Source organism: Drosophila innubila (genome assembly GCF_004354385.1).
Source record: "Drosophila innubila isolate TH190305 chromosome 3R unlocalized genomic scaffold, UK_Dinn_1.0 2_E_3R, whole genome shotgun sequence".
Lineage (NCBI taxonomy): Eukaryota > Metazoa > Arthropoda > Insecta > Diptera > Drosophilidae > Drosophila > Drosophila innubila.
In genome coordinates, this window is record NW_022995380.1 from 5,047,762 (window position 1) to 5,327,107 (window position 279,346).

The window sequence follows — 279,346 nt, forward strand, 5'->3', positions numbered from 1 at the left end:
TCCCTTTACCGTTAGTCATGAAAGTCTACGAATTTGGTCATCATTTACATATACCAGGCATTTATTATATCTAAGGGTATATATGTAGGTTAAGTGAAAAAAAGACCAATTTCTAAAATCAAGAAAATTCATTTTTAATATTTTGTTTTTAAAATAGGATCACTTTAAAACAAAATTATCGAAGCCAAAAAGAAATGTATTTTAAACTAAAACAACAATAAAACAATCATAGTTATAAAAATCTTACTTATTTTTATTATTGGCTGACTTAAATATTCAAAACATTTATTATAAGAAATTGGTCTTATTTCAAACGTTTTTAAAACGAAGATGTGTTTTCTAACTTTAATTTTATTTTCTTGACCTATTTTCGAAGCCAAAAGTCTTAGTTTTGAGACCAAAATCTTGGTTTTAGAAAAAAAAATTTATCATTGTATGCTTGTAAATTATAACTTTTCTTACTAATGTTAATGATACCAAATCTAGCATTCAATTTGCAATGGAAAACCCTAGATGACAGAAAAACCAGACCACTGTAATTGTAGAATTTATAAGACAAGTGGCAAACCAGTTCAATTCTTGGCTAAAACCTGACATTTTGTTGGGATCTATGAGCCAAATGGGTAAAAGACAATCGAACATTAGATTTTACAGTTCGACAATTTGAGCATCATTCCATAGGCTACAGAATTTAATGACATTCAAATATTATACGCTTTTTACTTAGTCAACATTCGATTTCGTTTCGTTTCAATGCAACAACAATAAGAATAATAAACAAATTGACGCTAGAGACGAGACTCCTTGATGGGCATGTTGTCCAAGTGAAAACCAGTTCCACTGAGCATAAGCCACACAATAAATAAGCAAATAAGTTGGCTTAAATTAGTGAGGAACTTGTCTATTTAAATACCCTACTATCGTCGAAAAATACCAAACAAATCAACAAAACTAAGGTTTCCATAATCTAATTAAAGATCTAAATGGTTTAGATGAAAATAAAAACATAAAGAACTATACAAATATATTTGCCAAATAAAAATAATAAATAGTACACTGATAAAAAAAATGTTCTAAAATCAAGATTTTGGTCTCAGAACTAAGATTTTTGGTCTAAAAAATGCGTCGAGAACATCAAATTCTTGAATTAAGAGAACACATCTTGATTTTAAGAACATTTTAAATAAGACCAAGTTCTTATTTTAAGAATAAATGTTCTTAAAATTAAAATCAAAAAATAAAATAAATGAAAATTATTTTTTTTTCTATTTATATTTTTTTTATTTTTAAATTTGATTTATTTATATTTTATTCTGTTTTAGTAATTTTATAAATGTTATTTTAATTTGTTACGAGGAGGATTCGAACCGCCGCCTACTGCTTCACAACTGAAGCGGCCTCTCTAACCAGAGCGCCACGGTGCCACCATTTGTTTGATACGAAATAGTATCTATTTATACTTTCCTAACAATTTAAGATTTTTATTCTTATATTAAGATTTTAAGATTTTTTAGATTAATAATCTTAGTTTTAGTAATTTGGTCTTAAAATAATCTAATTTTAAGAACAAAATATTTAAGATGAATGTTCTTGATTTTAGAACTTGGTCTTTTTTTTCAGTGTAGATTGATAAGATCTAGTCAGAAGGTGTAGGGTATAGGACTGATCGAAATAGCCATTAGGAATGACGACGCATTTGAGAATCCCACGCAGAAAGCTTATTGGATTTTTAGTCGGGCAGCAAACGGATTCGGTAAACGTTAACGAAGTGCACGACTTTGGTCTAATAAATACAACGAACGGACGAAGGGAGGGACGAACAGAAAGAGGGACGGAGCGAATCGTTGAAAGGCGAATTGTTGAGAGGAAAACGAAAAACCCCTACGCACCAGGCAAACGAAGGTTGATCAGCTCGCGAGAGTGAGATAGTGGGAGTGAGAGTGGCAGAGAGGTTGGGGTAAAGAGAGCAAGAGATAGAGACGCCTTCGTTGTTAGCTCGTCGTTTGGAGAGTTTTTTTAATTAAAAACAAATTTCGTATCAAATGATGCCGCTAAAACTGCGCTATAACAACAACAACAACAGCAACAATAGCAACAAGAGCAACAACAATTAAGCAATTAATTTATATCAGTGGCGGGGAAAAACAAGCTCGCCTGCTCACAAACCTGTTGATCAGGGGGCCCCAACACGATAACCCAGATGTGGACCCAGTCCCAGTATCTGGGCAGTACCCAGATCCCAATTGAGTATACCTTATACCGTATATACCTGCTGCCCAGTTGAAAATTGTAACTATTTAATGCAAATTGAGTCGGTCGATTACAACTTACAGGTTGTCCGACTGCTGAATAGAATCACCCTTGCATTCTGAGTAATCTGTCGTATGATTCATCATTTAATTCTCATTATTATTACAGACTATAGCGAAATAGGTTTAACAATCGCATTCTGATTGTTTCAACTATTTTTGTATTGTGCTAAATCTTTTTCAGCTTATTGTATAGCATGTCAATTCCCCAAAGAAACTACAAGTATTTCTTCTGATGATGCTCTTTTGACGAAAGTGGAAAGGTTTTAGGCTATATCAGTTCCCGAGGGTATTTTGTGCATTTGTTTTGATAAACGATCGGTTAATGATCCTTGAGATATCTGGGGTTGGTTACTTGGCTTTTGTAACGCCCATAAATGCATTAAAATATTGGAATTCCATTAGTTGGATAGGGTTCCCCCGTATTTACATTGATATGCACATACATTAAACTTAAGTGTGCAGCGGGAAAAGTCAAATGATTTCAGTTTCAGTTAGACGCGCGCTTCGTTGCGGGCACACGCTTCGGATCAAACCCGTTTTTTAATGGGATGGCATTCATAAGATAGATAGACAGATAGATGTGTGTAGTAATGCGCCACGTTAGAAATTTCCCTGTTACTATTTATAGCACCGTTTGTCGGGCAAAAACTTCATCGAGATGCAATCAATTTGCAAGTGATGCGAGCAGAAATAAACAAACAGAGCAACAATTCAATAGCCACCCACTTGAAAGAGAGCGAAATAGAGAGAGCGAGAGTCACTGCGAGAGAGTAAGTTTTATGCTGAGCGTGCAGCAAATGTTTAGCAAAAAGAAGAACAAGCAGAAGCAGAAGCAGCAGCAGCGTCGACGTCGACATCGGCAGCGACCGCGACAGCGACAGAGCGAAACGAGGACGAGCAGACCCGCTGCCACAAAACTGCATTGTTGTCATATTTCGTAATACGTACGCTGAAGCAGCAACAGCAAGAAAATGCATAAAAGGGGTCGTGGTGGGGTCGGTGAAGGGAAAGGGAAGGGGGAGGAGAACGGTGCAGGTCATAGCGAGCAAGCAAAGGAAGCCAAATGAGGAGCGAACTCTGTTCAGTTGATTTCAACATGCGCTTATCAGACCACACTGTTGGAGAGTGGAGAGTCAAAACACAAGAGCGTAAAAGCATGGAGAGAGGCAGAAAAGAGCGCCAACGCAGCAGCGACTGAATGCTGCTGATTTGTATTGGTTTACTAGTGTGTTGGTGAGTGTTTGTGAGCGCCAAGTTAAAATGTCAAGTTGCTGGCTACGTTCTCTCCCTCTCTTTTGCGTTCTCTCTCTGTCTTTCTCTCTTGCTTTCTGTGTGTGTGTGTTGTCTTCTCTGGGCCGACTGCGGCGTTTCAGCACTTTGGCTGGTTTCACTGGCCGCCAAGCCATTCAAACGCTCATTCCATTCCATTTCATCCGCTCGTCCGCGTCCGTCAACATCCCACTTAACGTTTTTTTTCTGTCGGTTTTTGTCATCTACGAACACACGAAGGCTTCGTCTCAGCTCGGTTCGGCGCGGCTCGACTTTACACACAAACAAACAGTTGGCCATTTATCACATTTGAAATCCGCCATTACAAAACACAAAACGGGAGCAGAGCAAAGCAGAGACGATATTATTATCCACCCAGCGGCGACGACATCGATACCAACACCAACACCAACAACGTCGTAAAACAGGCGCGCGTGTTCGTCGTCGTGGCAGCCCCTCGAACATACACTCACACAAGCGCACACACATATACGTACACACACACACACACACAGATGGATTGACACTCACGCATACTAAGAACGACTCACATCGGCTCCATCCAACTCTTCCGCCCAACACCCCCCTCCCAACCCCAATCAGCCGCCCTGACAGCTCAGTTCGGTTTTCGTGATCGTGCTCTCGTTCTCGTCCGCTGTTCGTGTCCAACGACGCGACGTTGACGGCAGCAGCAACAGCGGCAGCAGCAACAGCAACAAACATTAACATTCAGGGACAACGACAACACGGCGACGGCGTCTGCGTCGACATCCCTACGTTTCAGTTCTGATTGGAGGTTCGTGCGCCGCCGTTGCTTGCACGCGGCGATTTCTCAGCTCTGCTCAGCTGTGGATTTTATTAGTTATTTTCAATTCCGTTTTGTTCGCCTTCAAACTTATTAACCACCCGCTTCTGTGTACAATTAGTTGCAACTGTTGTCTATGTTTGAAAATCATAACAATAATAACAACATCGAACAACAGAATAAAATTCAAGAAAACGAACCCAAAAAGTGCCTCAAGTGCTTGTGTTCTCAGTTTTGCAAAACTTTCCAACAATAACAAAAAAAAAAAGCTCAGTGCTACAACTTCAAGCGGATTACAAAAACTTCCAAGAATCGGTAAGTACAGAGAAGATGCAACAAGCAATGGACATGCAATATGAATTAGAATATCACTGAATATGTTACACCATAAGTCAGTGGGTCTCTCAGCTGTTTCCTAGAATTTCTGTAAACAGTTGCATACGTAAATTAAAATTGAGAATTTTTATTAAATCGACTTACTCATTTCCAATGTAACAATAATAATAGATATAATTTGGATAGTTGGCATATATATAAAATTAGTAGTATTCCGAAAAGTAAAGACGGATTTTGGAAATCAATTTCAGGAATTTGAATATTTGATATATTTTATATTGATAGTATTTTAAAAATCAAATTCAGGAAAATTAATACGTTTTGACTATAGCCAGATTTGGTGTGATTAACAACTACAGTTAGCCAGCAAATACCTGGTACGACTCGATTTACAACCACTTACACAGCGAAGGCAGTCGGGCATTTTGTATCTAATAGTAGAAATTACATCCATATGTATGTAGTTTTGTATACATAAGAATGTATGTTCATAGATACATAGATACAAATTGGTTTGTTGTTGCTTTTCGGTTTTGCTTCAGTGATCTTTGTCATTTTCAGTCTCCCATTTCCTTTTTTTTTATTATTGTATTGTACACAATTCGCTACTGCACAGCCAACGAGACGAGGCAAGTCATTCAGCCCAATCCCAACAACGATCGGAATCGGATCGGATTGGATCGGATTGTACTCGTCAGTTGTCGTCAGTGCCCCGCCAGCCGCACCCCTTTAAGAGAGAGAGAGAGAGAGAGGGGAGGATGTTGATGGGGAGGAAGTCGAGTGGGGGTCCAAATAGATCCCCAATTCGCGTGCAGTAGCTGACACATTCCATTCCATTCCATTGCCACTGCCTGTGCCTGTGAGTCCATGAGTCTGCACGCTAGCAACAACAAATCATTTCTGAATGGAATGGAATGGAATGAGTGAGTGAATGAGTGAGTGAGCCTATGTAAGTTATTCTCTCTCTATTTCTGTATTTATGCAAATGTGTTTGCAGCATTGCAAGTTACGCTCCTATTGCGTTGCAAGTTCCCAACAACATCGTCACTTCCGCTGCGGTGTCATGGCAACCCTGGCGCATGGCAGCTCTAACACCTGTGCTTAGACCACACACACACATACATTCGACTTATGCAAATCACATTAAAAGCGTATAAAAAATCCAATCTCCAATCTCCATTTGCCTTTTTGTCAGTTTAACCCACTTCACACACACACATACACAGCGCACCACAAATACATACAGCAATAATGAATTATTTTATTGCAATGAGTGAAAAAAACGCAAAGGAAACATACTCAAACAACAACAAAAATACCAGCAAACTAATCACACATAAATTTTGCTGTTGTTTTGTTAATGAAACAGCGACAAGAGCCAAGAGCAACAACAACAACAATAATAATATCAATGAGAGAGCGCCGCGCTCTCAAAGAGCTTTTTTGCGCACAATTGGCGCTCAGCTAGAGCAAAAATTATGCTCAAATTATAACTGTTGTTCAGCCGGCGATCGAAGCAATTAAAAGAGAAAGAGCACAACACAAATGAGGAGCATGACTAACACATTTTAACTGTTGCTACTGTTTTCTGTGCTGTTGCAAAAACAATAACAACAATTATGACAGCTGTAAGCTAAACAACAAAAAATATATCAAGTAAAAGTAACCCAACGGACACCCAAAAAAAATTTACACTCACACAAGCGCAAACTCGCTCTCCTTCTTCTCCTGCTTCTCCATTTTTCTAGCTGCGCAGATTTCGAGTGTTTTCGTTTTCAAACTCAAGGCGGTTGTTTTTTATTTTAATGCTATTTTGTAGACAATTTGTATATTTGTTGTATTTAATTTGTATATTTAATATATTTCGCCGAATTTGCACCTTTTTTTTGTTCCTTTTGTAAAAATGCATTGTATTTATTTTTATTCCACAAGAGCAGCCGAAAGAAATGGGACTGAAATGACTAAAACTGCCAAAAATAAAGTAACAACAAATTGTTGACAATGCGCTTAAAGCCGAATCATATCGCTACATCATTTTGGCTTCTTCTCTGCCTTTCAACTGAATTCTTTACTTACTCTCTCGCATTGTTGTTGAGTGCGTTTCTGATTTTTATCACCTGACGTGCTGCGCTTTTATCTGAAACGGCTCATCAACTTGAAAGAATGTGATCCACACACACTCTTACACGCACATACAAATGTTTTTAAGGCTTCGAGGCTCTTCTTTCAATTGTTTGAGTTTGCTCGAAAACTCTTACAAAGTATTAATCTCGAGCAGCTTTTTTTCGAAATTAACCCTCGAATCAACAGTTGCTACATCAACTCACCAAAGGAAAAACTTCGACTACTGCAAGCGGAATTTCAAAAGTGGAACACAAACAAAAAGTCCAAAAGCAGGCGAAAATACAAAAAAAAAAAGAAAAGAAAAGGTCAGTGACCAAAATATGTTTTGCAATTGAGCAAAAGCAAAAACAACAACAAAAGCCCGAAAAAATATACAGAAAAGAATGTAGCAAAAGCAAAAGAAGTGATAGCAACAAAACACTGAACAACATTTTCGGATTTCATCAATTTTTCATTGCCGATTCTTTTTCTTTTTGGTTTATTTTTTTTTTATAATACCAAAGGAAGTGGGCCAAAAGTTAAAAGATATCTGCAACGTCTTTAAAAAGGATTTCAACATTATGTCTGGGCCACGTGGCCTGCTTTTTTTTTCTGTTGTCTTAAGCCTTTGCTAAGCCCTCGCACAGAAAGAGAGAGAGCGAAAGAGAGAGAGAGAGAGAGGGAGAGAGTGAGTGAGTTTTGCACATCCGTCTGTCGCCTATTTATTTTGTAAGCACTTTAATTCAATTAACGCCGCCGGCGTCGCTGCCAGCGCAGCTCAATGTCCAATGTCCACGTCAAGTATTCGCCCAGTTGTGCACAGGCTAAAAATCGTTTCCTATTTTGCATGCGACAGCGAATGGCCAAAGCAAAAGCTGAAGCAAAAAGGAAATGGCAAGAGCAAAGCAGCGCAGTGAGGACTTAAGATTGTGGTGTGTGTGTGTGTGTCTACTCTCTCATACAGTCACATGTACATACATATGTATGTATGTATGGCCTGCAGAAAAGGCAACATCAGCAAATAAAAATAAACAGCTACGAAATGCAAATGAAATGTAATTGAAAACGTCGCTGTCGCCGTTGCTACCGCTGCCGCTGCCGCTGCCGCTGCCGCTGCTACCCTTAAGCTCTGGGCAGGGGACATTGTCCGTTTATGGAACAGCGACCGCACAGTGGTGCGACAACACAACAAATGCCAAAATATACAACAAGGGAATATCAATTAGGATGCTGAACTATTTGTTTTTTTTTTCCCTCTAAGCAAAGCGTGTTTGCCACACTGTGCAGCACGCACGGCAAAGAGCACATGACAATAAGCAAAAGCTGTGTGTATATTTAATCCTCTCAAAGAGGATTTTTAACGAAAGCGGTCTCTGTTGCGTTTCTGCCATTTGCACACGACACCAACACACACACAAACAGACACACTCACACATACAAACAAGCGGACTGGCAGGCAGACAAACTCAATAACAAGCAGATATTTTTCCTCGTCGTCATCGCTCTGTTCGCCTACAAGGAGCGCGCATAAGAGGAAAGTCACCTCTAAAGCGCATAGCGCAAATATCCCCAACACAGGCGCACGCACATACACACTTACGCACACGTGCACTCACACATACACTCAAGCGCACGGACAGTGCGCGATAAGCTTAATTGAGTGCGCCGCAGCAGCTAAGGTGGAGCAGAACAGAGCAGAGCAGCGAGTGTCTGGCACACACAATTTTATCAAGGGGCCAAACGTCGACAGCACACAAACACACGCACACACACAGGCAACAGAACTCTTACATGCACATGGTCGCGCCAGGAGAGCAGCAAGGAGAATAACAAAAACAAAAATATGCACGCAGCAGCGACACGACGACAGCACTGGCAGCGAAATTCGCCTTGAGCACAGCCCCCCACCAACCCCAAGCATATGAAGAGAAAGCAGCGAACATTGAGTGCTTTTTTTCGCTGTCTCTGTCGCTGCCTGTGCTGTTTCTTTTGTTTGTTGTTGCTGCCGCTGTAGCTGTCGCCGCTACTGCCCAGCAGAGCCGAGCGATCCTCATGTGCGCCTCGTTTACTCGTTCGTTTGCTGCTGTTCTTCGATATGGGCGGTGCGGGTGGACATGGATATGACACATATGTACATACATACATACAGACGGACAGCGCACGCAGCTGTTTTACAATTTAAGTACATACGAGTATGTGTGTATATGTATTTGTATTTACGTATATGTATGCTTTCCTGAGGATTTCTTGCTGGACGCGGTATTTGGGTCACCTTTTAAAAATATACATTTCTAATTTCCATGCCCAATGCAAGGAAGCGACACAAAATTTAACGACCCTGTCTTTGCATGAGTGTGTGTGTGTGTGTGGGTTGGTTTGCGTCATTGGCAATCCCAAATAAAAAGTATTGTCGTCGTGTGCTCTTTTTCGTTCGCTTCTACTCTCGCACGCCATGTTATCAAAACTAATCGAAGTGAACGAAACTTTTGCCGTCGATCACTTTGCTTGCTCCTAGCAAAAGGCGCACTGCTCTCTCTCTCTCTCCCTGTCCCTGTTCCCCTCTCCATCTCTCACTTTAACTCTAGCGAAAAGAATTCTTTTCACATGAGTTGCACCGCAAACGGACTGCGGTTTCAAGTTGCTTTTATCTTGTATGTCCATATCAATTGTACATTTGTACATTCCTCCGTGTGTACATTTGAATGTATGTACATATGTATATATATACTTCCTTTAAACACCCGTTATCAGTTTCAGTTCTGTGAGTTACGAAAATTTCACTGACAGTCACAAAATTTCGAATTTGCACCAACCACATCAAAGGCGAATCGTTAATGAAGTAAAATCAGCAGGCTTAACAGCGACAATAACATAAGAATTTGTGAAGATGTTATTAACATCTGGCAATAATTAGAATGTGTTTCTAATTTGAAGTAAGACTTTTTTTATAGGCCATAAATATAGAGATTAATTTCGATTGTTGAAGCTTAGCAACATTAGCAGCAATTATCGATAGGAGAAACTGCATCTTCACAGGCTCTATCATAAAGATGACATTCTATCGCCAGAATTGCTTATGAATTAAAACTACGAGTATGTTCAAAAATAATGTTTCAAGAAGAACAATTTACAAAGTTAATGGAACTAGAAAAATTTATCAAGGACCCCCAAATCGAGTTGACAGGATGTGAAAAAACTTTTAGTAATCTGACAAGTGGCAAACTTTTCGTCTAGTTAAGAACATAATGCAGAAAGTTTTAAAAGCTTTGCAAACATTTTCAAATATTCCATATTTTTTTAACCTTGCAAATGTTCAGAGGCGAACAATATTAATAGATCCGATCAGAAAATCGTGTTTCTTCTATGTAAGTATTTAATGTTATCATAAGAATAAAATTCATTCACAATTGATGAAAGAAAAGTGTTAATTGTGTAATATAGTTAATGGAGATCAGAACCAAACTCTAAGATGCATCTGAAATATGCCAAAACGAAATTACATATTTATTTGTTTTACAACTGCAAAAAATCTACAGTGATCTTTCTAAAGTAGGTAACGCTTTTGTGGAATGTTTGCTGAACTGTGTTAATGGAATGTTTCCCTCCTCCAGTTGATTGCTTGACTTTTTCGTTTGTAAACGAAAAGCAAATGCATGACCCGCATTTACATGTCTAAATTAAGGACACCACCATAAAAAAAAGCTCGCCAGAGAGGGGGCAAAGTGTCTCTAGTTGTTGGATGTGTGGGCCGAGGCGTGAAGTAGGCACAAAAACATGCATAGATCAATAATGGTGACAGGCCACCACATGGCGGTGGTCGCTTCGAGCGGGCAAGCAAAGAAAGAGAGGAGAAGAGAGATGTCGGGGAACTGCGGCCAATTGTGGATGAAAGAAGCGCCCTTCTTTAGTGCCCCCAACAACAAAAACAAGCAGAGTTCCATGTGTGGCTGTGTCTAAAACATTTTTATGGTTGACAAAATGTCAGCGAAACTGACATATACATATATGTATATGTATATATGTATTTGTACATACTTATAGATATTTTGTAATCGACTGGCAAGCAAGTAAGCCCCGCTTGCGATCCCCAAAGTTGGCTGACAGCCATCGATGGTTGTTGGCCAACAAAATAACAAATCAGTCAGCAGCTCAGCCTCAGCCAGCGATCCAGTTGGCGATTGTCGAGTGAGCTCACTGAAGCGACAGTCGTCGACGGTCGACAGTCGACGGTAACGAGTTTTGCTATTTACAACATTCGACGTCCGCAACCCGCCCATTGTAGGCTCCCTAACCCTAGACCCTCCCGCCTAGACCTGCCCTATAGAGCAACAGTTTCACTCCCTTCAGCGAAGAGTTTGAGTTTCGCTTTTGCCTTTGTTGAAACTCCTCCGCAAAAGTTTCTTTATGCCTAACTATAATAAAACCAGTATACAAATATATACATTTACAACGATATTTGTATATAGAATAGCAAAAGAAATTGGAAATACATAAGAATAGCAATACGTGTTAATCTAACCACAATGGGCAATAAAATTCCTTATTTCATATGTATTTTTGACAAATGTATTAAAATTTAAAAAGCAAAGATTATAACAAAACTGGTATTCTACATTGATTAATATTATGCTGCGATAATTCAATGCAATAAAAATTATAATGAATGGAATTATGATTTTTTAATATAATCCTGGATAATTATTAATAAAAATATTAAGAATTATGATAGGCGCAGATCACAGTCACTTAAAAAGATAATGTATATCCGTTTAGAACATAGTCGCCGCTTGATAATTCTGATCTTCAAAGTTGATCATAGAAACCGCTAAATTTCCTTGGAGTTGTTGCTTTTGGCCCACTGTGCGTCATGGGCAGTGGTCTGTGGTGCGTGTTTGTGTCTATTATTAAATTTCTCTATGCACTAATACGAATACCCAAATCACGCATACATCCTCACATACTTACATCCCACATCTCTCTGTGTGTGTGTGTGTGTGCCCACGCACACTACTACGACTCGGTTACATTTCATTGACAGTTTCAAGCCATCGGACATTAGCCAAGAGCTTTCGATTTGAGCTTAGGACTTTGTTTTCATATAAGTAAATGCATACATATGTATCTATTTATGGTCTGCCCACATTTCTTACTGCCTTTACTACTTCTTCTTCTACTCATTGCTGGGCGACCTTTTCTGTTAGCATTTCAAGCCGAGCTTTTTCTCTCCTCTCATTTCGGCTTCAAAGCTCGCTGTGTGCCTACGAGCAAAGGAATTTTTACACTTGCACACAAAAGCCAACGTGAAAGAGCTAGAAACAATAATAATAACAACAGCAACAACAACAACAACGGGACTTTATGACGAACGTCGTTGTTGGAAAACGAAACGAAGACGTAAAAAAATAATATACTTAACTAAGTATTCGTATGTATGTGTGTACAAGAGGCAAACGGCTCACACAATCAGTCAACAAATTGTCGCTGGAGGAGCGCTGGACGGAGGAAGCATTAGAAAATCATAGAGCAATAGAGGAACCAGCGAGAAACAGTTGGCGGTTAGCGGGCCACAACGAGGCCGAGACAAGACGAGGCAAAGACGAGACGAGACGAGAGACGATCGTTAGCTCTGCTAGGGGAGTTGCTTGTAGGGTGGGGAGTGGTGAGTAAGGAGAGAGGAAGAGAGGCAGAGGGAGGGCTGCTGGCAGCGGTACATGTGTTTGGTGCCAACCTGCGATACCTGTTCCGCGTGACGGCAGCAGCGACTGAGGCAGCGACAGCGACAGAACCCTGCCAGTTAGTCAGTTGCCGCAGTCATCAACAGTTGGCAGTTGGCTGCCACACACAAACACACACACACACGCACGCATACATGGACATGGACATGTTCGTCTAACACTATTGTCGCTCTCAGCCAACTCATTCACTCGTTTTTGTTGTTTACACAGCAAATAACGCTGTAGGAAATCAAACAGAGACCCTCCCTGTCTCGCTCTCTCTCTCTCTCTTGCTCGACCTCCATCTCACTCTTGCTCGCTCACAATCTCACTTATTGTACATAGACTCGACTCAGAGAGACGCAAGCTCCACAGGCTGGGAGCACGACAACTCTGAACGGCTTTTGATTGTGGGGGCGAGATGTGTGAATGTGGATGTGGATATCGATGTGTGGGCCATGTGTGACCAAAGTGTCACGCACACAGAGCAGCCCCCACAACACAACATCCACAAACGACAACAACATCCACGAGCTAGAGCATCAACCTACTTTTGGGCTTAACATATTGAGTAACAATTGGCAACCGCTCAGAGCGAAGAGACAACATTGCCTCAAATGCTCCAGTCCCACAACAATCGCCAGGCAACATTAAACAAATATGAATCCATTCATTTGATTGATCTCGACGTCAGTCTCCAATTACCGTATATAGTTTAAAAAATATATAAATTACCCAGTTTTCCATAAATGCTTGTTAGAAATGCTCAGCACGCCAGTTTCACCGGAAGATTGCAAATTAGATTAAGAAACTATAGGAAAGGTTATCTTTGACACGCCAAAGATTTGATACCCTTGCATACTTTGTTGGAAACACCAAATATTTTTGTACTAAAACTTCATTATCGAATGATCGTTTAATAAAGTGGACCAATTTTAATCAATTCAAGTCAGGATGTAGAAAATAACGCCAAATGCATATTCTGTAAGATTGGTTTCGATATCATAAAAAACAAAGTATTTCGAACTAAATGTTTACTTTCTAACGATCGTTCCTATGAAGATCCGATCTGGCCGGCTTCCACATAGTATTGCAAAAAGACGGTCCTGTATCAATCTTCATTGAGATGCCGTCAGAATTGAGCTGGCATTCGCATCGAAACAGATCCACTTATCTTATCAGGAATATAGTTTAGTATATATTTTTTTCATGAGTTACACATTTCGTGACAAATTCGAACATCCTCTACAAGGGTATAAAATACAAAATAATTTGCGTTAATTTTCTGGGAAATCCCCTTTTTGTAAGATTTGGAATTGTCAGAATTTAATTGTACGGATGCTACTCGATCTATGTATATATAAAGACAGGCTCTTCCATTACATCGTTCCCCATTTAGGAGGAAGTCGTCGAGCATAAGTAGAGTGGGTAAATTTCAGATAGATACATAAATATTAGAACTGAGACTATGTAGAACAATAATAATGGAAAAAAAAAGATAGTAACAATGGGCAACAACACTGTGATCATTCGTGGCAAAGCTCCACCATAAAAACAACAACATCCAACTCAAAAGTAGAAAAAATTAAACAGACTGCAAAAAAAGCAACCGACAACACGCAATAGGGCAAGGCAAACAACAACAGCGCCAACGGCGGCGGCGGCAGCAGCAGCAGCGGCAGCGGCAACGACAACAACAACGACGACGACGGCAGCGATCTGAGCTGAGCCAGCAACAGGAATTTACGATTCAGTGGCTACACTGTGGTTGTTGTTGTTGTCGTACCTATGTATGTACATAGAAGTGTATATGTGTGTGTATGTGTTTACTGCTGGATACGTATTGTATGTGTATTTGTTGCTATTTCACCTGGGTTGGGGCGCTGGGTGTGTATGTATGTATGTGTGCGTAGCTTTGTGCATGGATCTTCGCCAAGGTGTGCCTGTATGTGTGTGTGTGAGAGCCTATTAGACGAAACATTCGCTTCCGTTGTACGGTTAATTGTAAGGTGAGGTTAGGGGTGGGTAACTGGGTACCGTTATGCGTAATGTGATTAAAACACAAAACTGTAATTAGAAATTGACAAAAACAAATAATGCGTAGGATAAGCAAAGACAAAATACACATGCAAACGTACATACATATACATATAATTTTGGAGAGCTTTCAAAGTTTGCCAACTGCGCAGCGCTTATAGGATTCCAATTAGAAAATTCGTCACTCGCCTGTACGCTTCACTTGTAGAATTTACAGTTGCTTACGTAATCCCTCCAACACTTGCGCACAAGCAGCGAAGCAAGCGCCTACACACAAACGCTCCTGCGCACACACATACAAACATACACACATAAGTACACGTAAACACTTACATACATGCATAGATACACATAAAGCTAACCGCGACAGCGACAGACAAATTAAGTTTTCGTATGAGGCCTGCGTCTGCGTCGCTGGCTCAAGTTTCCACATGTTTTTCCAATTGCCGCAAAAGCCAAGCCAACCACATACACACACACACTCTCAGACAGAGACACTTACTGAGAGTCAGATGGGAAAACCAAAAGGCAGCGGCCCAACCCCAGAGCAGCCTGACAGCCGCCCAACCCAAGTGACGCCTATTGCCCTTACAATTACAACCACAGAGAGAGAGAGACTACAGACAATCAGCGGCTGCTGCGGCTGCGACAGCGGCGCGCACCCAAAGTTGTGTTTCTAGCTTTTTCTTTTTCCATCATGTTTTTCTTTTTAACCCCGTTTCGTCAACGTTGTTGGCACGTCCGTTCGTCCGTCCGTTTCCCCCTCGCATGCCCCATCGCGTGCAAGGGAAATTAAAAATTCAAAAAGTCAAAGGCGCAAGCGGCGAACCGTCGTCCGACTGAGCGAGAGATAGAGAGAACGAGAGAGAGAAATAAAGAGTGTAGCAAACATAATACAAGTGTAGAGAGGGAGAGCGCAATCCATTGGAGACTTGGGGACCCAGCGAACAAAAACTGTTCGTTCCTTTTGTGAGAGCGTAACGTCAACTGCGACGCTGGCAGCGCTGCCGCAGCAAAACGACGACTGCGGCCGACGGATGTAGGATTGTTGGCTGTGTGCTGTGTGTGTGTTTGTGTGTGCATGTGTAGCAAGAAGCTAATAAGCGGGCAAGAAGAAGAAGAAGAAACAGCAGCAGAGGCCTCGGCCGTCGCTTGGCTGTCGTTTAGGAGCCGAGGATCGCTCAGTCAGTGTATTGGTGTCAAACGAGACGGACGAATTTGGCGGCAAAGAGATTTTCATTGCGTTTCGCTCGCTCGTTCGTTCGGTCGCCCCCTCTCTATCTTTCTCTCTCATACTGAATTGTGAAAATTTCCATTTGGAAATTGGGCAACGACAACAAAAACACGTAAAAGCAAAATTAATATTAAATAAAACGTGCAATCAAGTAAAACTTTACCAAAAGGAAATTCACAGGCATCAGCACCTGATCAGTAAACGGAAACGGAAAGAAAAAATGGTGCAAAATAATTCTTATTTAACAAACATATGTATCTGTCAAATTGTGGAATATGACCGCTTTAAAATTGTTAAATGTATTTTGCCGATTGATTCTGTTTCAAAAGTCGACTTTCCTTGTGAAACGCTCCTAAGAATTTGATTATGTGCTTGTATGTATGTCTGTATGTGAGTATGATTATGCGTGTGTGTGTGTTGGCGTACAAAAGGGGGTGTATAAATAAGCGCATGTAAAGTGATCTCCGCAGGGCCTCCTCCCACCCCTAAGCGTTGACTGCTTATCATGCGCCCTATTCGTGTGAATTTCGGCCTGTGTGTGTGCGAGCGCCTGTGTGAGTGAGTATATGTGTGTGCGTGCGTGCGTGTCGGGGCTGCGCAGTCGGCTTCCTGTGCGAGGACTTTGACTTGCTCATTTCATTCGTTTTTACTTGTTCATTCGTTCGTGAGGCCTGCTTAAGTGAGGACGTGTCAGCGGCTTCTCTTCGTAAACAAAAACTTGAAACTCGGCAAAAATAATAAATAAATAAATACCATTGTGAATAAAGTAAGCAATTTTGGTAATTTTAAGTGCTTAAAATTATAAACGTGCGTGCTCAAGACACAACAAATTCAACACAATATCGAGATGAAATATGCACATACTTAAGTATGTACAAACGTTCGTATGTTAGAGCACAAACAAAAACTGTTCATTAATGCCACTGCGCTAGATCAGCGAACCAATTTTTTTCTATTGCTGCAAAAGCTGCAGTGGAACTTTGAAAAAGCTCTCTGTTCGATTACTAATGTGTTTGCATGTGTGTGCGTGTATGAAAGAGCGGCAATGTTTTTCTGAACAAATATGCGGCAAGTGTTTTGCGCTCTTTTACTCTCTGACTCTCTCACTCTCTGTGTGTGCTTCTCGTTCTCAGTGAGTTGTCTGACTGATGGGCGGACCATTCAATTAATTTGAACAAGTGCACTACAAAACAATAACAATTACTACGAAAACTACAATAACAAAAGCAAAAAAAAAGTAAAAGCATAAACAAAAATGGAAAAACAAAAAGCATGTGTAATAATTTGACAGCAAGTGAAATTGTAAAATGAATGATTTTCAATTAAGTGTACAAAGCAGACGCTTTGCGATAAGATAAGAAGAGCGCGCTAGCGATGGCAAATATTAGCAAGTGTACAGGGGAAGGAAGGCGACTTGAATATGTATGTCTCTTTGTTAATGTGCGTGTGTGTGTGTGTGTTCATGCTAAGGAGCTTGGACCAAACGCAAAGAAGACGAAAGAAAAAAATGTGATAAGTGCTATGAACAATATTTATTATAGTCTCTTTCTCTCTCTCTCTCAGTGTGTGTGCTTGTGTGTGTTACCTAAAATTCCATGAACATATGAACATGGATATTATGAAGCTGGAGCGTTCTACCAAGTTTCTCGTTTTTCGCTCATTGCCACTTCTGCTACTTCAATTTAATGACTTTTGCTGCTGTGTAAACTTTTGTTCGTTCTCCTTTACACAATTTACGTGCCTGCCTGTTGCTTTGTCGTTTGTGTATTGTACATACATACGTACATTGTGAGTGTGCCTGTGTGTATGTGTTTGCGATTTAATTTGTTTCTCTAAGCTTCCACACCCTTTGGCAAGTTTTCAAGTCAACGTCGTGCTCGCACAAATACAAATACAAATACCCATACATACATATGTACATGTACAACAACAACAGTTTCTACTTCGTCCCACATAACCTAACGATCAATCCCGACATCCCAGTCGTACTTTTTGACAATTGTAACGAGTACAAAATATGAACATCCTTTGCGATTATGAATATTTTTTCATTTCGTATACCCAGCAAGCGATTGAAAGATCATTTTAACAAAAAATCACAGCGATAAATGATTAAACTGAGTTTAATCTTATGCGATATTTTAAAAATATTCGAAAGTTACTTATGCGTATGCTCAAATTATAAAAAATAAATCTAGAAATCCATTTTTATTTTATAACTTGTAGTATATTTTCATAAATGTAGATAAATGCATTTTAGTCAATAAAAGCTCAATAATTGATGCATCTAGTTGTTTTGCTTACATCACTATTAAATATTATTAAATAAAGGACCGAGTGTAATCAAAAATGTCATAAAATGCTTGCTAGGTAGCTTTAATTATTTAATATACTGAACTCTAACAATCATAAACTTTATTATAAAATGTAAACTTCGTTCCGAAAGAACAGTTCTTCTAGTATGAAGAACATGTGAACTAGCTGCATGTTTTTCATATTGGAATGTTCTGCTGGGTCACACAATAAGGCTAGCAGAGTCGGACACACACACACGCACTAACACACAGTTACGACGCTCGCTCCGCATTTCGATCAGTGCGTGTTTTGTATGTGTGTATGTGTGTGTGGGCGTATTTGGTTGTCTTTGTTGTTATTACTGTCGCTGTTGTATTGTTGTAATTTGCCCATTTGAAACACATTTGAAATTTCCATTTAGATTTCCTCATTTAGCTGTTGTTTTTGTTTTCCTGTCTGAGCTGAGTTGCCTGCATAATATTCGGACCTTTGCCGTCTGTTTGACCTGGCGACCCTGTTAAATTAAATTTTGTTTGCATTTAATTTATGAGCGAGTGACGACGCGTAGAGCAAACGGTTCATTAAAGGGGGATCCCCTACTCTTAAACCTTACTCTTTGCCAGTTTCTAGTCCTTTTCTGTCATCTAAATAAATATAGTATAGAATTGTTAAGGATAAATTCCTTAGAATGTTATTAAATATATCTGATTTTATTTTCCTTTGCAGCATTATTTGATATTATCGTCAAAATGTTGAAGTGTTGAGCACAATAATCAAACAAAAGGACGTCAAGGATATTAAGTTGAATATTTGTTAGTTGCATGCAACTCGCTTACATAAATACGGAACATATTTTCCGCAATTCTCGCTAATTAACGTGACGACAATCAACAACCAAAACGGCTTCCAAATGAAGATGGCATCTCAACGGTTTTGTCTGCGCTGGAACAATCATCAGAGCAATCTGTTATCTGTCTTCGATCAGCTCCTGCACGCCGAGACCTTTACAGATGTGACGCTGGCCGTCGAGGGACAATACTTAAAGGCACACAAGGTGAGAACGATAACCTCGAAAAGAAATTTCAACTTGAAAATAAAACTGAAAACTAAATCTGAGTATGTTATTTTTGTTTTTTGTTCCATTGACAGATGGTGTTATCCGCCTGCAGCCCATACTTCAATGCACTGTTTGTAAATCATCCGGAGAAGCATCCGATAGTCATACTTAAAGATGTGCCCTATTCGGACATGAAATCCCTGCTAGACTTTATGTATCGCGGTGAGGTATCCGTGGATCAGGAGCGTCTCACAGCCTTTCTACGTGTGGCCGAAAGTCTGCGCATCAAGGGCCTCACCGAGGTCAATGATGACAAGCCCACGTCCGCGGAAAGCGCCCCGGCGCCACCACAACTGCAACGCATACAGCCGTACCTGGTGCCGCAGCAACGGAAGCAGCCAAATGTGCTTGCCGCAAATGCAGCAGCTGCCGCTCTACACGCTGCAGCGCAGCCATCTCTCCTCAGTTCCGCCCTAATGCCCAAACGGAAGCGGGGAAGACCCCGCAAGCTTTCAGGCAGCTCCAATGGCACTGGGAACGATTACGATGAATTCGAACGCGAGGGAGTTTTGAATGTAAGTGGACATTTCAAAGAGTTAATTCAATTAAAAACTAATGAATGCATTTAAATTCATTAATTGCAACAGGACTCGGATATGGGCAATGGCAAACTGGGCAATGAATCATATTCCGGCAACGATGATGCCTCCGATGACAACCAACAAGAGTCTGGCAACAATGATGATCTGAATGTAAGCGATTACTTTATTATCATTATCTTATTTATCATTTTCTGACTTAACAAATTTGCCAACTTGCAGGAAAGTCGCGACTCGCTGCCCTCAAAGAGATCAAAGAGCGGGAAAGATCAGCGCATGGTACAACAAGATGACAACAGCACTTCCGGTGAGTTGATCCGATCTGATTACACTTATAGTTTCACTCTCTTTTTGCATTGTTCATTCCAATCGTTAAGCTATCCTTACTTAAGTATTATCCATTTACCACTTACTTTATGTACATATTTATAGCATTAAGAAAACACCATCAATCAATCTACATTTTATAGACAATTATCAGAATCAATTTACAAAACAGAGACCATCACAAATACTTTAAACGTTATTAAGGAAAACAGCACAATAAAACAATAAACATAAACAATTATACAAGAAATACAAAAAATACGTAACATTCGAAACAATCTCATCTGCAAACATTTCGAATTGTGTTATCGGAAAAGCTAAAAGGGATTTACGCATTTCAAATAGGAAAGGAAAATCGAAAAACGTTTTCAATTCAAAATCGCGTCGGTTCCTTATTTTGAGTGAAACAAAAAAAAAAAAAAAACAAAGTTGTGGGAAATGACAAGTTAAAAAGCAAGAAAAGTTGAGAAATTCTAAAATGTGAATAAAAATCGAGTGGATTCGTTTGAAACGCGGCATTTGGCATTTGCTTTTTTTTTGTTTGTTTGAATAACGCATCCTGCGAGCTCCAGGTGAGTGTCCCCAACAACAACAACAGACGCTAGTATGATGCCAAAGAAATGCAAATCCACAAATGCTAAAAACAAAAAAGAAAATATAAACAGATTGAGAGAATTATGTGAAGTTTATAATCGGGTTTGATGAGCTCACAGGGATTTATGGCCGACGCTTAAACTGAAAACTTATCAAAAGAAAATTGATCCAAATTCATTTGCCAGTTTAACGAATTTTCCAAATTATAAAATTACAACTGAAAATGAAAGAAAATCCGCGTAAATCGAATATGAAAGAAAATCGTTAGCTGAATGAAAGAATACTACTATTATAAATAAATGCGTGCAACAACAAACGCTGCTGAATATATATATATATTTCTCCACAAAATATCAACAACAAAATGTATGAAATAAACTTTTCGAACTCGAAACGCGTTGCAAAAATATGTGTGCAATAAGAATATGAATATACATATACATATATGAAAATGGCTTGAAAATCCCTATAGCTTTTCCGATCCGATTTGAAACTAGAGTTGTCTCTTCTCTGATCATTTGTGTTTTTGCCTTTCTCTTGCATTGTACACACACACACACACACACACAAACACACACACACATTTGATAGATCATCTATGAGTTAACATTTTGCATTTCTTTGTAGATGGAAACGATAGCGATGGCGATGGCATGGACACTTCATACATGGAGCCACAACTAATGCTGGATGAATACGATGAGCCCGTGGAATTCAAGTATAATCCATTGACGGACAACTCGCCCTCGCAGGAACAGACAACGACAACGGAGAGCACTGGCAGCCATCATCACCTCAACGAGCAGGCAAGACAGCAGGCCTTCCTCATTGCCGCCCAGCGGAAACATCAGGCTGACACAGCCGCCCTGGCAGCAAGTGCATCAGGTGCAACAGCAGCAGCAGGAGGAGGAGGCGGTGGAGGTGGATTGAAACTGAATATTATTGGAATTGCGAGCGGTGGGGGAGCCAAGTCGATGGTCAGCATTCCGAAGTTAACGCCCATTGGCAAGGTGAATGCCGCCTCAACGCCACTGGTGTCACCCGCATCGTCGTCAGCGCCCAAGCCTCGGGCACAGAAGCGGCCCAAGCAGCTCAAGCAGAATGGCGACTTGAAGAACGAGTATGGACAGGAATACCTCCAATTGTACAATAGCAACGATGGCTTCAAGCTCAAGTCCGAGATGCTTGGCGGCAGCACGCCCAATCTGAGCAGCAGTGGAGTTGGTGGAGTCTCTGCAGCCGCCGTGAAGACCAAACTCAATCTCAGCAGCAACATTGGCGAGGGGGAGACAGAGGGTTCGGTGCGCGACTATTGTACCAAAGAGGGGGAGCACACGTACCGCTGCAAGGTCTGTTCGCGCGTCTACACGCACATCAGCAACTTCTGCCGGCACTATGTGACCTCGCATAAGCGCAACGTTAAGGTCTATCCATGTCCGTTCTGCTTTAAGGAGTTCACGCGCAAGGATAACATGACGGCGCACGTGAAGATCATACACAAAATTGAGAATCCATCGACGGCCTTGGCCAGCGTTGCGGCTGCCACATTGGCCAATCAATCGCTGGGCGCCTCAGCGGCAACCACGCCCACGCCCCCAGACCTAAATGCGCAGAATTCAAATCAATCTCTGCCAGCGACAAGCAATGCCCTCTCCACCTCATCATCCTCGTCCACGTCTTCGTCAAGCGGTTCCTTAGGGCCGCTCACAACGGCAGCAGCGGCAGCTGCCGCGGCGCAATAAATTGCATGCAACAATTCCCACACACACACACACACACAAGCCGCATATTCCAAAATCAAAAAAAAAAAATATGAAAAGAATAATGAAAATATTTTGAAAATTATGAAAATTATGAAAATTAGTTGAAAGGAGAAAAGGCAGCGCCAGGCGCAACGTGTGCCTTTTAGGTGGTTTTATAGGGCGGGTTATAGGCTATGGGATGGGGCTGGGGGATTGCAGAGGCAGAGACATTTCAGAAAGGAAAAAGATTTGTTAATTTTTTGTTTTTTAGTTATTTACTTGGCTTTGATTTTAAACAAAAGCGTTAATCTCAGCATTGAGTTTAAATTTAAATTCTTTTCTCCCTCTGTTGAATATTTTATTTCTCTAACTTCTCACCCTATGATAATATTATTTTTTACAATTTTAATTTTTTATTATATATTTTTTTTATCTTATTCATACACACGTTGTGCAATTATTTTCGATTTCGAATCCGGTTTCGAACTAGTTTTATCACAATACAATAAAAATGCTACCGTCTGCGTCTCGCAATGACAAATACCAATCTATAAATACCAATAGCGTAACCACATTTAGGTTTACTAAACTACACTAAACTAAACTCAAAAATATCAAAATTAATACCACATATATGTACGCATATATATGTTATTCAATAATTATTATTTATAATTGAATTAAAAGTGTACTTTTGACATTTTTATTTGCACACCGCAGCGGCCTTATAAAGAATGCAACAGTAACAATAAAAGTTACAATAAACATAAACAAATAACTATAAAAAAAGAGCACGTTTAGTTAATGACAACTAACTAAACGATATACATATATATAGATATATGTATACATAAATATGAATATCTAATTATGACTTTGGTATGCGTAGATATAGTCTATTATTTTATATATATAATTCTATCGATATATATATATATATATATATTTATATGTATACTGAATAACATTATGATTATCATATTGTTTTACGTTTAAATGTTAATCATGTAATATGTGTGAATCGTGCGAAAGGAGGGAGGAGCGCAGATCTACCTTGTTGCCTTCAAATGAAGCTAGTTAAAAGATGAAAATGGGGACAATTGTGAAACTGGGAATGCGGTCGGTTTTCTTCAATCATGTCCGCCGACCCGTCCCAACCAATAATCAAAGTAAACCCAATCAATCAATCAACCAATTTAAACATACAGCTCGTTCGAGGGATTGCAAATGTTTCGTTCGAGTTGTGTGAGCAACGTTAAATGTTAATAAACTAATTGTAAAAGCAACAATAATATACAATATTAATAATTAATAATGATTATGATAATGATTAGGATTACGATTATGATAACGGTTATAATAACAACTAACGTAGTCTTAAACCAACTATGCAAATAATTTATCAATCTATTACACTTATAATAATTATAAAATTACAATTAAAAGTAAAATTTATGTTGTATATCGGAGGCTTAAATTACCGCCAAAGAAACGAAGCAAAACAAAACACAAAAACCACAAACAAAAGCAAAAGCAAAGGAAAATGCGAAAAACAAAAAGATATGTATGTAAATTCGACAGCAGCAAAAACAAGAGATAAACAATCAAAACAAACAAAAGTTAATTATGTAAAGCAAAAAGAATAAACACGATCTCCAAAAACAAAAATAATAATTTTCATAATTGAACAAAGAAAGAAAAAAAAACATAAATAAATGGAAATTGAATTTGTTGCAATCAGAAAGAAAACACAGCTCTAATTTTTGTTAGCATCGATCGAAGATAAAAGAGAAGAAGAAGAAGAGGGAAGTTAAACAGCAATTAAATAATCTGTGTAATAAATAATAAACAAACTGCGTGTCTACGCTAATTTATTAAATGTAATTTGTTTTTAATTCTTTATTTAGTGTTAGCTAGTGCAATTTATGTAGTTAAGTAAACGCTCTATCCACCAACTGACCCAACTATCAGCCTATTCAACAAAAATAAAAACACTACAATCGCAACAAATTCGATATAAATATGTTTAAAAACTATAGCTTACCCAAACCACAACAACAATCATTATAATTTGGCGTTAACACACACACCCACACTCACATACACACACAAATACAAATACATATTTATATTGTATGTACTATATTTTAACTTTAATTATATTAGTTTACATTTATAATAAATATGTTTTATTATTGCATTCAAGAAACAGCGTTAAATGTAACTAAAACACACTACACACATACACCCCAACACCAACACTCACACACTCAAGAAAATCCTAGCAATTTTCTCTCGCCTTCCAACTCGAAAAAATACAACTATAGAGATATATTTCTACTATATAAACTTCCATTATAAATAAATAATATTATAATTAAACAGTCATGCTTTTGATGCCCAAAGAAAACAGAAAAAAAAAAACAATTTTTAACCAGAACTTGTTGCACAGGTAAAATATGGTTGAATGGCAACAACAATCTTCCACACACTTAAACAGAATCAAAATGTTTTTTCAGGAGGATTAGCAAAAATGCAAGTTACAAATAAATCAAATCAAAAAAAACAATACACATACAAATTTTGTAAAATTTATAAATAATAGTAAATCACGCAATATTATTCAATAAAATAACAATTTTGTTATACATACATAAACATATGTATTTTTAATTTTTTATTACAAAATGCGTTTAACGATTAAAGATTATTTTTGTATCGATGAACTTAAAATCGAAATTAAAAATGAAAATGAAACTAAAACTGAGAAGAAAAATAAAATACACTCACAATACACACGCAAAAAGAAATACAGTTCTGAAAAAGAAACTAGTTGTTTGGACTTTATTTATTATTATTAAAGCTTTCGGCTTGCCGAGACAATATTCTATAATATAGTTATCTGAGCCGGATTTATGTGCACTTCTTGTAAAAGTTTTGGAAAAACTCATCATAATGATTTTATCTTGAAGTCAAACTGCGGAATTGATTTGATTTAAATGATGGACAGTTTTTACTTATAGGCGTGGAAATATAAATGAAGAATGGTAACAAAATATTACTTTAAGAACTATAGTTGTGTATACATGAATTTTATTTAATTTAATTTATTAATTAGACCCATAATTAATGAATAATTTTATTCTATGCCTTTTGCAGCTGCTCAAGCAACTCCAGAACTCTCACAGCGTCTTTTCGGACCGCCAACATTAATTCCCATAACAACAACGACAGCAACTGAGGCAATATCCATACGTGAAGCAACAACTGAGAATGCCACGCCCACTTCGCTACATCTGCCCACTATTCTGGGCCTTAAGATACGAGCCATTAATCCAAGCAATTCAGCAGCAGCAACTAAAACAGCAACTGTGCCACAAAAGCAACAGAATAACAATTCGTTGCTAAAACAACAACTGCGTGGTGCCGCCAAGGATCCGGATACTTGCTCCTTACCAGTGACGGTGCCTCTGCCCCTTCCGGTGCCCGTTGAGGAATGCGTCAAGGAGACACCGCAGCAGCAACAGCAGCAGCAGCAGAAGGAAAACAGTTGCAGCGCTCTGCAATCGTTGGCCAATGCGGCGGAGCGACAGTCGCAGCAAGCGCACAACAACAACAACAACAGCAGCAACAATAATGCCAGCTTGCACCAACAGTTGCTGCTGCACATTGCCGCCAATGCAAAGCACAACGCCAGCGACTATTTCCAACAACAGCAGCAACAACAACAACAGCAGGAGCAACAACAACAGCAACCAGATGCATCGCCAATGGCAGAGGGACAATATGTGGATGAGGACATGGATTTTATGTCACTGAGCGAACCGCAGGATAAATGTGATGAGCCCGACCATGAGCTCTTGACACTGGCAGACGAGAATGCCGGACTGCCCGGCTATCAGGCATCCGATGGCTTAGACGAGGCAATTGCACCGACTGAAGAAGTTGGCCGTGAAATCACCAGATCAACGGCACCGACAAGTTCCACGCCCAAGCGTCCCGTACAACGGCGTCGTGTGCGTCGCAAGGCACAATCCACGCTGGACGATCAGGCGGAGCACCTGACGGAGATGTCGGTGCGTGGCTTGGATCTGTTTCGTTATGCCAGCGTCGTTGAGGGCGTCTATCGCTGCACCGAGTGCGCCAAGGAGAACATGCAGAAGACCTTCAAGAACAAGTACAGTTTCCAGCGTCATGCGTTTCTCTATCATGAGGGCAAGCATCGCAAGGTGTTTCCCTGTCCGGTGTGCTCCAAGGAATTCTCGCGTCCCGATAAGATGAAAAATCATCTGAAAATGACACACGAGAATTGTACGCCACCCAAGGACATTGGCACCTACAGTTCGCTCAAATATTTAATCTCAGCAGCAGCAGCTGGAGATATTCACTCCACGCTCTACCAACAACAACAACAACAACAGCAGCAGCAACAGGAGCAATTCCAGCGTCATCTAGAGGAGCAACAGTTGCAGCAGCAGCAACAGCAACAACAACATGAGCAGCAACAACAGCTGACTGCATTTGAATGTCAGGACAGCACACTTCTGTTGCCGGATGTGAAACAGGAACAGGAACAGGACACTGAGCACGAGCTGAGTAGTTATGCGGCAACCACGCCCACAGCTGCTGCAGCGGCCATGCTGAGCTTACAGAACGATGTCATCATCAAGAACGAGCTACAAATCTCGCCATCTCCATCACCATCGCCCCCGCCTCCGGCGATGTGTGCGGTGCCCGAGGGCAAGAATCTGCCGAATCTGGCGAGTGCCGCACAAACTGCAACGTAAAGACTTTCCTTTTGACTCAAAGAAGTGACCAAGAGACCAAGGAACCAACGCACAAGGACGATATCGAGAACGAGTGCCTTAACTATAAATGTAAAATACTTAACAATAAGCAATCTTCAAAACTGAAACACTCAAATCAATAAGCAATAAGCAATAATGAATATGAATTAGATAATTTAGTGAATTTCGATAATTAAGCAATCATATTTGTATCACAGATTACTTTAACAAGGTTCCGTCCATAAAGCCTTAAGTACTACATTTAATTCGATTTTAAGCAACTTTTTATGAACTATTTTAATTGCAACTGATACAATTAGTAATTAGGAAAATACTAAGATCCCACTGCCTGAAACAGTAAACTGAACTAATTAAATATAATTAATTTTTAATCATAAGTAAATTTAAACATTTAAGTACTCGCTAAATTCGTTTGGACCATTAACGAGTAGACACCGTCCAAGTAATTCAACTCGCTCTTTTACTCGATATTGTGAAAGCGAATTCATAAGCATTTTTTGTTTATTCAATTATTATTTTTATTTCCTTTGTGATTTTGTTAATCATCCGATTTACATATGTTTTTTTTTTCCATTGTTTATATACTGTATATAGTATTACGTTCAATACTCAAAGTCCGTAGAATAATTGGTATGTTTTATTGGTTGAAACAAGAAATCCAATCAATTGGCTATTTGTGCAATTATCAAAAATAACTTCGAGGCGCGTCATGAACCCAACCCACAATTTGGGTTCTTTGCCCACGAGGATGTTGTAAACTTAATTATCGACTACTTAATTATGCTCTAGCAGACTCTTAGCATTATATTCATATTATTTATAATTATAGTTTTTAAGGCATTATCGTGCACCAATTCGATGCACATCAAAATGCGCAAGGGACTTCCAGTGAAAAATTAACTGATATTTTATACATACATAATTACATCATACAATCCTAGTGTCCTCTATATATTAAAATAACCAAATAAAATGAAAGGCGCACAAATCGTAAGCACAAAAGTACTCAGCATTTGTATTATGTATTCTGATTTCAATATTTACTTAAAGCAAGCATTACGACTTAACTTAACAATGCGCTCAATAAATAGATTTTATACGACATAAACTCGTGAACATTAATAGTGTAATCATAATCTTATTCTAGAACTAAACAACTGTTTAAAAATGTAATTATTTATTTAAATTGCGCGCCAATTCAGGACATTCATTCAAATGGGAAATTGTTTGTGGCGCCATCTACCGACAAATGGTAAAACTGCCAAAGTAAGTACTTATAGCTATTTTTTATTCATTGCATTTTAGCTATCTTTGTTGGCGCCATGTGGCAACATTTGGGTAACTTTGCTAAAAATTAATAATTTTTAGAAAATTTAAATTTCAAAATTACATCAAATTAAGTTAAACATATTAATGAAGGTTTCATGCCAAGGGGAGAGAAGTTACTTATTTAATTCTGAAAAGATATTAATAAATGCTGAAATTCTAGCTTTAAAATCAAGAAATTGTTAAATAAAAAAATTAAAAATTGTTAGTTAAAAAAAGCGATAAAACTAGCGCTAAAAATATTAAATAAAGCGATTCATTCTTGTAAAAGTTTAATTTTATTAGATTTCTTAGCTTAAAAGACGCTTATTGATTATTGGCACGACGATACCAAAAGCGGGCTCGGAAATCATCGGAGCAAGTAAGAAAAGCGGGCGCATTGGGTGAATGAGTTATATAGCGCACGGGTCCGTTGTGGCCGAGGGAGTTGAGGGTCAGACGACATCCATTACGAGAGTTCCATGAGCACAGAGAGGTGGTTGCTTCGTCTGGGAAGAGTACATAGTCTTCGGTATGGTTGAAGACAGCCTCAGCCTGATGCTCCTGCTTGCCGGTGGTGCCAGCGCCCGTATAAGTTTGTATTGGTCGACTGGTGCATAGCTCCCACAGATAAACAATAGAGTCCATGCCAGATGACAGCAAATACTAAAAGAAAACCAGATAATAAATCAGAGAGTAAGCATGACATACAAAGTGAAAGTACTCACCTTTCCGTTTCGGGTGAACTGCAGGGAACAGATGGCGGCACCACTGTGTGCCTCGGCAATTGTGTTGATACAACGACCACTGATGCCGTCCCAGATTTTGATATCACCATCAAAGCTGCCCGTCGCATATAGCTTGGCTGTAGGCGAGTACTTGACACACGTAACTCCCGACTTATGCTGCTGCGATGGAATAGCGCTGACAAAGCACTGCGTGGTGTGTACATCATAGATCCGCAGCACATTGTGCTCAGTACCAATGGCAATGTAGTCGCCGGTAGGATGGAACGACACACACAGCACCGGCTCGCAGTCGGTGAGCACCTTGTGGGCCTTCTTTACAGATGGCTTGGCAATGTCGAAGAGCTTGACGGTGCCGTCACGAGAAGCCGACGCTAAAATGTGCTCCTTAGGATGAAACTCAAGGTATGACACCTCATCGGTGTGATCATACAATGTGCGTATGACTGGATGACCCTGTTGTTCACGACCCGGCTCAATGTCCTCTGGCGCCGACTTGGCCAACATGCGCTCCACATCCAGAATTTTAATACTCGCATCGACACTGCCGGTTGCTACCAAGGAACCATCAAAGCTAAACGCTCCGGCACGGCATGCCTGCTTGTGAGATGTCACATATGCTGTTTCATAGGAATGCGGCTCCGGTGCCAAGGCAGATGCCTCTGGCTCAAATTCCAGGTCAATGCCGGGCAACACGTCGTCCGTATTGCTCTTATCCTTCTCGGACATGGTTTGCATTCCCGATATCATGACGTGCAGCAGACGCTCACTTGGCGCACATTGATCCGCCTTGACCAGCATCGAGAGTTCCATTGCGAATTTCTCCAAGCCATCGTACATTAACTGGCTACACAACCAGAATATAGTTAATTAACATGCCATGTGAATGTGCGAACAGATATCGCTTACCTTATCATTAACCGGTACAATATCTCCCGGTTCTTAACCAAATTGTGGGGATCTAAAATTTCGTCGCGCATCTTTTTGTTTTGTCTTTATAATAATATTGGCGATAACATAAATGTTGACAAGCTATATCGATAATGGGTATCAGTAACTCGTTCATTTTTCAGTCGTGAACTAAATCACTCATTTAGTTCATTATTCAGTTGGTCAGAGTTGGCGCCATGTCGCTAAATTTAAATCAAAACGCCATAACTTTTTAATAAACTAATAATTTTTGGAAAATTTAAGATGAAAAATTACATAAAATTAATGTAAACATTTTAATGAAGTTTTGAGCCTTTTCACCCCAAGAGGAGAGAAGTTACAAAATTAATTCTGAAAAAATTATTTAAAAATTGAGAAAATTGCAACGAAAATTCTGCAAACTTTAAAAAATTTCTGGCATCAAAATTGAGAAATTGTCAAAAAATCTAGAACAATTTTAAGTTACCAATTTAGACAGATGACCCAAAATGGTACATATTGCCTGATCTGTGAATTGAACAGGGTGGCAACTTTTGGTACAGGTGGCAGCGCTTTGTCTCTAAGTCAACAGCTGCAACACGTGCAACTTGTTTTGTTTTATTGAGTTAACTTGAGTTTCTGTTAGTTTAATCGGAATATAATATGAAAATCCGTAAGAATCATGTTCGTAAGCGTTATCGCTACAATGTTAATCGCAAAACACTGAATAAAACCCGTAAAAACAGTGGCAAAATTAAGGAGTAAGTTTTAAATGCGTCTTCATTTACTTTGTTTATACTCAAAATTTTGTTGCTTTTTAGTCCTGAAATGAAGAAGTTGTGGATGGAAGGTCAGCGCGTGGGTACCAATTTCAGTGAAATGGGATTGGCCAAAGATCCCAACAAGTCTTTGGGCATACCAAACTATAAACGCGAAAGACTCGAGGCAGCAAAAATTGTAAATGGTTTTATAGAAGAGGAGCTCGATGATGAGGAATTGGCGGCATTGGGCCCTAAGAAGGAATCTGCAGAAGAAGCACAGAGTAGGAAACCCAAGCGTGGTCACGTCGTGCAGGAACTGGAACAGATGGCAATTGATAGGCGAGCAGACCCTGAGTTCAGGTAATCTTATCATATACATATGTGATATATTTATATATTTCAAGGATACTACCTTTGAGAACAATTAATTTTTTCTATTAAATTTCTTAGCAGTTCTATTACATATTTCCAGAGTAATTGTTTTGACAAAATAAAATTTCTAAGCAATTGTATTGTATTTTTAAAAAAATTTATTTTTTAACTTGATTTAAATCCCATAAAGTGCATTTTTAATTTTGTCAAAACAGTTGACAGTTGTATATGGATATTAATTTATTAATGTACTATTTTAAATGACTATCATTCCAGATTACCCAAAGGCGTCGTCAAAGAGCTGTCATATTTCCTTAACAAACACAAATTTAATTATAAGGCAATGGTAACAGATCGTCGCAATCATGGCCAATGGACGTGGAGGCAATTTCGTTTGAAGATTCGTAGATTTATGTCGATTCCAGAACAGTTCAATGAATACCTCGAACAAAAGAAGCTGCCAACTGGTGAAAAACCAGATTGGCCAGAATACGAATCAGACAGTGAATGGAAATAATTGTGGCTGACATCTAAAGTAGTACATAAGTATACTTATATATGGACATGAATACATAAGAATGTTTAATTAACTTCTGAAATGCTTTTGCTGTTTCATGTAAAAAGTTTTTAAGCTCTGAATATATAAAAATATACTTCAGAAATTATAAAGTTATATTCTTGCTAATGTAGGCCAACGGTTCTTTCTATGTTCATCATAAATGTATTGTTTTTGCAATCAGGGGTATACCCTTAAAGGGGTATTATAATATTGTCAGGATATGTAACAATTGCATAATAAATCTTATTTAATGAGCCTTCGCAGACCCATATATATTCCTGATCAGTCAGTTCGAATCCCTATATAACTGCCTTGGGAATGATCGGTCGAAATTTCTCAAATAATTTTTTTTTTATATTGTCCTTTGTGGTTGAAAATAGAACAAGAAGTTTTACAGTGTGAAGAACTTCGCTCGACTCCCACCCTGTCTAGCTAAAGGTGACCAGTCTTGATTGAAATAATAAAAATATACACCGTCAAGTTATCAGAAATATGTTTTAAAGATCATAAAGAATACAAAGCAAAAAATGAGCTTAGGCGACAAATTAAAAAAAACAGATATTGTCCTATATTGACCTCTGACTAGTTTATCATATAGCTGTATAGCAACGATCGATTGAAAATCTACCTTTAGTATGAAGAAACTTTGTTGTTGTTTCTGTAGATATCTTATCAAATTTCACAGATTATGCATTTGGTGTTTGCCTTAGATATCCTGACCATATTTTGTTTAGATCGGAGTTCAATGTTATGTATCCGCCATAGGAGCGATCGGACCAAATTGCATGTTCTGCAAGCGTATTAAGTCTTCGGCGTGCCAAAGATAGCACCAATCTCTTGTTGAATTTTAAAATTGCCCGCAATTTTCAACGTGTCCGCCTATCACACCCATTCCTTACCCCAGTTGGTTGGTGGCTACTCTGTCATTTCATCGGCGTTGCATCATCGTGCAACGTTCGGCTCGACCCCCATCGTCAACCGACTGAATGTCGCTGTCGCTGTCGATTTCTGTCTTTCCGTTTTCTGGTTTCGAGGTAAGTGCACGTACTTACTTTAGGTTCGTTCGTGCAGCGTTCATAAAATCCTTAAATAACGTTACCATTCATAATAATCGATTAATTAGTTGGGTGTAAAATAACAGTTAAAATCTCACGCTAATTCCGCTTTTGAATATTTCCATAAATTTCGCATTCCACAACTGTGTAAATCGCTTTGAATTTCGTGCGTTTACCGGCCGGTGTCTCATAGCCAAGTTTTGCATAATACGAGTAAATGCATGGTGCAATACATGTGTAACGGTATCTATGTATACATACATATGTACATACATATATTATTGATAAAATCGTAAGAAACACAAATAATTCAGTTATTGCAGTGTCTGAGTTTTAAGTACATTGGAAAACTTATATCTACATATGTATGTATGTATTTGAATAATCCTGTGTGCACATTATGTACAAGTATGCTTTTCTCTTTTCCAAAATTTCAAAATGGCGGCTCAGCTCGGTCTGCCTGAAGAAGCTTTACAACTCTGAGTGTGTGTGTGTGTGTGTGTGTCAGGTGCACCGTTGCATTCAAAGTATGTGTGTTGTAATTTGCCAAGTTTATAATGAAATTCAAATTGATTTACATTCTTATAATAGATACGTAAAGTATTAACGAACTTCACATGTTGTATGTTCTTTTTTAGTTTATAATATGAATTATAGACTAAAAATCAATTTGCCGTCACAGAGAATTTACCGCTAAGTAAATGGCCGCTAACCGGGACATATGTACATACATTTGTACTGACATGTACTTGTAGTTACAGTTAGTCAAACAAATGCTTTGACCAGATTAAAAACTTACAAATTTTCTCTTTCAAAATATATATACTTTAAATTCTTCTTTTATAATTCTTGTCTATCGTTCTTAAAACAATTAAAAAAAAGCAAAGAAAATAAATTTTATTATATTAAAGTATTTTTTAAAATGAAAATAAAAAAACCTATGTTAAAAATTTTTTTTAGTAAAGATTTTCTAGAGTAACTGTTTGTTAATATGTATGTATGTAGTTCGGATGACGTGCTAATCTGTGTGTGAGTCTCCTCACTCCACTGCGGTGAGGCTGCATGTCGAAAGTATTTTTACATTTCCCTTTTGCATTCTTCTTCTTTACAATTTGCACTTAAATGCAAATACGAAATACGTATACACGTGTACATACATACATATGTACTAAGTATATGTTGTTAAAAATAACTAGAGAAAAATCTGCAAGTTAAATTTGTTTCTAGGGTAGAAAATAAATCTCAACGCTTTGGCCTCATCACAACACACACACTTAAGTACATACACATAGTAATGCAAGCAAGTGTTGTGACCAATTTTAAAATTTGCAAAAGATATATAATTTTTTAGTTTTTTTTTGTTTACAATAATTTTTATTCATGACTATGACTCTGAGAACAAGATACAAAAATAAAAGTGATTGTCATTGAATTAAAATATTAAAAAAAAAAAAAATTCAGACTTTTTACATAGTCAAAGCACTTTTTTGACTAACTGTCTGCACATAGGTATGTGTGTGACTGTGAATGTTTGTCTCCTTGTTGTTTTTGCTAGTTTATCCAAGACGACGACCAACGGAAACGCTGAGCAAGTGCAACCCGAAGCACGAAGCAACGGCATTTTTGTTCTCTCCATGAGTATGCATTTGCTTGAGTGTGAGTCTGTCTGTGTGTGTGTGTGTCTGTGCAGTTTTTCACCCTTTCAAATCGCCAATATACTGAATCAGAAAGAGCACACGAATGCCTCAAATGCCGGTCGGCGAGTACACGCACGCACACACACTCACACGCACACACACACACACCTCGTACCGTTGCAATCAGTTTTCCCACCAAAGCGTCGCCATCATTGATTTTCGCGTCCTGCTTTGCGTATGATAAAATAGCATTGAAATTGTTGACAAACGTCAAGTCAGCTACCAAAATTCATTTAAATCATAGTCCTCAAACGAAGCTCAGTTAGTTCCTTGTTTTGGTTTTGCGAGTGAAACCGATTTGATGAGCACTGCAGGTGCTGGAGGGTGGTGTAGGGTGGGGTGTGGGTCTGGGAGTGCATTCGGCGACATCATCGTCGTCATTCGGCTGCTTCTCGCATTTTACATAGACCTCCAGAGTCTCTCATCGTTTGTCTGGGTTCGCTATTGATTTTTCGTGCCGAGAATTGAGACTTGGTTGCATACTTATTGCCCAGATTTTCCGGGCATTGACTAACGGGCAGACGTGTCGTGCGGTCTGGGTTTTTCTATTTTTCAGTTTCGGTATGTCAATTATTTTCTTAATTGCATCTATTTCTTCACTCTGTGCTTATTGAATATAATAAATTAAATTTAAAGTTTATTCGCATCAGCAATAAATAGAATATTTCCATTTTCCAGAATTGCAATTGTCAATTGGAGCACTTGCAAGCGGCAAGTCATAATCAAGCTTTTTTCCAGGTGAGCTCAATTTTTTTAAAACATAGGTGTGACATGTTCAAAAAGTTATTCAAGTAACTGTTTATTTTGTAAGTGAAAGCTTTTTCTTTATATGTTACTATTTTTTTTAATTAAAATAAATTAAACAAAAAAAAAACAAGATTCATTGGAATTTTTAAAAAATAAGAAAACGTTTTTTTTCTGCTAAAACAGTTACTTGACATACTGTAAATAGGTGTGCATGTGCACATATATATGTATATGTGTATATGAATACTTGGCTGCAGCATTTCGGTCTCTACACCGCGAACAGAGTCGCGCCCACACCCACATCGACCCCTATATAGACACATATGTAGTCCTCATGTCTATGCTCACTCGTGTCCTCATAGCACACGCCTTGTTCTCTCTCTCTCTCTCTATCTCTCTGTCTATCCTTATACCTACATTATATATATATATATATATCTATGTGTACACCCACATTCCCTTTTTTGATATGTGTGGCTATATTGCATTCAGGTTCTATAATACAACTATAAAGGGACATTGTTGAATTAATAACAACATGGGCAAGGAGAAGATTCATATTAACATTGTGGTTATTGGCCATGTCGATTCGGGCAAGTCGACCACCACCGGCCACTTGATTTACAAATGCGGCGGCATCGATAAGCGTACGATTGAGAAGTTCGAAAAGGAGGCCCAGGAGATGGGCAAGGGATCGTTCAAGTACGCCTGGGTGCTGGACAAACTGAAGGCGGAGCGTGAGCGTGGTATTACCATCGATATTGCATTGTGGAAGTTCGAGACGGCCAAGTACTATGTGACCATTATTGATGCACCCGGACATCGAGATTTCATCAAGAACATGATTACTGGCACCTCGCAAGCCGATTGTGCTGTCCTGATCGTTGCCGCCGGAACCGGTGAGTTTGAGGCCGGCATCTCGAAGAATGGCCAGACGCGAGAGCATGCTCTATTGGCCTTCACTCTGGGCGTTAAACAGCTCATTGTTGGCGTTAACAAGATGGACTCAACGGAGCCGCCGTACAGCGAAACGCGCTACGAGGAAATCAAGAAGGAGGTCTCATCCTACATCAAGAAGATCGGCTATAATCCGGCCTCGGTCGCTTTTGTGCCCATCTCCGGCTGGCATGGCGACAACATGCTTGAAGCATCCGAGAAGATGCCCTGGTTTAAGGGCTGGACCGTCGAACGCAAGGAGGGCAAGACAGAGGGCAAGTGCTTGATTGACGCGCTGGACGCGATTATGCCGCCCCAGCGTCCCACCGACAAACCGTTGCGATTGCCCCTGCAGGATGTCTATAAGATTGGTGGCATCGGCACAGTACCAGTCGGTCGTGTGGAGACGGGCATTCTCAAACCAGGTTGGTTATTTTACCACACATGCTCCTTCCCACAAGTGTTTTACATTTTGATTACATTTTGCTTGCAGGCATGGTGGTGAACTTTGCTCCAGTTAATTTAGTCACTGAGGTCAAGTCCGTGGAGATGCATCACGAGGCTCTTACAGAAGCCATGCCGGGCGACAACGTCGGCTTCAACGTGAAGAACGTTTCGGTTAAGGAGTTGCGTCGCGGATATGTGGCTGGAGATTCCAAGAACAATCCACCTCGAGGAGCTGCTGACTTTACTGCTCAGGTGGGTAGACATGCATATTAGCAGAGTTTGGAATAGCTATTAAAAATAGCTTTTATTCAATTATAAAAAATAAGAAAAAGGGTATATTGTGTTCGTTGGAATGTATGTAACAGGCAGAAGGAGGCATTTCCGACCCCATAAAGTATATATATTCTTGATCAGCATCAACAGCCGCGATATAGCCATGTCCGTCTGTCTGTCCGTTCGTCTGTATAAACAATATGATGTCAGAGACTATAGTATAAGAAATATTTTGGCACACAGACTTATAAAAACCCCGCCTCCGAAGTACTAGCACACTTCCGGTTTTTAAGATAAACGGCTGTTTTTGGTAGTTAATGTTATCTGTTATTATTATCTATCATCAAACTTGATCGCATCAATATCGATTAAACAGAACGGTTTTAAGTTTTAGTTTTTAAAGAAATACAACCTCCTAAAAGTATGTAACGGGTATTCCTATAATCGGGGTCTCGACTATAGACTTTCCATTTAGTTTTACATAGTTTCTTTCACAAGTTAGTTCAATATTTCAGTCAACAGTCAATTACTTTTAAATTGGATTCGATTTTATCAAAACTCAACTATCAATCCAAAACTTCAAATAAACTTTGAATAGTAAGAAAAATCTCAATTAAATTTAGTAGGGAAATAAATAAATAAATATTTACTGTTGTTGACAAATTACTTAGAGCTTGCTTTTTCAAGCATTTCCAAACTCTACTGGTAGAATTCAACTAAAATAACAATTCATTGAAAAAGTAGTTGAAATAAAGTAATTTACTGCTGACTGGAGTATAGAACTAGCTTTGTCAAATATAATTATTTTAAGCTGAAATAACTTCAGTAAGCAAAAATAAATGTATTTATTAGTTAATCAAATAACATAGACTTAATGATTAACTTGATTCTACAGGTTATCGTTTTGAATCATCCTGGGCAAATTGCCAATGGGTATACTCCCGTTCTCGATTGCCATACGGCACATATTGCATGCAAGTTTGCCGAAATCAAGGAGAAGTGCGATCGCCGTACGGGCAAGACCACGGAGACCGAACCGAAGGCCATCAAGTCGGGCGATGCGGCCATCATAATGCTTGTGCCGACCAAGCCGCTGTGCGTTGAAAGCTTCCAAGAATTTCCGCCTCTGGGCCGATTTGCAGTACGTGATATGCGTCAAACGGTTGCCGTCGGTGTCATCAAGTCGGTGAACTTTAAAGAAACGACCTCGGGCAAAGTAACAAAAGCCGCTGAGAAGGCACAGAAGAAGAAATAACTAGGGTGTCAGCAAATCTGTAAAGAAACAAATAACACTCAATCACAACAACAAGAAGAGCAACAGCAACAACAACAGCAAACGGCAACAGCAATACACTTCAAATTAATAATATCTATTAATCATCGACGATCAGAACCGAATCAGGGGCTAAAATCAAAGTCCGTGGCAAAGCAATCAACACCAACACCAAAAACAACAACAACTACTATTTACTGCTGCATTCAAATATTATATAAACTTGAGGAAATACTGCAATTTATTATAATCACACATACAATTAGCGAGGATATATGTGCGTCAATGGACACATGCATCCTTTTACCAGCTGCACGACGAGGCGATGTGGAGAAGGAGGAGGAGGCGGCGTCTGGACACTTTGGTCACCTGGAATCATTCCCGTATGCGTACTCAAAATCGGTCGCCATCATATTCATAATTATCATCTACTATAACTATCTAAACTTGTATCGTCACCGCAAATCCTTACGCAGGAAACACTCTGGCACAAAGCCAGATCAAAATCAATATGCCACTGGAGTTTGCTGCTAGCCCAGCCCCAAAAGCCCCCCATCCCGCCCTCTTGCTTCTCATTTATCGCCGACATTGTTTTAAAACCATCCACATCATTTCAATCAATGGATTTTAAACACTTTTTATACTTTTGATAAGTCAGTCGGAGGCATTCGATTTAAAATCTATTATTACCTATAATAACTTCAGAGTTTAGTTTTAAACCCACTATACCATCTAAAAAATTAAAAACAAAAAAAATAAAAAAAAGACTACATTCGCAATGAATTCAAAATTTCTCCAAAATGAAAAAGACAAATGCTTAAGAAGTATTACAAAAATATTCATAAAGAACATAATCATGCGGTTTTGAAAACATTCTAAATGTTCGAACGAGCCTCATTGGCATTTGCATACTTTAATCAAATGTTTCTCATTATCGATAAACCACATACTACATAAATACATACATACCTACATACATAATAACGTAAAGAAATATATGCATGCGAACCATAACTAAAGCATTCATTATCGTTACTCACTCACTCTGAAATTATAAAATTGTAACCCATAACAGAAAACCATTCATGGATACAGAAAACGTTGCTTAATAAACATAAATGATCTTTTACTGTATTAATTGAGAATAATAAAATAAAGAATGCTTAACCGTAAATTACCATAAACATTGTTTATTTTTCATTTATCTGCTTAAAATCAACTTGTACGTCATCGCGTATACGTTATATAACATATTTGAAATTAACAACTACGCGCAACGGCTTTTCTGCAGCTGAAACTATTGTGAATGGGCGGCAAATAGGTAATTCACAATAGGGGGAAATGGAAATGGTCGACCCAAGTCTGCCAACCCGTTTTTTTACGACATGACTATTAAAACTAGTTGGCAACACTACTAATATATGTGTCGTCTCGTCCAGCTGACTCACAGGCGGAATTTATAAACAACGAAGCAACTCAGCCGGCTGTGTGGAATCTGGCGATAAATCATTAAACGATAGAAGTACTTGAATTTTTTTTGTGAAACATTATTATTTTAGATCTTTAGACATACAACTAACACAATTAAAGCTCTCAAATGGCAGATCCACGCATCAGACAGTTGGTTATTAAAACGGGTGTTGTCAAGAGGTTGGCCAAAGAAAAGACCGTTTATGAGAAGGAAGTGAATACAGAATTGGCTCGCCTGGATAAGTTCAAGGGCAATGGAGCTGATGACCATGTGCTGCGGAAACAGGAAGAGGTGATACAGGAGTGCCAAATGATGATACCGGACTCAAAGCGCAGGTGAGTCATCAAGCGGCTTTAAATTTTGACAAAAATTACACTGTTTGCTTTTGAACAGGTTGCAAAAAGAGTATGATGTTTTGGCAAAATATCTTCAGGATGAACAGGATCTAAAGGAAACTGAGGCCTACACTAAAGCGGCCGAGGTTCTAAGTGATGCGAAATCCGTTCTCCAAGTTTAATTACTCATTCTTAATATATGTATATTTACTTTAACCATATGTCAATAAAAGTATTTTTAGCGTTAACCAACACTAACCAGTAAAATGCCGCATAATCTGAAATTAAGCGAAATAAAGACAAATTTAACAAATATTATTGAAAACTTACAACATTTGGAGAGTTTAAGCAATGCACTATTAAATAGCAGTGATGTGGAGCAATCCCTTCAATTACAACAACACACGACAACGTTGCTATCGCAGCTGGAGGATCTGTCGTGTAAACAAATTAAAAGCGTTCAAGTGCAGCGCAAACGAAGACGCCAAAGAGTGAAACAAAAGCGCAAGTTGCAAAAGAGAGTGAATAAAGCAGATGCAAACTATTTCAAGGACACAAAGGTCATTTGCGAGCCAGCGCTGCAGCAGACTGAGAAACATGCTGAACACATTACACTCAAGAAACTGCATGATGCCACTAAAATACTCCAGACATTCGATTTGTTGGAGCGTTTGTACCAGGCGAGGGGTGGCAACAATGATGACTTGGGCCAGAAACTTGCCCAAATGCGCACAGTTTGGAGGCGCGTCAAGCAGGAGAGTGAGAATGAGACAGGTGCGCAAGTCGCTGGTAATTTGGAAAAGCAGTGGGATCAGGTAATATTTGGAAGTTCATCCGCTCCGCTAAAGGAACAACGACGTGGACAGAAAAAGCAAAACATACAAGAATTTTTGCAAAGACGGTAAAATATTACTATTCCATTATTACTCCACTGCCAGGATACGATAATGAAGATAGGACAACTGTCACTCCATTTTTATACTCTTTGCAGACTCGTCTGGGACTCCTACATATGTGACAATGAGAAGAGTGCGTCGTGCATACCCGTTGGCTGGGTGCTACCACCTGTAGTGCCGCTGCCAGAGTGGGCAGAGTTTCAAAATGAATAAAATATATACAAAGATACATACAATACATAATGTGGAATTTTTATTCTTTTGAAGAATCGGTGTTAGTCTTAAACGAGTAGCAGACACATTGAAATGCAAATTCTACACATGCTCGCATCATTTATTCGTAGATCCAATCCTTGGCAGCTGGGGCCCAGGTGACGAGCTCCTTCTCGTTGAACCACAGAGCAATCTCTTTCTCGGCGGATTCAACGGCATCGGAACCGTGGATGATGTTGCGGCCAACCTGGATGCAGAAGTCACCACGGATGGTGCCGGGCAAGGAGTCGGCGGGGTTGGTGGCGCCCAACATTTGACGGCCGGTCTTAACCACATTGAGACCCTCCCACACCATGGGAACCACTGGACCGGAGTTCATGTAGTTGACCAAACCGGCGAAGAAGGGACGGCTAGACAGATCAGCATAGTGCTTCTCCAACAAGTCCTTGGAAGCCTGTACAAAACAAAAACAAAATAGTTGTAAATATGCATGTAAAATAAGATTTCGCTGAACTCTAAAAATGTTTAACCTCAACCGGTCATTTTTGAGGTTAAGTACGAAAACTGAACACGCGAATTTATTGATCTTTTAATTCAATTAGATGCCGATTTACTTACCCAAGTGAACTTCATGGCTACCAATTTGAAGCCCTTCTGCTCGAAACGCTCAATAATCTTGCCGACGAGTCCTCTTTGGACTCCATCAGGCTTAACCATGATAAAAGTGCGTTCCTTGTTGGCGGCCATTGCGAATGAGAATAGGGAATAAAATGCTAGCAGCGAAGCAATCATCACTTTTGTTCGCATTGTTGCCACCTAATGCAAAGGCTGCCACCCTGCAGAATTTACCGATATGGCAACTTTTTCTAGTTAAATCAAAATAAAAATTCAGTTGCAACTTCGAAAATTTGACTAAATTTAAATTCTTCTTATTTTTGAAGCTAGAATTTTTTTAATTTTTGCAGAGTTATTGTTGGAATTTTCTCGATTTTTTGATATATAATTTTTTTTTTTTAGAATTAAATTTTGTAATTCCTCTCCCCGAGGAGTGACGAACTTAAAACCTTTATTAAAATGTTTTCCTTAATTTTATCTAGTTTCGAATTTTTATTTTCATTAAAATATTTATTTTTTATTGAGTTTTTTGCATTTTGAAATTTGCATTCAATTAAATTTAAATTTAACAGTGTGACCGCACGCGTTCTAATTAGAACTTACTCAGTATTTATTAATTACCAGATGTTCTGGTATATTGTTATCGCCTTCAAGAGGATATAATCATATCGATAAATGTTGGTATTTTAATTGAGTTTTGACTGGTCATATATCTGTCCCTCTCAAACCAACTAAAACATTCAGTCAGCTGGTTTTTTCCAACAAAAGTGGATTAAATCAAGAAAAAATTGTTTGCGAAAATTAAATTAATGCCATAGAAAATGTCAAGCGTTAATGATTCGCGACCATATTGGTCGGACGAGGTGATTAATTTTGTTATTACAACAATTCGAAATACACCATACATGTGGGACAAAACCCACAAAGATTATAGTATTCGATATTTAAAACATAACTTTTGGAAGAATTTAAAATGGACGCTGGAAAAACGGTTCAAGTTTCGAGCTTATACAAATGAATTGGCAAGAAAATGGCTTAATCTTGCGTCCTATTACCGTCTGCAACAAAAGGCAATTTTCGATGCAAATGCCCGTGGAGCACAGCCCGAGGAAATAAAACGATTGGAAGGCTGGAAATTCTTGAAACAGCTTAAATTTCTTCCATTTGCTCACGACAATAAGAATGTGTCGGAAGTAAGTAAATATAATAAGTAATATTATGCAAAAATAGCTAATACGAGAACTTTAAATCGACAGACGGAAAATCTATACGACAGTGCTCACTCCAACGACTCGGACGTTAATAGCACAACGCCTGTTGATGATGGTGATGAACAGAAACCAACATCCCGCGATAATGATTCTAGCAATCCTTTGCAGCAGTGCTCGGATCGAGCTAAGATTAGGACAAGAAAATTAGAGATTGAGGAGTTTAATGTGCCCATGGAGGATAATGATGCCGAAATTGAAGACATAACTCCAATGAGTGTGGAACCCATGATAGATGAGATACAAAGTACGCCTAGTTTCCACTATGGAATGGCAATTGCCCAAGATGTTTTTGAACTTGACGGCAATTTAAAAATTGATGCAAAAATGGAAATAATGCAAGTGATTGTTAAATACCAAAAACAACAACTTCATCGAACTGTCATGAGTCTGGCTAGCAGTTAAGGATTAATTTATTAGCGAATATTTATTTAATTTCAATTGTATGTATACTGTGTGTGTGTGCGTATATGTGTATTATGCACATACAAATGCAATCAGCGCTGCCAACGTTTTGAATGTAAAAAAGATTGCGCGCAATTTTAAATCTAGCAATAAATTGATTAAGAACGCAAGAAAAGCAATTGTGACAAATCCGATGGACATTTGGAATTTAATAAAAATAAAGGTTAATAATGTTCTATGTTGGTTTAAAGTTCGCGCCATTCGCGAAAAGAAGTTATAAAATTATCTCAAAAAAATTGACAAAATTATAACAAAAACTAAGCAAAAACCTTAAAAATTGCTAGCATTACAATAAAGAAAGTTTTTATTTAGAGTTCTACAATTTTTGATTATTTGACTAAAATGATACGACCTGCCAGATCCGAAATTTTTTCTGGGACGGTTGGCAGCCCCGAATTATAAGAGCACATCTGTGTCCAACCTTTTGGGCCGGCTGGCAACTCCGAAGTATAAGAGACACAGATTATTATTTCAGAAAAAATCTTGGAAAAGGTAAGTCGACTTTATTTCGCAAAAAACTGCAACAATAAATAAATAAAACCAGAGAAACGTATGTAGTGAATTTTATATTATTTATTACTCTAGAAATGTTATAGTAATTGAGCAGATATGAATAAATTAAACATGACGTCTGCACATTTTCATATATTAGAATGCATTTCTGTATACATATGTATATATGTATGCATGCTTACAAAAAATGGCGTTTCTTTTGCCTAACCAGTTTTTGCGTATTAATTTTGTATCTAATCTTTTCTAGCTTCAAACTTAATATCTAAAGATGACTGGACGCGGAAAGGGAGGAAAAGGATTGGGAAAAGGTGGCGCCAAGCGTCATCGTAAGGTGTTGCGCGATAACATCCAGGGTATTACCAAGCCGGCCATTCGCCGTCTGGCCCGTCGTGGTGGCGTCAAACGTATCTCTGGTTTGATCTATGAGGAAACCCGTGGCGTGCTTAAGGCAAGTAAATTACAAATGTAAATGATGGACAACTATTAACTTGAGTAACATTTTCTAACAGGTATTCTTGGAAAACGTCATTCGTGATGCTGTCACTTACACTGAGCACGCCAAGCGTAAGACCGTCACTGCTATGGACGTGGTATACGCCTTGAAGCGTCAAGGACGCACTCTATACGGTTTTGGCGGTTAAATCGTTAATATTGAAAGTATGACTGTCGCACGATTGGACTTAATCGGTATACTTATAACGCAACATATTTAATCTTCGATCTATTTAATCTTGAATACTTGAGCAAATCTATGCAGTAGCAATTACAATATGTATTGACAACAAAATATTCCAATATACTATTATAAACATATAAATGCATTACGTATGACACTTGCAACTTTCTTGTATGTAGAATGTATTTGCACTTTGCATTAAAAGATCTACAGACACTACAAATCAAAATGCCAATAAATCATATGTAAAAGGCGCAAAAACTGTGTTATCAATTGTTTACAATGTGCATCTCCAAGTTTTGTTGTTGCTGTTTTGTTGTGGCGCTTTACTATTTTTTTTATTTTTAAATTAACTGTTTAATCTGAACAAAGATCAGATAAATATGCGATGTAATTCTGAAAGCATAACCAGTTCATGCCAAATCCCTTCTTCAATTGCAATAAGAGATCTCCACTTATTACGGAAAATTTTGTCCTTAGCCCTGTTCCTAACAAACGTAAGTTTGTACCCCTTTATCTTTAAGCTACTGGGACCTTCTGAAGTTCTAGTTTCAAAACAATCTTTCTGTTTAGTGATTGGATTCACTCTTCTTCTTCTGCATTTCTAGATAAACCGAGCGTGGTGATATTATGGTATCTTCCGACTCTTCCCCGTCCAGCTGCTGGCACTCCATGGACTCGGATACGTTTTGTGTGCGTCTGACGAACACCTTCATGGGTGCAGTCGTATATCCTTGTCCACGTGCCAAGTTCTCTGCATTTTCTCCCTCGGATTCCGAACTATTGGCAACCGAGTCCGGTTCCATATCCTCCATTGTCGGCATATAAGAATCAACATTCATGTTCATGGCTTGCATTGCGACTTCCTTGTCTTTAATCTCACGCACATGATTGGATTCTTCTGCCTGCTTTTTAGATTTGTGACGTTTCTTGCCAGATTTGCTGTTAATCTTTCGCTCCAGCTCGTCCATGAACTGAGTCATATGACTGTTACCCATGGCGCCCAAACGTTTCTTGAGCTTATCCTTGTGCTTGCGATTGTTCTCGACACCATCTCCAATGCACTCGTTCTCGTACTGCGCGTTCATGTGGCATGCCTGCATCATTTCCTGCTCCATATCCTCACGAACCTCACAGCGTATGCGGTCCAGTTGTTGTTGGTTTATCATCATACCATCTCCAATGTCCATCTCAAACTGCACCTTGGGGTTCAGCTTGAACTGTAGAAAATAATGTTCGTTATAGAGGAAGCTTTACTGTATAAGGGGTCAGTTTGTCAAAAATAACCCACCCTTGAAACAACACTCACGTCGCGTTCGTTGGCAAACTCGTGGTCAGATTTGGACTCTCGCTTCTTGGAGTTATCCTTGGAATAGGTTTCCACATACTTCATCTCGCTGCGCACCTTGCGCACATGCAACACCTGACGTGGTTGATGATCATCGGCACTCATCGAGGGTGTCTCCTCTCCTTCATCTATATCCGGCTGCATCTGCTCCTGATAAGCTTGCCGATTAAGTTGATTGCGTAAGGTTGTATTATCACTGCGTGGAGTTGTATCCGGACTGGTGACAGTGCTATTAACCAACGGATTGAACTGTGCTGTAGCTTGCGGATAACCCTGGGAGCTGAGGGGAGAACAGTGTTAAATAAAAATATGTTCTATTTTCGACGATTCCATGTTACTTTTTGATAAAGGATTGAAGCGTATCTCCCTTCACTAGCATATATCCCTTTGGCACTTTTCCGCCTTCGTTGACCTTCTCCTGAGGCGGATGGGCGCCAGGACCCAGAGAAAGAAGCTGCTGATTGAGTTTCTCATTCAATTTCTCAGCCTTTTTGCGCAGTGTGCGCTCAAAGGACAACTGCTCCTCCAGTGTCTTGGTGTGATTCAGCAGTTGCGAGACAGTGTATTTCTGATTCTTTGGCAGGCTCTGCAGTCCCATGACGCAGCTGAGATCGTACTGAGGCTCATTCGCCTTCTCCTCGTCCTCCTTGCCGAGATGATCGCGAATCTGCCGCATGAGGAACTTACTTATGCCATCGTTGTGGCGAATATTAAACTCGGTAATGGCATTATTGAGTTCTAGACACTCTAAAATAAGATTGGCACCACGGTCAGTCAGGCCACAGCTCTCCATTTCAATAGCTACCAAGGGTTTAGCAATCTGAGATCAGAAGTGGTTTCGAAAAAGGTTCTGGTTACTTACACTTCACCCAAGCATCCTCCTTGAGCACCTCGGCAATCATGCGAAGTCCCTCATCCCCCAAGTTCGGATTGGTGGACAGGGCAATGTTGCGGAGACCCGCAATCGAATCAACATCCACACTGCGATAACGAAGAGACTTCTCCCAACCTTCAGAGAAGCGCGAAATCTTTTGCATCTGTAGCAAACCAATTTGGTAAATATTCAAACATTTGATTTAAGAAAACTCTAACTTACCTTGATCATGTCAGCAACATGCTCAGCGCCCTTGGGGCCCAAATTGCATTCAGAAAGGTTAAAAGTTTCAATGTGATTCAAGTACTTGACCGTTCCGCACACCGACCCACAGCCCTTGTCCCCAATATAGGACTTCTGGAAGCTCAACTCCTTAAGACAATCATTGGAGGCAAGGGACTAAAAAGTGAAATGGAAATTAATGAATGTACATAGAGTGGTTGGATATAAATTAATATTACCTGTGCGATGCACTCAATATAACTATCCTGTAGTGGAAGTCCCTCCAGCTTCAATACTGTCAGATTTTTATTCAACTTTACACAGTTAACGATCGCCTCTACGAGACTATTAAATATGTAGCGAGTGTAGATCACGGGCTTTTGGCGGAAAAGTCGAGCTCTGTTCTCAGTGTCAATTGGTAAAACGATATCTGTTTAAAAGAGAGCGCTGTTAATACGCCCCTCTCTCTCCGTCTCACTCGCTGGATCTGTACTTACTGTTTCCATTGGTTCGACGCATGCGTATTATCATTGTTTGGAGCACAAGATCATGATGTAGGGCATCGATGATCAACAACCATTCACTGACTCCGAGTTTATCTCCACATAGTTCCAGAATTGTGGTAGTGTTGGCATTCGAGCGTATGTTGGGTACTGGTGTTATATTCTTGGCGCGACATAGCTCCAGATATCGAAAATGAAATGAACGACTCTTGCTGGACTTCTTCACGACCGGAGGCAGCGCTACCACCACACTGGCCCTTTTCGTTGCCGCTTCTCGACCACGAATCTGAGGCATTTTCTGCGGAATATACAAAGTACACACATTAAAACCAAATTCATTAACGAATTTTGTCATGATCAAAAGACATTTTGTCCTCTCGGTATCATTACGGTATCAGTACCTGTACGAATCGGTACAAAACATATATTTTAATTGTAGTGTTGTTTTATAGCTTTTTTTTGTTAAGCTAGAGATTTAAAATGATAAATTTTCGAAAAATTTGAATGCAGAATGAATTTAGTTACCAAACCATGAACAAAGTTATAAAAGTTTGAAGTAGGTCCTACTCTAGACCTACAACTTTGCAAGTCAAAATTCCTGTCCAACTTGGCATGATTATTTTTATAATAAAAGAAATGTCTCAGAATTAAATATAAATAAATAATTAAACGATGCAACCAATATTTTCGATTGGATTTGGATTGATAAAGAGTAATATTTGATCACAGTACAAAAAATGGCAAATTCTCTTTCGCTTTAAATGCACATTTCAGGATGCACATTTTCAAGTGTCAACATTTCCAGTTTTCCAATGAGCTCTCCAGTATGTTAGTTCCAGGGTTTGCAAAATGTAAACAAACAACGCAGTAACTACCCTTTCCACTCCTCCCACCTCACCCACTCTTTGCCTAACAACGACAATGCCTATGCTCACGACGCTGGAATTCACGCTTCGTTAATTACTCGCGTGCCAGCATTGCATTCGCTTATCCACTCTCGTTTCCCGAGGGGTTGGCATGTACCTCGTGCGTTGACAACGACGACTCCGACGACTCCGACGATGCCGATGGCTCAATTGCCATAGCGCACGCCGGCTGCAGAGACGAACACTGTAGTTTGATCCGTTGTCAGTCGTGGAGCGACAGTTGAGGCACACACTTCGTCATCGTGCTCCGAATCCGATTGATTTAAAGTGCTTTACAACGTTTCGCAACTGCAGTCCATTGTTGATCGGGTTTTCGTGGACAACACTTAGAATTTTTCTGTCTTTGCACGTTCCAAATTTTAGTGCCATCAAAGTGATCTTTTAATTCTAACCTGAATAACGGTGACAACTCCGAGTTCCGCTTCGTGCATTGCCCAATTTGAGCGACACGTTTTCAAAGTGTGAGTGTGTGTGTCGGTGTGTTTGTGTTTGGGGTTTTTGACTTCTGCCTAATTACCAGTAACGTGTGTCGTGTAGTGTACTTAAACTACCGAGCCCTTCTAAAATGTGTCAGTGCTAATAATTAATTGTAAAAGAGAAACAAGATCGAGCTGAGGAGGGAGTGAAGTCATTTCGCACCAGAGGATACTTGATATCCTGCCTAAAGAAGAACAAGAGGGTGAGTGCTGAATATAACCCGAGGACGGATAAATTTACACCCTACTGAATTGCAACCCCAAAGGAATTTTAGTAAAGGAATGAGGCATATTTAGAGAAGGTCAAGAGTCCTTGACTTGCTTGCTCATCCAAGACCAAGACTTGAATTTACAAATATTTAAGTAGGGGCTGAAGGCAAAAAAGGGGTTGAAGGTACTAAGCGTTGAATAGTTCGCAAAATGTTATGAAGGTATTTCTTAGTCATATTATAATACTGTTGTATAGTGTAGCTCTTCAACTGATAGCTATTTTAGTTTTCCGAAGTACGGTCACACTGTTTAATTTTGGAGTTTTTATGGAAAAGTAAATTTAGTTGAAGACCTAAAATGTTATTTTTTAAGATCAAGATGGGATAGGCTAAAAACTAAGATGTTGGAAATCGATGACACCTTAAGTCTAGATATAGGCTAGAATGTCCAACTTTACAGCCAAGGACGTGCCATGTCCAAAATTCAAGATGCAAATACCTAAGACTATATAGAGGAGGCGAACTGTAACGTGCAGATTAGTTTCGACACTAACATACATTCAGTTAGCTGCGCTGTCGGCATATACCCGTAGATACAGATACAGCTACAGATACGGATACATGTGTATCTACAACGATTACGCACATTACCATGAAAGCGATGCGGATGCGATGCGGGCCCTCCAGCTCACCTGAACTCTTGGCTGACTCTGGCTATGAGTCAAAAATCAAGCTACCGCAACGAAGCTGCACGTAGCCCGAGGCTCCTCTCTGTGCCTGCTGCTGAGTCCACTGTTCCCCCCCCCCATCTCTCCTGCCTGGGCAAACACTCTTTTGTTTGTCAGCAGCAGCAGCAGCAGCAACAACAGCAACAACAACAATCAACATTGTAACAATTGTTAGCTGGCGTTGAACTTGACTGTCAGCCACGTTTTGGAATCGATGTGCATGACAGAAAGGGCCCTAATATGGGGGAGGAAGTGTTCAAATTGGAGTAGTCGAGCCATAAGCTCATTTGTTTGCTCAACCGCTCGCTCGGTCGGTCGTGGACCCAACCGGAAACTGAAGGCAGCATTGGTCACAAACCTAAAGTCAAAGACAACTTCAATTTCAGCTCTAACGCCTCAGACAGTTAAGTTTAGCATATTTTTAATTAAGTGAATTTCCATGTGTGGACCCATGTGAACTCCCTGGGTAATCCTAAGCCTGTCTTGCCACAAAAAGCCGTCTAGTGGCGGCTTAGTGGCAAACGAAGGCAGGAAACTTGCCACATTGGCACTCACAAAATTATTGTTTATTTTGATTTGCTTGGCATTTTTATCATGTTGTTGTGGTTACATGGAAAACCGCACAATTGAATTGTGTCTATCAGCAACACACGGTTACAAATTGTTGCTGCCAGTCTGCTGCAACATTTTATGCAAAATTTCACTTTTGGTAACACTTTGATCGATGCTCCAGACGGAACTCAAGTTGGGGTCAGAACATGCCAAGCGTAAATAGTTGGCCAACATTTAAGGTCCGTTGTCTTTGGCAAAAAGTCAACTTAAGACCAAAAACTTCAACCATGTCACGCGTTTCCTACGCAGATTATTATTTTTTTTCTTTTTTACTGAGGAAAAATGACATCGTCATGGTATCTGGGTCGGAGTCGAAACCATTTCCTTTGCTGTCGACTTACATAAATTATGGGAAATGTGTAATATAACAGTTTGACTTTGGGTATAACTTATTAATTTGCTTTAATTCAGTAAATTTTCAGTTTTCGGCTTGTGGAAAATTGGCTTCATGTAATATTAGCTATAGTCCTCAGAGAGAGGGTGAGTTACAGCTCTAAATTGAGGCAATAAGTGACTATTATAATTAAAGTAAGCTAATATGGTCTAATGCGATTATATAGTTTATGTTTATTTATATTAATAACAATCAACATGACATGTAATTTGTACAAGTATCTCTTGCTTTTTTGGGATTTAAGAAATTTCGTCTTGTATTAGATATTTAAACAATTGTTTTGATATACAATGTAGATGATGAATTCAAGCAAATCCATTTCAGATTTATTAATTTTTATTAAAGTATTAAATATCAAAAGTTTAGAATGACTATATATGGATCTGGTAATATACCTCCCACCATCCCCCTCTCCTTGTCCCGCTAGAATGTATCAATAGCATCAAAATTGATAACCCAAATTTCCAACATATTTAGCCGTTATTAAGTCCATAAATCGCAATTAAAATCATTGCAGCATGAAATTATAAATACACACACATACCCCACTGCTGCCCCCCCACCACTCCTCCTCCCTTCTACCAACCTAACCAGCTAATGAAAAGAGCAACTGACCAAACAACCCAATTGCTAAGCGTTACACAAAAGCGCTGGCCATAAATACATAATTATCTGAGGAATATCTGAATATTCCGCTAGGAAAATGTTTTAAAATTAATACTAAAAAAAAAAGAAAATGTTGCATGTGGCCTGTGGCATGAGCTATGGTTATGCCTGTTGCTGTTGAAAGCGAAATCAGCTGCTCTAGACGCCATTGAAATTATTATCTGAAGCTTAAGTAAAAAATATGCGAGGCCGCTTTAAATACTGGTGGCATTTGGAAATTCATGAACGACCTTGTCTATGATTTTTCAACACAAGATAAATATGAGCATCCAAGAGGTTGAAGCAACACGCAAATGGTAATGAACTGCGAGTCAACTAAATGAATCTGTATCTCCAAGTGTATCTGCATCTGTTGCTCTGTCTGTAAATACATCTACAAGTCTTACAAATCAATTGCCGGCTTAAAACGTTAACGAGCTGTACACAAATTGCTGAAAAATAGAAAATATAATATTTTGCAATTGTGAAATCAATGAACTATCAACCGCTTGGCGACTGGGCGGTTGGGTGTGGCAATTGTTACGCTTTTAATGAGCAAAGCCGAGTTCAACTAAACTCAACTTAAACAATGGCAGCCTCTTGCGTTAATAAGCCCACAGATAGTTGGTAGACAGGTAACGATACTAGTATATACGACTGTGTATCTGATGGATACATTTTCACACGCATTTCAATTACAAGATGCAGCTTCAACTTCGAAATCCCCACACTCAGAGATAAGACTTTAGTGTCATGAGCATTCGACTTGACGAAATATTTGAATTGCGAATTAACTAAAAAACAAACGAATTTGACTTGAATATGACTTGTATTTTATATTTTGTGATCTACAAATTTCACTTCATAGAACAACCTGAAATTGAGACTGCTCGACCAGCAGATACTAGTTAATTCTTAATCAGAAATTAATCTAACTCAATCATATGAATAATAAAGTCAAAGCAATTAACTAAATGTAACGGTCATTAAACTTTGAAAAAATGAAATTTCTTTAGTGGAATTCCGGACAAATGAAAGATATAATTTGTAAAGGTTTAATTAATTTGCACATAAAACTTTCCAAAGACCTCTGCTCACTTCTCACACAGACTTGGCCAGAACGTGCAATCAGCCACATCGGATAGTGCCAAACAAGACCTTAAGACCGGGAATGTGTGTGTACAGTACCATTGAGAAACGTTTGTCCGACTTTATTCTGGACTTTATGATGTTGCAACATCACAAGCAGAAGCGGAATTAGAAACAAAACTAGAACCATATCCAACAAAGCTGTTAGAGCTACAACTCCAGTTACTCACATTATTAGAGGGTATTATGACTATCAAAGGGTATTCTAATTTTGCCATTAAATGTGTAACCCATCGAGGAAGATTTTTTTTTATAACGTGTGTTCCCCGATGGTTTTCTTTTAGTAGAATCCACTGTATAAACAATTTAACAACAAATTTTAAAATCAGTCTACAACTAATTCTTTTAAAGTTCAGCATGTATGACTAGTGAATTTATTTATATACTATATTAAATAGTAAAATAGGTTATTGGATATAAAAAAACATTTTCAACACTTCAGAAATAGAAAGCTGATTATGTATCTCTTAAACTTTTCTGGGAAAGTGTATTAAATAGTCACTACCTCCCGATTTAACTAGTTCTTAGTTGTTTTTACTCGCACTCATTTGTAAATTTTATTAGGTCTCCGTACTTGGGATTTCTCAAGCGAAACTGTTTTAAGGTCATAAGGCACAGATCGTACACATGACTCGCTAAATATTTGGACACATTTTAATAACATTCGGTTGGACAAAGGGGGTAGAGAGATACAAAACCAAAAAATGGGTTAACTCAGAGTGTCTTTTGTAACAGTCTGCCTATTTTCTAGGTGCCTGGCCCTGGTCGAGTGCGGCCTGCCATGTAGTTGTCGTAGTTGTCGACAGCAGTTGTCTACAGGTCTTCCGATCTCCAAGTCTTCACAACATAATAATGTACAACGAATTCGAGAAACAGTCCAAGTCAGAAAACAAGGTGATCGCCAGCATGGGATACAAGAAGGTGCGCTTAAAAGGAGGCTTACGAGTGGGTCAAGGAATTATCATAATACTCACAACATTGATCTGTGGGGTCTTCTCGAATCGACCACCCCGTTTTGCGATCGATGGACAATCCGAAATTGTGCTAAGACTGAAGGAGAGCCCCGAGACGAAGGTGGGCAGTCACATATACACATTGAGGGGCTACGATCCCGACAACGATCCTCTGATTTTTGGCAAGCGTAACTCTCACGACAGCGACGTCATTCGCATTGAGAGCACGGGCGGCAATGAGGCAAAGGTTTATTTGGCCAAGGAGTTGGATCGTGAGGCGCAGGACGAGTATGCCATAGTGCTCACCCTGACGGACAGTCACTTTAGCGATCACAACTATGTGACGCAGAGTTTCCTGCTGCTCGTCGAGGACATTAATGACAATGCTCCCATCTTTCTGCCCTATCAAAATGCCATTGAAATACCAGAGGGCAGTGCTCCGGGTGTGATCAGCACCCTGGAAGCCACCGATGCAGATGAGGGAGCATATGGTCAGGTGGTTTACTATCTGCAGGAACTGGACGGGGATAACGATATCTTCAGCATTTCCACGCATCAAGGCAAGGGCATATTGAGACTTCAGAGGGAACTGGACTATGAAACCAAGAGCTTGTATCAACTGCGTGTACTGGCTATCGATCGGGCCAATCAAGGACCGGTCAATACGGGCACTGCAGCTATATTAGTCAAGGTCAAGGACATCGAGGATCAGCCGCCTGAGTTTGTGGAAGTTCAGGCTGTTGCACGCATTGCCGAAGATTCTCCTGTAGGCACAAAAGTACTACGAGTGCGTGCCATCGATGGAGATCGTGGAATCAACAATCCGATTGCCTATGCCCTGGACGGTAATGATCTGTTCGACATCGATAGTCACACGGGCGTGGTCCACACTCTGACCGTGCTGGATCGCGAGGAGGAAAGCGATCAGGTAAATGGTGCTCACATACTGAGGATCACGGCAACGGAGCTATCAAAGTCGGCGGAAGGAACACAACAAGCTCCCTCAACGGTTCGCACCGAGGTGACGATCATTGTGACAGACGTGAATGATGAGATTCCCACCTTTGGGGAAACGATCTATCGCTGTGAGGTCAATGAGAATGCTCAGACCAATACCCCGTTGAATTTCCTAGATGGGGAAGTGCAGAATATCGTTTACGATCATGACGAGGGAAAAAATGGCACATTTCGTTTGTTTCTCGATCCGCCCAACGATCTATTCGAAATTGTGCCCGAGCTGGCGGTAAATGAAGCTAACTTTATGTTACGCGTAAGGAATTCCAAATCCTTGGATTTTGAGGAGTTTGTGGAGATTAACTTTACGATATTCGCTCGTGAGATCGATGAACCAAGCCGCTGGAGGTTAGCACGATCAAACGAATATCGCTTCTCGAGATTAACATATTCATAATTGTATTTCAGCTCGGCGCACGTGCAAATCTTTATACGCGATCAGAACGACAACTTTCCCGAGTTCACTCAATCGGTCTACAATGCAGGCGTGCCAGAGAATAGCGAACTGGGCACGATTATCGCTAAGGTAGAGGCAATTGATGTCGATTCCGGAGACTTCGGAACCATGGGCATACGATATACGAACCTGAGAGGAGGAATCGCACACTTGTAAGTCTATTTTATGATTCTAAATTAACTTTCCTAATGAAATGATTGTTTAGGCTACATTTGAACCCTATAACGGGTATTATCACGATCAAAACAGCGGGAAGTGCTGCTTTCGATCGGGAAATAATCTCCCGTCATTATTTGACGGTGGAAGCCATTGACAACGTGGGACAGGGAAATCGAAATACTGCTCAGATCATAGTCGATATTCAGGATGTTAATGATAATGCGCCCACCTTTCTGCAACGTCAGTATGAGGCAAAGCTCCTGGAGAACAAGGGGGAGTTTGAGACTCCTCTCCAGGTGGAAGCCCGCGATCTGGATCTGAATGGCACCGAGAACAGCCAAGTAACCTATGAGATAGTCGAAGGTCTCTATCGCATGAACTTTACTATCGATCCTGAAAGTGGTTTGCTGCGTCCCCTACATCACTTTGACTATGAGGAGTTGGTGGACAACAATCGACGACATGTGCGCCAGGCCAATGCAGATATGCGAGAGATTGAACTGCTTATACGTGCCCGGGACTCGGGAATTCCCATGCTATCCACCGTAGTCCCTGTTCTGATCTATGTGCAGGATGTCAACGACAATCCGCCCATCTTTCAGAAGAATTTCTATTCCAAAACTGTGCCCGAGGATCTTCCCGGCGGTAGCTCCGTACTCCAAGTGCTGGCCGTCGACCGCGATGGATCCTCGCCCAACAATGCGATCGTTTATCGCATACAAAAGGGCGCTAGTGATAAGTTTATTATCAATTCAGAAACCGGCGTTATCTATGTGGCCCAGGGTGCCAATCTTGACCCCGATTTGACCGAAAGCAAACGCCTGCTCTACACTCTGAATGTGGTATGTAATTGGGAGAGTACTTAGGGAGATTGACTGATTTAAATCGATCTTCGCTCTTAGATCGCGCTGGATGGTGGCCTGGGAAGCTCTCAACTAATGAACACAGCGACTGTGAATATCAGCATCAAGGATGTCAACAATAAGCCGCCAATGCTAAGTGATCTGCCTGCTCTAAAAATCTTGGAAAACACTCCAGTGGGCACTATGGTATATCAGATACAGGCTACCGATCCCGATCAGAAACCCATACTGCGCTATAAACTAAATGCTGAGCTTTCCGAGACACGCAATGAGGAAGGTGGATTGGTAAAGATCAGTGAATATGATTACATAGGCGCCTTCGATTTGGATCCCATACAGGGTCATCTCAAGGTGATCAAGCTGTTGGATCGCGAAAAAGTCGAGCATATCAAACTGGCAATTACCGTGGAGGATCTGGCTGCGGCCAAGGGCAAGCAAATAGTTGAAGGTAAGCTTTCATAATGTTATCAGTATATCATTTAACCTTCTCCAATTCTTAAAGCCTTTCTGAGCATTCAAATTCTGGACGAGAACGATAACAATCCGAAGTTTAGGCAACCTTTCTATAAGCAAACTATAACGGAAAACAGCATCAATGGTGTGATGATCGCCAATATCCTGGCCTATGATGTGGACAAGAATCGCACCATTACCTATGCTCTGGAGGGGAATCCTGCACACAGGAATCTAGTTCACTTGGATGCCCAAACAGGCGCCATTGTGGTGGCCAACAAGATCGATCACGAGCAGCATCAGTGGCTCAACTTCAGCGTTCGTGCCACAGATTCGGGTGTGCCACAACGATCTGCTCTCGTCGATGTCTTTGTGACTGTGCTGGATGAGAACGATAACAATCCTTACTTCATTGGTGGCAGTAAGAACTACACGATCAGCGAGAATGCCGAGCCCGGCACTAGAGTTGCTACCATTCAGGCAGCTGATGCTGATGCCGGAGACTTTGGCAAGATCACTTTTCTCATGGATCGCATCAGTTCCCAGGGCAAGTTTTCCATAGATGCCGATACGGGGGTTTTAACTGTGGCCGATAAACTGGATAGGGAAACAAAAAACTCGTATAATCTGGTGATCGAGGCTTGGGACAATTATCAGTTTGGCTTTCTGGCTGGAGAAAGTCGCAATGCCTTCAAGCAAGTGTTGTAAGTAGAAAGGAAGAATAGATAAAAAGAGAAGTATTTTAACTTATATATCTCCAGCATTACCATATTGGATGAGAATGATAATGCTCCAGAGATTAGCTTGCCCACGAGCTGTGTTCTCATCACAGAGTATCACGAGCTGCACGAGAGCATTGCCAGTATTGTGGGCAAGGATGCGGATGACGCTGCCACGCCCAACGGACGCCTCGAAATGGCCATTACCCAGGGAAACCGAGAAGGTAAAGTCTGCTCTAACAACCAGCTTTCTTCTACAGCTAAAGCTATCTCCTTCTAATCTGTAGGCCTCTTTGAGTTAAAACAACTTGACCCCTGGAATGCTCACATCTACGCCAGCAGAACACTACGCAACAAATTTGGCAACTATAGTCTGACCATTACCACCAGGGATCTGGGTGTACCGGCTAACATAGTCCAAAGCAACCTGGACATTTGCGTCTCGGACTTCAACGATCATGCTCCGGTTTTTGTGAGACCTTTGCACAATACCACAGTGCGTGTTCCGGAGAATGCCACAGTGGGCACAATGATACTTCAAGCGTATGCGAGTGATGCGGACATGGGTCAGAATGCCTTGGTGCGATATCGCCTTAAGCCTGATCCTCTAGGGAGTTACAAGCTCTTTGATATGAATGCCAATACGGGAGAGTTGTTCCTGAAGGAAGCTCTCAATCGGGATAAACAAAAGATACACGAGGTGAGTGGTACCCCTAGTAATTCTTAAGGATCGGTTACTGATGTTTCTCACTATCCTAGATAAGAATCGAGGCCTACGATCAGGGGTTGCCCACCTCGCTGAGCACAGATCTCGATCTGATCATCTACATACGCAATGTCAACGATTACGAGCCACAGTTTATTGTCAATGAGCTGTCTGTTAACTTTACGGAACACTCTGATCCGGGCTCGGAGCGGATTAAACTACCCGATACCATAGACAAGGATGAAATGGATCTAGACGATCCGAACGAGGCGCCCAGTCAGGTGTGTTACTTCATACTGCATGGAAATGAGGAGGGATACTTTCGCCTGGATCCCGAAACACATGTGTTGACCGTAGAGCGTCAACTCGATCGTGAACTGATCGCCAATTTTACATTGTATGTGAAGGCCACAGAGAACTGTGCCAATGAAACACTCCTTCAGATAGACCCGATGATGCAGGGTCAACAGATTGGTCATCCACATTCCGACAAGATCAACTACGATCGCTTCAAGCATTCGCGTCAATTGCGTGTGGTCAACGTTGAGTTTGAGATGTCCACACCTGGAGAACCGGATGTCTTATCCTACGAGAACTACAGCGGCGAGGAGAGACAGCTTCAGGTGGAGAGCCCTCCCAAATTGGACAGCACTATTGTGTGTGTGAAGGTGCGTGTTCTAGACATCAACGACAATCCGCCACGATTTCGATCGAAGATCTTCACTGGAGGCATCACAACCAATGCGGATTTTGGTCTGAGATTCATGAGTGTGGAGGCAACAGATCCGGATGAAGGAGCCAATGCAAAGATCACCTACTATCAGGTGGGAGATATAAGACAAACCCTATCCGAGGGCCTGGAGAATGTGCGTAAGGCACCTTTCTTAATCGATCAGGATACGGGTGAAGTGCAGCTGAACTTTGATCCCCAGAAGGGCATGAAGGGTTATTTTGACTTTATGGTGCTGGCCAACGATTCGTTGGGTATGCGTGATGTGGCCCATGTGTTCATCTATCTACTCCGAGAGGATCAAAAGGTGCGCTTCGTCTTCCGACTGCAGCCGGATGAACTACGTGCCAGGATAGATACGTTCAGAGAGTGAGTAGCTGAAGAAATTTCCTAAAAGCCACGTTATCACCTTTCCTATTACAGCACTTTGGGCAACATCACCGAGTCCATTGTAAATATTGACGAGATCAAGGTGCACGTAAACAAGGATGGATCAGTGGATAAAACAAAAACAGATCTTTATATGCATCTAGTCGAGCGAGAGGACAATTCCATCTACGAGGTGTCCGAGGTGCTCAAGTTGATTGACACGCACATCGAGAGCCTGGACGAGCTGTTCAAGGATCTCAACGTGCTGGACACGCAGCCTGCCGAGGCTCAGCTTCTCACAGCTGGCCCAGCCAAGGGTGCCATGTTCGTGTGGTTGATCTTTACGAATCTCTTCATGGCGTCCCTATTGGTCGTCACCTTGGCGCTGTGCGCCTCCCAACGCAAGGGCTACAAAAGGCAGCTCCGAGCTGCCAAAGTCAACATCTTTCGTAAGTCGATAAGTCGCGATAAATTTACTCCGATTCCTACATATTATCATTTTATTTTAGGAGGACACTCATCGATGTCAATGCAGCATCCTCATGAACCTGCAACTAGAGTTCCCAATACCAACAAACACAGTGTCCAGGGCTCCAATCCCATTTGGCTCAAAGGCTACGAGAACGAATGGTTCAAAACCGAAGAGAATCTCAGGTTAGTCGCCAATTAATCTAAAATCATTTAAATCTTTATAGAATATATGTTTATAACCCATAACAGTGTTGGTGGTCAGGACTCATTGGACGACAATTTCCTAGCTATTGGGACTCAGGATATGCACGAAACGCTTAAGGGAACTGCGAAACTCTTTAACAATACTAACGATCTAAATCGGCATTTCAATCTGTACAACCAAATCGATAAGCTAACGAATAATGCTCAAATCCTGGCGCGCAAATTGGAGACAACTGAATTATAGCGTCCAGAATTCCCAGTCTATTTATTGTATTTATATATAGTTAATATAATTAAGCGTATCTTAAAAGTGAACCATGTAAATAAATCGATAAAGGCCCAACATTTTAAATAGAAAAGACAATGAAGGTTTGTCTACTTACTGCGTTCAACGTTTTGGTTAATATTAAAAGAATTTCTTAGAAATCCGTTTGATATGGCACAATCCTAGTCTTCCACAAAATCTTAAGATATAAAATATAAGCATGCATGTACAGCTAACCAGGAAGGAAACAAGGAATGACTTGGTTAATAATAGATAAAGAAGAAAGCTGAGGGGAGATTAGAGTGCTATAATACTTACCAATTGCGTGTAGATACTCGAATTGTCCGAGAGTTTAAAAAGATATATAAATTTGTTGATTTGCCGTTACGAGTATTTCAAAAGACAGACATCTAAGGCAACAGTCCTTGCCTACTTGGCCCAAAATAAAATTTCCGTCTCTAGTATTGAACTGATATTGACAACGGTAAGGCTTGAACGCTCTGCACCGTTTTTATGGTGATACTTATGTTGGGTTTAGTTTTAGGCCAAGGCCCTGCCCAAATAGCAAGATTTGCTGCCGTGCTGTTTAGTGTTTCCAGATGTTTGGCGTATTTTAAACAAACAATAATTTGAAATGCAAATCCAAAATTTTAATTGATCGTCCGCAAAACGAAGAAACCCAACGTAACTTGCAAAGATTTTTATAGTTAATTGATCGCTATAATGCGGGTTTTATTATTTTTTGAACTCGAGTATGTGTCTAGAGTTGGGAACTGTTAGGCTCTCGTAAAATTGTGTTTCTTAATTTATATTGTTTTTTCTTCTCTTTCTGACAGCAAGCTGAAAGCAAAGCCTGCCCAGATCCCAGTTACAAGTATTATTCTCAAAGTCAACTTTCATATCGAAATGGTAACGTCAAAATCCATTTTGGTTTTTACTGAAAAATATTTGTATTATCTTTTTCTGAGTAAAACATTCGGTTGCAGTTGCCATTTAATCAATTGTTATTGTAAATTTTTTTTGTATTTTTATTCTCTTATGTTCATAATATACTTTTGTTTTGCTTTAATTCTTTTCGTTTATAATAATTACACAAATTAGATCACAAAAATGCATGTAAATTACAAAAATGAAATGTTCCTCAAACCGAAAAAATTCAACAACTTTTGAACCATTATTTATTTGGCAAAGTTTAAATGTGAAGGTGGAGTTTTTTTTGGGTATGTTATTTCTCTGGGTCTCTTATCAAATATATATATATGTTATATGTACGTACAAAAAACGCTAATTTGAATACAAATCGTAGACAACAAATTATATTTTTGTGTTGTTTTGTTTTTAAAAAGAATACATTGTTATAAGCTTCACAAGAGTTTTGTTCAAGTTACTTGCAGAGAAATGAAATATGTTTTCTAATTGTTTCAACAAATGAAAACTAAGTTAAATTAATGCCAGAAGTTGAAAGGACAACGAAATATACAAAGTTATACAGAGATTTATAAGAGTTAGCCATAGAGAGATAGAGATAATATACATGTGTTTAATTATTTATATATATGTATATTTAAATATATTACAATTTATTCCACTATGTTTAAAGTACGAGTAGTTCTTCACCCATCTTTTCTAGATAGACGTCCCAAAACGAAGATCCTTAATGTGCGATGCCTAAACATAATGCAAACTTGATGCATGGGTTATATTTAAATTGTTGATTTTGTTTTTATTAAACGGTTTCTCTCATTTAATACTTGCAAAGATGACAAATGAAAAAATACAATGGATGTGGCGTGTGTGTGTGATGGGTGTGTGAACTCTGTCTGTATTTGGGATGGGTGTGTGAGTTTTGGGGCGCTAAGTGAGTTTATATTTTAAAGCGTAACAGTTTTCTTGCATGTATTTGTATTGGCTTGTGTTTGTGTATCTGTGTTCGCTTAGACTAAAGAATTTTACATTTCGGTATATAAAGTGTGTTTAATTCTATTTAATATGTAATTATTAATTTACATAAGTAGTACAAAGACCAAATCGGAAAGTAAAACCTGCTAATTGATTGGGGTTGATCGGACCCCAATCAATTTATAACTAAAATATTTATTTATGCCAACTTAAAAAAACAAGTTGCTTTTTAATTTTATTCTTTTTTTTGTTTTTCGTTTTTCGTATTTTGTAGGTTTTATAAAATTAAAGCTTACACAACTAATCTGTGTGTTTATTATGTATATATTTATATAGTTTTTTATATATGTATATTTAGTAATACGATTCGCGGTTTTAAACTATGTAGTCCCTTGTACGTTTTATGTGTATATGTATGTGTGTGTGTATATGAAAATGTGTTTTGAACCATAAACTAAATAAAACATAAAACCTTTTTTTTTCTCTTCCCTTACTCTTGTTGTTTTTGCTATTGTTATTGTTACATTTCTCATTATAATGTGGTTGGTTGGATGTATGTAAATGCGCTTATAAAATGTTTAAACAAATTCTATGCTTACTTCGAACTTAACTCTTCAATGCGTTACTTATCATTCACCTTTCCCTTTCACGCTCTTAAATTCAAATTTGTTACTAAGTTTTCCTACATATTTTTTTTCTTTCTTTTTTTCCGTGTGTGTTTCTTTGTGTTTATATAAAGCTGCATTCTAAATATCTTTCATAATTTCTTGATTTGATTTTTTTTTCATTTGTTGCACTAACTTTTAAATTTAAGTTAAGACTTTAACGCTAAAGATCCACGCGAATTTACATAATATTTTTTTTTGTGTTTTATTAATAATATATATTTTTAAAATTGTTTAAGTAATATTAATATTTTTGGGAATTTTTCTCAGAATTTTTGCATTAACACGTAGTTATTATGTGATTCATCAGATATATAAGATTGTGTGTATATACACAATAGTAAGTAGTATATTGAAGTGTATTCAAGAACTTGGGGTCAGCGAATCTGTAGAAATTTCATCGATAGCCAAAAGAAAAAAAAAGGAAAACTTGGCAAAAATGGAAAACAATTGAAAAACTTGTTCAACTTATGTTGAGAAGTGAAGTTTGATGTTTTTTCTTTTGTTTTTTCAATTTCTAATAGTATTTGTTGTTTTCGAAAGATCTTTTGAAAGTGACGAGCTGCGCGGACTCGCCCAAAGCGTGCGTACATGTATGTGTTATGGATGCGGCTAAGGCGTAGGCTCACACGAAGCTTAGATATGCACCAGGCCGCGTAAATCTGCTACGGAGGCTGCCGGCGTACAGCCACTGGAGCTGGAGCCGACAAGGCCGTTGCTGCTGCTGTTGCCACTTCCACTGCTGTCGACAAACAGCGTGGAGGTATCGATGCCGGATGTGTTGGGCGAGTTCATTACGGACGAGACAGCGTTCACTAGCAGATCATCGCCCACGTCGAGGAAATCGTTAAGAAAGGCACTGTCATGTGCCGTGCTGCCAATTGTCTGCTGCAGACACTTGAGGTTCTTATCGGCAATTTCGAGAGCACGATCCATCGCCTCGCATTCAGCTTGTTGCACTGCAGCACAGCGACGCGAAGGGCAACGACGGCAACGACAACGGCGCATGACGGAGGGGTGCACACACATTAATTAGTACAATGAAAGCCACAATTAATTCTGTTATTATGAAATACACACCGGATTGAAATAACTCGTTGAACGCATCGTCCGGCAGCGTATCAAACACATTTACCAAATCGTGTTCCTCCAGCAAATGGGCGCCATTCAATGCTATATCATCTGAAATGGAAACAAGTTAGCAATGATGTAACAGATCCTCTATGTAGGTGGACACTCACCAGCATCATTAGCGCCTATCAGCTCCGACTCCGACAGGCCGCCAAGGCCCGTATCCTCGGAGCTGGCATAGGCCGAGCTGTTCTCGCAAATGCCAAACATATGCTGACTCAGCAAACTCTCCGTGCTGGCCAAGGATGTGTTGGCATGCAGCGATGTTGCCTGCTGAATCTGGGCTCCTCCCATGGCACTTCCAAAGGCGGCGTTGAATGAGGGAAAACCACAGCTGATGCTGCTGCTGCCGCTGTTGCTGTTGTTGTTGCTGCAGTAGTTCGTGTTGTTGCTGTTGTGGTTATGGTTGTTGTTGTAGTGCAAATTGTTGTTATTGTTGTTGCTGTGCAACTCGGTACTAGCTGCCGCCAGCTGAGCCACAATTTGGCTAATCTCATCAGCCTTGAAATTGGCATTGGCCAGCGAATTGACATTGGCATCCAATTGCTGATGTTGTTGTTGCTGTTGCTGCGGTTGCGGATGTGGTTGCTGCTGCTCTGGCTCGATCTTCACCAGCTGCTGCTGCAGTTGATAATCGCTAAGCGGCGCCAACGCTGGAGGAATAATGGACAACTGTGGCATGGTCAGCACGGGTGCAGTCGGTGTGTAGGGTGTGTGCGACTTGGCTGACGACTGCGAGTTGCTGGCAATCGACTCCAGTGAGGTGGTGCTGCTCTTGCGCTGAAGCACCGCCGACATTGGCGGCAGTGTTGTCATGCTCATGACGGGCAATGAGGCGGGAGTGGATGTATCAGGCTGCTTCTTGGTACGCTTAAGCGGACGACCCACTGGATTGGCATTTGGATTCGTTTTCCGCTTGCGTTTACCACCTGCTGCCAGAGCCGATGCCGTTGCGGCGCCGGGCACTGGGCCAGGCACAGCAGGTGTGGGTGGAGGCTTGGACAGCTGCGGAACTACCTTCTCCTTTAGCTGCTGCTGCTGTAGCTGCTGTTGTTGTCTGGACTGTAGCTCCAGACCAGGTCTTAGCTGACTGTGAGCCGGACACAGCGCCAACGTGTGCAGCATATCAAAGACGGGCGTCTGACAAGCGGATCCATTCACCCGCCAAGCCACACAAGGCTGGAACAGCTGCTGTGTGCTGTTGTTGACAATGTGACGCTCACAATGCGCTGCCATGCTAAGCGTGGGTTGCTTGCAACCCGCAACCAGACAGCGATTGCCAATCCCACTGCAAAATAAGAAACATAGATGTTAGTGAAAGCTCGTTTGAAGCATGGAAAGTAGAGTTCACTTACATGCCCTGCTGTTGTTTCGCATGATCTTGGTACTTGAGCAATAGACTGTGAACGCCCTGCAAGCGTTGGCGGGCCGCACGCATGGGCAACTCCTGCAGTGGACGTGTCGAGAGCAACTGAAGTGCCTGACGCCGCAGCAGACCCTTCCGCACGGCAATGCGCTCCTCGCGATCCCGGTTGCCCAGCAATGACTGAGGCTCCATTACCATTTCCTTGACAGGACTGGCAAGCAACCAACGTGTCTGCAGGCAGTAGGGAACATCACTCAGCGGCAGAGGTTCGTTCTCGCTGAACAACACCGCTGAACCTCGTTTGGCTCCCGATGTGGGTTTGCGACGCCGCGATATTCGATTAGCCAACGCTGGATCCACCGGAGGAGGTACGTCCTCCGAGGGCTGAGCTGCTGGCAGAGGCATCTCCTTTACAGCAGCTTTTAAATTGTTTGCTTTGTTGGCCTTTCTGCAACCTGCACTTGCTGCTGTTGATCTACGCTTCGACGGAACAGCAGAATTGGCAACTTTGGAAGACATTTGTTCATTTTGGGTGCTTTTGATGGGTGCTGTTATTGCTGGTGCTAATCCTGCTATTCCTGCTGTTGGGAATTGGGGCATGAAGGCGGGTACGACAGCTCCAGATGCAGGTGATCGTAACGCAGATAGCTGCATACCCACATTGCTTAGCAGCGGAGCTGAAGATGCAGGCGATGGCGGAGTTGGCGGTGTTAAGGGTGCAACAGCTCCCAACTTCATCATTGCTGGCTGTGCTGCAATCTTAGCATCTGCTGGACCGGCTAATAGCACCGGTGGCTTTCGAAATATTACATTGACGGGTATCTCATTGAGATCGCCATTGTCATCGACAGCATCGGCGGAATGTTTCTTCTGTTCGACTGCAGCAGCCGCCGCAGCTGCAACTGTTGCTGGTCCAGTTGCCGACGTGTTGAACGCAGTCAGCGGCGGAGGATGCGTTAGATTGTAACCAGCAAACGTTTGTCGCTTGTGCAACGTGTCTACAACAATGTTGTTGTTGTTGCTATTAGAGTTCTGGCACGCCAGTGGCAAGGATTTCTTCTTCTTTAGGCATTCCACCTTCTGCAAGTGCTGCGCCAGCGTCGTATGATGAAACTTGGACGGCGGCAGTGAGCCACCCTTTGGCGGCGACATCGCACCAGCAGCAGCAGCAGCAGCTGCTGTTGCCGGGGATAGAGGCAGCACAATGGGTGACACCATCGCGGTCACAGCTGCTGTTGGCGGCGCATTTGCCGTGGGTGAGAGTAACGAGGCGGGCGATATGGGCGGACTGACCAACGCTGTGGCAACAACAATACTTGACTGTTGCTGCTGCTGCTTCTGTGTGGTATCCAATAAGAGTGGTGTTTGCCACAACGAGGGCGTGTGCGTATAAAGCGGCGGCGGTGGTGGTTGCGGTGCAGGATGCTTAGTGATCAACTTGGCCTGCTGTTGCTTCAGTTGCTGTTGTTGTTGTTGTTGCTGCTGCTGCTGTTGTTGTTGTTGCAGTTGCTGCTGTGGACGCACCACACACACGTTGGTGGCGCGTTTCGGCGACGCTTGCGACTGCAATTGCAGCGAGGACTGCAACTGCAGCTGCGACTGTGACGTTGGCTGCCTTTGAGATTGTGTGACATTATTGAAATTCGTTGTTGTTGTTGTTGTGTTTGTTGTTGTTGCTGCTGCACCTAAAGACGCCTGCGCCTTTGTTGTTTGCACTGCTGCTCTCGCTGTTGCCAAAGTTGTTGTTGCAATGCCATTCAACTGTGCAACGGACGCTGTCGTTGTTGCTGCTGCTGCCGCTGTTGCACCAACAATGCTCGACTTTTTGCCTGCAACCGTTTGTTTATTGTTGTTGTTTTTACTTCTGTTGCTGCTATTTCTGCTGTGTTGCGCTTCGTTTAGGCGGGCTCGCGATTTCTGCAACAATAACAAAACATATATACTTATTTTTGTCGGAAAACATATATACATATAAGTGTGTGTGAGGTGTGCATTGTTTACATTTTAGACCCTGTACTTTAGAAGTAAAAAGGGTCATTAAAGTAAACAATCTTCAATTTAGTACCACCTTTCAGCACAAAGAAGTGTATAAAATGAATAAGACATAAAGAATCTGTCCGCATCATTAACACGAAAGTGGTGTTTTTTCTGGTAAGATTGTTACATAGCCTGTACATATTTGTGACAAATCAAATACAGGGTCTGTCACAGTCGAGTTTTCTCGACTGTAGTCTTTTCATTCAACTTGGTTTCGTGTTGCCTTGACTCGACTTAACTTGGTCTTTTACCTGTGCATTAAATAAAATTGGCGGTGTCGCTGCAACGGTCTCTGTGAATACATATGGATCCTCAGGCGTATTCGTTTTGCCGGCTGCAACTCCAACTCCGACGCTCCTCTCCACATCCACTGTCACTGGCGTCGTTTTTGTTGCTAATTTAGCTAATGTTGTTGTAGTTGTAGTTGTTAGTGTTAGTGTTGCTGCTGCTTCTGTTGCTGCTGCGGTTGCAGCTAGTGTTTGTGTTGCAATGCGCTTTGTTGCTGCTGTGCTTTTTGCTGTTGCTACTGTTGTTGTCGCTGTTGCTGTAATGAATCTTGACGCTTGCTGACATGACATGTCCAATTTGAAGTCGACGCCGTTGTTCTGTTTCTGTTTCTACTGTTGCTGTTGCTGCTGTCGGTGTTGTTGTTGATGGTGGTGTTAGTGTATTGCGGCTGCTCTGTTTGTATTTATGTATGTATTCGTCGCCTTACTTTTGTTATTTGATCTGCAATAGATAACACAATCCGTTAGCTTAGTAATTGAAAGTCAGAGAAACCGCTGTTGTTGCTGATAAGCAAAGAGCAGCCTTCTCGAGGGGCGTTGTCACGTGTTTTCTGCCTCTGCCTCTGTTGCTGTCGCTGTCTCTGCCAATTGCATTGCGAAAGCTTGCAAACACACACACACAGACACACATTCTCTCTGACTCACCAACACTCACTCACTTACATAGATACATATATGCGCACATGTGAAACGCATTACATTAATAATAAACACAATGACTCAATTGTAAATGTGTTTACTCTGCAGAATATACGACTGTTAAAAATACCCTGCCTGCATATTGTGCTCTTTCATATCATAAAATTATATTAGCAAATAATCTTTAGGCTCTGCTTGACAAACGGCATTAATAAAAGTTTACTTCGATAATGCATTAATCGATATAACGGCAATCGATAACCATATGTACCTATACTAAAAGGCGATAAGATAACAGAACGTCAACATTAAATACGTGAATACCAAATAAATAATTTCAAAAATATCCAAATACAATCATTACTTTATAGGGTATTAAAAACAAACTTCATTGTCGAAATTAAATAAATGTACATATTTGTTTACGTTTCACGGTAAGACAATTCAAGCGAATCGTCAGCTTTCTTCTTTGCGGTTGCCTCCACCACCCTCCCCCTTCTCCACCCCCTCAGCATTCTCCTCTGCAAATCGTTGGGGAGAAGACAAAGCAATCGCAGAATGCTGATAATAAAATACAAAGCAAAATTCGCAATTATTCAAAAATAATAAACTCTCACACACAGACAGTCTGTGTGCACTGTAGACACCCAGACATTCACACATTGGGGCAAAACTGTTTTTATCGCAAACGAATTTAGCAACAACAAAACGCGCACATAAATTTGCATGCCAAACGAAAATTGAAAAATGGGAACAAAAACAACGTAGCGTATATGTACATACATATATGTACAGATGTATGTGCTATAATCAAAATAAATAAAACAATCAGCACAGCACAAGCAAAATAAACGAAACAAAACATAAAGGAATGCCGTAGTTAAAAGTGCACAATAAAACTTGGAGTATTATTTCACATTTTATTAATAATGGAAATTGTGAAATAATGTACATATGTATAGTATATAGTATGTATGTGTTTTTAGTCTTGCGTGGACCAAAATTATGTTTTAAGTATAATTGATTCTTTGATTCTATGAAATTTTGAAACTCCCGCTCCTAACAAGAGTTTTATAACCAATCTTGTCAGGATCGGACTAAGAACACTGAAGATATGCTTACAATAACATGCAAACAATTAAAAAACAAAATACATTTTTCGACTCAAATTAACTTTATAACTATAGTTTCTTGGTAAAACCAATCTTAATAATTTAACTACATAGATTCTTGAATAACTTCTACGTACGTATTTGCAATAGTTAGAAAACTGGTAAGTTATCTTATAAAATTTAAAATATAACAAACCGGAATATACACTTCAAAAAAAATTAAATAATCTAATCATTTATAATGTATCGATACACAATATGTGATGTAATTTCTAAAAGTAAATGTCAACATTCATCGTCCAAATGCGAGTGATATTACCAATTATGATTATGATAATTGCAAGTGCTCAAGACTGGCAGTATTAAAGTAATGTTGGTTTACTGGTTTTGCCAGTTATTACTGCAGTTTTATTGTTTTCATTAACATTGATTAACATTATAATAATGCAATTGAGTTGAATTTCATTCGGATTTGAATGGAGTCAATAAATGTCATAGGTACTCCCAGATTGAGCTGAATTGCATTGCTTACATAAAGTTTGTTTACATTTCCGAGAAAGAAGGAAATGACGAGCAAAGCATTAAACAAGATCCATCTACCCACGCTTACGTATGCGGGACCTAACATGACGGGTAGGGTATAAGAGTGTACGTGACAGTTTTGTTTATTATTCATGCACTGTGGATTGACGACAGCGCTGAGCGATGAGGTGGAGACTGATAGAGACGCATAGACAAAGACAGATATAACCATATAAAAAGAGATAGAGTGGGGACAACAATAATATCCACTACGGAGTACGGCATTGAATTTTTTAAGGTTAAAACTTCGCGAATATGTTCAAAACAGAAATCAAACAAAAATACACTCAAAGTCAAATACACACACAACGTATATGTATATGTACTGAAAACATATACAACAACACCTAGGCAAAGGTTTTTGATCCTAAGCCGCAAGAGAAACTTGTGGCAATAACAAAAACGAGAAAATAAAAAATAAAAAGAACAACAACAATAACAATGTATTTAGCGTACACATAAAAAAGAACCAAAGAAACATTCCGATAATTGCAAATAATGACTATAGTATAGTGACTATACTGATGTTTGCTGCTGTTGCGGCTTTGGTTTCCGCCGAGTCCATCTTTGTCTTTCTCTTCTGCTTCTTCTTCTTATACGAGACACGCCATCGACGGACTTTGCCTTTTTTGGAGTTAAATGTTAACTGGTTTTGTTAGCTCAGTTTTGTTCAGAGCGTTTGGAAACGCTTGAATGCTGATAAGGCAGCGACAATAGAATAGGCTAACCAACTATTGTACAAGCCCAAAAGACAAGACAAAAGAAGTCAAACCAACAACAAGTACAAGACTTGGCAATTGACTGAGGAAAACGTGTAGAAACCAAATAAAACCTTGCGGATGCTTCACGATCACAAATAGAATGGGCTTTTTTTTGTTATCTCTTCTTTATAATGGTAAATACCTGGAACTAAGCTGACTAATCAAATGAAATATGTACTCTATTCTTAACCTTTGAATGATCTTTGATAGCCAAGACAGATTTAATGTATAAAAGTGAATGCTTACTGATTTATTATTATTATATTTTGTAAACTGAATAAAGTAGAGTTGTTTGATTGTGAGTAAATATTATAACAACTGCTCAGCAATCAAATGAACAACTATTAAATAGCAGGAAAATGTGTATTCTTATGAAAATACCTGGGAATAGGATAACAGATGCGAAACAGGTATAACTGAGCTTAGGTATGAAGGTTTGTGATCCCTGACTGCTTAAGTACATATGCGACCTTTTCGAGAACTCTCTTGGTAGAATGTGAAGAAAAGTCTCGCTGAGATCGTTTCCCAGATGCTTGCTTATCATTGTATGTGTGTGAGGAGTGCGTGGTGCAATGCCTTTGGAATATGCATGTTGTTGTTGATGTGCTGCAGAAGCGACTCAAAGGTCTGCTGGTTAAACGAGCTACGATCCATGCAGACAGATCGACAGACGGCCAGATAGTTTGTCTGTCTGTCGCTCAGGCAGGCAGGCAGAAAGCCGGTTGAGAGGTTAATTACGAGAGCAAAGCGTTCGCGTCGTTACGCTTAACGCTCAGCAACAACAGCGAATGAGATCTACAACAAACAACAGACATGCTAAATTGTAGTTGCCAACAAACATAACTAGCTTGTATTAAACTAAAATGTTTTATAAATACACATATGTATGTACATACAGACATGTACACATATGCGGTTGGAAACGCTCGAGGAATTAACAAAGAACTGTCGTTCTTTTGTATCATTTTATAGAAATGTGTATGGGCATGGTGATGATAAAGAGAAGTGCAGGGAAGAGGAGAGATGAGCTCTGGAACAGCAGCCGTGTCGTGGTTATTGACGCACAACTGAAATTACAATGAAATGCTTACACACACACACACACACACACATATTGCAAGTGCAGGAAAACCGAACCCGTTTGCTTCCTTCATAACCGGAAACTGAAGGCTAAATGTGCAAAAGAAAAGGCAAAAAATATAAATATAAATAAACGAATGTCTGCATGCACATGTCTGTATGTCTGTATGTGTGTGTAGAAATGCATATGCATATGCATATGTTCATAATGTCGACCGCAACGAGACGGAGACTGTGCCAAAACGGCAGATGGAAGCAAAGCGAAGAGCGCCAACTGCTCAGTCTGTCTGTTTGTCAGTCTGCCAGCGTGTAGGCCGTGAACGCCGTTACTCTTCCCACTTCACTTTGCCGCACTACACTATGCTTCATAATATTACACTCTACTCTTTGTTTTCGTTTTATCACTTGTGCTTACACTCACAGTATTCCATGTAACTACGAGTATGTATATACATACGTATATAATTACAGAAAAGTGTTTCTATTTCACGGTCTAAACTTCAGATTTTGGCAACTCACTCATTCGCACACACACACACACATGAGCACAATCGCGATCGTCATGATGACTGTTGCGAAACGTAATTATCATCGCCTGGCACTGCAGAGCATACGCACACACATATATCCGTATCTGGGTGTGTGATGGTAAATCGGTAATAAACAAACCAACAAAGCAAAACAAAACAAATTATGAATTCTCGTGTAAATGAACTTTTGGGGTGTTAAAAGGAAAGCGGTTTGCACCACTTTTGTGTTTGTTTATCATATCGTTGTTGGGTTTTGCACTTGTATTCGTCGGCACTTGAATTTATCTTTATATGTATAGCGCACTCCAAATTCGTCGTTGCCGGCATTTTTATACGTTTTCTTTATTTCCAGCCGTTTGTTAAGGCGGTGGCGGCGACGTCGCCCTTTTTTTGTTCTTCCTTTTTCTTTCACTTCGTTTCAATCACACACATGTACACAGGGAGAGAGACACACCCATACTAGCGCAATCAACACGAAATCGTCGTTGCACTAAGTTACCTTGTAATTGCACTTGTGTTTCTTTTCCTATTTAAATAAGCACTATAACCAAATTGTTCTTGTGTCATTGAACATTTCTTGATAATCAACGCGTCTTTCTTTCTTTATTATATTCGCCGTTCAAACTTTGTTTTTGGCGTTGATTTGCTGCAAAACAAGAATGCGTCACAAGCAGCAGCGCATACAAACATACACACACTCACGCAAAGATACAAGAGCAGCAACAAACGAGAGAAAAAATTTACCCAACCGTCTGATGACGAGTCAAACGTCAAACTGGCGCCGGAGCGACGCTCACAATATCTTGGATTTGTTGTTTTTAAGTACCCTCCCAAGTGCAGGGTTGTCAGCATACCTTACAATATGTTTTGAAACGAAACTTTACGTGACCTTTCGTTAAAATTTTTTACTACTATTTGGAACATTTACTTAAATATAAAATGTCAAAATCTTACTTCCATTAAATCATTAAATATTGTTTAAATAAACTAATTCCAAAGTTCATTTAAAATGTCGGCAACCCTAGCCTACGTTTGCTTTTCCCGCGCTCTTTGCTTCTGTTTGCACACATACACATTCTATTCAGCGCTCTCTCATATGCATACATGCATTTTAGCGCTCGCAAAATCACCAACACACTCGCGCGCACACATCCATACATAGACAAGATACATTGCCAATTACGCCAGCACAGACCTGGGAATTTTTTGCAGAAAAAAATTTTTCTTCGCACCGTAATCACAATTTCAAATGCAATTTTCGATCTGAAATCTTATAGCTGCCAACTCAAGACGATCGCTTAGCTGTAGAAAAATCTTTATTGTTACACTTTATTGTGTTTTTGTTGATTGGGCATCAATTTAAATGCGTTTTTATTTAATTTATTTTTCCACGATATTTAAGCGTGTGTGCGCATACGTGTTAACACATACAACGACAGAGTTTAACATTTTGCTGAACTGCTATTATCAGCGTTAACACCTCTAATGAAAATTGCCTACTTTAAATATAAAAAAATATGATTTTGTTATTCGTTAAAAATTTTATAATAATTGGTTGAAATAGCAGTTGATTTGCTTAAACCTGTGTAAAGGTTTATTAGAAATGTGAAATGGATTAAATTTGAAGCTGAATCGAAACCTCTTTGAGAACAGTTTATAACAGAAGCATAACATAGCCAGTTTCTGTTAAATTTAAATTTAAGAAACGCAAATGGCAAACTGCAAAAAGATCAATAAAAAATTAATAATTTGATGAAAATTAAAATTTAGAAAGTAGACAAAATAAAGGTAAACATTTTAATGAAGGTACATAGTTCGTCAGCCCTCGGGAAGAGAAGTTAGAAAATTGAATTCTAAAAAAAAAAAAAAAATTAATTAAAAAATTAACAAAATTCTAAAAAAAAAATATATACATAATTTTACAAAACTCTATAAAATCCAATAAAAAATGTCCGAAAACGGGTACAAAAAATGAAAAATACCCAATGTCGGAATCTAATCAAATCAAACCAGATCGGAAACTTTTACCGGATGGGCAGCCCCCGAGACGCCGGCGGCAAAAACGGGACTTTTTCGACCAATTTTGAATGAAGATGGCGGCGGACAATAAATTAATAACTTGATGAAATAATAAAATTCGAAATTAATTTTCATAAAAGACAGAATTTTAATGAAGGTTTGAAGTTCCCCACCCCAAGATGACAGTAATTACAAAGTTAATTCTATAAAAAATATATTAGACAACATTCTAACAAAACATCTGCAAAAATTTATAAATTATAGCTTTAAAATTATGAAAAAAAAAGTACTTTTCCAAGTTACTATTTTAACAAAATACCAAAATTGGTACACTTGCCAGATCGAAATTTTACTGGTTAAATTTCTTTGGGGCGGGTGGCAGCACTTTGTTACAACACGCCGCGTAAAACAAAAAAAAAAAACGTTCGTTTTCAATAGGAGAAAAAATAGTTTAAAAAAAAAGTGCCAGCGCTGACAAATGCAGGAGCCTCGAGATCATGTCCTTAAAGACGGAGATTCTATTGGTGTCTTACGATGCATTGATATCAGAGCTTACGGACGCCTCAAATCTTAAATCATTAGTTCCACTCAAACAATTAACTCAATTCGTAATGCTATGTTATGAGCGACTGTTACGTTATCTGGAACATCGTGGGGACTCACAACTCGATCGATCGCTCGCTTTAACAGTTGCCCTGTTTTATATGTATAAATATATTCCAAAACACAAAACCCAGTTCAGTATCTGTTAAGTCGGCGGAGCATGGGAATTAATTTATTGCGAGACATGTTAGCAACAACTCTGCTTCTTGCTGTTGTTGTTGTTTGCTCATTGACATTGAGCGCAAATGGTAATTATTATAATGGGAAACTTGAAAACTGGTCATCTGAACTTAAAACTGGAAATGCCATTATCACTATCATTGTCTCTCCAGGCCAACGACAGGGCGACTGTACGTCGATAACGACAGACGGACGGGTTCTAGGACAATGCACGCCTGTCCGTCAATGTGAATACTTCATGAGGATTCTGACGGCTAAAGTTGTTTCCCAGTCGGATCGCAATCTGCTGCGTGATAATCGGTGTCATCAACAAAATGACAATGATGTTCAAGTAGGTCGCAAAATTCAATATGAATTTAATACAAAAAATTAATTCAGCGTTGTCCGTCTATCAACAAGTCCCAAATTTTTTTTTTGTATAAATTTTATATACAGTGGCTCCCAGCTTATAGAAACGATCGGTTTAAATTCCACGTTTAGAATGAAAAGCTTTGTTGTTTCTGGAGATAACTCAGCAAACTTACAGATTGTGTATAGGTTATTGTCTTATAAACAAATTTGGATTAAATCGGACTTCTATTATCAAATTGTTATAATACAAACGATCAGTTGAAAACTGAATTTGGGGTGGAAAGAAATCTTTCATTATTGTTGTATCCCAATTTGTACTCTACAGGTGTGCTGTCCATTGGAGGCTGGCAATAACAAGTGGATTAGCGGCTCTGTGGCACAACCAGGAAGAGATGCACTGGGAGCACTGAGGCATCCTCTACTGCCCTTGGAATGTGGCGCCGTCAAATGGGAGCGTTCTAATGATACAGACACCAAAATCAAAGAGTATCCCTGGTTGGCACTCATCGAATATTTGAAACGTATGTAAATCACCATGACATTCGGCCAGCTCTTATCTCTTATCAGCTACTTTCAATGACGCAGCAAATCAGGAAAAGCTTCATGCTTGTGGCGGAGTTCTCATCAGTATACGTTATGTCCTAACGGCTGCTCATTGCGTCTCAAGTCGATCAATTATCAACTCGGGTTGGGAGATACATGCGATCCGACTCGGAGAATGGGATACGGTGACGAATCCGGATTGCCAGGTAAATGGAGCATCAGGGAATGTCGATTGTGCACCATCGTATCAGGATGTTCTTGTTGAGGAAGTCATAGTGCATCCACTTTATAATAAAGACGCCGCCAGTCAAACCAACGACATTGCCATGGTACGACTGCGTGATCCTGCCCAACTCAGCGACTATGTGCAGCCCATCTGTCTGCCCAACAAGCAACTGCGAGCCGATGAACTGGAGCAACTGGTCACTGAAGTGGCCGGTTGGCAAGCGAAGTCCACCTCGAGGCCGAGAAAAAGCCAAGTTACTGTGACGTCAATCGAGCAATGTCAGACTCAATATGCGGCTCAAAATATTCGCATTCTGGCATCCCAATTGTGTGGAACCGCCAATACAAACGAGTGCCATGGCAATTCCGGCGGACCCCTCATGTTGTTCAAGAACGATGCCTATATCCTTGGAGGTCTACTCTCATTCGGCCCGGTTACGTGTGCGACACCTGGCTGGCCGGATATCTACACACGGGTCGCATCTTACATCGATTGGATACATGAGAATCTGAAGCCTTAACTTATACATTTTAATTATTTCCAGTGATAATGCAAAATGAATTTTCCTAAAAATACAGTTTAAATAAATACATTTTCTATAGACTACCTTAATTTTAATTTAATACTCACATATTTTTCGTACCTTTGTTTTTATAGATTATTTTAATTATTAAAAATTTATGATACTATCCATTGTTATTGAGATTGAAAAATTGTCTTGAAACCGCAGTTTTCCTTAAATACATTTTCTTTTACCTTTAACTTTTTAAATTAAATTAAATTTTAAAAAGTATACATTTCTACTAACTAACTTAGTAATTTTAATCTGAATCTGCATTGTTTAAAACTTGAACTTGTTTTATAAATTTTCTAAAGTTTATCAGTCAGATTATCTCTAAAAAAAATTACAGTTATTGTTGATCAAAGTAATATTCTTGCTACTACCGTAGTATTTTATACTTTTTTTTTGTGATAGATATCTAAATCTAGGCTTATAAATTAAAACTTATTTTACAAATTATTTAAATTTATCAATCAGTTTATCCGATTGTGATTAATATCTGAAACATCGATATATTGCAGTATCGATATCGATACTGATTAGCTGCAATTATCGATGTGCTCAATGTTTTTAGCAATCCCTTTTATACGCGCTGCAAGTGCTCCAACAGTCCAGTCTTGAAATATACTTCTCGAAGGTTTTTATTCGCGAAAATACATAAATTTGTGCTGAAATTTAAGTTCAACTAGTTTGTGAACTAATTCGTTATGGCAGAAGCTGCAAAAACAGGTAAAATGCTTAATAAAGTCGAGTGTGAAATACGTGCAAACAAAATTTCCATTCGTGCGTATGTAAGCGACAATGGCGACTATCTTATTGGCTGACATCGATAGGTTTCTGCATCTGCTGCACAGAGTTGCAATCGATTAAAGTTCTTATCGCAGCCGTTAAAGCAGTATGATTTAAATATAAATACATTTTACAGAAAGTGCCCATTGTGGTTCATCTCAAAGGCGCAAGCATCGGCGTGGCAAGAAATCAAAAATGGTTCCAAAGAAGACAAAGAATCAATATCCGGCTTGGAAACTGGACATGCTGCCAACGTCGACCGGGAATGGTACCACAGGCACCGGGAGCAGTAGTTCTCGTACTAAATTAGTGCGTTCGCGCTCATTGCTTGTACCCTATAACACGAACCGCTTTCTTATGGAGGAGCACATGTCCGAGTTGCCCAAGGATGACTTCGACGATAATTGCTTTGGATCACAGACCGAGGACCAGGAATTGTTTCTGTCCAAAGAGTTCTCTAATGTGTACGAGCGTGCGCGCCTTGAGCGACTGGAAACTATGAGCAAGCAGGAGCTCATACAGGAGTGTCTTCAAATTGAGGATCGCTATTCGAAGGATCAAGGGCGTCAACGTCAGCAGAATCTAAATGCACAGAATATATCCAAGGAGTATGGTGCTAAAATACGAGCACTGGAGGACAAGATACGTGAACTCATGCGGGAAAATCAAAGTAAGTTGATGTCTTTGTTTGAGATCAAATGGAATTTCAAGTGCTTTTCTCTTTTTTAGTACTGCGATCTCATTTCATTCGCTCGCGGTCGCCAACTATTACGGCAGCAGCAGCTGCAGCCGCGTCTCCGCCCTCGGCAGCCGCGCCCACCGCAAGTGCTGCTTGTGAGCTGCAGGCACCCATGGACTCTTCCAGCGAGGATAGCGAAAGTGATAGCAGCAGCTCAACATCCACAACCACATCCAGCTCCTCCTCGAGCAGCGAGGGCCATGAGATTGGTGTTGCCGGTTTAAACATTGCCAATGGCCATGTGGAACGCAGTGTACATCGGCACAGACACAGTCACAGTCGCAGTCATTCCCGTTCTCCCAACCTGGTTATTGGTGCCCCGTTAAATGGACATGCAAACGAGGAGGAACGCTTGAACCTCCTGGATGCCAGTCGCATGGAAGAGGATGATGACAACTCCAGTGAGGATGCCAAGAACGATGCCGATGCAGTAGACGAACCACCCAAATAAACTATACTCTCTTAATCCACCTGTGTAAATAGACGACTCATTAATTGTGCTAGACCAGTTGCATGATATCGAGATATCCCAATTCCCCGCTTAGTAATAAGTATGTGATTATGGCAGAAAGACAACCCTGAACTCTTTTATTTTTACACATTTGATTAAGGAATTTGAAACAACTCAAAATCAAAAGCACAATAAATTTTATACTTTTAAGTAGTTTTTGCTGTAATCAAATACTTTAAGTACCCAGCATCCGCCAAATCTTCTTTTAATATATCGCGCGTTAATTTTACACTTACACTTTACATATAGTATGCTTAAGATAGCCAGTAGCTTGACAATTTTATTGAATATTAAATTTTATATAGAGTACATCCGATTTTTAAATGAATAAAATGTTGAATTGTAATATTGAACTTAAGCCAACGACAGATTCCAACAATTACTTTAGGTTAAATTAAATAATTATAAAATATTTTAATTTGACTAGGACCCTTTGCTGGCGATGATCTTGACAAAGGAACTATATTCGCTGGCGTATAGACTTCTGGAGATGCCTGTATATGTACTGCCCAGCAGCTTTTGCTCCGCTGCCGTCAACTGAGGTTGATTGGTGAAACGCTTGGGACCACGCACAGGCATCCAACCACTGACGGGCGCCACATTGGCCACCATGCAGCCACGAACGGCGACAGTGAGTCCCACTAGCGCCATGGAATCGTCTCGATACTCTTGGAGCAGCATATCCGCCACTCCAATATCGTTGACGGCATCCTTAACATTGGCAATATCTAGGAAATGGGGCAGGTAGTTGGCATGTATAAAGTTGACAAAGTTTTTGGGCTCCGTGCTAAAGGCTTCAGATATATCTTCAGGACTATGCAGGAGACTTTTGTTCTTATGTTCATTAACTGCAAAATAATGAACATTAATAAAAGACTAAACAATTACAATTAGTTGTACAAATTACATTTGGGATTGAAGACGCGACCGAGCGCATGCATCATGGTAATGGATTCATCTCTTCCAATGGACTTCAAAGTGTTTGTTGCTTTTTTTTTTCGACCTTTGCTAGGTGCAGTTACATTTAGCTGCTTGGTGGCCATGACAGGAGCACCTTTAAGCGAGCCGAAGTGAAGATTGATTAGAGCACTTCGTATGTCACCCTGAGCACACACTACAATCGAGTCCATCACATTTTGAGTGGGCAGCTTGTACAAGGGCTTGTGCTGTTCCTGCTGCATTAATGTGCCAAAGCGTTTCATTGACTTTTGCATAATAGTCGAAGCAATGGAATTAAAGGTAATGTGCTCAATGCGAAGTTTGGCTTTCAGTTGATCCGTGAATAGCTTGTAACTTATGTTAAGAATCCTCGACTTGCTGTCGGCCACTATAAAGACCAGCGGTGACTTGCCATAGTTCGCATACTCGCTAAAAAGTTGACGTGTTAATCGGAATGAAATGATTGCTACAAGTTACTTACTCCAGCAGCTCTTCAAACGTCGAGGCTGCATCCTTTAGCAGCACATTTGGAAAGTCCTCAACCAGGATAAGACGTTTGTTTTGAGTTGCCAGCAACGATTTGTAACGTGAAGCACGTAACAGAAAGCTCTTGAAGGCCTCCAGCTGTGAGCCCATATAGGAATTACCAGTAGCCTGATCCCCTAGTGCACCGATTTCCTCACAGTCAATGGGATTAATCCATTCCTGCAACTCGTAGCCAAACTCCTGCGCCAAGACACGCAGTGTCGCAGTTTTACCAGATCCTGCTGGTCCAGTGAGCAGACAGATTTGTGCAGGAAATTTAGAACGCAACGCTTGGCAATGGCGGAGCCAGTTGCGCACTTCATCTATTTTCTTTGGATGCACAGCCAGATCGTCACTTGTGCTGGGCGCAAAACTCTCCATCCAATTGTCGCTCACTGTTGGCGCTATTCCATTAGCTTGACTCTCAGCGGGATATGCTTCGGTTTCCCCGTCCAGCGTAAGATCCACAACTGTCGTTGTAGTTGTTAGTGTGGAATTTCCTTTCTTTTGGATTTTCGACTCTGAGGCTGCAGCGGCGCTTGCGCTTCTGGTGCGCTTGACGGGCACAGCTTCTAAATTGCTCTTTGGTGCCATATTTAGTTGACTGAAGGCGGATCTTACCCATGGTTTCTGTGCACATATAATATCAATAAATTGTGTATTTTTAACTTGAATTAAAATTGTTTACCTTTTTTGCGCTCATTTTTCTCGTTATCGATTTATGTAAGTATCGATAAGGCGCCCACACACTACAAGCATATGGGATACCATCCGTTCCAAAGGCTGCCACCCAGTTAAATTTTCCGATCTGGCAGACACAATTTAAGCAAACATTTATTTTTGCCACCACTATACATAAAATGATGCGGATTAGAGGTTGTGGTGCAGCGAAAGGGAATCGTTTCAGTGCTGCCTAGTCTTTAAATGTTAACGATTCAAGTTCGAATAGATTTAAAGTAACAAAATAAAATGTATGTAAATTAAGAAAAAAAATATAAATCGAGTTTATTTCGTTATTTATTCGTTTTGAAAAGTCGCAAGTGCGCTTTACAACTGTACAACATTATTATAACGTTACATTTAGGATTATGTGGACTATTTTGCATTGAGAATTCTTTTAATTTTAGCTGCACACTTTGCACATTTTGTGACAATTTAACTTCTTTGGTTTTTATTTACAAAAGCAAATAGCATATACATAAACAATTAAACATGTAATATATATATATAAATATAATGAGTAAGCATATAATATAACTATATACGTACATACAATATGTATATCATTAAAATTTCATACACTGCACTTAAAATAATTCATTGAGATACTAAAAGCACGTAAATTAAGCAACGCCTTAGAGCTAACTAGAGGGATATCTATAAAGGAATGAATATCATTAACGACGGTGCGGGATTTGGCGTCGCTATATCTCGGTAATCAGTGCCAAATGTAATTTGATTGTGTCTAGCCTAACTTATAATATACAAAAGTCATAGGCGGTAGCTCTTCCTCTTTCTATCTATCTATCTACTTTCGCTGCTCGAACCGCTGCGTCAGCGATGCAATGTTTGCGGACGCTTTCACTGTGGGCGGAGTGGGCGCGGCTGCCGCTGTTGCTGACGCTGCGGTGCCCGGCACACGCCTTGTCAGTCCGCTGCTAAACGATGGCTTGGCCGAAAGCGGCTTGGGTTTCTGTATGGTGGCCGATGGCGTCGATGCCATTCCGTTGGGCAGTGTTTTAGCTGTCTTCGTGAATGATTTGGGACGGGCAGCGCTTGCACTGCGCACCACTTGACCGGTGGAGGATGCAGCAATCGGAGGCTTAGCACTGCTGCCTTTGGACGTATTTGATGATGTTGTCGCTGATGCTGGTGCTGGCGCTGGCTTGAAGCTGGAGAATGCTCGTGTGGGCGAGATGTCCGATCGAGTTGGTGCCACACGCGCCACAGGTGTATTAAGCGGCGGTGCACGAAGATATGTGGACGTTGCAGCAGCTGGTTTATCCTCTGCATTGCCAGAGTTGCTGTTCCGATTGCTTCCTGCCGGCTTCGGTGGTGCCGGACGCTGTGGACTTCGCGGCGTCTCGGGCTGTTCCTCCTCGGCAGCTGATGGTGTCGTCGCCTTGCCCGAGTAGATGGAATCGCCTCCGTTGAGCTTCTCAAACTCATTAACAATCTCTCCCAGCAGCCCCATGTCACCGGTGCTGACATTGCTGGCCAAACTGGCAACGAGATCACTGCGCTTTAGGGTCTGTGCCGCCGGCGGAATCTCGTCAATAACCGAGTAAATGTCATCGTTGGAAGCAGTCGTTTCCGCCTCCACGAATTCACAGTCGTCATAGTTGTTCTCAGTGGTCTTTTGTGCCGTTGCCACGGGCAGCTGATATCCCGATGAGGTTGTGGAGTTAGTCTTCTTCACCAGGGGTGGGGGACGTGGCGGTGGCGATTTGGGACGTGAACCGGCTGTGGCAGCGGCAGCAAGGCCAGTGGCTGTGCTCTTAGGACGAGCTGCTCCCGGCGGGGATCTCATCGATCCGAATGTCTGTACCTGCGTCTTCTTGGTGGGCGAGCGCATAGATTGAGTGCGCTTTACTAGATTCTTGGTTTCCTCCTCCCGTGGAGTCGTCTCTGAGTCCGAGTTGGAGGACTCTGCGTGCAGAGGCATTGGAACTGGCATCGGTGCGGATATTTCAAGAGTTCGCAGACGCTCGCGATCAATGTATGTCTTCTCCTTGAGCGGCGGCTTCTCTTCCTTCTTCAGGAATGAGGCCAGGCGTCGTATGGTGCCATCTCGCTTAATGTTCAGCTTGGGATCAGCGTGCAGTGGCACTGGAGGTGCAGGCGCTGATCGTTTAGGTGAAAGATCTCCATCGCTGCCTACAAGTTCCATGGCCAATGTGCTCGAGTCGAGGGTTGGTGTCGATATTATTGGCCGTGCCGTCGAGCCAGGATTGGGAGGTGGCAATGCGGGCGCTGCACGTGGCAAGGTGTCGCCTCTCTTCTCCACTGGCTTGACCACTGGTGGAGGCGGTGCACTGCGTTGTGGCACCCCAGTACTCTCCACCTGCACAGTGGGCTGAACAAATGCCACATTGGGACCACTGTAGTTGCTTGTCGGCGAGCTCGCATTGTTCAGCGGACGCAGCGTGAATCCCTTGAATTTACCAAACATTCCCGCTCCCGTATTCCCAGCGACGGCGACGGTGGTGTCACTCGAATTGCTGGGCGACTTGAGCAGCGCCGAGTTCATGTCATCCGAACTGCTTGGCGTCGATTTGGGCAGGCCAATTGCTCCAGCCCCACCTCCAGGTGGACCATTTCCATTTGGAACTGAACGCACTGTCGGTTGTTTGTGGCCACTGGCGGTTTTCAAGCTGCAATTGACACAAGAGGGGAATTAGACGAGGAATAGATATTGCGTGTAAGTGTCTTTGTGTGTGTGTGTTACATACCAACAAATATCAGTGCAAGAAGGACCAAACCAACACCAGCGAATAAAGCAAGGCTTAACATAAACAGAACATAAACATGCAGCTAACAGCGTCTTAACAGCAGTTTTATAGACAGCAGCTATTTATGCTAAGCAAACAAATTATTCTCATACAAAAAAGTTAATGACAAATGTTAATCAGGCAACAAAACCAACACCAATTACATGTGAAATAATATTAAAACAAAGCATTTATTTATTTAAATTATAATAATTAAATTAACTGAAATAAAAGAGCTTAGAGCCCTGGTTAAGTAGAATAACACAAAATAAAGTAAATGATGGTGAAGGTGATAAAATAGAGGTGGAAGTGAAGGAAGTAAATAATATAGGAGGAAGACAGAGAAAAGAGGTGAAGGAAAATTACGAGGAGTAAATGTAATGAGGTTAAGGAAAATGAAATAAAACGCAACTTGCTGAATTTGTTTTTGCATGCAAATGTTGCTTGGGCAGTGTTGTGTGTTAGTGTTATTGTTGTTAGTTTTTGGCACACCTCGCGGGGTCGCTCTGTATGTATTGGGCGCCCTCGGTGAGCGCCAAAGGATTGGTTGTTGCATGCAGACGTGGCGCCGTGATGTCCAGCTTGCGTCGCAGTGTATTATTGTTACTGTTACTGTTGTTATTGTTATTTTTATTGTTGTTGCAACTGATGTTTCTGTGTGGCGGAACAGGTGGGGGTGCTGTTGCCATTGTCAGCTGGGAAGTGGAAAGCTTGCGTCGCAAGAGAGGCACCACATGATCGACTTCATAGTTGCTCTGGCTCTTGGGCATGGCAGGCGGATGCACTGCAGCAGGGGAGCCAGCTTGCCTAGTCTTGAGGCGTGGCAATGTGGAGTGTATGTTAGTAATTGTTGCAGTTGCAGTGTTAGTTTGTGTGTTAATGGGTTGTGCGTGCGGTGGAATTGGAGGTGGTGGTGTGGACGTAGAACAAGTAGTGGTGGGTGAGCTAGCTGTCGAGCAGGAGGAGACAGCGGCGGTGCAGCAGACGGGCGGTGAGATGCCACTGCTGCGACTACTGCTGCTGCTGCTACTGGACGTCGATACATACATATTCTCAGCGAGTTTTCCACCGGAGAAGAACTTGTTGCGGATCATAAAGTGATAGACAACCCAGGAGAAGAACAGGAGCGGCACCACCAGGAAGAAGAGAATGTACATGAATCGCTTGAAGCTCAGCTTGCCTGCAAGAAGATTAACACAATTGTCAATACGGAATAAGATGACTGGGTTTAGCGTTGAGATACTCACTGCTTGGATCTGTTGCTGGACCGCTGTCAACGGAGCCGCCGTGTCCGGGCTTGTTGCACGATTCACCACCGAATCCCACATCGCAGTGGCAATGTCCTCGACTGTTGCAAACGCCGTTGTCGTTGCAGTTATCGGGACAGGCCGATCCCATGCCCAGGTGACGCACACGGTCCAGGGGCAAGCACTTCTGATCGACGCACATGCTCCGCTCGCCACACTTGGCCCCATTCGGGGTCAGACCAGGATCAATTGTCTGCAGTCCGAGATCAACAAGGGCCGTGCGGCAGGCGACAATCTTTCGATCGTGACTGACATAGGAATGAGACAACACAGCTGCCGTTTCCATGCCAAACTCCAGACGTTCGTTGAGATGGGTACAGTGAAGCATGCCGCAATGGACGTGTTCTGGTGTGCACTTCACAAAGGTCTTGTTGAGGCGATTGTAACCACAGTTGCCCAGTCGTGTACCTTCCACATTCTTCTCGTAGCAATGCACGGAATTGTCCCCGGTCGGTCCCCACAGGATGCGACATTGATTGGCATGGGAGCGACAGGTGCCGAGGAAACAGTACGCCTGATTGTTGTCGCAGGGTTCCGTGTCACGACGAAACACATCCGCCGGACAGTACTCCGACTCGCCGGTGCAGTACTCCGGCAGATCGCATTCATTCTCCGTCGGACGACAGGCGCTTCCTGCCAGTTTGGGTCGACATGTGTCCAGGTCACAGCACTCGCCGGTGGCACAGGAGGCGTTGCTGTGCAACATGCAGGTGTGGGCATTGCAACAGCTGTTCTCGCAGTGGGCGGGCAATCCGCAGTCGCATTGCTCGCCGGGTTCCACGAACCCATTTCCACATTGTGGCGAGTCAAAGAGACGCGTTGGTTTATTCCTCAGACAATAGTTCATTCCACGCGAGAAGGCAATCGTCAGCTGATCGATGCTGCAGCTGCTCCAATGCACAGGAACAACAGCCGTACTGGAAGCAGCCATCACACACTTTTCATCCGGACAGTGGCAATCGCTGGAATCGTGCTCCATGCCAAAGTTGTGGCCCATCTCATGAGCCATCGTGGTGGCCACCACTGCCAGCACCTGACTGTGCTGCATGCTCACACCACCCGAGTACTCGTAGGTGCAAATGGGTCCCTTTAGTGCCTTGCCCACAACTCCGCCCGAGAACATCTCCTTGGTTAGAAGCTGTGCGTTGTCGTTGGGATGCTCCAGGACGAGCTTTGTGCTTCGATAGTTGAGAAAGTTGCGGAGCGTGACGTCGCCATCGCTAGAGAACTCAATCTCGTTCGCTTCGTTCCATATGACCACGCCCACCAGCGCCACAAAGATGTTTAAGGGCACATAAAGCTACAGAGAATTAGGAAATTAGCATAGGTATAATTGTTGTGTTTAATTAAAATCTGTATTCAAAAATTATTAAGGTCCTATTGGGCTTGTAAAAAAAGTCCGTAATAGGCGAAAGGAGGCTTGGCAGACAACACCAAGTATATATAGTCGATAAATCCATGTCCGTCTGTTTCTACAGACGTTAATGCAGCTGATCTCAAAGACTTTGAGAGCTAGTGCTAGATAAATAAAACTAAGATATATCAAACTAAGTACACAGAAAATAAAGAAATATTTCTAAAATGAAGTTTAAAATTCTAGATTTTAAAATGTATTTTTTATTAAGGTATGTATTCAGGAAAAGTGGCAATGAAAACATCACTAAAGTCCAAGAAGGCTAACATATTTGATCAATCTAAAAAAATCTAAACGAACACCGAAAATCAAAATATTGCTGAGAAAATTCGTGCTTGAATCAAGTATTTCCTTCTTGGTTTAAAAAAATTAACGTACGGATTGACTTTATCTCGAAATTTCGGTATTTTCTATATATCTTAACAGGTCCAATTTGTTTAAGAAATTAAGTCAAATCGGATTAAATACATTTCCTTGCTGTGTCGAGCCAAAGGAAGAAGAAGACGCTACTACGTACAAAACTGCTCCTTTACATACACGTATTAAGCACAGAGTCTCTTTCAACCGATTTCTGTCTACATCCCAAATAGTTTTGAAGCTACTTACGGCATTCACAATGTTAGCCAGATCCTTGCAATGCTGATGCACTCGCTTGGCATTCTCCCCGAAATGGTTGTACAACTTGTTGTCCACCACAATGACCAGTTCCACGTAGCTGGAGTACTTGTTGGCATTGTACGGTCCTCGTATCAGTTGACTATCATCCGCATGCCTTCGTTTGCGTCTTAACATCCGATGGAATTCTCCACCATCCAATCGTTGGGGCAATGAAGGCTCTCCTTCCGGCTCCATCCTGTTTTGCCAGCTTTCGTCATCTTGTTGTGGATTGTGGTTATCCTTGCTGCTGTCGTAGCCACAGGTAGCATTCTGTTGCAACATGTCGGCGTGCCTACAATATTCAAAACGAAACGTAATTTGATATATCCGTTGCCAAAATTAATAACGGAAGTGCGAGTCGTAAAATAAACGTCAAATCAAGTGGAATAGAATGGTGGGCAGGGCCATCAAGCAAATATTTATAGACAACAATTAAGGCAAACATTATTGGGACAGGTAAACCCTGACAGGGGCAATCAACGATTGTTTGATTAGAGATGACCAGTTGAGGTTTTCATGTGAGAAGAGTTGACTGATACCCTGTAGACAGCCAGACAGACAGTTGATGATGAACTGATAATATAAGATGAGGACTGTTTCCGTCTCCTTGTTCTCTAAATATCGTTGAATGTTAGACAATTAACATCTTAAACTCCTGTTAACAGATTACAAGGACTGATAGTTAACAATAGACTGTTAGACATTTAACATAACATAACAATGTTTACAGATGAACGAACCTAACAGATTATGTTGGATCGAAACTAGATAAATCATTTGAAATAGAAATTGCACATTGAAAAGGGCATCTCTGTCGTAACTCACCTGAGCAGATAATGGTCATCCTGCAGTCTTCCGTTGCCATCGATGTGCGGGTGAATGAAGTACGTGTGCTGGCCATCGAAGACGACGCCATTGAGGCTGCCACCGCAGGTGGAAAGCGCCACACTTGAGTCCTGTTTGCCACGTATATGTCCCTGGAGAGTACAACAACGTTATGTAAAGTTGCATCACACAAAAAGAGAGAGAGAGAAATTGAGAGACTTACCTGATAATGGCATAAATCAATGTCAGTCTTGGTGAAATTGCGCACGACGTAGCCGGAGGCGCCATCTTCCTGGTTGCTGGCATTCTGATAGCGCAGGAAGTGGGCGTCGGGCAGGAGGCGATCGTTGCGTTGCAATTCGATTTGGATGCGTTGTCCTTGGTGCATGTAGCTCAGTGTTAACTGTGGCGCATGTAGACCATCCTGAAATATCAACAGATACCAAAAATGAATTCATTAAAGAGATACCCAGTTTTATTTCATTCACACACGCAAATTAACACAATTTTCAGGGTGCGAATGTGTAAAATTCTACGCCCTTTCCCTCCCTCAGACCCCCATAACGTGTGGACCTTAATAACAGGTTGCCCTTTGGCGCGTTGAAACTAATTAAAAGGGGTTTTTAGCGCTTGTGTCCGTTCTTACCATCGTGCCACGATGTGGCACACCCAGTTGCGCACCAGAAAGGACCTCACAGTCAAAAAAAATATCCTGCATTAATATCCCTTAAAATCCCTTCCATGTTGACTTCACATCTGGCTGTTTAGACGGCATTTTCATTAGTGAATCAAATTAGCGCTTAGTTATTAACTCGTCTCAATCGACACGAAAAGGTTACTACTGTTCTGGGTTTGCTTCGTTTGCTATTTGGTTTGCTTTATTTTTTTTGATTTTCTTTCCCTTAAATTTTCTTTTCATTACGCTTCTCAATTAGTGTTCAAATTGACTAATTTTTATGCTTCAAACTCTTGGGTTTGATTCTCACTTTGATACTAGATTTGCTTATTGTTGTACATTTTCCTAGTATTTAAATTTTAATATGCTTTTTCTCTCGCTTTGCTTTTCACTTTGTCTTTCTTTATACTTCTCATCTTGCTGTTCGCTTCTTCTTTAACTTTCGCTTCATATGCACAGTGTCACATTTGTTAGAATTTGAAATCCCCATGAGAGGTTCCTCAACTTGACCCAGATGATGCTCAAATGAATTACAGAGCATTCTACTTTGTAGTACCACTACTCACCGTTGCATCCAGGGTGCTATGCAGAGCGCGCTTAGTGCGACCATGTTGCACTAGGGGGCGTATCACAGTGTGTGTTGAAAACTCATTAAGGGCAGGAAAATAGTCACCGATGTGTGCTGCAAATAGAAAGGAAAAGTATGAATATGCGAAAGTGTTTAACGCTCTGCTGTAGCTGTAATTAAGCGTCAAGAATCAGTCATAGATACAAATGTATCTGTGATTACACATCTGTGTATACATGCTTGGGAAAGGGAACACACCCAAAAACTAAGCAGACATCATGACAAAGACAAATCCGCAGTGAGTGAAACTTTGGCTGTGACTGAAAGGTGTCTCTAATGGGCTTAAGTTCCATGATGGTTGACAACTTGAGCCCATAATTAAGGCAAAGAATCAGCTTCAGTCTGATAATTATTAAATGTTGTGTGCGCTCGACTGATGTCTGATAACAAAAGCACAATAAACAATAAAACATTTGTAAATATCGAGTATCTGTCAGTCTGTCAGCCTCTAATGAGCGATGCATGGCCATGGGCAATGCTAAAATTAGCAAGTTCATAAATTAAGTATGTGCTACAGATTTGGACCTATACGTTATACATTATATATGTGTATATATAAGTATAATAATGTTCTTGGAACTGCCAACGTTGCTTTGTAACGTAAAACACGTCTAATTAATGCGGACCAACAGCGCAGATGTCTGACATGCAGCAGCAACAGCAGCCGCATCAGTTCGTTGTGTATCTTGTAGCTTGTATCTTGCAGATACATTTTGAGACATTTCGCACATGCGTGGGCTCACACACACACACACACAGTTATAATCTAAGAGGCACTCATATGGCCAGCCACGAATCAAGAAAACAATAAACCTCGGCATACGATTTGGGGGCCGCCAAAGAAAAAACATCTTTCAATTTTAGCGTCTGCTAAGTCTGGCACCACCACAAGAAGACCACTGTAGACGTTGTCGCATCATCATCATCATCTCTTCAACCTCCACCTCCATCTGAATATTCTTCTTCATCACCATCCAAGAGTCAAGACGCTTTCCAAGTGTCACACGCGTCAGGGCTTTTTTGTTTAACACGACGCCTCAAAAAAGCAGAAAAAAAACGAGTCTTTTTATTATATTTTATTTTTATAACTCGGAGCGTTTAACGCACAACGTTGAAGAGATGACAAGTTGGATTCTTCTTTCTTCTGTGCAGATTTCCCTCCTCTTTTTTTTTGCTCATGTCTTTGTCATTGCAAGCCACTGATTCGCAATTAACGATACCAGATTTAAGACCCGCTAAAAAGAATCCCAAAACCTAATCAATTTCATTGTGTTGAAGTTCTTCAAAAGCTAAAAAAGTACAATGACATGAGCTTTAACCGAGATTTTGGATTTAATATTGAAACCCTTTTTTTTGCAATTATTTTTGTCAATTTTAATTGTTTAAATTAAACCACAAAATAACAATTTAAATTTAACTTGATGTTGCCAAAATATTAAATCATTTTAAAGATATTTTAACATATGTTGCTGGCAAATAATAAGAACGTTTTCAACGTATGTATGATAAATACTTCTATAAGGAATTTGAAATATTTTCCAAATGTTTTCTGTGGCACGTTCGTCTTATTTGATAATTTGTTTAGAGACTTAACATTTGTTTAAATTTGCCTACAATGAAATGTTGTTTAAAAATGTACTTTCGAAAGCAATAAATGAGATTGTTATAAAACACATATATCGATGTGTGGATATGTCTGGATAGGGGAAGCATAATGTATCTGAAGTGACTAATCAATGTCTCAACGTCTTGAAGCAGCGCTAATGACTTGCAGACTAATGCAAATGCCCTTAGGACATTTTGAAGCATAAGTTACTCGGGAAATATCTTTACCATGGGTGTGAAACTATTACAGAAAAGTAATTAACCCAAATGAAAACTGGAATGATTAATAGTTTTGGCGACTAATGAGCTGTTTTGAAGTCAATTAATAAATAATAAAACTCTATTTAGAGGATTCAAAGTTTCGGATCACGTCTTATGTGGTATTTAAATTTTTCAATAGTTCTATGTGGTTTCCATTCCATGACAGTTTCTATTTGTGAATGGTTTTTGTGTTACGCGTTTGATAAAGCCCATCAAATGGCTTAAAAATAACTGCAAAAATGTTTATCAATTGATAAGCGACTGTGATAACCGCTGAGTTATGCACACATACTGATATCTATCTATATATATAAATATTTATAAGGGGTAAAATTGGAAACGACATACAAGAAGTCATAAAACCAGCTGAGAAAGCAAACGGCGCCAGGAGGCGTTATAAGGACCTTTTGTAGTGGAAAATCATTAAAACTAGAACACAACAACAAACACACATACACACACTAGTAGATACATGTTGGCCAGACAGCGGGAGAGAATCACACGAGACGATTCGAGCTGAGCTCGAGGCAAAAACATATGGCGCATTAGGGCTCAGGGTCAGAGCAGGGAACTAAACTAACTGTGGAACGGGGTCTGAGTCTGAGTCTGGGACTGGGACTGAGCGTTGTCTAGGCGCACGTCCATCATCGCCTCCATTAATGCTGATGGGATTGAAGGTCTAAAAATAAAATGAAATTGGAAAAACAGACGCCGTTTTTTGACGTTTGACGAACTCATGTCATCGCGCCCTTTGAAGTCGATGATGAGCATGATGATGCTCATGATGCTGATGATGTTGCAAAGGATTTGCTATGCTCCTATGGTTATTTGTACCAACAGTGCAGAGTGTTTACTGTGTTTGTTTGGATATGCAATCGGGTTTGTTTGTGCGCCTCTTCATGGGGGTTACAGTCTCTAGCATCTGAATTTTATTATCACACAGCCCGCAGACTACTAACTGAATTTCAATTGATTTTTCATGCAAATCCCAAAAAAACGCCAGCTATCACTTGGCACTTGTCAACCCCACGCTTGAGATCGAGATATGTCCCCCTCATTCTCTTTCACCCTCTGTCACTCTGGAACTCGTATAACAATCAACAGCGGCATCAAAATTTATATTTATAACTTGCGATGTCATAAAAAACGAATATATAATACTGCAATGACATTTAAAAATACTTAGATACTTGAAGTCTGATGGGTTGGCCAATTGAGAAACTGAGCCCATATTCACATTTATTCCTAAATTTATACTCTCTAGTTATTATAAATGGTTACGAATGGGAACTCAATATATGATTTTCAATTTGAAATATTCCATTTGAATGATGAAAAATGTTGGCCCTTCAAGTGGCATAAAGGGGGATTCGAGGAGACATCTGTGCATTTTTCAATAATGGCTAAAGGCATTTAATATTAATGCTGAAATGTTGGAAAAATTATGATGCCAACGAAAAAATGTTAAACCCAATTAAAAATGCCTCATTTGGATTGCTTTTGGAGAGGCTGCAGCGGCAGGAGGCAGACCCATAAAATTTGTAACACTTCACGGTAAAGTTTCAACGGCTGCAGTGCATCAAAATATTAATAGAAACTTGGAATCAGGGCATAAATATTATACAAAAAGCTAGCTGACTCCATAAACAGATTAGTGGCAGCTCCCTAAGGCGTGAGTGCCAGCAGGGTAGAGGAGAATACGAGAAGAAGGGAGGGAGGTAGAGGACTGCCTTTATAAAAGGGCAAACGATCCACGAATATGGCAAATGCATTTCGAATGCATTTCTTGAATAAGTCTACGCGTTTTTCAAATCGAATGTGTGCCTAATTGATAAACAAGACAAAGACGAAGGCGAAGATGGGAAGGAGAAGGAGGCAAAGATCACGAGAAGAAGGCAACAGGAAACTTTTCATTTATTTTCCACAATTACTTTGTGTATACATATATTTTCCTCCAAACTCTGCTTGAAGTTCTTCAACTTTTCTTTTCTGCCTGCGCATAATTGAGTAATACACACAAACAAAAAAGAAATTCAATTGTTTTGGGCAAACGAAATGCAATAAAAATGAAAATTTAAATGAATAACAAACCCCCCGCCAACGGGAAATCAAATAAGGAAAGTCACGCACACATCAACGTATCACATTCAAGCGCACCACAACACATCACAATTCAATTAAATTATTTTCTCTGAGTGCACATGGCAGGAGAATTTGAAAGAACTGTTTGTGGGCTATAAAAATAAATACTTAAAAATAAAACAAATAAATTGCAATTACAATTATGAGAGTTTATTCCTTAGCATTTTGTTGGATAAATTATTGAGTAGTTTTTCAGAAATTTGCCTTTATTATTAATTATTTGTGGATCATATCAATAAATAAAGAAATTTAATAAATAGAAAGTACAAATATGAGAGTTTATTTCAGTGTCCAGTAGCCTGTAGCAAACACATGTGATAATTAGCTTTCTGAAAACGAAAATTTATATGGACTTGAAGTAATATTTTTATTCAAGGAAATTATCTACAAAATGCAACAGAAATAAATTTTCTATAGGATTGAAAATTTGAGCCAAATCATATGATTATAATCTAATTAAATAAATCGCGTTGCACGCTTTACGGATTAACGACAACAAATTGCACATGAGTGAGGCACAAATTGCTTTTCACCTGAATATTCAGTTGGCAATCTTGAAGATGCAACCACTTGTGGCACAACTGCAACATGCCACGCAATGCCAACTTGTCTGCTCATCAGCCACAAACAACAACTCAAATTTGGGTTAAACGCAAGCTGTAAGCACCACAATACTCAAGTGGCAGCTTCTCATGTGTTGTTAGTAGTGTTGGTGGTTTTTAAGATGTTGAAGTTGCGTTGGTTTCATATTAATAGTGACTTTAACAACATTTTGCATGATTTGCACGTTTGAGTTGAGGTAAATTTGATTGAATTAATCAAGCTGCACAGGTGAAAATGCAATTAAAAAGGGGAGAGAGTGTACAGCACACACATCACATACAAAGATGTTGGATTTGATTGATATTGATTGAGGACTGTCAAAGTTCAAACTGCAGGGGCTGCAGTCTATAGCTTCTGGCCATTAAGGGGCGCAGTCTGAATTATTTATAAGCTACTCGGTGTTTGCTTGTATGTATAAATAACATGGGGCACGATGCAAGTATAACAGCAACAACAAAAATAACGAGAAAAAAGAACTGGCAACACGACAACCAAGTAACAGAATCAGAAATCAAATTGTAACTTGAGAGCGCCCGCAGCCATGAAAGGACGTCACGTCGCATGGATTCGTGGGCTATGGCTATATGGTTATAAGGTTGGGGTTGGGATATTTGAGGTTGTGTCTGGGTCTTAGTTGCAGCTCCAGACTGTGCCACAAAGCCGCTTTGTTTGACACGACTCGTTGGTGGCGTGAAAAGCACTTGAGCCTACAACAATTGTGGACTTTTGGAGGCGCTCAGATTTCCGGCATTTAACTGAAATGCACTCAGCAAATGAAAGAATGAAATGGCTCAGCGATTCTGTGTGGCCGACGGACTCCCTCATCTTCATCCTCCATCTGCTCGACTGCTTTGTAAACAAAAACAAAAACCGCCGTTCAGGTATCAAATTTGATTGGAGATCTCAAAGGGGGCTTTGTCAGATATCTTTTGACTTTCAATTTTCTTTCCAAAACTCATTCAACCCATATGATAATGATCAAGATCAACAAAAAGGTTTCACGTGTGGTCCAATTTCTCCAGTCATACGGATGCCTGGATGAATATGGAAAAAGGGTTAGACACCTGTCAAATCCGGCCTTCAACTTTATTAGATTGCCTCATTAGAGGCGCATTAAACGCAATCGATGCGCCATAAAACGTCGCGCCTTTCCATTGTGGGGCGTGGCAATGGCTTACAATAAAACTCATGTTGCATGCCTCCTTTTTTCTTATAAATGGGGTCTGTGCCACAAGATGTCGTGTCGTGTCGTGCAAAATGTGATGTTTACTCTTTTGGAGTGCAGCTTCCAATGGAGCGAGCCACAGTACAGACAGCGCTTTGTTTCCAAGTGTGTCCCAGGCGGTTTCAATACACTCAGAGAAATAACATAGTAAATCTGAAAATTCTTATGTTGTATTTATGATACAGTAGACGTCCCATACTTCATTTGTTGTTTTTGCAAAATAAAATATTTATTTAAAATATATAATTTTTATACTTTTCCGACAACCTTTATTTCTCTTAGTGGAGTACAGAGCCACTTGGGGCTCCCTCTCTTTTCAAGCCACTTTGTTTATTTGTGGGGCATGTACAATGACTGTTTGCATCGAGACTCTGCCCAGACTGGGCCCTTTTGCATTTGGCTTCAATTAGACGTTGCTATAAATACATTTTCAGTTCGGTGGCAAGTTGCAACTCGAAGGCGGCTGCTTTATTTCTGTTGCACTTTTCTTTGGTTTTGTTGGTTTGTTTTTTCCTGCTATTTCCCCAGCCACTTGGACCAAATTAATTGCCCCGATGAGTCGGCTGCCTTTTACTGTTATGCATAAATTATACTCTCATTCTCTCTCTCTGTCTGTCTCTCTTTATGTATCTCTTGTTTTTTGTTGATGCAACAATTTGTATAAATCAATACGCGTACTTGTTGACAGGCGCCTCCGTGGTGTTCGCCCATTGGCACCGTTACACGGCACTGTTTGTCATTTAAATGAATCGCATGCAACGTATATTACAGCCATGACCTTATTTTTATGTACGGCACTGTGCCGACGCCCCCACTATCTGCTAACTGCTGAGGAAGGGAAGGAGGAGAAATTAATAATTTTGCATGAAATGTGAAATGCATTATGAATATTATTAACATTGTAATTCTTATTAGCATTACAATTGTCAATGTCATTAATAAATGCATTATCATTAGCAACAGCTTTAATTTTTTGATGTTCTGTTCTTTTCTTTTTTTAATAAAATTGCCTTTATATCATAATTATTAGCAATAGCAAATATTATTTCATTTGAAATATCATTAGTACCAGTAAAATGTTAAATCCCATTATTATATAATCCATATCTTTCGAATTTTCATTAACCTATACATAATGTATCATTATTTTTGTGGTTTATTCCCAGCAAATAGTTCATACCTTATCTGTCGGTCATTGGGTTACTTCAAAGAATTGTAATCCCATGACAATTTCCTGTTACCTGCAATTAAATACCTGCAAAATCTCATTAATTCTCATCCCCTACACAATTGTCAGACAGTTGGTTAACATTTTCCAGTTCTACGCACAATCTATAGTATAGATGAAAAACAACAAACAACAAAAAGTTGCTAGAATCCCATACTTTTGTTATGAATTGCTGCATCTGTGTTATTTCAGGCGGAATGAATATTAACGGCATTGTGCAAAATCATGAAGGCATGCATCAGGGCTAGATAAAGATCATGACTCGAGTTTGCACCTGCCTCAAACACACAAATACACACAAACACAAACAAAGGCCCAGCGGGTGGGCCAATCTGTGCAAAACTAATAGAACAGACAATGCAAAATTTACAGCCAGGCGATTCGAGTGGAGAGCAGCGGGAGGGCGGATGAACGAAGAGGCGGACACTTCACTGACAAGGACTTGCATTACATTTAAGCCTGATGCAAATGTAGTAAACTTTTTTGACAGCAAGGACAACGCAAGTAAGTGTCGGCATTAAAGATCCTTAACCTAACACTTTGCACAATGGGTTTTCCCTATTTTTTGGCAAGTGCTTGCTAACTACCGCTTTGGCCAAGTACTTGGGACCGCCCATTGCGTTTGGGTTCGAGGACATCTTTATGAGTTTGTATCCTGCGATACCAGCTGCGAAACAGGTAGAACTGACTCACTTAATCTGTGAAATTTCACACCCGCTGCGGTTGATTTCAATGAAGTGTTTGTCAAGTTGAATCTCCACCTAGGTAGATTTCAGGTAGATCTCAATATGGTCACTCAAATCTCGACAACTCATTGCTGTTTATCATTAAGCTTAAGGCAAGACAACTGCTGGATTTAGCTGGAAATTGCCTACTGTCAATGGCTTTGACTGTTTGCCAATGTCTCTTGAACTCCGTGCAATGTGATCCGGCCATCCATACTATCTTCATTCTCTCCTTCCTCTATCCTCTCTATGTGCTGTTTACTTTGGCATTAATTGTCTACTTTTTTATCTGGTCAGGGGCTCATAAAGAAAAAGCAACAACCTGCAAAGGTATTGGTCTTTTCAACTGATAACTGATAAGCCCCAACCCCAACGACAACTTTCAGCTTTCTTGCTTGTGGTGGTGGACTGTGGTTAATCATCACATTAAGTCGTAAAACTAAACAATTTCAAATAGTCATAAAACTGCAGGAACAACAATTAAAGCTGTTGACTTGTGAGCCAAGTGGAGTGGGACCCCCAAAAGGTCAACAAGTTGATAAAAACTTAGCCATAACTGAAACTTGGCGTTAACATTTAAGGCAACTACAAGATGTATGGGCGTTGTCTGGTCTTAGACTGGTTCTACCAACTGTGAAAGCTAATGCAACATTCCATCTCTGATCACGATCTATTACAACTACTAAAGATTCTTTGTCTTTTGTTTATTGTTTAGCTAATTGAGAATAAAGCACATGCCTTATCTCTTTGTAAGTCGCACTTTCCATTCAAATCAGCGACATTAATCAAATTATAATGATCTTTTTTTATGCACAAGCTGACAGCTGTGTCAATTTGTATATAGGAAATGCATTAAATGTAAATAAACTGAACATTATTAAGTGCGATTCATATGCTTATGGCAACAACATCATCATTATCTTCATCATCATGTTGTCATTGACCGACTGACTGACTGACCAACCGTCTGACTGACAGATTGTTGAAATAAATCTCAATCGGCGTAAATTAAAATGATTTGTTGCCACACAATATAAATGATTTAAGCTCCATCTTCACATTCAGAATCACGTGCAGCTGGCGCCAAGGCAAATGAAACATGACTGTGGGTGCGGACATGTTAACGTTTTGTTTACATTTATACTATAAAATATACTGATTATTCGCTTCGGTTCCTACGAACACTTCATATGTAAAGTAAGGCATAGAAAAGTAAGCAAGGATATAAAAGTGAATGAAAGAAAAAAGAAAAATTCAAGCTGAAAACTTGATGCTAAAAATTATAAAATAAAAGAGATACATATCGATAAAAAAGTTGTAATTTTTGAAGATTTCTATGTTATATTCTTTTTTTGAATAAATGATATGAAGAGTAAATAGTGGTAATTGGTAAGCAGGGCAAATACGGTTGTAAATTGGCGTATATAGAAGTATAAGGAAGATTTGGGGAATAAATAGTGGTAGTAGGAGCTGTTGTAGAAGGTAAATGGGGTAAATATGGGTGTATAATGGCGTATATAGAAATATAAGAAAGATTTGTGGAATAAATAATGGTTATTGGAACATTTAAAGAAGGTTTATGGGGTAAGAATAGGTAAAGTAGGATTTGGGGAATAAATAGTGGTAATGCGAGCTTATATAGAAGGTAGAAGGAGCCATAAGGCATATGAATCAAGATATTCCCAACAGAATCTCTGCACATTTTGTGTGGTTGGCAACACTTTGTAATTAGGGCAACTGCAAAGACCAGAACTTTGTGCGCCAAGTCGCACAGTTCGAAACGTTTTTGTCGACAATTTATAGTTATTGTAGCATAAACATTACGCACAATGCGTGCCGCAAGTTGCAAGTAGCATAAACATTGTTGCATCCATTTTTGGAGTTGATTGCCAGTTTCTTGGTAATGGCCAAGCATTGCTTCTTGTATACAAACTCCTACTATGAGAACGTATGTGACTGAGAAAGCTGTTGCCGACTGCCAACAATTGCACTCGGAGTTGCGTTTCTGCCAAAAAAGGAAATAAAACGCATGGGAAGAATGTTCAATTTTTCTCAGCCTTTTCTTTCACTTTGTCTCGTTGTTGCACTATTGCTTATATTATTATTGTTGTTGTAGTTTTTGTTGTCGTTGTTGTACATGGCCATAACGGATTTTTATGTGGTCAATGATCCTTAAACAAACGCCTGAAAAACGCAGTCGCTTCCTGGAATTTGCTTTGTTTGCAAAGAAAGACAATGCAAAAACAAGTAAGAACAGTCAGAGAAAGAGGACAACTTTGAGATACTCTGTATACCTAAAATATATATTTCAGTTTAATATACTTTTCTTTTTGATTCTCGCCGTCATTTGCAAAAATGAAGCTTACTATTTTTATACGTTTTATGACTACAGGGTATACAAAGAGCGTATGCATAAAATGCAGAAGAAAAACAAAAGGATAGGAAACAATTCTCCGAATTTTCAGCTAGGGGCATTGACAATATTAGTGGGCGTGGCCGCAACACACATGTGACAAAAGTGTCGATAGAGTTTGGCGAGTTTCCAGCTGGACAGTTTTTCAATTTACAGCTGAAGTTGGCAACTGCCACGCCCAGTTGGTATTATCATTTGTGGTATTCCATTGTTCGGTATGCTGGTTTCCCTAATTATCATCTGTACCTAAAGTGGGTCACGCCCTCATATAGAAAATGAGAAAGAGAGAGGAAGATAAGCCTACATATCCTTGACTGAAAGTTAGCTGGCAACTTTACACTTTTGGTTTTTTTTTTTTGTGGCAAATGTGGAAATGGAAAATGTGTTATTTTCAGGCCTTTTCATTTCACGCAAAAATGGCTGGTAAAAGTTTGCAACAAATGCGAAATGTTTTAACAATTTAGTTTAAAACACGAGTTTTTGCCGGAATTCAATTAAAATTCCGCTTGAGGCACTAAAAGCTCTCCATGGAGTATGAGTACTCTATTAGCCTATTACTCTTTCAGTCTTTTGGCCATAGAAACACACTCCACACAGCATTTGCATTTGCATTTCCAAGTGAGCTCCAGAGCTCATTAATATGCCTCGTCGTCCGTTGCCATTAAATCATAGTGGTTGCTGCCTTGACCATTTGAGGCAAGTTGTCGGATTTTGGCAAGCCTTAAAAGTAACACAGCAAAGTCAAAGACCCGGCGCCACTAAGCCAACTGTATCTGTATCTGCACAAGGCCACAAACCCTTTACCCTCACGCCTCACACGCTTCAGCACGGAGGCAAAGAACTATTTGCTGACATTGTCATCAAGTTTGTTCTTTTAGGCATGCTAATAAAATGTACTGGTTATTGATTTATTTTTGGCCAAAGTTTGCAAAAAGTACGCTACAAAAAATTGCACGAGGGTGAATTAAAGCATATTTATAAATGTTTTAAAAATATTAAATATAAAAGTTTTTTAAGCTTATAAAATGGCTTAGTAACTCAAGAAATATTTTTCTTACCGTTATATCATCATGAATGGGTTTTTTAACTCTGTCTATTTTTCTTAAAAAATATTTTTAAGTAAAACTTATAAAACAATGTCAAATTCAGTAAAAATTTAGTTGGAAACTAGCCTTAGTCATATGGAGTTTATTTTAATTTTATTGTATAAGTAGCTACCAAAATTCTAAAAAAAAATTGTCGTATCAAATTATTATTACAAGTAGCTGTGTTTTTCAGTCACAGATAATATTATCTCAATTTACGTTAATATTATTTTATGCATTGATATAATAACTTAGGTAGTTAATGCTAGAGTGAAAAAAATTCCAATGAATAATGCAATGACGAGATAGTTATTTGCCGCTGTAATTATACGTAATATAATATCTCAACACCCCAATGAATATCTTACAGATACAACTACCTTTAAATAAAGCATTCGAGAACTGGGAGAATTTTAAATTTAAAATTTCCTATCTCATATGAAATTTTGATTGGTAAGTATTCAAGTAACTTGTAGGGTATATATAGATTTTTTTTTTATTAAAACCAGTTAATTTCGTTTTTTTGTGGTCTCTATTTACTTTATGATATACCTTGGGAACAGCTGTGTAGGTGACTTAGCCAAGTAAGCTTTTACGTTAGTATATGTTCTATATATGTGCTGCATATCATGACGAGCAGCTGTTTGGCTCAAGACAAAAGCCGTCATATAAATGACAGGCAGCGGCAACAACAACAACAATAATAACAACAACCACCAAAATGATGACGACTCAATTGAGGCCACAGAAATATTCATTGTATTTGCTGAAGAGCTTGGCAACTAAATGGAACTGCGATTATACTTGATAAGGGTTGTTGTTCTTGCTATTTTATTTATATGTTTTGTTTATGGAGAAAGCTGACACAATTTTTGTCGCTCCCGTCAAAGACAATTGCCAAAAACCAAAGAAATAATATGAAAATGGTCAATAGATAACGACAAACAGTTACACGATTATGTGGATACATACTTGTACTTATAGTATATCAATATGGGTATAAGCAGGCAATTAATGACTCACACCAAGTGGCCTTATGACTTTAAGCCTGGATGAAAGCTGAGTCACGTCAGACATGTGGCTTACCTGAAAGAGAAAGAAAAAAAGGATTGAGATAAGGAGACGACATTAAAATTAGCATAGTCGGATTAAGCACAGACAGTTTTCATTTTTCAGCTAAGCCGCAAAAGGGATAAATATGAGGGTTCTTAGCGAGCGACGCCAGTTGGGAATCTCGAGCATTACAATTAATAACCCATTAATGTTGGCGACAGAAAATGATGGGAAAATCTCTCTCTCGCTCCCTCGCTCCCTCTCTCACTCTAATGCATTCTGACATTGAACTGCACTTTGAGGGCAATCCGAATCTGAAGCTGCAGCTTTCCCAACACGCTTTTCATATAAATCACTCAAGTCGAGCTCTACAGTAGCCTCCACAAATGCGGACAGGCGGATGCGTGTGTTTGTGTGAGATCTGGAAACGGGTTGCTTATACTGAGGGGGAGACTGGGGCAAGGAGAGGAGGAGACTCGTTGATGGGCAAACCGACGCACTTGTCACCACTTCGATAGCAATTAAGTCCAACAAGTTTTTCTACACACACACACACGCTTGTTGTTGTATCTGTGTGTTATGTTGTTTGTAAACAGTGAAATCGATATCATTTTTCAGATGGCGGAAAAATGGTTTCAGCTTTAACATTTCTGAACCCAAAGTCCGCCTTCGGTTCTTCTCCTCACATGCGGTTTCTCCACATGGAAATCGCCTGCGGAAACTGAAACCACGACAAGGTCGCCGCTTAACTTTTGTGGTATTGCTCTTTATGATGTTTCTGTTGTTGTTGGCGCAAATTTTTGCCAATTAAGTGCACAAGCAACAAGTAACAATATCTACTCATAGATTCGTATATCGAGCCGAATGTTCAAATAAATATTTTATTATAAGCAATTCCACCAAAAAAAAGCGGGCTCTGCCCCCTGCTCGCTTCTCTCGCGGTAAGGTTCTGCTACAGTCGAGCACGCTCGACAGTGGGATACCCTGTATGGACAAAACCAAGTTGAATGCATATTCTATCAGTTTGATTAATATATCTCAAAAAACAAACAACTTTTTCATACTAAGACTTAGTTTTCGATTTAGCGTCTCTATTGCAGCTATATTGTATAGTGGACCGATTTTAACCAAATTTGGCCAGGATGTAAAGCACATTCTATCAGTTTGGTTTTGATATCTCATTAAACAAAAACTTTTTCATACTAAAACTTCATTTTCGATGTATCGTTCCTATGGCAGCTATATGATATAGTGCTCCGATCCAAAAATAAAAACAAACTTGATCTGCCTATGGTATCCAGGAATCTACATACCAAGTTTGAAGTCTCTAGCTTTTATGGTTTCTGCGATCGACGCGTTCAAACAGACGGACAGACAGACGCGCTGTTGATCCTGATCAAGAATATATATACTTTGGGGGGTCTGCCACGCCCCCTTCTGCCTGTTACATACATTCTGCCAAACACATTATACCCTTTTTTGCCCATTTTTAATGGGCTCAGGGTATAAAAAAACAAATTAAATTATTGAACGAAAGCTCGTATTCACACCCGCACACAGCAGAACTGAATATTTTAACCTTGAGATAACGATTACGCTCTTATAAATGTGTTTGAAAATAATTTGTATTATATATATAAAAGAGTATATTAATCAACGAATTAGAAAGTCATACACGTCATGTACTTATAATGAAGGGACTGATGAGTTCTCCGGACTAGGCTTATAAAGCCGATAAAAGCCCTTGTGGTGCTATCGAGTGGTTAGGTAATCGATATCACGTGCAAAGTTTTCTTGATAGAACGGAAGAGCTAATCATAAACTTCGCAATTAATGCAGGCATTCTAAAAATGCTTTCAATTTAAGTAGTGCGATATTCTTATATATATTCGATAACAAGAACTAAGCTTTATAAATAAGTTTAATCAAAGAATTTGTCACAATCAAAACTAAATACATCAGCCTTTATTGCAGTTACAAGATTATTATAAATATTTATATAAGGGATATTCAGTGCTGCACAAATATAAAAAATACTCTTGCATAAATTGGTGGCAAACGTTATTTAAGGCAAACTCTTTGATAAGATAGTCGCAAAAGATTCCCTGAAATATCTACTGGTCTCTTGACTAGACATTTTCTTAACAAAATCCCCGAATTGAAAGTTTATTTGTATGCGAATATGTCATTTGTGTTGAACATATAAGAGATCATTTTACGTAGGTGAAGACAAATAAATTGTACAGCGAAATATGAGTTAAACAAGTGACATAATAAAATTTTGATTACTTTTGTATTGTGCTTCAATAAAGTGGAACAAAATCAAATAAACAAATCAACCAACTGCTACACAAAATGGAAAATTGGCAACAGCAATAACAATATCAAAATGGGCAAAATGCAATTAGTTGCTTTCATGTTTTTGACAAAATGAACAAAAATTAGCATGGTAGTTCAATAAATTGCAATTAATTGCTGTGATTTTTGACGCTCGAGGCTTGTTGCTCGTTCAATTTGGACTGTGGCTATGAATGGCCTATGAATGTCTGGTCAGAGTCCATCCAAAATACTCCACCCGCCGTCGTCCCTTGTTCACTGTCTTTGTGCAACTTCAGCCGGACGTTGGCGGCAAGCAGATATAAAAGGCAACTTGTACTCGGGTTCAGTAACCCAATTTAATTGATTTTGCTGAAACTGCGACTGAGACTGCGAGACATGCGAAAGTACAGTAATTAACTGTAAAGGCAACTTGCACATACATACACATATATACATATATATACATTTAGTTACTTGTGTTTATATACTGAATGCTGTCATAACGTGTTTAATTGAATAACTGGCCAGAGTTGGCGTCTCCACTTAATTGCTAATTGAGTCTAAGGCAAGCGACATTAAGCAGCAAATGTTTAATGCCAGGACAACATCAGCGCATCCTACATTGTGCTCCCCCACTTTCCCACTCCTTCAATTCAAATCCCCAGCAACAGGAAATGCAATAAATTAAGAAAGCGTCACAGAAAAAACCCCAAGATGAGGGGAAATTACGCTGTTCAGGATGCGAATGGCCTGGCCAAGGCAAAATGTGTAATAAAATTCAAATGGGGGAGTCAGAGAGAGAGAAGGGGGCGTAACTGTTGCCTTGGCAAAAGTGCAACACACATTTGTGTGGAGGCGTCTCCAACTTGCACTCAAATTCCCCTTTTATACTACGAGTAAAAACATTTGAAACTTAAATGCCAGCCTCGCCCCATTTTGTGGCAAGAACACACCTTCAACAAACACACAACAAATTGTTGCTGTAGTTGAGGTGAAGAAAATACAGACTGGCATATACATGATATGTAAATTTGTGGCAGGATTTTCATTTAAATATTGCAACTCTTATTACTTGGTAACGGTATTCTTTAGTCGTTTCATTATTTGTGCTTGTGTAATCTGAGACCTGCCTTGTTAGTCGTGTCATGACATGAGCATATCATATATGCATTGTAAGTAAATAAGTTGCCCCACAAAACTCTGAAGGACAGAGTCAACCCCTATAATATTCCCTCATCGGAGGCTTCCTAAGTGCACACATGACATCAGCCTCATAAATTAACAACACGATGTGTACAACTCTCATTTGTTGTGACACAATCGATAACAATGAAATCTTTAATATTAATTACTCAATATGTTGGGAATAACATTACACTTTCCACTCTCCAACTTTCCCAGTTCCCAGAATTGAATGTGAAAAGGATGCGAGATAATCTTAATAATGAATGGACAAGGCCACAACGTGCTGGGGCGCTGTGTCTACTGATTACATTTTACATTAAAACCTGCTGCCAAGGCCTGTTTCAAGTAACTTGTTTCATAGCCTTGGCAAAAGCGCAAGTAAGTAAAAAGTCAACAGTTGAGGTTCTTTCGAGATAAGTAAATTATCAAATGCAACTTATAAGGAAATCGAGCACCTGATACTTTGAGAGACCCTGTACTTAGTGAATTTTCTAATAATCTCCGATTTTTTTTTCGGTTGCAACGCAATACTCAAGACAGTATCTTTAAATTGACTTTATTCCGATTTGCGATTCTTTCTTTACAACAAACTTAAGAGACCCTTTGGTTTTAGGGAGTACAGGTTCGAAATCAGTGGAAGGACTGCGGATTAGTCCCCTTGGGCCAAGTTAGCAGCAGTTGACCAGCATAAAAAGTAGGTCAGCCCAACTCCTGCCTGCATCGACTGGAAAATTAACATTTTCCAATTACCTGGACTAGTAATAGGTGCCGTCAAAAGTGAAACTTGAATCGAATCGAGTGTATATATTCGTATTATTTATGAATGGATCTACAACTTTCTATTCGATTGCCACACAAAGCTCACAATGAAAGTGAACAGCTCAAGCATGACCAAAGACACAACAATAAATGAATTGAACAAGGAAAAAAACAAGATCAGCCAAAAATTGCAGGGCAATTACGTGTGTTTTCGTACCTTGTCCAAAATAAATGACGGAAGTGCTCCCAAATGGTCATTAAATTTACATTCGAGTACATACACTGTGATAAAAAAAATTTTCTAAAATTAAGACTTTGGTCTCAGAACAAAGATTTTTGGTCTAAAAAATGCGTCGAGAAAATAAAATTCTTAAGTTAAGAGAACACATCATTTAAGAACATTTTAAATAAGACCAACTTTTTATTAAGAATAAATGTTCTTAAAATTAAAATCAAAAAATAAAATAAACAAAAATTATTTTTTATATTTATAATTTTTTTATTTTTAAATTTTTTAGTTTTAAATTTTAATTTGTTACGAGGGGGATTCGAGCCGCCGCCGATTCGGTGCCACCATTTGTTTAATACGAAATAGTACCTATTTATACTTGCCTAATAACTTAAGATTTTTATTCTAATAAGAGTCTAAGATTTTTTAGATTAATAATCTTAGTTTTAGTAATTTGGTCTTAAAATAATCTTATTTTAAGAACAATATATTTAAGACGAATGTTCTTGATTTTAGAAGTTGGTCTTTTTTTCCAGTGTATGAGTTTTTACTTTGAGAGTAAGGCAAATTAAATGATTTTCTTCTTACAACATGCAAGGTTATTAAAGCTAATTGGGTTATAACTTATAACCTTGCCTTTTTTTAATTAATCGCATAGCGACTGATACAGATACTCGTATATAAAGATATAGATACAAATATAATATACAGTTTATGCACACAAAATATTAACATTGCTTTTTAAATTGGCTTAATTGTATTTGTATTTGACTTTTTTTTTTGCTGATCACCGGTTTGACGAGTTCGTCATAAAATGATTCATTGCAAGAAGCATCTTCATCTTCTAAGAATCTGTTCGTTGTCATGCTAATTGTACAGTCAGTGAGCTTCCCCAGCGGCAGATTGAGATACAAGTATAGTCGCTTGTTTTTTCAATCTTTGCAATGGACCAAAAGCAGCGACGCCCCCTGACCTAATTTGATTGAGCAATTTGCTACTTAAGTCGATTGCTGTTTATTAGATTTACAACTATTGCGTCCATTTGCATCTGTATTTCTCAGATACGTATTCACGCTCTCTCTCTCTCTCTCTCTCTGTCTGTCTCTTTGAATTTGTATCTCACTATCAATGATCAGTGGTGTGTGTGTTGAGTTAATGTTCTAACTTGATTTGTCAACCACTGAGCACTTACTTGAAATACACACACACACATGTATCCATGAGATACTTCACGCGTTGTTCTAGTGTGTAATTAAAATGATTATCTTTTAAGGTAATTTATCATATTAAGCTTATTTACAGTTTACGTTGACAGGAAGTTTGCCCCAAATAAGTAGATATTCATGTATGTATGCTTGATACTTGTATGTATCTATATCCGAGTATTTGTGTTCCCTTTAGACTATCTCCAAACTTTCATTGCGCTCAGCGGAAGTTAACAGAACTTTCCCTCTTAAGCTAACTTACTTGCCTTACAGAAGCCTAACACTCATTGCAATAGGATTGATTAATCATATGTCAATCAATTTTAATTTAAGTTGAGTGGTGTGGATTGTGTGGATTTCTTACACAATCAGCTGTCGCAACTGAGAACGAGAGTGTCTGATAACTTTCTCTGGAAATATTGGTCAATTTAAATCAGATTTTACATTGCCTTACCCTCGTTGCAAATATTTTGCAAATTTGTTGACAATTTGAAGCGACAATCAGGCGATTATTTGTATGTCGTGCAAGCGACAAGTAAACAAACCGTTAACAAATAATAAATATACTTTAACAAACAAGAATTGAAATTTTCTGAGCGGTGAAATGGTGATATAAACAGAACAGATCGCAGATAAATAGATATGAAGCAATCAAGAGAGAGAGAGAGAGACAGGAGTTCGATTGTGTCGTTTGTTTATTTTCCTCATTGGGTTTCGATGGCTTCTTATCAGCACCCGTAATTGCGTATTCCGTATTGCCAATATGAGAGCAAATGCAATTAGCAAAATTGGGGCAACTTGACAGGCAGGCAGTCAGGCAAACTGGAGCGGATCAATCGAATGTTGCAACAGCAAATGACGTGGAAATTGACATTCCACATAATTAAAATGCCAATTCATTTGTATAATCGTATACGTAACTTGTAAATTGTTCTAATGACATGTGCATATCATTAAATCGTGTGTAACCATTAAAAAACAACAACAACGATAGATCGCAATGCGTTGCACACCTGCTGACTCACAATTGGCTTTAATTTTCTTTAGAAAGCCCAGCTGACTCAGTGGCCCACCGCCCTTCTCACCTCCACCTCAATTTACTGTACTACGACCTTAGTTAGTAGATATGTTTGTATCTATATACTTTGACTACGTTTGCCAGGTTTATATCCATTGTTGCTCGACACACACAGTCGAATGGGATAATGACTCTACCTACAACGTCGTATGTATGTATATGTGCATATGCATACGTGTGTGATTGTTTAGGCCATTATTAGTCGTTAAAAGTTACGTTGTTGTTTCCTAAGCCGATGATTCACCTTTAAAGTAGCTAATGCAACTAAGTTCAGTAAAACTTATTTGCTAATCTTGAGTAATTGAAAGTTACTTAATACCCTGTAAAATAGTTCAAGTGGGGTATAGCAAACTTCGTCTTAAATATACATTATCATCTTTAGTAAATCATTATCAGCCATGCTCAAGTTACCCGGTTATCAAATAAAAACGCGTCTTAGTTTACATTTTAAATGATTTAAAACTACAATGCAAATAACAAAAAAAATTAAATTAACTCAACAATCTTCAACATTTATTTGATGTTCTTAAATATTTAATTAGCTTAAGTTTTAAGTTTATGGTTAAAACATTTTTTTTTAAGTATTACCTTGATTAAAGATATATGTATAGCTTATTTACTTAAAAAGAAGTCGCGAACCTTTTTTTGTTAAGCGGCAGTGTAAAATAAAAACAATTTATATCGTGTTCCATTTTACATAACCGAATACTAATATTCGCTAATGAGTGTATTTGTTTCATATGCTTAAGAAAGAAACGTGCCAATTTAAGAGTCGAGTGCGAAATGCGCTTAGGTAACACATACATGACCTTATTGGGTGGGAGTGATAGGAAAATGGAACCACTCGGAAAAGCGTTTAAAGTTATCAAACAGATAATCTAAATACCGAATAGCTGCACTCAAGCGTTTATTCTTAATGGACAAGAGATGAAGGGGAAAAAAGAAGAAATAAATGAAAAATTTATTAACTCTCCCTTTCCCATTTCTCCCTCCAATCTCTAAGCGGGGCTGTAAGCAATTCAAGTTCCCTTTATTGTTTTTGTTTTTTATATGTTTATCAATTAACGCGCCCGAACAATGGCAACGCACTCAAGACGCCAGCGTTGCCTCTGCTCTAATCTTGCCCCAGCCGGCAACTGGGCGCAACTTGGTCCGTCTGTCAGTGTGTCCGGGCTACTTTATGGTTCGTTGGCCCACTGTGTAAGTAGCGCACAGCAGAGCAGAGCATCCGCTTATCGGAGTAGCTCGTTGTGTGCCTCAGATAAACTGAGAGAACTTCTTGGGGAACTTTGACGAAGCTCTATCTGGGAGACGGTGAGTGCAGCTGTTGGGTCAACAAGCTTTATGCTGCAAAAAGATGCAACAGAGAGAGAGAGAGAGAGAGAGAGAGAGAGAGAGAGAGAGAGAGAGAGAGAGTGAAAGAGCCAATTGACTTGAAAATAGTTCATATAATAATAGAATAAACACCCTAGAATGCAAATGTTTGGTTGAAGATTTACTTTTCACTTTTTAGTTGGTAAATAGAATTCTAGTACAGATTTCAGATACTTCAGGCAACTTCTGTTTGCCATGTTTAAGAATGAAGGCCAAAGTGTAAAGTAACTTCCAAAAAGAGAGAGAGACGGGAAAAGGGATAGTGTGTCATCATATAAAATAATACATTTTAGAGGCTTCGTGTTAATTTGATTGACACTTGGCGCTTTGGTTTTATTTTTATGCAGTGTGTGAGTTAAAATGTATCTTTTTCTTTTAGCAAGTTGTTGGTTGACGGTCATTGGTTATATGAGCCATTAGAAACTTGGTTTACTGTTGCAACATACAGGTCAAAATTCGAAAGAGATAAAAATAGGAATAAAGAATATCTATATAATTAAATCAGTTGAAAGTAAGCGTATACAATGGCCAAGCAGTTTTTCGTAATTGCCAACAATAAAAAATTGAGATGTTTTGAATTATTTCAAATACTTAAAAATTAACGAAACGTAAACAGAAAATTTGTCGAGGATTGCAGTTCAGTGACCCTCGAAGCGTGATGGCAACGTCATTCGGTGGATCGTTGGATGTCGCAACAGACGTCGTAGCTGTTGCTGTTGTGGTTGTTGTTTAGTTTTCAAAATAAGCACACACCTACGCACATACACACACACACACAAAAATAAGCACACACCCAGAAAGAGAAACGAAACTGATTGCATGAGTGATTCTCAGTCAATTTCTTTCCCTCTCATTATATTTTCTCTCTTTTCATTTGATTTTTCCGGCTTCTCTTTGATATGAAATTGCAAATTCTCAAATGATTCATTCATATTCACATTTGTGCCGGAAGAGTTGTGCATTTGCTTGTTCAGCCTAGCGTGTTGTCACATTTCCGTTGCGAATATTCAAACCATTCACATAACACTCGAAACCTATTCATTGTCTAGCATCATTGCCCATGCCGGTCAGCTGAATGCTATTCGAATGCATAATTTAGGCAGCCAGACAAATGTCAGACTATTTAATACACCCTATAGCCATGAAATATCAAAAAGGGTATACTGAAATAGTATAAACAACTCATAATATTATGTAGTCTTTGTCTACAGATATTGTATCCAAATATTGCATCGTGAACAAATTAAAAAATGTATCAATTATATATTGAGTATTTTTGAGTCGCATATACCCTTTGAGAGTGTTCTTCTTTGTTTGTTTTGTTTATGTTTTTGATTAATCATCGTGTACACCTCCATTTCCAATTTCTCAATCAAGACGCTGCATTCTTAATGGGAGTCTTTGTTTCCCGGTTGATTTTTGTTTAGATTACCTCCCTGGTTCTATGTCTCTGTCCCTGGCTATGAGTCTGTCTAAAGGAAACAACAATTCTCATGATTCTACCATAAACAATGCGTTCAAGTGCTTTGATTTGGATTGAAAAACAGAACGAAATTCCTGTACCGGTTTATATTTATCGATAGAATGGCTGCAACTTTTCCCTGCTTATTGTTTTGATTACATTTCTCCAATAGGCATTGGAAAAGCTACTCAGAGCTCTAAGCTTGCACTTCCTGGCTGTTCCCTTGCATGGTTATACCAATGGGGCGACTGGTGACTAATCCACATGGTCTTGCCTCTCATGAAAGTTTGCCATTGTCTGGATCTATAGTTGTATAGTTGTAGCTATGGCTGTGGTTGTATCTGTATCTCAATATCCACCCTGCCAGCCTTCAAATAGAGTCATAAATAACTTGAGCCGCCCCCGATAAGTATGTAGCACTCTCCCTAAAAACTGACTTACAATTCGTTTATATTCTGCTGCACTTTTTTCTTCTTTGAATGTGTCACGCATTTAAAGGCACATTCATTTAGGTGTAATCCCGGCACTTCAAATCAACCCTGCAACCTTGCAACCCCTGGTAATTATTGAACCACATTTTGAAGCATGCGGCAAACACGTGCCGCAGTCAAAAGTCCGAAACCTGCAGCACGCCTGCCATAAAAGCAACAATTATAAATATAATTGCAAAAACAATAAAATGTCATAATAGGAAACTCAATTTTATTGATTTCCATCTAAATTATTCAATTTGTATAGCCAAATGTGCGAAAAATTTTACAGTGAAACAACAATGACACCTACACAAAATACATGATACATACTTGCAACCCAACAGTTCATTTCGTGCCAGAAGAGTTTTTATATCGAACAAAAGAAGGGATACACGCCGCACACTGTTGGTTGTGGAGACACATGTCTTGGTCTGGCATGTTTACTCATGTGGCAAGCTTTAACGTTAATACAATTCCGCTAAAAGGCCAGACAAGAAGTTCATTAATATGCGTCATTGTTGAGGTCTGATCGGGACGGGTTTGGGGTCTTTTCTGTGTCTCCTCTTCTTGGTCGTGGGAGCCAACAACCTGGTTGCATTTACTAACACGTTGACTGCCACATCAAGCGCAATTTGTACGTACTCTAGAACATCTATGGCTATCTGTGGTCAGCTAGTAGTTCAAGTGGTCATCGTCATCATCATCATCGTTGTCGTTGCTTAATTGAAAATCAACTCAATTTACGGCAACAACATCAGCAACATTTACGCAGCGGCTCTTAAGTATGCCAAGCTTCAAGCTCGACTTGATTGAGTCAGGTCAAAAGAATTTAAATGGAATCGGGACTTGTCGAGTTTCGTCTCAAACTGAGGCTGAAGCAGCTCCTCTCCAACGCTCAAACGGAAGCCTGAGCATGCATATTTCAACGCTTTCATCTGCCCTCTTCTTTCCCTGCGCCCTGTTGCAAGTTGAGTGCCTGACATTTGCATAAATTGCGTCTTCCAAGTGAATTTCGGGCTTGTGGTCATTATGTATTTGAGCATTTAAACGTGCCTGACTGAATCTGACTATTACACAGCGAATTGTCAATTGAGAATGAATGAGACGTTGTCTTGTCAAGCAATTAGACAGACAGTAACTAATTAGAACTCTAAAGAAACTCAAAAACTTGATGGGCAATGTAGATAGTTCTAAAGATAATCTCAGGAAATGAGCAATTTTAGTTTATGGAAACCAGTGTTCATAACAATTATAATTTCAAAATAAATATTATTAGTTGATATTTGTTATAAAATAAGTTTGTATTCTTTTGTTTTGAAAAATAATAGTAAAATTTTAATGTATATCCAAGAATAATATACAAGTAACGATTTTAATTCTTGTTTTTCTGATTCATGCCATTTTATTTTTATTTTAAGCATCAACAATAAATATAATTTAATTTATTAAAGTAATCAAAAATTATTTAAATTTTCAATTTTTTTAAATTCAAAAAAGTATTCTATTTTGATTTTTTATTAGTTAATATTATAAAAATTCAAAATTAGAGTTTTTTTATTTTTATAATAAATATGGAAAATCTGATTTATTTAATGATTTAGAAATAAAAAATGAATTTTTAATATAATCTCTAATATTTATTATAACAATAAAAAATAGAATTTAATATAATTTTAATAGAATACAAATTTTAGATAGCTTACACTCATAAATCTCATTTGGCGATTTCGGATAACAAAGTTCAGCTCCTACAATACGCTTTAGGCCAGCAATTGGTGGCACTGTTAATAATATTACTATGCCTTGCTTCTATTTACTTATGTGTAATTATCATTACTTCACTGACGAGATGATTGTGTCATTGTTGCTGTCTCTGCCTGCTTGCTGTATTTTATTGTGCAAAAAATATATATAAATAATAAAAAAATACAATGACAGCAACTTGGCCCACAACGAGTTACCAAAAACAGTTGGCCAGCATGAATATCCAAAGCGGTTGCTGGCGTTTAAGGCGATGACCTTTTGTGGCTACCTTAAAAATGGGTGTTGCATGCATAAAAAGTGGTAGAATTGCCATAAACAAAATAAAAGAGGCAAGAATAAAGTTGTGTTAATAATTTAAAACAATTGGGCGCGTTGTGTGGAATGCTATTGAACGATCTTGAAATAAAAGAAAGCTTAAACATTTATTTTAAGTGGCACGCAATTCCACCAGATTGTATCTTAATGCAACTTGTTTTTAAAATCGATTTTTTGTATGCTCAAAACACTTGCAAAATTAACAAAAAGTCAGTTGGCTAAATACGTGAGTGAAGGTACGCAATACAAGATTTGCATGTGAAAATCACGCCAGTTGAAAAATGAAAATGAAAGCAAAATCAAAAACAAACACATTAGCGCCTTCGTATCAGAAATACTACGTGAGATTTTGATAAAACTGACGCCTAGATAAAGTCAATTGAAAGCGCTAAACGGCATTACACCAATACATGATACAAAATACAAAAAACTACTTTGCTGATAGCCATAGTGTCAAGTCGAGGACAAGTTCACGAGAACCCAAGCTGGACTGGGACTTCAACAGAGGCTAACAGTGAACTTAAGGCACGTGCATTGGCAATGATCAGAGGGAAATCTTGCAGGTTAGCCAGTTCCGTTGTTGTCGAGAGTGCTGCACAGCGGGATACCCTATATATCAGTTCAATATAATAATAATAGGAGCTGATGGATTTTTCAATAAATGAGGCAAGGACATCGGATAATTGACAAGTGATACTTCCGAGCGCATCTTTATATTACTATTTTATGACAATTATTTTCAAAAGCTTTATAGCATCACAGCTTCTGAAGATTTGTTGAAATAACTCCATTTATTATTGTTTGTAATAGTTAACAGTATAAAATCTATTTATTATTGTTTGTAATAGTTAACAGTATAAAATCCATTTCTTATTTATCCTAATGTACTTTATTGGATTTTTAAGTTTGCGCCAGTCAAATGGGATTTAAAAAGGTTTCTATACTCGTTAACCTTTTTAATGATTAAGAAATTAAGACAAAGAAGATGATAAAGAAAACGATCAACAAATATATGTAAGCTGGTTTTACAGCTCAAGGTTGTTTAACTTAAGAAGAGTTGTTCGACACTGGTTGAATATCAATTGAAGGACGAATGCCTGCATATCATTAAAATTTAAATGCTTATTATGAATTATTTTTTTTAATTGAATATATTTGATTACAATTTAAGGCACTAGTCACGCAATTTTTTTAAATCTAATAAACAATCTTATCAATGCGGACAATTTCTATGATAAAAAATTAAATTTAGTTATATTTTGTCTTTAGTTAAAATATATTTTAATTTATTTAAAAAATTATAAGTGTTTAATCTAAAAACTTCCTCTGTTAGGTAAAACTTGAAAGTTTCTTCTTAGCTTTTGCAGCTCAACCAGTTGGCCCCACTGTGCAAAAGCTTTCTGAACTTGATTGGCAACTTGTTTTTCTTTGTGCAAAACTGAATTTTGATTAGTTCTTGCTACACATTTGGCATGCCACAGAGCACAAGCTCAGAGATAATCAACTTTCAATGGAAATGTATGTATGTATAGATGTGTGTCTGCATACTTACACATGTACATTTATACGAGTATAAACTTAAAGATAGAAAAGTTGCGTACTCACCTTTTGACTCCAAGTTGTCAGCTGTGACGAGTGCGATGTGTTGTTGCAAGCATATGTTGAGCAACAAAAGCAACGCTGTCGGCAGCACCAGCAGCCGTTGCAACTGTAAATGTAAATGGGAAAGCGACCGAGGCATTTTCATGTTGTCAGCTAGCGTCTGAATCTTAAGAATTCAGAGCAATTGCAATAATGTTGTTGTGCGTCTGTTAGCGTATCTTTTTTTTGTATTTGTAGAGTGGCAGTAATAGTAAAATTTCTTGTTTTGTTGTTGTTGTTGTCGACTGCAGCAGGCAAATGTGGTGACATCACACTTCCACTTCCCGTGTCAGTGACTTTGATGGGGATGCAGCAGCGAAGACAGCGATGAGAACTGAGCAATAAATCCCCAGGCAAACATCGTTTATTTGCAGCATTTAACTTGAAGTTGCCCACCAATTGGATATGAATTAAAAACAGGATACACGTTGCAGCAATTCATACAGCATTAACATTTATAAACAGAATATCAAAACGAATAACGGCAAGCACTTGTGCATACGTTGCCACTCCCCGGCGCGTTTAAGTGTAAACAAAAGCTGATAACTTTATTTGCATTTACAAATTTACAAATGATTTGTGCGTTAGTATTGGTTTATCTTCGTTCTTGATTTGCCAGCGCTGTTAATGTATTTTTTCGACAAGCTCTTCTCTATGGGAATTTACTCTACTTGGAATTTGATGGGACTGTCGGAAGCCGCAGGCATATAAACTAACAATATTAAATTAGCGAATTTAGCACATTTGGAATTTGTTGATATTAATTCAATTTATTCAATGCCTTTCGTTGTTTTGCAAATAGACACGCGCACTCACACACTTATCCATGCATCTGACACAACAATTAGACGGAAAACAGCCGCGCAGCGCACCTCAGTAGACGAAATTTGAAGCGAAACTGGCTAAATGCGTTAAAAAAAAGAGAGAAAGACAGGAAATTTACAGTACTAGAGCTGTCGAAAGAATATCGATATATCGATAACTCTAAAAGTCGATAAGCATAACAACAATCAGCTGGATATTAAAAGAGCTCTGTTAAGTCGTTCACGGTTGAACTCAATTAGTAATGTTGTTGACAGCAATTAGCTTTTTGTCACGAGCGCGGGCATTTGAATTTTAGTTTACTTTAATCAATGTGGACGGCAGTCCAAGATGACGAACGCAGCAATTGCAATATTTATTTAAAATGGAAACCGGATTAATGAGCTTAAAAAAATTTAACCTAAAAAATGATTTAGACGATAAAAAACCAAAACGGGTGAAAGCTTTATTTTTACTAGCTAATCTAGGAACTGAAACTATTTCACGTATTTAAAAATTGTTTTGTTTTATTAAGGGTATACAATAATAAATAAAAATTTACAAATATTATTAAAGCTAGGTAGTAAAATCCTTGCATATAGTACTCAATTGCTCCAGCTTCACCTCCATGTAGACCATTTCCATTCGAAACTGCACGCGCTGTCGGATGCTTGTGCCCACTTCGCCAATCCCTGGTACTTGGCAGCCTTTTAAAGTCAGCTGTTCGTTCTGAGCTGTGTTTGGCATAATTTTGTTTAAAAACTTTGCGAATGTTTAAATATTAGCCATTTGCAAAATACTATCAATTAGACTCATAATTAATTTGCAGAATATAGATCAAGGAATGTATAATATTGGTCAGAGTGCTTTAATTTGATATGCTAGGCACATGTTTTATGTAAAACCTAACCTCAACAAACTTGTGTTTCGTGAAGTAGATCTAGCAAGATTACTTTGGATTACAAAAACGTGGTAGTGTGTATATTATGTATATTTTTAAATAGAGGTAACAACTTTTGCGCATATTCGCGCAATTTCGAAGTATTGTAATGTCCATGTGTATTTTTAGTTCGAAACTAATATCGATGTTTTTATGTTCTGTGGAGTATTTCTTTTATACAGAAAAAGATATAGAAAAAGTTGAGCTAAAAAATTAATAACATAAACATCTAGAATAATATGTTATTCATAATTTTTGCCGGTTTTTGCCCTTTTTGTTAAAAATACACATGCTGCAAATGTGCAATTATACAAAAAAAAAACTGTTTTTCCAGTATGATAGGCAAAGAGGTGAGGGCATGGTCAAACTAAAAAAACGAAGACGAAACCAATAAATACGAATAAAGCAAGGCTTAACATTATTTGAACATTAGCAGGCTGCTAACAGCGACTTAACAGCGGCCTTATTGATTTCAGATACTTACATATGCCTTTAAGCAAATAACCTATAAAGTTTTTACTTTATACAACGAAAATGTGCATGGACCCGAAAAAAAGAACGGTTCTTTTTTTATGTGCTTGCTTAGTACTTATTATAAGCAAACAAATTATTCTCATACACAAATGTTAGTTAATAATTATTAAGCAACAGATGCAACACCAATTACATGAGAAATAATATTTTAAAAAAATATCTATTTATTTCAATTATAATAATTAGATTCGGTTAAGTTGAATGATAAAAGAAAGGTGGAAGAGAAGGAAGAACAGGAGAAATGGGATATGGACTACGTCAAAGGGGATGAAGAGACATAAGAAGAGGAAGGTGAAGAGAAAGAGAGAGAAAGAATAAAGAGAAGAGGTGGAGAAGAGGAGACGATGGATGCGAAGGAAGAAGTACAGAAGGAAGATGAACACTTGTTTCTTGCATTCAAATATTTCCTTGGAAGTGTTGTGTGTTAGTGTTATTGTTGTTATTTTTTGGCAAACCTTGCGGGGTTTCTCTGTATGTGTTGGGCGCCATCGGTGAGCGCCAAAGTATTTGTTGTTGCATGCAGACGTGGCGCCGTGATGTCCAGCTTGCGTCGCAGTGTATTATTGTTACTGTTACTGTTGTTATTGTTAATAATGTTGCAACTGATGTTTTTGTGTGGAGGAACAGGTGGGGCTGTTCTTAGCTGGTGAGTGGGCAGCTTGCGTCGCCAGGGTGACTCCAATTGATCGACCTCAGAGTTGCTCCGACTCTTGGACATGGCAGGCGGAAGCACTATAGCATGGGAGCCGGCTTGCCTGGACTTGAGTCGGGGCAATGTGGAGTGTGTGTTAGTAATTGTGTTAGTTGGTGAGTTAAGTTGTTGTGCGTGCATTGGAATTGGAGGTGGTGGTGCAGAAGTTAAACAAGTGGTGGTGCTGTGATCACTGCTGTTGCTGCTACTGGAAGTCGACACATACATATTCTCAGCGAGCTTTTCACCGGAGAAGAACTTGTTGCGGATCATAAAGTGATAGACAACCCAGAAAAATAACAGAAGCGACACCACCAGGAACAATAGAATGCAAGTAAGTCGCTCGAAGCTCAGCTTGCCTGCAAGTAGATCAACACAATTGTCAAAAAGGAATAAGATCATTGGGATGAGAGTTGAGATACTCACTGCTTGGATTTGTTGCTGGACCGCTGTCAACGGAGCCGCCGTATCCGGGCATGTAGCACGATTCACCACCGAATCCGACATCGCAGTGGCAGTGTCCTCGACTATTGCAGACGCCGTTATTATTGCAGTTATCGGGACAGGCCGGGGCATGCACACGGTCCAGGGGCATGCACTTCTGATTGACGCACATGCTCCGCTCACCGCACTTGGCCCCATTCGGGGTCATACCAGGATCAATTGTTTCCAGTCCGAGATCTACAAGCACCGTGCGACAGGTGAAAATCTTACGATCGTGATTGACAAAGTGCTCTGACTCAGCTGCCGGTTCTATGCCGAACTCTAGGCGTTTGTTAAGATGTGTACACTGAAGCATGCCGCAATGGACGTGTTCTGGTGTGCACTTCACAAAGGTCTTGTTGTGGAGATTGTAGCCACAGTTGCCCTCGTCGGTACCTTCTACATTCGTCTTGTAGCAATGCACGGAATTGTCACCCGTCGAACCCCACAGAATCCGACATTGACTAGCATGCGAGCGACAGGTGCCATGGAAACAAAAAGCCTGATTGTTGTCGCAGGGTTCCGTGTCACGGCGAAACACATCCGCCGGACAGTACTCCGACTCGCCGGTGCAGTACTCCGGCAGATCGCATTCATTCTCTGTCGGACGACAGGCGCTTCCTGCCAGTTTGGGTCGACATGTGTCCAGATCACAGCACTCGCCGGTGGCACAGGAGGCGTTGCTGTGCAACATGCAGGTGTGGGCATTGCAACAGCTGTTCTCGCAGTGGGCGGGCAATCCGCAGTCGCATTGCTCGCCGGGTTCCACGAACCCATTGCCACACTGTGGCGAGTCAAAAAGACGCGTTGGTTTGTTCCTCAGGCAATAGTTCATACCACGCGAGAAGGCAATCGTCAGCTGATCGATGCTGCAGCTGCTCCAATGCACAGGAACAAAAGCCGTACTGGTAGCAGACATCACACATTTCTCATCCGGACAGTGGCAATCGCTTGAGTCGTGATCCATGCCAAAGTTGTGGCCAATCTCATGAGCCATCGTGGCGGCCACCACTGCCAGCACCTCACTGTGATGCATGATCACGCCACCCGAGCTCGCGGAGGTGCAAATGGTTCCTTTCAGAGCCTTGCCCACATCTTGGGCCGAGAATACCTGTTTGGTTAAAAGCTGTGCGTTGTCGTTGGCATGCTCCAGGACGAGCTTTGTGCTTCGATAGTTAAGAAAGTTGCGGAGCGTGACAGTTGAATTGTCGGAGATCCCAATCTCGTTCGATTCGTTCCATATGACAACGCCCACCAGCGCCACAAAAATATTTAAGGGCATATATACCTGGATATTATAAAATATTAGATTAGAAAATTAGCAAATGGACAACAGTAGCGTTTTATGATACTCCTAAAAATAGAGGTTATATGAAATATGTCTGTCTAACTATCTCTCCGTTTGTATTCACAACCAGATCTCAGAGACTAAAAAGCTGCATAAAAATTGGAAAATTCATTTTTTTCCCATCCTTGTGCTCTTTTTTTATACTCTCCCCATATCGCTTTTTCGAAAACTTTAACCTGTCATAAGATTTGCAAATGTTATCCGATTTCCTGGCGAAAAATCATTTTTATCATTATTTGGCGTCTCCTTTAATACTGCTTTAAAAATGTATTCATTTGAAAACTTTAATTTATTTACCATTACTGTCCACTTTTTTCATACTCTCCCCTTCACTCTTTTTCAAAAGTTTAATTAAAGCGCATCTTTTTGTGCATTCTTTCGAGCTAGCTTTGAAGCTACTTACGGCATTCACAATATTGACTAGATCCATGCAATACGTATGCACTCGCCTTGCATTCGCCCCGAAATGGTTGTACAACTTCTTGTCCACCACAATGACCAGTTCCACGTAGCTGGAGTACTTGTTGGCATTGTACGGTCCTCGTATCAGTTGACTTTCATCCGCATGCCTTCGCTTGCGTCTCAACATCCGATGGAATTCTCCACCATCCAAACGTTGGGGCAAAGAAGGTTCTTCTTCCTGCTCCATCTCGTGCTGCCAGCCTTCATCATCTTGCTGTGGATTGTGGTTATCCTCGCTGCTGTCGTAGCCACAGGTAGCATTCTGTTGCAACATGTCGGCGTGCCTGCAAAATTCAAAACGTAACGTAATTTGATATTTCCGTTGCCGAGAACTAATAACGGAGATGCCAGTCGTCATATAAACGTCCAATCAAGTGGAATGGGAAAGTGGGCAGGGCCATGAAGCAAATATTTATAGACAACAAGTAAGGCAAACATTATTGAGGTAGGTAACTCCTGACAGGAAAAGGAAATTGTTTGAATATAATATTGTTAGGAGATGACCACTTGGGGTTTTAATGTGAGAAAAGTTGGCTAATAGATAGGGAGAAACCCTGTAAGCAGACATACTATACATTTGATGATAAACTGATAATAAACCATGTTTTTTAAATATCGTTGGTAAGTATAAGTAAATTAATGTTAGACAATTAACAAGGACTGATAGTTAACAATAGACTGTTAGCCAACTTACAGTACATAAATATGTTAACAGAAAGTCGAGCCCAACAGATGATGTTGGATTGAAACTAGATAAATTATTTGAACTTGAAATCTTACATTTAAATGTAATTTGAATTTATATAAGAAAAATATTAGCTGGCCACCTCTGTCGTAACTCACCTGAGCAGATAATGGTCATCCTGCAGTCTTCCGTTGCCATCGATGTGCGGGTGAATGAAGTACGTGTGCTGGCCATCGAAGACGACGCCATTGAGGCTGCCATCGCAGGTGGAAAGCGCCACACTTGAGTCCTGTATGCCACGTATATGTCCCTGGAGAGTACAACAACGTTATGTAAAGTTGCATTACACAAAAAGAGAGAGAGAGAAATTGAGAGACTTACCTGATAATGGCATAAATCAATGTCAGCCTTGGTGAAATTGCGCACGACGTAGCCGGAGGCGCCATCTTCCTGGTTGCTGGCATTCTGATAGCGCAGGAAGTGGGCGTCGGGCAGGAGGCGATCGTTGCGTTGCAATTCGATTTGGATGCGTTGTCCTTGGTGCATGTAGCTCAGTGTCAGCTGCGGAGCATGTAGACCATCCTGAAATATCAACAGATACCAAAAATGAATTCATTACAGAAATACCAAGCTTTATTTCATTCACACACGCAGTGTTAACTTGTGAAGGACACACACAAATTTTTATTGTCCCCCATAACCATGCTGTAGCACACCCAGTTGTCCCACAGAAAGGACCTCACAGTAAAAAATATATTCTGCTTACATTTTTTTAAGTGCCTTTAATGATATGTTGACTTCATATCTGGTTTTTAAATTGGCGCTTAGTTATTTACTCGTCTGAATCTACACTGATTTATGTTCTTGGTATAGGATTTATTGTACTTAGATTTTATCCTTTAGACTTTAACATAGAAGATGCTTTGAGTCTGCCGCAATTATACTAACTTTGCATCTCTATTCATGTTTCTGCTCACTTTTCTTCTCGCTTTGACTTTCTTTATACTTTTTGCTTTGCTACTCGCAGTGCTGCTTCTTATGCTCATTGTTACATATGTTAAAATTTGGAATCCCCGTGAGAGATTCCTTAACTTGACCCAGATGATGCTCAAATGAACTTAAAAGCAATTCCAATTCGTAGTACCACTACTCACCGTTGCATCCAGGGTGCTATGCAGAGCGCGCTTAGTGCGACCATGCTGCACTAGGGGGCGTATCACAGTGTGTGTTGAAAACTCATTAAGGGCAGGAAAATAGTCACCGACGTGTGCTACAATTAGAAAGGAAAAGTATGAATAGGCGAATGTTCAAATTGAAAAAAATATTTATTAAATTATTTATTAGGTTAGAAGAACTCAAAGTGCGTTTTAAATTAATTATTGTGCATCAATTTTATTATCTCTACAGCTAATGCGCATAGTAATAAACAGAAAAATTTAACAGATTTATTAAAAAATTAGCAGAACCCTGACCTCAATCCAGCCAAATTATAAAGAAAATAGAAACATTGTTAAAATTTACAGTAATTCCACACATCATCAATCATTGCAATTATTTTAATTTTATTAAAATTTACAAATCGATTACACTCTGTTTTTCCATTTATTTAATTTTTCATCAAAAATAGTTGTTATTAGTCAGATTAGTAACTTATACGTCATACAAGGTTAGGAAATACGATAAGAAACCGGAAGTTTTCCAAACCAAATTTTAAGATTACTTTTGTGGTCGCAGTTATTTAAAAGTTAATACCGTCGAACTTCTCTGATTCGAATCACCATTATTCAAAGAAAAAGTTCCACTTATGGAGACTTCAAGTTATGGAAACTCATACATTCAAATTGCTAGCTGTTAAATTTTTTTTATTGTTAGAGCTAAACCAAAACAAAACAAAAAACAAATCAGAAACTAGTAACTAAAATTCATACACTTCAAATTGCTTTTACTCTTACTTTAAAATTTCTCTTATTCTTCAAGCTATACAGAACTTAAAATTATGTGTTTTCTCCGAAAAATTCGACTTACAGAAGCACTTGCCCTTATTTTTGTTCGAGTTATGAAGAAATTCGACTTATGAAAGTTTGAGTTAAGGAAGCAGAATTGCTTGTAATTTGGGCAGTAAATGCTACTCTATAATTTTGTTCGAGTTAGAATGTGTTTGTTTTTGTCTGTTGTATTGTACACAAGCATCACAAATATGTATATATGTGAATAATTTATTCTACTTATAATATTTACATATTATGTTATCTTATTGTTGATCTGTTAAAATGAGAAAATATAAATTCATTTCAAAATAATAAATGTCAGAGACTTAAACATTTTTTTTAAAATTTTCCGAACTGAATTGGATATTATTTTTCTTTGTACTACACTCAATTTTGATTAGTTCTGGCTACACATTTAGCATTCCCCAGAGTACATAATTATCGGAGGAAATATACTTTCAATGAAAATATATGAATATATTCAAACGAATGTGTATAAAATTAGAGGTAGAAATGTATCATACTCACCTTTTGACTCCAAGTTGTCAGACGTGACGAGTGCGATGTGTTGCAAGCATATGTTGAGCAAAAGCAACGCTGTCAGAAGCCGTTGCAACTGTAAATGCAAATGGGAAAACGACCGAGACATTTTCAATTTATCAGCTAGCGCGCAGTATTAACATGCACAGAGCATTTACATTCATTAACAGAATATCAACATGAATCGCGCGTTTAATGTTACAAAAAGCTGCTATCTTTATTTGTTTTACAAATTTACAAATAATTTGTGCGCTGGTATTGGTTTGTCTTCGGAATTTATAACCTATAGAACAGCCGTTCTAGGTGCGGGCACAACAATCGACGAATAATACCCACGCAACGCACCTCACTCGTCGAAAATTTGAAAGTAACTGTCAAAGAATATCGCTGTTAACAAACAGCTGTAAATTAAAAGAGCTCTGTTAAGTCGTGAGCTGTGACTCAATTCGCAATGTTGATGACAAGAATAAGCTTTTTGTCACGTGCGCGGGCTAGTAAATAATAACACTAGACAACAAATTTAAATTTTTCTCCTCTGACACAAACCAAAACCACATTTTTTTATACATTTGTGACCCGAGATGACAAAAACAACAACAAGTGGGAAAGGTTATAGTCGAGATCCGACCATTGGATACCCGTTACTTATTTCATTATATATAAAAGTACTTTAAAGTCATTACTACCTAATAAAAACTACTGCATACGTTTAGGAGATTATATTGAAATAAAAGCTTTATTAATAACTTAAGTTATTAACTAACACTCCCGTTCTACTTGTAAGATCTTGCGCGGTTAAGTGATATTAAAGATAATTTTAATAGATAACGTTAATTTTCATAAAAGCTTTATCTTAAAAACTGTGGGTGTGGTGGATTTTCGCAATTTGAGGAGGAGGAAGGGGGCGTGTCAAAAATTTAAAACAAACTTGACCTGCGTGGGCTCTATATAAATCTGTGTGCCAAATTTGGTATCTCTATCTCTTATAGTCTCTGAGATCTATACGCTCACACGGACGAACAGACGGACATGGCTATATCGACTCGGATGTTGATGCTGATCAAGAATATATATACTTTATGGGGTCGGAGATGCCTCCTTCTCCCTGTTACATACATTCCAACGAACACAATCAGGCCTATTCCGGTGTTCAGTTCCTATTTTATCGTATTTCAAAAAATTTAAATTTTCAAGTTGAATTTGGGCTAAACAATTTAAAATTATATTTTATCACTTTAATAGACTTAAATTTACCAGCTCAAAATGAATTCAACGCACAAAATATTTCCAGATTTATATAAGAACAGGCTAAAGATTTCCACTTCCGACAAATCTTGCCGAAAGTGAAAACCGGAAACGGTCTGAATATACCCTTTTACTTGTTTTTTAAGTAACGGGTTTAAAAACTGTTCTGTAGTAGAGCTATATTTTTCATTTTTAAAGTTTAGCTTTTTTGTTTACATGACAGCTTTATTTTGAATAGCTCATCTAGTAACTAAACTTATTTCACGTATTTAAATATTTTTATACCCGTTACTTAAAAAATAAGAAAAAGCTAAAAAAGGTAAATATTTGTAAGATTATTTGAAAGAACGTTATCTGTTAATATTATGTACTATCTCACTTAACCGAAGCAAGATCGGACAAGTATAACGGAATAGTTAACGTACGTTAATAAGTAATTCAATACAAGCACCCAAAAGTATGCAGTAGTTTTTATTAGACAGTAATGTTTTGTTTTGTTTTATTATGGAAAAGAAATAATAAATAACAATTTAAAAATAATCTTAAAACTGGTAACACAAGGGGGCTTAGCATATTGCTCGCTTCGCTCGCGGTGAGGTGCGGACTGTAGCCGCACGACAGTAGGATACCCTGTACCCATGTACTAAAAGTTGATTTTAACAAAATTTTGTCAGGATGTATAATATCAGTTTAGGCGCATATTCTTTTAGTTTGGCTAAGATATCTTAAAAAACAAAAAACTTTTACATACAAAAGATTAATTTTCGACCTATGGTTCCTAAGGCACCTAAATGATATAGAGGTCCTGTCTGTTGCAGACTCAGGCAATTCGTCTCTATTAGGACGAAGACCACAAAGATTAAGGTGACGGCGCGCCATCGCCCCAGGACTGAGAGATGAAAAAGCGGGCGATTCTCGTCGCAAGGTGTCGCCTCTCTTCTTCACTGAATCGACCACTCGTAGACTGCGTTGTGATACTCCAATACTCTCCACCTGTACAGTGAGTTGTCTAATTGAGACTGCCTCATTGGGAACAGTTATGTCACCCGAGCTGCTTGGAGGTGATGTGGCCAGTCCAATTTCCCAGTTTCACCTTTATGTAGAACATTTCCATTTGAAAGTGCACGCGCTGTCGGATGTTTGTGCGCACTGGCGGTATTTAGGCTGCAATTGTTACAAGAGGGGAATTGGAGGAGCATAGACCAAGAGTGTGAGTGTGTTTGTGTGTGTTTGTACATACTAACAAATATCAGTGCAAAGAGGACGAAACCAACACCAACGAATAAAGGCTTAACATTATCATTACATGCTGCTAACAACCACTTAACAGCGGCCATATTGAATTCAGATACTCAATCTCACATACACAAGTGTTTATTACAACTACATATTAAGCAACAAAACTAACACTAATTACGTTTAAAATAATATTTATACAAATCATTTATTTAATTAAATTATAATTATCAAATTAAGTTAAGTAGAATGACAAAAAACAAGGAAATTGATATTAAAAGTGAATAATTGGAGGTGGGAGCGAAGGAGAAGCAGGAGAATTGTGATAGAGAAGATGAAAGGGGAGTGGGAGACATAAGATGAGGGGAGTGGAGTGAGAGAAAAGAGAGGAAAAGTAGGGGGAAAATGGAGATGTATGAAAAAAGAGAAGAGGTGGAGGAAAGGAGACGGTGGATGAGGAGAAAGATTTTGGAGAACGAAGAGGAACACTGAGGAGGGAGAAGAGGACGAAAAGTTAGGTGGTAAAGATGAAAAAAGCGAAGAATCGAAGAAAGAAGAAGAAAAAAATTAAGTAAAGGAGAAGAAGTAAGATTAAGGAAAATACATGCTCAATTTTTTTTTTCTTGCATGCGAATATTTCTTAGGCAGTGTTGTGTGTTAGTGTTATTGTTGCTATTTTTTGGCAAACCTCGCGGGGTTTCTCTGTATGTGTTTGGCGCCATCGGTGAGCGCCAAAGGATTTGTTGTTGCATGCAGACGTGGCGCCGTGATGTCCAGCTTGCGTCGCGTATTATTGTTACTGTTGTTATTGTTATTGTTGTGGTAACTGATGTTTCTGTGTGGTGGAACAGGGGGGGGTGTTGTTAGCTGGGTAGTGGGGACCTTGCGTCGCCAGGTAGGAACCACATGATCGACATCAGAGTTGCTCTGGCTCTTGGGCACGGCAGGCGGATGCACTACAGCAGGGGAGCCGGCTTGCCTGGACTTGAGGCGTGACATTTGGGAGTGTATGTTTGTTGCAGTTACAAAATAAGTTTGTGTGTTAAGTGGTTGTGAATGCGGCGGAATTGAAGGTGCAGACTTAGAATAAGTGGTGGCGCTGCGACTACTCATATTCTCAGCGAGCTTTCTACCGGAGAAGAACTTGTTGCGGATCATAAAGTGATAGACATTCCAGAAAAAGAACAGAAGCATCACCGCCAGGAAGAACAGAATGAACATAAATTGCTTGAAGCTCAAATTGCCTGCAAGTAGATCAACACAATTGTCAAAAAGGAATAAGATCACTGTGATAAGAGTTGAGATACTCACTGATTGGATTTGTTGCTGGACCGCTGTCAACGGAGCCGCCGTGTCCAGGCTTGTTGCACGATTCACCACCGAATCCCAGATCGCAGTGGCAATGTCCTCGACTGTTGCAGACGCCGTTATCATTGCAGTTATCGGGACAGGCCGGGGCATGCACACGGTCCAGGGGCATGCACTTCTGATTGACGCACATGCTCCGCTCACCGCACTTAGCCCCATTCGGGGTCATACCAGGATCAATTGTGTTCAGTCCGAGATCAACACGCACCGAGCTGCATTTGACAGTTGTACGGCCATCAGAGGAAGACCAACCAAAGAACTCAGAAACTTTGCCAAATTCTAGGCGTTGGTTGAAATGTGAACAGTGAAGCATGCCGCAATGGACGTGTTCGGGTGTGCACTTGACCAAGGTCTTCTTGAGGCGATTGTAGCCACAGTTACCCTGGTCGGTACCTTCTATATTCTTCTCGTAGCAATGCACGGAATTGTCACCCGTCGAACCCCACAGAATCCGACATTGACTAGCATGCGAGCGACAGGTGCCATGGAAACAATAAGCCTGATTGTTGTCGCAGGGTTCCGTGTCACGGCGAAACACATCCGCCGGACAGTACTCTGACTCGCCGGTGCAGTACTCCGGCAGATCGCATTCATTCTCCGCCGGACGACAGGCGCTTCCTGCCTGTTTGGGTCGACACGTGTCCAGGTCACAGCACTCGCCGGTGGCACAGGAGGCGTTGCTGTGCAACATGCAGGTGTGGGCATTGCAACAGCTGTTCTCGCAGTGGGCGGGCAATCCGCAGTCGCATTGCTCGCCGGGTTCCACGAACATATTGCCACATTGTGGCGAGTAATCGAGACGCGTTGGTTTGTTTCTCATGCAATAGTTCATGCCACGCGAGAAGGCAATCGTCAGCTGATCGATGCTGCAGCTGCTCCAATGCACAGGAACAAAAGCCGTGTTGAAAGCAGTCATCACACACTTTTCATCCAGACAGTGGCAATCGCTGGAATCGTGCTCCATGCCAAAGTTGTGGCCCATCTCATGAGCCATCGTGGTGGCCACCACGGCCAGTATATTACTGTGCTGCATGTTCACCCCACTCGAGCTCAGGTAGGTACAAATGGGTCCCACCGAGGCCAAGCCCACAATATTATTCGAGAACACCTCTTTGGTCAGCAGCTGTGCGTTGTCGTTGGGATGCTGCAGGACGAGCTTTGTTCTTCGATATTCGTGAAAGTTGGCCAGTGTGACACTTGAATTGCTGGAGATCTCAATTTCGTTCGATTCGTTCCATATGACCACGCCCACCAGCGCCACAAAAATGTTTAAGGGCACATATATCTGGAGAGGATCGGGAGATTAGTATAGGGAGAGCGTTTCAGAAGACTCATAAGTGCAAGATGTATTTAATACAGTGACATGTGTTCTCCTTGACAGCTGGTAATCTTAAAAATTATGTCGGGCTCTTTCGGCTCTCAGAGATAGAGATGCATAAACGAGATAGCAAACATGAAGTTTGCTTCCCAACTGTCAAAATATCTTACTCAAAGGAGGGAAACAGTGTTAAACAAGTCACCTTATTGTAAATACATCTTACATAAGTATACAGGTTAAAATAGGTGTGCCGGTCCGTCTATCCCTCCATTTGTATTAACAACTAGATTTCTGAGACTTTAAGAACTGCATCAACATCGAATAATTCATGTTTTCATCCCATTTTTTCCTCTTACCGCTCTATCAAAAGCTATCCGATTTTATTGTGAAAAGTCAGTATTATCATTATTTGGCTTTTAATTTAATTCTGCATCAAAATGTTTTCATTTAAACATTTTAATTTTTTATCAGCACTGTACCCCTTCCTTTCATACTCCCTCATTGACGCTTTCTCAAAAACTTTAAGCTGTGATAACTTTGTCAAATACTGACCAATTTTGCGGAATTTTAATTAGGGTATAATTTAATTTATAATTTGATTCTGATTAATGTCCGTTTAGTCCATTATTTCGCTTTGAAAATTGTTTCTTACCCACTAGTTTTGAAGCTACTTACGGCATTCACAATGTTGGCCAGATCCTTGCAATGCTGATGCACTCGCTTGGCATTCTCCCCGAAATGGTTGTACAACTTGTTGTCCACCACAATGACCAGTTCCACGTAGCTGGAGTACTTGTTGGCATTGTACGGTCCTCGTAGCAGTTGACTTTCATCCGCATGCCTTCGCTTGCGTCTCAACATCCGATGGAATTCTCCACCATCCAAACGTTGGGGCAAAGAAGGTTTTTCTTCCCGCTCCATCTCGTGCTGCCACCTTTCATCATCTTCCTGTGGATTGTGACTATCCTTGCTGCTGTCGTACCCACAGGTAGCATTCTGTTGCAACATATCGGCGTGCCTGCAAAATTGAAAACGTAACGTAATTTGATATTTCCGTTGCCGTTGCAGTCGTCATATAAACGTCTAATCAAGTGGAAAGGGAAAGTGGGCAGGGAAATGAAGCAAATATTTATAGACAACAAATAAGGCAAACATTATTGAGGTAGGTAACTCCTGACAGGAAAAGAAAATTGTTTGAATATAATATTGTTAGGAGATGACCACTTGGGGTTTTAATGTGAGAAAAGTTGGCTAATAGATAGGGAGAAACCCTGTAAGCAGACATACTATACATTTGATGATAAACTGATAATAAACCATGTTTTTTAAATATCGTTGGTAAGTATAAGTAAATGAATGTTAGACAATTAACAAGGACTGATAGTTAGCAATAGACTGTTAGCCAACTTACAGTACGTAAATATGTTAACAGAAAGTCGAACCCAACAGATGATGTTTGATTGAAACTAGATAAATTATTTGAACTTGAAATCTTACATTAAAATGTAACTTGAATTTATATAAGAAAAATATTAGCTGGCCACCTCTGTCGTAACTCACCTGAGCAGATAATGGTCATCCTGCAGTCTTCCGTTGCCATCGATGTGCGGGTGAATGAAGTACGTGTGCAGGCCATCGAAGACGACGCCATTGAGGCTGCCATCGCAGGTGGAAAGCGCCACACTTGAGTCCTGTTTGCCACGTATATGTCCCTGGAAATTACAACAACGTTATGTAAAGTTGCTACACCCACAAAGAGAGAGGGAAATTGAGTGACTTACCTGATAATGGCATAAATCAATGTCAGTCTTGGTGAAATTGCGCACGACGTAGCCGGAGGCGCCATCTTCCTGGTTGCTGGCATTCTGATAGCGCAGGAAGTGGGCGTCGGGCAGGAGGCGATCGTTGCGTTGCAATTCGATTTGGATGCGTTGTCCTTGGTGCATGTAGCTCAGTGTCAGCTGCGGAGCATGTAGACCATCCTGAAATATCAGCAGATACCAAAAAGAATTCATTAAAGAGATACCAAGCTTTCTTTACACACGCAGTGTTGGTTCTCTTTTCCTTGAATTTTCTTTTCATATCCCATTTCGATTAGTCGTAAAATTGACCTATTTTTCTGCTTCTAGCTTTGAGGTTGATTCTCACTTCTCGATTTGCTTATAGTTGTACTGTTACATTTGTTAGAAATTGGAAGCCTTAAGATAGATTCTTTAACTTGAACTATATTATGCTCAAATGAATTTAACAGCAATTCCAATTCGTAGTACCACTACTCACCGTTGCATCCAGAGTGCTATGCAGAGCGCGCTTAGTGCGACCATGTTGCACTAGGGGGCGTATCACAGTGTGTGTTGAAAACTCATTAAGGGCAGGAAAATAGTCACCGACGTGTGCTGCAAATAGAAAGGAAATTTATGAATATGCGAAAGTTTTTAACACACTGCTGTGTGTTACATGAGATTTAAGTGAGATTTTTGATTAAATGTTAAAAACTAATTAAACTTTTCTAAACTTTAAAAGCAAAAGGCAAGAAGAAGTTGTCAAAGTGCGCTTTAAATTGATTATTGCGAATTGATTTATTTATCTTTAGAGCTATTGCGCATACTAATAAGAAGGAAATTTCAACAGATTTATTAGCAATTAGTAAATTAGCCAAGCATTTGCATACATTATGAACCATTGCAATCATGTTAATTTAATTTAAATTGATGAAGCGTTTACACCCCTTTTTTTCATAGAAATTGTTATATTACATCAATACAAGTTAAAATAAGTCAGATTAGTCAAGAAATACGATATGCAACCAACTTTTGTGGTCGCAATTATTTCAAAGCTGATATCACTGCGGACGGCAGTTCGCGTTAGTGACGAAAGCATCACGAAGGGTGCGAAAGGCGACTAACTATATTTACAGCAAAGTTGGAAAATTTGCTGCGACTGTCCGATCAGATCGAGTTATATACCGATAACCAACCTGGGTCATGAGATACGGGGGTGTAAGTGGGAGGGGTAAAATTTAAATGATTGCAGCTAATGGGGCTGTTGGGGCCTTTTGGTAAAATGTTTTATTTTATAAAAATTCTACTTAAAAATACGCGTCGATTGATACCTCAATCACCCAAATCCCATAACTGGTTCAAAAGATAAATAAAGTTGAAAATTTTAGTGGACTAAAATTGAAAACCTCAACAGTTTCCAAACCATAAAAGCTACCGATATGTTCTATATATCATTGGAAAGGTGTGATTGAGGGCTTTTATGCTTACCTTTAAACTTTTCTAAAGCACTCAGGTAACATTTTACAGGAGAAATAAAGTTTTTTAGCTTACGTTTTGGCGATTTCTGACAAAATGGCTCTAACGATTTCTGTTAAATTTTAATATGTTGTAATACGTACAATTTTTTGGTATATGAAACATAAATTTTGGGTGAGGGGTTTGGAAGATATTATCTGTTAAGTGAATAAATACATTTTTCTATCGGTCGAAAATCACGTTTTAGTACGAAAAACTTTTTGGTTTTATGAGATATCTCAACCAAACTAATACAATATGCATTTAACTTGGTTTTATATATCCTGACAAAAGTTAGTTTAAATCAGACCACTATATCATATAGCTGACATAGAACCGATCGGGTCAAAATTAGGTTTTAGTACGAAAAAACTTTATTGTTTTATGAGAAATCTTAACCAAACTAATAGAATATGCATTTAAATTAGACTTGTATATCCTGAACAAAGTTGGTTCTAATCGAACCACTATATCATATAGCTGTCATAGGACCGATCGGGCGAAATCCGAGTATTAGTATGAAAAACTTTTTTTTTCATAGTAAGTACGGGGTCTCCGACAGTAGAGTATGCTCGGCTGTAGCAACGCGAGCAAAGCGAGCAGGGGGTGGAGCCCCCTAGTTTTTCTTTATAATTAAAGAACAAAAATTGTTTAAATATGAAATACGTTCAACAACTAAATTTATATATTTTACTATTTGCCTGCATTAATGATAAAGTTACAATGTCAAAAGCAAAAGCAATTGCAAAAATTTCTGATATCCCACAAAAAAAACCTCTACACGAGGTAAAAGTCTAGTGACGAAAGCAATTACTAGCCCCAAAATTTCTGATATCCAATTTAATGACGAACAAAATTCAGTTTAATCTAAAAATTTTAAATAAAAATATAAATTAATAAAAAAAAAAGCGAAAATTGGCATTCGGCACTGCGCAAAAAGTAATTTTTATGTACAAAGAAGCTTTCCCTTTTTGCTCACAGTGCACAATGTCAACTTTCAGTAGAAATGGATAAATGTGTGTGTATAAAAAAAGAAATAGAAAAGTTGCGTACTCACCATTTGACTCCAAGTTGTCAGCTGTGACGAGTGCGATGCGTTGTTGCAAGCATATGCTGAGCAACAAAAGCAGCGCTGTCGGCAGCACGAGCTGCCGTTGCAACTGTAAAGGTAAAAGGAAAAGCGACCGAAACAATTTCATGTTGTCAGCTAGCTTCTGAATCTTAAGAATTTAGAATAAGTGCAATAATATTGTTGTGCGTCTGTTAGCGTATCTTTATTTTGTGTCTGTGTGTGTGTTGTCGACTGCAGCAGGCAAATGTGACTTCACACTTACACTTTCCGTGTCAGCGACTTTGTTGTGGATGCAGCATTGAGAGTTGAGCAATAATCCTTAGTTAAGCCGCAATTAATTTAAGTTGTCTACTTATTGGAAATTCATAAATCAGTTACATTCATAAACAGAAGATCAACACAAATGACGCGTTTAAATGTTAAAGAAAGCTGATAAGCTGTCTGACGCCTCAGTCATATACACTAACGAACTTAATTATTGGCACAGTAAGCAGTTAGCACTTTACCACTGTAGCTTATCAAGTGATTCAGTTATTTTTTGTACTTCGGTAATCCATCAGGAAAAAGTAATTGAATATTAAGATGATAGTGATGCTTTGCTATCGATAAAACAAATCGTAAGCTAAATTACACAAGATTTGAAATTAAAAGAAACGAAATGCAAATTAACAATTCAATAGTTATTGGATTGAAAAAAATATTTATTAGTGGGAGGCAAGTACTCCCGGTCTGTTTGATAACCAAATTAGAACTGAAGTACAATTGTGATCTTATGCTGCAAGTCAGCTAGGTTTATGCTAAAGCTTCTTTTCCTAAAGCTCAAAAGCTCGTGAGGGCGGCTTGCGTAAGCAAAGTAGGATTATGTTTACTTTAAGAACTGCGCGCGAGAATATGGATCTTTTACGTTAAGTGGTTGCGTTGCTTTGTTTATTTTTATGTTAAAAACTGCGCATTAGAGACGTGATCTTTGCATTAAGTTGTTGCGCTGTTATGTTTATGTTAAAGCCAGGAATATGGGTTTTACGTTAAGTGGTTTACTGCTAATTCTGAGTTTATGTTAAAAAAGCTGCAGCTGGGCGTTAATTAAGGGTGGTGATTGAGAAAGGTTTACAAAGAACTAAGCAATTAGAATAGAAACCTATTCCAAAATATTGTTAATGATTTTAATAAGAATTGCCTTGCGAGCTGGGTGATAACTCCTCCCTTTCTTAAAATGAATCCCCATTCTTAATGAGTTCTTTTTATGTATTCAATTTGTTCATTTAATTTATGTAACATGTCAAGCTCTAGTTCTGGGGTTTGAGTTTTATGGCGATTTGGATTGTGTGATAATTTTGATTTTAGCAACATAAAGGGATTTAAATTTGTTTCTGGGCAATATTTGAGAAGCTTTATCATAATAAAAATAAAAATAATTATAATTATAATAAATGTGATTTTAGAATGATTACTTTCTAATTTAAAAACAATTTTTGATAAAATATTTGTATTTTCTAATTGTAGTTCGGTATTATTAGTAAGTTGATATTCTGTAATTAAGTAATTTGTGAATTTATTGTGTTTTACATAGGTTAATAGTTTTTCTTTTTCATTGGTGTAGGTGATGTTGTTTATAATTACTATGGTTTTAAAAGTAACAAGATAAGTTCCTGTAAGCCAGGTTTCATTAATACAATTTGTGCCTGACACTAAAATAGCGCCATCCGTTATAATTTCAATTGGCTTATTTTTTTCAGATAATTTCTTACAAGTTGTAAATTGTTTATTTAGGAGATTTACAAAGCAATTTGGAGTATATATAATTTGGGCAAAACTGTTATATATTTCTTTTTTGAAATTGTTGATTAGATAAAATGTGTTGTTACAATTAGCAATTTTATTGTTGACAAATAATTTTCCATCTGTTTGCGATATGGCCTTAGCGTGGTATAACTTACAATTATAATTAATAGTTGGATATTTAATAAAAACTATGATTAAACCTTGAAATGAAATAATTGAAAAAGAGGAAACATCCAAAAGATCGATTAAGGTAATGTTTAATTTTTCGTGATTGAATATGTTTATCATGTCTTGTTTATTTAAAATTTTTGGGTTCAGTATTCTGGCTTTTGAAAATGTGATAGTATCCAATAGATTTTGTAGATCAAGTGATAATAGTTTAAGGCGATATTTTTTTAATAAAAATTCCTGATTTAATTTAATGTTCCTTAAAAGGGTTGTGATTTTCGTAACTTCTTTGAAAATTGCAGAATTAATTTGATTTTGCTGATTGTTATTTTGAATAAGTTCATTAACTTTAGTTTGAATAGTTATCATGTCATCATGATCTGGTGTTCCCGTAATCCATTTAAAAATGGTACCTAACTCATTGATACTGCGCGTAAAAATTTTGTGGGGTGTAAGTTGTGAAAGAAGTGTTTTGATTAAATTTAATTCCATGGTTATTTCCCAATCGATAGTAGAATTTCTATTTTAAAAAAAATTAACTCGTTTTCAAAAATGTCGTTGTAAAAACTACTGTTAGTAACGTGAAAAACTTCTCCATATGTTTCGTATAAAAAAAGATTATCTGTATCCTCAAGTAGGACATAGTCATCTGTTGAGTAATTGACTATATCAGAACCGCAAATCGGCAATAAAATAGATATGACATACAAAACGTTCATTCTAGAAGTACATAAAAAATAGAAATATAAATGAATTAAAATTTAATATTATCTTTATGAATTATGCGATCTCTATTGTTTATTTTTACCTTATTTAATAAATCTTCTTTAACTACCTGCTTTTTATATCTAGGCTGTAGTTTATTTCGTAATCCATGTATTTTTTCATAAATGATTTCGCCCGTTTGGTAATTTTTTAGCTTGAGCTGATTCTAGTTTGAGCGGTAAGTTTGCATGATTTATTTTGTTAAATAATATTTCGCAAGGTTTTTGTTGGGTTGTTGATTGGATTGAGGTATTATATTCTTTTACTGCTCGGTAAATAAGCTCTGAATGGTCCATTATATTGTATTCTTCGTGAATACAACAAGAAATTTCAATAAGTGTTGAATGAACTCTTTCTACCTGTCCATTACTTAGACTGTGCCGGGGATCGGCAAAATAAATTGTTATACCTGAACGGGACATGGTTGATTTGAATTGAGCTGATGAAAAACTAGTTTCGTTATCCATCATTATGGTTTTAACAAAAGGGAAAGGTTGGATTAATTCTAACACTTTGTTTAGTTAGAATAAGCATCTATACAAGTTATGAATGTTAATTTTTGGGCATAGAAAATGTCAATGTGGAGATGTTCACCCTTTTTTTCTGGAATAGGTGCTTTAGAAATAGGGATTTGTTTAGGGTTTCTGTTGTATTTATTTTTGTTGCAAATTTCGCAATTTCGTATGTGTTCTTTAAGTTTTTTATATAATGTAGGCCAATAATAGAACTTCAAAATTTGCTTAAGATTTTCATCAAATCCTCTGTGAGCTCGAGCATGTGTTTCTTCGATAATTATTTCTTGATCGTTTTTGTTTTCAATGTCTTGCACAAATTTTCGTGTGAAAAGAAACTTATTGGTAAATGTATTTTTTAATTTAGTTTGAATCTCATATAAGTCTTCGAGACAACAATGAATGTCTGTGGTTAAATTTGGTTGGAGAAATTCTTTAAGTATGTTAATTAAGTTATCTACTGTGTCGTATTCTATGATATGTCTTGTTTTGTTAAACACGTCGTATTTTTCATGAATGGTAATTCTATTTTTTGAAATAAGTAACTGTTGTTTGAATTGATTTAATGATTTGTTGGTTTCTTCTAACACAATTTCATAGCTACTATTTGCAGAATGAACAGTTTCATTTTCGGAAGAAGATTCTTCTCCAGACAAGTGGTTTCTTTCAATGGATTCTTGACTACCTGTGATAGAAATGTGGTTAATGACTATCCTTGATAAGGCGTCAGCAACGACGTTAGTGGAGCCTGGTTTATAGAATATTTTAGGGTTAAACTCTTCTATAAAGGCATGCCAGTGTTTCATTTTTGGATTTGGATTTCGTGCAGAGACTGCAAATGAAAGTGCTTCATGATCTGTGTGAATTTCTAGATTTGTGACGCCATATAAATAATTTCTGAGGTTTTTCAAAGCCCATACAATAGCGTATAATTCTCTTTCATTTGTGGCATAATTTCTTTCTGTTGAATTTAAGGTTTTGGAAACAAAGGTAATTGGTTTATTTTCCTGTGAGAGGACTGCGCCTATGGCGATATCTGAAGCGTCTGTATTGAGAAAAAACTTTTTTGAATAATCTGGTTGGGTTAATTCAACTTTTGCGATTAAGTGTGATTTTAAATTTTCAAAGGCAGAGAAAGCTTCTTCGTCTAATGATATTTCTGTTTTCTTAGACATATGTTTTGAAACCATACCGTTATGTCCTTGTAATAATTTAGTAAGTGGTTTTGCTATGGATGCGTAATTCTTTACAAATTTCCTGTAATAGCCGGTTAAACCTAGAAAACCTCGTAACTCTCTCAAATTCTCGGGTGGAGGATATTTTATAATGGCTTCTATTTTTTGAGGATCTGTTTTGATTATGTTGTGTGATACTATGTATCCCGAAAATTCAATTTCTTTTCTGAAGAATTTAGATTTTTCTAAGGATATCTTCATGTTTGCTTTAAAAAGGATCTCAATGACTTCCTGTAAATCATCGAAATGTTGTTCCGGAGTTTCTGAGAAAATTATAATCCCACAAAAAAAACCTCTAAACGAGGTAAAAGTCTAGTGACGAAAGCAATTTCTAGACCCAAAATTTCTGATATCCAATTTTGTGACGAACAAAATTCAGTTTAATCTAAAAATTTTAAATAAAAATATAAATTAATATAAAAAACGAAAATTGGCATTGTGCACTGTGAGTAAAAAGGGTGATCTTCTTTGTACATAAAAATAACTTTTGCGCAGTGCCGAATGCCAATTTTCGTTTTTTATATTAATTTATATTTTATTTAAAATTTTAGATTAAACTGAATTTTGTTCGTCAAAATTGATATCAGAAATTTGGGTCTAAAATTCGTCACTAGACTTTTACCTCGTTTAGAGGTTTTTTTGTGGGATATCAGAAATTTTTGCAATTGCTTTTGCTTTTGACATTGTAACTTTATCATTAATGCAGGCAAATAGTAAAATATAAAAATTTAGTTGTTGAACGTATTTCGTATTTAAAAATTTTTTTTTCTTTAATTATAAAGAAAAACTAGGGGGCCCCGCCCCCTGCTCGCTTTGCTCGCGTTGCTACAGCCGAGCATACTATACTGTCGGAGACCTCGTACTTACTATAAAAAAAAAAGTTTTTCATACTAAGACTTGGATTTCAACCGATCGGTCCTATGACAGCTATATGATATAGTGGTTCCGATTAGAACCAACTTTGTTCAGGATATATAAGTCTTAAATAAATGCATATTCTATTAGTTTGGTTACGATATCTAGTAAAACAAAAAAGTTTTTCATACTAAGACTTAATATTGGACCGATCGGTCCTATGACAACTATATGATATAGTGGTTCCGATTAGAACCAACTTTGTTCAGGATATATAAGTCTTAAATAAATGCATATTCTATTAGTTTGGTTACGATATCTAGTAAAATAAAAAAGTTTTTCATACTAAGACTTAATATTGGACCGATCGGTCCTATGACAGCTATATGATATAGTGGTCCGATTTGAACCAACTTTGGTCAGAATATATAAAACCAAGTTAAATGCATATTGTATCATTTTGGTTGAGATATCTCATAAAACCAAAAAGTTTTTTGTACTAAAACGTGATTTTCGACCGATAGATAATTGTATTTATTCACTTAACAGGTAATATCTTCCGAACCCCTCAACCAAAATTTATGTTTCATATACCAAAAAACGCGAAATTGTACGTATTACAACATATTAAAATTAAACAAAAATCGTTAGAGCCGTTTTGTCAGAAATCGCCAAAATGTAAGCTAAAAAACTTTATTTCACCTGTAAAATGTTACCTGAGTACTTTAGAAAAAAAGTTTAAAGGTACGCGTAAAAGCCCTCAAACACACCTTTCTAATGATATATAGAACATATCTGTAGCTTCTATGGTTTGGAAACTGTTGAGATTTCAATTTTGGCGGGATTTAGCGTTTTCCCGCTAAACTAGCGGGAAATTGAAAAAGTCGTAGAACAAACATTTCTAGATTTTTGAAAAGGAATCAATCCCCATCATTACATTTAAGCTTCTTTAGCGCTTTGATGCAAACAGACAAACAGACAAACAGACAAACAGACAAACAGACAAACAGACAAACAAACTGACTTTTCACTTCATTTTGAGAAGTCCACTAAAATTTTCAAATTTATTTATCTTTTGAACCAGTTATCGGATTTGGGTGATTGAGGTATCAATCGACGCGTATTTTTAATTAGAATTTTTAAAAAAAAAAAATTTTACCAAAAAGCCCCAACGGCCCCATAAGCTGCAATTATCAAAATTTTTCCCTCCACTTACACCCCGTATCTCATGACCCAGGTTGGTTAGAAAAGTTTTAGTACGCCATTTTGTAAGTTAGAACTAAACCTGTCGATCGGTATATAACTCGATCTGATCGGACAGTCGGCGCAAATTTTCCAACTTAGCTGTATATATAGTTAGTCGCCTTTCGCACCCTTCGTGCTGCTTTCGTCACTAACGCGAACTGCCGTCCGCAGTGATATCGTCCATATAAATGTGGCAAGTTTTACCAACTTTTTCGCGCAATATATTATCCATAGCCCTTTGGAATATGCCTGGTGCATTTGCAAGCCCAAATGGTAAACGTAAAAATTCGTATTTACCATTGTTAATAGAGAATGCTGTTTTTTCAATGTCTTCATCTTTCATTAAAACTTGATGGAATCCAGATTCCAAATCAATTGTTGAAAAATATCGTGCTTTTCCTAAGTTAGACAAAATAACCGAGGAATCTGGCATTGGATACCTATCGGGGATTGTATTGTTATTCAATTTTTTGAAGACAATCACTAACCGATTCTTTGGTGTCCCGTCTTCGTTAAAACCCTTTTTTCCAACTACCCATACTGGGGCATTGTAAGGACTTCTGCTAGGCCTTATTATATTTTCGTTCAGCATCCTATTTATTTCCTGACTAACAAAATTGTTAACTGAGTGAGGATAAGGATATTGCTTACTGTAGATTGCACTGTCATTTATTGTTCGAATCTCTCCTCGGATATCTGTCCTAAAAGGGAGACTAGTTTGTATTTGAGAATGCTTTTCTTCGATCTCTTGAACGACCTGTTGTTCAAGGATATTCAAATCTATTTCATTAGTAGATTGATTAACTTTGCACAAGGAAGAACTTGTCGTAGAGGATACTGACATCTTTCGACGTCTGTTCTTTTTTAATTTTTTCTTTGTGCGTGTTGTTTCCCTTCTTTGTCTTTTCATTTGTAGGCTTTCAGCGTCACTTAATGACGATGATTCTATGTCTGATACATTAAATAGGGAAAATGTTTTGAATTTTCCATTTTGGTAGTCCAAGTACGAAGCGACTGTGTAGGTTTCGTCTGAACTCACTAAATTGCCTACCGTTTCTTGGGCATGTTTTATAAAGTTTATTTTTTCTGTTTTGTTATTATAATGCAAACTTCCCTCTGATAAATCGATTACTGCTTTGATATCTTTTAAAAGATTGTAACCAACCAATAAATCTGCATCGAGGTTGTTAATTTCATAGAACCTATAGCGTTTGCCGAATATATTTATATTATGAAAATGTGTTATTACACTGTAGCCGTTTACAGTTTTTATTCTTTTCTTAATTACTAGCTCTTCTGCATTATCGTAAATACCCGGTGGCACCTGTGTCTATTAGTACTTTTAATCTTTTATCTATTTTCCTGTCTATCCTGTAGACGAAGGGGAGCTCTCCTGGTCTTCCTCTAAAAAATGATCTTCCTGGAGGTTGTTAACACGCATGACTTTGTTAGGTTGCTGCCCTGAAGGGGGACTCAGCTCCCGCTTTTTTGGTTGCACAAAATTTTGATTTTGTGGATAGGGGTATGGCTTGTTTTGCATTTGGATGGATTTGTCTACATCCATGGGTACCTGTGCAGGTTGAGAAAAGCTATTGCCAAGCGCAACATTCTGATTTTGTGGAGCTTGATCAAAACGCAGACGATTATCAAATTTTTTGAATGGGTTTGTATTTTCAGTTTTCTTCTGTTGATTTCTTTGCCCAGAGCTGGGATTATTTTGTTGAGAATTAGCAAAATGATTGTAAGCGAAATGAGCTCTTTGATAATTTGCTTCAAGTTCTTGCCAAAGCATTTGCCAAAGCATTAGGCAAGTTTTCTGGTTTCAGAGAAAACAATATTTCTGATAAGGAACCGTTAAGGCCTGTGATAAAGATCCGCAAAGCATTGTCCCTGTTTTTGTTATTCATTTCGGTAATTATGCTGGCTTTGTCACCGTATGTCATAATAGTTTTGTTTATCAACAGGGTCAATTTTTTATTGACCAAATTGTAATAGTCGAGGACAGACAAGTTACCCTGCCTTAGGACGCTTAATTCTTGTTCGATTATGTAGATTGGTCGTCTATCGCTATACGCGAAATCCAATCTTGAAAGTATGGCTTCCAAACTAAGAACTGTACCATGATTGGTTAAAGTATCATTAGCTCTACCTGTCACTTTATTTCGGAGAATTGTCAACGCACCTACGTACTTTCTACTTCCTTCTTTATACATGCGCATAGCGCAACAAGCTGCTTCGCGCCAGCTAACATACGCATTGTAACTACCTGAAAACTCTGGAATTGATTTGATGACATCGAAAGACTCATCGCAACGAATGGTATCGTTAATTTGTGCAGCTGTGTATTCTTGTTCACTGTTTTGGGGCAAGGTAACTTGTAGTCTTAATTCTGCAATTTGTTGTTCAAGTGCTCTAGTTTGATTCGCAATCAACTGGGCTACCAAATCAGCTGTCAGTCTATCGCTAGCCATTTCTAAACCCTTAAAACTTTCAATTAGGTCTTCCACTTTTATCAATTATATTTTCACAATTATATTTAAAAATAAATGTTCGTTAACACAAAGTAAATTTATGGTTTATATAAAGTTATAATAATTATATAATTTATACAATAATTATAATATGTGTATGATGGCTCACGTAAGCGATCCTTCTTCTTCGTTGATGAACTTGGTAGTCTTCCTTCTGCCCTTGGGGTCTTCTATTTAGTTGTTGAGATTCGGTCTTCCTTCTGGTCTTTGTTTGATTGTCGTCCAAGTTAATCTTGGATTGTTGGTTGATGTATCAAATGAATTGGTCACATAAAGTTTTTCATATTATTATTGTGGCACTCGGTGTTTCCAATTGTTGGAAATTTTTGATGCACTAGAGTTAATGTGGCACTCGGTATTTCCAATTGTTGGAAATTTTTGATGCACTAGAGTTATTGAGAGTTCAGAGACTTTTGTATTATTCGTCTCCTTGGTTAATCAATATCGGCACTTTGCAAACTCGCGATACACTAAAGATTTTGTTTCTTTTAATTGGATCTTTTTGTTGTGTTTTTTTTTAAATCGCGAGCCCCACGTTGGGCGCCAATTAACAATTCAATAGTTATTGGATTGAAAAAAATATTTATTAGTGGGAGGCAAGTACTCCCGATCTGTTTGATAACCAAATTAGAACTGAAGTACAATTGTGATCTTATGCTGCAAGTCAGCTAGGTTTATGCTAAAGCTTCTTTTCCTAAAGCTCAAAAGCTCGTGAGGGCGGCTTGCGTAAGCAAAGTAGGATATGTTTACTTTAAGAACTGCGCGCGAGAATATGGATCTTTTACGTTAAGTGGTTGCGTTGCTATGTTTATGTTTATGTTAAAAACTGCGCATTAGAGACGTGATCTTTGCATTAAGTGGTTGCGCTGTTATGTTTATGTTAAAGCCAGGAATATGGGTTATACGTTAAGTGGTTTACTGCTAATTCTGAGTTTATGTTAAAAAAGCTGCAGCTGGGCGTTAATTAAGGGTGGTGATTGAGAAAGGTTTACAAAGAACTAAGCAATTAGAATAGAAACCTATTCCAAAATATTGTTTATGATTTTAATAAGAATTGCCTTGCGAGCTGGGTGATAACTTGCATGCCGAAAACACTTTGTTGACCTCTGGAAGATATGCAGTCTATTTGTAGGGAAAATGCCTTGGAAAAAATATTTAAATCTTTTCACATGTAATATTAAATGGACGTGTAATATTGGCTTAATTATTTCCTTTTCGTATTATCATCTATTACTTCAAATCGATCCTTTTGCTCTTTTGGTTTTCATTTCATTAAGCATTTTGTGCCAAATAAGTATATGGTATATTGTGTTCGTTGAAATGTATGTAACAGGGAGAAGAAGGCATCTATGACCCTATAAAGTATATATATTCTTGATCAGCATTAACAGAGTCGATAAAGCCATGTGTGTCTGTCCGTCCATATGAACAAAAAGATCTCAGAGACTATAAGAGGTAGAGTAACCAAATTTGGCACACAGATTTCTATAAACCCCACGCAAATCAAGTTTGTTTTAAATTTTAGCCACGCCCCCTCAGTTCCCGCAAATCGCGGAAAACCACCACACCCACAGTTTTTCAAATAATCGTTTTATTTTGTAATTAACGTAATCTATAATCCCACTGAATCGTATCAAGATCGGAAAAGTAGAGCGGCAGTTATGGCGATTTCATGTTTTCAAAGTAATACAAGTATTTTCTATAAAGTACTTTTATATATATTGAAATAATTAACGGGTATCCTATGGTCGGGATATCGACTATAGCCTTTCCCACTTGTTTTTAAAATATATTTATAGCTGTGACATTAAATTAAATGACAACTTTGATTTTCTCTAAAAATTCCATCAAAGGGTTCACCAGAAGTTCATCACAATTTTTTTGATTGGTGATAGATGATTGACGATTGATGTGTTCTGGTGAACGCAGCCAATCACATAATAAAGGGTCAAGATACAGTGGTAAAGTGCAAACTGCTTACTGGGCCAATAATTAAGTTCGTCACTGTAATTAGCTTACAATTAGCAATAAAAAATTAACGAATAGCATATGAGTCATTCTCTAGTATCGATTCGACACTCTTACGCATGCAAAGTGAAAAAAACACTTCATTTTCTTTTTTACAAAAGACGAAACAAATTTTTATTGATTAGCACTATAATTGGTGATAAGGCTGATGTTGGGCAATGGTTCCTTTTCAAGAAAATTACATTTTCATACAATTTTTGATGCTTGAAGACAATAATTTACAAATTTAAAGAAAACAGTAAAAAAAAAAAAAAATACTTAAAAACTTAATTTATTCAAAGATGCAATCGGTATGCTCAAACTAATGAACTAATTAATGTGTAAAATGTTAAAACAAGTAACTGGAAAATGTTTCTGGATTAAAATTTTACAAGGTGTGAGTTTTAGATCAATTTTACGTTTTTTGGCTGCGGTTGACATTTCTGGATAATTACCCATATGTATTTCCAATTTCTTGAAATTAATTCAATTTATGTAATGCCTTTTATTGTTTTGCACACACACACTTATCCATACATACAGTTCCAAAATAGCCGTTCTACGTGCAGCAATCGACAAAAAATAACGAACGCGCAGCGCAACTCAATTGACGAAAACTCGAATGTAACTGGCTAAATGCGTTTAAAAAAAATACAGAGAAAAATAGGAAGTACACGAAAAGACTATGGCTACCAGAAAGTACAGCGCTGTTAATAAACAACTGTAAATTAAAATAGCTCTGTTAAGTCGTGCACTGTTGAACTCAAATTGTAATGTTGTTGATAACAATTAGCTTTCTGTCACGTTCAAAGACCTAACTAACTTCGCTGGCATTTGAATTTGAATTTTAGTTTCATTTAATTATTTACTTTTAAAAGCTAACAATTATACCTTGAATATTCTGTTGCAAGCTTTAATTTCACTAGCTCATCTAGTAACTAAAACGTTTTTCACGTTTTTTATTATTTTGATCTTTTATTATGGTTAAACTATAATGAATAACAAATTAAAAATATTCTTAATACTAGGTAATAAAATACTTGCATAATGGACTTATACATATAGGATCGGCAAGGTTAGAGTTGAAACTGTCTAGTCTCGCTTGCCATTCAGGCGATCCTGAATCTGTTGCAGACTCAGGCCCTTTGTCTCCATCACGACAAAAAGCACAAAGAAGAAGGCGACGACACAGAATAATGCAAACAGCCAGAATGCATAGTAGGAGCCAAGTGCATCGAGAGCCGGATAATAGCGCGTAACTACGAAGCCAAGAATCCAGCAGGTGCTGGCCACCACAGAGGAGGCCACTGATTTGATATTGGACGGGAACATCTCACCAAGCACAGCCCAAGGCAGAGGACCAAAGCCCGTGCAGTAGACAATATTGTAGATGATCAAAGCCGGCACCGGCATCCACAACACACTGGAAATGTCACCCACCACGAGTTGCATGTAGAAGAAGAAGCCCAAGGCAGCCAATCCCAGGCTCATAACGCTGGCCGAGATGAGGAGCAATACCTTTCTGCCCAACCGATCCACAACGATTGGAGTGAGGCCAGAGGAGCTGACTTGAACGCAGCCAATGATAATGGTAGCTATGGCCGGATCCAGGCCAGTATTGGCGCTGGCAAAGATCGACTGGCTGTTGAACAGGACGACGTTGATGCCCGAGAGCTGCTGGAAGCTGATGAGACCAGCGCATATGAACAAGGCCTTGCGATTGCTCGGGCTCTTGACCAGATCCATAAATGAGCCCTTTGTGGCCATAGCCTCCTCTACATTGGCCTGGATCACGGCCATCTCATCGTGAACACCCTCGGCGCTCTGTCCACGCAGAAACTGCAGGGAGCGCAGTGCATCCGTCTTGCGACCCTTGCCGGCAAAATAATAAGGACTCTCAGGCATGAAGAAGAAGACCACATCCGAGATTACGGGCACCACAATGCAGCACCATTGTAGAGCCTGATAGGAGACAAAGGGTCCAATTGCATAGACATATAAAATGCCAGCTGAGGAGGAAAGTCAACTAGTTAGTAGAGTGGAAAGAGAGGTAACTTTCGAGCTACTCACAAACAATGAAGAGCTGCATGAGGGATCCAGTGGCGCCACGCACGTTGTCCGTGGAAATCTCACCCACATACATGGGCTGCACGGTCATCACAAAGCCAACGCCGAAGCCTTGTATCAAGCGGGATAAGTATAGGATCCAAACCTGCGATGCCACCATGTTGAGCAAAAAGGCGAGCACAAAGAAGACACTGCTCGAGAGGAGCACCCACTTGCGACCAATGCGATCGGCGAGGGGACCAGCCACAAAAGGTGCCAGCAGAGCGCCAATGGCAATCAGCGAGGCTATCCAAGCATCTTCATCCGCTGTAATTGGTCTGTCCAAAGGGGAATCGGAGGTGTCTTCGCTCTTGAGCTTGGGTCCAATCGGAGACGTCCAGCCCAGGCAAGTGCCCACCACAAAGGCCGACAAGTTGGCTACAAATTGATTGGCAAAAATCAGCTGAGATTAATATAAATCAAAGTAACACTCACCAGCCACAGCCGCCAAAAAGATGCGACTCGTTTTAACGGGTTCCATATTGTGCGATAATCCGTCGCTAATCTGGAAGCTGCTCACTTCAGTGTAAGACTGCTGATCTTTTTGTTCTGCCAAGCGACTCATTGTTGACTTCTGGCTTGCTCACGTGTAGCAGCTGTAAAACCAATTAAAAAGACATAAATTAAAATTCACTCAAATGTCACTCCCCTTCGGGCCCATTAACGCCCGTATTAACACCCGTTAACAATGGACCATTTGTAATTCAATCGCCTGTTGTCGTAATTGTGTGCTAAGCAGATGGACATTGGAACGGCTTCTGGTTGTGCTTTGTCCAACTAACACTAGTTACTCTCTCCCTTTTCCCATCTCGACTGTGTTCGACATTCGCACTGCAAACGTATTTGGCATCCACATTGCGCATACGCCCAGTTGACTCACTCAACTAATTAATTCACGACGCACTATATGATTATTTACGCAAATTGCGAGTGTTCTCCGGTTTAGACTTTTGGCCGGAATCAATTGTTGTACACACAAAGAACACACTCTTTCTCTCTATCTCTCTTTTCCTTATTCTGTCTCTTTCCAACTTGGCTTGTTATGTTAGCAATTATCATTAAAATTTGCGTGTATACAAAAAGCGTATATCTACAATATTAATGAAAGTTGCAAAATCACAGTGTGAAAATATAATCAGACCGACTTTTTAATGAGCCAAATGCCGTAAAACACTAAATTATTTTAATTGAACGGCAAACAAAGCTAATTGCAATTATTCACTATTCACACAGTTGACAATACTAGAGAAGAGTTTTGTTCTCAGTTAGGTAATATCGTGATTTATACTATGATCTTGCACTTTGTCACATCCTTACATGATAAGCAAATATTCCTTTAGAAATGACCGATCGTTGATCGAACTCGATTGAACCGTAAGCCTTAAAACTGAGAGCTGAAATGTTGTCGTCGATTGCAAATCACACGAATTTAAAGATTTTTAAAAAGCTTAAGTAAATATGAAATCAATAATGCACATCATACAGACAGACAGAGAGAGAGAGAGAGGGAGAGGGAGTATGTGTAAGTGTGTGTTATCTTATCAGAAAAGCCCCACATAGCACATTCATCTAGTACTTAATCATCGATTGATGCAACGATGCATCCAAATGTGAGTACTGTGAATTGTCTTTTAAATTTGTTGTTAAAATTGCGCCATTTGTGCAATTTGCACTTGAACTGGCCCAAGTGATAAGGCAACAACGAAAACGACAACCACAATGACAATGACAGCGACCCCTCCAGTCGTATGTCCTCTTCCCATTCTCAATTAGTTTGTATTACACAACCCGATCCACTTCAGCCTATACTCGTAGTCGCCAGTCTCTCCACAGTTTGTGCTACATAACGGCACTTGTCCATATACATAATGCCCTACTGTGACAACTGCAGCTGGCAGGGCTCAAAACACTTCTTCTTAACAATTATTCGTAATTTCTTAAACATTTCCGTTTATTGTTTTCGATTTGTAGAATACTGGGTACAATAAGTAAACTGAATTCGTTGACATAATTTAATCGTTGTAATAGCTATTATGGAAATCTAATAGAGGTGTCTCACTAAAAAGTTGTCTTTTAATTTTTCAAATTTTAGAAATTTTAGAAATTACATTTTAAATTTTTGCTGATTTAAATTGAGCGTGGATCTTGATTTACATGAATTTTCTTAATGATGCCAGCTTTAATCATTAAATATATTGCTTTTACTTTTGTATTAATAGTATGCTTTTTTAAGGTTATGCATTTTACACACCAAAATCTTTATTTTTAGCTTTTATACTCTGGACTACCTCTATAATGAATTGATTAGAAGTACACAGCATGTTTTTTGTTCGAAGCAATAAATGGTCAGCAATTTTGTGAATCTAATGTCTATATATTATATTTTCTAATCTTCAGCTGTAGTATTTTTTTTTAATATTTTTCAGATATCTCTTTCATTTGATTTTGAAGCATAAAGCTCCTTTAGACGAATCTTCAGCTGGCTAACAAATAGAACTTTTGGGTTTTAGACTTGGTTCTCTAAATATTCATTTCACTTAATTTCTGGGGCCAATCTCACATAGTTCTTGTATCGCAAATGTGCATTTTCCCATTGTTAATAACAGCTGGGAAAACAATCATGTTCATATATGTTTAGGCAAAATTAAAATAGAGTAGATACTTAGTATATAAACGTTGAACAAATTTGTCGCATTGACACAAATTGGAAATCAAATAGTCGAGTAAACTGATTGATAAGTTGGCTAACATATGGGTCGACATTGTCTCGAAATTCGGCTTTAATCAACAAACTCATGGATAGTATAAGATAGTGTATAAGATAGACTAAACTAAAGGCAGACAAGTAAAGACCCTTTGTCGCGTGTGACAAGACGGACGCATATAAAGCGACAGTGACGCAAAAGCATCGAAGTGTTAATCAGAGAACTTCTTGGGGAAGGTTGGAATTTTGATAGTGCCTGCGAGGCGGACTTACACACAATTTCAGCTAAATTTCACACGGAACCTAATTAAATTTGACTCGTATTAGTAGATAGAGAAAAAATGCCAATAGCGACGACATGGAGAACAAAATAATGTAAAATAATTAAACAAACTTAATGAATTTTGCTTTAATATTACTTAAATTTTGTATAAATTAAAAAAAAATTTTTTTTAAATTTTAAAAAAAAAACTACAATTATTGTACAGTGAGTAAGTGTACATGAAACGTCACAAATACAAACTCACATTCATAAAAAATGAATATAGCAAAATATGTACAGCATTTTAGAGTGAATGTCTCATAGGTCGTTTTGAATGTATTCATGCAGGTCTCTAATAGAGAGAAAACAGAGCAGTTTCTAGTATTCAGATATGTTTATAGTTATTTTTGGAATATTAATTAAGCTAGATAAAACACAATGAATTATTACTTACTGAAAACTAATAAAAATGCTGTTGTTAATACTCACAAATATATATGATAGATATATGTATTAATATATAGATGTCCCGAAAAGGACCTTTAATGAAATAGTTATATGATAACGGAGCAACTGAACACCTCTTGCTACGACCACAAATCACAACTGATCATCAGGTTAAGTGTCCAGAACCCAATGCTTCTATATTGTAGAGTCCATGTTCAATGGCAAACAAATGTTATTCAAACTGGAGATTAGCATGCTCAGTGATAATGCGAGTGAAGAGTCTATCAAAACATTTACACACAAATTATTATCGTAGTTAAAGTAATTCGACGTATATATTTAATCAGCACTTAAATGATGCAAACATTTCCACAATAAATAAAAAGCTTTTCACAAAAAACAATTTAGTATTACTAACTATGGGTAAGCTAAGTACTTGATTATTTGATTGTTCACTCACCCATTTTGCCAAAATTATCAATTAGCACACGACAATGGAAGACAATTTAGATGATTTCGGCAATGTGATAGAGAACTTTTATGAGAGGATTTTCAGATATTATATCCGGATCGGAAACTGGAACTGGAACCGTAAGAGATCAGAGACTACTGTCGACTTCCGTTGTCGCAACTCGAATGCGGCCGATGCGAGAGTGATTCGACGATTTTGTGGATTAATTTAAAAAGAAAAATGTAGCCGAGAAATTATGACAGACGCATTCGTAATTCGCAGCTCGTGTTTAGCTACGGCAAGTATTCAAAGTAGATAATAAATGTACTATACAAATACGATATACGATATACGATCTAACTATGGAAAATGCTCGAACATATATACATATGCATATATATAGTTTGTAATTGCAAAGTTAGACGATCGTTGAACCGAACTGCGTTTCAAGCGATTTTTTATCAATGTACCAGCTTTTGTCTCATTCCAACATTGAGAAACAAATCAAAACAAAGTACTAAATAAAAAAAACTAATACAAAATAATCATAAAAAATAAATAAATGGGCAGAATAAGAAGATAGCGTCTGAATTTTAATTATACAAGCATTGTGTCGTCTTAGTTCCGTCCAATTCGTTGGAAAATTCTGATTTATATCTCTCAACGTTCAAAAACGAACTCAATCCGGCACTTTGAGGAAGTTAATTGACATGCAACTGGCAAATCACCGATTCCCGGGGCAGTGACTTATTTAGTCGCTGTCGCTACAGTTAGATACTTAACGAGTCTCACACAGCTTTAAAGTCTTACATCAATCAACGTGCGTGCCTTAAAAAAATGCTCCGGCTAATTAAAATGTATTCCACGCACAGTGTTCCACTACGTCATTAAATTGTGACACATTCTTTTGATATATTTGTTTCGTACAATTTAAAAACAATTAAAATATATTACTTATTTTTATCTAAAAGAGAATAATAATAATGTTAAATTTTCAAGACAAAATGTCATTACCGTAAAGAAAACATGAACAAGCTCCGTTAAGTCTAAAACGCAGTAGTTCTATATCAGATCTAGACTAGCAAGAATTTTCCACTCAGTAAATTAAAAAAAAAAAAATTCATAAAAGTATATTTATTTTAGTAAATACGTATGTTTGATAAGTCAGTAACTTATTAAATAACATAATTTTTTATTTCTTGATTTAAACCCCTATAAGCATGTTACACTCTATTCACAGTTTTTCCCAGGTCTTCTAGGATTTTCCAAGGTCTTCAAAATATGTATGTTTGTATTACAAACTTAAACACAAACAACTTATTTATTACAAATTAATTTAAGTGTTGAAAAAATGAGAATCGTAGAAGCAAAAAAATGTATTTATAATTTTTTAATCAAATCAGTTGTGGAAGTAAAAATAAATAGAACGATCATAGAAAAACAGTTTAACCATCATCAATAATTTATGAGCAAATTAAAAATACTCTTACTTGTACCACTGTGCAATGAAGTGACTTAAAATGTGCATTAAACATGCTGTGCATCGCTCAATGGACAGGGCAAAGAACAAAGCGTTACAGCACTTTCAGGAATCAGAAATTAAATTGAATGATATAATGCAATTGCCTTATAAATAAGGCAAAAGCATTTAGCATGCACATAACGTGAGCGTTTTGCTCGTCTTCTTATAAATAAATATTTACACAAATTTACTTAATGAAGAATATTGCAATAATTCGAAAAGGAAGTCAAATTGATAACAGGTGTGATTATCATTCCCATTGAATTGAATTGAACTGAACTTGCTAACTTTCCGAATTCCAAACGGGTTTTCAGAATGATAAAGCAAGTGTGAGTGAGGTAGGTTAGGTCATGATATGGTATAAGATTTGATGCGATATGGTACATATTTTTTTCAAATCTAATTGATTTGATTGATTCTTAACAAACAAGAACCAATTTTCTATCAGTTGGGGCTAGAACTACTTGAGTAAGTCTACAATTTTATTAATCATAAAGATACTAACAACAGGTGCTGTGCCTATATATAGCGAATGGAAATAGAAATAGAAATGGGAACTAGCCAAACAGGAAATTAATAAATAATTATGTAAAAGTAACTTAAACTCGATAAACACAATTAGCAACAGTTTTATTTGTGGAAGCTCAGTTGGAGCAGTTGCGTTCTTTACCTTACATTAGATCTGTCGATTAGGTCATTAATCATTCCAATACACTCAATCTGAAGTGCTGAATAAATCAATCAAGTTATTTGCTCATCACTCTAACCATATTTACAATAATCAAACCATTTAAAAACGATATCCAATGAGCTGTTATCTGTCGTTATTTCGCTGCTGGCTTAAATGGAATTACACTTACTAACCACAACAACAACAACAACAACAAAAACTAGAAGAACAACCTGTTACATATGCGAAAAAGCTGGTAATAGTTATGGCCATGAGCAAGACGAGGGGGGAAATTTGCCAAATAGCGCTTCCTGAAATTGTTGGCGACAACAGGAAAAAATGTAATTAAATATTTGCATGTGTCAATAAAACCATAATTATAAAGTGGTACAACAACAATGAGAACAAGAAGAAAGATGAAGAACTGCAATTGACGCTACCTGGTATAGAATCAATTTGCGTTCGCTCAATTGGTCGACCTTGTCGTTGCCCGAAGGCCAAGTGACAAAGTCATTGCAGTGGCGCCAATTGTGGGCGTGGCCAATGATATGACATATAATCAGTTCGATTTCGATCCGAATATGTTATGTCAGTTGCTGCTGATTAGCTGCTAATTTGAGGGGCGTTGCCGTCGTCAGTACTAATCGAAGCAAGGGTTATCACTCGGGTCAATATACATGTCTACTACGAGAATATGTATAGCTGCAGTTGTAACTGTTAAATCCACTGTTTTATTTTGAATATAAATGTATACTCGCATTTATATATACATACATATAAAGATCAATTTATGGACATGTCTTTACAACCGCACACTTAACGAATACAAATATAGATACAGCTAAGGTTACAGATACAAATATACATACATAATAAGACGATAAAAAGTAGCTAAGAAATTCAATAGTGAGAGCTTTCAACAACTTATAAACTAATTGAACTACACTAATAAAACAATAATGTTAAATGTTGTACATTTTGCGTGACATGCGGCGTATGCGTAATATTTGGCGTTTGAATGACTATCTAGTTATGTATTCTACAGTTAACGTCCACTGAGCCACGTTTGTATCTGGCTGGATGACTTGCCCTTGGTTTCAACAAGTGCAACTGCCACATAGACTGTGGCAAGTGCCATGCAACAGGCAAAGAACCAGAAGGTCATGTCTGATCCCCAGTCGTGGATCATGACGCCAAAGCATTTGGTTACCACAAACACACACAGCCAATTGACCATGACAGTAAGTGCCACCGCGGTGGCCTTGACATCGGGCATGAAGAGTTCGCCCATCATTAGCCAGGGTATGGGACCATATCCCACCGAGAAGGTAATGATGAATAGCACCATGCAGAGAAGGGGCAACCAGCCGATGCTAGTCACATCCTTGCCGCTCTCCTTCATGTCGAAGTAGGCACCGAGGATGGCCAGACAGATGGTCATCACAGTGCTGCTGAAGAGAAGTAGAATCTTGCGGCCAGCACGATCGATCAGCAGCGATGCCGTTAGGGTCATGATCACCTGAACCACGCCCACAATGATGGAGCTAATGGACGCACTCAGACTGCTGCCGGCTGACTCGAAGATGGACTCCGTGTAGAAGATGACCGCATTAATGCCAGAGAACTGCTGGAAGAACATCAACATCATGGATATGATGAGACCATTTCGAGCACCACGATTGCTGAACAGATCCAGAAGCGAGGCATCCGCATTAGCCTGATCCAGATCATTTTGTATAACCTGTATGGCACTACGAGAATCGCAATATCTTCCCCACAGCCACTTGAGAGACAATGCCGCATCTGCCCGGCGACCCTGTAGAAGAGCATACATTAAAGATCGGTCGTTTAAAGGGCCCTCTCTTTTAATCGTACTCACCTTCTTCAGCAGATAGACAGGTGTTTCCGGCAGCATTAACATGCCCACAAAGAGAAGAATGGGCACCACGAGGCACATCATGCTGAGCGTGGTCCAAGACACCATAGATCCAACGATGTAGACAAAGAGTATACCCATAGTAAGCAGCAACTGGAACAGTGTTCCCAGAGTTCCTCGAATGCTCGTCTCGGCAATCTCTGAGATGTACATGGGAGCTACCACACAAAAGCTGCCCGTAGAGATGCCTAAATTAATGAATGGAAAAAAGGAAGGATCAGAAGATTATTTACTAAAGAGAAGTCGATCATCAACTCACCAATGAGGAAGCGACCAAAGTACAGCCAACCGGCAGATTTGGCAAAGCTGATCGATAGCCAGGCCAAAATAAAAGGCACATCCATTGCCAAGGCCGTATAGCGTCTGCCAATTGCGTCTGCAATATAACCCGTGGGCAGGGCGCCCATAAAGGCGCCAATGGCCAGCAGGGAACTTATCCAGCTCTCTGTGGACACAAATAAATAAAATAAATATATATGAAAAATCTAGGATATAAAAAGAAAGTAAAGTTATTTTCCTCAACGTCATCTGTACGATATAGTTTTAAAATTTTGATCAAATTTGTTATTACCATATATAACACCGTCAATGGAAATCGTATCTCAGGAAAAATAAAGGTTGTTTATACTAAAAGAAGGACATGTACCAAGTTTGATACGAAACACTCCGCAGAAAAAAATCAATCTAAAGTTTAAATATAAAATCCTTGACTTTAGCATGTTTTTTTTAAGTATGTATTTAAAATAATATTGCTAAATATTGATAATATGCGGATAAATAACAACGACTCAAAATTAAAATCTAAATGAAGCCTAAAATATTTGTCTAACTAAAAATAAATCTTACGGAATATATCTGAGAAAAATCGTGCCGAAAATCAAAAGAGAGATTGAATCAAGTATTTCGCACAATCTAAAATTATCGCACTTCTGACACCGCATTGAATTGATTTGATCCCCGAACTACAGATTTTACTTTTCTGTGTACAAATATACAATAATACTTCTTATAAACACGGAACTCACGTTGAGCCACACTTAATTGAAGTTGTCCATTGGGTGGCAGAGGCGTTGTGATTGGAGTCGTTGTATTGGTAAAGTTGGACACATTGTTCGTGGTGGTTGCATTTCCAGTCAAGTGAGTTGCGTTTACCGCAGTTGTGGCATTGACATTGACACTGATCTGTGGCAACACCGGACTTGTCCAGGCCAATGCCGTGCCTGCTGAAACAGCGCCCAGACAAACTGAAATTATAAAGAATGACAGAGAAGCTGTAGAGACTGGAATACTTAATTCATTCATTGATCACTTTACTTATTAGGGCAGCCAGGTATTGACGAGTCTTTGAGGTTTTAATGACGCCATCCTGCAGTGGATCGTAGAGCATTGGATTGTGTGACGTCACATCGGTATCTTCTTGGCTGACAGTCTGTGTAAAGATCACGAGAAATTCGTATATTTTAAGATCACATCAACAAATGGGGGGCACTTTTGGGTGAATCTATTTCTGATTACAGTTACACGTGCTGCCAGCCAACAGTCCAACAAACTAGGACTATTTAGTATAACATATTTACAGAAAGTTTTACAAAACAAAATATTTTGATTGGACATTTCTCAACATTTTCGTCACTTGCACTTTATTCACAGTCGATATATATTGCTGTCCTTTAAGTTGTTTTTAATTTTTCAATCGAAATGGTCCAGAAATTTTATATGAATGGGGTTTTAAATTGGGTTTTTATGGTTTTGATTTTACCGCGTAAATGGAAATCATCTTAAATAATAATTTATGTTTACATATTTAGAACAGCTGTTTGCACTTATGATTTTATTTGTATAAAAAGAGGTGTGTTGCCATATTTAAATGAGCCGCAACGTTTCCCTTTACCTGCCACCAACGCGCCATGGCGCGCACTACTTTGTCCGAGTCCATTTGTAGCCCTCTTTAGGAATTTGCCAAGTGGTTTCCCCAACGTGTTATATAAGTTTTATCGCTATCACAAGACGCAAAAGATAGTTTTAGCAACACTTTTCTGTTGCGTATTTTTATCTATCTTCTCTATTTTAATATCTGCTCATTAATTATTTAAAAAAAATACTTGTGTATATATGTATACAAGTATACACAAATATCTGTTAGTCTATATAGATAAAAAAAACTTATAGTTTTCGTTAATTTTATTTGGCGGTGTGTTGATTGTCTTGATCTGTGCGGCCAAAACAGTTGGAGACGACTGTTTCGGCGACTCTTCGAAATCGTATTTTCATCTCGGATCTTGAAATTTTGGTGTGCTTCTGTTTTGGCCCACACTCTTATGATACTCTTACTAATTGTCTATAAACATAGAAATCTTCAAAACTTGCGACATTCTTCTAAATTAAAATAAATTGATTACGGGAATATTGATTAAAAAATATCTATGTAAGGTTAAAGTAGGCCTTCATTATTAATTTATTTTGAAAAAATTACCCAGATTAAACTAGAAAAACAGAACATGAATTAAAAGGAAAAAATGAATTGTCTAGTTATAACTCTGTACTAAATATTATATTACAGCAAACGACATACTGTCAAGCTGGAAATAAAATAAAACTAATAATACTACAACTATTACTACAACTACTACTACATTCTATATCAGCCTGAAAATCTTAGAAATCTTGGATTAATTAAGTTGTAAACTCATGAGCAAGGGTATTTCAATTGATGTGTTTCAAAGATGTTGTTTTGATTTGCTAATGTAGTGTCAACCGATTACGCGCATTTAAATGAAAAACATTTCGTGATTTACATCAGATACAATTGAACAATGTAAGATGAATTAAAAAGTTACAACACCCCCTATAAAAACATATAAGAAATAATTTCGTAACAAAAATATGCAAATATTACGCATACGCCCCCTAGGCCGAAGAATGAAGTGCTTCCTGAATTTTGCTATACTTGAATTTCCTAATGCATTCTTTTTTTTGTTGCCTCACTGCGTTGCTGCTGCACTTGCCAAAAATACTAAAATACGACGCCAAAATGCGTCAGGTAAAAGCATTTAAATTACTAAAAATACACACGTATACTTACATATAGATAATTGCATTTATATAGTACGTAGTATTGTTTAATTAAAGACTGTTTTGTTTGTGTGAAATATGTAAAATGCAAATCCTTTTGACAATGCTAATGAGCATTTCAACTCTTATCAAAACGGAATGTGAATTATTTACAATAAATAAAATTCTTTAGTATATACGCGTTCAACATTTTAACGTAATTGTAATTAATGCCAAATAAATCTGTCGCCATAAAACAACAGCAACATGTCAAACATACACACATACACAGAGAGGAAGATAAAGAGAGAGCAAGCCAGAGAGGGACAAAGAGCGTAAGCATGCAGAACATGCGGGACGAACAAGCGAGAGAGCTGATAAATGCACTTGCCGAGAGCGAAGCTGCGCAGAGAGACACACCCACCAGATCCAATAGAGGCGCATCACATGCTAATTAGTTTGCGTCGATTGCTTTGCTCTGTTTACCTTTTGCCGATTTCAATTTTCCTACCCCACCCACTCCTGATACAATGTCAAGAGCAATCAACAACGTTGTTTTTGCCGTTACGCTTCGTCTTCGTATTTTTTTGTTTTTAGTTTTCGTTTGTCACGTCGGCAACGCTCGTGAATTAGCGTAGGAGACGTTCGTGAATTGTTTACTCTATGAAAGGCTTGCTTATGTGCATATTTATAGCTATAGTAATCGAGTGATTAGAACAGACATATGTACATAAAAACATCCAAGGGACAAGAATCAATTAGATATTCTATTGCTGTTGTACTCCACTGAGTCCAGTATTTGAGGGTGTGTAAGATTATTGCATACACTCATTTGGGCTTGTCTTTGTATATATTTAATTGGTTGACTTTGTAGGATGACAAGCATAAATTAAGTGGAAGCTTTTAATAATCTAAAACGATTCATTGTAAGAAAAATCCGATTTACCTTTTTCCTGTAATCTGTCGTAAATATATTAGTCTTATACCAAAATTCAAATTAATATTTAATATCTATGGGTATGCATTGGCCCTGACATGTCGAATCGGTCATGTAAATAAAATTGTTGCTTGTAGATTACTCGACAGTTCGCACAAGCGAGATAAACAAGTACAAGCATGTCCGGTCTTAAAACATAAACAATATGCGATAGTCCCATGAGCTATATCAACAATACATACAGCTAATTTTGCATATTTATACTCTGTATACATTCATAACATTGAAATGGATATATGCAGCTTAGACGAGATAATCCTGCTGTGATATTTACAAAAATAAATTATCACAAGTAAATTTACTTTTCATTCATCCATAAAAGGTATATTATAGTTTTTTATTTGTAAGCGTTTCATTCTTACTGAACTTAAAGACACATTTATGATAAAGTAACGGTGTGTATTTATAATTACATTATTTTATTCTTATAATAATTTTTTGTGTAATTTAATGATAATCTTGAGCTATTATGCGCAAGATATAGGGTATTTTAAGATTTTATTTATATTTAATTTTGTTTTTTTTTTTATTGTTGTACGATAAAATAAACATTCAATTAAGAAGCTTTTGACATTGTTAAACATTGCGTTAATATCTGTAATCTCTAATATGACAGTTATGAGCAATGGAAGAATTTGGAAATTACACTTATCAATCAGCTAGTGAGCAATTGAATGTCTCAAGCATAAAACGCAATGCTCAAAGTTTTTTTTAATAGGTCACTATCGAAAGCAGTCAATACGCACGTGAACGCAGAGCTACAGCTGATTGATAAGAAATTTTTATGGGTAATTGCCGAATTAAAATCCAAATCAGTTAAATTAAATTTGAAAAAAAGTGTGCCCAACTACGAGACACTCATTCTCATTCTTTGAATGCGCTGAATTTTTAAAAGTAATGTCCTAATTATTGTTTAATTATTTTCTTTTCATTTTTTGTTCTGTATTATTATTCACTATACTTAGCAATAATTTGACAATTTACAGAGTATAAACATGAATATTACTTCCATCTTGACACAGGGCTATTTTTAGAGTACATAAACGTTTGTACTAGTATTAGTTTTACTAACAGAAAGCCACATACAAAAATCTAATCCATAAAGCGTGCTGCCCGAGCAGTCATTAGCTTAATTGATCCATTGACTGCCCTTGTGGGGTTAGCTTCGAGTACCTATTCTGAATGTGAGCATGAATGTTACTTAATATTTATGGTATCTGATAGGGCGTCGCTAAATTATTTATGAAATCTTTTGACTGCGCAACAACTACAAGTAGTACTAGAAAATGTTGTATTATAAATCGTTAAGACTGAACACTTTACCAACGGATTCGAATACTGATGTTGGGATCGAGATAACATATCTGTTAAGTAAGTAAGCTAAAGGCTTATAAATCATCTCTATGATTATTTGCCTTTAGTTGAGAATAATTAACAACATTATACAAATACTTTGCTAGACAGATCGAAACGAATTTGATATGAAAAGTAATCGAGATAAGATGTCTGTTTTAAAGTTGAGAACTACGAAAAGTTCTATAACCAATTGTTTTTAATAATCAAAAATATTTACATATTTACTGTCCCAGACATTAGGCTTAGTTATTTTGACTGCTCGTATTAATAGTATAGCATACTTTTCAGTTGGTTATGCAGCAAATAGCTTAAAATTTGTTAAAGCCGAAAAAAGCCGCAGACATTTGATATGAAATAACACTTTAATAGTTGACATTTAAAATTATTCATAAACTTTTTTACTTTTCACGCTGAAATATAACACTAGACAACAAGTTTAAACTTTTTGGCTAATAAACGAAAGAAACGTACTTTTTTGGATAGATTTGGCGCAACAAATGAAGAAAAACATTTTTTTTTCTATGGCAGCTTTTTTAAGATTTTTTTTAAAAATCTGTCTTTTTTGTCTTACTTTTTTTAGAGGTGCGTCCACTTTTGTCATCATTACTTGTGAATGCCAAAACCGATTTTCAAAAAAAAAAAAAATGTTTGTTTGTGGTCCCAAATCTATCCAAAAAAAAGTGGGTTTGGTTCCTTTAATTTTTGGGCTTTTGACTAGGGTAATTAGTACGAATTTTGATATTTACTTGATTTTGCCGGAGCTATTTCTTAACTTTATAGTATTTTACACATATCCTCACCTTTTTAATATCTTCAGCGACAACCATTGTTGGATTAATTGGTTGCTGAATATTTATAATTTTCACAAAAACTACGTTGTCTTTAAATCATTTGATTTTGTGATGACTTTTTGTATTTGCGTGGGAATAGTGCGTTGTACAAATCTTGACAAATATTTACTAATCTATTTAGTTCTAGTTTAATGCCAATATTTAATTTAAAGTGTCGAAACGTGTGGATGGGCGCACTGAGCGTACGAGCAAAACTGAACTTCTGTAAGGAAACGCGTTTAACAGCAAAACTAAACGTCGAGACCGACGCAGCGTCGACTGCGACTGCGACTGAGACGTCGCGTCGCGTCGTCAATTGATATGTTTATCGCAGCAACGGCAGCTGAAACAGAAGCAAAAGCAGCGACGCGACGCCAGCTTTCGACTGAACGATTTGCATTGACATTGATGATTAGTAAGCTGAATGTGAAGGGGTGGGTAGGAGAGAAGGGCGAAGATTTAGATATGGATAAAGCCTTGAATGAGTTTCAGATTGATTAAACGCATTGATCGCAGATAAAATGCGATGTTAGATCCAAACCAATTAAACTTTCACTGAGATTTAGCGGTATCGGCGCTTTCCCGATAATTTTCCTGGCTTTCGCTTCGCCTAAATACAAAACTTAATCCTTTATTCGTTTCCTCGTCATAGAAGGCATGGAACTTGTCGAAAAGCCTCTGAAAGCCACTCTCCAAAGAAGCTGAGCAAACATCTTTAAGCTTATCGAGAATGTAACTAATTAGAGCTTTTACAATGATCTGCAGAGAAAAGATATAAATACACGAATGATTTTTTAGGCATCAGCATTTGGCTCACCTCCATATAGTCGGGATTGACATTAGCCCGACAGTGCAGTGAGTACATGTCACTTAGCATTGCATGGAACGCAACAGGATCTTTCTGCTCAATAACCGCACTTATGAAGCGCATAAAGGACAACGAATGACTATGCAAACTGTGCAGGTCAAGTCGTCCCGACCGTCGAAAATTTTCAAATGACTTGTAGTGTTCCATTAAAAAACTAAAAATCGATAAGCTTGCTGATTAGATACAAAGTTATTCCACGAGCATAATTTTCGACTTACGCGAAGTATATCTCTTTTCCATAGCGTCGCTCAAAAGGCTTAATGACTCTCCAAGCCTGCCTTAATGCTAATCTCTCGTTAAGCGTAAATCCCATATCATCGTATATGGGACCTACTTTGAATTCAGCCAGCTTCTTGGGAAATATCTGCTCTACTTCGACTTGAGTGCCTTCCGCACTGGAATGTGTGGAACCAATAGAAATTTTGGAGAAACTTTTGCTCATCGCGATATGTTATGTAATGTAATTGAAAATGACAACAAAACTTGAAAAAAATAAAAATTATTTTTCTATAAATTTGTCTCTAAAAGCGATGTGGAAAGTGTAAGAAGCTTCTACATAATGAATAAAATTGTTTCATTATTATAAGCTTTCATGTTTGCTTAGTTTGTAAGTATAAAAATATAGCCAGCACAAATCTAAATCTAAATCCTGTACCCAGGACCTTAGATACCTTAATACACACATGTATGCATGCTATACATATAAACACAATAAAGCACAAACGACCATCAGATAAGACTTATAGCCGAAGTTAGAGTGTCTAAGATATAGTTCATTTGCATATGGTATTAAAATATCGACTTAAAGCCATTGATGCTGATAAATATATATGCGAAATATAGATGATTTATGCATGTAGAGGTAGATGTAGATGTAGATCATTAACGATCATATAATAAAATCATTGTACCTTTTTTTTCCCATATTGAAGGCAAAAAAAAAAACAATATATAATTATTAAATTAATTATTTAAAATCTAATATCTTTTTGTACGTGGCAGCCCTTACCATTTTCAAAACTGAAATCGTTGATGATTTTATACCTGTTACTTATAAAAAAAAAAACACCTCCGACCCTATAAATTATACATATGTTTTCTTGATCTTGATCGAGAAAATCTTGTCCTTCTGTGTGAGCGCCTTTCCCGCTGATTACAATTTAAGTTATAATAATAATTTCATAAAACATTTTAGAAAAAATCTTTATTTAACTGACTTCTATGTTTCGTACCGTACAAACCGCCAAATAATTTAAAGAGAATAAAACTTGTAATGGTTATTTATTACGCTATCATCCTTTCACCAATTTCTTAAATACTATATTTACTTTGACTGTCCCTGATTTGAAAACTTATGCCTCTATTCTTGTCCGTATCGTGCATGGATGTTTGAAACTTGCTCAGAAGTCGCTCAAATCCACTCTCCAGGGAAGCGGAGCTGACATCTTTGAGCTTATCCAGCACGTAGGTAATTAGAGCTTGTACGATCATCTGCAAAAGGAAGAATACATATTAACTAATCAACAACATTACTTTTATTGAGCAGCCACAGTTTTTTTACCCGCATATAATCTAAATTTACGTGAGCATGTCGATGCAGGTTAAAGCTGTCATTCAATGCCGCCTGGAATAAAGCTGGATCTCTCTGCTCAATAATAGAACTTATGAAGCGCATAAGGGACAGCGAATGTCCATGCAAGCGGTGCAGATCAATTTGTCCATCAAATCGAAAATTTTCGAATGTCTTATGATGTTCCATTAAAAAACTAAACTTACTGATTAATTTGTTGTAACCCACAATTAATTTACGACTTACTCGAAGTGTATCTCTTTTCCAAAACGTCGCTCAAAGGGTTTAATAACTCCCCAAGCCTGCCTTAGTGCTAATCTCTCGTTAAGGGCAAATCCACTCTCATCATATACGGGTCCGACTATAAGTTCTGGCAGCTTTTTAGGAAATATTGAAATAAATTCGGTGTCATATCTATCGGCAGTGGATCTTCTAGAAGTTAATGATATTTTGGATGTATATCGGCTCATCGCGTAATGTTATAACTGTTCAACAAAACTTAACTTGAAAAACCTTGAAACTATGTAATGTGTAAGTGTGTGTTCTACATAACAATTACTTTTGATTATATATTATATGCCAATATGATTGAAGAGTTTGCCAAAGCAAGTACTTATGACAGATAGGTATTATATCAGTGTAGCGCATTCAAATTCCAACAACGTTGTATTTAACCTAAGAAAATATGAAATCTCCCCACATTAATAAACATTTGTTTTTACTGCTTTAAATGATTAATATTTATTAAAGATCATAAATATAAATTTAATTCAATTATGACAAAATGTTTATTAACATTGCTGTAGTAAGAGAATTCCAGCAATGCATTCATAATTTAGAGTTTTAATTGATCAACATCAATTGGATATTTGTTTAAGACTTCAATAATATCGTTCATAGATGGTCGCTTGTTAGGATCTGCTTGCCAACCGTCGGTCATCAATTTTTGTATGTCTTCGGGGCAGTCAAATATTAACTGACTCATAGGTGGACGTAAGCCTTCTAAATCCAATTTGCTATCAATTTCTATTTATTTTATAAAAACAGAATATAATTTACCTTTGTCGACTTTTTGGCATACTGCTAACTCAGGGCTTATCGCTTCATAGGGGACTTTACGGGATTGCAGTTCCCACATGGTAATGGACCAACTGAATACATCACATTTGGTGGTGTACCTTTCACCATTGAAAACCTGTCAGTTATAATTGAAGTTATTTAAAAATATCTAGATTCAAAATATAATTATCTTCGGCACTCCGAAGTCTTAATACCATTGCAGAAAAATATTTTATGATATATTTTCAAAAGTGCAAATATTAAACAATACAAAATACACTATCTTGGAGATTGAAATATGTATCTTAACAATAAGTCTGTTGATTTTAAACCCATGAACCATCACATGTACTGCATGCAGCAAAAAGACGGACCTGTACCAAGTTTCATAAAGATAACTGAAGAATTGTAAAACCTATTTGCATTTCTTCAAGAAAATTAGAACATAAGAATGTATTATAATAAATACCTCTGGTGCCATATAAGCGGCGGTACCACTATTTTTGGTCATCATACTACTCATGTATCGTACAGTTCCGAAATCACATATTTTTAGGCAGCTGCGTTTGTCATGCAATAACATATTGTGCGGCTTAAGGTCGCGATGAATCACACTATGGGGAGTCATAGAGTGCAGATAGGCAGCACCCTAGAAAAAATGAGTTAGTACGTTATTTATGAATCCTAAGCAAAGCATTTACTTACTTTGGCGGCCTGGAGGGCCCAGTTAATAACGTGATTCAATGAATACTCCAAGCGTGGTACCTTATGCAAAAAGTTAAACAATGATCCGCCATCCGCATATTCCATAATTAAATAGTGAATATCTTCGTGGATCGAAATACCATGTAGGAATATGATATTAATATGGTTTGCACGGGAAAGTTGTTTGAACTCCCTTTCAACATATTCCTCGTTTACGTTCAGATAAATCCTTTTTACAGCAACACATTTATTACGCCATTGCGCCTTATATACTTTTCCAAATGTTCCTTCTCCGATCTCCTAAAAACACACAATATTACGAATAAGAAACTTAAACCGTTATTTTATAATTACACATACATCTGACAATTTTATATTTGCAAAGTCTATTGTATCAATATTCATTTTTATTTTGATAAATGCAACTTTACTTCGTCGATTGCTAATATGGAATGTGCAAAAATAAACAAGATAAGAAATATAAGAAAGCTTTATAAAGATAAGTATAAGTTCATTTGAGCTATGAACTATATGAACCTAAATACATCTATAGAGCATTCGAACTTTATTATTTGATTACAAAATTAATTTTATCTGACGCCAATTGACGTCATATGATAATTATTATATCTTAGCAATGTTCGTACAACAATGCACAATACATTTTACGCAACTTATTTAATTCAATTAAAATTCCTGCTCGAATTATGTTTCTTTTGCTGGTTTTTGTTTTTTTGCCCAATTATTTATTGCTATAAGCTAAACCAGTTTAAATAAAGCGCCGTTTGCAATTTTTTTCATTTTACAAAGTTTCAAGTTACAAATTTAATTCTAAAAAAAATATCCAAAAACCTAAAAAATTCGAATTCTAACCAAAATTCTGCAAAAATTTAAAAAAATTCTGTCTTCAATATTTGGAAAAATTCAAAAATAGGGGAATTTTCTTAGGTGCAACCAAATTTGCAATTTAATTGAAATGGTACAGGCTGCCAGATCGGGAAATTTAGAGCTGGCGCCAAGTCGATAAATTTAAATTTAGGTGTTGCAAATATCAAAATGCCATAACTTTGTAACTAATTAACAAATTTAAGAAAATTTAAAATTCGAAATTACATATAACTAAGGTAAACATTAATAAAGGTTTGAAGTCGTCACCCCGAGGGAAGAGAAATTACAAAATTTAATTCTAAAAAAAAAATTTAAAAAAATCGAGAAAATTCTAAAAAAAAATTTAAAAATTCTAGCTTCAAAATTACAAAATTTAACAAAAATGGGTGGAAAATTGTTTGTTACAAATTTTGACAATGCTGCCAAACTGGTTCGCATGCCAGATCGCTAAATTCTGCAGGGTGGCAGCCTTTGGACCGGGTGGCAGTCTTCCTTACTAGTGCTGGGCAAGTTTTGAGGGGAAACAATACCTGTTTCTGTTAAATTCTGTTAAATTCGTTATTGTGGTCAATTTTGCACAGTTTTACCAAAACTATTAATAGTAAAAACTAAGCTGAATATATATTTAAAATAATCGGATTTCCATTATATTTTCGAACTCTGAAAATAGTCAAATAGCCAAGTTGGAAACAGTCATCTGCAGCACATACATAACATAATAAACATGTCGCTGGCGAATCCATTTCGTACCGTATTTCGGTTACCCAGTCGAAATCAACGGGTCAACTGGTTTCCTGGACACATGACCAAGGGAATGCGCCAAATACAACAGAAGCTGCGAACTGTCGATTGCATTGTTGAAATTCACGACGCGCGCATTCCTTTAGCAGGCCGGAATTCCCAGTTCTTTGAGACAATTACCGGTATTGGATATATTAAATGAATTTAGTCGATAGCTAACTATATCTACTTTCATTTACATAGGAAACGGTGTAAAACCACATATATTGGTGCTAAATAAGATCGATCTCTTGGGAGCCAAGCAACAACGTGGAATTCTGAAACAGCTGCGAACTCAGCAGCCCGAATTACGAAATATTCTCTTTACCAACTGCAAGGATCAGCGCAATCATGGTGTATTGGACATTCTGCCATTGGCCACCAAGTTGGTGGCAGAAAGCAGTCGATTCAATAGGGCACAGAGTGCCGAGCACAATATTATGATTATCGGAGTGCCAAATGTGGGCAAGAGTTCCATTATCAATGTGCTGCGGAATGTGCATCTAAAGAAACGCAGTGCAGCTCGTGTTGGTGCCGTTGCTGGTATTACTCGATCCGTCGGCGAACGCATTAAAATCCAGGAGACTCCTGCAGTATACATGATTGATACGCCCGGCATTCTGCAGCCTTCCGTAACGGATGATGAGATGGGCATGAAATTGGCGTTGGTTGGCTGCTTGCCGGATCACATCGTCGGTGAGGATCTGATAGCCGATTACCTGCTCTTCTGGTTGAACAAACACAAACGCTTCGAGTACGTGGACAAATTGGAACTACAATCCGGACCCAGCGACAACATCAGTGCAGTGCTGGCGGAATATGCACAACAACAAGGCATGTTCCATAGAGTCAAGCAATACAATGGCCAAGTGGAGATCATGACTAATTTATTGTCTGCCGCCCGTAAATTTATAAGCTTCTTTCGCACTGGTCAGCTGGGTCCTATAAATCTCGATGAAGATTGTACTTAGCAAAATGAAATTATGTTTATTGTATTTAGTTACAAAGTATGTTAAAGTCTAGTTAGATAAATTTTGAAAATGTTTATAAGTGGCGCCTAGTTTTCCACCATTGGCACATCGATGGCAATGTTACCGACACCCGGTACGGGCAGAGAATAGGAAACGCCCACATTGTTCATCTCATCATCAACCGTATCATCCTGTTGCACTGGCAATTCCATAGGCGCTGGCTTTGGTTCCGTCACCTGCATTTGATCATCATCGACGCTGCAGATGGAAGGCTCCACTGCGTCTGTGGCCGATCCACTAATGGCATATCCAGTTTGGGCAGCAATCGCACGCAATTCTTCTGGGACGCCTTGCATACGTTTATCGATGTGGCCATTGTATGGTGCCATCTTTTGATAGTATTCGATTAGCATCTGCGGATCCTTTTCGGACACTTGTTTGGTGGACACCAAATCGAACTCATCGCAATATTTCCATCTGACAAGGTACTTTATTTCTCCGGTTACGTCCGTTGCGCCCATTATCTCCGCGAGTTCCAAGCCGCGCTCATAGCCGCGTTGCTTTTGTATTTCCTCGCATTTTGGTTTCTTTTCTCCGCGTTTCTTGGATTTTGCCCGAGACTCCTCAAATCTTTGTATGAGAGCTGGACAATCACAGTTTTCCTCGGGTTCCCAGGTATTGTCCCCGGAAGGATAGCCGCGCCACTTAATGAAGTACTCCACCTTGCCATCTGCAGTGATACGCTTATCCACAATCCGTTCAACGACAAAATTTGGCTCGTTTTTTACCATTTTGCTACAACACAGTTTGTTTATATTTTTTCACTGTTTGTAGGACGTTGCCACCTGGTAGTAGAGACTGCGCTTCTGTTTTTAAGCGATAGTTTCAACGTATGGCAACCTTCCAATCCAGTATAAATGCGATAGTAATTTTTTCTTATCCATTCTGAAAACAGATTTTTATTTTGGATTATTCTATTACTTTGCAGAAGTTTTTATTTTTGAAAACCTTTTGCTGCTTGGAAAGCATCAAAATTTATTTTTGTGTGTCCACAGTTTGCACTGTTTTAGCCATATATCCGGGCAATAGTAATTTTAAAAATTTAATGCCAAACGAACTTTGAAAATATCCAGAACTAGCTATAAAATAGCTAAGTTCGATGGTAAATTTATGTTCAATGGTGTAATTGCCAGCTTTATCCCAGATGTCGAAAAGAGAAAGATAGTGAATATTTTTAGTCCTTCCTTTTGTGCGAATGTCATTTATTTTTAAAGTCACGTTTTCGTAATTCAGTTGAACTATTAAATTGCGAAATTGAAAATAATGATGTCTGAAACGAAAACTGATTTGTCGGATTGGAATCCCATGGCCGATGAGTTTAATGATGAGAGATTTAACAAGTATGATACCATCAACGAAGCACCATCGGATGACAAAAGCGAGGATCGAAATACGAAACAGGTCAAATATCCATATTTGGTTGTTAAAAAGGAGAAGCAGCTTATTACAGAAAATGTGCTCCGAAACTTTTTTGGCAACAGCATTATTTATGATATAGAATATCGTTTGAAATCATGCGTATATTTCGTATATTTTCATAATATGTGGTAAGATCATATATGTATGTATAGTACCTACAGTGAATTTATTGATAACTTCAGACTCATTTTCAGTTCCATTGAGGCTGCTTGGTCAAAGATACGCCAGTTTCCAAACATTATTCATTGTGTTCAGGGTCGATCAAATCAAAATCAAACTCTTTTACCGAGTTTGCCAAATGATAATGTAGGAAATACAGAGCCGGAGCCAGCTCCCGCTCCAACTTCGATTGATTCCAACCCCGTGGACTTGGATGCCCGTAAGATACAGGTGTCAGCAAAGCGGAACAAGCATCCAGAATTCTTCAAGGCCCCCATAGTTATCAAAGCGGACTATACTGTCAATAACTCCTTATTGGCCTTGAACGATGAGATGTTACGCTATCTGAATGTTAGGTTTGAGTTCGCTCTGGAGCGCCATGGAGCTCACATACTGCATGAGACCTTGGATAAAGATCAGGCCATTCTTCACTTTCGTTCTGGTCGCATTATAGTTACGTAAGTACTGCTTATATTTAAGTGCTCCTCATCTTAACGAATCTTTAATTAAATAGCCCCAAAATGCAGCTTGAGACGCAGGAATCGGATGGAGATTTAATGAGTGTGCCGGCGGTGACCAAGTGCTTGGCCTGCAATTGTTACACTGACAACAGTTGCCGATTCTGCAAGATACCATTCTGTAATCCCGTTTGCTTTGAGGCTCTCTCTGTGGCCCACAAAGAGAACTGCGACAAAGTCAGTCCGCCGGTGTTGGATGATACAACTGTGCCACAGTTCACAAAACCAAAGTTGCCACCATCCGGTGCCACTGTGAAGATTACCTCCTTCGAGCAGAGCAACGTGTTGTACGTACGCTCAGCTGAAATAGTCGCCGAGGTGGCATACTACAAGGTCCTCTCAGATGTCATGATGCAGGGCAAATCCTCAACCAAGTTGACCAAATTGCCGCAATGCGGCCAGATCGTCATCTATAAGTTTGATTTACAGATAGTTCGAGCCATGGTGCTTAATGTTGATAATCCAAAGGCCATTTATGTGGTCTGCGTGGACTTTGGCAGTGTGGAGATCACAACACTTGAAAATCTTTACGAGTGCAACGATTATTTGACATCCTTGCCTCGCTATGCTGTTCCCGTGATGCTACGCAATGTGCCAAGACGCTACATGTGCCCCAATCTGCGGGAGATGATGTATGAACTGGACCACAATTACACATTTATACTCAAGTACTCCGTACGGGAGTATGACTTTCAAAGGGGCATGCAACGTGTTGTCCTGATTGAGAGTGAGCTGAATCGCAGCTTAAATCGTTTAATTCAAACGATTCTGACACCGATACAACCTTCAATTTCGGAAGATGGTTTTAAAGAGGATGTAAGTATATCTAATGCACTTCCTACCTGGGAAATTCCTATTTTTGTCTTAATAAGCAGAAAATTTATATTTCCGATTTATATAACTCAAATAATTTTGAATTCTTATTCTTCATTTTGTTTTATTTTAAAAGTGCAAAGTAATTATTAAATATAAAATTTTATTTTAAAGTTACAAAAAAAAATAACCTTTTAAATAAAAATCGATATTTAATTATTATTTTGCACTTTTTAAATAAAAATTAAAAATATGTGTTATTTTGTAACTTTTAAATGAAAGTTTGCAAATAATTGTTAGATTACAATTATTAATTTAAAACTTAAAACAGTTACGGTTCCTGCTTCCCACCAACAGTATTTATTTCTATATCTATTATTTTCCTTTTAGTATCTGCAGCACATTCATTTGCCCACTGGCAAGAACTTGGATTTGGTCATCATGGATAACTCATTCCTCAAATTTGGTGTGGTTCACTGCACCATTTTGGATTTTGCATACGAAATCACTCGGATGCAACGCGACATTCAGCACTATGCTGAATCCTCAACTTGTTCATTTTATGCTCCTCCGTAAGCGTCTATAGAAATTCACACAAATATTTCTATTAAGCTCTAATTGTTTATTAGGAAAAACGATTTGTGTATTGCCCAATACCAGGACAAGTGGTGCCGAGGATTGTGCATGGAACTGGTGGGCGATGGTCATCCCAGTATACTGTTTATAGACTACGGAAACATTGTGCCAGTACACGTTGATAACATACGGCCGTATCCACCACAGTTTACATTCCCTATATTGACTACTGAATACGAGTTGATTGGCTTGCCAGCTGACCCAAGTGAGGAGTTGTTGGCTCGACTGGAGAAGCATCTGGCTGTTAGTGCCATTGTCAACTTCGACGAGGTCATTTACAACAAGGATGAAAACAATTATTCACTGAGCATAGACTCCTTGATGGAGTAAACTCTATATATGCTTATTAATAGCGCTGACCAAATATAAATTTAATTAAACATTGAAATATAAACTTTAACATAAACATTATACTTCCGATCCGGCAATAATTTCAATCTGTTTGCTCATGACAAATTTTAAGCTTGGCAACTTATCACATAAAAAGGCCTCCTACAAAGTAGAATATATTAGATAGGGTCTTATATGGACACCGGATCTATGCATACCTTTAGAACTGCTTCACTAAACGGTGGCTTTAATTGGCTCCAACTCGATAAAGTCTGCAAGAGGCGTATGTTAAAGCCAGCCTGATTATAAACATTAATTGTACTCACATTCTGTCCAACTCCAAGCAACTTGTGTGTAGAATTCACACGCAGATTTACTAATTCCATCAGGGAATCACTGCTTTCGACTAGTCCAAAGTGCTGTTGAAACAGCCGCTCTTCCAAGCATCCGGCAGTTATTAGGGTATAGATTTGTGTATCGCAATCATTTGCTAATAGCTGAGTCGCTGCTGATCGTGCACTATAATTATAGAGTATCATGTATTTACAGCCCGGCAAGCGTATTGCTGGCAACTTGCTTTCCATTAGAAGAGCAACCATTGGCGGATTGGTGTCCTCCATATTGGGAGTATTAAAGTATTCAGCTTGAGCATTGTCCTCTATTCGTATATATGGCACTTCCCAGCATTGACAGTATCCCCTGATTATGTCCAGACACATCTGACTGCTGGCGACAATTGCACATTTCTCGCCACGATCTACAACCAAATTGTCCAACATAAGATGCACGAACTCAAACTTGGCGGAGTCATAGAGGCCCATTTCCTGCCAGGGCGGCAAATGCGGAAGTAATATTTCCGACACTATTGGTTGACTCTCAATATGCTTGAGCAGCACAGGATGATCGCAGATTCTTTGAGCTATGCCAACAATGTCCGGGGATTCACAGACCGACAGCTAAAAAAAAGAGAATACGTTAAGTCTTAAACAATGAGGTCTATATGGATGTATTACTTGGCCTAGTCCTTGGCAATGATCCGCAAGCAGTTGCATTGCCAGATGTTGAAGTTCCGCTAGTGTCAACATGCAAATATATTCCTTACGCTTGACGGGATGACCAGATCCATGGTTGATGCAATTGGAGATATCATGACGGGATTCGAGCTCCAATGAATGCTTTGGCTTTTTCAGGACATTCATTGGTCTTTGAGGTCTCATATCGTTGTTATCTTCTTGGAAGACCATTCCATTAGCTTCCTCCTGCTTTCGGTACCAATTTTCAATTTCTTCTTTCCGCTGCGCGATACATTCTTCAGTGGTCTTTAGTTCCATTTGTAGCTCGACATCCTTCGTGCCGATTTCAATTATCACATTTTCCTGAAATTTCTCCGGCTTAAAACAAGTCAAGACATCCAAAACTTTGTTGGTCTCGTCTTTAAGAGTTGCTCGAGATTCAGTCACCTCCAGAGTTCCGTTGCCTTTCCACGTTTTATGCTTTTTGTTTGACTGAGGGCGCCAAAGCACTAAGAAAATGCGTTTGTCCTTAAGCGGGTTCTCCGTTTCACCATACCGTCTTGGTCCCAAACTTTTATAACCTCCAGTTGTGCCCCACTGCATCTCATCAGGTACACAAACCTTTTTAGGGACTTCTGGTTCACATGCTGGAAGACCTCTTTTGGCCGCTCTGCGCATTGATGGTGCCTGAGAGCGCCGCATAAGGATGTATTTGTGATATTCTGTATATTGTATTTCAAATAAATATTTCGAATTGCCGCTTGTCACTTAATTTTTCCATCTACTATATTCAGATCATTATCGATTTCAAATTCCCAATAAAAATAATATTTATCGATATCGGTTGACAGTGCACGAAAATATCTACCGTGAACAGTGCTGCCAGATAGAGTCGTATTGAATCGTTCGGACTAAGGTCTATTGAACTAATCCCTAAAGTGAACGAACGTGCTAAGCCCCTAAATCGTTCAGTGAATAGATCCCAAATATGTTGTTGATAATATATATTAAAATTAGGATTGAATAAAAATTAATTTATGGTTTCATTAAATAAATATGACATTCATAATTTAATCAAAAATCAGTTAAATTTTTGATAAAAGACATAAAAATTAAAGCCTCAACTAAATTCTGTTTCATATGATAATTTTTTACTAATAGGAACTTCCTTAAAACCTCAATACGAACGATCTACATATATTGGGATTGACTTATATTCACTAAACGAACTATATGGGATCTATTCACTGAACGAACTAACTATTTGAAAGACTAGTTCGTTTATTAAAAATTAAACTACTGAACAACTCACTGCTAGACTCATGGCTCTGTTAAATCGCGATACACAACAAAAATCATCGATATCATTCGATATATCGATGATGTAAAAAAGACCCAGAGCCGGCGTTTTCCACATCGTGGATTGCCCACCTTATCCAATTGCAGTAGGAGTGCTATATCCTCGCGCCTGTTGCATACAAATGTCAGCATGGCGTTCCATTGGTGCGACAATAACCTGCACACCACGGTGTTCACGCCGCGTGACTTCCAAGTGGAACTCTTGGCCTCGGCCTTCGAGCGCAACACAATCATCTGCTTGGGACATCGAAGCTCTAAGGAGTTTATTGCACTGAAGCTGCTGCAGGAGTTGTCCAGACAAGGACGACGCAATGGTAAAGTGAGTGTGTACCTTAGCTGTCAGCTGAATGCGGAGAACACGTCAATGTACACAATGCTCACACACCTCACTGATCTCAAAGTGTGGCAGGAGAGGCAGGAGCTTCGAATAGATGTCAATCATTGCTGGACAGACTACCATGTCATCATACTCAAACCAGAATCCTTCCTGTCATTGCTTTCTGCCAAGGAGCTAATCCTAAGCAATGTCCAGCTTATCGTTCTGGAGGATTGTCACGACAGCGCAGTCTACCGCAACATTTTGCCCATCTTCGAAGAATACGTTCTGCCCGCGTCACCAGCAGATAGACCCAGAATATTGGGATTGGCGGGGCCATTGCATAGTGCAGGCTGTGAACTGGAGGAGCTTAATGCAATGCTGGATACTCTGGAACAGCACATGTTGTGTCGCATCGAAACCGCCAGCGACATTGTCACTGTGCTGCGATATTGTGCCAAGCCCCGTGAGTATATTGTGCAATGTGCTCCCTTCGAAATGGACCAGTTGTCCAGTGTGATTGCCGATATTCTGAATACCCATAAGTCGTTCCTAAAAGACCATCGCTACGATCCATTCGAAATCTATGGCACCGACCAGTTCATGGAGGACCTAAAGGGTATGTAATGAAACTAATTCAACAAGTTCAATTATGGCTAACTTAATGTGCATTCAGATATACCCGATCCCAAGTTGGATCCGCTCAATGTGCTGGATGCACTGCTCGCAGTGCTGCATGAAATGGGACCCTGGGGCACACAACGAGCTGCCCATCACTTCTATCAACGGAACGAGAAGCTTAAAGTGAAGACTCCCCATGAACGTCACTACTTGCTCTTCTGTCTGGTGAACACGGCATTGGTTCAAGTCCATGCACTGTGCGACCAAACATTCCAGAAGCAATTGGCCGAGGAGCCACGTTGTACCATCGAGCGCTATTCCAGTCCAAAGGTGCGACGTCTGCTCAAAGTGTTACGTTGTTTTAAGCCCACCGAGACACACGCTCAGGCGGATGGATTGCGAAAGATGCGGCACCAAGTGGAGCAGGCGGATTTTAATAAGTTATCGCATGCACTTAAATCCAAATGCCATGTGGTGGAGCAACTGGAGCAACAGCATGTAGAAACACGCGCAATAGTTAGCAATCTCGAGCAACTGCTTCAACCGTCGGACAAGGAACAAATCGTAACATCTACAAAGGACAAGAGTGAAGAGGCGACTCCAATCCCACAACCACCAGCCACGGCCACAACGAAGGCCAAGTCCAACACACAGACGCACACGAGAAGGCGGACGCATCCAAGGCGCCACAATCGTTACCAGCATGATGCCAATGAAACCCTCTGTGCACTCATCTATTGCAATCAAAATCATACGGCTCGCGTGCTCTTTGAACTGCTGGCGGAGATGAGCAGACGCGATCCTGATCTCAAGTTCCTGCGCTGCCAGTACACAACAGACCGCGTTGCAGATCCCACTACCGAGCCAAAGGAGGCGGAGCAGGAGCATCGACGACAGGAGGAAGTGCTGAAGCGCTTTCGAATGCACGATTGCAATGTGCTCATTGGCACTTCAGTGCTGGAGGAAGGCATTGATGTGCCCAAATGCAATCTGGTTGTTCGCTGGGATCCACCCATCACTTATCGCAGCTACGTGCAGTGCAAGGGTCGAGCACGAGCTGCACCTGCATACCATGTCATGCTGGTGGCACCAAGCTATGACCAGTCTCCAACAGCGGCTGATGACGCTGTGCAGCTGAACGAGCAGAGCCATCGTTTTATCTGTGCCACGACGGGCGATGATGCACAGCAGGAGCTTGACAGCGACTCGGATGACTCGGCGCTGCCTAATTCCCTTGCATCAGATCCCTACACTTTTGGCACTGCCCGTGGAACAGTGAAAATACTCAATCCAGAGGTGTTTAGCAATCAGCCACCCACAGCGTGTGACATCAAGTTACAAGAGATTCTAGATGAAGTTCCTCCAACTAGCTTACAAGATACCGGCAACTCCAGTGACGAGGCTATCAGTCTAACCAACACCACGCCCAGTGACAGAAGCGCCGAACGCAGACCCAAACAACGCTTTGAATGCGAGCTGACCGCATTGCCAGATACCTCCGTCGTGTCCACTCCGGCCACAACATCCACCGATAGTCTGGCAAGCACCACCCAAGCGCTGGTTCACCAAATGGCGCAATATCGTGAAATCGAGCAGGTAACACATCTGGAACCCCTTATTTAAAGAGTTATTTGTTTTGGAACAAACTATTTATAGATTTTCCATTATCTATATGTTCACGTGTAAAAACCTTTATCCTCATTCGTTCATTCACTGACTGATCATTGTACAGGCCAAACCGTTTGCCGTACAATATTTTATATTTTACAAACTATAAAAGTAATTCATCTTGATTTTAAAACTGATTTAATAATAATAGATTCAATAACTTAAATTCTTTCAAAAGTTAGGAATCTTTATATTAAATCATTTAATAAGTTAAGAAAAAATTTAGAAAAATAGGAAAACAATTGAAAAGTCAAATATTTCTTTTTTGTGTAAAAGCGAAACGACTTAAAAATCTTGGAGATTTGCAGCCTTAATGTTAGTACTTTGTAATTTCAGATGCTTATATCCAAATGCGCAAATACAGAACCAGCTGAGGTGGAGCAACAGCAAGCAGAGCGTTATACCAGCTGCTTGGCCGCCTATCAACCCAAACCACAACTGTCGACAGGCGCCTCTGTGGATCTCAGCACTGCCATAGCATTGGTCAACAAGTATTGCGCCCGATTGCCCAGCGATACCTTTACCAAACTGACCGCCCTGTGGCGTTGTGCCCGCTCCGAGCGTCAGGGAGTTACGCTTTACCAGTACACATTGCGTCTGCCCATTAACTCACCCTTAAAGCATGATATAATTGTGAGCCATTTATAATTAACTTGCATTCAAATATGTATACTAAACATTCTTTCTTTGTCAAGGGTCTTCCGATGCCCACACAAATCTTGGCACGTCGTCTGGCCGCGCTGCAAGCCTGTGTTGAGCTGCACAAAATAGGGGAACTGGATGATCAGCTGCAGCCTATTGGCAAGGAGGGATTTCGCGCATTGGAACCCGACTGGGAATGCTTCGATCTGGAGCCGGAGGATGAACAAATAGTCCAACAAAACGATGAACCACGTCCGGGAACAACTAAACGAAGACAATATTATTATAAACGCATTGCTTCCGAATTCTGTGATTGCCGTCCTGTGGCTGGTGTTCCCTGCTATTTGTACTTTATTCAGTTAACGCTGCAGTGTCCGATTCCCGAGGAGCAAAACACACGCGGTCGTAAGATCTATCCACCGGAGGAGGCCCAACAGGGATTTGGCATACTCACACTGAAGCGCATACCCAAGCTAAGCGCCTTCTCCATATTTACGCGATCCGGCGAGGTTAAAGTTTCACTGGAATTGTCAAAAGATCGTGTTGTGCTAACCCAGAAACAAATTGACTGCATTAATGTCTTCCTGAACTATACGTTCACAAATGTGCTGCGCCTGCAAAAGTTTCTCATGCTCTTCGATCCAGATTCCACTGAGAACTGTGTGTTTATTGTGCCGACTGTAAAGACACCGCAGGAAGACCGTCTAATAGACTGGAAATTCCTGGAACTGATAGAAGCCAATGGCAACATGATGCCACAGCCTGTGACGGAGGGAGACAGGCAAGCACAGCCTTTCGATGCGCAACGTTTCCAAGACGCCGTTGTTATGCCCTGGTATCGTAATCAGGATCAGCCGCAATACTTTTACGTAGCCGAGATTTGTCCACATCTCTCACCCCTCAGCTGTTTTCCTGGTGACAATTATCGCACCTTCAAGCATTATTATCTGGTCAAATATGGTCTAACCATACAAAATACCGCACAACCTCTACTGGATGTGGATCACACGAGTGCGAGATTAAATTTCCTAACGCCACGATATGTGAATCGCAAGGGCGTGGCACTGCCCACCAGTTCCGAGGAAACGAAGCGAGCCAAGCGTGAAAATCTCGAACAGAAGCAAATTTTAGTGCCAGAACTGTGCACTGTGCATCCCTTCCCTGCCTCCTTGTGGCGCACTGCTGTCTGTTTGCCCTGCATCCTTTACCGCATCAATGGACTGCTCCTGGCCGATGATATTCGCAAGCAGGTCTCTGCCGATCTTGCACTGGGTCGTCAGCAGATTGACGACGAACACTTTGAGTGGCCAATGCTAGACTTTGGCTGGAGTCTGTCGGAGGTGTTGAAGAAATCGCGGGAATCTAAACAGAAGCCAAACAGCAAGGATTTGTCCAATAAAACCGAGGATGAGCCTGACCAGGAGAAGGCGACGGAAGAGCCGATTATTGAAAAACCAGCAAAGAGTGCAATTGAATTGGTTATTGAAGGCGAGGAACAGTTGAAAAATGCAGATGACTTTATCGAGATCGGCACCTGGTCGAACGATATGGCCGATGACATTGCCGACTTCACGGATGGCGATGAGGATGAGGAGGACGAAAATTATCTACCTGTGCTGCCCGCCAATGTAAAGTTCTGTAAGTACTTGAGATTCATTTTGGACAAAATATTTTTGTAAAAATTACAACGGCATCAAAACTAAGATAACAAATTAATGAAAAATCAATTCTAAATATGAGAAACATTCAGACTTCGAAAATTAGGAAAATTTGAATTTATTTTTAATCAACGGTTTTTTTAATAATTACGGTCATTATATCTGTTTTCCTAGCACGAAAAAATTTCTAAGTACGTCAAAAACTTATATTTATTTTGGTAGTTTGGTTTCTAGAGAATTTCTAGAATTCAACCAAAATGTTAGCTTTAGAAAAAACAAAAAATCTCAATTCAAAAATATGTTAACATTTACATATTTCTAATTCATGCCGTTTTACTTTTTTTAATATCTTAAATTCTGAGTTTTGGTTTCTTTATTTTTATTTCCGAATTTAATTTTGTTTCCTCCGAATTTGTTATTCTTATTATTATTTTAACCAATTGTTATGGGATATACATTGGAACAGCGGTTTAATTGAGTCTTTATAACATTTACAGGTGATCAGCAGACACGATATGGTTCTCCTACCTTTTGGGATGTGAGCAACAGCAGCGCCTTCAAGCAATCAGCATCTGGCCAGCCACGAAGCAGCAAACCAAGGGGAGGAGGAGCTCCTGTTGGAGGTGGCGCAGCCAGAGGTGAAGGAAAGCCAAAGTACAGCTACTATGACTCGGACAATTCGCTTAGCTCAAGCTATGATGATGATGATCATGTGGGACCGAGTCATCGTTACAGTTCCGATGACGATGATGGAGCGGATGATGTTGGCCACATAGAGTTCACCTCGAAGAACGAAGCGGAGGCCATAGAAACAGCGCAGGAAGTAGAAAAGAGGCAAAAACAACTGTCCATCATACAGGCAACCAACGCGAATGAGCGACAGTACCAGGAGACCAAGAACCTGCTCATCGGCTACAACTTTGAGCAGACGCAGCAGAAGAGCACGGCCAACTATGACCAATCCATAGTTCGCTTCAAATCGGAAATTGAGACCTGTGGCATGTTAGTTCCACACGATCAAGAGCTGGCGTTTAAACGAGCTGAAGGCGTCGCAACGTTGACTGATCAGGATGTAACTTGCCGGCAAGTGGAGCTGCTCAAGGAACTCTTACCATATGTTACGGAGGCACAATTGTTGTCCAAATTGAGCAACAAAAATCAGCTACAGCTTTCCGATTTCATCGAGCTCAATGCGGAGTGGTTAATTCAGCAGAAAGATAGTGAAAACTACCACGTGTTGGGATGTGGCGATAGCTTTGATAACTACAATGATCAAAATCGACTGAACCTGGACAATAAGCAACTGAGGCTGCAGTTTACGCTGGAGCTGGGAATAAACTCAGATCCAGTTAGCAATAATACTGACATAGCATTAACAAGCTGGCCTGGCAACAGCTTTAGCTTCGATCATCAGCCAGAGCTGGTGGGACATCCGGGACCCAGTCCGAGCATCATCCTGCAGGCACTTACAATGTCCAATGCCAACGATGGCATTAATCTGGAGCGATTAGAAACTATTGGTGACTCGTTTCTGAAGTACGCCATTACCACGTATCTGTACATCACGTACGAGAATGTTCACGAGGGTAAACTGAGTCATCTACGCTCCAAGCAGGTGGCCAATCTCAATCTGTATCGTCTGGGTCGGCGCAAGCGACTGGGCGAGTATATGATAGCTACTAAGTTTGAGCCGCATGACAATTGGTTGCCTCCCTGCTATTACGTGCCCAAGGAGCTGGAGAAGGCGCTGATTGAGGCAAAGATACCAACGCATCATTGGAAGCTGGCTGATCTTCTCGATATTAAGAATCTGAGCAGCGCTCAAATTTGCGAACTTGTGCGTGAAAAGGCCGAGGCATTGGGCTTAGCTGGCAGCTTGGAGCAGCCTCCACCAACCACACAACAGATAACCCAAAACGCTAATCTGGATGATTCCAATGAAACCACCGATTTCAGTTGCTTCATTCCTTATAATCTGGTATCCCAGCACAGCATACCAGACAAGTCCATAGCTGACTGTGTGGAGGCACTGATAGGCGCGTACCTAATCGAGTGTGGACCACGTGGAGCATTACTCTTCATGGCCTGGTTGGGAGTACGTGTGTTGCCATACAAATTGGAGCCGGCAGCAGAGGAGGAGCAACGTAAGCCGGGCACAAGCAAACCAAACGCCAAGAACATGGTCGCAGTTTATGGTGATTGGCCAACACCTCGAAGTCCTCTCCTGCACTTTGCACCCAATGCCACTGTTGAGCTGGAGCATCTGCTAAGCGGCTTTGAAGAGTTCGAAGCAAACTTGGGATACAAATTCCGAGACCGTTCATACTTGCTGCAGGCCATGACGCATGCCAGTTACACCCCAAATCGTTTAACTGATTGTTACCAGCGTCTGGAATTTCTGGGCGATGCCGTGCTAGATTATCTGATAACACGGCATCTGTACGAGGATCCTCGGCAGCACTCGCCTGGTGCACTGACTGATCTACGCTCTGCTCTGGTCAACAATACCATCTTCGCCTCGTTGGCTGTGCGACATGGCTTCCATAAGTATTTCCGGCATTTATCACCTGGCCTAAACGATGTCATCGATCGCTTTGTGCGCATTCAACAGGAAAATGGACACAGCATTAGTGAGGAGGTAAGTGACATCATAGATTTCACAAGTTGAGCATATATATTTAATTAACTTAATTATAGTACTATCTGCTGTCGGAGGAGGAATGCGATGATGCCGAGGATGTTGAGGTGCCCAAGGCCTTGGGTGATGTATTTGAATCAATTGCCGGTGCCATATTTCTAGACTCCAGTATGTCACTGGATGTTGTGTGGCAGGTCTACAGCAACATGATGAAGCCGGAGATTGAGCAATTTAGTAATTCTGTGCCAAAGTCACCCATAAGAGAGCTGCTTGAGCTGGAACCGGAGACTGCCAAGTTTGGCAAGCCGGAAAAACTGGCTGATGGACGACGAGTACGCGTCACCGTTGATGTCTTCTGCAAGGGCACCTTCCGTGGCATTGGACGCAACTATCGCATTGCCAAGTGCACAGCGGCCAAATGCGCATTGCGACAATTGAAGAAACAGGGCTTAATTGCCAAAAAAGACTAACACTGTAGTCGTAGTTAATACATGTACATATGTACTGCATCAAAGCTCCAATAATCTTAACATTTTATATAAAGATTCTATGTAGTGTCCATATCAACATATAATTGTTTTTAATTAAAATAAACCAATTTTCCGAAAAATACTTTCTCACATTTATATTGTATTCTATGTGATTTGATCCATTTGGGATATTTGTTACATAACTGATACATTTTATATTCATTACTTTTTTAAATGGTACTATTTCAATTTTTACATATTTACATATTTTTATTTAGAAATAGTATTTTGTCTGTAATGGCGCTGGATAATCTTGTGCGACGTTCATCTAAAATTGTACTTGAAGTTGAAAATAATATCTTGCTCGTTGCGAACTGGCGGGAATGCATAATATATTTCTGGCTAGGACTTGCAGCAACTGTAAGTCGTCTGCCTCTTTCCAGAAATCCAGAACTGGTATATCTGTAGGTGGTTCTTTGGAATAATATATATCGACTTCTTGGTCCACTTCCGATTTTTCCAATTTGATTTCATAAAAATTCAACAAATTCAAAGCTTGCTGTTGTTTTCTTTCTGTCTTCATTAATTTTATTTAACATAGATCTAACAGTGCACATAACTTCCATCTTTTTATCAGCTGTCAAGATTCTTAAATGCTTGAACGGAGGATTTAAAAAAAGTCCAATAAGATGAAGGGATACTGGTCGAAAGCGGTTTTCTATGGATTGAAGGGCTTCGCTTTTGAGCTGCTTTTTGACTTCCGAGTCCACTTTGCAATGTGAGCAGTGTGTTTTCAGTTTTTCGTACCATAACGCTGTAGTCTGTATGGTTGGTTCTTTATCCGAGCTTAATTTTTCTGAACAGTTTTTAAATGGTTTTAGAAATTGAATGATTTCATGCATACCATTAAAATTTATTTCAGTAATGCGATTTAACTCATCGTTTTCTGAGACCAATTTAACATTGTTGTAACCATAGCTCGCAAATAACTGTTAACCGTTTCACACTGTCGCGAAATAAGTGTTCTTCACTGAGACTTTGAGCAAAAGGTCTGAGAGCAACCGATTGGATTGTTCGTAAATAAATTTTGCTCGCGCTCAGTCGAAGATCACTTTTTTCTGTTCTCTTTTGCTCTGCTCATTCCGGGACCGTTTGCTTCTGAACGACGATTCAAAAAGTCTTTTGCGCATGTATGTGTGTATGTGAAGTTTCGTGGGTTTTACGCGTCAATTTGCTTTGTGAGTTTCGATTGAGCACAGTGATTTTAACAAAATGGGACGTGAAACTAATAAAAAAGTGCATCAATTTTTTAAATTTGATGCAGTAAGAAAAAAATCATTGGGTAAAATATGCGACGTGAAATTAGCTGGCATTCATACTACAAATTTTTTCAAGAAGATCGAAAGTGAAATTTAATGTCGTAATTTTACACAACGTACCACTGTGCATCGAAAAGAAGACAAATAGTTGAAAAGACCGTTTGCGTTGAGTTTTTCAGTCAATCGGTCTTTCGGTGAGCCTCACTGTGTGAGCGTGAATCGTTTCACTCTTTACGCGCTGTTCACTCAAAGACCGATAAGCAAATTGCTCAACTGTTAGCGCTCAACCGAAAACAGGATCGAAAACATCCAAAGGGTCTTGCTCAGAGCGAGAGCGAGAAAGTATGATTTTTTTCGGTTGTTCTCGCGAACAGAGTGTAAGGAAAAAAACGGTTAACAGTTATTTGCAAGCTATGGTTGTAACTATAACACTAATATGAAGTGTGTTTGTAAGACCGAATTCATCCAATATAACATTTACTTGATCAAGAACAGAGCCACTCTTCTCATCAGTTAAAATTTCTTTGGTTTCAAGCATTGATACGTTTAAAGAAATATGTTCTTGAGCCAAGGTATCTCTTTGTCTAGCTTTTAAAATATTATATTCGCTGACCATGACTTTATCAGTTAATATTTTCTGAGATTCCAACAAATCATTAAAATTGTGATGACCATGTTCTGCTCCAATATTAATAAGCTCTTGTGCATATTCACGGAATCCAGGACCTGCATATGTGAATAAAAAAGAGCTTATGTTGATTTTACAAAAAAAAAAAAAACAAAAAAAAACTTATTTAAAAGAAAACAACGAAATCAACAAGAAGCAATCTGAGGACGATTTTGTAAGCTTACAAAGCAATGGAGTACACTCAATTTCGACCAATCGTTAGGTAGATTGACGAATATGTACAACAGTAAATTAAATTAAATTAAATTAATTTACCCACCTTCCGTAATACTTAATGGAAGCAAATCCTTTGCCACGAGAGCTAGTTGTTTACGAGCAAGCTTTTTTGACACTTTCCTCGGCAACTCTCGGCACTAGAAACCTCCTTTCGGTAACGGTAAAGCACATTAGTGACGGATGAGAGTACCTGTTCCATTCTTCGGCATATATGAATATAAGTTTCTGCATTTTGTGCAACATACAAAATCTTCTAATTTGCCATTGCATTTGATTAATTCAAAAATATTCCAAGCAACGCTTTTAGTGCTTTTGTTTTTTACTAGTTCATATACTTTGGATCCCTTCGGAGAATAGCTTGTTGAATTTCATTTTTTTATTTTCGAGTGACATGTCCGATATGTTGTTTCTAAGTTCGTCTTAAATTTAGGCGAACAGCTCACATCGGTAACCGCACGCAGAGCCACGATGGGCCACGAAAAAGCGAGTGATGTAAAAATCATAGAAAGTTTCTATTAGAAACATCGATACGTTGATTTTTTAAATGCGATGCTAGTCGATTTAATTCCTGTTGTTATCGCCGATTCTTAGATCCCATAACGGCACACAATATAAATACAATTTTTAAATCAGTTTTACAATTGCTTCATTATGCAAAAAAAAATAATGAACTACACAATTGTAATTCGGAAAACATTTATATTTGGCTTCGTGAATGATAGTATCATCTAGGACATCTGTGTTAATAGCATTTGACGCATTCGTGTCTATTAATTCTTCTACATTTTCCTGTTGCATTTGCTGAAAATTACATTTCTTTGCATGATTTAAAAAAAAAAATGATAAATTTCTTAACACAAATTGCGATAACATTTAGTCCCCTTTACTACTTAGCCTTGTCCAATTGCCTTAAATAAAAGTCCATTGAATAACATTGGGGGATTTCATATACATTAGTGGGTTATGTATTTTGTTGATATCTATGTAAATAAATTTTGATTGTGGAATGACAAACTAAATCTATTTATTTATGGTCTGTATGTATGATTACTTTTTTTTTCTTTAGTAATAGTTAATATGGGGTTAACAATGTTCAATGTTTAATTCATTATATTGGGTGAAAACTGAATGGGTCTCGCCAAAATATTTACATTGAAAACGATTAAATTTATGGGTGGGTGCAGGCGGATTTTTCAGACATTTTTTTTTTTGTCAAATACATAGGCGTACTTAATAACTGTAATGTTGGGAAATACATAATTAATAATAATATACGTAAGTATATGTATTTATGTGGCTAAGTGAATATTATTTAATATATGATCACTAGCAATTAACTTGATAAGTTTTCTGGTTTCATCCATTGACGCTTCATAAAAATCATTAATTAATATTACTGGTTTTACATTGAATTTGTTTTAAGTGTGTATGGACAAATCAAATGTGTTATTTGGGTTTTGTTAGTGTGTTTTTGTGTTAAGTTAATTAATTGCTAGTTTTTGAATTCGTTTCACAATAAAAAAATTGTAATGCTTCGTAAAAGTTCACATTCGAGTATACTATAATTATGTATATAATTGTTTCGTTAATTACGTTATGTTGAATTTGTTTTGTGTTTTTTAATAATAGTTGCATACTTTAACCTTACTTAAGTATAGTTTAGTTAATTAAAATTGTTTGGTATAATTGTTAATTTCATACTCGTTATTAATTGTTCTTGTTCACGTTATTTTCTCTTTGTTTCTTCGCTTCACATCGCTTCGTTTTGTTTTTGTTTTTCATTTCCTTTTTCACCGCACGTTCCTGCCTACGATTTGTTCAATGACTTCTTTATTAATATGAATGTTAATGCATGTGTATTTATTTTGGTTGTAATTTTTGTTGTAATTTACGTCGCGTTAAAATTTGTTTCTTGGCATTGATCTTTCATCTAAATCTCTGTCTACAATTGTTTCAATTTCTTTGTATTTTGTCGTTTTTGAAAGAAGAAAAACCGAAAGAAACTGAGGAATTATAGAATTTTTAGCAATTAAAAAGGATTTTGGGTATTTTGGAAAGAAAAAATTTAACGCACCAAATGAATCATCATTGAACTGATACTTTTAAAAATTTCAACTAATAATAATATTCAGTACATAATGTTCATATATTGTAAGTATGTAAATATAAGTATTGTATGTATTTTTAAATAAAATAATTAACATAAAATTGTAAACAAAATGAGTTAAAAACGTGTTTATTATTCTTTAATTGGCTGTGATATGTATCCAAGTGTAGCATGAAACATATTTCAATTGTACAATAATAAATTAGAATAAAGTAATAAATAAAATTGTTGTTAAAAAAAACTAGCTGTCAAATTGAGTATGTACTCAATAGAAAAATATTGCAAATACGAAGTGGAACTAAATATTATTACAAGGGAACTGAGTGGCAATTGGGACGGTATAAGTATTTTACAAAAGGTGTGTAGTGTTATAATATATTATATGTTAATATAAATATATATTTGAGTACATATGTTGGGCATAAAGCGATCACTGACACACAACATAATAGTTATAATAAATTAGATCATCTGACACAAATCGGGAACATAGAAAATATCATTTGTTTGAAAGCGTAATCGTTATGTTTGGGAGCTGATTGTTTTAGAAGTTGAATCATTCGATATATTCGTCAAAATTGTGATTTCGATTTGGGGCGAGTTTGAATGATTGATTATAGTTAGGTTACATACATGATATATATATATATATTTACGGATAGACAACTTGTTTATTTAGTGGAGATTACATAATATGTAAATGACTATGCGTTTTTATGCATTCTCTATTAATTTGCTAGTTATGCGCCTTCTCTGTAGTTGGGTACATTTTCCATTCTCGTTTATATGTATATGTTTACGTAAAATACAATTTTTGCCAAAGGGAGCTTACTAAGGATTGACTACAATTTTCTTAAACTCACTGACACGATTTACGATTACATATATATATATATATATATGTAGGTTTATAGGTAGGTTAGGTATGTTGGACACGATTTCAATTTTATGTTTGATTATATGTGAAGTGCGGCGCATGTATGTGTGTTTGAGTGTCTGTGTTTATGGGTTTATGTATGATATTATTGGAAGATAGATTACCTTTCGAAACAATAAGGGAAAACTTATTGAAAAACAAACGTTATTTAAACTAATATTCAGTACTATGGGAAGAGGGAGTCGTTGCGGATTATTTTTTGGCTTCAAATCTTTTTCGATTTACGTTGTACGAATTGTAAAAAATTCGATAATTGAAACTTATTTCTGTTGTGTTTAGTTCATTGTTTTTTGAGTCTGATTCTAATCGAAATTTATATACGTCTGTGTGTGTGAATGTTTGTGTGTGTGTGTGTTGGTTGCTAGATGCTTATGTCTAAAGAACGACGTCAGGCAGGTCGTGCGGCCTTGCCTAGGCGCGCATTTGGTTTTCATGTACAATTTTTCTCTCCTTATAGTAGATCTCCTCAGATTCCTTGTCACAGAGCAGCAGAACCACAGCGCCGAACAGGAAAATAGCTGCGCCCCAGCCAACGCCATAGGCCCATCCAAACTCCCAAACCCGTCTATTAGCTGTGGGAAACATAAATAAATTATAAGATACATTCAACTAAATAATTATGCTTCTTACCCATTGTAAGCTCGCCTGCAAAGCAAACCGGATAGACAATCAATGCCGATAATACGGCCAGCACTATATAAAGACAGAATCATTAATGTTATTATTATACTTTAAATCAATAAAAAGTTAAAGCTTACAAGAGACGAGCATAACCAGTACTGCTATTCGATAAAATTTATATTTGAGATTATGATTCTGCGTCTTCAGGCCCAGACCGGTCAGCACTGTGGCAATGACGTCTGTTATCAATGTGATAATGCAGAGAGCTGCGGTGGCCTTAATGTAGCCTGTAAGTTCGAAAATGTGATGACACAAATCTAATTTTGTGGACTGTGACTAAGCCTTACCAATATCGCGAGTCCAATAGCAGCCAGGAGGGTCCTGAATGTTGAATGGCAACGGTGGCACTGAGTCCTCCTCAATGCAGTGAATAAAAAGACCTTGCCGCCAGCCTGCGGCCATTAGCCAGTCTGTGGAGGCGAGGGCCATGATCATCAGGACCACCACGATGACTCCACATATAAATGCGATCACCTGCAGAAAAGAAAATTAAAATCATACTCCTCAGATTCCAAGAAACTTTAGTGTACGCACTTTGAGCGGTCTTGTGATAGTTATGGTTTCAATTGTCGTTGTCGGCGCCATTTTGTCCTCCCCGGGACGTAGTACACTAATAATAATAATAATATCAATAATGAATACGAATGTAGATATGTTTATGTTAAAAACAAGTGCAATTTCAATGTATCAGGTGCTCAGACTTACCTTAAAAACTAATCAGGCAAAACGTCTGCCCGCGTAAATACTTTATTGGAATGCGTTTCAAATGCGTTTGGTTAGTATATGGAGTATGTGGAGTATATAGGGGAGTATAACGATAACTCTGGCTTGGAATATAACAATTAAATTAATGCAATTTTCTCTTATTGCTAAATTTGTAGCGCTCAGCAGCTGCGATTATGATTTCAAATGCGTTTCAATTCAATATGCTGGCGGCAGCCTTTTCAACATCTGTTTGTTAAATCGGATAGCATGGAGGAGAAATAGAATTGGTAACATTCGATTAGTGCAATTAAATTAAAGTTTGTGTATGGGATGTGAAACAAAACGAAAACAAAATACAAACTAATAATAAACAGCTGATAAAACAAATTTTTTAAATACAGCAACAACATGCAAAAGCAACATTCAAAAGCAATCGACCGTTTTTTTTTTTTAAATAACTAAAGAGAACTCTCAACAAACAATCGTTCAAGCATTGAGCTAAACGGGGGAAAAAAAATGCAGAAACGCTTCAATGACTTTTGATTCACTAGCAACACTAGTCAACAAAATTGATGGCGTGCTTAAATGATACTATTATCATAAAATACTGTTGTTGATACTTCTTGACAGGTCTTAATGACTCTTGGAAGGTTTTAAATATTATTCCTAGTTGACTAGTGTAAATTAAATGTATGCATTAGGGTGCATACGTTTAAATATTGAAAAATGGTAACCCAAATTATTAACGTACGGTAAATTCTAAGATGTTTTAACAAGAAATAATAATAATTCTAAAATCAATTCCTAGTCCTTGCTGTTAAAGATGAAAAAGTTCGAGACTTTAGTTTTTGCATGGACGAAAATTATGTTTTAAAGAAAATTTGTCATTTGATTTAATTAAATTTTGAAAGTCCTGGTCCTAAAAAGAGTTTTGATACCAATCGTGTCAGGATCGGACTAAAAACACTAAAGATATGCTAATAAAAACATGCTAAGAATATCAACAAAATAAAATTTTCCAACTTAAAAATCGGGGACTATGAATTCATTTTAGAGCTATGGTCTCTTGGTGAAAACATCTTAGAGTTGACCGTAGATTAATATTTTTGGGTTACCATTTTTCAATATTTTTTTGGGTCCAAACAAAACACTGCACCCTACTGTTCTCAACAAATCCACATCAAATATAAATATTTAATATGGAAATATATACAAATCAAATATTTATATTTCAAATATTTAATATGAAAATATATACAAATCAAATATTTATATAAATAAAATATGTAAGTTTACCATTTTGTCAAAATAATTACTTGACTAACTGTATATTTCTACAATGGTAAAAGCATATCACGTTTTGTATATGCAAAGAGTAGAAAAGTAACTAGATATGTGAAAATGTCGGCAACGGAAAAACCATTAAAGCCAAATGAGGAAAGTTAGTGAATGTGATAGATGAAGAGGCGTGTCGTGTGTGGGCGGTGAAGCAACGGTAAAACTGCATACAAGTCAATGCAAATGCTACACATATCATTAATTATGCATAAGGAAATATCAAGAAGGTTCTCAAATGCATATACATTTATATATGCGTCTGTATATATGCATGTCTATGTCCAAAATGAACTGTCAACAGACATTTAAGGAATCCAGGGGAGGGTTTTAAGTGGGCGGGTGGTAGTTTTATATACTAGACAATGCAAAATTTGGCCAATTCCGAGATAGTAGCGCACAGACGGGGACCAGACAGAAGAGATGTGATGTCTGGACTATTTATAGACGAACAATTGAGAGAAACTCAAAAGATTTGCATGTGTATGGTACTATGAGTCGCTGAGTTTCTGAGCATGTGCGATGGGCATGGCAACAGGATCAGCATTTTTAATGGGTAGCGAAATGAAAAACGTACAAAGCACAAACAAAATTGGGGCATTCAATCGACAATAACAACAACTACACAGCAGTGTAAGTGCAAGTAAAACGGAATCAAAACAAAATGTAGACAAAATACGATTTGTCGATGTTGTTGTTGTTATTGACATTGTTGTCGCTGTTGTTGTTGACTAAATACCTTTCCTTATAATAGTCCAAAGTTACCGATTCGGAATCAAATTCTGAATAATCAGGCAACGATTCGGCATCAAAGGAGCTCATTCCGCTCAAGGTGTAATTTGGTATAACGTTCATTTTATTGTTATAGATGCCAGTGCTGTCTTGCTGTTGCTGTTGTTGTTTTTGTTGTTGCAGCTGCTGTGAAGGCTGCTGTTGTTTTTTAAACATTTCCGACATTTTGCTATTGTTTATTAATGTCACAATAACCACACGCACACATACGCACACACTTGGTTGGGGAAACCTTAATTCTGACACAGATATGAGAAAAAAATAATCCACTGCTATTTTCTCTATTCTGTTTTCCCAGCTTTTCACTTTCGTCTGCTGTAAAAATGGCGTTGTCGTTTTTGTTGTATTTCAACCAACTCTCACTTACGCTTTTGCTGTGGGAAGCGCTTAGTTCTCGTCGTTCACATTTTTAATAAACCATTTTGAGATTATTTTACATTAAAAATAAACAAAAATAATAAAAATAAGTATTTGCAGAGGGGTTGACAATTAGTGCTGCCAACTTTTTACAGGAAATAATAGTTGCTTCTGGCTGGAAACCATCAGAAAAATAGCTAAAATATCGATGTAAAAAAGCTAAAAAAAACAAAATGGCAGCCCTTAACCCCAAAACTGTGTGGCAACCTTGAATCCTTGAAAATAAAAATACCGATTGTTTGAATACAGGTGCGAACGATTCAAAAATATAACAAAAAATAGTTAAAACAAGCAATAAAAGCAATTATAAAAAAATCAAATGAAATTCGAAATTAGATAAGATACCAGTGAATGATTTTATGAGGTTTTGAAGTTTGTCACCCCTCGCAGAAAAAGTTATAAAATTAATTCTACAAAAATATAAGAAAATCGACAAAGTTCTAGCAAAAATTCTGCAAAAATTAAAAACATTCTATAGCAATTTAAAAATTCTCCAACAATCGAATTCCAAAAATACCCAGAGCTAGCTATAAAATAGCTAAGTAGGCAGTAGTGATTAGCTCTCGGTATTTTTTAGGCCATCATCGAAATACTAAAGTGATATCGATCTCTTACAGCTAGAAATCAAGAATATCTAATTATCGAAAGTGCTCAGATAAATTTAAATAGTGTATTATTTTTTGTTTAACATAAGTGTAATTTGAATTGTGTTGGTATACTATATTATTCTTGATCACTGTTTAATAATTAAATAAATATTTAATTTTTATAAAATTTTTATAAATTGTCAACGGTTAATATTAATCTATCGATACTATAATAATTATCGATATTAATCAGTTTAAGCAATTGAGTTTATTTTCAATTTAACATTCATAGATATTTTGTATTTTATTTTTCCTTTTCTAGTTTTGTTTTTTTTACGCGTTTTGTTACCATGACAACACCCACCAGGACTTTTTTGTGTGCGAGGGACGCGCTCCCCGCAATTCATATCACAGGGCGACCCAAGATATTTGTAAAAGTTGATGAGGACCTTGTTTTCAAGAACTTTAAATTTTTTAGCGAAATGATGAATGAAACGCAACTGAAAAACACCGAGCTGTCTGAAGAAAATCCTTTGCGCCAACAAGCCGCTCACGCAGAAGTCGTAATGTCTGAGGAGCTTAAGAAACTGAAACATCAAGAGTTTGTCGACCGAAAGCGGCGTCAACAATTGCGAACTGATTGCGGGGAACTTCGAGAACTAGCAGAACAATTGCGATTGGCAGCTATTACAAAAGATCTCGAGGATCATATGGCTGAACGGAATAAAAGCCGTCAGCTGGCCAAGGAGGCCAAAGCGAAGGGCTTTGAGCGTGCCGAGGCTGAAAGGCTGCGACAGTTGGCCAAGGAGCAAGAGGAGGAACAGCTCAAAAAGGAACGTCAAAAAGTTTTACACGAAACTCTATCCTCACAAATTGAAGAAACACGGCAACGCCGTCAGAAGCAGTGCGTGCAGACTGCGGCAGAGCGAGAGGAACGGCTTGCAATTCAAAAAAAAATCCAAGAGGAAGACAGAGCAGAGCAACTGCAACTGAATCGGTTAAAGCAAAAAAAACTGCAAAGCCAACTTGAGTTTATCGAGATCAAAAAGGAGTACAATGAGCTGCAAAGGGCTAAGTCCGATGAGAATATCGCCAAGGTTTTCGAGAAACAATTGGAAATGGCTGAGCAAAAGCGAATGATGGAGGAGGCAAAAAAGGAAGCGCAGCGCAGACATCAAGAAATTAGTTTGCAAATTGGTAACGAAGTGCTGGAAATTGAGGTGAGTGAGCTGGAATGCAAATTGTTAAAGTATTTATGTATATTCCTTGCAGAATCGGAAACGCCAGCGCCACAATCTGTTGCTAGATCTGCTGCAGGCAGAGTACAAAGCCAAGGACGATGAACGCTTCCGGCAGCAGCTGGAGCAGGAGCAATTGGAGCGTCGGCGTGCCAGGCAGGAATTGGAACGTTACCGGGCCGATATGATGGAGCGCCAGTTGGAGCAAGCCCGTCTCCGGCAGAAGCAAATTGTTGAAAGAACCCACGACTGCATCGACAACCGGGAGATCTTGGAGATATCAAAGGAGCGTGAACAACGCAAACAACACGGTGCTCTCCTTTTGTCCATGATCGAGGAAAATAATCGGAGACGTGCCGAAGCAGCAGCGGAGAATTTACAATTCTTTGATCTAAAGGCCAAGACGGAAGCTGAATTGCAAAATCGGATTCAGGAGGAGCGTCTGCAGATGCTTGGTTCTGTGCCGGCATCGGTGCTTCGATATCTTCCCAAGCAAGTGCTTTCAGACTCGGATCGTGAACGTTTCAACTTACAGACAAAACAGCAGTCGTTACAACATCTAAATTTCAGCCAAAAACGAAAATAATCAAGTAATCAGCACCTTGAGAATCATTGGTCGAGGTTATTTAAAACTGTACAAATGTTTATGCGGTAGCAAAATCCCTTATTAGCTCACATTTCAAATAGCGACACCCAACCCGCCCACTGTGCCTACGTGACGTGTATCATACGACGCTTAGTGTTGCCAGACTTATTTTTTAAGTGGTAAACAAATGTTTAGGGTAGTACGCTAATCACAAATCACGAGCAAATCTTGTAGCACATAGCGATACCTCAAATATTTAATGCAATAATAATTATGTATCTAAGAATAAATTCACAATTAATAAATATAAAATACAAGAATTGTGTGTAATGATAAATTCGTACATTAAAATAACGCGATATTTTCAATTGTACTTTACACGATAGCCATTTTGAAGATGCTTGACAACCCTGCTGCAGTTCAACGCAACAGAGCGTATGGCAACACCAGCACATCGCATACGCTTTAGTTTAATGGCGGACGGTAATGAAAAAAGTGGGAGTGATCTTTGTTTTGCTTTTACATCCAAATAATTCAATCGTGTAAAAGTGAGAATCAAATGAAATCGACAAACAATTCAGGCATTGAAATTGCAGTGTTTTAATAAACATGCACAAGCATGTGTTAATCAAAAATCGGAGTGCAAAGCAGATATAAAGTGCGCAAACAAAAACAAAAACAGAAAAATTCCACAGAATACAACTACGAATGGGTAGAGGCAGACAATACGCGGAAGCAGTGTAAAATAGCAAAGACAAAACAAAAACGAACTTTGTACGCTGCAGTGCCAGCGGAGTCAATTCCAAGTAAACCAAGTGTATATATTTAAAAATATGTCTGCACAACGTTTAAATGCGGCCGAGAAGGATCTGGAGAAATTCATAAAATTCCTGGCGCTGAAGTCAACACAGGTTGTGGTTCAGTCGCGCCTCGGCGAGAAGATACAGACACAGTGTAATCCACTAGCTGGAAACGATTGGTTCAACATTGTGGTCCAGGATCATCCCGATGTCCTGGATGAGACAAAACGGGCACTGGCCCTCAAACCAGGTGACAGCATTATGCAGCGTCTGCCACTCTGCGTGGAGATATCGCTGAAGACAACGGAGGGGGATCAAATGATACTGGAGGTGTGGTCGCTGGATCTGCTGCCAGTGGACAACAACAGCAAGGCGGGAGCAGGGGACGAGTGCAAGGGAGAGGGAGGCAACACAAACACAAATACAAATACAAACACAAACACCTGCAACGACAACCAATTGCTGAAGGCATCCCATGCCATCTACAATCGCATGGGGATTATGCTCAAGTCCCTCATCTCCCTAACCCGCACCACACCCGCCTACAAACTGTCGCGTCGTCAGTGTCCGGATTCGTATGGCATCTTCTATCGCATCTATGTGGATCGTCCGCAGGTGCATACACTGGGCGAGGGTCACAAGCAGGTCAAGATTGGCCAGCTCAACACAATTGTGGGCTCTTTGATCATGTCGGTTGCCTATCGCACCAAACTCACCATTTCACCCACGGCAGCGCACCAGGCAGCGACTGCGGCAGCGGCAGCACATCAGTCGGACACCATAATGCTCAAGTCGGATCACTTCCGGCCAGCCAGTGATGCCAACTCACCCACGCAGCAGCTGTCCACAGTTAGGCTGGCAACGGGCGGAGGCGTGGGAGTGGGCGTGGCTGGAAATGGTGTGGCGACTGACAAGCGTTTTATAGACATTGAGAAGCCATTGCGTCCAGGTGCATTCACCGACCTGGGCAAGTTGAGACAGTTTACGGAACATGACTTTGTGCTGCCGGAGACTCCGCCATTTGAGTGGCTGCTTCGACGCAATCGACAGGAGAGCAACGGCAGCGGATCCATTGAGTCACTGAATCGCAAATGCGAATCGCCAGTTAATCTTAACAATAACAATACACACATCAATGCTAGCAGTAACAACCTCAGCAACAACAATAACAATAACAACAACATGAACAACAATTCAACGGCATTTAAGAGCTTTGAGAAAGCATCTGGAGCATCTGGAGCACCAGGTGCAACGTCGCCCATTAAAAGTCTGCTTATACCCGCCAGCAGCGCAGCAACGTTACAACAACATCAGCGGCAGCAGCAACAACAACAACAACAACAGCTGCAACAACAACAACAACCTTCGGATGATGATAGTCTGTTAAAGGAGCTGCACTTTCCATTCGCCTCGCCCACATCGCATGTCAACGATTTGGCCAAGTTTTATAGGGAATGTTATCATGCACCGCCGCTGCGAGGACTCAGCGAGTTGCAAGCACCAACAACAGTTGTTGCCAGTTGTGGTGCCACAGCAGCATCAGCAGCAGCAACAGCAGCTGCAACATTGGCCAACAACAGTTCAGCTGTCGATGGCAGCATGGATGATTTGTCGCGTCAGTTGGAACAGTTCGAGACATCGCTGGAAGATTATGATAAGCTCGTCTCACAATTCGGATTAAGTGGCTCCTCATCGACGGGCAGTCGCAGCAGTGGCGGACTCCAGATGAGCAATTGAGCTGTAGAACTCCAACAAGCGAGGGTTGTTTAGGTTATATGTTATATGTTGCTTCAAATTGGATTTAGGTTACACTGATATTAATATTATGGTCATTTCTCATTTGCATACATACATATGCACAACGAATACATATATGTATTAAACAAGTCTCCAGTTTTGTATACATACATACATATTTACCAATTAGGGAGCAACAATTCACACATACATATATTATTAGATTCGGTTGTTTATTTCTCTTTGTTCATGTGCCTTTCACATACAAGAATCAATGTGTCAATATATGTACATACACGTACTATATATACATATGTCCTACTTCAGCTTATGTTTAATTATAACTTAAACTATTGGGGATAACTGTCAGATCGACCGTCAGACAGAGCGGCTTAATAGTATGCGTCGAATTTAGATTTAAGTCCAAGCAACAGTTGCCTTTTTTCGCAAAATTTTAATAATTTAGAATTTTGTAAGTAATTTTTATGAGAAACCAACTATTAGCATAGATTATGAAATATATGTATGTGTCAAAGGAAAGACTTAATAATCATAGTTAAATATCGTACACAATTATTTGATAATGATGTAAAAATTCATTTTTATTTATCATTTATTATATAGCCAGAATTGTTACATTTTTTCAACTACTTTTCAATATTTGGTTGTACAAATTTAACAATTTTCTAATAAAAATGGAAAACGCTATATATTAAACTGTAAATAGAGCAAAGGAAAGGGAGGAAAGCTGTAAAATAATTTTATATTGTTTACTCTTAAATTGTAATTACGCGCTTTGTTAATTTATTGGTTCCGCAAATTGCGAAATTTTGAATATAAATACATATATTTATAACATTTAATTATGTAGTAATATAAAATTGGTAAATCCTAAGCAAAATTCATAAAGAAAATGTAAAATTAAACGAAATTGTTAATCAGATCACAAATTGTTTATTTATTTACATCTGTATAAATTGATCACGAGACCTGACTACAAATGAGAACTATCAACACTGTAAGATCAATATTACATAAGTCTCAACTTAGTAATTGTTTAAATATTAATACAATTCTTATCAATTTGCCCTACAATCCACCTTGAAACTTGGCAGAGTTCCGCAAGGGAAGCTTTCATATTTCTACATTTAGATTCATTTGCATATATTCATATTGTAAATAGTGCTTAGATGTATATGCATAAATAGCGTATATATCTGATTAATATTGCCCTATCTTCTCGGGCAAGACAAGGCAACTCAAAAGTTCAGCTGCTTGGCGCCTGTTTATTTAGTTTTTGTTGCTTTTTGATTGCCGTCTGTTTCAATTGTTTTGTTGTCAATAGCAAGAATAACAACAAAGAGAGCACAATAGTACCGTTGATGATGCCCAGCCAATCACTGCTCCCAGTTGGTGCACTCTCTCTAGTTCTCCTTCTCTCTATATTTTGTTTTGTTTTTGTTTTCTGAGTGCATTGCAAAAAGTTTTTTTTGTCTCCAAGTAGTATTAACGTCACTATGGCAACGACATCTCTAAGGTTAAATAGTTTTATTTTTAACTACATAGCATATACAAATGCATAAACAGATGTGCTTATTACTTTTTTTTGTTGTTTAGCGACTATCTGTTGTTTTGCTGAGTTGCTATTTTTTTCGAGTGCTAATGACACTGTTGCATACATACATATGCGCATATATTTACGTTTGCATGTGTGTAGGTGTAGATTACACTCCACACACACACGTCTTCACGTGCGCGGGTGGTCACGCAAGTTAACCAGCTGCATTTTAGGAGGTCGGGGAACTTTTGGAGTGACCGTCGCTCCCCAACAGGTCGTTGGTAGTACACACTGCACCTGTCACATTGTGTATATGTGTGTGTGTGTGTTAAGATTTTTGTAGCTGCCGTCGTCTTTGTTATTGTTGCCAAGTGAAGTGATTTTCGCCTTTTGCTTTGCTGTAGACTTCGTTCGACATCCAACGCACGCAAAACCTTACTCAACAGCATACCGACTTACACACACACACACGCACACCGACATAGATAAAGACACATGCATATACAAATGGTAATTACTTTGGCTAGCCAACCACTGCGCTCCAATTTGTTACCCCTGCCCCCACTAAGGTTGCACACATGCGACGACCGTCGTCGATGCCACGTCAGTTTCAATTCGCATCCGGCGGTTTGGCAAGTTTTGTGCATACAATGTGTACATATACATATATATCTCTTTGGTGGGTTGACTCTCACTTTTGCACCCACGCCGACTAAATTCGAATCATATTAATTCATCGAGGGGCATGAAAGGTTCAGGCCAATGCGATAAAAATATTCATTAAGACCCAAATACAGAGTTTTTTTAGTAAAGTGTCTACTGTAGATCAACTCTAAAAATTGATTAAACCACTATACCTAACTCTATTTAGCTCTAATTACATTATTGAAAAATTCAATAGAATATTTATTCATTTGTTTAAAGCCTTTTAATATTATTATGATCATCAGCCACAACAAGAAATACATTTAAGAAAAATAAAATTTAAAATAAAAAATAATTAAAAAAAAACTAAAATAACAACTAATTTCTTTATAGATATCCATCTATTATCAATACAAATTTCAGCTTGATATTGAATCAGAGAAAAACAAAATTTATAAAGTCAACTTAAGTTAGATTTTATTTAAATTAGAAATTTTCTTTTATTTTATTTATTTTTTTAATTTCTAATAATTATTATACATATTGCCCTATACCATTAAAACTAACCTAGCCCACAATTTTGCACATTTGCATCCTTTAATACGTCTGCTCCTATTCCCAAACAAAGCAAGTATTCTATACCATTTCTACTTTTATTGACCAAAAGGTGTAGTCGTGGTGATATATAATTTAAAAAAATGGCATTTAGAATGTACAACAAAAATTCTCAATACAATTTTACTATATAGCAATGTAATTGGGTTTCGAAATTGCTTGATAAGGCAAAGCTAATAAGAAGGGCATTTACAGCAATAAAGCAAGTTACAGATAAGACGCCAAATGCGGTTAGTTGTTTGTGCCCACATTTTTTGAATTTTTTATAGAAAACAACAATAGAAGAAAACGATCAATGGCTGAACAACAGTTTGCGAGCAACTGGTTTGACAAGCTCAGTGTGCATTCATAAATATGTTTATACATACATATGTATGTACATTTTCATTGTACATATGTGCAATAAGTATTTACATATGTACATTGAAACTGGGGGCGAGTTTGTTGTTTGTCTGGTTTGCCGGTTTTGCGCCAGCTGCAATAATAAATAGCATAATTGAAGTTAAATTTAGACACCCACTGTATCCGCTTGCAGCAGACAATTGTCTTGTTTGTAATACTTTGTTGCTTGTATCTTTATATCTCAAGATGTTTATTATTAACGGTACAAGTATGCCGTTAGCCAATGACTTCATTCAGCATACATATAGGTAAGCCCAATTTCACGTATGCTCTGTAAATTCTAGAAATCTACAACATAAAATCGTAAACGAATTGTAATTTAATTATAGCATCCCAACTGTTGCTACGTGCCATTTGTCTCGCAGAACAAACACCGTTGTTGTAAGGCGGCGCCCGTCATAAACAGTTTTTGTTGTTGTCGTTGTTGTTTTCGTTGTCAGCCATTTTCGGTGGCCTCGTCGCCGCTTTGTTTGTTTTCATTATGTGGCGATGATATGAGCAAACAAAGCCATTGATCGAATCACGTCTGGAAGCTAATGGCGATGGGATAAAAGGTGAGGTGAGAAGTGTCATCAAATTATAAGGTTTGATTAAATTACAAACTTGTTATTTATGTATTTCAGATACACAATTGTATACTTATAGTTTAATAAGGAAGAATCGACTACAGAAATACAGATGCAATTAAAATTTTAATGCGGAAATTGAGCAACAGAAATTGCAATCCCCCTGCAATTTGTCAGGCGGAAGTGAAATGCACAAACATGACAGAAATTATATTAGAAATCAGAAAAGAGATTATTGAGAAAAAAAATTTACTATATTGTAAGCATACGAGTTCAGTATGTAAATAAACAAATCAAATTGTAACTAATATTGATTACACATGTGAAAAATAAGTTGGGGTTTCTTTCAATCCAGTGTATTTACTTAATATTAAAATATATTTACAGTACGAAATTGTACACATACATAATTTAGGTGATAAGAACAAATGGCTTATAAACGGTTAGGGAACTCAAATTTAAATAATGCCGCGCACGGCATGCGCAATTACAATCGATAATTCTGATGCGGCACTGCGTTGCCGATAAAAACATAGCAAATGTTAAGTAACAGCACTTAGTGATAACAGAGATCAGGTACTTCGTTCACTGTTAAGGCTGGGGACAGTCAGAGAGCATTTAAATTTATGGAAAAAATATAATTTAATATTGTTTGTTATAGCACATGTCAATTGATGCAATTTTGCCAAAAAAAAATTTGTCTAGCTCATTAAATGAACAACAACCAGGGATTCAGTTCTGTCGTTTCGTTCACTAGATCGTTGGAACTAATTCCGAATAAAGTGAGAGACAGTGTCTGCCTCTCCTCTCTCTTTTTAACACGACTGTATTTAACTTAGTGAAGATTCTTAATTAAAAAGAGAATATAACGCAAAGAAATTTGTGAAAAGTGATTGTTATAGGTAAATAAAATGTATATCTTGATACATCACTGAAAAGTGTGCTTGAATAAGTTGCATTTAATGAAAATTTCGAGATTCGCGTGTACGCCCAATTTGGCAAGACTTGTGTTGTCGTTTGCCTTAAATACAAATACTAGTGCTGCTCATTTTAGCCATTAGCAGTAGCGAAAATTGAGAGAAAATAACTTTAAATATCATCAGGAAACCGGATCTAGCCAAAAATTTGCTGATTAAGCATCACTGATCAATAGACGACACAGTTTTATGATATTTTGTTTGCAGTTTTCAGCCATTGATTGACGCGTTCTGCAAGTGCAACAAGTGAAAGCCAATATCGTGAAATGCCACCCGTTCAGTAAGCAAACCGAGCAGAACGTTCCAAATCGAATTTAAACTAAATTACATCATCGTAATTCCCAATGACACACAAATGATTGCTTGCTTTCATTCATTAAAACACTTGGTCAAGGTGTCGCAAAATGCGTCTGGCCGAGATAACACCTCGTAAAACGCACTTTAACTGCAATTATGCAAATCATTAATGGTTATTGTATCCATAGGTGTGCGGTAATGTATCTGCTGGATGCTTGCTGCCCGCATAAACTGCACTTTTCATGCTTAAAAAGCGCCAGATGTTTACTACATCGATGACGTCATGGCAACATTCAAATTTATTTTTAGACGCCGCCGTCGCGCTCTGCTCCATATGTATGTGTGTGTGTGTGAGTTGTTTACATATTGCTGTATGTGTGTGTGTGTGCTGTGGCGGTAAATTCAATTCATTAAAATCATCAATCCAACAGTCGAGCCCTTGACACATCCGCACTGCTTAACGACTGCACATCAACTGCCTTCGCTCACGGTCTCCAAAAGTCAATGGAGTCGCCTAACGCAATATAAGTAAAAGGAATGCAAAGCTTTTTCATATTCGTCAGAAATATGATTCAGCAACGTCAACAACGCTTGATAAGCAATCCACACAAACTCGTTGTACCCCAACAAAAAATCCATGTATTCATTTCCAGTTGCTATTCTCATACGCTGCTTAAAACACCATCATCATGATGTACTCCAAAGCTGAAGTGTAACTGCCTACTAAACAGCACTGACTCCCAATATGATATACTAATTTGTAATCTGTTATCTTAATCTTCTACAGAGTCCAGGCCGTCAACATGTCGTTGGGTGCAATGCATTGCACGAGATGCGCCGACGGTTTTGAGCCCACCGAGAAGATTGTCAATTCCAATGGCGAACTTTGGCACACACAATGCTTTGTGTAGGTACACAGTATACAGTTGGTGCAGTAATTGTTTGGACATACTGCACACACTTGTGCGACATCAGCTTGAGTTGCATTTACTAATTAACTCTTTTATTTTTGGATTTTTAGCTGCGCTCAGTGCTTCCGACCGTTCCAGGATGGCATTTTCTACGAGTTCGAGGGCCGCAAGTACTGTGAACGCGACTTCCACGTACTGTTTGCCCCCTGCTGCAACAAGTGCGGCGAGTTTGTTATTGGACGTGTTATCAAGGCCATGTCCGCCAGCTGGCATCCGCAGTGCTTCCGTTGTCAGCTGTGTGCCAAGGAGTTGGCCGACAGTGGCTTTATACGCAACCAGAATCGTGCACTTTGCCACGAATGCAATGCCAAGGTGAAGGCGGAGATAACTGGCCGCTATGTCTGCCAAAAGTGTCAGTAAGTAGGCGTGGCACTTTGCATATCAAAACTTTACACTAATTTACAAAATTAATTATTATAGCGGCTTGATTGACGAGGAACCGTTGCGTTTCCGTGGCGAAGTTTACCATGGATATCACTTCAATTGCTCGGCATGCGGCACAGAACTGGATGCCACAGCGCGCGAGGTCAAGAGTCGTCCAGGTCTTGCCGCAAATGATATGGTGTGTAGATATTTAAATACTTTAAATAACAATAATATTAACTCTAGTCTCTGCATTGAAAACAGAATGAATTGTATTGTCTACGCTGCCATGACAAGATGGGCATTCCCATTTGCGGTGCCTGCCGTCGACCCATTGAGGAGCGTGTGGTCACAGCGCTGGGCAAGCATTGGCACGTTGAGCATTTCGTGTGCGCCAAGTGTGAGAAGCCCTTCCTGGGCCATCGGCATTACGAGAAGCGTGGTCTGGCCTACTGCGAGACGCATTATCATCAGCTATTTGGAAACCTGTGTTTTGTATGCAACCAGGTCATTGGAGGCGACGGTATATTAAATGAATTGATCTGTTCTAAAATTGATCATGCTAAATTCAATTTCCTTTTTCTTTGACAGTATTTACTGCTTTGAACAAGGCGTGGTGTGTGCATCACTTTGCCTGCTCCGTGTGCGACACAAAGATGACACAAAAGTCCAAGTTCTACGAGTACGATGAGAAGCCCGTGTGCAAGAAATGCTACGAACGCTTCCCGAACGAACTGCGACGTCGCTTGCGTACCGCCCACGAGATGACCATGAAGAAGAGTGTCTAATAAATGGACCGTAGTCCTCAGCAGTCATCTTTCCAACGCACAAATCTACGTTAAAACGTCTAAAATCAAAGTGCCTTTTGCCCTTCATCACTGTGGACAAGCAGTATGAAGGGTGCGAAAGCTATTAAAAGCAAAAGCTCTGACCGCTTAGTTCTTTGTTTGTAGTTGTCCACTTCTAACATTCAATGTTAATCCTCGATACTAAAAACTTTTGCTTATTTTTCATATTTCTGCAATTTCGTAACTTTGTTGTACTATGTAATGTAATTTCTAAAGTAACAAATATGTATTGTTAACAACGGACCAGCAAAATCATCAAATGATGTATTTGGCAGCTATTTATGTTGTTATTTAATTCAATTTTATTTATATATAATCGTACATAAATGTTTTTTAAATAGAAGAAAATATAATCAAGTATGCGCTTATCACGAAGCAGCAAAATAAATTATTGCTAAATAACTACATAAATAAAATCAAAAAACATAAATAGGACTCCGTTGCCATTATTGATATATTTTTTACTTCTTTGTTTTCTTCATTCATTTAAGTCACAATTCGCTTGAAAACGAAACCATAGGCGCCACAGTAATACTATTGATCATTTTATACCCAAGGGGTGATAAACTGTTAACATTTAATAAAAAATGTTTAAATGAATTAATTTTAAATCGTTTCTGTTAAATAACAGTCGCTACTTAGTAGAGACAAGAACCATCCTGTTGACGCAAAACGGCGACGCCTCTGTTAAATCCATTTTTTTGTGCAGCGCGGAATTTAAATTTGAAGTATTGCAAATGGCAAAATGCAATAACTTTGTAATAAATTAATAATTTGATGAAAATTTGAAATTAGATAAAATAAAGGTAAACATTTTAATTAAGGTTCGGGGGGAGAAGTTACAATTCATAAAAAAATATATGAGAAAATCAATACAATTTTAACAAAAATTCTGCAAACATTTTAAAAACTCTTGCTTTAAAATTAAAAAATATTTTAAAAAGATATTTTTTTTAAACTATTTTAAGTTTTTTACATACCCGGTACGACTTGGCAGACCGGGTTTTTTTTTGAGCCAACCTTTGGGGCCGGTTGTCAACTCTAGTATAAAACACCGCGCTTTGAAAAAATGGGGAAAAGTTAACAATTTAAACAACTTCGATTTGATTTTACCTGGCCTCCCTCGAATTAAGAAATAAACCGATACCGATACGAAAGTGGTTGCTCATATATGAATTATACCTTTTGCTTGCTGCACTATTTCTCAATTGGAAATAAATATATTTCCAACTAGTAATTTGTTGCATTTTTTAAATCTTATTATTGATTCTTTTCAGTGACTAATGCCATTATTTTCGTTCATTTGTCTTCGTCTCGCTGACCTCGGCGCGCAGTTAATAATTTGTTTTTATTAATAAATGACTGCTGTAGGACTTGCAACCCGGCAGCTTGGGATGTCTCTATTCGGACTGGGGGCCTATAGTTGCAAATTTATGGCATGCATTATGGGAGACAGTTTAATTGGGTATCGACGTATATTAATTTGTCCTGGGCCAAAACAGACTGGTCTTTATGTATTGCTGTTGCAAATTTGTTAGTGCACATTGCTTTCAACACGTTTGGTAAATTCCTTATTTCGACTCAGGTCGAAAGATATGAGAGCTACGCACATTAATTAGGCCCCTTCATTAGACACATGCCCATCAAGACTGACCAACAGTGATCAGTGTGCCGGGGGCCAACTACAGGGACATGCACAGAGCGAAAAAATCAAGGAATTCGTACTTAAAGCACCACATTTCAAACTTTATTTCTCACTAAGATTGAAATAACCAAAATCGATCCTATTTGATCCTATTTCAAGTGCGAAAATTAAGTATTTTAGTTATTTTAAATTTAAATAAAATTTACTAACGGGTATAATTATTTTAAACCATAATTGTTTAAAGTAAAATTCAAACCTTAAGTCACAAACGAGTAGATTTTCGAAGACAATTTTCCGGCTGCCTCAAATTTACTTTCGGTTTCAAAAATGATTAGGTTCAGGAATGTTAAATTATTATATTAATTAACAAATTCATAAAAAAATTAATTTTATTCAATTCAATAAATAATTTTATTCAGGTCAATAAATATTACACTTTATCAAGTCTCTCAACAACTTTTTTTTAGACATTTTAACGTAATTACTGCTTTTTTTCAGATACACCAAAAATTGCTTTCAAGTTGTAGATTTGTAGAACAAAACTGATGGGTACAACCCATTTCCATAAATTTTATAAACAAGATTATTTGATCTACTTTTAGTAGTTGGTTAATGAAGTTTTATGCTCATTTGCAGAATACTTAATACAGTAAACATTGTATACAAGCAACTTACATAAGCCTATTTTTAAAAAAAGTTTTCCTATATACAAAAAATTGCTTATATAGAAAATAGGAGTATACATTTTAAATTTAATCCGCTTTGCGACATACAGAAAACTAAGATGTTTTATTTGTTAAGATAATATCAATTAAGTCTATTAAAAAACCTCTTTTTCTCTGATTCATCGCAAAAACAAGATTTTTATGGTGTTAAGGATATGGATATTGAACCTGCTTGCAATTCATTAAAAATTTATATTTTTTTTTAAGAAATCGGTTTTTTGTTTTTTTTTTTCTATTTTGAAGGAAGTATGGAATTGCAATAAAAAAACCAATACTAGTTAATTGCATAGAAAAGTTGAATCAAAAAAGTTTCTAATCCAGAAGTTTCTAGAATATAATGTTGCTTTTGTAAAGGTTGCTTATAAAGAATGTTTATTGTATCAAATATAAAATTGAAGTGTCGAAAATATTGAAATCGAGTTCATTTGAATTAAACTTTAGTACAACTTTTTTCTTGCTGTGTGGCTCTTGCAGTGTATTGCCAGCTTTATGTAATTAAGCCAGACGCGCTCACAATTTAAATTGCTGCCGAGTCGCCTGTTCCCCATACGCGCCTCGGTGTGTATCTGTATCACGAATTGGCAATTGGGCAGCCCAACCAGACTCGGACTCGTACTCAGACTGAGACTGAGACTTAGAGTCGGAGTCAGAGTCAGAGTTTGAGCAATTTGTACAGAGGAAAGCAGAGTTGAGGAGCCAGAGACTTCTCATCAAGATCCACATCCTCACCGGGCACCAACTGAATTGTCTTCTTTGTTTCTGCGTCTGCTGGGCGACGTTCGCTCGTCAGCGTTTGAGCCAATAATTATGGTTATTAATCGGCTGGAGAATTGGCTGCTAATTTGCAGTTTAGTTACAAATTCTGGCCGCCAGCGTGCAATTACCCGCTTAAATTACAGCTTCAAAATAAACAAAACGCCGCAACGCCCGAAACGGTGCAAAAGATCAAGTCAAGACACTGGGCCAAAAGTTGTTTGGGGGCTAAAGGTCATGCTGTTTGGCAAACGCACATTGGATTTTATGTGTTTGATTTATCAACTTCAATCAGAAAATGCTGCTCATCAGCTAATGACGCTTGGATTCCATATGCTCCTGCTGTTCCTGCTGCTCCTGCTGCTGCTGTTGCTGATGAGTCTGATAAAAACTGATGAAACTGTTGCTGCAATCAGCGTCCACTGCACCGGAGTCATAATTAGACGCCCCAGTGCCAGTCCTGGGCGTTACTCAATCATGGCCTGATGGCACAACCCCCAAGTCGCATCTATCGCCTGCACTTGGGCACGATCAGAGCAGCTACAACATAATTTTGCAGACGTCTCCTGGTCTACAGCTGCTCGACGATCCTTCTCTGACCAATTCCAATTTCAGAGGCGCTCACATTTCACGGCCACGGCAACACTTTTGCTCAGTCAAAACAAATCGTGTGCTGTTTATTTAAATAACCATAATTTAGGATCGCTTCTCGTCTCGATTCACGGGCACACAGTTGCGGGTTCCAGTGGGTATTACCCCCACACACTGTTTCATCAGGTCTTGTGTTTTAAAGCCAATCCGTTCCCACTGCTAGTCCACGCTTTTCCATGCTTTTGTGAGAACATAAAAATTCAATTTAATATGCTCTCGAGGTCGTTTTCAACTTGGTTTTTAGTAGGAAAACGTTTTGTCTACGGGCCTCGGTTAATGAAAATTTACTTCAATCAATGTGGATAACCATGTTTTTCATTCTCTCTCTTTCGCACTCTCACCGCTTTTCCTCTCTCTGTGTAAAAATTGTAGCAAAATATGTTACCCACGCTCCATATGTATGTACCTGTAAGTCTCTAGATCTTTTATTTTTGATATTGTCACTGTGATCATTAACTGAAAATTATGACATTGCGCTGTCGATGCAGATCGCTTAAAGAGATTGAAATGTGGATAATGACTCTCGAATTACGAGTATATAAGGTTGTCAGTTACGAATAATTTTTATATATCGGTTTCGTAACGGATCAGATTATTTAAGGTTTCGGTTTCGAAAGACCGGTATAATTTCGGTTCACAAAAAAAAAAAAAAAAAAAAGAGGGAAAGGTTATAGTCGAGATCCCGACCATAGGATACCCGTTACTTATTTCAATATATATAAAAGTACTTTAAAGAAATTACTACCTAATAAAAACTACTGAATACTTTTAGGTGATTGCATTGAAATAATAACTTTATTAATAACTTTGGTTAGCTATTACTCCCGATCTACATGTCCGATCTTGCTGTGGTTAAGTAAGATTATAGATAATATTAATAGATAGCGTTATTTAACATAAAAACTGTATTATCTTAAAAACTGTAGGTGTGGTGGTTTTTTGCGATTTGTGGGGGCGGAAAGGGACGTGGCTTAAATTTAAAACAACCTTGATCTGCAACCTGAAAACTTTGTGCCAAATTTGGTATCTCTATCTCTTATAGTCTCTGAGATCTAGGCGCTCACACGGACGGACAGACGGACATGGACATATATCGACTCGGCTGTTGATGCTGATCAAGAATATATATACTTTATGGGGTCGAAGATGGCTCCTTCTCCCTGTTACATACATTCCAACGAACACAATATACCCTTTTACTAATTTTTTAAGTATCGGGTATGACTAGTAGCAATATTAAAACAAAAGTTAATACATAAAAAAAAATATTCCTTGATTTGTAAAAGATATAAATTTAAATTCAAAATTAGTTTGAAAAACGATGATTACACCTTAAAAACATAATTAAATTAAATGCATGATTGAACCGAAGCTAACCGTCATACACGAAACGTTGACTAATCGGTTATTTCAGTTTTGGTATAATAAGAAAGTGTTGTTTCGGTTAGGATTTAATTTAAATCCCTGCAAAAAACTTAACAGAAGCCATTATAAAATAAAATTATTAGGTTTTTGATAAAGAATACATTTTACATTTAAATTCCTTAAGTTTTTGCAATGTTTTGACATAAAGTTGAAATTTGCTAATTTTGTATAGTCAAAGCTAGTTCCTAATGGGTAAACCATGTTGAACCCAGCAAATGACGGTGAACTGCGTCCGGTTGTTCAGTCAGCGCGTCAGGTTTAGAAAAATGAGCTTGTTAACGCTCCATGATGAGCCTAGTTAGTGTCCGCTGCCATGATCTAAACCATATAACCCGAAGCGTTGAATCGATCGATAGATGGATGGTTATATGGACGAATGGATGGATGGATGGATGGTTGGTTGGGTAGTTGTAGATGTGGATGCATGATCGGATGGATGGGTGGATGGTTGAATGGTTGATTGTGTGCATTGCAGCAGAGCATAGTCGTCATTAGAGTTTTATGTAAAATTACAACACGATAACACGTAATCATTAGCGTTGCTCTATGATGCTACAAGTTGTAGCCTTAGACGGTGTGAGAGGCAACAACAACAGCAACTTCAATTTGCTGTTTCATTATCAAACGAGGCAAAGAACATAATTTGACTAAGGCCAAAAGATTTGGTAACGTCGACGGTTGCGTCTGCATCTGCGTCTTTGGCTAAAAGAGTCCAATTTGCAGTTGTTGCTGTTGGCCAGGGCCTAGAATGGTTGGTAGTCAGTCTATCGATCACGTTTCAAACTGAAAGGCACGACCATGACGACGATGTGGCTCCGATTATGGCCACGCTTGTTGCTATTGTTGTTGTTGTTTTTTGTAGTTGCATAGTTTGCACAACAGCTCCTCTAAAACGCCATTGTTCTATTGTTGATGGAAGCAGCAGTTGATGGAGAAGTGGGGAGTGGTAGGCAGAAGGAGGGGGCGAGGGGGAACTGACGACTTAGAACTTTTATGCAATTAATTGCAACAGTTTTGCGGCTGGAATGCGCCATTCTGTTTGCCTGTCCGTCTGTCCGTCCGTCTGTCCGTCTCCTGCTGCTGCTGTTGTAACCACTTGCCGTTAATTTAAAAATTGTGCTCACGTTCTAACAATTTGCTGACCACCCACATGCAAATGCAAATCAAAGCCACTTCTCTCCGACTCTCCTCTCTGTCTCTTCCCTCTTCCCATCATTCTTTTCTCTCCTCAGCTTTGATTCGAGTTCGATTCGTTGAAAATTAGACGCCAGTTTTACCTGGCCGGCAGCGAGGTTGCAAACTGTAAACTGTAAATTGTAAATTGTAAACAGCATTTGAGCATTTCATTTGTTAGCTGCAAGTTTGTATTGAGTCAGCGACTGTGCGAGCTCTTTGTCTAATTTGACACTTGGGGCAGTTCCACAATTGACTTGCAGGCGGACAGGTAGTGCAACATGAGGCGCCTCCTTTTGTGCCTGCTTTGCATACGAACGAAGTCGCCACATTTCTGAATTGTTAATTTCTGGGTGTTAATGTGTGTGTGTGTTTGTGTGGGAGGCTTGAGTTATCGAATGTTATGTTTAGGTATATTGAATAACGGTTTACTTAAATATGCAACGGATCTCTTAGTTGCAGTTAAAGTTAAGATTGTCGTATGAGTTAAATCATAAATTTATGTCAAAGTTGAGTTTAAAGGGCACTCATACAGTTATGTTCTAAAAATCTCTAGAGTTTTTGAAGAGAGTTGCTTTTGAGAACAACCGATCGAAATGTTAGTGTTTCTTAAGTGTCAGAGATTTACTTTTTTCGAACAAATTTTCGAAGTCCAAAAAATCTAAGTAATTTTTTTACATAATTAATTCAATTAATATAACATTTTGTCAAATCTCTCAACAATTTTTTAGAAACTCTGTTAATGACGGTATACATACTCATTTTCAAAAACGGTGTCCTATAAAATATAGTAAAATGACGAACAATTAGCCAATTTTTTTGCATATTCGATTTAAGCCCCGTGCAGAAGATATTATCATTCCTAATTTTATACGAATATTTCTTCAGAAAATATTGACACTTCCAAGTTCCGAAACATAACTCCAGCTTAAACACAAATTGTTTTTATTCTGTGATAGTACCAGACTAGTAAGACAGTAAAAACAAGGTTATATTAAAAGTTAGCGGATTGCGATATGCATCAAATTATTAAAAATGTAGACTAAAGTAGATAGTTATCATATCAAAATGTTTTTTAGTGAATAAGTACAATTATAATAATAACATATGTGTTTTCCAAATCATTGCGAATGGCAATCCGCGCTAGTGACGAAAAGAGAACGAAAGGTGCGAAAGGTGATTAGCAATATATACGGAAGAATGGAAAATTTGCCACGACTGTCCGATCAGATTGTTTGAGTAAGTCGACAACAAACAAACTTATTAAGATTGGAGCTTTGTTGCATAAATTTATGCTGTTGCAAGAGAGATTTTGTGATACAAACGTTTTAAAACAACACAATTCAACTGAAAACTTACCAAATGGGTTTTCAATATTTTTTAAAGTTATATCAAAGAATCTTATTTCTGTTATATGTAAATTGTTTAAGTTAGTAACCTTAATATGTTTCTGGAAGAGAATTTAGAGTTTCTAATTAATTTTAAGGTTTTGTTTCCGGTTGACGTGGTTCTAGAAATGCCCATATAAAGTGTTTGTTTAAATTAATTTTCAAATAGACAAGTTGATTGATAAGTCAGTTAGCTGACTCAAATGTCTCGTTGTTCATTCAGAGGAACAACTTCTCACGCTGGCAAAAAGAATCCAAAAATTGCAGGCATTTAAAAAATGCACTAAAAACGAAATTTCATGACAAATTAACAGGAGAACAAAACGAAGCGTCGAAACAGAAAAGCAGAATGTGCCCAACCCACGACAAAGACAAGGAGAACGACAAGGAGAACGATGTGGCATTGGGTTAAGCTTCCTTGTATGGCTGTCAAAGTTAGTCCGAGGCACGTACGCTGCTCACCAGTCGAGTCACAGTTCCACAGTTCCATAGTTCCAGTGACCACTGAGCAGTGACTCTGTGCTGCGAATCGCGAGTCAATATATATTCCAAAAGGAATTCCGCAAATAATTGCAAACTGGCCACAAAACTTATGGCAATTGTGTGGCCGGCAAAGCAAAAGCGGACACTGGACGGTCGGCTATGTTGCATACATCACGTGCAACAACAACAGCAGCAGTGGGAACAGAGGCGGGGGCAGAGGAGGGGGCAGGGGCATCAAGCAAACATTTCGAATGCAAATAAAAAATCACGCCAATAAACTAGACATTGCGACGACGCGACGCAGCACAGTGGGCGATTTGGCCGATTTAGCGTAACAAAATGAAATATTCGATCGTTGAAATCTAACAAAATTTTAATTAGCATTAAAATGTTGTCTTTATATTATTAATAAATATTTTTAAATAACATATGCAAAAGTCCATTTAATAATCTACTTTATTTGTTGGTTTGACGACCTTTCAATTTAGTATATAGGTAAGTTTGGCAAACTGTAGGTCTCTAATAAATATTTTTTGATCAGCCGTGAGTTTCAAAATCAACATTCTTAAACGCAGCTGTGATAAAAAGAATTTTCCGCTTTTTTCTTACAGCTACATACATTTGAAGCTGCAAATTGTTAAATTTCATTTTGCGCAATTTCTTTTTTTTCAAGTTAAAACTATGTAATTAAAGAAAAAATAATTTTTTTTTGCTATATTATTAATTTATGTTTTAAATGTTTTAACACAATTTTTGGTGAGCAAGTCTTAGCTTTGGTGGAGTAAAACTTATTAAGCCCCGTTGTACCCCACAATAAATTAATGTTTATCTGAAAATAGGGACCGTCTTTTGGACCAACTTTAACAACTGATGATCAATTCCGTTATAATGTTAAGGTGAAAACACTGAAACTGAGGTGAAAAATCTTCTTTTAGAACTGTTGAAGGAGCCGAATAATTCAGAATTGAATTGGAGTACTGACTCCTAGTAAATTTTCTTATATCTCTCAGTTTACAAAAAAATTTAGCAAATTAAAAACAATTTTTTTGTTATTTTTAAAATAAAAAAATTATTATAAAAAAAAAGAAAATAAATAACTCTTTTAATGGGATTTTGAGTGAACAAGTAAACAAAACTTTTTGTGTTTGAGTTTTAAGTTTCGCAGTTACGCTAGATCGGTCAAATCGCCCACTGTGCGCAGGCAGCTCAGTTGCTTAGTTGCAGATGCAGACAGTGAGGCAGACAACGAATGAGGATGAGACAAAGTCAAAGCTAAAGCTAAAGACAAAGCTAAAGCTAAAGACAAAGACAATAGCAATGCCTGCTCTGTAGCTCTCTGTAAATCCACGACGTCATGATGTCTCGCTGGGATTTGGATTTCAGCAGTCCGCCTGCCTCCCCCATTCCCCTGGTTGCCTCCTCTTTCTTCACTTCTCATTCGTCGATCGCAAAATTGCATACAAATCGCTTGTTTGCTAAATTTAACATAAGCGCGTCAGTAGCGCCTCTGGTCCGTGTCTTTGTGGCAAGCTTGGAATAATTTAAAGCAACCAAAGTCCAACAACAACAACAACAACAACAAGAACAAGAAGAGGAATGAGGCGCGGGCTTATCTTGTTCTTGTTAAGCCGGCAGTCCGTCCGACTTGCCGCTCCTGTCCTGTCGTGTAGCCATCATGTAAAACGCATTGGCCCAGCCCAAGTCGCAGTCCCAGTTGCCTCTGCCCGTTGCATCCACATTGCCGCGCCTGTTGATCAGTGTCGTTGCCCGTCGTTGTCGTTGCCCGTCGTCGTCGTCGTTGTCGTCTTCGTCGTTGTTGTCTGCGTCTCTCAGTCAGGCGTTTGCAGGCGGCTGCAATTTGTTTGAGTTACGGCGCTTGTAAGCACACTTTAAGGATCCATTGTATTCCAATCAATAAGCCGGGCATGACAATGAGACACAAACTACAAGTCCAAGCTCCATTGAATGTCACCCAAGTGTGTTCAACTGAAGCGCCGTTTGCCGCCGTCCTTTGGGTGCTATAGATTTGATTTCTGCCTGGCGTTTTTTTCGTGCTCTTCTTGGACATAGACAAGGAATTTGCAATATTTGTTGGGCAATTGTTAAAGTATCATCAAATTTGTTGACCTACAGAGAGTGTTATTATTCAAGATTATACTGATTTTGAAATGTTCTTACAATATTGCAAATTAAACATTTATTTACAGCTTATGGATATGGAATATTGTTGAAGTTCCATAGAATTTTCATCATTTTAGTTTAGTTTAAGTCAACCGTTCTTGGTTGACACTAAAAACATAGTTATGCAGGGACTATTTATTTTCTTTATAATATTCATAATATTTCTCTTCCTATTGCCTTTTTTTTACTATAAATATAAACTTATTTTTATTTGAATTACTGGGTAACAATTAAGATGTTGCAAAAATACTTTGAATACTTTCTATTGATGAGGATTTTTTTTGTTTTTAAATATACATATTTTTTAATGAAGAATCTTTTTTAAAGTATGATGTCGTTTTTATCATCAGTAGAGAAATGTATCGAATTTAAAAAACTTTTCGTTTGCTCAAAGTTATTATTCGTTCAGAAAAATTTTTAAATTCAATAAAATATATTCCGAAGGAAATGTGCAATTAATCCTAAAGCATATTCGTTGACCTTTCGATATTCATTTGCATCTTCAGCAAATCTGCGTTATGGTATCTCACTTCCTGTAAAGCAATTGACTTCCAATTAAATGTGTCAAACAGAACAGACGAAGCAACAACACGCAACTCCGAATCCGACTCCGACTGCGACTCCAATCCCAAGTCCAATTCTCGTTTGCCACATGCAAAGTGGCGCATGCCTCAAGCCAAAAGGAGCTGCGGACTGCGTTGCATTTCATTAGCATATCATTCGAGTTGCGGGGGAGGGGTAACACCTTAACAACAAGAGCAACAACAACAACAACAGGAGGAACTTTAATTTATGGGCAACTGCATGGATGCAGCTGAGCAGTCAAAAGGATTAACGAGGATTAGCCAAGCGACTTTCTGACTCTCTGAATCTCTGACTGACTGACTGACTGACTGACTGACTGGCGAATGATCCGTCAGAAAGGCATGTCGAATCGGAGAAGGAGCTGGAGCTGTGTCGCTACCGTTGATGGCATTTACGATAAATTTACGCAAGTCATTTGACAACGCTGTCGTCTGGCGATGCTGCCTGCCCATCATTATAAGTTGAGGATGGATGCACAATATGCAAAGCAGTGTTGCCAGAATAAGTGGAAACAGTTGACATTCAAGCTGCCAAAAGTTGTTAGCAGTTGGCAAAAACAAACAAAATGTCGCACATTAAGCGGCTGAACATATCTCAAATGTCACGTATACGTCATGTGTGCCACAGACATCATGAGCATCAGCATCAGCAACTGCAACTGCAACTGCAACAGCTAACAATTAATTAATCCTGCACTTGGTGCAACCAGACAACGTCCAGCGAAGTCTGCGAATCCCACGTAAGCGACCTGCCAGGCTTACCATGTCCACGTCTCCATTTGGCTTGAGCTCGTTTCCATTCATGGCTCAGTCGCTGGCTTACGAGTATTAAAACGTGTCTAGGTACAGGTGAATATAGCCACATAAATTACCACCTCTTCATTAGCCGTGCCCACTTGGGCCAACTTATGCACAGTGGTACACAACGTTTTGAAAGTACATACTTAAAGTTTCCCCTCCAAGAGGAGCTTCAGTAAAAGAATACTCCAGATATTTAACATTTCATTTGTTTACTACAAATGTTATTGTATGAGCTTTCATCCTTCACAAATCATTCTTTATTATAATAATTATTTTTTATTGGTTTTAGATATATATTTTCAATTAGATATTTAATTTTATGTATTTATTCATTAATTGCTTTCTAGCGTTACAAGTTTGGTTTAGCTTAAAATAACTTTTGATTTTTTTACTAATTTTATATTTAGTTTTAATAATTAATTCAAAATTTATTTTGAGTTTCTAGTGTCGATTGGCTTAGTTGACGTTAAAAGTATTGTAACATAAATTATACTGTGAATTACATTTTATGTAATAAATTTTATTATTCCAATTTTCAAAGACCGCAAATAAGAGTTATGAATGAAAATTTTAAATATTAGAATAAATTAATGTAAAGGAAATATGTTACGGCAAAATAAAATACACAAAAATTCCTATTTAAATTGTTATTAGCGTTGTCAGTGAAAAGCCTAATTTTAAATTTTTGTAATAAATATAAAAAAGAAGAGATATTGTTGATTTTTATTTTAGAAGTTACAATAAGTAACACTCATTTTTTATTTTTTATTTATTATCATTTTATTATTGGTATTAAATTATATAATTATATTTTGAATTTTTCCATTAAATTTTAATAATAAATAAATAAACATTCCATTGCCACACTCTTAAACTATGATGGATAACAACAGTGTAACCACTGTGCTGGGTTGCTTAAGTTAAGACTTACCCCGTTGCCAGTGCTGGGCAATTGACTTACGCGCGCGTAATGGAATTTAATTTCTTGTTAGCCAGGTTAACTGCAGTTGCAATTCCATCAAGATAAACCATCAACGTTCTCTCCTATGCGTGCCTGACCCCATAAGCTACACGTACGTCAGGTCTGGCAGTTCGCCTGTCAGTTATCAGCTGAGGAGGTCCAGGTTCAGGACCAGGCTTAGGTCTTGGCTCAGAAGACTCAACCGGGTCGTTACTGGGCTGCCTTTCCTGTGACACACTTCTGGCAATTAGTCATAGAAATCGTGTAGACGCCTGCGTGTCTGGCAGCCATATTTGTGGGCATAGCGTCAACGCGGGCTTTTGTTATTTTAATTACTTCCCTCGGCCAAAGAGTTATTGTGGCAGCAGCGGTGGGTGGGGGGTAGTACTGGGAACTGCACTTGTTGGATAAAATGACGGCTGATTGTTTTACAACATAATTAAGCAAGGTTGTTGTTGCTTACGCATTCTAAACATGCACATCAGAATCGGTCGAGTATCGGGCGAAACGGAAGAAGCGGCTGAAGCGGTTGCATTGGGAGATCGCTCGAAATTATGAAGTGTAGCCAAGTGCATGTTTCTTTGATAGGGGCAGGCATAAAAAACGTCGCTCATAAAACCAAATGAACGCCCCTGTCATTCTCCTCAAAAGGTTTTGATGATGGTCAGGACAAGCAGAAGTTTAGGTTCTTGTTTGCAACTTTATTTTTCATGCCCAAGGCGCGAGAATTACAGCAACAAGAATAACAACAACAACAACCACAGAAGCAACGACAACTGCAACAAGTCAACAACAATTCGACACACACACTTGCCAAAGATGTGGCTGCCTGGTGTGAAAGCGTGTTCCCTGATCCCTGATCCCCGTGCCCGATATCTATCCCGATCCATGTTGTTGGTGTTGGCATTCGGTAAAGCGTTCAGCATCGATTCGTTATGATTGCATGTTAAATGGCTCCCGCTGAGTTATTACGAGACAAAATCCTTATTTATCGCTTTCTGATTTATTTGTAAACGATTTTTGTGCCCATCTCGTCCTTGCGTTAACTTTACGCGCCTGTTAACTCTGTTAACTCTGCAATGGCCAATGGCCCCCATCCAACTATATATCTCTATCTCTCTCTCGCTGTCTCTCTCTCTCTCTCTGTCTTTCTGTTTGCTCAGTCCATGTCCTCCTGCTCAGCTCCCTTGGCTATTTTTACTGATTTCAACGCCTTTTTTTATGAACACAAACAACAAACACTGGCCAAGCTGAGTTTCGTGTTCTTCCCGCTACAAATAAATATATGTGGCCAGCATGTTGCAAGTTTGTTGTTGCCCTCCTGTTGATGGTGTGCGAATTTGTGGCTGCTTACTTAATTTTGACATATTTATTTTTATTATGTTATGGCTAAGTAATTGGCCCAAGCGAATAAAGCTTAATATGTGCTCAGAATGCATTTATATGCTTAGATGATAATTGTATAATGATAAACTGTTTGATAAATATAGATATGGGCATGGATCAATAGAATAAATTGAATATCTCAAAGCTGTAATGCTGATAATGAAGTTAGTAGATTAGAAACTAAATCAAAGTTATATTTTCTAAGCTAAGTACTAAAAAAATCTATACTACAGGTATACTCTTTAATACTTGGTACGTTTAAGGTAAGGTTTAATATATATAAAACTAAGCGCATCTATAAGATAAATTTTTTAATTAGTTAAAACATCAACCTTTTTTCTGAGTTGTCTTTTCATTTTTTTTTAAATTTTTTAAACCTTAAAAATTATCTAATAAAAAGTACAACTTCAAATCCAACTTAATCTCTGGCTAAACCAATAAAGCAATCGTTATATTTGCCCTTAGCTCAATAAAGCAATGTCAGTCAATTGGCCAATTGCAGGAGAGACACACAGAGTCAAATTCCGAGTCGAAACTGAAATTCGACTTGGCCAGGAATGCGTTGAGCGAGAAACAGAGTAAGAGAGAGGATTGCACTGGGTTAAAGCCAAATGAGCAAATGAGCAAATGACCAAAACGACGCATCGTCAAGATCGACGCCTTGTGCTAACAACCGAAGAACCGAAGCACCGAAGAAGAGGTAAAAGAGGTAAAAAGAACGGAACAACTGCTGCCGCGTGTTTGGCATGGCTTATTAAAACGCAAACGGCTTTTTACGATGCGCAATAAATTGGTGCTGCTTGGCCGGTGCTTCGTTGGGTTGTATGCAAAAGGAGTTGCCAACAAACAAACAAGCTAAAGCTGCAGCAGCAACAACAACAGCAACAACGACAACAACACGAGACGAAGCCAACGTTTATGGCTTAAATTAATAAAATAAGCTTTGTCAGACAATTTACAACGCGTCTTCAGCGAGCAGATTACGAGCACGCGGACACGATCCCAAGTGTGTGTGTGTGTTTGTGTGTGCGTGTGTGTGTGTGTGTGTGTGTGTGTGTAGAGCAAGAAGAAGTCAACGCTGTTGCCTGTCTGTCTGCCTTGGTTCTCTGCCCAGTTAGATGACTGGAACTGCAACTGATATCGTGGGGGGGGGACCGAGGGGAAAGCGGGATACATAGAGGGTGTCTGGAGTGTCAGGCTGTTAGCTGTTACCTGTTGCCTCTTGGTTGCGGTGTTTGTTCGTTAATTAGCGAACATATTTCGTATAATCGGTGTCATATTAGTTATAAATTGGATAAAAGCGCAAAACGACAACTTAATTAATTTTAAATTCCAATTTATAAGCAACAAAGAAACATAGCAATAAAATGCAAAACTCAAGAGGCAACCAGCTTGTTTCCCTGTTGTCTGTTGTCTGTTGCCTGTTGTCGATGATGGTGCCGCTGATAACGATTATGGAACCGCAGCTCCCCCAGCTAATCATTTGCCGTGCATAGAAATGCCCGCCAATAAGCCAACAGACAAACTGCAGCCAGTCTCTCAGTCTCTCTTCCAGTCTTAGTCTCAGCTCGATACCGATCCTCAGACACAGCTTCATTTAAATTTTCTTTTTTCATCTTTGTTTTTTTTTTTTTGCAGCTTTTGCCCATTTGGCCGAACCATTTCCAAGAATTCTCTGCAGTTTCTGTCTTTTCCTTGTTCCTTTTTTTTGCTTCTGCTTTGGCTACAATTCGATTCGATTGGGTCGCGACTTGGGCCACGTCCGGAGTTGATATATTGCGGCGATCAGCAGTGATGATCATTTTGTTCAGCAGATTGCGTTTCGATCAGCTTCAACTGTAAATTATCTTATAACTTAATTCATTAATAAATTTATGAATTGCCTGTTGTAAATTGTTAACAATTTATTGGCCTGAGTTGTGACATTGAAAAGGCAACCTTACCCTTCCCCTTTCCCTTCTACTACGATCGCTTTGTCTACTCCAAGTGATAAATCTGTGTTGTGGGCAGCCAACAGAAATCTCTTATTTTCTTTATATTGCTCCCTCTCTGTCTCCCTCTCTGATTCTCTATGTTTGTGGATCGTTATAAATTGTTGGACCATTTGTCAGGCGCTTTTTAAATGCTTCTCTAAGACGTTGTAATTAATGTGGCATTTAAATTTAAAGACGATTTGCTTAATTTATTTAAATAAATTTCAATTATTAAGTCATCATCATCATCAACCAGTCAGTTGGCTCAATGAATCTCTTGGATTATGAATGAGAAATTTTTTGGACTTCGACCCAAAAAAAAAACACCTTAAGAAATCAATGAGTCCATGCATAGTTTGACATCTTCAGCTGTGGCATTAATGTCACAGAAATCACAACAACTAAAATGAAAGAAAGTATTTTAAAAAGATTAATGTTATTAAATTTTGAAAGATACACACTCTTTCAAAAACCTTCAATGATATTTTAATAAAAAATGGGTTATTAGCCTAAAAGTGGTATTTCTTATATTCAATATCTGCTAGAGTCCATTAAGATTCCACTGCAAAACCAAAGAGTGATAAAGTATACGCTGAAAACATACCAAACATACATATGATGAAAGAAGCAAAATTGTTTGATTATGGTGAGCTGATAAGTTGAGGACTCCAATCGCTGACAGCTTGGAGCGCAGCTTACTTCATTGAGTAGAGTGTACACTGATAAAAAAATGTTCTAAAATCAAGATTTTGGTCTAAAAACTAAGAATTTTGGTCTAAAGAATGTACTTAATGTTCTTAAAATTAAAATCAAAAAATACATAAATTAAATATTATTTTTTAAATTTATATCTTTTTTTTTTCTTAATTTTGACTTTTATTCATTTTATTATGTACTTGTATTGGAAATTTTATAAATTTTATTTTAATTTGTTACGAGTGGGATTCGAACCGGCGCTTACTGCTTCACAACTAAAGCTGTTTCTCTAACCAGAGCGCCGAGGGGAAACAATCTGCTTCATATGAAATAGTACATATTTATAAATTCCTAACAATTTAAGATATTTATTCTTGTATTATGAACTTTGATATTTTAGATTAGTATTCTTAGTATTTGTAATATGGTCTTAAAATGTTCTTATTTTAAGAGCAAATTTTTTAAGATGAATGCTCTTGATTTTAGAAGTTAGTATTTTTTTCAGTGTAGAGAGACCTTTTAAAGCGGTTGCCGCATTCATTTTACTAATCCTCTTGAGCTGTACACGATGATGATGATGATGATACTGATGCTGATGATGGGAATGGTGATGACGATGATGATGGACAGAAGAGAAACAGCAACAGATAGGGATGGCAGAGAGGCAGCTCAATGGTCATGCCGACTGATTTTATATGGTTATATTTCTGACTTTTGACAGGAACAAGGCTCGTTTGTCGCCATCGCGGCTGAAGTGTTGTTGCTGCCGTTCCCAAGGAATGCCAGTCCGCTGTCGTTGTCAAATTAACACACAATGCGCCAGCTAATGCATTATAAAATATACCAGACAGACGGCTGGACACATTTCCCAGAAGTTATAGACACTTTTTGTCTCAGTTTCCGTCTCAGTCGCAGTCGCAGTCTCAGTTATATCTATACCAACATAATAATTCTACATATGTATGTACTGCCTGTGTACATATATCAATGGTCCGAATCGTAAATAATATCAATCTTGTAAGTAGCTGCCAACATTTAAGAACAATTCTGTTAATCACTTAATTTATGTAGCTGCTACAAATCGCAACCTTGTTGCATACAGCTCAGTTCAGTTGAGAGGGGTCTCAGCTAATCCTTTGGCAACTGCGGACTTGGGCCTTGGCTAATAAACGATCATTTAATAAGCGTTTTAATGCCAAATTTACGATCGTTTTATTTGCATAAATTACCAAAGTTGCCAACTGTATGCACATTAATTTTCCAACTAAATTGCCAATAAAATATTATTTATGTTGGACGCTACAAATTTTTCAACGCGCAGGGAGCAACAACACCCCAACGACCACAACAACAATGGAAAAAGGAATGAGATGACTCTATATGTGAGAAATCAGTTGAAAGAGAGTCGAAGGTAGTTAATTTTATGAGCTTTGGTGGCCTTTGCGTGATCTTCATGAGATGCCTGCTAATAGAGTCATAAAATTTGACTTTGGCCTGATACCGGAAAGTATTTCGAATTAATTCGATATTCACTTTAGACTGATTTACTTAAAAAAGTTATTTGTCTTTTGTCATAGTCAGAATGAAGTTTCTTGGCCCTAATTATACTTTATTCCTTATCATGGTACCGAAACGTGACAGAGCTTTAATAACATCGTGTTGTTAGGCAAATTGGATGGGAATGTTAAATCGACTATAAATACTTCAGGTAAGGTGCCGAACAGACAGTTCAATTTCTGCCTATTAAGATGGTTTCAATTTTAAAACGAGTACTTTTACTTGTGGTAAGTAATAACTCCTACAGTTTTCATTGAAATCTTTAAGGCTCACTCGATTTCTTACAGCTGCTGATCCATGTGGTGCTTCCACCCATTGCAATGGGAACTGAACTTAAGCTCCTTGGCGGTTTGGTTGAAAATCTAACTGGAAATGTTGTCAACGCGCTTGTTTGTCTAGAGAACAGCTCATTGAAACTTTTGCTAACCTTGCTCCATGACCTTTCACTTCCCAATTTAGAACAACTTTTGCGTGGCGTCCTTGGTCCAGTTGTGGATAATATTAATGCTATATTGTTACAAATTTTAAATGCTGTAAATGCAATAGCTTTGTAGTGCAACTCATATGTCAATATCAACTCTAAAGCATGTACAGTAAAAGTCCAAATATAATTTTTTATTGTTTGGAAACTTGTTCTGAAGCAATTATTACAGTTCTATGCCATCTTTATCTTCAGAAAGATCTAAGAATTTTTTTCTACAGTATGTTACACATCTGATGAATTCATTCACGCACCTTTTTTCTCTTCAACATTTCTACAAACTGTTCCAAGCACAAATGGATTTTGCAGCAACTTAATGTTCATTCCGTTTAAGGAAAACTGAACAATTTTGACAGCATTTACTGGGAAACCTCATAAGAGACTTCCTAGGCGTGCCACTTGCTACTCGGCCGCAGGATAAACTCAGATGTAGCCGTAGATCATTTCAGATAAGATTTTAATGTTCCCTGGACGATGCAAAGTGATAAGGCCGACATGGAGCTGCGTTTTAACGAGCGGAAAATCATAAAAAGGGATTTCGGATCCAGATTGAAAGATCTCAAAGACAAGAAGCTGCAGCAAGTGACATTCGGGACACAAGTCGAGCAGCCATAAAGCATATTAGTTTAATGTTCCTCAGTTAGTTCATTAAAACTCGACGCGGCTCTCTTTAATTACCAGCCTATGTTGTTTTCAGATCAGGAACCGGTTAACAATTAAAAGGGCGTATCGCTGCCATCAAATGGGCCTAGAACTGGCGCAAGTTTATACAGAAATTTTGGCAAACAATTTTTGGCGGCACTATGTAGATGTGGTCGTTGTGTGGTCGACTCACGTCTGTCATATCTGTCGGCCAATTTGCGTTGGAAATGTGTGCCACATGACAAGCAATTAAGCTTTTCTCCGACCGAGAACGGGACAATGTCAGAGTGCGTACGTGCCCAGTTCGGTCAGGTACAGGTACTGGTACAGTGAACCCGTGAAGAACGCGAAAGCTATAAATTTATGACAAATTTTCAAAAGAAATGGACGCGCTGCGTGTGGCTCTGCATCATTTGGACCGCGACTCGGCTCAGAGACGTGGCGGCACTTAACACCACGCATCATTTTAATTATTTATTTGGCCATAAAACAGTCGAAGCAGGAGGCGGCGGCTGGCGGACCGTTTTGGCCATTTTCGCCATTTTGGGCAGCTCAACTTTCGGCACAGTTTTCGCTCTTCTTCTTTCACTTCGTGTTGTTGTTTATGCTGAAAATCGTAAAATTTAACAAATTGCCAGCGATTTTTATCGCGCCCGTCCCTGGAACGTCCATAGATTGTAAGGTTTTTTTTTGTGTATTTTTTGACTGTCAAATTTATTTATGACCAGTGCAAACAAATTTCAGCTTTTGCTTTGCCCATAACGCATAATTGGCCCTCGAGTTATGAGATGAGCAAAATAACCAAATGACTCACGTATTCCAAAGGCACGATTATAATCATTTTAATTAAGCCAAAAGTCAGAGTTAACTTTAATTAAACTACAATATCATTATTATTTTACAATACAGTAAATTAAAAGTTTCTTTTTTGCGCTTTTGATCTAGTGTTTAATTTGATATCAAGTTTGTTGCCAAAGTCTTTTATCTGTAATGTTGTGGAAATGTTTTTCAATTTTTGGTATGGTCAATTGCAAATTTATAATTCTTGAATTTAAATTGCTCAACTTGTTTTCGCTGCTTAAAATTTATAAGTTCCTTGAATGTTCGTCGTCTAAATCTTTTGACTTCAATAATATTTATAGCTCTCCACAATTTCTTCAAATTAAGTTTAAGTCTGGGTATGTTAAATTTCCATCCCTTTCCATGATTTGTAAAGTACTCAATCATCTAAAGAGTATCTAATTTGATTTCAAGTTCGTTGCCACAGTCTTTTGATATGCATACAAAAGTTAAATACTTTTCATTTTGGTTAGGGTATTTGAACAACTTCAAATTAAGCAATACGCTAAGATCATAAACACACAATTTCATGGCAAATTACAAAACCTAATTAAAGCGTTAAAATGTTTATTTTATATAATTTTGGAACTGAAATACCAGCTAATTGCGAGCCAGTTATACATATGCAACGGCAGCAACAATAACAACAAACATAAAACTTGATAGACGCCTGTGGGCATTCGAGCAGCAACAGCAACAACTAAACAACCACGCCCAGTCTCAACAACGACAACAACAACCACAATTGTAGCTAATACTCGGACTTGGACTCATATGTTAACTGAAAAATAACCTGTAATTATAATAATTATCTGTAAATTATATGGCGCATTTACAATTGCACACGGATTCATGAGCTTGTCATAAAAACGAAAAACATTTAACTTGGCTTCTTTTTATCTTTGCCAGTCGGCCGCCATATTGTGCTTTTGTGAGGAGTCGCTAATTTACTGGATGCACTATCCAACTGACATTTCCAGCGCTACTGACTCTTGACTTTATTAAAAAAATTCACTGAAATTTGAAACGAATGCTTTTAAAAGATCTGAGCTTAAAAATTGCTTAGAAATTTATTAAAGGATTGTATTCCTGATTTCATACTTAGAATAAAATAAAATTATATATATTCTTGTTTTTATACCCGTTACTTAAAAAATAAGTAAAAGGGTATATTGTGTTCGTTGGAATGTATGTAACAGGGAGAAGGAGGCATCTCCGACACTATAAAGTATATATATTCTTGATCAGCATCAATAGCCGAGTCGATATAGCCATGTGTGTCTGTCCATCTGTCCGTCTGTCCGTCCGTCCGTCCGTATGAACAAAAGGATCTCAGAGACTATAAGAGATAGAGATACCAAACTTTCACTCACAGACTTCTATATACCCCACGCAGATCAAGTTTGTTTCAAATTGAAGCTACGCCCCTCCGCCCCGCAAATAGCGAAAACCTATTGCTCGTCTGTTTGAACAAAGGATCTCAGAGACTATAAAGATAACGTAACCAAATTTGACAGACAGATTTCTATATACCTTACGCAGATCAAGTTTGTTTCAAATTTAAGCCACGCCCCCCTCCGCCCCCGAAAATCGCGAAAAACCACCACACCCAAAGTATTTATGATAATACGTTTTTTGTGAAAATAAACGTTATCTATTAGTATTATCTATTATCCCAATGAATTGCATCAAGATCGGACAAGTAGAACGGCAGTTATGGCGATTCAATGTTTTCAAAGTAATTTCTTTAAGCAAAAGGATCTCAGAGTCTAAAAGAGATAGAATAACCAAAATTTGCTCGCAGATTTCTCTACACACCACGCAGGTCAAGTTTGTCTTGCCCCCATCCGCCCTCGCAAATCGCGAAAAACTACCACACCCACAGTATTTAAGATAATACGTTTTTGTGGGTATTAGAGTTGCAAGTTGCTATTATCTATTATCCTATAAAATCGCAGCAAGATAGGACAAGTAGAACAGCAGTATTAACATGCCGAAGCTCTTGAAGCAAAATTAGCTCCTTAGAGTATGCAATAGTTTTAATATTATTAGACTTTACAAAAATGCATCAAATAATTCTGAACTGGTTCTGACGACGCAAATATGACATTCGGCTTGAATCGCTACTCGACTCAACCCAAATGGTACCGATGAATGTTCAATGATGATGGAACTGACATCTATCGAATCGTATTGAGCATACTACTTGCATTTATGCAAGTGTAGTATGTTGTTGAGCGTGTCAAGTCACCGGTTACCATATAGAGAGGTCGCTAATCAAGGGGATTGACATTTAGCAAAATTATAAACCTGAAGAAGTTGCGAATTTAAAATTTTTTGAATCGACAACTAAGTAACAACAGCAGCACAATATGCCAAGCAAACTTTTCTGTCATTCTTGTGCCTAAGAATTCTCAACTGGATTCAGGCAATATAAAATAACAAAAATTAATAATAACAAAATCCTTTTTTTTTTAAAAAAAAATTCTTAAAAAAATACTTTTATACATATTTAAGTTAAGTAACGGGTATCCTATAGTCGGGACTATAACCTTTCCCACTTGTTTTTTTTAATGAAATTCATGTTATAGTATTCCCAGTTTGTTGCAGTGTGCTGCTTACAATCACACAATTGCAGTTCACATAATCAGACATGAACAACGTGGTCATAGCTTAGACGAAAATGAAATCAAATCTCATGTGGAACTGTCGCGCACTTCTGGCCCATCCGGTTGGCGGCCGGCTGTTGCTAGAGATTGGGTCGGAGATGGGGCTGGGGCTGTGGCTGGGCTTGTACCTATGTTAAGCACTCGCTCGACCGCTTGATTCCCCATAATTGAAACGAGTTTGCCACAAGTGAGCATGTTTTTTGAGTAATTCCACTTCGTTGTCAGCGTCATGGACGATGTTTCGCGGTTGAGTGTCGGTTATAAAGTAATTAGCCTCAATTTAACGTTTATACTTTGTTGATTATGATTATGTTAATTATATTATTTTATGCGACAGTTTGGCGGACGTCATTCAGTCTTACAGTGAAAACCAGATGAAGAAAATTCAGGTTTACCGCTGTCTTGCCACTTTGCCCACTTTGACTCTGATGAACTCAAAAGTGTGACATACGGTTAAAAATTACTACATTTTGGACAACTTTACTTAGATTTGCCAACAATGAATATGCCGAAACGCAATATCTTAATGACTGTACATAAATAAACAGCAAATGATGTGCAAATAAATAACAGGTGAGATACAGCTAAGGAAGCCACTATCGGGTACCAAAATCACTCAAATTTTGTCAGGTGGCATAGACTGGGCGCTAAAGTCGACACTTTTGCTAAAATTGCTCATAAGTTTGGCTGAAGATTGTGATCGGGCATTTTCATCAATCAAGCAGCAAGTTTGTTGCCTAAGTCTTTCGTTTGCTGCTGGCTGGCTGTCTGTTTGCCTAATGGCTTTCTATTAAAAACTACTTTTATTAATTAAGCAAACAACATAATTTTGTTGTAAATTGCTGCATCAGCGCCAAATCATGGCAGCTGCAGTCGCTGCAACGTAGCCGTCTGCCACGCTAATTATACTGAAGCATCTGCATGCATCTGGCGGCAGGGTGGAGCGAGACGCAGAGAATCAGAGGCAGGGCATGCTACCCAAAGTGATGCCCCGTCGCCGTCAGACACCTGATGCTGTTGCTGTTGCTGCTGCTGCTGCTGCTGCTGCTCTCTACTGGTTGCTGTTGCTGAAGCTCAACGTTAAAATTAAAACACGATAAATGAGTTTAATAATGGCGGCAATTAAACGGCTACACCATGCACCATGCAACTTGCACCATGCAACACGCTTCAAGCTCCGAGGCTGGGATAAGAAACTCGGCATCGGCATCAGCATCAGCATCAGCGTCTCAATTACCGCTGCTCTGCATGGCGCTTCACGGTTGAGAAATTCGACGCCACTTTCAAAAACGCATCACTCAAATGCTGTAAGGCGTTGAGGCTTGTTGTGTGCCCACAGTCGTCCACAGTCGTTACAGATACCCAAAACAAGTACGAGCCGAAGAAGAATCGGGCAGATGTTCAAATATCTATATCTACTGCTGTTTTTGTTTTGTTGTTGTATTCGTTGTGCTTGGGAAAGAAAGCAAGCGCGCTTGAAAACTCATCAGCAATTTATTAAAACTCATCAATACTCATCAAAATGCCTTAGCCAAAAGAACTTCTACTCCGACTCCGATTCCGATTTGGACACGAAACCCGAAATGAATGCCTGCGGTTAATTTAGCGCAGCTCAATACGAGTTGGGCTAACAACGAAATTGAAATATGTTTGAATATCTTTATTTTATTTTGTAATGCGGTACACCAAACAAGTACAGAACGGCATATTGGTTAAGGTATCAGTTTTTTGGAAAATTCATACCTTGTATAAAAAGAGAGTTGTCAAACTATTGTACTTTCTATGCATTTTACAGAGCATTAATGCACTTTTAAAGCTCATTACAGAATGACGTGAAGGTTGTATTAATTGCTTGTAAAAAAAAAAATAAAATGTGAAAGTCATTAAAATGAGCAACAAATGACATGAATTTATTATAATTATTGTTGGCATTTTATTATAAAGAACGAGTCGGAAAGGCTATAGTCGAGATCCCTACTATAGGAATACCCGTTACACACTTTTAGGAGCTTAAATTGCCTTAAGAATTAAAACAGCTATTTCCGACGTTCTTTTTAGCCGATCTTGATGCGATTTATAAGGATGATAGATAACAATAATACATAACGCAAATTGACAAAAATAAATATAAATTTTAAATCTTAAAAGCGGTAAGTGTGGTGGTTTTTTGCAAATTGCAGGGAAGGGGTCGTGGTTAAAATTTAAAACAAACTTGATCCGAACTTGTGCCACATATGGTTGATTTACCTCTTATAGTCTCGGAGATGCCTCCTTCTTTTTGTTACAATATACCCTTTTACTTCTTTTTTAGGTGACGGGTATAAAAATTAATTACAGACAGCTTAACTCTATCAAGATTAATCCACCCTCAACCAAGTATCATTTAGTTGTTAGTTTTTCACTTCTTTTGTAGCTCATTTGCGCGTCGCCTAAGCGGACTTGTGCCCATCTTAACTGCCAACTTCTTCACCTTCTAGTTAGTCATTTGTCTGAATTTTCAGCCCAATTGTTTGTATACCTTGTAACTTGTTCTGGCCATGTTTGACTGCGTTCAACAATATGTTTTGCATATGTCAGTGGTCAGCTGGATAGACAGTCAGACAGGCTGAGTCAGTGCCCCATCAATCTGGGGCATCAATTTGGGAAATGCATCAAAGTTGGCAGCCCGAACAGCTTGATTAGTTATATGGCTCTCAGGCAGCAACACAAACAACAGCAACAGCAATCATTTTGGCAGCCAAGTGCATGTGGCTCATTAGTTTGGTGCCGCTGAGGAGGCTGTGAAATTGGGAATCGTCTGGAGATGGAGTTGGAGTTGAAGTTGGAGTTGAAGTTGGTGCTGGTGTCTACATAAAAATTAAGTTTTAATAATTGGCTCACATTTATATGTTGCCTTAATTTGATTGTGCCGTCGAATGTTTTTCCAGCAATCGACGGATCAATTAATCATCTCTCGTTGATTGTTGCTGTTCTCGTTGTGGGCGTGGCAGTCCTAATGAAGTTGTCTCGACCCGGGGTAGAATTCGTAGCTAAGAGCATTACCCAAATGCTACCAATACGATATTTCAATTGAAGACTTTCCCAATTGCTCAAGATAATCCTCCCCTTAAGTTTTCGTTGAATGTGAGCCAAATTGGTCTGGAATTTCATGAGCAGCACTTGAATCCTTCGCAGACTTTTTGTCGCCGCTCCCAATGAAATTAAAAACAAAAAACAGGCTGAACTTCAACTCAACCTCGAACTCGATCCTCAGTTGGCTTGTTGGGATTATGCTAATCTGTGTCATCGCATCAGCGGCAAAAGTGTTTGGATATTTGTTTAATGAAAGCGAAACGCACGCAGACACAGTGCAGCCTGTTCAGCTTGTCCAGGCAGTTAGTCCGGTCAGGTAGTCCGGTCAGAAGAGGCAAGCTCCTGGCCTCCTATCGTGGTGCTAAAATCAAGTCATTGGCTTTGGGCCTGCTTACCGACGTGTCCTATTCCCTTGCCTCAGACCCATATACATTTGCTGTGCAATTAATTAACTTGAGCATTTTTAAATGTGTTTGCTTGGCTTTGACTTTGAGTTCAGGTTCGGGTGTTACCATTTTAATGCCCAACACAGTCACAGTTCACAGTCCCACAGCAACAACAACAACAACAACAACTACAATAACTTGAACAAGTTCTTTAACATGTCTAATTAGTTGTTGGGCTCCGAACAGCCGTTGTCGGAGCGTTGTTGTTGTTCTTGTTGTTGCTGCTGCGTGCGATAAAAAAAATGCATGGCACTCATTTAGTGTTTTTTTAAGCAGAGACATAAATTTGCAAGCAGTTAAAAGGGACTGACTGCAATCCGATGTGATGTGATTGCTTTCGCGAATTTCTGCACGGATAAAAACCCGCCAACAAGTCGCATTCATGTTCCTTGTTTTATTGTTGCTGTTGTTTGGTTTGTTACCAACACTCACTTGGCAGCAGCAATAAAGACCTCACTTTTATTAAGTATACATAAGTATGTAAGCTTGACAGTATAAATTTCATTTACACCTAAGCACTCTATACCTCAATTGATTAAACAATAACTGTAATGCGAGCATGTGTACATCTAATTTTGCAAGTCTAGAAAATATTTCAGAACAGCTCGGTTTAGTCAGCGTCGTCTGGTCTTGTTTTTTATGCAATATTTTATAGATGTTTATGAAAAAATTCTTTTAAAATATACTTCAACTTTAAACAGTTGAAGTAGTGATGTTAAACGATTCTAAAAATGTTTAGGATTAATTGAATTTTCAGTTCATTTTGTTAAGGTAATTATTTTAATGCTTTATGTAACATTTATTTTTAATTTCGCTGGCTGACAGCACAAGTTTTGTAAACGGATATTCTTATCGATTTGCGGAATTCGAAACAGTAATCAACTCGATATGCTGCAATTCCACTCGTTTTCGGAATTCGGAACAGGCCCGATGACCAAAACTGGTAAATTTTATTGCATATTTGTGGGCGCATATAATGTAATTGAAAATAATATCTATCACATTGGACGGCAGTATAATAATAATGAATTTGTAGATTATTATAATTTGAAATTATTCTTATTAAAATCCCTATCCGAAAACTGGCTGAAAAAATAATAAAATTTTTAGTGGCCTTTCCAAAACGAGTTGGAAATTCAGTTTGTAGGTTTGTTTTGCTTGTATGAAAGCGTTAATAAATTTTAGAGATATTAGGGGTTATAACTTATCGGAAATCTGAAAATGTTTGTTCTTCAAATCTTTTAAAAAATCGCAAGTTTAGCGGAAAATCTCAAGATCCCAGTGAAATTGACATTCATACAATTTCCGAAATACAAAAGCTACAAGTTTTATTTTTTTTAGATATATTATGATTCCTAACGCCATTAAGCGACAGTACTAAAAACATGACCGTGTTTACAATTTAAGAAAAGTATAATTGATAAAGAATATAAATTAATTTGTAGATATAAATATGATTTTTAATTTTTTGATTACTATTCGCCCAAAGTCTCAAACTTTAAAAAGCATAAATTTACTTAAGCAAGTGGTTCGGTTCGGGATTGGATTCGCTGGGTAAATAATTTTAAATATTCGGTTCATGATCTGGTTCGAATTGCCTAAAAACAAGAACCGAACCAGTTGTGCGAGGATTACAGCCTTAGATTTGATATCGTTTTGCATAGAGCATTGAATTAAATAAATGAACCGAATTTATTTGGTTGCCCAATGAAGCATTGTGTGTGTTTCTGCTAATTTGAATTTAATTATTATTGCTGCGCCGCACATTAACACATGTCCATGTAGATCCCCATTCCATTTCCCCTGCCAAAGGCAAAGCAGGCGTCTTAGCTTTGCGTCCTAGCCAGAGTTGGATATCGTTCAATGTGTTTGGGTTAATAATTGTGTGCCGGCAGCGCACACGTCTGGCTATTCACAATCCCGTTTTGAGGTCTGATCCAACAGATCCAACTGTTGGTCAGGCAATGCGCAGACTTCGCTTCAGTGCGTGCAACGTCATTGACTCTATGTCATTTTAATGGCCGGCGCTGTTGCTGTTGCCGCTGCTGTTGCAGTTGCAGTTGCAAATGACCAATGGCGTTTAAACTGGTTGCCGCAGCTGTGCCCACTCAAAATGCGTGCAAATTGCACCACCAAAAGCACTACACTGAAGAAAAACCAACTTTTAAAATTAAGAACATTTATTTCAAATATTTTATTTTTAAAAGAAGACCATTTACTAATTCTAAGAGTATTAATCCAAAAAATCGATATTTTAAATAAAAGAATAAAAATCCTAAATTGTTAAGAAAATATAAATATGTCATATTTTATTATAAGACAATTCCAAGAGTTTCAATCCAAAAAATCGAAATTGTAAATAAAAGAATAAAAATCTTAAATTGTTAGGAAAATATAAATATATCATATTTTATATTAAGTCAAAAGTGGTCTCGTGGCGCTCTGGTTAGAGTCGACGCGCCAGATAAAAAAAGGCACGGTTTTGAATCCCATTCGTTACAAGGAAAAAACACATCGAAAAATAACATTTAAAAAATATATTATAAATTTAAAATTTAAAAAAATTTTTTTTTATTTCTTGAATACAATTTTAGGAACATTTGTCCTTATAAACTTATAATCTAAAAATTTTACGTTCTCATCGCATTCCTTAGACCAAAATTCTTAGTTTTGAGACCAAAATCTCAAGTTTAGAACATTTTTTCTATCAGTGCACGAGACGAGACGAGGCTTGCCTCCCGGTAGCTGGGCAGGCTGACAGGTCGCATGGTAAGTTCGCTTGCCACTTGAAGACGCATGCCTCATGGCTAGCAGCTCTTTATTTTGGTGTAATTAATCATGCTGCATAAATTAATGTAGCCAGAAGTTAATTAACCTCCAGTTTATTTGTACAGTGTTTGCAGGCCAAGTTTGTTGTCTACAAGCCAGTTCACACCTGAAGACAATAACCCCCAAAATGTGCTAATGAGTGTCCCATTGTGCCAACTGTTGAGTTCCACAGTACAAAAAGCAGTTACTCGACAATGGCTTTAATTTAGCCAGGTGCAGTATCTGCAGTTCTGTCTCAAACCGTCAACAGCCAAGCGTCGGCCATGTGCATTGGCTTATTGGGAACGCGACCCCATAATTTGGCTGATTGTCAGCCGCAAGTCGACAGACGACTCCAGTTGCCTAGCTGCACCCACTAATTATTTTAAAGTAGTTGCCCAACGCGATGTCGTTTTACAACTTTTACCCAGATTTATTGACTATGGCTTGGCAAAGTTTTCTGCGATTCAAGCTTTGCCACGCCCACGTGCCTTTTACAAACGCCTACCGTTGTACCGGCAACATCGGCACTTGACGGCGACAAAGCGAAATGGCTTTTAAATTGAGCCTCACCGCATGTTCCAGGGGGCGTAGCCAGCGCCCACATAACATCAAAGTTTTTCATGGTGTGCGCTTATTGATTTTGTTATGGCCAACTGTGGCTCCTTGTGAGCAACCAGGACAAAGGTTAATTGGCTAATTGATCGAACAGCTTGTTCGGATTCATCGAACTTGAACTTTCGAGTGGGCAAAGTGAATGAGTGGCTGGAACCTTGGGAAATAGCTTCGCAGCTATTTAATTTACTAATATTGGTTTAAACCTTTATACATTCTAGTACATTTTATGTTAATACAGTGGTACTTCGAATACGTAAAATTTATACGAATATAATATGTTCATATGTTACATATAACCTTAACTCTTTCTACTGAAAATATCTTAAGATCTTAAAAATAATTTAAAAAAATTTCTTTTCATCAGGTGGGTTCTACAAATCTCTAACAGTGCTAAAGAAATTCAAAAGCAATTATTGGTGCTCCAAAAATTTATTATTACATTGATTTAAAATATCTTTTTAATTGAATAAAAATGCAAAAGAAAAATATGATTGAAAAAATTAAATTTCTGACATTGAAGGAACCCTAACATTTCGAACGGTTGTTTTCAAAAACATTTCTCTTCAAAATCTCTAGAGATTTTTTGAAGACAACTGAATGTCTGTGATTTGAAACTAAATTCAAAGATTTTTAAATACTCTATTGCTACAATTTCCAATAACTTCAAAATGATAAAGGGAACATGTAAAACTACGATTGAATTAGGTTTTTTTTTATCTTAACTACAAACTTAAATTTATATCCACATTTCATAAGTATTTCGTGTTATCAAACACTTTTAGAATATATATATAAAAATAAAAATAAAAGGATACACCAAATACTCTGTTTTCAAATATATTTAAAATTCGAAATAGATTTAAATAAATTTGATTCAATAAATAAAATTAAAAATTATCTTCCCTTATCTGAATTTCATTTCATTTGTAAAATTCAATTCTTGAACCAAGTCTGACAAATTGCCTTTAATTATTAATTGGTTGCACTTAATTCATTTTGTTAATGTCTAGCTCACATGGCATTAGTTTCAATGTGATCCAGTTACACAATGAGTTACGCATCATTATCATTATCATTACTCAACGGCAAAGGTAGAAAATTTTCAATTTGGTTTAAATTATAATTGATAAGCGAAAATGCTGCTCGGAATGCCACTCCTTGGACAGCAAGTTGCAGCATTTTGAGGGCATCACATTAAGTATCCGTCAGTGTCAGCTGAACTGAGTTGAGGAGCACACCCATTTGGGATCATCATCAGTTTGGCTGTGGCTTTTGCTCTATTGGCCCCGATGGAGACCACCCCTGACCTGACTGAAAGCGAAGCAAAGCAAAACTCATTTAGCGAGACCGGCGCCCAATTTCTTGAAAGGCGCCTTTTAATATAAATTGGTTGCCATTTGTCTTGTGTCATTAATTTATAAATAAATACATATAACTAAGGCAGATTCAACAAAAGCTCATCGCTGGCCACTCACCATAACCATAACCATAACCACAACAACAACAACAACCACTCGCCGCCTTGCGTGCGCTTTGTGGGCGTGGCTGGATCCCGGCCAAGTGAGTGCTCATTAATTTTCAGAAAATTAGTTTTCAAATAAACCGAAAGACATTAAATTAAAAATGTTGTTGCTCTGCTGTTGTTGTTGTTGTCGTTGTACATTTGCAGCGTTGGCGTGCTTAAATTTTGCGGCTAATTAATGTGAATTTTCACGAGATTTCGAGTAATGCACAATATTCCACACGATTTTTTAAAAACTCCAAATAATTAAAATTATCCATCTTTTTACTAAATATATGTTATTAATTAATGCCCTATAAGACTTTTTCTCAAAATAAAGAAAAACACTGCTCTACAACAACAAGTGAAATGATAACTAAAGTATTAACTAAATTGACATAGAATATTTCAAAATTAATTTTAATATAATCAAGACAGCGAACCAGCAAAATTTTGGTAGAGGTTCAATTCGATGATTTAAACAAACGAGCAAGACTAAGGCTCGGCTCGGAAGCCGGTTTATATACCTCCTGAAACCAACGTTTGGGTTCGAACCTTGCTTCAATTTAATACAATGAAAATATTTTTATTTTATAACGTTTTTCTTGATTTATACATCACAGTACATTTTTGATTAAAAATAAATCAAAGTTCACAACAATCTAAATTAGTTTCAAGATGATTTATTATTTTATGATTTGTATTTGAAGTTTCTAATATTTGCGCCATATTAAAATTGCATAAAATGAATGTAATTATTTTTTTCGAACCGAGCCTTTTATTAAGGAAAGTGTGCATATAATTTTAGTTGTTTAGCTTTACAACATAAGTGTCAATGAAGTTGGCTGAAATTTTAATTTAATTTAATTCAAATTTAATTGCTATCACAATGACTTTATTAAGTTACAAGAAACTAAATGCAACGAGAATAATTTCATTGGCTAAAAATTATTTGCTATTATCTTTGGGAAGTAGCATTTTTATTAGTTAATGTAATTATTGATTAAGTTGATAAAGTATTTCTAGGTTATTTTTGCTGTAACGCAACCTTAAATTGTACTTCATTTAATTCTTTAAGTGGAACAGAAAATAGTCTTGGCAGCTCGATCATCGACAGTTAAAAGTCCATTAAAATCCTGCGTTGAGGACTTCTGAAATGTCTGCTGGACAATGGTGATCGCATTCCATTTGTTGGCCTGGAAGCTTTCACATTTCGAGTTTAGTTTGGGATTAGAGATGTATTATTTATGGCTGTAGCAAATTAACTTTTTCACTTGGCTGTCATGGAATCCAATTTGCCAATTGACGCCTAGTCCTAGACTGGGCATTTTGGGCCTGGCCCGGCCTAAAGTAGTTAAATCTGGCGACTTGCCGGCGCTCTGCTCATTTCAATTGAATTTATGTGTCGACAAGAGGCGCCACAAGAGTGCAACTTGCCCGTTGGCTCGTAGGTGCCAAGTCAGTGGCTCTCCGACAGAGTCTGTTTGCTGATTTATGGCCAAAACGGGGTCTGTGGCCAATACGGCGTGTGTGTTTGTGTCTATGAATGTGCCAGGGAAATGCTATGGAAAGTAATTCTACTTGTTCCACGGGCTGATTATGGCATTGCTTATTAATCGACCGCCCACGTTGTGAGTTGGCTAATAAAATGCGCCAAATTAAGTTTAAACTGCAATTCCGTTTGCATTTGTCTGCCTCATTTGTTGTTGTTAGTGTAGCTGTTGTAGCTGTTGTTGCTGCCACCTTTTTGCCATACAAATGGCCGCTAAATAGCAAAAGTCAACAACACAAAAAACAAAACAACCTAGACGCCTACGCTGTCGCCGGCACGTCCGCTGCACTGCAGCATGTGTCAGGTTATCACCCCGCCCCCATTCCCATTCCCTTTCCCTTTCCCATACCTGCTTCTCCATCCAGTTCTCCTTCCGTGACGTTCACCTGCCGTTGTCAAATTTGCGCTGCCTGATGCACTAATGACGCCCTTAATATGCTCCAAGTGCCTGAGCAAGCTCTCAGCCGTTGACGGTTCGATTGTTGACTTGGCCGAAAGCCATTTCCCCCCTCTCAATTTCCTCCCCTTCTCATTTGCGCAAATTTGTTTTCAAAGTCGTCGCCGTTGTTGTAGACACGCCAAAATCAAACGAAATACTTTGCGGCAGTCGATAGGTTTACTTACCAGAGGCATGTTGAATATGATACAAACAATTGGCCCAAAACAAGCTAAAGGGGTCTAAAACTAACTGGATGACAGCCAAGTTTGTCAAAAAGCACATCGGTTTCTAGAAACAGATCTAAAAGTACGTAATACTTTTCTTAACTACATTATTCAAATGAAAACTTTATGATCAATCTAGGATTTGATGATGAGTAATTATTCCTTATCATAGACCTAGAATTGTTTGGTCTACGACATTTTGAAAGAAACCACCAGATTAGCGGGAAATCGCTAAAACACGCTAAATATTAAACCCCCGAAGTTTTCAAGCCATAGAAGCTACAGATAAGTTCTTTATATAGTTCGAAAGATATATTTAAAGGATTTTAAACTTTTTTTAAGTATTCAGGTATAATTTTGAATTATTTTTAATATGTTGTAATACGTAACGCTATTTTTGTTACATGATCCATAACTTTTGGCTGAGGAGTTTGGCAGATATTACCTGTTAACTGAATATATACATCTTAACGGTCCGAAGATCACGTATAAAATTCAAAAGCGCAACAAATTTTTTTTCTTGATATTTATATACTAAATTTAATATCGTTCGTCACAAATTTGGATATCAGAAATATTAGGGCATGGAAAGACTTTCGTCACTAGACTTTTACCTCGTAGTGTTTTTTTTTTTTGAAGATTTTTGTACACATTTTTCCAGTTTATGGTTTATCTCATTTCTTTGCGGTCACAATACATTTTCAAAAAATTTGTACACATTTTACTGGATAAGTGTAGGAATATCCATAGCAAAGATTAAGCCTCCATGTTCTACTGAGATCCCATCAAATATTTTCAGTGTTGGTTAGCGACCGTAAGAACAAATTGTATTTTGCTCAGCTTGTAGACAAGCAGTTTGCCGTCAAAAAAGTGTCTGCCGTGACTCTGAAGACGATATGTATACTGAACATGTATTTGTATATATTGTAATACAAGTTTTCCCTTTTTTGTAGCGAAATAACCTGCTCTTCATGGGCCATGCCATTTGTAGTAGACAACTTCATTGTCTGGTCTAAACGTTTCACGTTCATAAATTTCGCTACCAACCAACCCACACTTTGGGCCATTGAAACACCTCTTCCAGATGCCCACCCATTCTCAGTCTAATAGCAATTAAGTAATTCTCACATCGTTTATGCAAAATACGAGAATTTTCATACACTCCGGAGTCCGGAGTCCCGGTCTCACATATAGTTTCAGTCCGTACTCACCGCCTCTTCGGAGTCCCGTTCTAGTGCTTGCTCGCGTGCAACCTCAACACCCTTTGCTTGTACTCAAGTGGCCCATAAATTGTTGGCCAAGTTTCTACGGTATACGCCCACTTTTCGTTGCGCTGCTTTGACAACGGCAATTACCTTGAACTTTCGTCTGGGCCAGCAATGTGAGTTTGTTGGGGGATTCAGTGGAAGACAATTTGCCATATCAAAAACGAAATTTATTTATATTGTACTTTGACTTAGCTGCCGGGCACGAGTCAGTTGCATTTACAATATCTCGCTCTCTTTCTACCTATCTCTGTCTCTGTCTGTCTCTGTCGGTCTGTCTGCCTCTTTGCCGGTTTTGTCAGTTTAATTTTTTGGTTTATTTCACGTTTCAGTTTAAATGACGCCAAATTGCTGGGCCATTAGCCGGTTGCTCCATATGCATATTGTGCCGGAAAAATAGCACCCCTGGGGGCACTACCTCGATTCTTATTTATATATAGTAGTAAATAATTTTTATAGTCAATCGTTTGCATTTTAATATCAATTTGGCATGGTTCATTTCAGTCGGGGTTTTTGTGGATTGTGAATTGCCCCGGTTTGGGTTTGTCTTCTGGGCATCCAATCAATTCCACGTTTGGTTATTGACTGACGTTTATTTTCTGGCCGCTTTATGAGACCGAAATTCGGAGTTCGTCATTTATAATTCGCAATTGTTGATTGCATTTTTACTGTCAATGTTTAGCACACAACGTGCTTAGGTTTTTTAGCTAGGGGAATCGATCAACAACAACAACTCAATAAAGGGCCCTTGTTAGCATTTGCAGTCATGGAATGTTGTCCGTAAATTGAGTGATGACTCCGTTGGCAGCTGATCGATATGATAATGATATACGTATGTTTTTACCAGCCATGTATAACCCGGCATTGTCCGTGTTTCTATTGATCTAACAATGAATTTGCTGCAGATCTGGTTCATATATACTGTGGCCGGTAGTTAAAATGATTTATTTACTATGTATAAATAATTTTATTTGATTGTTTTTCGAAACCGTGACTTTTAACCGGTATTAACCGATTGTAATTGATGACCGTAACTGAGGCCCTAACCAAAACAACACTTTTTTATTATACCGAAACTGAAAAACCGATATTATTCAAACCGTAATAACCGATTATTAGCCGATTCATGAATGGCTGTTAGTTTAAGTTCAATCAAGCATTAAATTCATTTATGTTGTTGAAGTGTAATCATTGTTTTTCAAACTAATTTTGATTTTAAATTTGAATATTGATTTTAATGAATAGATCTTTTTTGAAATCAATGAATTTTAGTTTTTTTTTATGAACCGAAATCATACCGGTTTTCGAAAGCGAAAACTTAAAAAAACGGTAACCGCTACGAAACCTGATATACAAAGATACAAACCCAAATACAAACTTAACAGAAACCGATATTCGATTCGGTTTGATAGTTTTAAGTCTATCTTACAATTTTCGTTTCCTTTATGTCAATAATCTTGGAAAATTAGTTTGAAAACGAACGATCGACTTTAACTCAAAATTCAACCCACAAACCTTCAAACTGTCATTTTGCACCGGATAAGTAAAATATACAGATTTTTAAGAGGAGACAAAGCACCCTACATATTTCTCCCACTTTGAGGGTGTTTTTTTCCAGCTCTCTTGATTGTTACCTCATTACACTTATACATGCAGTATTACGTAGAAGTATCTCTGTATTCAAGTATTCCCAACAATTAGCACAAAGTTGATGTTGTATAATTATATGCAGAGTTGCATATTAAGTATTATATTAATTAATGTATTAAATTAATTTATACACTTTAAATTAATTAATTTACAAACGAAAGGAACACAAAATAGCTGACACTTTAGGCCCGGTCAATGTCAACTCCAAGTTCATTGAGTATTACTGCTTTTCACGCTCCCTCTCTCGCTCCTTGTCACGATCTCTCTCTCGTTCTCTCTGGCGCTCTCGCTCCTTCTCTAGGAGAAACATTTGCTGCTGTTGCATGAAATGTTGCTGCTGTTGTTGGTGTTGCTGCTGGAGATGTTGCTGATGATGTTGCAGCAATTGTTGCTGCTGTTGCGGTGTCAGCGTGGTTGCTGCCTCACTCTGTTGCTGCAACAGCTGCTGCTGATGGTGGACCAGTTGCTGTTGGAACTGTTCCCTCAGACGCAGATGCTCCTCGGCATCCATTTCGCTGCCATAGTCGTCCATGTCGATAACTTCATCCTCGTCATCCTCCTCGATGTCCTCCTCGTCTTCGACATCTGTGGAACTGTGCTGTGATCCTTCATGTTTGGCATCCTCGTCACCGTCACCATCGCCACTGCCACCTCCGCCGCCGCCACCGGAGGAGCTGCCCTTGTTGCTTTTGGCATCGCTGCTGTCGCCACCTTCTTGTTGCATGCGCTTGTGTTTGGTGCGACGATTTTGGAACCAGACTTTGACCTGGCCGGGCGAGAAACACATAAACTTCAATTCAGTTGAGTTCATTTCAGTTAAGTGCAGTGCAATGCTTGGGGAGCTCAACCCTTTCGCAACAAAGCGGGTCGTAAATAAATTTAACGAGTCTTTTAATTCTATTTGCCTGCCTCCGTCTGCCTTCCAGCAATGCACAATGAACACCTTATATGTACCACCCCCCTGTTGTCCCCCCTGATTGCGCTAATAACTTGGTAACTCCCGGCACTTGTCGGGCTAACGACCAGCTGACATGCAATCACTTAACGCTTGCCCAGGGGTTGCTACTCCAGGGGGTTGGGTCTGTTCAATTGGGCAAGGAATTTATTGAATTTGATGCGCATTAAGCGCAGCCATCAAAAGGGTTGCCCTGCCCCCAGAGGGTGGCTTGGGTCTTGCGTCTGTTACCGCTTACCTGTGTCTCCGTCAGGCTTAGTCCTTGAGCCAGCTGCTTGCGCTCCGCACCCACCACATAATGATTGCCCTCAAAGGCGTGCTCCAACTTGAGCAACTGCGTCGGCGAGAAGGCGGTCCGAACGCGTTTCGGCTTGCGAAACGGTTGTAGCAGAAAGTCTGTAGGGGTTGAAAGGAAAAACAAGTATATCAGAGAGCGTATTAAATGTGTGGACATTATTTCTATTTATTATTCTATTCTCAATTGATATTGGGTCACCTTACGAGGCTGTGTTTTGTGTCGGATGTCTTCAATTGAAGCCTGAATGCTTTGCTCATTGTAAATTCAGACTCAGAAAATATATAAAGATATATGAGTATTTCGTAAATAGTTCAAATTGAATATCTAGCTTGAGGGCAATTTATTTTAGGTACTAGCTATAAAACAACAAATTGGTAGTATGTTTATTAAGTAAAGATTATATTATAAATAATTTATTATATAATATTTCCTCTTTTTTAACTCCACATTAAATAAAATGAAGATATTAAAGTATAGTATTGAACCAGTGGTGTTCAAATTAGGCTGAAAAATACTTTTTCCCATCACATGTGCTACGAAAAAAATATTTTGTAGGCTACTTTATCATACTTTTGGACTGTATTGATTCCATGCAAATTATATTGTCTATATGATAGCTTTCTATTTTCTTAGATTTTCGGAATTTTATATACACAATTATTTTAAAATAATTTCAAACTGTTAAAAAATCTAACTTAAGACATTATTATTATATTTTTTATGACGCAGGAGCTACAAAAGCCAAAAGTTGTTGAGTAAAGTGAACCATCGGGATTTTATTGATATTGTGTCTCAGTTACAGGGTTGCCATTTATAAAAAATTTCGAAACTTTTATTGGTTGTCAAACCGATGAGTTGCTCGACATCAGATGATATTCCAGGCATGACGAAGCTGGTTTCGTTTCGTTTTTTTCGTTTTCTCGTTTTCAGCTTTTCAGTGTTGTCATTAAGTGTTGGAAATTATTCAAATATGGCTGACTGTTCGCAATGGCCGTTTCAGCGTGACGGACACACATATTTGTTGGCGCTATAATTTGGTAATTAGTTGTTACCAGTCGCCAGCCACATGGCGGCTTTCCCTATGTCAATGATGATGATGGTGGTGCTGTTGATGTTGATGTCGGTGGTGGTGGCGGTGGTGGTGTATGGTTGCCAATTAGGCGACATGGACCTCAATTTGCAGCTTATGATTTCTGCGAATGCCATCGCTGAAAGATGCCGCACATTCTGGCATGGGGCAAACTCATTACAAAACAATAAACAAATTTCCAGACATGGAACAACCGAAAACAAAGGCCAATGGATCGTGCCGCATCTCAGTGCCTTCTGCTTCTGCTGTCGGCGCTGTGTCTGCCATGTCTAGACATCGCTGATAAGCGAAACAATTGCGCAGAAGCCGCTTCAGCCTGAATCTGGGTCTGAACTGGGTCTGAGGACCGAGACTCAGGCTGAGACTCGGTCTGTTCTCTCCTGAACGCCAAGTTGAACACTTTAGCGCGCCTAAATGTCGACAAAAGCCGCCAACGACGCCTCCTTCGAAGCGGCAATGTTGTGGCCCATTGTTCTACCTTTTGGGCCGTGGCACAACGTGATACTTTGACGTTTATCACGATTTCAGGAATGGATCGCACTCAGGCTAAGGTTGCTGGCTCTCAGCTCACGTGACGCTGCGTGGAGTTAGCAAATTTTCAATTGAGCCACAATTTGAATATTGATATGGTTATGGATATGAATGCGCAGAAGAAGAAGAAGAAGCAGTAGCTTGGATCCAACACGCGCTACTGTGTGAGATGCGGCTGAGATTTTACAGGGAAAAAATAAGTAAGCTCACATCTATTCCATAATAATTATAATGATTAATATTGCATTTTTTAAGGAGCACCTGTTGGCTCAACGCATCTAAGCTGGGCACATTACAAAATCAATATTGACATTGCGAATTGAAAGGATAACAGAGGCAAACAGGATATTTAGCTCGGGGCATAAGTCGCCACAACAGAGCAGAAGCTAAGCCAGAGCAAGGTAAATAAAAATAAACAGAAAAAAAGAACTGTGAACAGACTCAGTTAAAGGCATTGCTGTGTTGCAGTTACAGCTACTGAAATGTGTTTTACTTGTGTTTTCAATCTTGTTAGTGCTCAACGCTTGGCAAAACAACAGTAACAATAGGAACAACAGCAACAACAACAACGATGCTGGCGAACTTGTCAATTTGACACTTCATAAATGCAGACTTTGTGTGCTGTGTATCTTTGTATCGGACAGATGCTGAACCGCTGACTGTCTGCCCTCTCGCTCGCTCTCGATGCGTGTGCCTCTTGTTGTTCTTTTTCTCTTTTTGCTATGAACTTGACAAACAATTGCTACAGCAGCCGTGATCCACTTTTTTATGCTGGCTGCAACAACCGATTGCTTGACATTTGTTACATTTGACAGCTAACAACGCCGGCTACAAGATGCAACACTGAGGCTGCAACTGCAACTGCAACTGCCACAACTGCGAGTGGCTATATGCGGCTTATAATTGATAGTGCGCGGCTCACAATGGCCACTTAATTATTTTTTCATAGAGTGTCCGTCGTCAGAGTTTCTCTCAATGAACTGCGCGGGTTGGTCGTTGAGTTTGTCGTTTTTTTTCATTTATTTTTTGTACTTTTTATATGGCGCAAGACACAAAAGAAACCGCCGTGCGAAAATACGCGCAATTGACAATTAATTGATGTGTCCGCTTTTGCTGTATAATATTGTTGTTGTTGTTGTTGTAGTTGCCTGCTCACACCCTTGTCAGCTGTCATTTATTTATATATGTTTTTTTTTGTAGTTTCATATGATTGAAGTGCTGCCTCAGTTACCATTTTCAGCTCCCTTCGATCTCTGATCGATCGTTGGGTTTTTTTTTTGCCCAACTTAATATTTATCACTTATGTACAATTGTTCTTTTTTTATGTTGTGCGAGTGTGTTTGTTTTGTTTTTTTTCTTTGATGGGATGCAGCTTAAGTTTTATGCTCTCATGATTTTTTCATTATTTTATTGGCAATCGCTGCAGGAATTGCAATTACACCGCAGGACATTGACTTCGATTGAGAATTGAAATCAAATATTCTGTCAGCTCTTTATTATTCTTTATTGCCATAAGGCGAATTCGTTATCTCCTTGCGATTGATTATAGACTTAAATTGAAATTTCACTGATTGATAAACGTTTTTTTCTATCCTAATATTATAGACAAATTTATCTTTATTTTTATTTACTTATTTATTTATATAATATCAACTAAAAACAGTTGACTATAATTAAAATAAAATTTTGAAAAATGTAATTAATTAAAAATTAAAATTTAAATAAAACTAACATGATAAAAAAAAGCAAATTAAAAATGTAAGAACTATATATTTATGTATTTTAAGATCTTTAAAAATACAAATGCAAATCAAGCTTTAAATAATATCAAATACAAATAAACAAACAAACAAAAAAATCGGAATTTAAGTTGGCATAAAAATGGAATTGAAGCATTTCATGATTTATAATTACATTTCAACTGCACAGTTTTTAATTAAAAGAAGCAACAGTTATTTAATTGGAACCAGTTCACCTGCTGAATCGACTCCAATTGAGCTGTCATCATCATCAACATTATGATCATTAGCGGCCTACGCCTTACACCCTTCCACAAAATTACGCGCACAAGTTACAGTGAACGAAGCACTTACAATTAATGAAATCGTTATGCGAAACATTGACATTTCCATTTTCAGGTTCATAAATCAAGCGAAAATTACAGCACTCAACTAACTAAGTATACGAATCAAAAACAACAACAGGAAAATGAACAAAATGTACTCCGTCTGTTTTATAATGGAACATTATACAACATAATTAAGGCGTAACGGAGTCCGTTGAAAGCAGGTGAAAGGCGTGTGAGTGTGCCGAAAAATATTTACCTAAAAAACGAGAAGAAAAAAAAACCGAATACGAAAAAAAATTCTTAACCTCATGTACTTAACATGTGAGAAATGGCGCGGCATGAAAATTCAAATTGTAATTATGAGAGCAGAGCGAAAAAAATATGTAACCACACGAGTGAAAAAGAGGAAGAAAATATAGCATAAAAAGGTTAAATAATAATAAATGACAATGTTTTAAGGCGCGCATGCGGTTGGGATCACTCTGCATGTAGATGAGGAACAGGAATGGGAATGGAAGCGGGAATCGGAACAGGAATGGGAATGGGAATGAGACTTGTGTTGGGTCGCTTTTCAGTTTTGTTTGCTTGGATGCTCCAAAACCTCAATTAAAAACGCATTAACATTTCACTCGTTGCACTTTTTAGCGACGCGTAGTATGTGTGTGTGTGTGTGTGTGAGTGTGTGTGAGTGTGTGTATGTGATACACATTCACCGTAGGGGCTTAGCACAGCGAGTGGCGCCGTCGCTTTCAAGCGCCATTAATTGGTAATTTTGAGTCTATTCAGACACACAAACACACACACACACACACACAGAAATTTACGCACACACCCATCACACACACACACACGCACACACAGTTGGCTGGGCATTTAGGTACGCTGCTTGACCTAACGATGTGTGTAATGTTGTTTAAACAATTTAATTAAAATGTAATTTGTTTGAAAATACTTATCAAAATGGGTTCGAGCTCGACTTTGGCTTCAACTCGCTTTGGGTTTGGTTTTTTATTCTTTCAGCCCCCTTTCCCCACTTCTGCTACGCAAAGTGGTCGCTATGATGATGATGATGATGATGATGTGCCTGATAGACGTCTAATTAACTTGTAATAAATGCTTGCAATTTACTTATTTAACTTTAATTATAAGGTGCAGCAACAACATTGACAACAACAACGACAACAACCGCAGTTACTTTAAGTGAGTAACTGCGCCATTTGAACTTCTCTACTTTTATTTATAATAGATCGTGCTGGTTCTAAGCTTGAATTTATAGTTTCAACGGTTGCTGCATATACATATATTACTCTAATAGGGAAACGCCCAGTTGAAGTTACTCATATTTTATGGATTAATTAAAATCATAGTCTCAGATTTTTGGATTAGGATCCGAAGATTTTGTCATTCAAATGATAAAATTTTTGGTGAATAGGGGAGGCCCTAGTATCGAATTCGTTTAAGAGAACTATTAATACCGCTGCGATCCTATATAGTCTAAATTCTAAATTCTTTTCGTATATCGTTGACTTCAGGATCACAAATTACTATTAGAATTTTAGTTAGGTATAACATATGTATAAGTATATATATATTGAAAAGTAATTTTCTTTTTTAATCAACAAAATTATAACAAGTGGGAAAGGCTATAGACGAGATCCCGACCATAGGGTACCCGTTACTTATTTCAATATATATAAAAGTATTTTAAACAAATTACTGCCTAATAAAAAGTACTGCATACTTTTAGGTGATTGTATTGAAATAATAATTTTATTAATAACTTTGGTTAGCTTTTACAGCCTTTCCAATTGTCCAATCTTGCTGCGATTTGTGTGGGCGGAAAGGGACGTGGCTTAAATTTGAAACAAACTTGATCTGCCTGGTGTTTATAGAAATCTGTGTGCCAAATTTTTAACTCTATCTCTTATAGACTTTGAGAATCTTGTGATTATAAAGATGAATTTGCGGGGGCGGAATGGGGCGTTTATAAAATTAAAAACAATCTTGACCTGCTCCCACGCTGGAGTCTGTGGGTGAAAGTTTGGTATCTCTATCTCTTACAGTCTCTGAGATCTAGGCGCTCACATAGACGGACAGACAGACGAACAGACAGACGGACAGACGGACATAGCTATATCGCCTCGGCTGTTGATGCTGATCAAGAATATATATACGTACACTTTATGGGGTCGGAGATGCCCCCTTCTCCCTGTTACATACGTTCCAACGAACACAATATACCCTTTTACATATTTTTTAAGTGACGGGTACATTAAAATATGACTTCAATGATCGTAATCTCAATTAATCTATTCACACATATTTTATTTATAATTGCAAGTTATTTAAATTAATTTTTTTTAACGGAAATTATATTAATCTCCATTTCTAATTCGAAATAAACCGGTTGGGTATAAATATAGCACAATGGTCGTTCATATAGGATTACGTTTCAGAAGACGCAAAAAATACATAATTAAGCATTTCTAAAGGGTTAAACTGGGGAGAACTGGTTTGCAGATTCCATTATGAGGCTTAATTATATTGTGAATAGTATAATAATCGAACCACTTAACTTTTTGGATTAACAGAAGATAAAAAAAACCACAGTTTTATAAACGTAAGAATCATAAAAAGCTATAAAGCTTAGAGACGATTTTAAAAAATTGAATATCTTTAAACATAGTGTAATAGTGTTAAACAGTTCGGTAGTCCGCGCTAGTGACGAAACCAGCACGAAGGCTGCGAAATTCGTCAAATACAGCGGAACTATTTGTAGTTCCACTTGAAAAAAAGTCAAATGAATTTGATCTTTAAAAAAACATGTAGTTGGATCAATAATGAATACTTACTGCCTGGAAACCGTGGAAAGATGCGTCCGTGACGACTGAGGAGCCAAGGATAAAGCGGATAGCTATCACGTATAAGATGAGGAGCTGTCACGAAGGGATGGTGGCCGTGAGGAGGAGGATGTCCCGGAAGTGGGCCACCTGGAAAAATGGCTAGTGGATGACCAGGCGCCAGATGTGGCGGTGGTGGGCCGTGATGTGGCCCCGTTGGCACGGGCGGAAGCTGAGGATGTTGTTGCTGCTGCTGTTGATGATGGTGGTGCGCCAAGGCGGCGGCCATTTGGAACTGTGCGGCGAGAAATGGAGGTGGTGCAGCAGCTGTGGGTCGAACCGGGGACGGGTTTCCCGGACCCGAACTTGTGGGTGAGGCGCTGTCCGAGGAGCGTGGTGCACTGAGTAAAGCTAAATTTGATGGCGCTGGCAACGGCAGTGGACGGATTAGACCGGGTAGCATAGTGGGAGCCGTAGGAGCCGCTGGAGCCGTCGTTGATGGCGACGGAGAGCGACTGGTTGTCGGCGGAGGACTACGCGAACGATCATCTAAAGAGGCTCGTCGCCGGCAATATATAAAACCGCGAGGTGTACGTCTCTCGATGTTGGGCGATGTGGATGCCACTCCTGGGCTGTCATCACGCGCCGGCGAGGCAATGACACTGACTCGAAGCGGAGGAGGCGGCTTCGATGGTGGAGAGGACTCCGCACCCACAATGGAGTCAATGCTGAAGGCCAGCTTTGGCTTGTTGCTGCTGGAGGAGCAGTTGACGCCTGTAGCTGAGGACGCTGTTGGGGCGGACGCTGATGTGGAGCTAACGGACACCACAAAAGAATTCGTCGGCGCCATCGGCAGCATGTTGAACGTCTGTCGACCGCACGTGACCATTTGGCCCAACTATAGAAAGAGATGCGTGACGGATAATTGAAATGCCGCACAAGGGTCACACAATGCACAACGGATAACAACAATTGATGGGTCAGTGGTCAGTGGTCGAGTATCACACACACGGAACACACTTGAATAGAGAATAGAGTTGAGTTGAGTTTAATGCATCACCGATTGGCATCCGTCGTTGACATTGATAAACTGGAGCGCGCTTTCGATAACGATAACGTTTGCGATGGCGCTGATGTTGATGTTGCTTAAGCGTAACCGTCGCGCTTCACTGGCGAATTGACGGCGGCAGCGGGAGCGGCGTTGACAACGTCCGTCGATTGCGGTCGTCGCGTTGATGAGCACTGTCAACGCCATTAGCATTATGCGAGCGTCTAAAGGCGTCTAATTGCCGGCAGAGAGAGTTGCCGAGAGTTGCCCTCTCTCTGTCTGACTTTCAGTGGGGCCAAAATTGAGAATCAAGTATCGCGAATTGTGTTCCGTTAAGTTTTCGTTGCGTTGCGTTGCGTTGCGTTACGTCGCGTGGCGGTTGCCGCAAAACGCGCGCGCGAATGTCAGACACAAAATCACAAAAGCAAACTGGCTGACGCTTTATTTTTTTGGCTGGCATTCCAACGGTGCTGCAGTTTTGCGGCAGCCTATTGTCGTCTCGCTTGCCCCCAATGCGTGTGGCGCATGCGCCAAAGCAGTGCAGATGAATGAGACCTTTAAACCTGCTCCCAACCATGTGGATTGCCAAGCTATGTAAGCTCGTTATGTGTGTGTGTGTGTGTGTGAGTGAGTATCTGTGTGGTGACCACTCGTCAGTCTGGTCCAAATTTGGCGCTCTTGCTCTCGCTCTCTCACTCGCTTGCTCGCTCTTTCTCTCTCTCTCTCTCTTCGCTCTCTCCGCGGGGCAGCGTTTGGCCATTTTTCGCACCAGTTTATGACAGCGAAACAAACAATTTGCGCTAAACAAAACAGCATCATTAAAGCGTTTGTGGTTTTAGTGCCTAACTTGGTGCTGCCAGAGGGAGCTTCAATGGGGAGAAGTCGTATTGGAAAGTGGGCAGTCAGCAGTTCGAGCACAGTGGTATGTGGTTGCCAAAAATGCTTGAAATATATTGCTGGGTTGGGAATGTTCTATAACATATTCGGAATATGTATATAAATTGAAAAATAGATGCAGGTAATTTTAATAAGCTATTGTTCCTTTACTTGTGAACAATCAGTATTCAGCTATATCTTTAAATCAGCCAACTATATTTCTAAAATATTGTAATACCGCTACTATGTTTTTAATTGTTGAGAATATTCGAAACCAAATTTCATACTAGGTAAATTTTAACACGCGAGGCGCAAACCACTATTAAGAAGACCCTTAATATTTAAAATTTAATTGACAATTTAAAATTATATTTTTTTGAGACAAAAATAAACTAATGTAAATCTTTAGTAACACTATTCATGGTGAAACATAAATCTGAAGAACTATATTGTTATAAAATTCTCAATTTTAATTCAATATATATACCCCTGTTTTAAAAAAAAAGTAGTATTCAAGTGATACAAAGAAAAAGACAAATCTTAACAAATATTATTGAATAACAACAAAATATTTTAATTTTTTTATTACCGACATAATTATTGCTTTTTAAGTATTTTTTTATTTCTTCTTTTTATTACATCTTTTGGTTTATAAGATATATTGGCAGTAAAAGATCAAACATAACTTTAAAGTAAACTAAACTATAGCTTAGAACAATTTGTTGGCACAAGTTAAGATCACTATAAGACAATGTCACAATGATATTTTTGCGCTTTCAAACTTATTTGAAATCTTTTTTGAACCACTGTACTCACCTTCCTGCCACGGCGTCAACATCATTGCTTATTTCCATAGACGCCCCACCGTCAAAGTGGCTTCTCTCTGCCACTCCCGTCCCACTTCTTGCTGCACAAAGTGAGGCACGAACTGCATCGTCATCGGGCATCGAATCTTCATCATGTTGGCGGGCCAAGAGTCGAACATAAAAATGGGCGGGCCCTCGTTTTCTGCACCTTCAATAAAGAGCAACTGCAATCGCACACACACACACACATGCTCTCTCACACACACACACACACACACACACACACACACATGTATGCAGACTCCTTGGCCCTGAGAGTTGTGAAAATAAACACCTCGTTAAAGCTGCAGAGGAGGCATAAAACATGCAGCGCCAACTTCGACATCGTCATCATTGGCATTGGCATAGGTAAATATATATTTGAGCAGTCCATATGCCCTCCTCCTTTTCCTCCATCTTCTCCTGCTCCTTCTCCAGATGCTGAACTACGCAGCGACTGCAGTCGAGGCTGGCAAATAAATTGACGTGAGCTTTGTGTTGGATTTGTATGCATCTAGATAAAGTTTCCTTGTCCAGGCGGCTGCTGTCGTCGCTGCTCTCGCTCTCGCTCTCGGTCTCCTGATCTTGTTCCCTTGCTTCCCTCTCTTTGTGTTGTAGTTGCTTTTCGACTGCATTACTGCAGCGTGTTCTTGTGTGTGTGTGTTTGTGTGTGTGTGTGTATATGTTTTTGTGGCACCTTTGGGTGCGGTAATTGTAATTGGTTTTTGTTGCTGCTTGGCCAGCTGGATTCCTTTTTATGTTGTTGTTCTTGTTGTTGGCTGCTATGAAGTGTTGGCTGCCTCACGTTTCGGGATAAATCATTTAATTAGTCAGACAATGAGTTTGCGCCTTCTTCTTACTCTTACTCTTGCTCTTTTCAGTCTTCTTCTCATCAGCGACTTTGAAGACGCCATTGCTGTTTGGCGCTCTCAGCAAAGGTTATCATAGTTATTGATGTTGTTGCTGTTGGGTCATGCAGATTTCGCAATGCCCATGGAATGGGGGCGTGTTTCTTTCCTTTATGGTGTAATTGAAATATGACCATAGTCATAGCCAAGAGCAGTGATTAAACTTTGTTTATTGTTTGCATGTGATTCTTAGATTGTGCTGCTGTCACGCCCAGCGCCAAAAGCATCCAACTTGACGATACCTGGAAAAAAGCGAACACGTCCATTTTGCAACTAATTAAAGCCACTTTGTTTTATATAGACATTGCATATATGGTATAATGAAAGCTAAAGCCACACAATCAAGTAAATAATAATATATAGATATAAGTAAATAAAAGCAGATACTTATTTACAATTGACGCTCTCACATTTAATGCGGCATTGCACAGGGTGCGCAAGTCGAATGCGTTCCACTAAACAAAACTTCCACGTTCCACACTAACAACGTAGATAACGTGCAGCACACAAACGTTTGCCATTGGCTGTTGAGAATGAGAAAGAGAATGAGAGAGCGAGCGCGAGTGAGAGAGAGAGCGCGACAATCCAAAGGGGCGGCTATGAAACCAGCAGTTATGAGAGAGCGAACAATTGTTGTTATTATTGTTGTTGCTGCTGCTGCTGCTGCCGGCAGCATATAAATCCAATTCATTTAATAATTGCCAACGAGATGGAGCTCATTATGATGAGTACTTTGCACGGCTTTGCCAGAGAGTGAGAGAGAACGGGGCGCTGTGAGTGATTGTGAGTAGGTGTGAGTGAGCAGTAATATATCGTTGTCTCTCTTAGTCACTGTCTAGTTACAGTTACAGCTACACAGCCGCAGCATCCCCCTTCCTCCCCCCTTGCCGTGTGAGCCTGATAAATTTGGAATCAGAAGCGAATTGATTGCGCCGCCTAAGAGTTTTGCACTAATGTGTGTAAGACTTTGAGTATGTGTGTGTGTGTGTGTGTGTGTGTGTCTCGTTAGCGTTTTTATTAGACGCACAAATGAGGAGCCAGCGTCTGTCTCATCTCTGATTTCTGTGCTCCTCTCTTCACTTTTGCTGCGACTCTCTTGCCTGAAAAGGGGAGAGCGGGCAGTTAATGGCGATGATGGCGGCGGCATCTGAGTGTCAATTAAAGCAGCTGCGATTGTTGTTGTTGCTGCTATTGTCGTTGCTGCTGTTGTAGTAGTTGTTGTTGTTGCCCGCCTGACTCTGACTGGCTGTTTAGTGGATCATAATTGGGAGGACCAGAGCAGAGGCAAAAGTGACAGACACACTGTCAGGCACTGTGGCTCTCGATGTTGACACAACTAATTGGCATTATTTGTTTTAGTAATTGAGCATTTTTGGTGGCAACTCCGTGAGCCGTGCACTGATTTAATTAAAATTTGTACTGGCCTCCTTCGAGATCCAAAAGGGTTGTCTCGATATTTTTTTTTTTTTTTTTCGGTTTGATGCCCATTGTTTGTTCTGTGCAAGCGCAAATTTAAATTGAATTTTAATAGCGCGGATTTGTCCGCCGCGTAGCCCGCTTAACTCTTGAACTTCCGATTGCCGTCGCTAAGCTTGCGACTTAATTAAATGCAAATAAATATTTTGGATTTGCTGTGTAGCCAATTGAGCGCTTATTTTAAGATCACCAGGACTCAGTTTGTAGTCACTGTGGCAGTTGCAGTTGCAGCGCATGTTTAGTGCAACAAATCCGAAACTTAACTTGGAATTTGTGCGCCTCAAAGCCACTGGAAATCCGAGATCAACGCAGGACTAACGCTAGGATCACCAGATCGTCCCAGCCGCGCATTTAATCCAATTATCGATGGCTACTGCTCATTGCCAATCCTTTCGGGCTCAAACAATTAGAAGCTGACTCAACTTTATGAGTGGGCGGACCATGGGATTAAACGCTCGTAATGTGCAGTCCAAAAGCAATGGACACATCCTCAGCTACCGTTGGGCAAAACTCGGGAAAGAGATACAGACTTGGCAATGAACAGAACAGATTATCGGCATTACCGCAATTATGGAACTTGGGCAGGTCCTGGCGTAATTTCAATGCGGTTTTCCGGCATTCACCGTTGCGAATCGTACAATTGCTCTACCTGAACTAAGAGTCCTTAAAATTCTACAGCTGCTTAACACAAGCAGTGTAGTTAAAAGAAATTCAGTCGAATTGTTTTCAGCTTTCAATTCAACTTTTACTTGCTCAAAGCTATCTGAATTTTCATTTAATTATCTTATAATAGCACGATAATAATATGATATCTATATTTTTAAAATTCTTTGTTCTGACTTACTGATTTATTGACTGACCGACTCACTGATTGTACAGCCCAAACTAAAAGACCTAGGAGGCTGAAATTTCTACACAACATTACTGAGAATATTTTATCGTGCAATAATACTTCGTTTTGCGAAACTCAAATTCAATCGGTCAAAGTTCACACTTTGAGAAAATTGCTTAGTATGAATAACTTTGTTAGTTTTCGAGCTGTCTCAGTTAATTATAATTTTCTCAAATATTAAATTAATCATTTTCAAGGCTGCAACCCGGTACTGAACCGAACCTTCCAGAACCGGTTCGGTTCTTGTTTTAAAGCAGCGTGAGCTGGATTATGAACCGAACTCTTGAAATTATTTACCCAGCGAACCTGAACCAAACCACTTTTTTTAATGAAAGGTTCGGTTCGAAAAAAAAAATTACAATAATTTTATTATTTTACTCTAAAATCTCTTAAAATCTTTAAATTAAATTTGGAGTTTTAACAAAATTATAACTTTTTTAAATTCAAAATTTTAAAATTTAATTTTCAAAATCACGAATAAGTTCAAGCAATAAAAATATATTTGTGCATTGAATTGAGCCGAGGTTCGAACCCAAAACTTGTGTTCAGGGGTACATAAACCGTTTCGCAAACCAAACCTAAGTCTTGCTCTATATTTCGAACCGCCGAACCGAACCTTTAACAGCCTTGATAATTTTATCATGATTTATAGCAATCTCTTTTAATTTTTTTCGCTTTTGATTAGTTAATATTCTCAGCAATTGTCATTTTAACTGTCCCTTCTTTTCTCTTTCATTCTGTCTCACTCATTCTTTCGGTAACGTTTTCTACCTGTTTTTCTCTCTCTTTTTCTATTAACGATTAAAGCTCCCCCGTCATTTATGGCAATTTAACGTGCTCATTAAACGCTCAAGATTTGCGCATTATGAAACTGTCCCCTTCCCCATTCCCTTAAGCGTCACCCTTTCTTTTATTCGTTGCTCACTTTTAATGCCAATTCGCTTTGCATAATGAGCTAATAAAATATTTGGCGTGCATCCCACGCTTCAAGCGAATTGCGCTAATTTGCGGCCGTTGTCGCGCCTCGAATCCGAATCCGAATCTGAATCTCAATCCGAATTCGAATATGAGTCCCAAAATTGAATGTGAGGCCCACTCGCTGTCGAGCTGTCGGTTCGCCACTTGCCACACCCAGAGGCTTGTCATAAAACTCATTAAATAATGGCCCTCGTTTGAAAGCTGAGCGAAATTTTAATTAATCAACTTATCCAAGATCAACAGCCAAACAATTTGGTTGCCTGTTCGAGTCCGAAACCACGACGACCGAACAGGGACCAAGGTATTCTGGGAAGCGATCACAATGAGCGTGTGGATCGCGCTACCTGGCCATGTCACACACTCTAAGCCATTCAACCGCCCACAATTTAGACAAGGCCGCGACTCGCAGCATCGTTAATTGGATTAAATGCGCTATCCGGTGATTTCGTTGATCCGCAGATCCGTAGATGTGCAGATCCTGTGATCCTTTCACATGCAGTCGTATTCGCTAGTCCTGCGTTGATCTTGGATTTCCAAATGCCTTTTGAGCGCACAAATTCCAAGCTAAGTTTCGGATTTGCCGCACTAAACACGCGTTGATCAAGCGATCATCTGTGGAACACGGCTTTGATCTCCATTCGCTGAAGAAGATCTGCCTGCCAGCTGGACTAACTTTGCTTGATCTGGTCTCAGATCAGAAATTAAATCTGGATTCCGCAGCTAGATCCAAAATATTTAGTCACACATACTGGGGCGCTCACTGCAAATATTTCATAGGCTTTATCTCAAAATCAATCCGAGGATTCAAGTTTGAACGTTTGTTGTTATACCCGTTACTAAAAAATAAATAAGTAGTTATATTGTGTTCGTTGGAATTTATACATAACATATATTCTTGATCAGCATCAACAGCCCAGTTGATATAGCCATGTGTGTCTGTCCGTCTGTCTGTCCGTCTGTGTGAGCGCCTAGATCTCAGAGACGATAAGAGATAGAGTAACCTAATTTCTATAGACCCCACGCAGGTCAAGTTTGTTTTACATATTTCGCCCCATTTCGCCCCGCAAATCGCGAACACCACCACACCCACAGTTTTCAAGATAATACTTTTTTTTATGGTAATAAACGTTATCTATTAATATTATCTATTATCTTACTTAACCGCAGCAAGATCGGACAAGTAGAACGGCAGTAATAGCCAATCAAAGTTATTAAAAATTAAGTCAATACAACCCAAAAGTATGCAATCGTTTTTTTTAGGTTGTAATTTCTATAAGTAACAGTATTCTATGGTCGGGATCTCGACTATAACCTTTCCGACTAGTTATACCCTGAGCCCATTGAAAATGGGCAAAAAAGGGTATAATGTGTTTGGCAGAATGTATGTAACAGGCAGAAGGAGGGATGGCAGACCCCATAAAGTATATATATTCTTGATCAGGATCAACAGCCGAGTCGATCTAGCCCTGTCCGTCTGTCTGTCCGTCTGTCCGTCTGTCCGTCTGTCCGTCCGTCCGTCTGTCCGTCTGTCCGTCTGTCCGTCTGTTTGAACGCGTCGATCTCAGAGACTGTAAGTGCTAGAGACTTCAAATTTGGAATGCAGGTTTGTGAATACCATACGCAGGTCAAGTTTGTTTCCAATTTTTGATGCCACGCCCCCTTCGCCCACAAATTGAAAAAAAACGATTTACAGGCGCAATTTTTGACATAGCACTCCCTAACTGAACAATCAGTTGAGAAGTATGCGTATTAAACGACCCTGAAAATTTCAAAGCGATTGACCCATAAATAAAGAAGTTATTTCGGAATTTAGATTTAGTTGAATAATTACATTTGGATGGCAAATCAAACGTGCGAGCGAGACAGCATGTTCACGTTTGTATGCAAGGCGCGCACAAACACAGTAAGAAATAGTACCAATTTTCTTTTGGGCTTCGATTTCAAGTACTATATGACCTAGAGACTTCAAATTTGTTATGTAGGTTCCTGGATACCATACGCAGGTCAAGTTTGTTTCCAATTTTAGGTGTCACGCCCCCTTCGCCCACAAATTGCACAAAACGATTTACAGGCGCAATTTTTGACATAGCACTCCCTAACTGAACAATCAGTTGAGAAGTATGCGTATTAAACGACCCTGAAAATTTCAAAGCGATTGACCCATAAATAAAGAAGTTATTTCGGAATTTAGATTTAGTTGAATAATTACATTTGGATGGCAAATCAAACGAGCGAGACAGCATGTTCACGTTTGTATGCAAGGCGCGCACAAAGACAGAACGAATTAGTACCAATTTTTTTTGGTACCAAATAAGAATTAAGCGATAAGCAAAAATATTATCGATATCATGTAATGAAAATGTTAATGTATAATTTATGTATATACAAATATACAATTTGATTAAAATATAATTGTGTTAATATATAAATATGTATTTTTGCATGGCAAAAATCAGCAGAAGCTGATAGCTATGTATGTATGAAATTGCATGAGAGACATAGCGATCATTATGCAGCACTACTCTTGCATCTTTGCCGAGCACTGAAAGCTGCAAAATAATAATTTTAGTTATTAATATTTTCGATTCCTTACACATATATATAATAAGTATCTGCTTATTATCGTTGTAAAAAAAAACTTAGCATTATCCGCTTTAAGAATCTCATAAAATTAGACATTGCCTTTATTTCAAATTTCGCGCGCACTGCAGCAGCCTTTGGCAGGCTTGAATTTGTTGCGTAAGTGGGAGAGAGTGAGAGAGGAAAATGGGTGCTGCCAGATTGCAGGCTGAGCAAAGTTGTAGTTTGTGGCTACTCTTGACACACGCTACATCGATTAAAGATTACGATTACGACTTCAGATTTACCAATTTATCAATTTCTAATTAATTTTAAACAAGTTTATTATATTAAAGTTTATTATATTAAACTTATTTAAAATTAATTAGAAATTGATAAATTGGTAAATCGCAAGTCGTAATCGTAATCGAGTGATGTATTAGTTCAGTGAGGCATTAATAACGTAGTCTGCAGTGATAAGCACAGTGACTTCAGAAAACCGAAAGTTGTTCATAGTTTCGCGTGTGTAATTTTTGATACCCTGAGCCAATTGAAAATGGGCAACAATCAACTTTTATAAAAGAGTACATGGGCTCAGGGTATCCTACTGTCGAGCGTGCTCGACTGTAGCCGCACCTCACCGCGAGCGAAGCGAGCCGGGGGTAGGCGAGCGAAGCGAGCAGGGGGCGGAGCCCCCTTGTTTTTACTATATTTTCGGAAAACTCTATGAATATTGAACTAAAAGCAGCTAGCAATTAATTAAATGATGTCGGGCCATATAAATAAAATGGGAAACAGATCTTACACATTATTCAACATTATATAAATGGATGGAGCAGGGGACGCATTATCCGAACACAGACAAATCACTGCTCATTAATATATTCATTCATATTCACATTCACATTCACTCATCATGGCTGGCAAATGCATTCGCTATTGATTTCAACTCGAAATTGAACTCAACTCATAATTGTGTTTACCACAAATGCGCTGCTGCCACGCGGTTGCAATTGCACTCTGACGGCGTTGATAGATACAAATGGTAGACCCCGTTCATCCCTCATCCCTCTTCTTCATCCTCAACTTCTTGGCCGTGTCTCGTCTCTGGCAACGCCCCCGCTTAACAGCGCAAAGTGAAAAATGTTTTCTCCTTGTTTTTTCCTTTTTTTTTGAGCCAGCGTGAAAATTACAAGCAGCTGCTGTGGTTGTCGCTGTTGCTGCACAGTATCCTAAGCATCATTTTTAGTTCAGAAAAACGAAATTTAAAATCTAATAATAAAATAACTTTAATTAAGTTTCAATTTTAATTTATATAGTTAGCTGTACATTGGAGTGCCTCAATTTATATGAGCTCAAAGAAAAAATGCAAAATGGTAACCCAAATTTGTAGTCTACGGTCATTTCTAAGATGTTTTCACAAAGAAACCATAGTTGTAAAATCAATTCCGAGTCCCCGAATTTGGATTTCCATTTTTTGTGATTAAAATCGATTCACCCTACTGTAAATATTTAAAATTTAAGCTACAAGATATTTTTCAAATGTTTACATTGATTATAAATAATTAGACGTAATAATTGATGGCTTTTTAGGTTGAAATTGTTTTAAACAGATTTTCGATTAGGTTTGTACCACTGTGCTGGCATAGGGAAAGTGAAGGGCGACGATCTTCTGTCTGCGGTTTGGCTGTAGTTGTTGCTGTGACCGCGACACAAAAGACATTTGTCAACACCCCCCACTTAGTGGCTGAGGCCACCGTTTGAGGTTTTCTCTAGGTCTGTTCAATATTTTGACGCGTGTAGATCAATTAATATTCTGGTAAAACACACAGATACACTGGCAGAATAGTATTTGTATCAATGTAAATCATAATTCCTGATACTCGCCACAAGTTGCAGCTGCAAGTGTTGATTGCTGCACTTAGTCGCTGTCTCGTTCCAACTCTTTGGGCGCTAATTGGGTGCGAACGTGCCGCAATTAGTTGCACTCGCATACAGCACGATCAACTCCAGCATCTGCAACGCTGCCGAAGAATCGTGATCTCATCATAATCCCTGCTAGCGCCATGCTGATCATCGATCTCCAAACATCGCAAGATTACCCCAAAAAGACAACGACTATGTAACGGTTAAAGCTTCCCAGGCTGAAGAAAGTGTCAGTCAGTCAATTGGGCATTGTATCTGCATCTGCATCTGTATCTGCTGTGTGTTAAAGTATCTGTTTCTGTATCTTTAGCTATTGTTAAGCTCCATGGCGCCATGACCAAATCCAAGTTGCTTGGGGAAACAACACACAAAGTTTTCTTTTGATTTATTTCAGCGCATGTATCTTGTGGATGCAACAACTACAAACAAAGCTACCAGATACAGATACTGCAACAACTATAGATACACATACACGTGCTGTGCTTTTGTTTTGGTTTCTTGACTGGCAATTAATTTATTTTCTGTCTGTGACACTTACAAAATGTTTTGCTTAATTTGTTTTGTGCTTTCTAGGTTTTATTTATTTTTTTATGTTTTGGTTCAGCACGAATCTTATGTGGTTAACTTGGTTTTATTGTGGGTGTTGCCTGACACTTTTCTGGGCTTGTCCCCTCATTAGTTGTGCTTAACAACGGCTTCCCAAAGTCGACAGCCAACAATTGGTCGTGTGTCTGACTTTTGATATAGATGAACTTGTCGACGAGCGACAGTAATCTCTATAGGAATGTTGCGTAGCGATGATTGTCGATAGATGATAGAGTTGAGAGGCAATTGTTGAAGTAAGGAACTTCCAGTTGCTTCTCGCTACCAAACAAAAATAACTTTATATTGAAACATGCTTAGATAATAGTAAACATGTAAATCCATTTTTTAAATAAAAAATACAAATTATTTTGAAAACTTTGAAAATATTGATTGAGTATAAGAATCTTTTGAACCAAGTGTTGTATTTTCAAAAACTAAAAATATTTATAACAGTTGCAAAATATTCTATAATTAAAATTGAATTTAAAGGTTTTCAATGACTTTTAAAATAAGAGTATGCAATAATATTTGTAAATTCCTGTTCATTGTTTATTTAAATAAAAAAATTAAAATTGATTTTTATAATAAAAATAACTAAATAATTCTGTATTTCCAATATTTTTTTAATCTATAAAAATTTTTTCAAGTTTTTAAAAGATTTTATGCTATATTTTACTTAACTACTGTTTTTATTTTAAAAACTTGGATTTGCATTCCGCAGACTTTTAAAAATATGTGTGAAATTTCTATCTAAAATATTATTGTAGTGTATTTAGGGTTTGCTTTGTATATGAAACCTGATTTCCCTGAGTTTACAGTGGCATTCCAATTGCTAACTGTTTTGAGAGCTGTTGTCGCTCATTGTGAAATTCAAGTCAATGTTTATTTGTGATATCTCATTGACTTTCTGTGTCAATTTGCATGTCGTTCTGTTGTAGTTGTTGCCTTGTTGTTGTTGTTCACTGGCATGTAAAATGGTTCTTTGCCTGTGGCTCACATTTGACCACACGCCGTGTCTATGTCACCTCGTCTTATTATTCTTTCATTAACCAGAGTTTTTTTTCTTGATTTTTAGCAAATTTTTGAATAGACACACGTACCTGCTTGTATTTCGTATTTATGTGAATTTGAATTTCGAAAAGTATGCCGCGAGCTGTGAAAAGTAACTCACTGGCCATATGAAAATTATAGATCAGGTGCAACAGCAATTGGATGATTGGATGTGTAATTGTTGCCATAATTGCCACATGCGGCAAGTGGATCCGTTGTTGTATCTGCCATATACCCTGCAGTTATGAGCAACTAACCGAACCATTTGCCATTTACATTTGCCATTGCCATTACAATTGCAGCCCCAATGCTGTGGCATGCAACATCTCTCGGCAGCATCTCCAGCAATTGCAGTTGCAATCTGCATGTGTAATAGACAGGCCTACTAATTTTCCAGCAATTTGGCCTGAGAAACCCAGACGTTATACGGACTACAGCGACTTTGCATTGTGGCAAAACGGTGGCAACATGTCTCCCCTCTCTTTCCACCATTCTGCTTGCCCCATCTAAACATGAAGAAATTAACAAATGATGGACAGACGTCGACTCAAGATCGGAATGGAAGTGCATGTGCATGCAAATGGAGCGACCAGCAACTGGGGGGTGATCGCTCTCTCTCTCTGTCTCTCTCTCTTTCTGTCTCTATCTTTGAATGCCACCACGTCATGTTATTAGCAGCAATTTAAGCAAATAATCAGCGCGGCAACTGATGACCCCAGGGGTGGGGCAGAGAGGGGCTGTTGAGAGGCAAAGATAGACAGACAGACAGACAGACAGACAGACAGCCAGCGACTCAACGCGTGACTTGCAGGCAGACATGCCACAAAATTGCTGCAAAGTGTGTACTATGTGTGTGTGTGTGTGTGCAGCTTACACAAATTTAATAAGCAAGCAACATGCGGCAATTGTGAGCTCCAGAGAGCTCTTGAAGAGATTCTAATGCTGTTTTTTTCGTTTTTATACCCGTTACTTAAAAACTAATAAAAGGGTATATTGTGTTCGTTGAAATGTCTGTAACAGGAAGAAGGAGGCATCTTCCATCCTATAAAGTATATATATATTTTTGATCAGCATCAACAGCCGAGTCGATATAGCCATGTCCGTCTGCCCGTCCGTGTGAGCGCCTAGATCTCAGGGACTATAAGAGGTAGAGCAACCAAATTAGGTACACAGATTTCTAAAGACCCAAGCAAATCAAGTTTGTTTTAAATTTTGGCCACGCCTCCTTCCGCCCCCGCAAATCGCGAAAAACCACCACACTCACACTTTTTAAGATAATATGTTTTTTTATGGTAATTAACGTTATCAATTAATATTATCTATTATCTCACTTCGCCTCAGCTAGATCGGACAAGTAGAACGGCAGTAATAGCTAACCAAAGGTTTTTAAAATGAAGGTAATACAAGCACCCAAAGGTATGCAATAGTTTTTTTTAAGGTAGTAGTAGTAGTAGTTTCTATAAGTAACGGGTATTCTATGGTCGGGATCTCGACTATAACCTTTCCGACTAGTTTTATTTTTTGATCTGCTAGAAATCTGGTGGGTCGTCTGTTGTTGGTGCGGCTGCTGCTGATGCTGCTGCTGCTGGGGTTCGTAATCACCAGTGGGACTGACTGAATTTGCATTCCGTTTGAATTGCAACTGTTGTTTTGCGCCTTGCGCCTCACGATTTGCCAGCAATTTGGCACAGTTTGCAGTTTTTGTGTAGTTTGTGCTTGATTTTCACAGTTGATTTTCCAAGTGGTTGCTGTGGTAGCTTGTGGTGCCGGTGGTGCTGGTGGTGTGGCTGCCAAATCGCTTAAACGCTTGATCGCTTGATCGGTAGATCGGTAGTTTTATTTACAAAAAATTAGCACAGCTTTGCTTGTTTAGTTACTAGATCCGCCACCTCCCCCCTTCCCATTTTCACCCCTATCTGCCCCTCCTTCTTCCGCCGTAATTCTCGTTTTGGGAAGGGGACAAGCGTTTTAGTTAATTTTCCAAATTGCTTTTATTAGGTTTCGTTTATTTGCATTTTGCGCTTTAATTTTACGGTTAGTTTTTCTTTTCTTGTTGCTTTGACCCTCCGCTGCCTTTGTTACGTTGTTGTTATTGTTGTTACTGTTGTTGTAATTGTTGTTTGCAGCCGTCCCTTCGGCCGCGGCTCCGATTTATTGTTAAATGTTGCAATTTTCAAGTCGTAAAAAATTTAAATTTTGTTTTGCGATGCCCGCTAAAGCAAAAACAATGCCAAATTGCAACAAAACGTTTTGTTACTGCCTTTTTTTCAACTCTTTTTTGGCGTTTCATTTAACGCCAGTTACGAATTATGCAATCTGCATTGTTGCTGGGTTGAATAATCGTTGAACAACATTTAACCGCATTTTTTCTCTTTTTTGGAATAGAGAGCTACGAGTTTTTATCTTAAATGAAATCAACTAAAAATAATGTAAAATTGCAAACGCCAATTGGAAGTTCAGGAAATCGCAATTTTTGCATTTGATTGCCACAGATAGTCATAAAACCTATTCCGAATTTCGAAATGAATATCTTAACTTTAAAATATTAAATTACTTTTAAAATAATATTCTTACAAATTCTATGAATTAAATAATATTATTTTCCAATAATAATAAAATATATTAATTAAGAAGAATAGTTATACTGAACTACTTTAACTTATTGAAAATTAATTTCTATTTACAAAATTTCTATTTATATTATGACCATTACATAATAGGTGTTGAATATATTAACAAAGCTAAACAAATTCATTAATTTTCTTTCATAAATACTCTTGTTTATAATAAATTAAATAATAAAGTATTCAAAAGACAAAAACTATTTATTTATAGATCGGATTTAAATAAAACACCTGCCTAATAATCCTAGCCATAGTTAATAACATAATTTTAAGAAAACTGTTTTATATTTTGAGGTTATGTCATGCTGTTTGCTTGACTCCGGCTAATTGGCTCCTTGCTGTGACTTTTCGACCCAATGTTCAATTTTGTGCCTCATCCCTATAGACAGGCGTTAGTCAGCTCTTTTGGCAGCTGCCTCATCGTTGATCTTCAATCTAAGCAACAGCCCGAACATCATCTATTTATTTAAATTGCCGCCTATCATACACATTCAATCGGCATCGTCAATCCGGAGACTTAAGCTGTATACACTGTAAACTCTGAAGCACACCCATTACATGGGAAACGCGACAGGCAAATCAAATTACAACGACAATGCGCATGTAAATCAACACATGATAACTTAATGCTGCTCCCAATCCCAAATCACAAATCTCAGTTGCCAGTTCCAATTCCAATCCCCTGTCGATTCTAAAACGAACTTGAAGTCGAAACGCGTGCGCTGAGTTAGCCGTTGACTTAATTACTGATTACAATTTATAGATATGGCTTAGCTTGGCTAAGAGCTTTTCGATGATGTTTAACCCAACCCAATCGACTCCAATCGGGTCTTGGTAGTTAATTAAGACATTAAATTTTGCCCCGTTGCCTGCAATTTGGCATCTGCAATCAGAAAGCGTCAAAAGCTTGGCCCAAATCGCTCATATCCGCCCCCAGAGTGAGATTGAGATGGAGACTCTCAGTCTTATCAACGCCCACGTGTCGCCTTTTATTGTTGACGACTTTCCGGCCATTAGCGTTACCCGGACGGAGGCATTGTAAGCTGGTGCCGCAATTACATTGCCCTTGCCAAGCTTCAACTCGTTGGTCTCTGTTTCGACAATTGTGTAAACTTCCTACCAATTTGTCATGTTCGACTTTGACAGCGACACCTCTTGAAGAGCGTCGATCCCATCGCCATTCGAGTAGCTTGGTCTGTCCATTTATCTGTTTGTCCTATGACAATTCAACGGAAGTACCGCTGTCACTTTCGTTCTGGCCAAATTGGACAAACCTGCAGCTCAGTCCGTGCCTTCCTAATTATGATCGTCGCCATATTTGTCGTGCTCATAAAGTAATTGTTTGTCCCGAGTTTCGATTGCCCAAAATGTGTTTGAATGTAAACAAAATTATAAATTCAATGCGAGGCATACAAAATATTTTAATTATTTCCAATTGCGTTGAGCTTGGCTTTGATTTCGTGACTTCTACGACTTCTATCATTGCATTGCTTTGCTTTATGAAATCTTTTTAATTAAATCTTGAGCTAAAAATGTTATGAGTAAGCCCTTGGAACAGAAGAAGAAATTATTATGCTAAGATAATAATAGTACATTCGATTTTCTACTAAACTTCTACTTCTTCAAAACTTTCAACAGAATTTACATCTCCAAACATCTAAAGTAGGTGACCTCATGATGGAGAAATGCAATCGTTTAGCTCTTTGGCCATAAATACCAGAGTGTCGTCCAGTTTTGTTGTATTTATGGCAACTGTTTAAATAGTTTTGAAACGAGTTTAGCTCTCAATTTCAAGTTGCACCTCAATTACATTCCTTGAAATCACATACAGTAGTTGCCCACATGCCAACCGATTGACACACTCATAAAAATCCAAATCAAATTCATTGGTAATTCGATATTTTGCTCGATTGCTACCAAACGATTGCCAATCGGCAAAGAGGCCCAATCAAATTTCAAAGCCTATCAAATTTGCAATAAAATAAATTGCCGCAATAACGGCGATGTCGCCCGAGTGCTACAATGTATTGTGTAGATATATATATATACATATATATAAGTATCTTCCTCTCCCATCCTCAACGTGATTGTAAAGGTGTAAGGCAATTTTCGCTTTAGCGCCACACAGAAATATGTGCGTCGACGACATAAAACATTTTTTATGGCTTTAAAATCGACAAAGCGTTGAGTAAAAGTTACACTTTCTCAATAGAAAGCCGGCCAGGGGCTTCAAAATTCGAATCCGGGTCGGGGGACTAAGCCCAAAAAGCCCGAGGGAGTGCTTACCAAGCGCTCTTTGCCGGTGTTAATGTTGCGGCGGGCCATAAAGCCCTGTGGACCAGCAATGACTTTAGTTTAGTTAGCGCCAGTTACAGTTACAGTTACAGTTAAACATACAGTTACAGCTAGAGTAACAGTTACAGTTTTGGGGCCAAAATTTATTGCAAAAGTGCAATAAGTCTTAGTCTACGTCTTCGTCTACATCTTCTTCTTCATCTTCTTCTGCTAGTTGGGGTGGGGTACACAATGAAACTGTCATGGGCCGCATTTTAAAACAAATGGCCTAAAAGCAAATAAAAACTGGGCCGTCTTCAGTTTCGCACAATTCACGCAAAGGTCAAGCGTCCACAGTCTGTGACGGTCTGACAAACAGACCCCAACCCTCTAGTGTACATTGTACGAGTAGTTCCTTGCCCCCCTCCCACCACGACCATACCACTTCCCCTGCTCCATTGTGCTGTGTGTGTGGGCAATATTCTCACTTTTAACATTACATATGTACCTCAATTCGACAGGCGGTGCGACGGCCCCTTGGGCCTTCTTTAATTGGAATTGGCCAGTCGCTGTTTGTGGATCTTCTATATAGCTGGGCTCTGGGTCCGCGTCTGAAACTGGGACTGGACTTGGGCCTGAACAATTGCAAATTTACGAGCCAGGCGTCAATTAAGTATCGAATTACAACTTGTTTAATGTCAATCTGTCTTGGCCCAGCTCTTACTGTAAGCTGTCAGTCTGTCTGTCTGTATGTCCGTCCGTCCGTCTGTCTGTTAGTCCCTCTGCTCAGACGACTGGCTGTAATTTTACTGGGAGTAAATTGGCCAAAGGCTTCGATTTGTTGACTTTTGTTCGGAACTGGAACTGCAGCTGTACTTGGAGCTGGAGCTGTAGCTGATTTACATATATGCATGTTGGCGATCTGGCAACGCCATTGCCATTGCGCCTGTCAAAAATCGCACAATTATCCAACAAATTAGCTTGTCAGCCACACACTAAACATGGCCGGCGCGTCACTTTGTCTCCGAGTGAACCCCCAAAACTCCCCTTTATCCCCATCCCCACTGAATTCTAAAGCAACCCATTCCTACATTAATATGCCAGACCAGACGCATCGCGTGGGCCGCTCGGCAATTACCCGCGCTGACAGTTGCTTGTGTGAGTTTTGACAGCCCGTTGGCTACCATATAATATCAGAAAAAATAACTTATTAACTGCATATATTAACATTCAATTTGAGCGGCCATTGCTGTTACCTACCTACCCCCGTTCCCCTATCCCCTCTCTTCGCCGTCTCACACACTCGGCCGAAATGCGCTGCGACATTTGCTTGAGATTCATGGGCATAAATCAAAAATCAAAAATCGAAGAAAACTCCAAAGTCGTTTATGAATTGACAATTGAGACAACGCCAACACGGCGAGGCATTTAGGTATCACACGATCGGCCCGATCACCCGATATGCTCGAGGATCCATTGCAACTGTGGGCTGTCCTCAGCTGTTGCCTCTGTTGTCACGTTTGGGCTGTTAACGTGTTTCGGAGACACTGTCAGAGGCGAGGTAGTTGACAGAGGTCTACTGCGTCCGAAGAGTTGGGGGGATGGCAAGACCGTACTGAGCCAACTGAATTGACGACGATTGACTTGACACTGGCACTTGTACAATTTTAATTAAACGCCACTGGTATTGATAACCGATCTTTTTTATTTATTTTTTTGGATATATACACTGAGAAAAATAGCCATAAAGTCAGAATAAGTAAGTATTATATTATTTGAACAAAACATGCTATTGAATAAAACATGCTATTGAAAGGAAAGATATAGATATCGATTCGTCTCGATTATATGTAAGTATTGTAAAAAATTCACTCAAAGTACAGTATTATTTGTAAAATAAAACTTGCACGAAAAAATTAAATAATATGACACGATGACTATTATAAGTGTAATATCAGTTTGATAATAAATACAATATTTTCAAAATGTGGATATAGTTTCGTCAATTAAGTAAAAATTATTTATAAACAAGTCCATAAATTAATCTAATTTAATTCTACACTTGCTATTCAAATGTCACGCATAAATTTCTCTCAGTGTAACGCGCATGTCCCTCCACCCACACTGAGCACATTTTGGTTTCATTGACTTACAATTCTAGGAAACTTTTAAGCCACAATTTATGCTCGTTTAAGGCGATAAATATAACAGACCCACTGTGATTGAAGCTGATTGCATTCCAGCAACGATCCGCACCACCAGCCCCACCAGAACCCACCCATGAACCGGCACAGAGGGAGCTAGTGAGTCACTCTCTGGTAATTGAATGCGTGTCATTTGAATAGCGTTGCTCAGACAAACCGATCGTTCCAAGCACAATCTGGTCGTAAATAAACAACTAAAAAAATAAATAAATAAATGAACATCAAATGAACAAATGCTGCAAAAGCAACCAGCGACAATTCAACAATTAATAATGCAAAAAGATTCGCAAAATGGCCGCCGACATTATTGGGAATTGCATTTTTACGAGCTGTCGAGCAGATTGCAGATTCCGGAATGGCCGCTGATTTATGCATCCCGCTCGTGTGCGAATTCGAACTCGAATTCGAGATCGCATTGGAGCATCAATGTAAATTATTATTGCATTGCATTTGCAGCAAGACGAGATTTTGATTTATGGGGAACAATTAAAAGCGCATTTCGCTTAAAGCTGGCCGGAAAATGGAAATGCCAAGTGCGAAGTGAATATGAAAACCAGATTGATATGGGAAAGCGGGGGAGAAGTATGAATGGTGCGTAAGAGGTATTAAATAGATTTTTAATTGGGTGCAATAAAAATGCAAATGCATTGCGCCACACGGAAACACAGTTTGCAACTTGTGACTAATTCATTGGGGAAGGTCAATTGGAAAGATACGAGTGCGTAATTGCATGTGATTCAGCTGAAAAGAAATTTAAGTTATTTAATACTTTTTTTGACTCATTGGACTAGTCAGAGCTTGGTCCGATTTGGAGCACAGCTTTCCACAATTTACTCAGTGATTCACATATGTTACAGTGCGGTAGCTGCCCACTTGGAGCACATTCGGAGATCTCTAGTCCGGCCACTGTGGACATAATTAAATTTAAAGCGAAAAGAGCCCCCGAGCAAAAGGGCACTCATAAAAACAACTAACTGATAATATCTCTTAAGAGCTGCAAACGAAAAGCGAACCATTAAAATTTCGCACGACCAAAGACAAAGCAGCCGCTTCCACAGAGACAAAAACACAGCAACAACAAAATAACAACCATACACTGGAAAAAAAGATCAACTTGTAAAAACAAGAACATTTATATTAAATATTTTGTTCTTAAAATACGACCAGAATATTGATCTAAAAAATAGCAGTTCTTAATACAAGAATAAAAATCTTAATTTGTTTGGAATGTATAAATATGTCATATTTTATGTGAAGCCAATAGTTGTCCCGTGACGCTATAGTCACTTAATTTTTAAAAGCACCAAGCACGGGTTCGAGACCCACTCTTAACAAGGAATAAGCGTCAGTAAAATAACATTTAAAAAATTTCTAGGGCGGAATAAAATGTATATAGATATATATATTCATATAATAATACAATAAAAAATTTTCAAAATTGTACTATTTTTTGTATTTTTTGACTTAAATTTTAAGAACATTTATTTTTATAATAAGAACTTGTTCTGATTTGTACTGAAAACCAAGATGTGTTTTCTTACCTTTAGAGTTTTTTGTTTTCAACGCATTTCATGGACCAAAATTCTTAGTTTTGAGACCAAAATCTTGATTTAGGAACAATTTGTTCAGTGTACCCGCATCCGAATCCACATGAGCATCGGCCGTGAAGGTGTGAGCTGAGTTTAAGCTTCAATTCCATTCATGCGACTAATTAGCAACTGTCGCGCATGTGCAGAGATATGACAGTTGCCCCAGGCAATAATAGAGTCAGAGAGAGAGAGAGAGAGAGAGAGAGACTGATAAATAGCAAGAGAGAGAAGTGAGGAAAGAAAAGAGGCAGCTGCGTCTTCAGCGGAAATGCGATGACAAACGGCTTAAGCGAACGTCTCACACCTTTTCAGTGTCTTTCTTTCTCTCGCCAGTGCATTTTGGGGCCAAAGATGCTTATCCCAGAGATGAAATATTTCGGTGATAAACGCGTCCCAGATGAGCCGCCTTTGTAAACGCTTGTCAACTTTGCTTTGATTGCGCTCTTAGCATGCGAAAATTAATTTTTATTGCTTTCAATATGCAAGCGGACCACGGGGCGTATCAGCAATGCCTCTGCCCCTTCGCAGACAGCCCACTTCCTGAGAGCGAACTGGAGTTAGAGTTCGAGTTGAAGTTGGAGCATTGGCTACTGCTCTTTGTTGACTTGTTTGCTGTTTGTTTCTCGTCGCGCATCTCTTAGATGCGAGTTGTCAGATTTCGTAGTGGCACAACTGAAGTATGGCTTCCGTTAGGGGCTACCGTGAAGAGGCGCGGCCAAAACCTGGACCGAGACCTGACCCGACTCCACTCGACTCGACTCGACTTCACTCGTTTCTGGCCGTTGTTTATTCAAATGCAGTGGCCCGGCTCGGTCCGGCTTAATTAGCCAGCATTGCATGTGTTTTGCACTTTAGTTGCTGGCAATGTTTTTAACATATTTCCCACAAATTGCTAAACTGCCAGTGATGGAGGAAAACGACCATGTTGACAGCATGCAAACCCCATTGGGTCATCAGGAGTTAAGCTGACCGAGCTTTGTTTGACGGCAATTAAGAGAGAGTTAACATTTGCTTACCAGTTGTGAGGTGTAATTAAACTGCATTTAACAAAGTTTACTTTACTTTTTGTTTACAATATAATTTATACGTTGAAATTCCCTCCGTCAAATTTTATAAATTTATAAAAATAAATATAGTATAACTTTTATTTGTAAGTAGTTAAAGAGAGATTAAATATGTGTTGACCTTGTAAATAAATAACTGAATTTAAAGTAACTTAACCTTATTTATTTTTTTTTTAATTTAATATTAAATCGCGTATAATTTTTATAATTTTAATGTTCATTTTTATTATTCAATTTTAGTTTTTAAATTTTGTTTTATTAAATGCTTAAATATTACTATCCGTCAAATAGGTTCAGTCGAAGCTAAATAAATAAAAGTATATTATTAATTAATTTTAATATTTCACAAATTTATTCAATTTTAATCTGTAGAACTGGCTCACTTGTAATCAAGAGGTGCATTTTCGACCAAACAAATATTTAAGATAAAAACACCATTGAAAAAAAATATTTTCTCAGCTAATAAAATGAAATTGAAGAATTGCCTTTCACATTTCATCGAACAATTCGAATAGCTCAAACATTTTACGGCACTTTCAACACGCAGAGGCACAGCTACAAATATATAGAAATTTGTGAGAGATTTTTACATTGTTCCCATATAAATCACATTAGAAAGAAGCACCCAAAATATTGTAATCGTGAGTACTCATAAGTACGAGGCAAGCCTCAAGTCGTGGCAATAAAAACCGTAATTAATTACAATGTTTCATATACAAAATTAACGAAAACAAACAAATAAATAAATTCAAACTGGCATCGGAAAAACAAAAGTAACATAAATATTTTATGGAGCGAAGAGTGGAGCAACAGCATAGAAGAATTGGAGAATAGAGAGCAGCTATGTGGCAGTGTGGCACGATCACGAGGCGGTCGCATTTCACCGCGTTCCAAAAATAATTCAAATTAATCACATGCCGCAGCTATGTCTGCTTTTCATGCCACATTTCCCACAGTCCTCGAGGAGAAATTCATAATTAAACACAAAATCAAATTGAACTTTTGTTAAGCAAATCAGAAATCAGAAATGCAAAGAAACGACCCAAAAGTAGATGGCGATTGACTCATCTGACCCATCTGGGTATTTCTGTCAAATGCGCAGTTTCATATGTTCAGACTCATGCAATTAAATAAAATTCCATTACAAAATGATCAAAGTGACTAAAAAAAAACAAAGTAGCCGCCAATTATGCAAAAGACATTGCGTCTTATCAGCCTGTAATTTCGAGTTCTATGGAATGGCTGACTGTGAACCCCTTCACAGTGATAATCGCATAAAACGGAAGCCTTTGTGTAGCGCCGCCATTCGAAAATATGAACAAAAAAATAAAAAACAATTAAAATTATATGCTGACCTTAATTAGCTGATTATAAAAACGATGCGATGCTTGAATATTTCGGAGTTTATCAAGTGAACCGATCGCTTGAGTCACAGTTCAAGTCACAACCGGAGTCACAGTTTCTCTTATGACTCAAAACAAGTCGTAGATCTTTGGCTGTAACAAGTTTGTGCAATTAGGCCGGTCCATGTTCAGGGTACACCCCCGAAAATATGAAACTGGGCTGGACCACACGCAGCTGGCACTGATCACCGTCTAAGTGCCATCGTCATCCACTTGATCCACTTGACATGCGTCAGGGCATTTGTCGCAAATGTCAACGACATGACGCCAGAGCACCGACCACCGACCACACACATAGACCTCGACATTCGGTCCGAGCGGACTATAAACCCGCCTATATCGATGCTATCTGTCCAGGCATTCCGCACGTGGAAAAAACGTAACAAATTTCAAACTGAAACGTTACTCATATTTCAGGCATTTCGAAAACTACGCGCCAAACTGGCAAAACTATTACAAAAAATAAAAACCAAAAAAAATCTGAAAAAAAATAAATAAACTGCGACGCGTCGTAATTCGCTTGAAACTGTGATAAGTCAGTGGACAAGAGGAGAACTGGGACTGGACTGGAGTAGAGTAGAGTGGAGTGGAGGATCGTAGGGCAGAGACGAGCAAACCCTCATCAAGCAACGAGTTCATCATCTTTTTGACAGCCAAACTAATTGACGAGACGCGCATGCGCCGTGGCCATAACAAGATATATGGCCAAGATGACAACCAAATGCTTCAGCCAAGTCCCAGTACCCGTTCCAAACCCAAGCCCAGTTCCCTCTCCATCCACATCCACATCCACATTCGATGGTAGTGTCTATGTTTGTGGCTTTTGTATAATTATGAGCTTAGCGCCGGCTGGCTTAATTAGCGTGCTGCAGCATTCTGTGTATTGGTTTCAACAAAAATATCAATCAAATGTGAAATTGAAACTATTGAGCAAATGATTGACTGAATGAATGCCAGACAGCCTGACCAACTGAGTGGCGTGTCGAACAATGCGGCTTTGATTTGCCAGCACTGAAAAGTGTCAGTGAAATCAAATCAATTTTAATTAGGCATTCGACTCGACTCGACTTGACTCGACTCGACTCAAGTCGAGTCTTGGACTCAGAGTCATGTGTGAGGTCTGCGGCAAGTGGCAGCTGATTAAAAACAAAGCTAAAGCCGCCGCGGGCACTCAAACTTTAAACAAATCTGTGGACATTATATATGAATACCCCAACGTGCATTGACACCAATTGAAATGAATGCAATGGAATTGTGTTGACCCCAAGCTAGCTACTTATCACCAGCTCCAGCTCCAATTCAAGCTCCCACATATGCCCAGGCATTTTAATGTTCAACTTGGAACTGGCATTTCGGCACGGGCCGTCAAATGTCCGCGTACTCGTACTTGTCGGGCCAATTAGCTTTAATAAAAAATATTTCAATAAATTATAGAATTTGTTTTTGACAAAAATAAGACATTATTATGCCCTGGCATTTCATTTGCATTGATGGGCAGTTTTGGCTTCAAGGGCTCGTTGACCACATGAAAGGGCCGCCGTGGAAAGTGGCACAAATCGAATTACACGGCAAGTGGCACAAAGAAACCGCTTCGGGGGCCATCACAGAGAACAAATGAAGAAGCCGCCTTCAACTTCTGGACTCGACAGGGCAAATTACATAATGGCATGCGCAAATTTCTTCTTTTAGTTCTAAAATCGCCGACTTCGACTCCATTTCCGACTCTTAGACCGACTCCGGCTACTGTGCGGCTACTGAGCACTTCAGGATTACGATTACATGGTTCAAGTGGTTCAGTTTGTGGTGCATACGGCATGCGGGTGTTCTACTTTGCACAAAGTTAAGCCACACATGTGTGAGTGTGTGTAAGTGTGTGCCCAGTTTTCCCAAACAATTAAGGATCAAAGATGCACTCGCATCCTCTGCCAATGTAATCCTCTCGTTGTATAGGCTCTAAATTGGCTTAAATTAAGTCAAGTATGTGAGTCGACTGAATATTATGATGGACTCTCTCACTCTTATGTATTCCTTCTACCCATTCTTTTCAATAATTTGATAATGGTCGCATATGAGTTATATTATCCTTCTTTTTGTTATGGTCTTCGCTTGAGAAACACTTGGAAGACTTGAGAGTGAAGGGTGCTTGAGTTGACGTATTTCTGGTTGTTGACATCTTGGCATCTTGTTGACTTTTTGTCTCGTAATCCTAATGAATTTAAATGGCTGTGAGGTTTTTCTACTTTTTAGATGAAAAGGGTGTAAGTACAGGGGCGTTGTGTGATGTTTTTTTGTGTAATCAAAAGGGTGCAACCTCTGACTGTACCAATCAAGGGAACAAGTCAGTTTTTCCCTAAATATTCTTTTAGTTCCTTCCTCAATTTCTGTCATGCCACTGTGCAACATATGCAGCATGTTGTTGTTTCTTCTTAGGTAACATGCTTGAGAAGTGTGAATCTATTAAAATGTAAATACAAAAGCATTAAAAATTAAATTTTTTAATTGAATTCATAGAAAAATGTTGAAGTTGAACTGAAAGTGAAACTCGTTACCCTCAAACCAGGGTAGATACACATATGTATGTATGCATAGATAACCAGACATGGACATATTTTAATTATAACTTTAATAAGCCAAAAGGCAACACGCACTCGTCCCAACCCTCATTTGGAAATCTTCCATTTCCACATTCTGCTGATGTTTTCCCCTCTGTAGAGCGGCACTTCATTATTTCCCACTTTGTATTTAAATCCGTTTTGATCCTCTTGTATGTTTGTGGCTTAACTTTTTGGCTCTTTCCGCTTCAGAGCTAGCTGGGCAATGGGAATGCGAATCTTTTCAGCAGGAACACCCGCGTTTTGCTCTCTTGCCTGCCGCTGACTTTTGTAACAAGATCAAAATGTTGAGATCGACAACGATCTTCAGGTGATCAGGATCAGTATCAGCTGCTTGCCGTTAACTTTGAGCACCTTCATGTGGTCATTGTCTTCCGTTTTGAGTTCGAGTCCATGTTCACAACTCAAGTGCTGGTTCATTGTGTTGTCAGCAGTTGAAGGATTTTGGTCCTGATCCAGTTACAGTTGCAGTTGCAGCTACTGTCGGCTTGTTTGGGCTATGAAGCTCATATATGTAACATTATCTTATTGTTAGATCGGCTTAGATGTGGCTGAACGATGGCTACTGTTTTCTATTTTTCTATTTTAGGTAGCAGGGAATACATAAACCAATTTCAAATATATTCAATTGGAAATGATCACAGTCTGAAAGAAACTGTCCAGTTTCAACTGCCCTTAACTCATATATGAAATACCTAATTTGATATTCTCCCAGCTGACAATCATTTGAGCATTCCACCCCTTTTTTAAATAATACAATATAGTCCTGCTGCACTTAATCAACACACAAATCCTTTTAATTTAACACACGCGCGCATTTAGCTCTCCTCACGTTGGGCGCCATTTTGAAAAACATCCGCACAACAACAAAGAGGCAGCATTATTTGTCGCAATCAAACGCTGATGATGTGCGCTGATTATGTGCAGCGACTGCCTGAGAAAAATGGCTCAGACACAGACAACACACTCTTGGGGTGATTGGCTTCAGTTTCGAGTCCTCAGTTCGGTTTGTGTTTGAGTTCCTTTGGGTTGCTGGCTGTGAGGGGGGTTGCAAAACGTGCCAGACGGCGAGTGGCAGGCGACAGCGGCACAGCATGAAAGCAAAAATTATTTAAATGGCGTATAATAATGGCAGTCGCAGGACGTAGGATGTAGTACGTTGAACGTTGAGCGCAGGACGCAGGATGCTCGGCAGCCTCATAATGATGCGCCTCATAAAGTGTGCAAACTGTTGTCATTGTTGTTACCCGCCCAAAGGGGTTGAGTTGGGGTCGGCTCAGTGGTTGGGCTCTTTGCCAGGGCAACCATTACGCGATGGTTGTTTGCATTTGCCAAGCGTCTCACCCAGCAGGCAGCTGCCGAAGCAGGAGCAGGAGACACAGTCGGCGTCGGATTCAGAGGCAGAGTTAGAGACGGAGCCGCAGCTTATTATAAAACCCATCTAAAGTGACATTGCAATCAGGCAGCGCTTATGGCAATTCATTTGTTTAACGACGCCGCGCGACTTTGGCAACAAAATGGCGGCTCATCAACCTCGTCCTGTTCCTAATTTCGCTTTTATTACGTTGCCCAAGAAGAGTGAAAGAGAGAGACGACGAGATTTCCTCCCTTTCAGAATCCATTTGACATTTGGCAAATGCCAAAGGAAAAATTGCGCACAAAATGAGTCGCAATTTACAGAGCTCGTTGTGTGTAAATTGAGTCATCTGCAATGCGCCCCGCGATCCGTTTACATTCACAGCCAAATCCTCATCCACATCCTCATCATTATGTTGAGCTCTATCCCATTCCCAATTCCATTATCATTGTTGTGCTCGTTTTTTACATATTTGGCAGCGACATTTTCAAGTTACATGCACAAATTTCTATCGTTTGTCTTTATCCCTCACTCTTCGCCCCTTGCCAGGGCACTCAACCATATCCACTTCCCTATTTCGATTCCTCCCTCCCCGAAAATGCTGCCGTTTGGAAATTTACATTTACATTTTCGGGCATTTTTACAAATTTACACATTTGTTGGAATTTTTTATTGGGTGTCATCATTAGTTTCGATATGCCTGATGCATGCACGATAGCTGAGGGGCAGAGGGAGGGGGGAGACTGCTTAAATTGGGGTGTAAAGTGCGACTGACAAGTGTGGGCGTTTCATTTATGAAGTGTTTCTTCCTCTGGGGGAAGTTATATACCACTCACAGCTATTTGACCGATTAAAAGTCGATAGAAGGAAAGAAGGTGTGGAGCAAAAAAAGTTAACTACTCATTTTGTTAATTCTCAATCTGAATCCCAAATTTTAAAGTACATCTTTTGGATCAAGAATTTTTGTTTATATTGTATTTTTTGTTTTACTTCTTTTTTCATTTTTCCAATTTTGAATTTATATTTATTTTTACAATTTTTTAAATAATTTCTTTTTATAAATAGATACAATTTTTTTTAATTAAAATAGTTGTCTTGTAGTAAAAATTTAATAAAATTCTTTGTACCCAAGCCATGATTATATGAAACTGGAGTCCCACAATCAGAGGATATTTATTCCGACCATATAAATCGCTATCTTATCCTCCGTTCGATCAAATAATACATATTTGTACTGTGCCGCCGCTTCATAAATCCAATTTTGCTACTACTTCTACGACTTCTAATCGGATCCCGGCCAACGATAATGACACACGAACAAAAGTGCCTGTCAACCAAAATATTACATGGCAGAGTGTCAAAAGGGGGAAGTAAGGAGAGCAGTAGAATTGTGCCTCATCCATACGAGTACTTATATATGTGGTACTAAAAAGTAGCGGTGAAAAACCATAAAAATTACGTGGATTTTATTTTCAGCAACTAAGATTTTTCTTCTTTTATATTCGTTGGTTGTTGTTTTGGCTAGTCCAAAAGGATTGCATTAGGGTTAGGGTAGGGTTTAGGTTTAGAAATAGGGATTGGATTGTCCTTTCCCGTTACGGAAAGTGTCATAAAAATGCAAGGTTCTTGGATAGTTTGAAATGTTTTGCACACGTACCGAGCATAGGCGACACAAGAACGGGGAAAGTGGGAGCCAGACATTTTTATGACATTTCTCTGACTACTGTTTTTTTTTTTGTTTTTTTTTTTCGTAACATCATTTTGTTGGCATTCGTTTTTGTGTTCCATTTGAGCACTTTTCCGACAATTTAAAGCAATGTTTGCCGTGGCTGACAGCTTGTAGCATTTCCCATTTTCCATTGTCGTTATCGTTATCGTTGACATGTCGTTTCTCTGATTTTTATGATTGTCAAGGATTAGATATAAATATTTTATGGCCTCTAGCCCCTTTGCCTTTTCCCCTCTACACAGTTCGCTCAGTTGCTGACCAGAAATTGTGTTTTAATATGATTTTATGATCTTTTGTAGCTATTGTAGTTGAACTCGTAGCTCTTAAGGTTTTCATTTTGATTGGCCCCGTTCTACGTGGCGTGTCCAAAATATCAAATATAAATGCGGCTGATCCTGGACCCCTTCCACTGGTTACCCCTTGTTACCCCTTGGCGTTGCCATTTACCTTGTAATAGGTTTTTCTCAGAACTCAGTGTCCAGTTGTTTGATGTTCTCATTCCACACGCGCCCCCGCTTCTCTAGCTCTCATTTTGATACTCTCATGCTTATCATCATTCGAATTGAAAACGCTGTCAGTTAGCGTTTTTCTCGGCTACCATTTTCCCCCTCTCGGTTACCAAGCGTGAAAATGCAGCCAGGGAATCATCCATCATAATTTCGAGAGCCGCGTGGATTTACAAGCGTTCAAATTATGAGAGGATTGCTGGGAAACGAACATATTATAAAAACTGTGAAATTGATAGATCTTGACTAGATTCCTGGAATCGATCTCTCTGAGTGGCACACACACACACACACACATGCATAATTTCTCCATCTAGTTCTAATAAAGGTAAGTACGGCAAATTAATTACATTTAAATACTAGCTCCCCCACAGACAGTAAGTATAAATATAATATTGAGATTTCCACATAATTGTGCCATTTTCAGCGTAAAAATAGAAAACATCAACACAAAATCAAAACCCACAGAGAGAAAGAGAGAGAGAGAGAGAGAGAGAGAGAAGCAAAGACAATTCAAATGAATTTAGTCGCACTCCTGAGAGCACTCAAAACACTTGGAAGAGTTCTAATCGCCAACTCATCATCATTAAAGTCAATTTTTTCTCAGTGTTGTTTCACCCATTTTCGTTGCTACTCAACAATTTCTTGCCACTAAATTAAACAAAGGGAAATTTGCCACGTTTTTCATTGTTTTCCACTCAGACAGGCAGCTAGCAAAAGTGAAACTGCTGTTTTTATTTTTATTTTTCATCATTTCATCCGAAAAATTGTCTAACAATCCCGAGCATAGATCTTCTCCAGCAACAGTGAGATAGAAAGAGAATGATTGAGAGTGCAAGAGGGAGAGGGAAAGGCAAAATTGCATCACGCTGTGCGCCTTGTTTTCTGTGGAATTGTTTGCAGCTCGAAAATTGTTGATTTTGACACCTTTCGGCCGAGTTCGTATTGTACTCGGAGGCTGTAGTCGTTTTATTTCCATCTAATAAATACGTTTTTTGTGTTGTTTGTTCCCTTTTGCCCTTGTCTTGCATTTTTTATGGTTTTCATTCGCA

The 279,346-nt window shown here is 38.6% G+C and overlaps 34 protein-coding genes and 2 long non-coding RNA genes across 55 annotated transcripts; 18 read left to right on the forward strand and 18 right to left on the reverse strand.

The window, feature by feature from the left end:
- Positions 1 to 3,705: 3,705 nt before the first annotated feature.
- On the forward strand, positions 3,706 to 39,491 carry LOC117789638 (protein tramtrack, beta isoform). Of its 6 annotated transcripts, none has more exons than XM_034628704.1 (7): positions 3,724 to 4,701; positions 18,832 to 19,159; positions 19,255 to 19,737; positions 19,810 to 19,914; positions 19,984 to 20,068; positions 25,584 to 26,174; positions 38,353 to 39,491. In XM_034628704.1, the coding sequence occupies exons 2-7, from the start codon at positions 19,016 to 19,018 to the stop codon at positions 38,844 to 38,846; spliced, it is 1,902 nt and encodes a 633-aa protein (XP_034484595.1). In that variant the 5' UTR covers positions 3,724 to 4,701; positions 18,832 to 19,015; the 3' UTR covers positions 38,847 to 39,491. The 6 variants fall into 6 exon arrangements, with proteins under 6 accessions (XP_034484591.1, XP_034484595.1, XP_034484596.1 ...); XM_034628705.1 differs by having other exon boundaries at positions 25,584 to 26,168; XM_034628700.1 differs by lacking the exon at positions 38,353 to 39,491 and having other exon boundaries at positions 3,706 to 4,701; positions 25,584 to 28,348.
- On the reverse strand, positions 22,746 to 37,509 carry LOC117789643. The gene is made up of 3 exons (XR_004617920.1): positions 37,449 to 37,509; positions 30,616 to 30,627; positions 22,746 to 22,759 (listed from the first exon to the last, which is right to left on the reverse strand). It is a non-coding gene; the product is annotated as an uncharacterized LOC117789643 (long non-coding RNA).
- On the reverse strand, positions 28,801 to 30,332 carry LOC117789641 (cleavage stimulation factor subunit 1). Its single transcript, XM_034628707.1, has 3 exons — positions 30,193 to 30,332; positions 29,266 to 30,130; positions 28,801 to 29,203 (listed from the first exon to the last, which is right to left on the reverse strand). The coding sequence occupies exons 1-3, from the start codon at positions 30,261 to 30,263 to the stop codon at positions 28,865 to 28,867; spliced, it is 1,275 nt and encodes a 424-aa protein (XP_034484598.1). The 5' UTR covers positions 30,264 to 30,332; the 3' UTR covers positions 28,801 to 28,864.
- LOC117789642 (nucleolar protein 16) lies at positions 30,788 to 31,915 on the forward strand. Its single transcript, XM_034628708.1, has 3 exons — positions 30,788 to 30,953; positions 31,014 to 31,313; positions 31,602 to 31,915. The coding sequence occupies exons 1-3, from the start codon at positions 30,856 to 30,858 to the stop codon at positions 31,840 to 31,842; spliced, it is 639 nt and encodes a 212-aa protein (XP_034484599.1). The 5' UTR covers positions 30,788 to 30,855; the 3' UTR covers positions 31,843 to 31,915.
- On the forward strand, positions 35,309 to 38,348 carry LOC117789640 (elongation factor 1-alpha 2). Its single transcript, XM_034628706.1, has 4 exons — positions 35,309 to 35,374; positions 35,876 to 36,744; positions 36,813 to 37,018; positions 37,935 to 38,348. The coding sequence occupies exons 2-4, from the start codon at positions 35,922 to 35,924 to the stop codon at positions 38,292 to 38,294; spliced, it is 1,389 nt and encodes a 462-aa protein (XP_034484597.1). The 5' UTR covers positions 35,309 to 35,374; positions 35,876 to 35,921; the 3' UTR covers positions 38,295 to 38,348.
- A 248-nt stretch (positions 39,492 to 39,739) lies between the features above and the next one.
- LOC117789959 (tubulin-specific chaperone A) lies at positions 39,740 to 40,363 on the forward strand. Of its 2 annotated transcripts, XM_034629175.1 has the most exons (3): positions 39,740 to 39,834; positions 39,903 to 40,118; positions 40,177 to 40,363. In XM_034629175.1, the coding sequence occupies exons 2-3, from the start codon at positions 39,910 to 39,912 to the stop codon at positions 40,298 to 40,300; spliced, it is 333 nt and encodes a 110-aa protein (XP_034485066.1). In that variant the 5' UTR covers positions 39,740 to 39,834; positions 39,903 to 39,909; the 3' UTR covers positions 40,301 to 40,363. The 2 variants fall into 2 exon arrangements, with proteins under 2 accessions (XP_034485066.1, XP_034485068.1); XM_034629177.1 differs by having other exon boundaries at positions 39,791 to 40,118.
- A 2-nt stretch (positions 40,364 to 40,365) lies between these two features.
- Positions 40,366 to 41,250, forward strand: LOC117789957. 2 transcript variants are annotated; one of them, XM_034629172.1, is made up of 2 exons: positions 40,366 to 41,019; positions 41,110 to 41,250. In XM_034629172.1, exons 1-2 carry the CDS (start codon positions 40,385 to 40,387, stop codon positions 41,225 to 41,227), a joined length of 753 nt encoding a protein of 250 aa, XP_034485063.1. In that variant the 5' UTR covers positions 40,366 to 40,384; the 3' UTR covers positions 41,228 to 41,250. The 2 variants fall into 2 exon arrangements, with proteins under 2 accessions (XP_034485063.1, XP_034485064.1); XM_034629173.1 differs by having other exon boundaries at positions 41,076 to 41,243.
- On the reverse strand, positions 41,246 to 42,048 carry LOC117789958 (nucleoside diphosphate kinase). The gene is made up of 2 exons (XM_034629174.1): positions 41,846 to 42,048; positions 41,246 to 41,681 (listed from the first exon to the last, which is right to left on the reverse strand). The coding sequence occupies exons 1-2, from the start codon at positions 42,032 to 42,034 to the stop codon at positions 41,349 to 41,351; spliced, it is 522 nt and encodes a 173-aa protein (XP_034485065.1). The 5' UTR covers positions 42,035 to 42,048; the 3' UTR covers positions 41,246 to 41,348.
- Positions 42,049 to 42,573: 525 nt separating this feature from the next.
- LOC117790742 lies at positions 42,574 to 43,753 on the forward strand. Its single transcript, XM_034630287.1, has 2 exons — positions 42,574 to 43,035; positions 43,099 to 43,753. The coding sequence occupies exons 1-2, from the start codon at positions 42,664 to 42,666 to the stop codon at positions 43,513 to 43,515; spliced, it is 789 nt and encodes a 262-aa protein (XP_034486178.1). The 5' UTR covers positions 42,574 to 42,663; the 3' UTR covers positions 43,516 to 43,753.
- A 298-nt stretch (positions 43,754 to 44,051) lies between these two features.
- On the forward strand, positions 44,052 to 45,018 carry LOC117791970 (histone H4). Its single transcript, XM_034631915.1, has 3 exons — positions 44,052 to 44,067; positions 44,336 to 44,536; positions 44,598 to 45,018. The coding sequence occupies exons 2-3, from the start codon at positions 44,357 to 44,359 to the stop codon at positions 44,727 to 44,729; spliced, it is 312 nt and encodes a 103-aa protein (XP_034487806.1). The 5' UTR covers positions 44,052 to 44,067; positions 44,336 to 44,356; the 3' UTR covers positions 44,730 to 45,018.
- A 95-nt stretch (positions 45,019 to 45,113) lies between these two features.
- LOC117791969 (protein Cep78 homolog) lies at positions 45,114 to 48,009 on the reverse strand. Its single transcript, XM_034631914.1, has 7 exons — positions 47,706 to 48,009; positions 47,448 to 47,638; positions 47,209 to 47,385; positions 46,975 to 47,149; positions 46,451 to 46,913; positions 46,074 to 46,392; positions 45,114 to 45,984 (listed from the first exon to the last, which is right to left on the reverse strand). The coding sequence occupies exons 1-7, from the start codon at positions 48,004 to 48,006 to the stop codon at positions 45,334 to 45,336; spliced, it is 2,277 nt and encodes a 758-aa protein (XP_034487805.1). The 5' UTR covers positions 48,007 to 48,009; the 3' UTR covers positions 45,114 to 45,333.
- A 5,693-nt stretch (positions 48,010 to 53,702) lies between these two features.
- LOC117792333 (cadherin-23) lies at positions 53,703 to 60,282 on the forward strand. The gene is made up of 11 exons (XM_034632411.1): positions 53,703 to 55,165; positions 55,226 to 55,426; positions 55,480 to 56,275; positions 56,336 to 56,744; positions 56,799 to 57,453; positions 57,511 to 57,692; positions 57,756 to 58,168; positions 58,228 to 59,273; positions 59,328 to 59,722; positions 59,783 to 59,927; positions 59,994 to 60,282. The coding sequence occupies exons 1-11, from the start codon at positions 53,703 to 53,705 to the stop codon at positions 60,190 to 60,192; spliced, it is 5,904 nt and encodes a 1,967-aa protein (XP_034488302.1). The 3' UTR covers positions 60,193 to 60,282.
- Positions 60,283 to 61,939: 1,657 nt separating this feature from the next.
- Positions 61,940 to 73,777, reverse strand: LOC117791967 (chromatin modification-related protein eaf-1). 2 transcript variants are annotated; one of them, XM_034631913.1, is made up of 6 exons: positions 73,498 to 73,777; positions 67,563 to 68,040; positions 65,264 to 67,191; positions 64,019 to 65,196; positions 63,858 to 63,959; positions 61,940 to 63,736 (listed from the first exon to the last, which is right to left on the reverse strand). In XM_034631913.1, exons 2-6 carry the CDS (start codon positions 67,887 to 67,889, stop codon positions 63,414 to 63,416), a joined length of 3,858 nt encoding a protein of 1,285 aa, XP_034487804.1. In that variant the 5' UTR covers positions 67,890 to 68,040; positions 73,498 to 73,777; the 3' UTR covers positions 61,940 to 63,413. The 2 variants fall into 2 exon arrangements, with proteins under 2 accessions (XP_034487804.1, XP_034487803.1); XM_034631912.1 differs by lacking the exon at positions 73,498 to 73,777 and adding an exon at positions 72,802 to 73,119.
- Positions 73,778 to 75,060: 1,283 nt separating this feature from the next.
- On the forward strand, positions 75,061 to 76,816 carry LOC117792146 (serine protease easter). 2 transcript variants are annotated; one of them, XM_034632155.1, is made up of 4 exons: positions 75,061 to 75,172; positions 75,257 to 75,435; positions 75,781 to 75,976; positions 76,023 to 76,816. In XM_034632155.1, the coding sequence occupies exons 1-4, from the start codon at positions 75,085 to 75,087 to the stop codon at positions 76,742 to 76,744; spliced, it is 1,185 nt and encodes a 394-aa protein (XP_034488046.1). In that variant the 5' UTR covers positions 75,061 to 75,084; the 3' UTR covers positions 76,745 to 76,816. The 2 variants fall into 2 exon arrangements, with proteins under 2 accessions (XP_034488046.1, XP_034488047.1); XM_034632156.1 differs by having other exon boundaries at positions 75,062 to 75,172; positions 76,041 to 76,816.
- A 531-nt stretch (positions 76,817 to 77,347) lies between these two features.
- LOC117791681 (protein HEXIM1) lies at positions 77,348 to 78,890 on the forward strand. The gene is made up of 3 exons (XM_034631496.1): positions 77,348 to 77,515; positions 77,712 to 78,245; positions 78,305 to 78,890. Exons 1-3 carry the CDS (start codon positions 77,494 to 77,496, stop codon positions 78,763 to 78,765), a joined length of 1,017 nt encoding a protein of 338 aa, XP_034487387.1. The 5' UTR covers positions 77,348 to 77,493; the 3' UTR covers positions 78,766 to 78,890.
- Positions 78,891 to 79,069: 179 nt separating this feature from the next.
- On the reverse strand, positions 79,070 to 81,076 carry LOC117791680 (cell cycle checkpoint protein RAD17). Its single transcript, XM_034631495.1, has 4 exons — positions 80,978 to 81,076; positions 80,246 to 80,919; positions 79,733 to 80,193; positions 79,070 to 79,673 (listed from the first exon to the last, which is right to left on the reverse strand). Exons 1-4 carry the CDS (start codon positions 80,990 to 80,992, stop codon positions 79,249 to 79,251), a joined length of 1,575 nt encoding a protein of 524 aa, XP_034487386.1. The 5' UTR covers positions 80,993 to 81,076; the 3' UTR covers positions 79,070 to 79,248.
- A 193-nt stretch (positions 81,077 to 81,269) lies between these two features.
- LOC117793028 (disintegrin and metalloproteinase domain-containing protein 12) lies at positions 81,270 to 116,326 on the reverse strand. Its single transcript, XM_034633398.1, has 8 exons — positions 115,396 to 116,326; positions 89,226 to 89,341; positions 88,207 to 88,407; positions 87,984 to 88,135; positions 87,108 to 87,450; positions 85,028 to 86,387; positions 84,828 to 84,960; positions 81,270 to 83,663 (listed from the first exon to the last, which is right to left on the reverse strand). The coding sequence occupies exons 1-8, from the start codon at positions 115,535 to 115,537 to the stop codon at positions 81,818 to 81,820; spliced, it is 4,293 nt and encodes a 1,430-aa protein (XP_034489289.1). The 5' UTR covers positions 115,538 to 116,326; the 3' UTR covers positions 81,270 to 81,817.
- A 1,573-nt stretch (positions 116,327 to 117,899) lies between these two features.
- Positions 117,900 to 126,485, reverse strand: LOC117792335 (zinc metalloproteinase-disintegrin-like MTP8). Its single transcript, XM_034632413.1, has 7 exons — positions 126,455 to 126,485; positions 122,530 to 122,645; positions 121,757 to 121,957; positions 121,534 to 121,685; positions 120,632 to 120,974; positions 118,824 to 120,168; positions 117,900 to 118,756 (listed from the first exon to the last, which is right to left on the reverse strand). The coding sequence occupies exons 1-7, from the start codon at positions 126,483 to 126,485 to the stop codon at positions 118,146 to 118,148; spliced, it is 2,799 nt and encodes a 932-aa protein (XP_034488304.1). The 3' UTR covers positions 117,900 to 118,145.
- Positions 126,486 to 127,026: 541 nt separating this feature from the next.
- On the reverse strand, positions 127,027 to 133,565 carry LOC117792336 (zinc metalloproteinase-disintegrin-like MTP8). The gene is made up of 7 exons (XM_034632414.1): positions 133,424 to 133,565; positions 131,351 to 131,466; positions 130,852 to 131,052; positions 130,631 to 130,782; positions 129,746 to 130,088; positions 127,696 to 129,037; positions 127,027 to 127,628 (listed from the first exon to the last, which is right to left on the reverse strand). The coding sequence occupies exons 1-7, from the start codon at positions 133,563 to 133,565 to the stop codon at positions 127,057 to 127,059; spliced, it is 2,868 nt and encodes a 955-aa protein (XP_034488305.1). The 3' UTR covers positions 127,027 to 127,056.
- An 11,925-nt stretch (positions 133,566 to 145,490) lies between these two features.
- Positions 145,491 to 150,667, reverse strand: LOC117791181 (facilitated trehalose transporter Tret1). Of its 3 annotated transcripts, none has more exons than XM_034630862.1 (4): positions 150,518 to 150,667; positions 147,080 to 147,240; positions 146,609 to 147,022; positions 145,491 to 146,547 (listed from the first exon to the last, which is right to left on the reverse strand). In XM_034630862.1, exons 2-4 carry the CDS (start codon positions 147,207 to 147,209, stop codon positions 145,631 to 145,633), a joined length of 1,461 nt encoding a protein of 486 aa, XP_034486753.1. In that variant the 5' UTR covers positions 147,210 to 147,240; positions 150,518 to 150,667; the 3' UTR covers positions 145,491 to 145,630. The 3 variants fall into 3 exon arrangements, with proteins under 3 accessions (XP_034486753.1, XP_034486751.1, XP_034486752.1); XM_034630860.1 differs by lacking the exon at positions 150,518 to 150,667 and adding an exon at positions 150,100 to 150,248; XM_034630861.1 differs by lacking the exon at positions 150,518 to 150,667 and adding an exon at positions 147,962 to 148,053.
- A 2,771-nt stretch (positions 150,668 to 153,438) lies between these two features.
- On the reverse strand, positions 153,439 to 162,310 carry LOC117791284 (facilitated trehalose transporter Tret1-2 homolog). Of its 2 annotated transcripts, XM_034630994.1 has the most exons (8): positions 161,957 to 162,310; positions 161,688 to 161,892; positions 160,841 to 161,629; positions 155,951 to 156,065; positions 155,662 to 155,880; positions 154,896 to 155,081; positions 154,580 to 154,824; positions 153,439 to 154,516 (listed from the first exon to the last, which is right to left on the reverse strand). In XM_034630994.1, the coding sequence occupies exons 3-8, from the start codon at positions 160,865 to 160,867 to the stop codon at positions 153,746 to 153,748; spliced, it is 1,563 nt and encodes a 520-aa protein (XP_034486885.1). In that variant the 5' UTR covers positions 160,868 to 161,629; positions 161,688 to 161,892; positions 161,957 to 162,310; the 3' UTR covers positions 153,439 to 153,745. The 2 variants fall into 2 exon arrangements, with proteins under 2 accessions (XP_034486885.1, XP_034486884.1); XM_034630993.1 differs by lacking the exons at positions 160,841 to 161,629; positions 161,688 to 161,892; positions 161,957 to 162,310 and adding an exon at positions 156,528 to 156,682.
- LOC117792344 lies at positions 161,423 to 162,180 on the reverse strand. Its single transcript, XM_034632428.1, has 3 exons — positions 161,957 to 162,180; positions 161,688 to 161,892; positions 161,423 to 161,629 (listed from the first exon to the last, which is right to left on the reverse strand). The coding sequence occupies exons 1-3, from the start codon at positions 162,178 to 162,180 to the stop codon at positions 161,423 to 161,425; spliced, it is 636 nt and encodes a 211-aa protein (XP_034488319.1).
- Positions 162,311 to 163,000: 690 nt separating the features above from the next.
- Positions 163,001 to 163,822, reverse strand: LOC117790995. Of its 2 annotated transcripts, XM_034630624.1 has the most exons (3): positions 163,555 to 163,804; positions 163,300 to 163,504; positions 163,001 to 163,229 (listed from the first exon to the last, which is right to left on the reverse strand). In XM_034630624.1, exons 1-3 carry the CDS (start codon positions 163,776 to 163,778, stop codon positions 163,050 to 163,052), a joined length of 609 nt encoding a protein of 202 aa, XP_034486515.1. In that variant the 5' UTR covers positions 163,779 to 163,804; the 3' UTR covers positions 163,001 to 163,049. The 2 variants fall into 2 exon arrangements, with proteins under 2 accessions (XP_034486515.1, XP_034486516.1); XM_034630625.1 differs by lacking the exon at positions 163,300 to 163,504 and having other exon boundaries at positions 163,175 to 163,229; positions 163,555 to 163,822.
- A 313-nt stretch (positions 163,823 to 164,135) lies between these two features.
- On the reverse strand, positions 164,136 to 165,563 carry LOC117790486 (mitogen-activated protein kinase kinase kinase 7). 2 transcript variants are annotated; one of them, XM_034629944.1, is made up of 5 exons: positions 165,433 to 165,563; positions 165,073 to 165,372; positions 164,837 to 165,016; positions 164,368 to 164,503; positions 164,136 to 164,307 (listed from the first exon to the last, which is right to left on the reverse strand). In XM_034629944.1, exons 1-5 carry the CDS (start codon positions 165,475 to 165,477, stop codon positions 164,144 to 164,146), a joined length of 825 nt encoding a protein of 274 aa, XP_034485835.1. In that variant the 5' UTR covers positions 165,478 to 165,563; the 3' UTR covers positions 164,136 to 164,143. The 2 variants fall into 2 exon arrangements, with proteins under 2 accessions (XP_034485835.1, XP_034485834.1); XM_034629943.1 differs by having other exon boundaries at positions 164,136 to 164,310.
- A 980-nt stretch (positions 165,564 to 166,543) lies between these two features.
- On the forward strand, positions 166,544 to 167,790 carry LOC117791668 (mitochondrial GTPase 1). Its single transcript, XM_034631479.1, has 2 exons — positions 166,544 to 166,883; positions 166,945 to 167,790. The coding sequence occupies exons 1-2, from the start codon at positions 166,685 to 166,687 to the stop codon at positions 167,709 to 167,711; spliced, it is 966 nt and encodes a 321-aa protein (XP_034487370.1). The 5' UTR covers positions 166,544 to 166,684; the 3' UTR covers positions 167,712 to 167,790.
- Positions 167,702 to 168,542, reverse strand: LOC117791669 (chromobox protein homolog 3). The gene has a single exon (XM_034631481.1). The coding sequence runs from the start codon at positions 168,500 to 168,502 to the stop codon at positions 167,798 to 167,800; it is 705 nt and encodes a 234-aa protein (XP_034487372.1). The 5' UTR covers positions 168,503 to 168,542; the 3' UTR covers positions 167,702 to 167,797.
- A 417-nt stretch (positions 168,543 to 168,959) lies between these two features.
- Positions 168,960 to 171,718, forward strand: LOC117791881 (protein vreteno). Its single transcript, XM_034631795.1, has 5 exons — positions 168,960 to 169,318; positions 169,385 to 169,807; positions 169,864 to 170,683; positions 171,071 to 171,252; positions 171,310 to 171,718. The coding sequence occupies exons 1-5, from the start codon at positions 169,035 to 169,037 to the stop codon at positions 171,644 to 171,646; spliced, it is 2,046 nt and encodes a 681-aa protein (XP_034487686.1). The 5' UTR covers positions 168,960 to 169,034; the 3' UTR covers positions 171,647 to 171,718.
- LOC117791882 lies at positions 171,282 to 173,443 on the reverse strand. Its single transcript, XM_034631796.1, has 4 exons — positions 172,660 to 173,443; positions 171,973 to 172,602; positions 171,865 to 171,918; positions 171,282 to 171,808 (listed from the first exon to the last, which is right to left on the reverse strand). The coding sequence occupies exons 1-4, from the start codon at positions 173,359 to 173,361 to the stop codon at positions 171,725 to 171,727; spliced, it is 1,470 nt and encodes a 489-aa protein (XP_034487687.1). The 5' UTR covers positions 173,362 to 173,443; the 3' UTR covers positions 171,282 to 171,724.
- Positions 173,444 to 174,034: 591 nt separating this feature from the next.
- Positions 174,035 to 182,183, forward strand: LOC117790466 (endoribonuclease Dcr-1). Its single transcript, XM_034629921.1, has 6 exons — positions 174,035 to 174,953; positions 175,011 to 176,551; positions 176,960 to 177,256; positions 177,319 to 178,903; positions 179,421 to 181,561; positions 181,621 to 182,183. The coding sequence occupies exons 1-6, from the start codon at positions 174,149 to 174,151 to the stop codon at positions 182,029 to 182,031; spliced, it is 6,780 nt and encodes a 2,259-aa protein (XP_034485812.1). The 5' UTR covers positions 174,035 to 174,148; the 3' UTR covers positions 182,032 to 182,183.
- A 4,279-nt stretch (positions 182,184 to 186,462) lies between these two features.
- LOC117791331 (transmembrane protein 47) lies at positions 186,463 to 191,325 on the reverse strand. Of its 2 annotated transcripts, none has more exons than XM_034631052.1 (7): positions 191,179 to 191,325; positions 188,685 to 188,930; positions 188,514 to 188,589; positions 188,267 to 188,453; positions 188,057 to 188,206; positions 187,929 to 187,991; positions 186,463 to 187,870 (listed from the first exon to the last, which is right to left on the reverse strand). In XM_034631052.1, the coding sequence occupies exons 3-7, from the start codon at positions 188,562 to 188,564 to the stop codon at positions 187,710 to 187,712; spliced, it is 612 nt and encodes a 203-aa protein (XP_034486943.1). In that variant the 5' UTR covers positions 188,565 to 188,589; positions 188,685 to 188,930; positions 191,179 to 191,325; the 3' UTR covers positions 186,463 to 187,709. The 2 variants fall into 2 exon arrangements, with proteins under 2 accessions (XP_034486943.1, XP_034486942.1); XM_034631051.1 differs by lacking the exon at positions 188,685 to 188,930 and adding an exon at positions 190,759 to 191,050 and having other exon boundaries at positions 191,179 to 191,287.
- A 795-nt stretch (positions 191,326 to 192,120) lies between these two features.
- On the forward strand, positions 192,121 to 193,743 carry LOC117790270 (meiosis-specific nuclear structural protein 1). Its single transcript, XM_034629661.1, has 2 exons — positions 192,121 to 193,035; positions 193,088 to 193,743. Exons 1-2 carry the CDS (start codon positions 192,166 to 192,168, stop codon positions 193,637 to 193,639), a joined length of 1,422 nt encoding a protein of 473 aa, XP_034485552.1. The 5' UTR covers positions 192,121 to 192,165; the 3' UTR covers positions 193,640 to 193,743.
- A 331-nt stretch (positions 193,744 to 194,074) lies between these two features.
- On the forward strand, positions 194,075 to 197,119 carry LOC117791015 (autophagy-related protein 13 homolog). Its single transcript, XM_034630644.1, has one exon. The coding sequence runs from the start codon at positions 194,473 to 194,475 to the stop codon at positions 196,174 to 196,176; it is 1,704 nt and encodes a 567-aa protein (XP_034486535.1). The 5' UTR covers positions 194,075 to 194,472; the 3' UTR covers positions 196,177 to 197,119.
- A 2,615-nt stretch (positions 197,120 to 199,734) lies between these two features.
- LOC117791544 lies at positions 199,735 to 200,312 on the forward strand. 2 transcript variants are annotated; one of them, XR_004618069.1, is made up of 2 exons: positions 199,735 to 199,955; positions 200,020 to 200,312. It is a non-coding gene; the product is annotated as an uncharacterized LOC117791544 (long non-coding RNA). The 2 variants fall into 2 exon arrangements; XR_004618070.1 differs by having other exon boundaries at positions 199,735 to 199,950.
- Positions 200,313 to 200,751: 439 nt separating this feature from the next.
- Positions 200,752 to 203,853, forward strand: LOC117791854 (LIM and senescent cell antigen-like-containing domain protein 1). Of its 4 annotated transcripts, XM_034631757.1 has the most exons (7): positions 200,752 to 200,864; positions 201,147 to 201,219; positions 202,024 to 202,143; positions 202,258 to 202,563; positions 202,628 to 202,769; positions 202,835 to 203,093; positions 203,162 to 203,853. In XM_034631757.1, the coding sequence occupies exons 2-7, from the start codon at positions 201,206 to 201,208 to the stop codon at positions 203,356 to 203,358; spliced, it is 1,038 nt and encodes a 345-aa protein (XP_034487648.1). In that variant the 5' UTR covers positions 200,752 to 200,864; positions 201,147 to 201,205; the 3' UTR covers positions 203,359 to 203,853. The 4 variants fall into 4 exon arrangements, with proteins under 4 accessions (XP_034487648.1, XP_034487650.1, XP_034487649.1 ...); XM_034631759.1 differs by lacking the exon at positions 201,147 to 201,219 and having other exon boundaries at positions 200,766 to 200,864; XM_034631758.1 differs by lacking the exon at positions 200,752 to 200,864 and having other exon boundaries at positions 201,067 to 201,219.
- Positions 203,854 to 221,968: 18,115 nt separating this feature from the next.
- LOC117791481 lies at positions 221,969 to 222,440 on the forward strand. The gene is made up of 2 exons (XM_034631257.1): positions 221,969 to 222,027; positions 222,088 to 222,440. The coding sequence occupies exons 1-2, from the start codon at positions 221,992 to 221,994 to the stop codon at positions 222,352 to 222,354; spliced, it is 303 nt and encodes a 100-aa protein (XP_034487148.1). The 5' UTR covers positions 221,969 to 221,991; the 3' UTR covers positions 222,355 to 222,440.
- Positions 222,441 to 240,118: 17,678 nt separating this feature from the next.
- On the reverse strand, positions 240,119 to 249,110 carry LOC117790861 (homeotic protein empty spiracles). The gene is made up of 3 exons (XM_034630468.1): positions 247,802 to 249,110; positions 241,201 to 241,358; positions 240,119 to 240,773 (listed from the first exon to the last, which is right to left on the reverse strand). Exons 1-3 carry the CDS (start codon positions 248,676 to 248,678, stop codon positions 240,228 to 240,230), a joined length of 1,581 nt encoding a protein of 526 aa, XP_034486359.1. The 5' UTR covers positions 248,679 to 249,110; the 3' UTR covers positions 240,119 to 240,227.
- Between the last annotated feature and the right edge of the window lie 30,236 nt (positions 249,111 to 279,346).

Bases quoted from the DNA above. Each gene is read 5' to 3' on its own strand.
- LOC117789638 (XM_034628700.1), top strand. From the start codon at position 19,016: ATGAAGATGGCATCTCAACGGTTTTGTCTGCGCTGGAACAATCATCAG. The intron at 19,160-19,254 runs GTGAGAACGATA...TTCCATTGACAG, and splicing joins AATACTTAAAGGCACACAAG to ATGGTGTTATCCGCCTGCAG. The intron at 20,069-25,583 runs GTGAGTTGATCC...TGCCTTTTGCAG, and splicing joins AGATGACAACAGCACTTCCG to CTGCTCAAGCAACTCCAGAA.
- LOC117789641 (XM_034628707.1), bottom strand. From the start codon at position 30,263: ATGCGCGACGAAATTTTAGATCCCCACAATTTGGTTAAGAACCGGGAG. The intron at 30,131-30,192 runs GTAAGCGATATC...CTGGTTGTGTAG, and splicing joins TTGTACCGGTTAATGATAAG to CCAGTTAATGTACGATGGCT. The intron at 29,204-29,265 runs GTGAGTACTTTC...GTTTTCTTTTAG, and splicing joins AGTTCACCCGAAACGGAAAG to TATTTGCTGTCATCTGGCAT.
- LOC117789642 (XM_034628708.1), top strand. From the start codon at position 30,856: ATGAAAATCCGTAAGAATCATGTTCGTAAGCGTTATCGCTACAATGTT. The intron at 30,954-31,013 runs GTAAGTTTTAAA...GTTGCTTTTTAG, and splicing joins AACAGTGGCAAAATTAAGGA to TCCTGAAATGAAGAAGTTGT. The intron at 31,314-31,601 runs GTAATCTTATCA...CTATCATTCCAG, and splicing joins CGAGCAGACCCTGAGTTCAG to ATTACCCAAAGGCGTCGTCA.
- LOC117789640 (XM_034628706.1), top strand. From the start codon at position 35,922: ATGGGCAAGGAGAAGATTCATATTAACATTGTGGTTATTGGCCATGTC. The intron at 36,745-36,812 runs GTTGGTTATTTT...TTTTGCTTGCAG, and splicing joins GACGGGCATTCTCAAACCAG to GCATGGTGGTGAACTTTGCT. The intron at 37,019-37,934 runs GTGGGTAGACAT...TTGATTCTACAG, and splicing joins CTGCTGACTTTACTGCTCAG to GTTATCGTTTTGAATCATCC.
- LOC117789959 (XM_034629175.1), top strand. From the start codon at position 39,910: ATGGCAGATCCACGCATCAGACAGTTGGTTATTAAAACGGGTGTTGTC. The intron at 40,119-40,176 runs GTGAGTCATCAA...GCTTTTGAACAG, and splicing joins ATACCGGACTCAAAGCGCAG to GTTGCAAAAAGAGTATGATG.
- LOC117789957 (XM_034629172.1), top strand. From the start codon at position 40,385: ATGCCGCATAATCTGAAATTAAGCGAAATAAAGACAAATTTAACAAAT. The intron at 41,020-41,109 runs GTAAAATATTAC...TACTCTTTGCAG, and splicing joins CAAGAATTTTTGCAAAGACG to ACTCGTCTGGGACTCCTACA.
- LOC117789958 (XM_034629174.1), bottom strand. From the start codon at position 42,034: ATGCGAACAAAAGTGATGATTGCTTCGCTGCTAGCATTTTATTCCCTA. The intron at 41,682-41,845 runs GTAAGTAAATCG...TGTTTTGTACAG, and splicing joins TAGCCATGAAGTTCACTTGG to GCTTCCAAGGACTTGTTGGA.
- LOC117790742 (XM_034630287.1), top strand. From the start codon at position 42,664: ATGTCAAGCGTTAATGATTCGCGACCATATTGGTCGGACGAGGTGATT. The intron at 43,036-43,098 runs GTAAGTAAATAT...TTAAATCGACAG, and splicing joins ACAATAAGAATGTGTCGGAA to ACGGAAAATCTATACGACAG.
- LOC117791970 (XM_034631915.1), top strand. From the start codon at position 44,357: ATGACTGGACGCGGAAAGGGAGGAAAAGGATTGGGAAAAGGTGGCGCC. The intron at 44,537-44,597 runs GCAAGTAAATTA...ATTTTCTAACAG, and splicing joins AAACCCGTGGCGTGCTTAAG to GTATTCTTGGAAAACGTCAT.
- LOC117791969 (XM_034631914.1), bottom strand. From the start codon at position 48,006: ATGCCTCAGATTCGTGGTCGAGAAGCGGCAACGAAAAGGGCCAGTGTG. The intron at 47,639-47,705 runs GTAAGTACAGAT...TCTTTTAAACAG, and splicing joins GCGTCGAACCAATGGAAACA to ATATCGTTTTACCAATTGAC. The intron at 47,386-47,447 runs GTAATATTAATT...TTCACTTTTTAG, and splicing joins ATATTGAGTGCATCGCACAG to TCCCTTGCCTCCAATGATTG.
- LOC117792333 (XM_034632411.1), top strand. From the start codon at position 53,703: ATGTACAACGAATTCGAGAAACAGTCCAAGTCAGAAAACAAGGTGATC. The intron at 55,427-55,479 runs GTAAGTCTATTT...ATGATTGTTTAG, and splicing joins AGAGGAGGAATCGCACACTT to GCTACATTTGAACCCTATAA. The intron at 56,276-56,335 runs GTATGTAATTGG...CTTCGCTCTTAG, and splicing joins TGCTCTACACTCTGAATGTG to ATCGCGCTGGATGGTGGCCT.
- LOC117791967 (XM_034631913.1), bottom strand. From the start codon at position 67,889: ATGTCATGTCAGCAAGCGTCAAGATTCATTACAGCAACAGCGACAACA. The intron at 67,192-67,562 runs GTAAAAGACCAA...TTATTGTTGCAG, and splicing joins CAATTTTATTTAATGCACAG to AAATCGCGAGCCCGCCTAAA. The intron at 65,197-65,263 runs GTAAGTGAACTC...CTTATTTTGCAG, and splicing joins GCGAAACAACAGCAGGGCAT to TGGGATTGGCAATCGCTGTC.
- LOC117792146 (XM_034632155.1), top strand. From the start codon at position 75,085: ATGGGAATTAATTTATTGCGAGACATGTTAGCAACAACTCTGCTTCTT. The intron at 75,436-75,780 runs GTAGGTCGCAAA...TGTACTCTACAG, and splicing joins AAAATGACAATGATGTTCAA to GTGTGCTGTCCATTGGAGGC. The intron at 75,977-76,022 runs GTATGTAAATCA...ATCTCTTATCAG, and splicing joins ACTCATCGAATATTTGAAAC to CTACTTTCAATGACGCAGCA.
- LOC117791681 (XM_034631496.1), top strand. From the start codon at position 77,494: ATGGCAGAAGCTGCAAAAACAG. The intron at 77,516-77,711 runs GTAAAATGCTTA...TACATTTTACAG, and splicing joins GGCAGAAGCTGCAAAAACAG to AAAGTGCCCATTGTGGTTCA. The intron at 78,246-78,304 runs GTAAGTTGATGT...TCTCTTTTTTAG, and splicing joins ACTCATGCGGGAAAATCAAA to TACTGCGATCTCATTTCATT.
- LOC117791680 (XM_034631495.1), bottom strand. The intron at 80,194-80,245 runs GTAAGTAACTTG...TCAACTTTTTAG, and splicing joins ACGTTTGAAGAGCTGCTGGA to CGAGTATGCGAACTATGGCA. The intron at 79,674-79,732 runs GTAATTTGTACA...ATTATTTTGCAG, and splicing joins TCGCGTCTTCAATCCCAAAT to TTAATGAACATAAGAACAAA.
- LOC117793028 (XM_034633398.1), bottom strand. From the start codon at position 115,537: ATGAAAATGCCTCGGTCGCTTTCCCATTTACATTTACAGTTGCAACGG. The intron at 89,342-115,395 runs GTGAGTACGCAA...TTCTATTTGCAG, and splicing joins TGACAACTTGGAGTCAAAAG to CACACATCGGTGACTATTTT. The intron at 87,451-87,983 runs GTGAGTTACGAC...TGAATATTGTAG, and splicing joins GATGACCATTATCTGCTCAG to GCACGCCGACATGTTGCAAC.
- LOC117792335 (XM_034632413.1), bottom strand. From the start codon at position 126,485: ATGGCCGCTGTTAAGTGGTTGTTAGCAGCAT. The intron at 121,958-122,529 runs GTGAGTAGTGGT...TTGATATTTCAG, and splicing joins ATAGCACCCTGGATGCAACG to GATGGTCTACATGCTCCGCA. The intron at 121,686-121,756 runs GTAAGTCTCTCA...TGTACTCTCCAG, and splicing joins TTGATTTATGCCATTATCAG to GGACATATACGTGGCATACA.
- LOC117792336 (XM_034632414.1), bottom strand. From the start codon at position 133,565: ATGAAATTGTTTCGGTCGCTTTTCCTTTTACCTTTACAGTTGCAACGG. The intron at 131,467-133,423 runs GTGAGTACGCAA...TTCTATTTGCAG, and splicing joins TGACAACTTGGAGTCAAATG to CACACGTCGGTGACTATTTT. The intron at 131,053-131,350 runs GTGAGTAGTGGT...CTGATATTTCAG, and splicing joins ATAGCACTCTGGATGCAACG to GATGGTCTACATGCTCCGCA.
- LOC117791181 (XM_034630862.1), bottom strand. From the start codon at position 147,209: ATGAGTCGCTTGGCAGAACAAAAAGATCAGCAGTCTTACACTGAAGTG. The intron at 147,023-147,079 runs GTGAGTGTTACT...ATCAATTTGTAG, and splicing joins CTTTTTGGCGGCTGTGGCTG to CCAACTTGTCGGCCTTTGTG. The intron at 146,548-146,608 runs GTGAGTAGCTCG...TTTCCTCCTCAG, and splicing joins CATGCAGCTCTTCATTGTTT to CTGGCATTTTATATGTCTAT.
- LOC117791284 (XM_034630993.1), bottom strand. From the start codon at position 156,572: ATGGACTCGGACAAAGTAGTGCGCGCCATGGCGCGTTGGTGGCAG. The intron at 155,881-155,950 runs GTAAAGTGATCA...TTATAATTTCAG, and splicing joins ATACCTGGCTGCCCTAATAA to TTTGTCTGGGCGCTGTTTCA. The intron at 154,825-154,895 runs GTGAGTTGATGA...TCATTAATTTAG, and splicing joins CTTTGGTCGCTTCCTCATTG to GCATCTCTACGGGCAGCTTT.
- LOC117792344 (XM_034632428.1), bottom strand. From the start codon at position 162,180: ATGAGCAAAAGTTTCTCCAAAATTTCTATTGGTTCCACACATTCCAGT. The intron at 161,893-161,956 runs GTAAGTCGAAAA...ATCGATTTTTAG, and splicing joins GGAAAAGAGATATACTTCGC to TTTTTTAATGGAACACTACA. The intron at 161,630-161,687 runs GTGAGCCAAATG...TTTTCTCTGCAG, and splicing joins TCAATCCCGACTATATGGAG to ATCATTGTAAAAGCTCTAAT.
- LOC117790995 (XM_034630624.1), bottom strand. From the start codon at position 163,778: ATGAGCCGATATACATCCAAAATATCATTAACTTCTAGAAGATCCACT. The intron at 163,505-163,554 runs GTAAGTCGTAAA...CAGTAAGTTTAG, and splicing joins GGAAAAGAGATACACTTCGA to TTTTTTAATGGAACATCATA. The intron at 163,230-163,299 runs GTAAAAAAACTG...TTCCTTTTGCAG, and splicing joins TAAATTTAGATTATATGCGG to ATGATCGTACAAGCTCTAAT.
- LOC117790486 (XM_034629943.1), bottom strand. From the start codon at position 165,477: ATGAATATTGATACAATAGACTTTGCAAATATAAAATTGTCAGAT. The intron at 164,504-164,836 runs GTATTTATTATA...TATAACTGACAG, and splicing joins CCGCTTATATGGCACCAGAG to GTTTTCAATGGTGAAAGGTA. The intron at 164,311-164,367 runs GTAAATTATATT...AATTGGATTTAG, and splicing joins ATGCCAAAAAGTCGACAAAG to AAGGCTTACGTCCACCTATG.
- LOC117791668 (XM_034631479.1), top strand. From the start codon at position 166,685: ATGTCGCTGGCGAATCCATTTCGTACCGTATTTCGGTTACCCAGTCGA. The intron at 166,884-166,944 runs GTATTGGATATA...TCATTTACATAG, and splicing joins GTTCTTTGAGACAATTACCG to GAAACGGTGTAAAACCACAT.
- LOC117791669 (XM_034631481.1), bottom strand. From the start codon at position 168,502: ATGGTAAAAAACGAGCCAAATTTTGTCGTTGAACGGATTGTGGATAAG.
- LOC117791881 (XM_034631795.1), top strand. From the start codon at position 169,035: ATGATGTCTGAAACGAAAACTGATTTGTCGGATTGGAATCCCATGGCC. The intron at 170,684-171,070 runs GTAAGTATATCT...TTTTCCTTTTAG, and splicing joins AAGATGGTTTTAAAGAGGAT to TATCTGCAGCACATTCATTT. The intron at 171,253-171,309 runs GTAAGCGTCTAT...ATTGTTTATTAG, and splicing joins TGTTCATTTTATGCTCCTCC to GAAAAACGATTTGTGTATTG.
- LOC117791882 (XM_034631796.1), bottom strand. From the start codon at position 173,361: ATGCGGCGCTCTCAGGCACCATCAATGCGCAGAGCGGCCAAAAGAGGT. The intron at 171,919-171,972 runs GTGAGTACAATT...CGCCTCTTGCAG, and splicing joins TGCTTGGAGTTGGACAGAAT to ACTTTATCGAGTTGGAGCCA. The intron at 171,809-171,864 runs GTATGCATAGAT...TCTACTTTGTAG, and splicing joins TTAGTGAAGCAGTTCTAAAG to GAGGCCTTTTTATGTGATAA.
- LOC117790466 (XM_034629921.1), top strand. From the start codon at position 174,149: ATGGCGTTCCATTGGTGCGACAATAACCTGCACACCACGGTGTTCACG. The intron at 176,552-176,959 runs GTAACACATCTG...TTGTAATTTCAG, and splicing joins AATATCGTGAAATCGAGCAG to ATGCTTATATCCAAATGCGC. The intron at 181,562-181,620 runs GTAAGTGACATC...ACTTAATTATAG, and splicing joins GACACAGCATTAGTGAGGAG to TACTATCTGCTGTCGGAGGA.
- LOC117791331 (XM_034631051.1), bottom strand. From the start codon at position 190,976: ATGTCGGAAATGTTTAAAAAACAACAGCAGCCTTCACAGCAGCTGCAA. The intron at 188,207-188,266 runs GTAAGGCTTAGT...TCGAACTTACAG, and splicing joins CTATTGGACTCGCGATATTG to GCTACATTAAGGCCACCGCA. The intron at 187,871-187,928 runs GTAAGAAGCATA...TGTTTCCCACAG, and splicing joins TGCAGGCGAGCTTACAATGG to CTAATAGACGGGTTTGGGAG.
- LOC117790270 (XM_034629661.1), top strand. From the start codon at position 192,166: ATGACAACACCCACCAGGACTTTTTTGTGTGCGAGGGACGCGCTCCCC. The intron at 193,036-193,087 runs GTGAGTGAGCTG...TATTCCTTGCAG, and splicing joins ACGAAGTGCTGGAAATTGAG to AATCGGAAACGCCAGCGCCA.
- LOC117791015 (XM_034630644.1), top strand. From the start codon at position 194,473: ATGTCTGCACAACGTTTAAATGCGGCCGAGAAGGATCTGGAGAAATTC.
- LOC117791854 (XM_034631756.1), top strand. From the start codon at position 201,926: ATGATGTACTCCAAAGCTGAAGT. The intron at 201,949-202,023 runs GTAACTGCCTAC...AATCTTCTACAG, and splicing joins ATGTACTCCAAAGCTGAAGT to AGTCCAGGCCGTCAACATGT. The intron at 202,564-202,627 runs GTAAGTAGGCGT...TAATTATTATAG, and splicing joins TATGTCTGCCAAAAGTGTCA to CGGCTTGATTGACGAGGAAC.
- LOC117791481 (XM_034631257.1), top strand. From the start codon at position 221,992: ATGGTTTCAATTTTAAAACGAGTACTTTTACTTGTG. The intron at 222,028-222,087 runs GTAAGTAATAAC...GATTTCTTACAG, and splicing joins AACGAGTACTTTTACTTGTG to CTGCTGATCCATGTGGTGCT.
- LOC117790861 (XM_034630468.1), bottom strand. From the start codon at position 248,678: ATGGTCACGTGCGGTCGACAGACGTTCAACATGCTGCCGATGGCGCCG. The intron at 241,359-247,801 runs GTAAGTATTCAT...CAACCCCTACAG, and splicing joins CTTTCCACGGTTTCCAGGCA to ACTTTCTGCTACAACCGTTT. The intron at 240,774-241,200 runs GTAAGCGGTAAC...TCGCCCGGCCAG, and splicing joins TAAGCCTGACGGAGACACAG to GTCAAAGTCTGGTTCCAAAA.